A 288,358-nucleotide genomic window follows, 5' to 3' on the forward strand; every position below is an offset into this window, starting at 1 on the left:
AGAGCAGAAAATAGCCAAATCAGCAGTAAAATTAATATTTTTCCTTTTACTCTGTGTTAGGACAGTATTCAAGTCCAAGGGGGTTTTTTGTGTTTCAAACTATAGTTCTCTTTTCTGATGGAGGACTGTAGGAAAACACATGTGAATGAAAGATCTGGGCAAAAACTGAAACACAAGGATGTTCCATCTGAACATTAGGAAACACTTCTTTACAGTGAGGGTGACTGAACACTGTCACAGGTTGCCCAGAGAAGATGTGAAGTCTCCATTCTTGGAGATATTCAAAAGCTGTCTAGACATGGTCCTAGGCAGCCTCCTGTCTTTGCTTGAGCAGAGGGAGTGGACTGGATGACTTCCAGAGGTTCCTTCCAACATTAACCATTCCATGATTTTGTTCTGTGACTGTGTGGTATGAGTTTCATAATAGTAAAGTAAATTAAGGTAAATATGAGCAGTACTATGAGTAGTTTCCAGCACTATCATTGATTAGGTACTGTGAATTAGGCACTAGAGGACAAAGAGAATAAAGTTGTGTAAAAAATGTATTAATGAAGACCAGTTTCATTAAGCTGATGGGATGTCATGGGTTTTTGACTAGCTATGGTTTTTGAAGTAGGTATCATTTTGTCCTAGTGGGAAACCATGTCAGATACCACAAAAAATAAAAGTGTGATCCAGTTTTATTATAATAGCACAGTCTAGAGCTAGAAGCAAAAGGATCTTCTGATGAACAATAATATTATTAAAAGGCATGCAAATATTTACAGCACATGTAATTCAGATGAACTACTTTAGTAGTTTAGGCATTTGCTGATTAAACACAAAACAAACTTCGTACATCAAATACAGCAAAAGATAAGTATGTATAATTTGGCACTAATATTACAGGAGCTGGAAAGGTAGAACAATCGCTTATAACGCAAGACATGATTTAGCTGTTTTTTTCAACAATGAACAGTGAGAATTCAACATTAGAACTTAGAATGTGATGAATTTTAGGTGCAAAAGATAAACTACCATGTTTTAAAGAAAAAAAAGTTGTGAAGAAACAAAACATGCTATGCCCTTCAGTACCCCCCACTGCTAAAAAACATGCTTGAAAACCAAGTAGTTTGAACCAGACTATTTCAAGTCATGATATATTTGCATTCTGTGATTCTTATACACTTTGTCTGGATAACCAGTATCAAAACAGGCCTCTATCTTTACACTGTCTTTGGTACGGGTAGATAACGGGTAGGACTGAGGCGTTCTGTTGACATACAAGTGGTGATACAGAGCCAGAAAAATAAATAGTTAAACATAAAGACATAAAGAAAGCAGATGAGAAGAAATTTATAGTAAAACCAAGAATGTGATGCTTTAAGAAGCATCACTGTCTAGTTCTGAGATGACAAGGTTTCACTTAGCACAGAAGAATATAATGTGAAAAATTTCCCTGGATCAAATTTTCCTTGTATAGAAAGATTGTATTTAGCACTTCTGCTTTGACATCTACTTTGCTTTCTGAAAGGCCCTGCTGTCCTGCTGTTAGCTTGTTTTCTTAAAGCTACTGTGACCTTCTTTCCCCAGCAATGGATCTTAACCAATAACAGACTCCCATTGGATATATTACCATACAGCCACTGTTTTGAATGTCTGCACAGCAATTGCAGGTATGGTCCCTGCTAACTACTTTGAATATTCTTACCTTTAATTAGCAGCTATAATATTACAGGCTTGTTTGTTACAGAGGAGATATGATATCATATGATGCTAAGATATTACAGCATCTTTGTATACCAATGATAATTAATGAGAGAAAAAAAAAAAGATCTTTTTTAGTGATGTCCTTTCAGAGCATATACTCAGGAGCAGTCTACAAAAAAAATTAGTATTTTTTCCAGATTTTGGACCACAAAGGAGCATCTGACAAATAGTTTAGATCTTCTCCAAGTGGAATGAAGACCAAAACAGTCCCAACGGCAGGTGCTATATCATGAACCCAAAAGCGGCACAAATAGGGTACTGCTATCAAAATTAGCCCATTGTTCCATTAATCGAGTGAAAATCTCCCATTCATTCCCACAGAAGAAAATTCATTGCTTGCACTCAGGGCCACAGATGAAGGAAAAAGTATTCTGTACACAGGTTGCTGCAATTCATAGGTAACATAAGAGAGGTGTCCATTAGCAGTCTATTTACCAACCACCATCTAGGCTCAAACACGTGGTCAATTTATACACTCATTATTTCTTAAAGAAAGTGAATAAATACCTTGCTTGTATCAGGTCAGTTGAAATAAGTGAAAGTCTCTGCTATTTATGAGTAATCAATAAGAAGAAATTTGAACAGAGGTCACATTATAGCCGAGTTTATACTCAATGCTATCAGCAGACACTTCATAAACAGTTTGAAATCAAATGATGAAAAAACTGCAGAAAAACTGTCAGGTTAATGAAAGCAGGAGTGGGTTCGGTTGTTTGTTGTTTTTTTTCCCCTTTTTTATTATTGTTTTGTTATCATTACTTGGGATTTTGTGGTGGACTTTCACAGCACAAATGTAAAATAATGCATCTATCAGACTGAGTAGTTCTCATGGTACATTAACAGGATTATACTATCTTTCACAAGACAGTAAACATAAGTACAACAGAAGAGAAAATTCTAATCAGCCTTCCATTATACTACAAGACAACTTTGTTTTGAAATCAGACTGCTGTTAGTCAGGGATTTGAAATAATTTCTGTTAATTATTAAGAAATAAAAATAAAAATATAGAATAGGTGAAGAGGTTAGTTCCAATCCACATTGTGTGTCCACAGGTCCCTGCTCCGTTTGAGACTTAATGGAGCACTTATACATTTCATTTTAGGAAAAGGAGTAATCCCTTTAGAACTGATGGGTCTGTTTCAAAAGTACTTTAATATTATGCTAGATTGAGGCTTATGATATCATTCAAAATGTATGTGAAACAAACACCTGTGGTATGAATTCTTTGTAATTAATCCATCACTTTAATGCTCATTTCTTTCTTAATGATAATGTGTGTTGGAATGGAATTATAGGGAGCTAGGTTTAATTACCTAATTATCTAATGACCTAATTATTGCATATACAATTGCAATGATCAGTAGTCACCAAAAATTCATTACCATTTGCAAAATCACATCTAAGTGTCTACATATCAGAAACACATCCACCATCTCAGAGCTCAACCATTTGTACAATTCAGAAGTTTTCTTACTGTAAATTACCAAAGAATGAGCCCAAGAATCCAATATCAATTTCCATCTGCTCATTATATTCTTTCCATAAGTGACAGGAACATGGTACCAGAAGATACTGATTTGGTTATCAAGTTTGGTCTGCTCCTGGGTAACTTATTTTTCAAGTCCCTTCACAAGGTTTAGGACTTTTATGCTGGAAATATTTTTACCCTTCTTGCTTTCAAGAAAATGCTGTTGCAGAATCTGGTTGCCCTAAGGCATTTTAGGAACTTCTGCCTAATCTCCAGCCTTCATTTACTGATAGACAACTTTTACATATCTGCTCTTGAGCCAACTTTACTAGCAAATTTCCCTTCTTTACATTTACCATGCTGATAGAAGACAAATGAACACCAACCATCTTTAACCCTTCACTTTGCTAGGGCAAGCAAGACAAAATCTTATGACACTTGATTACTAAGATGATGCTCACAGTCCTACTCTGCAGGTCTTCTGTCAGTCTATCTTGTCAACACCACCTAGATTGTACTGTCAGTAGAGAATGTCTTACTAATGGGAAATCATTATACCTTAGATCTCTACAGTATTCCACAGCATTTAATGTTGATCACTGTTTCCTAAAATGGGACATGGAACCAGCCAGTCTCATTAAAGAAGGAGGTGAATGTGCATCTTAAAGCAACCTGGACTTACCACTTATTCATAATTCTGTTATATTACTGCCAAGCTGAGAGTATTGATAATGTTATGGATTCACTCAGTGCTAAAAAACAGAGCTTCCAACGAACCTATCAAAGGAGACCTTTGATATTATCAAGAAAATAGCACTAGGATACATCTTCTTTCCAAATATTTCTTTGGAAATATTTTATAAATTAATTATGAATAAATAGAATATAGAATAAAGAAATGAATCTATAAAGAAATATATAGAATAAAGAAATAAATTAATATTTCTTTTTATTGGAATTTTCTTGTGACAGCCTAGCAATACAGATTTCCCTGGGCATCCCCTTTCTATGTAGGACACTGAAAGATATAAACGGGGAAGGAAGGAAGGAAGGAAGGAAGGAAGGAAGGAAGGAAGGAAGGAAGGAAGGAAGGAAGGAAGGAAGGAAGGAAGGAAGGAAGGAAGGAAGGAAGGAAGGAAGGAAGGAAGGAAGGAAGGAAGGAAGGAAGGAAGGAAGGAAGGAAGGAAGGAAGGAAGGAAGGAAGGAAGGAAGGAAGGAAGGAAGGAAGGAAGGAAGGAAGGAAGGAAGGAAGGAAGGGGAGAGAGAGGGGAAGAGAGAGGGAGAAAGAGAGGGAGAAAGGAAGGGAGAGAGAAAGGGAGAAAGGAAGGGAGAGAGAGAGGGAGGGAGGAAGGGAGGAAGGAAGTGAGAAAGAAAAAAGGGGAGAAAGGAAGAAAGAGAGAGAAAGAGAAAGAGAGAGAGAGACAGAAAGAGAGAAAAAGAGAGAAAGAGAAAAAGAGAGAGAGATAGAGAGGAAGTGAGAGAGAGAGAAAGCGCGAGAAAGCAAGAGAGAGAAAGCAAGAAAGCAAGAAAGAGAGAAAGAGAGAAAAAGAGAATGAAAGAAAGAGAGAAAAAGAGAGAGAGAGAGAGAGAAAGAGAGAAAGAAAGAAAGAAAGCAGATAATATATTTGTAGATTTTTTTTGCTTCTTTTTAAGGCTTTGTTGTTACTGGAAAGGTTTTGTCATTAAAGAAAAAAAGGCCTTTAGATTAAGTTCAGTATCTCATTTTGAATGTTAAGTTAAACATACAGGAAAACAAACATCCAAACCTAAACAATGACCAACCTGTTTTATAAATAATTCAGATATTTGAATCTACAGTTTTGGGGAATAACAGTCCTTGATTCAGTTCAGTAGGCATTTCTAAGTGGTCTTTTTGTTTCTGAACTTGCCTTAGAGCCTTCCTTGGTTACAGTAATATTTGAAAACCATGTTGGAATAACATTTGAAAAAATGGATTGCTGCTTGTCCTTTCCAGTTAAAAATAAAGGGGCGGGGGGGGGTGGGGGGGGGTGGGGAGAAAGAGACACTGAGCTTACTGTGGGCAATATCTACATTGGTCTGGATACCATCAGCTAACAAAACACTGCAAGATGTTTCATGGGACTTATTTAAATCCCATCAGCATACACTGCTCAGATTCAAGCAAACTGTGATCAAGTTAAAAGTAGAAGGGAAATTAAAAACTTTGCATTATGTAGGCATTATAAGACCACATTTCTGAGTGACTATGAAGAAAGAGTCCAGACAGCTTGGGAGCAGCTGCTCATTACAGTGAATTAACAAACTGAAATACTTCAGTGAAAGAATTATCCTTCCCTACAAGCACAGCCATTCTGTGCTTGATTTTATTCCAGTCTACATACGAGTGTTTGGGCAGTCAGCTTCCTAAGGGATTTGAAAATGTGGTTGTACAAAAGACAAGTGAAATTTAGGCATTCAGCCTAATTTAAAAAGATAAATCTATTCTGTAGGCTTCATCTCTTCTATTACTGTTATTTATATCAGTAAGTATAAGTTGGCCTATGGAAGCAGAGCCAAAATAAAGAACTCAAGCTTCTTCAAAGTACTTCATCACAAAGCAAGTGGAAGAGATACTGCTTATTATATACAAAAGACATGAAAAATATCAACAGATTCGTTGGTTGTGAGATGTTGTTTAAAGTGAAACATAGGTAACAAAAGTTTATCAGCATATTTAAAACATTTCTAAATATTTCCTATGCTACGTATTGACATTGCAAAAGGAGTACAACATGCTGTCCATGCTCTTCTAGACCTCAGCTGTTTTCCATTGAGAAATACAGTCTTGAAGAATGTTGTTTGTACTGGTTTCATTGATATTGCAGTGCTTTCTTAACCAGATAAATCTGGAATTCTTTTTCCAGTATTTATTTTACATACCTTCTGCCAGTTAGAACAGGACTGTATTGAGCAGCATAGGCATTTAAAAATAAATATGTTTGCCAAAAAGTTCATAAACACAGTTCTGCTTTGAGTCAGAATAGAATAGAGCACAGTCCAATCTGTGTTTCATCCAGGATGAGTCTCTGTGTATTTAGCTGTTAGATGTCACTACAGTATTACAGAAGTCACAAGAGTTGAAATTCAGCGTACTAGTACAAACAGTAATCTGTAATATGTCAGAATAGGTGGAGGAGAAAAATCCTCAGAGAAATACTTTAAGTTGACATCTCCTATCCTTCAGACAGTGTTAATTAGAAACAATTCCTGCAGCAGAAATATACTTTTAGAAATGGTAAAGACAGAAGGTACTTGTTAATTAAATTAATCCTGTCATTTTTTTTTAAAGACTAACAGCAGCTACAGAAGTAGACATTTCCCCAGAGATATCCTTGGGGAACAAACACTTAAACTCATCATCTTCATCTGGTGTGTACATGCTACTCTTAACATTAACAGGAGCTATAGGCAGTTCAAATGTATGGCCTTGGTCTAACTTGCCACATGGTATTACTTACAAATTCTTGGATTTCCCTGTAGTGTTGTTCACTATATCACCATTAATGGTGTATCAGGAGAAACAATGCCTTTATAATAATATGACATCTGCAGAGTCTGAAACTCTACACTTTCATTAAAGGCAAAACTTCACAGAGAAGTGACACATCCGAGACTCCTACTTGCCTGGACTGTGAATTATCTTTGTGGTTTCCATTATTTCTAAAGTTATTCATCCATTATAAATAATTTTTTATGACCTTAAAGTGAATGTGTTGCTGAATCAGCCTGCCATTCCTATGCTACTTGATCTGTGCTCAGGCTGATGGATGGTGTTCTTAGTGCCTGCTAAATGAACTGCAGCCCTGTTGTTATTCCCCATCCCTCACATTAATAAGATGATTCTTCAAGATGAGTATCAGACAAGCATCTTCTACACATGCATGTATTTCTATAAGCAGCAATATGGTCTGTACTTACCTGATCTTGCTCTGGACAAATGATCGTCACTACTAAATGCTTCTGCTAGTTTTGGAAGAAGCAGATTTGTATCAGGTATAACTGAGCCGTATAATGAGAGTGGGATGGTGTAATTGGCACAGTGACCACTTCTTCAACACCTTGTAGCTAGCCATCCACAACATTCTCAATATCAGCTAGCACTCCCAATGTTAGCAATCATGCCCCCGTAACAAAATACAACCAGTATTAAACCAAATTGCTCTTTTAAGTGAGGGAGAATGAGAAGGGGAAAAACAGTTTCAGTGTAACTAAGCCAGAAAAAAAAAAAAAAATATTAATTTCAGTGCAAATGAAGTCTTAACAGAGTCTCCCTGGGATCTTGCTGATCAGATGACTGCTCTCCTTTTAAATTTCTCACATTGCCAGGGTTCCTCAGTGTCTCTTTTTTCTACTTTTGGGAGAAGTCTGTTAAAAATAGCTCCTACAGTGATGTCTGAATTATGCAGGAAATCTGAATAAGACCTGTTTTAGAGTCTCATTTAAGCACTACAGTCAACAAGTTTAATTTCCCTTCTGTCTTCTATCTTTCACTTTTGTAAGTTATCTGTAACCATGCAGGGAAAGGTGTCAATTATTCCCCATTTTCGGTTGGGTGACATTTTTTTCCATAGGCCAGTAACTGTTTCTTACAATAATTCATCAGATAATTAATGGACATAACTTTTTTCTGCAGTAAATATTTTTACATCAACCTTACTCCCTACATTTCTTAAAACTTGAATTTCCTACAGAGTCCCATAAACAAATAAAAAATCCCAAATGTTGATTAGACTTATAAGGGTTCACTACCTCTCCTTTACCTTCTCAAAAGTGATCTTTGTTGTTGGGCAAAGGCATACAACTCAATTAAAAAGCTGAGGGTTAAGCTGAGATGAAAAAAAGACAAATTCTAAAAATCCTTTTATTTTCCAAGGCCTTTCTGAGTAGATCACTTAGAGGAGATGCAAAGCCCAGCTAAACTGTGAATAGGTTCATTTGAAAAGAAGTGTTCTGATGAGTTTGACAGATATTCTGTGTATTATTCCTTTGGCCTCTCCATGAAAAATTATTACACCAATCCAAGGAAACAAAATTAGAAGAAAACATAGCTTATATGATAAGGCTGTAAAAATGTTACTGCAGCTATCAATCACTGTCAAATAAAGCAGTCACTTGGGCCTGAAGAATAGCAGCCCTTTAATTACAGCTACCCTTCTCTTCTTTTCCCTTCTTCCCATGTGTTTTCTAGAATGGGTAAAATCTTCCATGCGATTATGTGAGACACTAATTGCTGGGCCTTGAAACAATTCCAACAAGGTGAAAGCATACTTCAGAGTCTTATACCACCAACACCAACATCAAAGTAAAGAAATTAATGTAAGTAAGACCTGTAGCTGTGCTTGCACAAAGCTTGACATGCTGGATCATATAAATGTTACTATTCTGTAGAGGATAAAATTAATGGGGCTGGAGTCCACTGTCTCACCTTCATCCTGACAACTCAGACTAAAAGTCTAGGGCAAGTAGATTTCTTTTGCTCATAACAGACCTTTACAAACATGTCCCCCCTCAACACCAGACTAACACATTATTCAGGATGCAGGACTGTTTGCTTCTGCTCTGTTTCATGGTTTTGAGTACTTCAGCAAGAACAATGAATCAAGAGCCTCCTGCTTGCACCAAGTTTTCTCTCTGTCCCAAGTCCGATATCCCATGTGCCTTTGCCTGTAAGACTCCATCAACCCTGATTTATCACACAGAATGGCAGGCCAGAAAACATATTAGTTTTTTACAGCTACTGCTTCAGGCTTTAAGTAGAAGTGCAGTGTAGAGCTTTACTTTTTGCGGCATAAAACTTTTGCACTCTATGCAACTACTGTTCATGCTTGTGCAGTGCTCTGATACTTTTATATTACTTAAATTATTAATTTGGGGGGGTTTTTTGTAGTTCAGTTAACCCTAGCAAACACACTGCATCTCTGAAGCCGAAACACTCCTAATTTTACCTGAAATACATTAATGCCATAGTTCAAGTTGTAGTTCCAAGGAGTTCAACACAGAAAGACAATTTAATATGTTCACATATATGCCTAAAGAATGATTTGGAAAAGTAGGCAGCTGAAGAAATCTTTTGCTGACAGCCAAGCTAGAAGTAGCCTGCTCTTGCTATCTGCACAGCTAAACATCTATCAAAGTATAATGTTTAGCATAAAGAGTACTTTGTAGGATGCAGAAGCTATGTGAGAACAGTGGCTGGGGTTGTAATGCTGAAGCCCCAGTTCACAGCAGGACACCAAGGATAACCAGTGCACAATTTGAGAACCTGCACACATTGCATCGAAGCAGCAGGGAAGAACCTTTTTGTTAGATAAATGCGACATCTTACAGTGCCATAATAATTTGCTAGGTAAGTCTATCCCCACAGTGGGCTTTTACTTACAATAAAGAAAGATTATTCTGGTTAGTTTGATTTTAGCTTTAAAGATACATGACTACTTCCTTACCAAAACAATCAAATAAGCAAACAAATCCCATTCCCTCCTCAACCCCAAAAACCAAACAGCTCAAATCCTCAAAAAGCCTAAGCCCTCATCTTGGAAAGAATGAGAAAAGTGTAAACTTACTTTGTTCCTCACATTATCAGCACTGTTGAGAAATACAAACTATACACAATGTGGTATAACAGCTAATACTCATCATCTTTTCAACAGCACCCAAAATGCATTGTGTGCCTAATATTCTGTTCAGATTTTCTGTAGGAGCCATGGGTGGCCTGAAAACCTCAACACTTTGACCCCTCTTTGCTCCATACGTTAAGCAATAAAACTGGCTTTAAGGCATGTGTTATAAAACTGAGCTCACAACCCTCACCAAATCAGATATGACTTGCAAGACAGCAAGCCACAAAATCATGTGTACAAAACGGGAAATATCTGGGACTTGAGTCCTACCTCATGATGAATACATCAAAGCACTAAGGTGGAAAGATGGAATGCAGTAAGGGGTTATGTGATTTCATATAACATTCACACCCCTAGCAATTATGCTATAAAATGTTATCACTTTTCTGGTACTGGAAGAAATAGCACTAGCAAGGGTTTTTAGCAGACAGTGTTGCGAAGCTAGGAAGTGTTCTGAGCATATTTTCCAGATGAAGAATTTCTCTTTTAGACAAAGCAATTTGCAGTACATAAACATATCACATGTGTGAAAGCCATCCAGATATTCAGTGAGGAAGCCATTCAGCCACCTATGAAAAAGAAATAGAGCAGCCATTTATGTTACTTAGCCAGGTATTTGCTATGAATATTAATGTGAAGCAGGGGCATGTATTCACATATAGAGCTGCAAGAAAGTTTCAATAGATTTTTCTTTGAACAGTGAGCAAGGGAGCATGGGGGCTCAGTACATTTTGGTACTGATCCAAAAAAATGAAATACATAGTTGAAATCTGGATGCATTTTAAAAACATATTTATAATATTTATACAGAAAATCTCCAAGCTCCATCTTAAGCAACAAAATTTTAATTTCTTGTACAAATATGTATATCAGATTATTTTGTTCTAAACCACACGAAGAGAATATGGCAAGTAAATTACTGCAAGTCTGCAGTTACTAGTTATATTAAGATTAAACTTTGCAAGTGAAACATACTCCTTTAGCTCATGAAGCATGTCATCTTCCAGGAGACACGTTCTATGAAGCTCCAGGATTTTCTGCACAGCAGAAAGCTTCTGTGATCTGTTTTCATTTTCAGCTAGGTACCCAGTTGGTTTGAGAGTAGAGTTTAGCCCCAGCAGTTTCAATGCACTTCCTACAAAGTCACCCTCTATACCGAGGCAGAGCACATGTTGTATATCCTCTAGGATTTCTGCATATCCAGCTGAGACTTTTAAGTTTATTTAAAAATTCATATGTTTTTATCTTGCTGGCAAGTTTTCTCTGTATGTGTGTATGGGAAGGTGGGCGAATTGGAATCCGGTATAAAACATAGTATGGCTTTAACATTGATGCTTTTAGCTAGATTACTTTATCTCTTCTATTCATAAACAATGTAATAAAAAAATACTGCTTTGTCAATAGAACATAATTACATTTTTTATAGCAGCTCTTTTTATGTCTCCAGCTTTCATACTGTTGGAAGTGTGGGAAAAGCAAAACAGTGAAAAAACTGCAAAACACACATTTCCTTGACACATGGTGCCCAGAACAAACAGGATGGGGTGAAGATCCAGTGCTTTGTGTTGCCATGACACCAAGGAGGAGTGCGAAACAAGGTAGAGGCCATGTGGTCTCATTCTTCCACTTTTCTCAAGGAATATTTGACACGACTATACAGATTTATGTCCTGTTCTTTTGCTTTTCTCAAAGAATATTTTGCACAACTCTGTGGACATTATCTCCTGCTCTTCTTCTTTTCCCACAGCAACAGCATACACATTGCACCAAGGAATGTGCTGTGTCCTTACTCAAGAAACAATGGCTTAACTGCAGTCCCACTCACACATACATACTTAGATAAATACTACCCCAAGTTTGTATCTAACTCAGAGGGTGAGAATCTGATGCCAAATCAAAGGGACAGATCGATGGGTTTGTGGTCTTCACACACACACACACACACCCTCCCCCAGGAAGGGACACCTTTTGGTAAGATGAGTGTCCTCAGCTACGCCAAGTGATTACCCAGGAATTAAGTGTGTGTGATTGCAATCGTTTTTTGTGCGTTGTGCTATACAGCCAGCCCGCAGTTTGTGCATTTATCGCAGGCAATGTCAAAGAATCTGTAGATGTTGCATAAGAATTAACCGTACTATTCATGAACCTGACTGCTTCTCTTGAATGCAACCAGACCTACGGCACATGGGCTGTTTGTGCATCTGGTGTTAGGCCTATAGTTACTGCAATAATTCGCATACCTATTAAGAGATAAATCCAGTCACCTATAGCCCCTTTAATCTCTCAGGATCAACTAGAACACAAGGGGATTCATCTCTTACCAAATTAATTCATCACCTTAAAAGCAACACATACTAATCTCAGGATCCTGATTTATTATCCACCTCAAAGCACCTTCCATCTGAATGTACTTTTCTTCATACTACTGCCCCCTCACAGCAAAATTTTAGGGCTGAGCATCAGTCACAACCAAGTTTTCTCAGTATTAGGTCAGAATAGCAGGCCCCAAGCTTAACTATAACATGAAGTTCAGAGTGAAAAATGAAAAAATTGTAGACAGAAATCCCAAACTAGTGCTCATTTTGTCAAAACATCCAATGGCTAGGAAAATAGACTTCAGACCTACCTCATACCCTTCACAGTAAATTTCAAGTTTTTAAGAAAGGTTTATAAACCTAAAGTGTTGTTGGTCAATAAATAATATAATTTGCTTCTGTTATTAATACAGCCACTCATGAAGCTGCAGTTTGGTTACTTCTCTAGCCTTTTCCAGTTATTTTACAGTCTTTTTACTAATGCAGGAGATATCATTCACACTTTTTATTACGTTTGCTAGTGTGTCAGCCTTAAGAGAGGAGAAGACAACTGTGACCTGAATACAACACAGGAGTTTTCAAGTCAGACAACGCCTGTGGATTCTCCCATCTATCTGGACACAGTCTCTCTTGAAGCTGGCAACACAGTGACCAACCTTCACTGCAGCAGATGAGAGCCAGGCAGTCCGTTGTGGATTCCCTCAACATTATCAGCTCATCCAGTCTAAGGCACAAGCAGTTTTATAAAAACATTCCCATTTTCAAGCCATCAGCTTCCAAAAACCCACCTGTGTGAGCTTAAGTTATCATTTACTCCTGCTCTATAAGGACTGAAGAATTCCAACACAGACAATGATTCATACCCTGAAATAACAAAATCATCCTTCATCTCAAAGAACTCTCCTCCCTGTTTTCCAGTTAATATCATTTATGATACGTCAGCACTCAGAAACCCAAGTAAGCCGAAATATTCTACAAAAGACAAAAAGAAAAAAAAGAAAGTTTTTTAAATTGAGAATTCAAAGTTTGAACATTCAAGAGATCATACCAGCTGTCTTTTTCAGCTGAGAGGGACACAGAAAGCGATTAGCCTGCGAGAAGTCACACAAAAACCTTGATCTAGAAATACAAACACAAACCACCACTCTGGTGTGTGAGATATAGTGTCTCACACACACATGAACAAATATGCATTTTTCACATAGCAGTTAATGAATAGGCATCATCTATCTTAAGGAAAAGCCCCAAATCTGCTCATTATTTTCAGTGATGCATTTTCGCCAAAAATCTGTCTTGAAAAGGGGTCAGAAAAGAAGGACTTTCTAAGACTCAACCCAGCATTTCAGGTGCTATTCCTGAATTATTTATGAATGAGTGTTAGAAACCCAGAAAGAGCTTAGCCAACTTGTGTTTCCTTACAAAGAAACCTCATCACAGCACCAGCTCTGCAGGATTGAGCAGTTACTTTCAAAGGTCACAGCTGCATGCAAAGTGCACACTGCTCTTGCAAACTGTGTTCCTAGTCTGTGGAGTCAAAAATCTCTTGTGTGATTTATAATCTTCGTCTGTTTCCCTCACCCAATACTGTTAAAATAAGGATGCATTTCCCTTGTTGTATTTTCATTTCTATAGACACTTTCATAAGAGAGATCATAGCTTCAACTAATACACAAAAAAAATAAAAGAAAAAACATCCTGAGCACATAAAAAAAAAAAACCAAAAAACAAAAAACAACCAAAAAACAAAACGACAGAGAGTCTCTATTATTTAATTTTAAATTCAGCAGTAGTTTTACAGGATGAGTGAGATGAAAACCCTCAATAAAAGGTAATGTCCTGTGGGCTGGAATATATCTTCCTTATATAGAGATTTATTTAACCACCTGAGTGAAAGGGAGAAAAGGGGAGAAGAGACAAAGAGGTCAAAACCCCCAGATGTTTTAATTGTTGTATTTTGTAGGTACATTAGGTCATGTTTTGCTTAATCCAGTACCTGCAGCCATTAGCAACAGCCAGTGATGAGTTCCTCAGTGTTTGGTTCTCTTCACAGGAGGGCTTCAGCTGCAGTGACAGTGCCATGTTCTATGGCAGCCCTCAGGGCTGGGGAGGAAGGAGTCTTGTCCTGGAAAACAGCAGACTACCTTTAACGGGTGTCCTTTTGCAATGGTGTATGTTTCCATGGTGCTGGGCAAGTCATGAGGTAGGCCTGCAGAGGGAAGGAGCACCTCTGTGCCTCACTGCCGCCTTGCACTGCTCCTGGGTCTGTGCTGGGCAGTCAGGACCCCATGCAGAGGAAGGAATTGGGGTGACACTCATACCTGGCACAGGCTCTTCAAATGTAGGATCTCTAGACTCTGAAGGTGTTAGGGTTATTTTTATTTTGCTCTTAGCTCTGATAACACATTGACTCAGTGGAGCATGATTTGTTCCTTCAGATGAAGCACAAGATACTAGTTACTCAAGGCTGGAGAAAAATCAGTGCTGAGGAGCTCCTTTTGCTAACACCCAGGCTCAGATCCCTGGAGTTACTCTGAATGCAGGGTCTGATGGACCAGGCAGAGGAGCTCAGCTGAAACCATGACAGCAGCAGTCTTCTCCACAATTTTCTCCACACAGCAGGCTGCGTGAACTCTGCTGGTGGCTGATCAGTGCAACAGACAGATCCCAAGGGTGGTGACCCTGGAAGGAGGTTTGCGAATAGCTGAACAATTTAATTATGAGAGTAAGGTATGAAAGCAATTTATCTTCGTTACTGTTGCTGATGCTTATACATATCAGCTTCTACAGAGGGGAAGTGTCCATTTGCTTATCCTCTTATCCTTCCTTTGCTTCAGAGACCTTCTAATTTAGAAAAGGCCAACCCATTCAGGGTAGTGTTAGAGGACCACAGACATACAGATACATCTGGCACAGCTGCTTTAATATAATTTACTTTCCTTATATGGATATAAAGCAGCCAAAGTGCAGGGATAATAAAGGCTGGTTGGATGAAAAAATATCTTACATATTATATATCTGCATCATAAAGTAATAGCAAAAGTTTCCCACTTTCCAGCTAAGTTGCTGTGTATGCCTTTGGCATCTGTTTTTTCTGGAAGGGATGCAGGATTGCATGATAAAAATTCTAGAGAATGTGAACTTGAAAATCTCTTGTGTATTTGCATAAAGAAGCAATACAGAAAGGTTCAAATGGTGGAGGAAAGAGGGGTAACAACCTCTACCCTGCTTTCATTTAAATGCAAAGAGAAAGGACAATCATTGACAGCAACAGGAAAGGAAACAACCAGGTGAACTTTGTTTATGCTGCCTACGTAAAAACCATGTGAAACTCCAGCCTTCTGGATAAGAAGCCCACAAGCTTTCTATGGTAGAGGGAAATTAAGTATTTCAATGAGGAAGATGGAGAAAGGTGGAGAAGATGTAGAAGCATGGGCTTTTTCTTTAAACCTATTAAATCATATTCCCCTAAATCAACCAGGGCAATACATAGGACCACAGTGGCAGATACATTTCTCTTGATGTTGCTGGTTTCAGAAGAAGTGATTCTACCACTCCCTGGAGCCAAATAAGTGTATCCGGTTCTTCTCTGTCTCCAAGTGAGTAAATTGTATGAGGGAGTATTTATGTATTTGTGTGACACTGTAGTAAGTGAAAGCTAAGCTTCTATGCCCAGATTTATTTTTGTAACCCCCTGGGCCTGATTCAAATTGATTCACATCACACACTTTTCCCTTTGAAAAGCAGCTGTGAGAAACTCAGCATTTTAAATGGAGAAATAGAAATAACTCCAGCAGACATGGACGGCTGACAGGAATTACTCCTCTCTTCTACCTGAGACTTGCCCATTTGAAGCAGTAAATATCAAGCATCTCAGCATACCGAGGAACACTTCTGCAAGTGAGATTAAAAATCAAGTCAGCCTCTAATATAGTGAGTTCCCTGATTATGCCTGAACTTTTGACTAGTAAACTTAGAGCAGTTGAAAACATAAATCCTGCTACAAAGGTGGGGTATGGATGTAAACCTCTAATAATAATCCATTGTATTAATTTACTGTAATGCCACCTACACTTCACAATTCAAAAGAACCAGCCAAGAGACTTTTCACTGCGAAATATCAGTTGTGTACTTATGACCTCAGTGGTAAAATGATGGTTGCTTTTACAATATCTTGACCTGTCCATCCCATTCTTTCTCCTCAGTGCATTGTCTAGTGGATTCCCACAGCAGCCTCTGTTTATGGATCTGATGGATAGACTGCTGGTTCATTTCCATAAAAAAATGTTTTAAAAAATCTCTTTGACTTTGTTTTCCTATATTCTTTCTCTTTGAAAAAAAAAAAAATACTTGGGGTAGAGAAGGAGACGGTAAGGACCACAGTGAGACTGCTAACCCATACCAGAAGCACTTTACTAATAGCAGAAGCTATTCTTTTCTAGCGCTAACAGACTTAGCAATCATCAGTGTATAAAGCACTGAGCAGATACATTGAGTTTCACGAGCATACTGTTAAACGCACAAGAACAGTTCCAGATTTTTGTGTCCTATTTCTTCTCCTTGATATACGTAATTACCAAAAGAAGCATCTGAGAGGTAGCGTGGACTACATGATGGACTACCTGAGGATGAAGATCAGTCTTTCATTGCTGATTTTGTTTATGTCTGGTCTTTTTCTTTTTTTTTTTTTTTAATCCTTTGAAAAGTTATGTTATTTCTTTGACCAGTTACCTTACTCTCTAAACCAGGAATAACTTCTTGTCTCCTGGTGGAGTTCATTGATTTCAGTGGAATAAGCACTAATGATTACTTGGAACAGACACACACATGCTGTAAGAAATTGAACTTCCTTGCAGACAGAGTTGGCCAATAGGGATGTTTTATTATGATTGTCCGATCAATATTACCATGCTATTAAAATGTCTTCCTGGAAGCAGGAGTCAAAGGCCACAAGGGGAACCAAGAGCTGCATTATGATCTGTTTTCTCCCACCACCGTTCCTGAACCTTATTGCCATGGCAAAAGCAATACTTTCTGTTCCTTCTTTCAATGCATTTTGGCTCCTACAAAGGCGTGGGGAACACTAAAACATAGAGGATATAGGAGGCATAGAACTTTCTGTATTAGATACCTATGTGCAACATTTAACTACACTGCTATCACTGCACAGACAGCCATGCTATTTATAACAGCTTAGATTAGTTTATCAAAATATTGACAGCTTGTCTCTCCTCTCCTCCTTCTTTGTTTCAACAATGCTTCATTTTATGTTACTTTTCTCTCAACAGTTAGATACATGTAAGCCTTTCTGAGAAACTGTTCTAATACTTAATTAAAAATGTACCTATCAAACCTCCTGAAGCTACAAGATGATACGTTCTGTGATGGGATTTTGTTGTAAAAAAGTTCTCCTTAGGTTACATTGGTACAGTTAACCTGTAAAAATCAGGTTTTTACCCTTCATTCCTGCTGTTAAAAAAAAAAAAAAAAAAAAAAAAAAGGAAGAAAAGTGTATTCCTCCTGCTGTTAGGAATAAAAGGAAACATCAAAAACCTTTACAAATAATTAATATTGTCCAAGAGACCTTATCCCACTTTTTATGCCACAATGACTTCTGCTATTTTTTCAAACAGCGAGAAAATGCTTCTGTGACCTGAATCAAAGGAATGAAGTTGAGGTGGTAGAGTCATCTCTACCCAGCGTAGGAAGCTCAGGTCACTGTATCTCTTGTTTAATTAACAGTGTCATCGCTTTCTTTGGAGTTCAACATGCAAAGGGCTTAAAAGATTTGGACACGGTTATTGACGTCCTCTCCTTCAACATCAGAGACAGGTTTCTTTCCACGAGTTTCTGAATGGAAAGTCAAAGAGTTGAAGCTAAACCTGGTGGGAACTGTTGAGCTATCTTGACAGAAAAACAAGAGTGTTTTACCCACTGGTCAGAACTGTTGCTTTGGTCAGCAAGAGGAAAGCAGAAAGGTAATCTGTCTACTGTTATGCTCTTGTACTTCACCCTTCCCCTTAAAGAGATGACATTGAAGCACCGGACACTGACCACGGCAATGTACCCCCATATACAGAGTGTTGTTTTTTTCAGAGCTCCAGTCACACACTTTTTTAGGTAGCCAGTGCCTCAAAAGGGGTGTTTCTTTTTGGGGCTGTAGGATGATTTGGCTGGCATTAGTGCATCCCAGATGTTTGTTTTTCCATCATGCCTTGAACGTAAGGGACAGACCCCAGTAAGGTGTCTGTCAGTTCCATTTCAGACATTTTATGGGATTTTTTTTTTTTTTTTTTTTTTTTTTTTTTGGGGGGGGTGGGGGGGTGGGAGGGGGGAGGGGAAAGAGGGAAGAAAGATGGAGAAGAAGGAAGACTGGCTTCTTGGGCACATAACTTCACTCCCATTCAGACCATCTGGAATTGATTTCTCTAGAAGTATTTATTGTTATAAACCAAATCAAAGATACACATGATGTGAGAATGCTCTGCAAAAAGTTCTGAGACATGCAGAAGTTCATTTAGAGCAGAGCAGAAGTTTATTTTTGCAATACTATCACAAAAGAATACCAAAGAGTGGCAATCTCTTAAATGGCAAAAAACCAAAACATCCTTCCATCCAGAAATCATCAAAGTCAATGCAGAAGCCAAGAGCTTCTTTCACTGACCTGAAATTGAATGAGGTTTCTGGAACACAAACTAGAGTGCATCTGATTGTGTAGCTTTCACAATGTTTGTCTTGTTTGTCCATAGGACCCCTGCTGAAGAAGGGTTTTTCTGATAGAGGTAACACTAACAGGAAGCCTTCTACAGAGAAGTAAGTAGACCATGAAGTATTTCTTACGACAGAATTTTTTTTTAATATATTTAGTTGAGTATCTTCTCCGTACAGATGAATCTGGGCAGGGTGTTCTCCACCAGCTGTCAAGGGGAGAGCAACCATTTTCATGCACTGACTATCCACAACGGAAAGTTAAGCTTTCAGAGCACAGGAGAGGAGGACAGAAATTGCCACCTTCTTTCACACATAAGAAAAAAACACTGGTAAAATACCAGGGGTGAACTCTCCGCTATTAGGTGTAGTATGTACTGACAGCAAGATGATCTTTTCTGCTTCAAGCCACATCACCATCACGTGCATCCCTTCCTGCAAACATCACCAGCACAAAAAGAGCCATGGAGCTGTTTGTGTGATTAGCAGCTCAGATTGAAGAGGATGCCAATGTTTTAGAGAAAACTTGACAACACTAAATTCCATGCATTTAGTAGAAACTTATTTTGTGAAAAGCTTTTTTAAAAAAAACAAACAACAGGGACAAGGAAGAATGGGAATAGACATAAGCCAACAGTCTTGGGCATTCATTTTATGAGTTACAGGTTCATAAACATAGTCTAAATATGCTGTGAAAAGTCTAGCAGACATATCAAATGCCATACTTGGATTTTCAAAAAATGTTAACAGATTTTTGCTGTGGCCCATTACCAGGTGGAAATATTATTGTATTTTCCTATGTCCAACAGATTTTTTTTTTATGATAAAGAGTTTGCTCCCTAACCCTGGTGCAAATAATGAAGTTTTTATTCTGTCATCTTGTGTTTGCTCCTCTATGACAAGCCATTTAAGATGTGAAATTTCTTTCAAGGGAAAGGACCAGCTAGAGCAGTTCCAGCCAGATGACAAGTAAAATGGAGGAAGACCAAGAATATCTCAGGTTAGAAAAAGGGGGAACACAACAACATCAAATCACAAAACAAACACATTTTCTATAGTAGGCTACCTGTTATTCATATTTCCCAAAGAAAATCTCTGTAACAGTCCATAGATAAAGGCCTGAGCAGTGATCAGGGCTTCTTTCTACCACTCCCTGGACAAGCAAAACCACCTAACAAACCAGTAGTCGAGTCATTATCTTTCCTCCAGTGTGTTTCTTTCTACACCCAACATGTACTTTGCTGTGGCAAGCAAGTCACAAGCCTGTCTAAGGACCCAGCAGCTTATCAGCACTTCCCAGGCTGAAATGGAGTTTATATTTGCAACATTATTGAGTATTAGACAGCTACTGGGGCTTGTTTTAGCTAGGGGAATGAATGCTGTTACTGTCCTGCTTCTTTGCTGAAAAGGAAATCCTGTATTTCATTTAATATGAAGCATATAGTAGGTTATATATGAGAGTTATGCAGGTTGCTTATATGTGCATTTGTACCTTCTAACACCTGACTGCCAGCTCAGTGTGAATACTCTGCAGAAGGTGTAAACCATCACCCTCTTGTTCTTCCTCTCCAAGGGGAGAAGGAACACAAGGACCAGAAACCCAGCAAGACTTGTGAGATGACAAAAGCATTGCAACTGGTATCAAAGAATTGCAAAGAGCCTGAACATCAGAGCAACAGAAAGCTGCCTCTCATCTTCTGAGAAGAAAAGTGTGAAACCCTTCACAGACCAAGAGAAACAGGGTTCATGGCAGAACTACAGCTAGTGCTGTAACATGCATCATTCTGTTTCAAAGGCAGAATTTATTATTTTTTTAAAGGTCATTTATGTGTACTTGTAATGGAAATTACTAGATCTAGAATTATTTATATCTTGCACTTTGGTGAATTAAGAAAATTCTAATCTGTATTCACAGGTGAGCTTCACCTATAATCTTAAGACTCAAAAACCCCATTTCATGCTTTTTTGTTAAAACAAGTTCCAAGTCTGTGTTAAAACACAGTCAAGTTAGAATTCAACTTGTGTCAGCTGACTGGCAGACGCTGTCCATGTTTGATCTCTCACAGACAAAGGCTTATATGTGTAAACTTAAAAGAGATTTTTCTTCATCTTTGTGAGATCTGGCATCTGGATTCTGCAGGTCCACCCACCTTTATGAAGAAGTTCAACAGGAATTTGATTGAAAGAATAATGAAAGTTGTTAAGACACTTTCTATTCATTTTTTTACAAGCAAGGGATTATGCTGACAGAAAAAAAAAAAAAAAAGTCATTGGAAAACTAAAATAAAATAAAAATGTTTCTCTCTATCATGGGAGCACATCAGAACACCAGATGGGCATAAATGCTCATTCAACCATCTCTCAGGGTTGAGGATGGACCATTAAAGAGCCGTTGATGGCTCATAGAAAATGTGGAAACAATCTTATTTAGAAATAATTCTATTTATGCATTACACATGCTCTGCATTTCTTTCCCCTTGTACTTTATTACGAAGGATGTATAATGAAAACAGTTTTTAAACAGCTCATCTGTGGTTCTGCTTGCTTGCATCCCTGAGTCTTCTGTTTAAGATGGTGTTACTGGTTGTAGTAGAAAAGATTGTTGCAGAAAGACAATTTAATTTCTTATTGGAAAAAGAATAATCAGAATGTCAAAAGAATGGACAGATTCCATAATAAAGAAATGCAGAAAACATTTTTCTTATTTTGGAAAGACATGTAACAGTGACATTCAAAACTCTGCCAGAGCCCCTGCTGACAAAAGCACTTAAGCACATGTTGAACTTCCAAGTGGTTGCTTATGCCCTTCGAACTCAGCAGGGTATGAATATGTATCTGAAGCTCTTCAGCTAGTTAAATCACTGCTTAACAGGGTAAACCACTGAATGAGGGTCTAAGAGAATTATTTTTAAGCTATGCACATCTGATTTCAGACACTAGTACTCCATCTAAGTGTTCAGTGGAAGTATTGTTCTAAAATCTGATTACATATTAGGTTCAGGTTTAGTTTTTTAATAAATTACTTAGGAGACCTTTACAAAATCATTTTCTGAATTACAATATAAGTATTACCCAGAGGGCCCAGCCTTGAAATGTGCTACAGGAGTAAAAAAAAGAAAACAATTCCATCAAAGATTCACTACTCCTATATTTTAGCTGCAGTGAGAATCAGCAAGAATAAGAAAGATATTCTGGAATGTGATGTCCAAGAATTTCCCAAGTTACTTGTGTCTCCTGGAAAGCAAACATCAATAATTCTTACCCTTCAATACTCTTAAAATATTTTTCATCAATTCCTTCTCTCACCTAATCATGGCAATTGAAAGTTTCATCTTCCTATGAGGTAGTCTTTGCAGCTATATTAGTAGGATTTTGTGCAATAGATGATGTCTTTCTTTTATGACGTAGTATACTTCTCTCTTCAAAGTTCCAAACTTAGAACATCAAGTCTGACCCCCGTATCTTATTACTGTGGTCATTATTTCTTCAGAAAATATCCCCTAGTAAAAAAGCTTATTCAATATTTCTTCCATGGAATGGATCCCAGCTTGAACCTTAAACTCAGACCTGCCTGAAATTGTGCAAAAAGTCCTTAGAAATCCATATCTGAATTTTATAAATCTTGTATCTAGTTACAGGATTTCATTATCATCGTCTTTCTAACATAAGCTCACAGAATATTTAGATGAGAAGTGATTCTGAAATTATTGTTTTGCTTTGCTTATTTAGATGCCATTCCTATATAAACATTCAACTAGTTTATTTAGAAACTGCCATCACCACCATCATGATGGTGAAAGACATATCTCAATGTAAATTCCATAACAGTGAGAAACTAATTCTGTTCCATAAAAGCCTATTAGAAAATCAGCCAACTGAACTGTGTTGCTCCTAATAGCTATTTAAAAGACAAATGATAAGTTTTAAATGGGAAATCTAATTTTGGTTTAGATTAAACACTGCATTTCAAAAAGAAAACTTCATCTAAATATAATTGGATGAAATTACTCTGAACCGGTGCCAAAATCTACTAGTTGAATGCAGCTCATTATGGTTTTGCTCTTCGGCTGGAATAACCATTAAAACTCAAATTTCATGTTTGGTGGATTCTGAAGTGGCTTTTTTAGTCACTTACAGATGGGTCATACAATCCTAATCTCTATACACATTATCTACTATTGTCCATGTTGGCTATTCTGTCATGAGAGAACTTATACCACAGAATCACAGAATGGTCGAGGTTAAAAGGGACCTCTGGAGCCCTTTTGCTCCAACCTGTCTGCTCAAGCAGGAACACCTAGTACCAGTTGCCCAGGACCATGTCCAGACAGCTTTTGACTATCTCCAAAGTGGGAGACTCCACAACCTCCCTCATATAATGTATATATGTGTGTCTGGGTGTGTATGTATTTATAGACAAATATGTTGATGCTCCAGAACTTTTAGCCCATAGTTTCTCTCAATAACTAGACTTTGACGGTGTAAAATTTCTCAGGGCTAATTGTAACAAGACATTGCTTAGAGAAAACATATCCGAAAATGTGGTTCATTGTTGGGAGTATCCAACACATTCTTCCACAATCGCTTCCCACTTTTATAACTGAACAAAATTGATTACAATGTTGTTAATGCTCAGAGAGCATGTTAGCTGATCTCAAAGAACATGGAAGATGGGAGAAATAGTTGTGCAGAAAAAAGGTTTTCTCCCTGACAATTAATAGTAAAACACAGTTCTCACCAAAACCTCCCAGAAACTGATCAAAAATCCTGAACTACACCTACTAAAGCCAAGATCAAAACATCCCAGAAGGGATAAGCTTGTTGAATTACATCTCATCCAGTGTTTTTGTGAAGTATAAGTGTTCCAAATATTTCAACCTTTCTGTGAAGTATAACAGTGCTTCAAACCTTTCAAAACAAACTGTAGTAATCCTTCATACTTAAGTTTTTATTATATCCTTCTGTACAGACTCCCCCCCTTCAGAAAGAAAAGGGATTGGTACTAACTTCTTGGCAGGAGTGATGCCAGATCACCATCTCAATTTGGATAGGACATTTACAGAATCATAGAGTCATAGAATGGTTTGGGTTGGAAGGGACCCTTAAAGGTCATGTAGTACAACCCCCCTGCAATGAGCAGGAACATCTTCAATTAGATCAGGTTGCTAGAAGCCCCATTCAACCTGACCTTGAATGTTTCCAGGGATGGGGAACCTACCTCCTCTCTGGGAAACCTGCATCAGTTTTTCAGGACTCTCATTGTAAAATGTTTCTTCCTTATATCTAATCTACATCTACCCTCTTTTCATTTAAAACAATTACACTTTGTCCTATAGCTACAGGCCCTATTAAAAAGCCTGTCCACCTTATTCTTATAAGCCTTCTTTAAATGTTGAAAGCCTTCTCCAGGCTGAAAAAACCCAACCTCATAAGAGATCTGTCCCATCGTACTGATCATTTTTGTGGCCCTCCTGTGCACCTGTTCCAACAGATCCATGTCTTTTCTGTGTTGAGAACTCCAGAGCTGGACACAGCACTCAGGTGGGGTCTCACTAGAGCAAAGTAAAGGGGCAGAATCATCTCCCTCAACCTGCTGATCACACTTCTTTTGGTGCAGCCCAGGACACAGCTGGCTTTCTGGGCTGTGAGCACACATTGCTGGCTCATAGTCAGTTTTCTATCACTACTACCTCCAAGTCCTTTCCTGTGGGGCTTCTCTCAATCCCTTAATACCCCAGCCTGTATTGATACTGGGAGTTACCCTAACTCATGTGCAGGACCTTGCGCTTGGCCTTGTTGAACCTTATGAAGTTCACATGGGCCCACTTCTCGTGTTTGTTCAGGTCCCTCTGGATGACATGCCATCCCTCAGGTGTGTCAGCCACACCACTCAGCTTGGTGTCATCTGCAAACTTGCTGAGAGTGCACTCAATACCACTTTCAATATCATCGATGAAGATATTAAACAGTACTGGTCCCAGTACAGACCACTGAGGGACACCACTCTTCACTAAGCTCCATACAAACATTGAGCTGTTGACAGCTACTCTCTGGACATGACCATCCAGTCATTCCATATCGACCAAATAGTCCATCCATCAAATCCCTGTCTCTCCAATTTAGAGAGAAGGATGTTGTGGGGGATCTTGTCAAAGACATTACAGAAGTCCAGATAGACAACATTCGTAGCTCTTCCCTTGTATGGTGATGTAGTCACTCCATTGTAGAAGGCCACTTCTACAATGACACCTGAGGCTGGTCCTTGGTAAAATCATCTGAAATCTTAGAGTCTGGTCCATACTCAGGAATGATACTCAAGTGGACACTGGCCTCTATATCCCACGTTGATGTTGAGAAGAAACATAAGAATGGATCAGAGATCTGACATTTTGTTAACAAGCGCACGATATCATAAGCTATCCTTCAGGACTAATTCAGCAGGCAGGTACTCAGCATACCTCACGCTCCAAACCACTCAATATTGTCCATGACTTTGATGTTGTGGTCTTGCCACACAAAGCACATAATTTTACATTTACAGTCCTACAGAAATATTAACAACAAGACTCTCATTATTATTTGTCTGGTTTCTCCTATCCCGGAAGCTGGAGAGGACAGAACATAATAAGAATCACAACAAAACCAAATGATTTCACATCTGAACCTTCCTCTGCTCCAGAAATAAAGCTGGTTTCAGTGCATGGTTGACTGTAGTTCTAATTGGAATGATGATGCCAGGCTAAGTTTTTTTCAAGTTTAGGTTGAAAATCTGCCTGACATTTTCAACTGAAAATTTTACCTTAAGTCTAACTCAGTATGCATCTATCTCCTCCTTAACATGTTTATATACTATATTTCCAAGAAAAGAAAATCTAAGAAAAATTATGTTTTACAGGCTAAGAAGGAGACATATGCTTATAACTGAACTTGACACTGAATTATTTCAAACATCTGTTGGCTCTAAAAAACTCTTCTGCTTTTATTAGAAAGATATGCTGCAGATGTCCATCTCAAGGGCCCCTGAACTACTATCACATAATATGTGGAGATAGAAATTACTCATCTTTTTGTGCTGCGGTACATTATGGCACTATAGCAACACTATAGGGTCATCCAGAAGCATCATATAAAGATTTATGCTGGGACACTTTAGAAAACACTTTTGCACTGAAACTGAAGTTCTCTGAAAAGTTCTCTGAAAAGAATAAAATATCACCAAGAGAAATATCAGCATATAGTTTAAGATGTATTTGACTATCTACCTGCTGATATATGTCTTAGCCTACCTTCTTTGACTCCCTGTGTAGTCAATGGAAAAGGATCTGTCTCTTCAGTGGACAATCTCAAGCAGTTACTGAAGATTCTGCTTGGAGTCATATTCTGGAAAAACAGCTTCTTGTTCATTTTATAGATGCCTCACTCATTTTGGCTACTACTTTCCAGGCAGGTTGCAATGCTTCCTTCCCACGGACCTTGAAGGTGGGAGTCATCTAGCCCCAAAGTACCCATATCCAAGCTAGTCAGACTCAATAGAGATCTGGATAATATTTGGAAAGGGATTTTTCTGATCATATGCAGACTTCTACTTCAGCATGAAATAAATTGCACCCAATCCTCAACTGATTCTAACAGTTCTCCACAGTCTGCAAGGAGAATATGTGTCACCAACTCAAATCTATCTGCCCTTTTTGTAGGCAATCAAATTAGGAAAATTAATCCCTCCCTATGTCTTTTATTATAGACTAAGATATTATGACTAATATCTGCCAGTCACAATTCATGTTTTAATTTCATCCTCTCTGGTGAAGAATATAGAATAGGAGGGGAGAAAGAAGGGGAAACTGTGTTATCAGCAGAATATATTATTTAGACACATACCATGCATCACTTTCTGGATTCATGACACAGTAAAGCTGACAGCAGTAGATGTGGAAAAAGAGCAGCTGAAGTGTTTGGAAAATCTGGCTCTATATGTTAGTTTCTGAGTCTTTTCATCTATAAAGGCCCTTTCCCTGGGTTTATATTCCTTCATTAGCAAAAGTTAGCTCATTACTCCACTTAAATTAATAGCAGACTTCAGAAAGAAGTATCAGTGTATGGATATATGTAGTACCTAGGGGATAAGAAAGTATTTCCAGATAAGGAAATAACAAACCCAATAATCCTAGAAAGAAAGAGGGTGCAGAGAACAGTGCTGCATAAAAACTAGTGAGCTGGAAGACATGAGTTATGTCTCTTCATGTCTGGAGGAAATGGTCATTCTCATAGTGCCATCTATACCTTGTGTTAAATGTATTTATCTAGAGTTGCTGGCTTTGTCCTTCCACTAAGAACATAAATTAGTGCTCCCATGAAACCAAAACTATAATGTTGCAATAGATGGAGACTGAGAGGACAGCTACAGAGGCTTTTCTGAAGCAGTATAATTTTATACCATCATATACTTCTTTTACAAATCTGATCCTTTATGATGAGTGCAGATTTCTGCCCTGGTAATTGAAGCACAGCTTCTGTCCTGAACTTCTTCCAGTCAAGTTCTGTCACTGACAGTCCTCTGGGTTGATTGCTTAAAATGTAATTTTTGTTTTAGTTTCTCTCAGAAACAAATATACTCTGGAACAGTGTCTAATCCATTGAGCTACCTGATCTTTCATTCTAACAGTACAAAAAAGGTCATTGTACCATGAAAAAAAAAAGTCCCTAGTAAACTCTAAACAAAAAGAAATGACGAGCTTGTTACTTAACTGTCATTTCTTATGTGTTGGATAAATCCAATTTTGTGACACTTTAATCAAGATTAGATTGTTTTATATTTTGTGAATATTTATATTGTGAATATTTGAGAGCTTGAGACTCAGTTTTTACCTTTATTGAAATATGTCAAAGTCCAACCAGCCACATTAACAAAGGAAACCCAAGCATCAGAGGAGAATTAATAACAAGAAAAGAGAGAGACCATTCCTCAGTTGCTGTTAATCAGCATGGCTATGCTAGCGTCAACAGAACTAATTCCTGGAAATCGACTCTGAGGAATACAAAATTGTAATCTGACCCGCTTAGTATCAGAAGGAAATCTGCTCTTCAGGCTGCAAAACTGGGGAACATAGACAGAGATGTAACAAGTTTGGTTTTATTTCAAAGAGAAAATGGATTCTAGTTAGACGACTCCTTGACTCTAACCGACGTTAACATTTACTAATTAGATACCTATATAGTGATGAAATCTGTCCTTTTGTTTGTTTTGAACCTACTGTGTGTTCATTTTACCTAACACCTCCATTTTTTCACTATAGTGAATGATCATTCCCATTCACCTTCTCTTTAATCCTTTCTCTCATATCCCATCTCAGCTGTTCCTCCTCCAGGCTGAAGAGATTAATCTACTGTTTGCTTGAACAGAAATCATCACCTGGTGTTCTTTACTTCTGTTTTTCATAAATTTTCTAGTTTTTCTGTACCTTGTTGGAGAGAGAAAACTATAACTGGACACAATATTCAATATGTGGTTGTACAATAGGAATGAACAACACTTCTATTTTATTCTTTTTTTCCCCCTACTAACACACTAAGGTCTTGTTTTTTCACAGGACTGTGCATTTTGCCACTCCATTTAAAGTCATCCCATTTGTGTGTCATTAAGGAGTGTCAGTCTTGCACATTTCACCAACCTGGGTCTGAAGTTACCAATCCAATGCTAAAACTTTGGCTGAGATTCTACCTGTGAAGCTGAGACTACGTTGCTGTGAAGAACAGGGAATAACTTCCCAACTTGTCCATTAAAAGGTGAATGAACTCCAACCCAGAAACAAAAATATCAGCTACGGCCACTGTCCAGGCTGGTACAGCTGATTACAGCAAATTTTCAAAAATAGTATTTTGCAGTAGCATCTGAGATATTCAAATAAAGACATGATCTGGTTGCCACTGAGAACACTGAGATTTGGCATTGACCATCAGTTCCTTCTCCTAATACAGTGAATGATATGTTATTTGAAAAATCAGCATATTACAGTAGCCAGAAAACTCAATGTCTAATTGCAAACATGGGACAACTAGAGACAACCAGCTGAACGTTCCAGGAGCAATAACTTAGTGGCCTAAAAGGAACCCAATACAAAAAGAGTTTTAGTTCATCTCTGTTGAAAAACAGGCAGACAGGTAAGGAAATAACCTCAGGCTAGACCATCTGCCTGCTTAAACTGGTATAGGCTGCTGGAAGTCCACATTTGTACCAGGGAGGTATTGTTATTTCATAGTGACTCCCAGATACAGACCGAGAAAGATAAATTTGTTTACATATGTCCTAAAATTCCTTGCAATGTTCTTTGGGAAATACTGCAGTACAGAATTAATTTTTCATCATTAAAAGAGACCTTTATGAAGTACTTTTCTACCTGCAGGCCACAGATCCGAAGGATTTAAGTAGCTTCTGTGTTTAACTCCTACCTGTCAATGTTTGCCCATTTTGTCATACAAGACTCCTCTCCTGAGGGAAAAGTTGTGCCCCAAATTCCTAAACTTTTATGTCCATACCCACACTACTCTTCTACCTTTTCAGCACAGAAGTCTTCCTGAAGGGTAAGAACTCCCCCTTCCTTTCTTTTTTTTTTTTTTTTTTTTTTTTTCCTTTTTGCCTCTGGGGAATAAAAAGTAACTGGATCCACTGTATATTACACAAGTGTTTGTGTTGGCAGACCTAGTGGGATGATGTGGGGAAAAGAATTACAGGGAGATGAGGACAGGGGAGGAAAGCTGTAGAGTCCCTATTTCTAGAGGCCTTGTCTCAGCAAAAAACCTCTAAGCACCTAGTAAAAGCATACAACACCTCTCCAAAATGCTCTTATGTGGAAAGCTACATGCTATTGAATTGTTAAACCATGGAATGAAAGCTGATTTACTGTCTCAGTGCAGCCACACCAACTCAAACAGCTTTCTGTTCTTTTCATATTCATATTGTGCATTGCTGAGTATCTAACTGCTCAGATCTGACTGCTGTCAGCTTGACAGATGCAAACACAAGGTGAACTTTGGACAAACTGTCTCTCCATCAAAATTAGTTTCTACATAAGTACTGTATTTCTACTAGCACTGTATCAATTTCTGCACCTTTGCAGAAGACCTTCAAGACAAGCAACATCTTTCTTCTCTGAAACATTTGCCCTTCCCATCCACAATCTGTAAAGGATACAAGTCTTCTACCATTATACACCTAGAGGTTTCTTTGCCAAGAAATGCAGCCTCAGCAAAGATAATTTGGTAAACATATTTTTTTTTTACAGTGGCAGCTGTGTAAAAACAGTTAGACTAATGGAAAAGAATCCAGTGCACAAATAATAATGTGGTATTTACACCTCTTTAGCAAAAAAACTTCTGTGTTTTATTTCTGTTGAAACAAGAGGACCTTTTTCACTATCTGATAGGAGCAAAGGAACATTGTCTCTGTTTTCAGAGAACTAAAAAGGACGTAAGAACCTCAACACCTTATTTTAACAAGAAAAGTTTACATTTCTAGTCTTAGGACCACCAGTGAATGTAAAGAATGAGATTGATAAAGCAAAGACAATACCACTTTTTAATGTTGAATGTGAAGTGCTACTGAAAGATAAATAGATATTATAAGCTTGATTACAATATTAATACATTTTATGGTTGATTTCCCTACCATCTGCAAAAGGAATTCAAAACAGTGATAAGCCAGAGTTACAAGCAGTCTGCTATTATTTATGAAATCTTATATTAGTTTCTTATTAAAGTACTTTAAGGAACTTGACTTTAATTCAAAAGGTTTAACCAGTAAGACTAAATCCTATTTATTTGGCTGGAAATTGGACTTGTGTATCTTTTAGGCAGTTTTGAAAATCTCAGCCTATGCAGATGGGACCACTAGAAGAGAGGTAATCTTTTAATTTCAATGAGGAAAATGGTCCTTTTAAATAAGTTATCCAAAAAAAACCCAAAATTCATTTCACATTGCTAGACTGCACATAGCTGCACACTAAGGGAGAGATGTTTGACACAATCGGTGAGTGCATTTCTAATCCCACATGTTTCAGGTGGTTAAATTATGTTTCTTTGGAGATATAAATTGATGTTTTGATCCTTTAAAAAAGGGAATAAAATTGTTTAAGAAGTGAATTACTGATTTAATAATATTCATCTTAAGCATCTGAAAGTCCTTATCTGGCTGCTGTAGTAGTATTTTTTTATAAGTCCTTTTCACAAAGGTGGGATCTTTTGTAATTGTTTATCAAATTACCTCTTTGCATTTGTCTCCACAGCTGAATCTAACAATGTTTTCCTCTCCACTTGAACATTACCTAAGAAAAAAATGCTTCTCTTATCTATTTATAAGGTATCTTTCTAGGTCTCATACCTATTCTTCTTTTCTATTATCTGTGTTGTATGGAAAATACCTCATCAAAATTGCATTTCCTTTCCCAACAGAAATTGCATAATTTTTATTTTTTCATCTTCTTATTTAATACATTCACTCGTATCTTTTAAAGATCATCTTTGAGGGAAGCCAAGAACCATAAGTGTTGTAAACAATTTAGGATTATAAAGGAACTATTACGGAGTTTTATTTAGCTGAGAACCAAAAGTACACAGAATTTGCCAAAACCAGTGTAATGCTGGTATGTTTTTATAGTATGTTTTAATGAGTCTGGATCCTGCACTCATCATAAACTCCAGTGTCTGATATTGAGAGCCCAACTCACATATTCAAAGGAAGCAAACTATTTCTGTTCTTGTAGAAACCAAATTCTTGCAGTTTTGTTGCTAATGTCTTTAATTGCTCACTCCTGACAAAAATGTTTTCCCTTATTCCTCTTTTTCACAGTGCAATGTATGTGTTTCCAATCTTCAGATTTCTTCTGAAATGTGAAAATATTTTCTTCTATGGTATGTTATGGCCAAGGTAATGAAAACTAAAAAATCTGAACTGTTCAGAGTTCTACAGGTTGGAAATTACATATTTTCGTCTTTTTCTTGTGTGTGTGTGAGAGAGAGAGACACTCATTTCTGAAGCAACAAACTGAATTTCGTCCCTTCTGGCCCAATCCAGTGTTGGGGGAGGTTTTGATATGATCCTAAGGACGAGATTAAGACACAAATGAGGTCAAATGCCGTACACCCAAACCCATGCTTTTATTATTAAAGAAATGAAGAGGGGTAGCGATAGGACAGAATGGAAGGAAAAGACAGAAATAAAGCGAAGGATGTGGGATAGGGCTGCAAGAATAGTCACCACCATGGATCCAGCAGTGTCCCCTTGGTCCTCAGTCTTCAGTTCTTCGGTGGTGGGCGCACACATAGCGAAATTTTCTGGTGCCTTTTTAAGTTCATTGTATCTGCTGATTAGCATATCTGCCCACCCTTAGGTTTTTTTTTTCTCTGGTCCCACAGGTTTTTGCTTCATTTTGCTTCATCAGGCTTCCAGAGCAGAACCATTTGTCCATTTGCCTCTTATCAGTTCATTAGCAATGCAGCCATGGGGCCTGGCCTACACAGTGGAGCAACAAACGCCTACAGGATGGGGCCAGCTCAGTACAGTCTACCCTTCTGAGGCTTATCTAAGGAGTTTGACAATGCAACGCAAGGAAGCGGGGTGTGTGTGTGTGTGTGTGTGGGTGTGGGTGTGTGTGTGGGGGTGTGTGTGTGTGCATTCTTCAATACACTCCCGCTTCTCTGGGCGACATCCCCCAGACCAATCCACAGGCCGCAGCAGCTTGTCCCTGAGGTTTGCACAGACAGAAGCAAGCTCTGAGACAGACAGATGACTTTTCAGTCTCTCACACCTTCTCATACCTCAGCCACACTGATCACAGTTCTGAGAGGACAGTTCAGAACAAACTCACTGCAAGTGGAAAGCCTACCTAAGTGTCACTAAACTTGTAATTTACAGCAACAGTGAGGATCTTTATCAGTACTGATGACCAGCATATGAAATAATAACAGCTTTCCTCTGAGATTTTGAGATTTGCTGACCAGCCCTGCTTGAAGTGAAACTCAGTGAGACAGAAACTGCAGTTCTATGCTGCTGTTTTGTAATAAACCTTTGAAATGCTTATTGTAGAGGATGCATGAAAACAGTTTAATAATTTTGTGTGTTTGACTGTTTTCGGGTTCAATACAAGGTAACACTGGGATAATTATGTGAAAAATTTTAATTTTTTCCCCAAATCTTCTGATTGCCTTTCCTTGAAAAGATGATGTAGAGACAATTTCTTTGATCTCATAGCAGCTGAAATTAATTTCTGGAAGATTAGGGCATGGAAAACATTATTTTGCAACTCTGGGGATTTGTATAAACAATAACTTAGGACCAGACAAATGGCACAGTCGCATGGATATGGTATGTGTGATGGATACATAAATGCAGATCTTTAGGTTGAAGATCTTTCCCTCAAGCCAATCAGGTAATTAAGGACAATTTTATGTTAAAAAGACCTCTTGGAAACATTGTATTCATTGTCGTTTGTGACAAGCCTATCTACTGAGGATTCATGTTTGACAGACAGGTTCTTTTGTCCTGGGAAGAAGCAGATTATAAATATGGTAATAGTCTTTCCCTGACAGACTGCCTACATTACCAGTCAAAGCCACAGTGAAACCATCAATATTATTTCAAATCTTAAATATTACTGAGGCAAAGTAAACACTCAACTAATTTTCTAAGGACTGCAGTGTATTGCCAAGATTGTCTGTGTAACCTCTATCACAACAGTTTCAGAACCCTGGTGGGTAGGACCCTGAACAGCTTGATCTAACACTGAAATTATGCCAGCTTCAAGAAGGAGGTTGGATAAGATGATCTCCAGAGGTCTCTTAAACTAAACTTTTTCTGTTATTCTGTTTTTACCAAGGAGACATTTCTATAGTATGAACAGTTACACATTTACTCTGGGAATCTAAGGGTAGGAAGAGAGGGGGCTGGAGAAGGTTTATCAGAATGTATTTTTCCTTTATTCATTGTTCTCTGACTAATCTTCTGTCTCAGTCTGTCTTTGTTGTTACTATAGAGCTGATTTCAAAACAACAGAAAAAAGAAAATTACCTAGGCCACTTAAGTCAATACTTCTTAGCAAGACACTAAATGTAACATAATTAGTTTCTCACCTTAATCTACCCAGAAGGAGAGTTGCCTGTTGCCTACTCCTGTGCAAGACATTCAGAAAGCTAAGAGGATAAGAGTCTTCCACTCTATGGCTGCATAGTTATTGGATCAAAAGAGTTAATATTCACTTTTTTTTCTCTTATACTGAACTTCCCTAATCTAGACCTGAGATTATTGAATATAAATTGCAGTAACAGGATGATTTGTTGTGCATATGATACTCATGCAGCATATTGCTTAGATGCCTGTAATATGTACTAAGCAGAAACAGACAACAAATGGAAAATTTCTGGGGAGGGGAGGAGGTGAATATGAGAGAAACAACAGTGGAGTGCAAGCTTATATATCTGTTATGCTTACATATAATCTGCGTTTTAAATTAATGAGCTAGTCTAAGAGGTATCTGAGCCAAGGTGGGAAATGTATATTTGAGGAGCCTAACTCAAGATGTATGCTTGGCAAACTTAATAGTCAGATCTTGCTTCTCCAAAATAAGGATACTAGGATTTCAACAAGCACAATGTTCAGAACCGAGGAGAAACCAACTGGGAGATAGGTCATGGTTTTGCAGACAGGTAAGTCTAAGCAAGGTTTTAGTGACTCACCCACCAGCTTTCTTACATGATGTTCTTTCAGTATCAGTGGGTGTTTGATTAGCTAGTAATAGCCAGCTAGAAAAATTGAAGAAAGTGAGTGACAGTAAATATTAATGGTAGTCACACTTTATGGAAGAAGTTTCCACCATGCAGTTCTACTTTTGTCTTGTTGGCTGCTGTTGCAAGATAATGTGAATTTCTTTCTGCTCAGAAAACCTTTCTCAGCCACGTAAACTAAACTAATGCCATACTGTATCTCTGCTTTTTATCTCACACCTCTTGCTATGATTTGGGATTTTTTACCTTTTTTTTCCCTTTGTCTTTTTCAGGGATAAACATAACTAACATGGTTAGAGACCACCAGATAGTCCAGAAGAGTGGAATTCCATTCAGATAAATGAGAAACATTTTAGTTATAACACCTAAGAATATTTCTTACTGTTATTTTGAGAAATTTCAGATAGCTTTTCCTCCTGAGTTTAAAAATGTCTAAATTTTGGAGACAATTAGTTCTTCCAAACAGTGTGATTTACAACTTTAAGTCTCCAAGTCTTTGTTAGTCAGAAAACTATACTGAAAGTTCTTTTGTAATGGGTGGAGATCTCTGATGTTATGCTATTCTTAATGTTAATTAAACGGCTGTATTAGAAAAACATATGTTATTCCTAGTTCCCTTCAGATGAGATTCTATGAAGGCACTAAAGAGTGCTATTTTATTATTCCCCATCTTTTGATGTTTCTATTACAGGCACTTACAAAATATATTGTATAGCACTTCACTGTGAGGTGACATGCACTCTTAACCTTGCCTGTCTGCAATTTCCCTCATGAAATACATACATCTTTTCTACACTATGTATAACCTTTAGATTTTTGTTAATTTAAAAAAAATCCTCTCTAATAATTTTTCCATACATATATACACAAAATATATAAAAAGCTCTCACAAGGTTTGGGATTACTTTTAAACCTGTGGTTATCACCTGCTAGATAAAGATGATTTTACCACAACATAGAAATACTCACAGTCAGTAGGATGTAAAAAAACCCAACATAGTACTTCAGCACTTATGTATTTTCAGTTTATCAGCATCATTTCTGCATCTTCTAATTTCATGCCTTCAGTATAATTACATTTAAAGTAATGATACGTAGTGTTGTGAACATATCCTAAAACCTTTCAGAGGGAAGAATAGACTGCTGGCATTAATGGCATGACTTCATAATCCATATGTGCAAGATACTCTACCTTTTACACAATAGTAACATAAACCCAAGGTGAACAAAAATTTGGGAAGTATCTGTAAACAACAGATAGCAGCCTTTTGTAAAACAGCAAAAGGAATCTGACAGCTTAATTTCCTGCTCAGAGCACCTGAGGTGCTAGGATTGCAGTCATGGTGAGATAAGAGTATTGATTGCAGGAGAGGAAAAGGTAAAATGTAGAGCCACTATCCAAAGATCTATTATGAAGTTTGATTTGCTTGCTAGAAAAGCAGGCTTTTATTTTCCTTCCTATGTCAATGTGGCACTATCAATATTGTAGGCATCATCAGGAGGGGATGAATTTCTAAACAAACAAAAAAAAATGAAAACCTACAGTACACTGCTGTAGCTCAGGCTGTCAGATCATATCTCTGTGACTGCAGTCATGTGAATGGAGGCATAACACTGTTACCTAAGTCTTGCATAAACCACTATCTTTGTTTGGACAGCAGTATGGATGGGCAATTTTGTTCATGATTAGTTTTTCACTTTCATGGTTTTTCCATTTTCCAATACCTTCTTCCAGAAGTATTACTCTGATTTAACAGGGGTCCCACTTGCAGTGGGAACACACTTCTGAAGACAGAACTGAGACTCTTATTTTCTAGACCCAGGCTGTTGTCTGGGTGTTATACATCAGAGCTTTTATTTGTCCTCTTTACATATTACCATACTCTGCATTATTAGTTTGTCTGGATAAATAAATCTGTCAATGCATCATTGAGGGAAGGCTAATAATATAGTTATCTGTTATCCAAAGAACCTTAAAATTCCTTCTAGGGATGAGGAAGTTAAAAACAGAATAAAGCTTTAATTCTAAATCTTCATTTCATGTTCTGAGAATTATACTCACAGTATAATTGACCACAGCTAGTAATTTAAAGATTCGTCATGGCAGTTGGAAGACTGCTGTCTCAGTAAAACTTGTCTTGAAAATAAAATCTACTAACTTTCAATCCTCTACAACACAAAAATCAAACATATGTATCATGTGAGGATGCATGAGTCAGAACACATGCACATGCATGCTCATAATCAGTCAGTTGTCAGGGACTGACCCTAAGGAAAAGAGTAGAACCAAAAGAACGAACAAGGAATGATATTTCCTCCAGCAGAGTCCTCCTGACTCTGGCAGTTAAGGGATTTCTAAACTGAAAGTTGCATCTGAACTGTTGCACTCACCAATCCGTGACACAACTGCCCTCTGTGAATTTGTCTAAATCTGTTTTGAATTTGTTGAGCTTTTTGTTTCTCCCCAGTATCCTGTAGGAATGGGTTCTACTCTTAAAATCTGAGGCACGTGGAAAGGTATATTGTGCATTCTTTTAATGCCATACAGTAGTGCTACCTCAAGAAAACTGCAGCGTGTCCTGATATTGTTAAAAATAGGGTGAATCCTAAAATGTCCTCACATCAAGTTACTAGGTAATATACCTAGGTCCATACTTCTTTTCTGTGAACCTCTTTTCAGAACATCTCAAGGAGTGAAGAAAAGTCTTAGTCACAGGTTTAACACAAAGCTTCACTAAGAGTACTTTTACTGAAAACTGTACATTTAACTCGTATCAAAGTGTACTCTTTCTGTGCGTTTTAACTCCAGTTATTAGTTATTGTGCCATGAATTTACCTTTATATTTATTTTCATGCCCATGAATTGTACCATGCTAATGATAATGGTGTATTTCATTCAAGGTGGCAAGAAGATTCCTTTATATTTTTGGAAAAAAAAAATCTACTAAATCTCACAGACTCAGTATTTTAGGTCTGTATTTTCATTTAGAACATTTCATTCAGAAAAAAACCCAAAAAGTTTATACAAGGAATCAATATAAAAAAATTATGGTTTTATTATTGACACTTCATAAGAATGGTTTTATCTCTGTTAATGCAACCTTCCATGTATGTTGTAGTAAACATTTGCAAAAATACTTGTTGAAAATTAACTCTGTAACTGCTGACATTATGAAATTTTGTTACTGTTATGTTTTTGATCCAGGATACTTTTTTTATCTTGAAAGGTTATTTCTGTTGTTTCATAAGCCTTGACAATGGAAGTTCACTAATGTGTTGAAAGTTATGAACACCTTGAAGAACTGAAAAGTCTATACACTGGACGTGCACTTATATGCAGCCAGGAAAAGCAAACAACAACTAAACACAACAAAGATCTCACTGATTGACTTAAAGATCGAAAAGCTGTATCACCATCAGTTTATACTAATCACCTTGGAATGAAATCTTATAAACCACAACAAAATTACATAAATGCATTTCCATTAAAAGGTATAATTTTATTACAATGATCACTAACAATCTCCTCCCAACCAAAGCAGGCCTTCCATCATGCCAGCATGCATATAGAAATTTACAATGACATTCCATGGTGTGTAGTGTAGCACTGGTTATAGGGACAGAGCTCACAGTATCCTCAGCCTCATCTCTGGTAATACACTACCCTGCTCCACCAATAAGTTCATCCATCACAGACACCAACTGATAAATGCAAGTAGGTTGGCTTCAAAATGATTGTCCTTAGACTTGTCTGAATTTGAAATGTATCTGTTTCCAACCTATAGAGTCTGCATTCATGAAAATGTGCCTGTTTTTTCCAGATTTATCAGAAAGTCAGAAAAAGACATTTCATTTGTCTCTAAACCTGGCTAGTAAATCTCTGTGGGTACTCACCTGATTGCAACAGTCTTAATTAAAAATAATGGTAGTGAAAGAAAAAAGTCTTTGGTTTCACAGCCATGAAGTATCATAACAATTTTTCTCATGATCACATTGGAAACTCACAAGAGAACCTGCCCCTAAACCCAGATATCACAAATCCACAGAGAATTTTTAACTTTCTTTCATCTCCTAATAGATAGAAATTATACACTTTTAAGAACTCTGAATATTTTTTTACTTCATATCTACAAGTTGCAGAGTACTGCCTATGAAAAAACATTAAAATATGTTTTATATTAATGAGAAGAATCACAGAAAATTCAAGCTTCAAACAAGCAGTCAGAAGCTAAGAAAGATGTGCAGTCTACTACTAAGGGGAAATCTTCACAAAAGTGGGCTCAAATATTTATGGTTTTATAGGAAGAGCTTGAGGTAGTGCAACAGCCTATTCCCATGTGAAAGCCAAAACTAGAGAAAGGTTATTTCTAATTCTTTTTTGGATGCTGCTGAAAGCCTGAAGGAACTTGCCATGCAAGACTTCAGGCATGATGTGGTCGCTGATGACTTCATCTGATACGCATTAAATATCCTTTAGTCTGTCTCATGACTGCAGCGTACATAACTTTAGGACTCTTAGATCAGTATCTGAACCTTAAAGACAGTCTTATGTTGAACCCCTCAAACAGTATTAAATGTTAAATTAATTTGAAACATCTGTTTTCATTTAGTTTCCTGATCCAGAGTCATGAAAATCTAGTTAGATTTCAATAGGTTTTACGAACAACTCGAAGTAAAACACAGTTTTTTAAGGAACATTGTAAGAGTATGATGCGTATGACTCTGAAAATAAAACAATATGTTCCAAGCTCCCTCTCCTCGTAGCAGTTCACTACAATAACTTGAATGAAAGTGACATGCTTTTGTTGGAAAATGTTGACTTGTAGATAGATTGTTTCTACCACCACATAGTTGGAGACATCCTTGGAAGTCAGCTAGCTGACACCTCAAGACAGGATCAGCCAACAGTTCTACTGCAGTTTTTCAGTCCAATAAGTTTGTATCAAGTTTTTATATTTGGACCTTACTAATGTGCTCTTCAAAATGGCATTGCATCTAGCTATTGGTTATTTTTTTGTTTTCATGTCTTAACCTGAATAAAGAAAGACTTGAAAATTCTTAGTCTATGCATGCTTCCAGATTGATTCTTGGTATCAGATACTAGAAGTAATGCACACAAGTCTGTGGGACCAGATGGGTTACACCCAAGGGTGCTGAACGAGTTGGCAGATGTGCTCACCAAGTCTCTTTCCATGATTTACCTGAAATCATGGCAAACTGGGGAGGTCCCATTGGACTGGAGGGTAGCAAATGTGACACCAATCTACTAGAAAGGCAGAAAGGAGAATGCAGGAAACTATAGACCTGTCAGTGTGACCTCGGTGCCAGGGAAAGTCATGGAGCAGGTCATCTCGAGTGCCATTAAAAGTCATATAATGGACAACCAGGGGATCAGGCCTAGTCAGCATGGGTTTATGAAAGGCAGGTCCTGCCTGACAAATCTGATCTCCTTCTATGACAAGATGACCCAACTATTGGATGAGGGAAAAGCTGTGGCTATTATCTACCTGGATTTTTGAAAAAGCATTCAACACAGTTCCGCATAGAATTCTCATAGAAAAACTGGCTGCTCATGGCCTGGATGAGCGAACGGTCTGCTGGGTCAAGCGCTGGCTGGATGGACGGTCCCAGAGAGTGGTGGTCAATGGAGCTAAATCCAGCTGGTGGCCGGTGTTCCTCAGGTTTCAGTGTTGGAACCATTTCTGTTTAACATCTTTATTGATGATAAGGACATAGAGTGTATCATCAGTAAATTTGCAGATGACACCAAGTTAAGTGGGACTGTCGATATGCATGAGGATAAGGAGGCTCTACAGAGAGACTTAGATAGATTGGATTGGTGTGCCAACGTCAACGGGATGAGCTTCAACAAGGCCAAGTGCCAGGTCCTGCACTTGGGCCACAACAACCCCCTGCATGGCTACAGGCTTGGGGAGGTGTGGCTGGAGAGCTGTCTGGAAGAGAAGGATCTGGGGGTTCTCATTGACAAGCAGCTGAACATGAGCCGGCAGTGTGCCCAGGTGACCAAGAAAGCCAACGGCATCCTGGCTTGTATTAGAAATAGTGTGACCAGCAGAAGTAGGGAGCTGATAGTCCCCCTGTACTCTGCACTGATGAGGCCACACCTGGAGTATTGTGTCCAGTTTTGGGCACCTCAATACGGGAGAGATATCGAGGTGCTGGAGTGAGTGCAGAGGAGGGCAACAAAGCTGGTGAAGGGCCTGGAGAACAAATCCTATGAGGAGAGATTGAAGGAGCTGGGACTGTTTATTTTGAGGAAGAGAAGGCTGAGGGGAGACCTCATCACTCTCTACAAGTGCCTGAAAGGACATTGTAGAGAGGTTGGTGCTGGTCTCTTCTCACAGGTGATTAGTGACAGAACAAGGGGGAACGGCTTTAAACTGTGACAAGGGAGGTTTAGACTGGACATTAGGAAAAAATTTTTCACAGAAAGAGTGGTCAGACAGTGGAATAGGCTGCCCAGGGAGGTGTTGGAGTCACCATCCCTGGATGTGTTTAAGGGTCGTTTAGATGAGATGCTGGGGGATATGGTGTAGGGGAGAACTTTGTAGAGTAGGGCTGATGGTTGGACTCGATGATCTCAAGGGTCTTTTCCGACCTGAATGATTCTATGATGCTAAGTATATTTCAGCTTAAACTCCCTGTTCCAGTTGCCCCAGTTCCTCTCTCTGTCCTGTATTAGATGAAGAAATCTAACTAGAAAATTTTTATGAATATAACGATATTGGGTTATTATTACATAACATAGTTGTCATATCATTTGTTTTTGCCTGTGACATCCCTAGTCTAATACTGGCAAAGAATCATTACAAACTACGTTCAGAGGTATTCAATGAGTAATATCACTTACCCACCTGCTTAAAAAGCACTGTAAATGAGAAAATGTGGTTTTGAGGGGAGTGGTTACTGCTATGTCCTGTGGCTGTAGTTTACATATCAGGTCCCATTCTTAAAAATTAGAGATGCAGTTTCCAAAAGCATGTAAGGCTTTTCATCTAAACTCCCCGGTTGCATTCAGGGCAGAAGTAAATGAGATTTAGTAAAGTAAGACTCAACAAGAATATATTTACTTTTTTTTTTTTCTGACTCCATACTGTAAGAATAAGAAACAAAACTATACAGCAATTTTTTATAGAAAGTGGACATTGTGTGTAAAATATATTGGTCTCATTAGACAGGCCCTCTGAATCAGTCCTTTTACTTGACGGTCTAATCCAAATTCACAGCTAAAATTTACTGGGGCAGTAGCATTCCAACCTAGAAAATTCAGAAGCTGTGAAATCGACTGAGATTTATCAAAGCTTAAAGAAATATCTCCTTTCTGCAGTCTTGCAGCCCAGTTCAACAGTTTACCAATAGACTGCCTGCCTTCTTTTATTCCCCTGCTCCTTGCTCCCGAGTGCTCAGAACTAGGTTATCAGTCCTCAGATAAGGCTTGTCTTTTGTCCTTCTAGATCTCTGTTTTCCTGAATAGAAAGAAAACAAGACTCTTTTCACACTCAATTATACTTGACTGTGGAGATTATATAATTTAGTAAGTAAATAAAATTGGGATCTCTAGATGTGAGAGACTGAAATGTCTTATGACTGCCTCAAAGCTTGCTTGTGTCTGTGCAAACCTCCAAGAGAAGCTGCTGCAGCCTGTGAATTGGTCTGGGGGATGTCGCCCAGAGAAGCGGGAGTGTATTGGAGGATGCACCCCCCCACTTCTTTGTGGTTGCACTGTCTGGACTCTTTACACAAGCCTCAAAGGGGCAGACTGTACTGAGCTGGCCCCATCCTGTAGCCATTTGTGACTCTACTGTGTAGGCCAGGCCCCATGCCTGCATTGCCAATGAACTGATAAGAGGCAAAGGTTCCTGCCCTGAAGCCAGATGCAACAAAACCTGTGGGACCAGAGGAAAAAAAACCTAAAGGTAGGCGGATATGTTAATCAGTGGATAGGATGAACCTAAGGCAGCAGAAAATTTTGCTCAGTGTGCATCTACCACTGAAGCTTGATTCGTGTGCACCCACCACTGAAGAACTGAAGACTGAGGACCAATGGGACGTCGCTGGATCCATGGTGGTGACTATTCTTGCAGCCCTATCCCACATCCTTGCTTTATTTCAGCCTTTTCCTTCCATTCTGTCCTATTGCTACCCCTCTTCATTTCTTTAATAATAAAAACCTGTTTTGGGTGTATGGCACTTGACCTTGTTTGTGTCTTAATCTCGCTCTTGGGATCATATCGAAACCTTCCCCAACATTGGATCGGGACACTAGATTAGCGGTGTCATGTGCGAGAAAAATCACTGGATTATGAGGCATAACACTTGAAGTGATTAACCAACAAATGCTTTAGGCTAGCTGAAGAGAATATAAAGGATTAGTATGTATTAATCAATAGATAAAAGACTTCAAAGTTAAATGATGGTCTGTTAAACCATTTGAAATCAGCTATGTTAGAAAATAATGTACACTGCTTTCCCTTCTCTTAATTAAAGGAATCCATTGGACTGTAAAATCTGGATTCTTCTCAATTAGAGATTTGAGTTGTCTTTAGCAACAATCTTTTTCCAGCGTTTTGCTTAGATAAAGAACAAGGCCATGACATAAGGGATTCATATTATTAAATAGTGGACAACTAAAAATAAGGACAATGTGTAATGGGACAAAATAAAAAGTTGAAAAGATTAAAAGATAGATTTACCAGTAATTGAAAATGTACCTATATAAACCTCCTGGGATCAGGAAGCTTTTCCATAAATCATTTCATGTGTCAGATAAAAAATAATAAAAGGCTCATGATCAACTTTTAATTGTTTAATCCTTGCATAAAAATTGTATTATACCTACAAAATATAAATTTGATTACTGGCTGTTGACAGTTACCTTTTTTAAACTGGACACTGAGTTGTCCCTGTAGTTAAATTTGTATAAATAAATACTTTTCACTATTTTGTTACTGCTGAGGCACAATTTTTTTGCTAAAACCATATTGAAATTGAAATCTCATTAAAAAAAAATTAACTGATGGTGAATTTCTCATGGAATGAAATCTCTTTAAGTTTTCATGTAATTTAAGACATGTATTTTCTACCTTTAATATCTACCCTAGACATCTTTAATAGCTACCCTATATATCGCACTAGATCTCCTAGTGTGGTTGATACACCTCAGTCAATTGTGCTGAACACAACTAAATTACTGTCTGATTAACAGAAGAACCATTAAAACTGGTTGTTTGGTTTTTTTCATTTTACGTAAGGAAAAAGGGAGAACATCCGACATAAAGGCCTATCAGCACAGTGGTGATTTTTAAAGGAGCTTAAACTTAAAGTGAGATTATATAGAAATTACTCATGATACAAATCTAGGAACCTCTTCAGAGGTGGTTCATTTATGCAATCACATTATTAGCTGTATCCCAATTTTACATGTTGTTCTCTCCCATCCTAGATTTCTTTTTCCAGTTAGGTCTGTCTATTCAAAATCTTCCTTTTTTTTTTTTTTTTTTTTTTTTTTTTTTTTTTTTTTTTATGAAAGGAAGACACTGCAGGTGCTAACAGTAACTCATATTTGATGATCTTTACTTAATCAATATGATCTACATGTTGCTTATTTTCCTTTGTTCTGCTTGATTGTTTTGCTGCTTGGGGATATTTTAACACTTAGTGATGAGCAAAGGGTTTGTAATGATCTGAGTTTAAATCATGAAGTAGTGAACAGTTCATTCTAGCAAATTTTTAAGTGAAGTACTCTGGAGGATTTTTTTTTTAATGAAAACAAATGTCAGCTGATCTTTTTAATTATTCAAATTTGCTTCACTTCAAACATGTTCCATTAGAAATTATAATTCATTTTTTCCATCAATATGAAGTTACACTGAAAGCCCTAGCTAATACAGGTAATTACAGCCATTCAATAGCTGACTCTAGTGAAATTAGGAGCATTCGTATCAGCTGAAAAGTCCCTTCTCCCTCATTCAGTGCAGTAATGTAACACAGCATGTTAGAAAATGAGTTAGCTTCATTGAAAGACAAATGGCAGCAGCCAAAAGATAAAAACATCCTTTGACTTATCAAGCTTTGAAAACCATACTTGTAACTACAGAACTTTTTTGATTTAAGCTATTAAGTTGAGGGATGGTTGATTGATTTATGTTTAGGACTTCAAATGTTTTGGAATTGTTAATTTTTGCTCCACAAATTATATTGGTTACCATGACCATGTGGAAACAGTGTATCAGAGTGTAATCCAGTCATCTCCTGCCTTAGAGGGTGGAAAGCTTTTGTTGGCATTGCTTCAGAAGGCAAAGGAAAAGAGCTTCAACTCCTTGAACAGGTATCCTGTAGGGCTACTCCATGTATATTAATGTCTTCTGGGGAGTTTCATCTGGGTGCATTTAGGAGGGAAAAGCATACTCAGGAATTCCTGAACAAGATACGATTTCTGCATTTGTTGCAAGTCCCTGGGAGACCAGAAATAAATGTCTGAAAACTTGAATCTGTTATGGATATAAGACACGTTGGGAGTCTTATGAGGTCTGGGCAAAGTGAACAATAATCATAACTGCCTGTAACATAGACCAGACACAAATTCTGGTCAGACTGGCTGGAAAAGAATTCATGATGCCACAGATGGATAAACAAATGTATTTCATCTATTTCAAGGGGAAAAAAAATAATCACTATTCCGTTCCTGATAGCTCTCTGAAAGTCTCATATCTAATTTACTATCACCTACTCTGCTAAATTCAGATTTGAGGACAAGCCCTATGTGTCACCCACTGTCCTCATTACATTTGACAAAGCTTGGATGTTCTTTACTGAGAAAAGCATAGGAATTTTTTTTTTTTCCTGAACACACAGCAGTCACATTCAGAAAAGACAAAACTAATAGGAACATGGCTTACAAGAGCCAATGGAGCACACAGAACAAAAGCTATTAAGTAGAAACAGTACCTAAGGCTCAGTAAGTATTCAAACAGTTTTCTTTCAAACAGTCTTCTTTCTTTCCTTCTCTCTCTCCTTCTTAATCCTCTTTTTTTTTTTTTTTTTTTCCTGTCCTTTCAAGAACCCGGCTGACTGCAACTATGTTTGTTGAGATGAAGCAAAATTTGTGAAATTATGGTTCTCCAAAAATGGGGACACAAAACTGAAGTCTTTTTCTGGAAACTGAAGTCTTTTTCTGGAAAGGCAAGCATCTGAATTATGTCCCTATGTAAGCTCTACCAGCACCTCCTCAAGTGCATCAGCCTTCAGCTCCAGGGCCTGAACGGTGCCTTTATCTGCAAATCCAGAGCATAGGCAGATCTGAACAGGTTGCGTGTCCTTTGGCAGCAATGGTACCAGTGGGCTATGATAGGAGAAGGGGCTTTCCCAGTTCTAGAGTACTTCTAGTCTTTTTCTGAACACAGACCTGGGGGTTTTGTTTGTTTTATTATTTAAAATACCATATTCTTCTCAGCTGTGAATGGAAATGGATTATTCACTATGGGTTATGCAAAATGTATTTCTCACTTATGTCTGTTTCTCTAAGATTAGTGATTAAAACACTTTTGTTCCTCTTTGATGTGCAGCCTCAGTTTCTCTTGTCAGAGCCATTAAATACATGCACTGGTAGTAAGAAATATATATTTAGAAAACTTGATTTTGAAAACATTTTTTTTCCCACAAGTCTCCTGTGACATACTCCAATCACGTAAATGCATTTTGTTACAGTTTGAAGAGTTATTCCTCCCCTTTGGGAATCTTAAACCATAGTCTATGAAGTAAAAGAATGGTTTTCATGAGCCAAAGTATTCAAGATCTTTGTAGTTCTCTTAAAGGGAACTGCCACAGAAATGAGGAGTTGGGACTTATTTCCATTTCCTACATCAACTCACAAAGCCCGTCTGGCTGCAGTACAGTCTTGGAAGACATGCCTCCTCTTAAACTGACAGTCTGCTCACTCCACTGACTATACTGGGAGAGCAGGTGTGAGGCAGCCTAGCCTCCCAGCTTACACTTCTGCCTTAGGTTGTGTAAATTTCTTCCAATCTTCAAAGCCTTGCACACTTGATACTGTTCATCCTCTACTACAGTAGAGTTGTTTTCCTGATGCCCTTTCCCAAACCTTCCTACGAAGATTTTGGGACTGCTCAAGGTGAAAACATTGCTTTTACTTCCCTGAACTCCAAGAATAAATTGATCTATTCACACTTTGCTCTAGACGTACACTTGGATGTATGGTGAGGCAATATCCTAGTTGTATCCTAAATGCACATCCAACATTAGCATCTCCACTCATGTAAGTACATCCACAGTTAAAGTTAGTGTGCATGCTTTGGCCTGGATCTTTAACTGAGTTACCAGCATGATGTTTCACTTCTTCATCAGTTGCAGTGTCATCACTAATTATAGCCTACGATGGTTATGGTGCTCTTTATTATTCTATATTATCTGTATCTCTTACTTATTAGAAAGTCAGCTAATGTCAAGGAAGCATCCCAAGTGAGTCTGGACTGTCCTTTACAAAACCTCTTTAAGTGGAGAGGCTCAAGGGCTGTTGCTAACTGCAGTTAATTACCTCTGTTTACTTCTGCTTCTAAATTTTAATCTACTCCTTTCCCTAGAACAGCTTGCAAAGTTTTGTGTGTACTGTGATTCCTTGTTGATTTAAATTAGTACTTAATGGGTTTTAAGAGGCATGCTGGCCTTGTTAATGTGAGCACAACAGGTGCATGACTAATTCAGGAAATGAAAAAGACATTTATGCTGCTGGACAATTCAGTGGCTGACAATTCAGAACTGAAATTTCTCCAGGACTGAAAAAACACCTATGTGACTTGTTTAGCTACCTGGAGGTATTGTTTATCTGTGTATGAATATATATTACAAATTTTTCTTTGTATGTGTTTTATCCTTGTCTGTATTTATTCCTGCAAGAAAGTTTCTGGTGGATAAGATATTACAGAGCACTTCTAGAGGGAGAGGGAAGAATTTGTGTGTGCATGGGTGCCAGCAATGAATGTATTGGTATCTTGGGGGAAAAACTGTTACTCAGAAGAGTTAAGACAATCAACCCTACCCTTCAGTCCACCTGAAAACTGTGGAACTATACCAAACGTACAACTACAGATATACCTTTTATGAAAACCAAATGTGGAAAATCTGAAAACTATTTTTCCATGAATATCATGAACAGTGGGAAAATTGGAAAAATAATTACTTTCTCCAATTACCTAACCCACTAAAAAAAGTTATTTGATATCTTTTAAAAATAATTACATTTGTCAAAGTGTTGCATAGTGCTTATCAACTTAATTTGCTCACTGGGAACCATATTATTTCTTCTAAAAAAGAGAAAGACAATAATTTTTGTCCAAGTAATTTGTTTTATTTTAACAGTGTATCAATGACATCATCATGGTAAGTTCAGTATAACTAGAATGAGCAAAAACGAAGCTGTGTTTTTAAATTACACATTCCATGAGATCAGACAAGTGAAAATGGTGATTGTAACTTTTATAATGATCACCTGTGTTAAAATAGTTTAAGAAGGAATTTTTAGCTCAATATTTTTAAAACCTATTCCCAAACTATGGTGTGACAAGGTAATGTATAAATTAGAGTAATTAAGACCACTACAGACCAAGAATATTATAGAGATTTTGTAGTCACTCAATTCTCCTTTCTCTTAATGACACACTTCCTTTCATTTTATGGATATTTCAAGGCTTTTGACCACTTTTTACTAGTTAGAATCTAACATTCTCCTGAGGTTCATCATTCATTCATTTATCTTTGAGGCAGGATTGGACAATGGCTATACTTATTTCTGTATTCATGTATTTCATGACTGGTTGATGGATTTAAAATAGTTGACACTGATTCAAGGTCATTTTGACTAAAGCTGTTCAATATCAGAATGCCTCTTGTTTTGTCTCCAGTTCTTTGCTATGGAGAGAATATTAGGCTCTATATTTGTCATAAAGGTCCTGTAGCACAGACTAAATTTCTGTTAAATCCAAATATCAACTTATGGTTTAATTTTATTCCCTGAAATGTATTTCTGAAAGCGTGTCAGAGTTATAATTTTATTGCTGGTATCATTTGCTGCAGATGTCACAATTTTCTAAGTATTGCGTGACATTTAGCAATGCATGATACTGGAGGGCTGTAACACTTACGAAGACCTCATATATGAGTTTAGCAAAAGCCCACAACTATCTGCAAGCACAGATGAGTATAATCATCTGACATATTTAGATAAATAAATTTTGCTCAACTGAGGACAAATGTAACCCACTGTATTACTTAATACTATAGATATATAGACATATAGACAAAAGTCAATCTCACACCTACACACAGAGGTACCTTCCTCCACTCACATTGCTCCATGCCTCATTCCCTTTCTTGTTTTGAGGTTAATTTTGGAAGACTCAGAGCAACCTTTGTAAAGGTTTGGGCACAACACTTACCCTGCCTGATTTTGATTCAAATTCTTAAAACAGGCCCATCTTGAAGGCATGATTCAGCAGCTTCATCTGACACCTGCAATGAAGCAGTGATGGCATCCTTTTACATCACAGTGGCAACACTCCTGGGAAAATAAACCTGAATTCTTTAAGACAGATAGAATTTCCAAATTTACACATTGATTCATTGAATGGTCAACATGGGTAGAAGTCTGCAGTGCCCAGTGGTCTGTATGGCATCCAAAGCCAAACCCCTTTGCATGTCATCTTCCATGTGGACATAGTGATTCAGTTACTAAATCAGAAACAAGTGATATATAAGAAGGTTAGTTCCTGCCTGCCAGTTCTCTGAAACACATTATATTCTAACAGAACCCTGTTTCCAGGAGAGATGATGGATACCAGAATAGCAATGGAAGTTCACAAACATTCATATACTGCAGAAATATTTTTGGACAGGTGCTGTCATGCAAAGCTATGTTACTATGCTGAGCTCCGGGGGTAGCCAATGCTGACCATTTCTAATTAAGTTCCACTTGGTGCTCTCACTGTCTTTTCCCCTAAGAGACACACCTCCCACACTCAGCTTGCTAATAATTCCTCTTCCTCCTCCCTCACCCATGCAGGATTTGACCCACAACTGCGGACTATGAATCCATCAGTTCACCCACCCTCTGTGGACATGTTTAAGAAAGCTGTGATGCTACATGCGTGTCGTGTCTGCACAACACATGTAAATATATGGCTGCCCAACCTTTTAAACACTGATGCCTTTGAATTTTCTCTGCTACATGGCATTCCCTTCTCCACTTCTTTGTCCTTTTGTTTGTTGTAGGAAAGAGAGGTTACGTTTTTATCTTGTGTTATTTATATACAAGTATTTATGCATTTTGCCTACCCAGAGAGAGGGGATAAAATAATAAAGGAACTGAGGAGTCTTCCACAGACCTTTACCTTCTTTCCTGGCATTATCACCTTCCCACTTTTTAAGGGTGAGGGGAATAAAGAGCCAACGGGCCAATTTTCCCTGTTTGCATAGGTTGACACACTCTCTACAGTCACATTACCTTACACAGGTGAAGGGCTGTGAACAAAAGCAATCAAATTGATTGGATTAATTCAAGATAAACAAGTTGATAGTTTAGCATGTAGAAGGTGTTTCTCCTTTTTACTTCTTTATTATCAGGGAATTATGAGCAGCAATCATTTCTGTTTGTCATTTTGTTTACCATTTTCACAGATGCAGCATCTTTGTCATTACATCATTGCCTCATTTCTCTCATTTGGAAATTGGATTACATTGAACTCCAGTCATCGTAGTGGGCTTTAAGTAACAGAATCACAGAATCATCTAGGTTGGAAAAGACCTTGAAGATCATCTAGTCCAGCCGTTAACTAGCACTGACAGTTCCCAACTACACCATATCCCTAAGTGGTATGTCGACCCTACTCTTAAACACCTCCAGGGATGGGGACTCCACCACCTCCCTGGGCAGACCATTCCAACGCCTAACTACCCATTCTGTAAAGAAATACTTCCTAATATCTAGTCTAAACCTTCCCTGGCGCAACTTGAGGCCATTCCCTCTTGTCCTATCACTTATTACTTGGTTAAAGAGACTCATCCCCAGCTCTCTGCAACCTCCTTTCAGGTAGTTGTAGAGGGCAATGAGATCTCCCCTCAGCCTCCTCGTCTCCAGACTAAACAACCCCAGTTCCCTCAGCTGTTCCTCGTACGACATGTGCTCCAGACCCTTCACCATCTTCAGACCATTCACCATCTTCGTTGCCCTTCTCTGGACACGCTCGAGTAATTCAATGTCCTTTTTGGAGTGAGGGGCCCAAAACTGAACACAGTAATCGAGATGCGGCCTCACCAGTGCCGAGTACAGGGGTAAGATCACTTCCCTGTCCCTGCTAGCCATGCTATTTCTGATACAAGCCAGGATGTCATTGGCCTTCTTGGCCACCTGGGCACACTGCTGACTCATGTTCAGCCGGCTGTCAATCAACACCCCCAGGTCCCTCTCTGACTGGCAGCTCTCCAGCCACTCCTCCCCAAGCCTGTAGCGCTGCTGGGGGTTGTTGTGGCCTAAGTGCAGCACCCGGCATTTGGCCTTATTGAAGCTCCTCCAGTTGGCCTTGGCTCATCACTCCAGCCTGTCCAGATCTCTCTGCAGAGCCTCCCTACCCTCAAGCAGATCAACACTCCCACCCAACATGGTGTCGTTTGCAAACGTACTGAAGGTGCACTCGATTCCCTCGTCTAGATCATCAATAAAGATGTTAAACAGGAGTGGCCCCAAAACCGAGCACTGCGGGACACCACTCATGACCGGCCGCCACCTGGATTTAACTCTGTTCATCACAACCCTTTGGACCCAGCCATCCAGCCAGTTTTTTACCCAGCAAAGCATGCGATCATCCAGGCCTCGAGCAGCCAGTTTCACCAGGAGAATGCTGTGGAAAACGGTGTCAAAGGCCTTACTGAAGTCAAGGTAAACAACATTCACAGCCTTTCCCTCATCCAATAAGCAGGTCGCCCTGTCGTAGAAGGAGATCAGGTTTGTCAAGCAGGACCTGCTTTTCATAAACCCATGCTGAATGGGCCTGATCGTCTGGTTGTCCCACATGTGTTGTAAGATGGTACTCTGGATGAGCTGCTCCATCAGCTTCCCGGGCACCAAAGTCAAGCTGACAGGCCTGTAATTTCCTGGATCATCCTTCCAACCCTTCTTATAGATGGGCATCACATTGTCCAATTTCCAATCTGTTGGGACCTCCCCGGTCAGCCAGGACTGCTGGTAAATGATGGAAAGCAGCTTGGCGAGCACCCCAGCCAGCTCCTTCAGCACCCACGGGTGTATCCCATCTGGTCCCATAGACTTGTGTATGTCTATGTGATGCAGTAGGTCACTGACTATCTCCTCCTGGATTGTGGGGGGTTTGTTCTCCCAGTCTCTGTCTTCTGGCTGAGCAGGCTGGATTCCCTCAAGACAACTAGTCTTGTTATTAAAGACTGAGGCAAAGAAGGCATTAAGCACCTCCGCCTTTTCCCCATCGTTTGTTACCATGTTTCTTCCTGCGTCTAGCAGGGGATGGAGGCTCTCTCCAGTCTTTCTTTTGCTGCTCACATACTTATAGAAACATTTCTGGTTGTCCTTGACTGCTGAAGCCAGATTAATTTCCAGCTGGGCTTTAGACCTCCTGATTTCCACCCTGCACAGCCTCACAGCCTCTTTGTAATCACTGTGAGTGGCTAGCCCCTTCTTCTAAAGGCTGTAAACTCTCCTTTTCTCCCTGAGTTCCAGCCAAAGCTCCCTGTTTAGCAAGGGTGGTCTTCTCTGTCACCGGCTTCTCTTACAGCACCTGGGGACCGCCTGCTCCTGAGACATTAACACTTCCTTCTTAAAGAGTGTCCAGCCTTCCTGGAACCCTATACCCTTCACTCTTCATCTTCCCTTGCACTGACTGATGACAGAAATACTCAAATACCACTGTCTTCAAACACTACATTTGCAGCCTGCCAGAACATTGCAAAGATTTAAATCCAAGGGTGACAGTTTCCTCTCAAAACCAAGAACAAAGAAATCATGTGGTTAGAAAATTTGACTCATATGATATTAAAGTTATTTCAGATATATTTCAGAATATTTCAGCTAGAGGCTTCATTGTTACTTTTCACTTTTGAGACCAGTGAGGTAAAAGTAGGAAAATACATATGTTCAGCAAAGAGATGAGGCCAGTGAGACAGATCAGACAAGGAAATATAGCAGGGAAGGAAGCAGAAACAAAGAATCAGTTGCAGCTGGCTACATAGGGACACCAAGGAATGAATTTGCTCCACCACCGGCACAGAGCATCCTCATCTTCCAGCCTCCATTTTAGAATGCTCTTGGTTCAGCGTAGAATTATTTCTTTTCCTTTATTTCTTCCTTCAATTCACAGAAAATTTAGCTCTAATACCTGGAAGCACTGGGCAAGAGAGAAGCCCTTTCTGACATGCCATACGTCGTACATAGCATAGAGAAAATCACTGCCTGAAATACATTTACAGTCTGAATAACTTAGTTTTTAAACAAAACAATTTCTGCGTGAAATGCTGCCCAAGTCACTGAGATGTGTATAGATGTGTCAATGTGAGAAGATACCTATTTTTAAGAAGAATGGAAAGGGTTTAGACATAAGGGGAAGAGTACTGTGAACTTGACAAAGTTCACAAATGACTGTATTAATAAATTTGACAGATTTCCAAATCCTGAATTTTATAAGTCCTATGTGTCTCTGAATTAATTGCATACCAATTTGGTGCCTGAGGCTTTACACTATTGGTTTAATGCTCCACAAAATTCATTGGCCGAGCTGAGAGTTATTAGCGGCTCTCAGTTTAATTGCTACCTTTCATTCTTGTTAAAAAACAGCTGCAGTGACTACAGTAAAAAAACCCAACAACAAACCAAACAAAAAAAACCAACAGCAGCAACATGGGCAAATATTTACAGACATCAAATGCTACAGTGACACCAAGTGGTTAAATGCTAGAGTTCAGTTAGCAAGTACAAGACTGTCTTCATTCCAACACTTCTCATTTCTTTCTTATTTTGTCTTTCCTTCCTCCACCATGGGACACAATGTCAGTGTTAGTGTTCAAATATATTTTCCATAGCAGCCTATAGCTCTTTCTACATAAACCATTAATAAAAATCTAACAGTCCTCAAAAAAAACCCGACACATTTTGTTCCAGTAAAAGAAGAAAATGGTTAAAGGTTTTGTATTCCCCGATAGGGCCCTTTGCTCCTGCTTACACCACATGTTAGACAATGGTGACCAATTCACTAAGTGTATGTGTCTAAGTGAAATGGCTGAAGACTTTTTAAAAAAAAATATAAGTTTGAGAAGTGTCTGTTGCTTCTCCCTCAAACAATTTAAATGTATGCATCTTTTTGGTGACAGAAAGGACTGCAACAGAGGTTTGTAACTTGCCTTAAGATCTTAATTACACTAATTGTAACAAGACCTTTTCTTCACTGAGACTTTTGTTTGGACAGACACCCAAAAATGATCAATCACAATGCATATGCATGCAACATGGCTTCCCACCCATGTAATAATGCTCCTTTACTCTTAGGTCTACTTTAGTTCAGCAATCCAGAAGGATTTTTTTTTTTCTCCATATTTAGAACTTGAACCAATAAAACATCAATACTGGGGGAAAAAAAAAAAAAAAAAAGGTTTTGCTTGATACTCTTATTATATACATAATATTTGATTACATGATACTACTATTTTTGTTGGCATTATTATTGCACCTCCATAACTGTTTACCCTCAGTCTCAGTCTCCTGTGATATATACCTTCCTCAGATACCACTATAGTAGCTATGTCATGTAATAATAAAAAATCATTTTGATTTCCAAGACTTACATTGGGCTGATCCAGGAATGTATTCCCAATTAAGAACAAGACTCTGCCACACATTTTAACTCTATAAATGCACTTAAATTACAGACTTGATATTACTCAGAAGTTAATTCAGAAAAAAAAATTAGGACTCATTAATTTGGAAGTAAGTAGAGTTAAACAAATACTTTAGAAGTCTAGCTGTTACTGTAAAAAAACCCAAAGTCAGTATTATTAATTATAAACACATTGACATATTAATCCACTTAAATATCTAGAGAATAATCGAAGAAATTCCTGTATTACTGCACAGGAACTGCAAATCCACTGGCATGGAACTACTAGCCCAAAGGTTTTAACTTATTAAATTATGTTCTAGGAGATGTTGATCGGACTGGAGGGTGGCAAATGTGACACCCATCGACAGGAGAGGCAGAAAGGAGAATGCAGGAAACTATAGACCTGTCAGTCTGACCTCGGTACCAGGGAAAGTCATGGAGCAGGTCATCTCGAGTGCCATTAAAAGTCATATAATGGACAACCAGGGGATGAGACCCAGTCAGCATGGGTTTATGAAAGGCAGTTCCTGCCTGACAAACCTGATCTCCTTCTATGACAAGATGACCCAACTATTGGATGAGGGAAAAGCTGTGGCTATTATCTACCTGGATTTTTGAAAAAGCATTCAACACAGTTCCCCATAGAATTTTCATAGAAAAACTGGCTGCTCATGGCCTGGATGAGCGAACGGTCTGCTGGGTCAAGCACTGGCTGGATGGACGGTCCCAGAGAATGGTGGTCAATGGAGCTAAATCCAGCTGGTGGCCAGTCACAAGTGGTGTTCCTCAGGGCTCGGGGTTGGGACCATTTCTGTTCAACATCTTTATTGATGATAAGGACATAGAGTGTATCATCAGTAAATTTGCAGATAACACCAAGTTAAGCGGGAGTGTCAATCTGCATGAGGATAGGGAGGCACTACAGAGAGACTTGGATAGGTTGGATCGGTGGGCCAGCGTTAATGGGATGAGCTTCAACAAGGCCAAGTGCCAGGTCCTGCACTTGGGCCACAACAACCCCCTGCATGGCTACAGGCTTGGGGAGGTGTGGCTGGAGAGCTGTCTGGAAGAGAAGGATCTGGGGGTTCTCATTGACAAGCAGCTGAACATGAGCCCGCAGTGTGCCCAGGTGGCCAAGAAAGCCAACGGCATCCTGGCTTGTATCAGAAATATTGTGACCAGCAGAAGTAGGAAGGTGATAGTCCCCCTGCACTCTGCACTGATGAGGCCACACCTGGAGTATTGTGTCAGTTTTGGGCACCTCAATACGAGAGAGATATCGAGGTGCTGGAGCGAGTGCAGAGGAGGGCAACAAAGCTGGTGAAGGGCCTGGAGAACAAATCCTATGAGGAGAGATTGAAGGAGCTGGGACTGTTTATTTTGAGGAAGAGAAGGCTGAGGGGAGACCTCATCACTCTCTACAAGTGCCTGAAAGGACATTGTAGAGAGGTTGGTGCTGGTCTCTTCTCACAGGTGATTAGTGACAGAACAAGGGGGAACGGCTTTAAACTGCAACAGGGGAGGTTCAGACTGGACATAAGGAAAAAATTTTTCACAGAAAGAGTGGTCAGACAGTGGAATAGGCTGCCCAGGGAGGTGTTGGAGTCACCATCCCTGGATGTGTTTAAGGGTCGTTTAGATGAGATGCTGGGGGATATGGTGTAGGGGAGAACTTTGTAGAGAAGGGCTGATGGTTGGACTCGATGATCCCAAGGATCTTTTCCAACCTGAATGATTCTGTGATTCTATGATTCTATGATATGTATGTACATAAATTACCATCAGAAGTCTTGATTCCTTCTATTTATATGGAAAATTACTCAGGATGAAAGTGGAGGATTTTATATTTTTGCCACTAGAAGAGTTTTCTTCTGGGAAATAGTCAGCAATTCCACACAGAATGAAGGGGGAAAAAAAAAAAAAAAAAAAAAAAGTACACATCCTCTCTTTACTTTCCCTATTTACTGGGAAAAATGAGTTGTAGTTTTGTCAAGTTCCTATTGCTCTTGCCATATGAATGAAGAAGGAACTGAATGACAAAAAACCAACATCATGCACAATACTATGTGGCTTACTATTACTCTTCTCCTCCCTTGCCTGGTGAGCCATCCCTTATTTATTCTGCAAGTTAATAAGGTGACAGACAGAAAGGCAAAGTCTGATCAGGCGTTTATGAGATTGACCTAATAGATACTGTAGGTCCAGAAAGAGTGATTTTAGAATTCTGAAAAATGGATATTTTCAATTCTGGCCTGAAGATTAAAGATATTACAGTACAGTCTAGGCAGTGTGCGGGTGTTTTTTGGTTTTTTTTTTTTTTTTTAGTGAATAACCAGAGACAATAATTTAAATACTTGGTTTTCCCAAGGCTCCAGTGCCTGGCTGTAGCAGATTAGGCAGCCCAGTTAAATGAGAGATGATGAGAAAGAAAATGAGTGTCTTGAAAACACTACCCTTTGAAAATATAGATTATGAAGCTAAAAGTGTGTAAGGTAAACAGGAAAAAGTCTCCATTTGTTGGATTTTTTGGCAGAGGAACACTACAGAAAGTTTCTCTGCATCAACTGGATGAATTTAGATGAATGGGAAAGATTTCACAGCTGAGCAGTTCCCTGTGCTTCATGGTAACAGATTCCATGCTGCTGTGAGTACGCAGGGAGTGCAATGTAGTTAGATTTAGCTCAGTTTGGAAAGATTCAGCAATAAGCTCTCCTTATCTTACTTTTCTCTTGAGTAGAAGCAGTCCTAAAGAAAGGAAATGCAAACAAACCATCACTCTTATGTTATATCCTACATGCTGACAAAGTTTCTAATTCCCCAAACCTTTATTAAATGTGGTATGGATCTAGCTCATTGCTCTTCCAACACAACTTTTAACTTGGAAGAAATTCCCTTCCGTGTTGGCAGCCATCACTTGTGTATCATGACTGAATGTGGGTGTATCTGCTTTTTAGTAAATGTAAGAAGGTTAATTTGCATGAGTTTTTAAGCAAATAGGAAAAACTTTTAGAACTTGTTATGGCTGCGAGACCAAATCCTGCACCTGTGCTTGAGTCACACTGTAGTAAACGCAAATAGCAGACATATAGTGATTTTCAAACACTGAACTGTCTTGTCACTATATGAGAAATTAATTTCCTATCCCGTAGAGGCTGGAAGTCAGGTGAGAAGTATCTATAGCAGATATTAAAAGGTTTCCGAACAAAACTTGCAAATATATGTATACATACATGCACATACTTATGTGCACATACATCCTTAAGTACCACATGTATTTCTGACTGTGAAAGGGCTACAAAACATAATAGCTTGAAGCCATGGCAAAACTGAAGCTTACAGATGGAGTAATTTCCTGAACAGTTCCCAAAGACTGGCAAGAACAAACCCACCTAACCTCTCAGAGGTCCGTGGCTATAGGACGCTTCTCAGCCCAGCATCAGAAATGCAGCAGAACTGCAATCAGAAGCTCACAAGCTCCAAGCCTGAGCTGTCCCTCCCCAGGTTACAGGTGCCTTAACTCAGCTGTGTCATAGTGATACAGCACACTGCCCATACTGGATAGTGCCATGGTGATGCTAATAAAAACTAAGGAATTACAGAAGTTTTTCCAGACTGAAAGATGTCCTTAGCCTCATCAACCCACAGAAACGTGGCATGAAAGAAATAATCCATTTTCTGATTTGAAAACTAATAATGTTTCAGTGCAAGCTCCTGGGTAGGTCTGTCTGACTGAATTTTCACCGTAGTCAAAGAAGCTTTGATTAGAGACAGTCTTAAAATTATCAGACATTAACAAAAAAGACATTAGTGTTCACTGCCCCACGTGCCCAGGCAAACAGACATTCTGCACTTAAAGAACATCTAAAAGTTGTTTTGGATACTGCCATGTTGAATTTTAAATTTGTTTGTTTCTTCATATTTTTCTGTGAAAAGATTAAATGTGTTTTAATCAGTTTATAAAGTTGCTATATTTTTAAGATAAAATCTTACATGTTATTACAAAATAAGGGCATTTTTGCTTTAAAATTCTAGTAGAGAAGATAAAGCCATAAAAGACACTGCACATGCTAGTTTTTGCTACAGATGCCTTTACCACATTTAGGAAAAACTGCATTTCACAGTACACTGCGAGGAATACTTTCTATGTTTTCCTCAAAGTATAAGACCTTACCACAGAACATACATGCTGTGAGGTGACCATAAACAGACTACAAAGCCTTTAAATTTTATTAACAAGACATAAAACTTTAACACCTTTACAAATATACAGTGTGTTTTGAGAGAGGGGAGTTGTATTTTGTGAGCCCTCTGTGGAGATGCCCACTTACTCCTGAAATACCTATGCCCGTACTGTTAGCAATTTCACACCCGTGCAACTCGGCAGCACTGTTCCAGACGTAAAACAAAACAAAACAACACCAAAATCCCTACATCAGTCAAAGATCAATAATAGACTGCTGAAAGCAATCATCTTACAATGAGTGGTAGCAGGGTGATAGCACTGAATAGATGAGAAACCATTACAGAAAATATAGAGGAAAGACTGTACCTTTGCACATGTGCACCTCTGTATAATTATGTTGTAGTCTTTTCAGAGATAATTGCCACAGCTATGGAGTTAAGCTGTGAAGAAGCCTGTGGTCTTTTTCTGAAATGGATAAAGAAAATAGATAAATAGAAAATATCTTTCTCTCTCTCTCTCTCTCTATCTATCTATCTATCTATTCATCTATCTAATCTATCCAGTGAAAATATCACTAGAAAATATCAGTAAATATGTTTAGAGATGCAAAGGGTCAAACTCAACCTTTAATGTAAGGAATAATGTTGAAGTCCCTTTGATCCAATAACAGAGATACCATAGGTATGTACATATTTCAATAAACCAAATTTTTGGTTAAAAATAGAAAAATACATATTGCATAGAGAACCTACTATCAATACCTGTTAGGCCTGTTTCAAATCAATAAAAAAAAAACATCATGTGAAAATCATATGAAAATCCAAGGTCTCAGATGTCCTTGTAAGAGGTAGATAGAAGAGTGCAAGGCTCTTGTCTTGTTTCAAGTGATGGGTAATAATGAAGACACAGATATCCTTTGTTCAGTTTTTGATTCAGCAGTGATTTATCTTGCCCAATAGATAAAAAATTAGAATACAAACATGGACCTTAGAAAGTTTTTTCATGCTTCTAATTTTTTTTAAATTTTTATGCTTCTCTTTATCAGGGCATAACCTGTAAGGAAAGGATATCAGGTGGCCTGAAATCTTGTGCAAACTTTTTCTCCCCTGGGACCACAATAGATGCTCTTATCAAATCTTACAACAGTTGTAGGGTGCATGTGCCATGCCTATTTACCTACAAAAGCAATGAAAACCAAGAACCTGCCAGGAAATCAACAGGAAATTATTGTCAACAGAAATTAAGCTGGCTCCACCTAGCTCCTTTCTGTGCAAATACCACCTCTCCAGGCACATACCTAATGCAAATGATCAAGAACAAATTCGAAGATGGTGCTAAAAGAATTAATCTAGTAGGGTAGCAGATTTAAGAAATTATTTCCAGAACACTGATGTCAAAAGCAATTAAACAATCAGAAGATGACGAGATGATGAGCTCCAAAAACATTTCAGTGAAGTAACAGGCTGAAGTTCCCTGTTCTATGGAAGAGCAGGATTAAAAATGAGGTGATGAAAAGCAAAATGATGCAACATATCATCCCAGTAGAATTACAGTTATTGCCAACATATATAGCTGATAACTTTACCTATGTGTGGCAAGGTATCTATGTAACATAATATTTTATTTATATCAAGTAAATTAACTCTTTTCTTACCTGTACAAACATTTTTATTTATCTAATAAATCAAATTTCCACTAAATATGTGATGAAGAATTCATCACATTAGTGGCTGGAAAGATGCTGTCATTCAGAATACAGCTGTCAAAACTGAGTAATCACTCAGCCAAGGCTATAGGGGAACATTTTCTAGTGAACACACCTTTTTCTGCCTGGAGGACACTTCAGGAACATAACTTCTTACCTAGTTCTTGATTCCATGAATTACTTCTCCATGTGAACATTTTCACAGGGCAAAATGTGTGCAGTAAGTTTCTAGGGAAAATGCTACCTGTTTCAAAAGCAGTATTGTCCCTTAGAAATACAGTATTCTTTAAAAATGAATCAAACCACAACAGAAACTATCCCTAAAGCTTCAGTGAAATCTGGAAAAAGGCCTAACAGCAATCATTGAAAGAATCCTTAAAAAAAAAAGATTACTTGTTTTCACTGGGTATGAGACACTGTGATGCTGAGAAAAATCTTAAGAACTGTTTTGAACATTTAGGCCAGAGCTCTCATTAGCATGAAATACATGAAACACACTAATACAGAGTATACAAAGATAATTACCAGCCTTTCATCCAACAGCAACAGCAGAGTGTGGTTTAAATCCAGACTTCTTGGAAAACAGATCTGCTGCTGTAATAAAGTTATTGTTGAGTAGCTAAATTAGATATACTCTGGAGAAGGTGATTAGCAAACCTAGAAAAGAGTTGGCTGTTTTTTTGTTGGTTTGTTTGTTTGTTTGTTTGTTTTTTAATTCTGGATAGATCTGAAGAAGGTGAGAAGAAAGGAATCAAAGATTTCAGTACTGGAAAAAGACCTGAAACAATTAAATTCTGAGGCCTTCCCCTGATTGCTATGAGTTAGTTACATTTGCCTCGGTTGAACTACTATTTTTCAAACACACTGTACAGTAGAATCTTCCAACTAGAGAAAGATTTTTGAAATACCCTGCCTGGTAGAAAATAGCCATGTCCTCTGAGTTTCTTTTAACTCTACACTTGACATCCTTTCAGGTGCTGGAGCTGTGCATGAGACCTGACTCTCCAGAAGGACTTAGGCAGACAGAGAAATGGGGAAACCTTGTTTTGCTCAACTAATCTGTACCCACAAGGGAACCAAATAGCTTTTGGTGTGCACTCTGCTGCCTCTGTTTTCTTTTTCATGATGTCGTATGCTGCTGGGACATCTCTGAAGGTCAGTTTCCTCATGAAAATCCAGTCTGTTGTGCCTGAATGCTTTCTACAAAGTTAGAGCTGTTTTTTGCTCACAGTTTCATCTGTTGAGCAGTGAGCAGTCACCACTAACATCTAAGAATAACGACCAGCCTCTCACAGCAGAAGATGAGCCTCTTTATTTATTTATACTAGAGAGATAGGACTTAAGATATAAGTGAGTTGTAAGTGACAGTTTCATTATAATCATGGTATTGGCAAGTATCAGGGATACACCTGTGTGCACACCTAGCAAGTTTTAGAAATTAGTTCCTTGAGTGCTCCAGAAACTTCACTCCTCGTTATCTTCGTAGATGAGATAAGGAATTCGTTTGAAACAATGGATCAACTCAAAACTAGGTGGCTGAGTGAGCTTCTGGCAACCTTCACAACAGAGAGGTGCAGGAGGTCTCTGGGTGGGAAAATCCAAGTGTCCTAAGGAATTCCCCTAGGAAGCTCCTGCTGTGACTACAAGAATTTTGAGAGTGTTATTTGACATTGTAGGTGGATAATCTGGCCTTTAAAGTGACTACCCTAGATAGTTCTTGCTGCAAAATTGATCTGCTTATACACAGAAAAGATACTTGCAAACAACCATTAGCAGCTGGTGGTCTTTTGGACACAGATAAGTTAACAAGGTACTTTGTACATACTTTAAGACAGTAACAATGGGTCATGCATGTGCTGGAGTGGTCACAGAGGGCCATGGGCCATCTGGATTATTAGGACTGAGCTGAACTGCTGTTCAGGGAGATTCATTAGCTACAGCTGAAAACATCATTTCTAGGACCCTCTCAACAGAGACTCCTTTCACCACCTAGCATTGACTGATCCCTACTTGAGACATTTACTTTCTCATGTAAGCATTACCTTATGCTGAGATCCAAACAAATTAGCTTTGTTTTTTTCTTCTAAACAATCTCTCCATAAGTGTCTGTGCAGCAGTGACCTGCCTATGTAGCCTGACAGTTACCGAGGTATCAGTCTGAACTAAGCCCTGAAAGTCTCCCTGTAGCTGGGAAAGAAAAAAAAAAAAATTTAGTTTTCATCCCTTTTTTAGATCTGAGCTTGGAAGCCTGTCAGGAAAGAAGCAACTCTGTAAAAACAGATTAGTCATTATATAAATAAAACCAAGTACAATTAGCATCAATTACATTTTCATTGCCTGAGAACTGCTGCTCCCCATATTGGGGTACTTCCAAACTAATAAATTACACAGTCTTTTGTATTTAGTAATTCTGAGAGAATTGCACAGCAGCAATACCCACAAGGGTATGTTCTGCAATCAAATTTTGGCATAAAGAATGTAGAAAGAACATGAAGATGAGGAAATATCCATCCAATACATTAATAATTCAGTTTGTGATGATCCACTGCATGAACTCTCTCCATAGGTTACCTACCCTCTTCAAAATCTCTTTTCAAGTTTCTGCTTAACTTTTAGAAGAATTCTGGGAGCTCCTGCAGGTATTCTCAGAAAAGGATCCCGGGCCAAGGACTACATATGTAACGGCTGTCAAACACCACCAATTTCTTAATACTGAAAGGAAGGCCTGCAGTACTTTGCCCTGCCAATACTCATGTTTTTGTTGACTTAATCTTTTCAGCACCTGTACTCAGCAAATTATGGGAATAACTGATATGCTGCTTCATCTTTTATCATGTTCCTGTAGGTGCTTGATTGGATTTACCTAAATATTCCAAAGCATGCTTATGACAGTCATAATGGAATACATGAGTTGAAAGAGTCAACAATAAACAGGATCCTGTCACTTTATAATAAAAGAAAGTTAAGGTTGTGGGGTGAGGCCTTGGCGCTTGGTTTTTATGGCAAACATGGGAGTAAATTTGCAAGTTCTCTACATGATGATACACATTACAAGAGCTATGAGCAGAAGTTGGTATATTGAAATCCAAGTAAGGATAGGTGGTTATAACAAACTCATATTTTCCCCCTTTTTGCTGACTACTCACAAACATCTTTGTTGAAAGCCTCCTCCTGCTATGATTGAAAATGCATTTCAAAGGAGTTTGAGGGGGCTGAAGATCTTCTAAAGAAAGACACAAAAAGATTATTAAATGTCTTTGAAAGAATCTCCAAGGAGATTCTCCAAAGCAATCCTCATTGAAAAAACAAAATAGGAGAACAGTTTTCACGTGCTGCTGAAGCAAAATTCTGTCAATGTAAACAACTGACTAACAGTTCAGCTGTTATATGTGTGAGTGAGACCAAACCTGCAATTACCATTAATTGCCGTTCATTCATTAAAGCAAAACATAACCTTTTGTCAAATGACCTCTTTAGTAACTTCTCATATCTTTGAGACATAACATTTTCACGGTACTGTGGCACCTTCCCCATGATTAAACATTATGTAGTTTCAAAGTGGAATTCAGATTAATGTAGTTCTACAAGAAACTACAACTCTTCTGTTCACTGTGCATACAACAATCGGTAGTTCTATTAGAAAAAGTCATTAAAAAAAATTTATAACAGTTACTGAACAGAATCTGCTTCAATTCCTTTTATTTTCCAAAAATACCTGATTTAATGTTTTTACTGGCATGAGCACATCTTCTGGAATAGTAAACTTGAAGCAAGAGTTGCAGAAAATGAATCCTGCATGCCCAACAGATACTTCAGTGGAAACTTGATGATGTTATGCTTATTCAATTAGGACAAAAGAGAACTCTGTATGATACCTGTTTGCTCAAAAGACTGACTTCTTTCTCCAATCTTGTACATTTTTTAAGGGTTTTTTGTTTTTTTTGGTTTTTTTTTTCCCCTACAGATTATTTCCTTTGCACACTTTTACAACCATAATTATACAGACATGACAGGTCAGACTAAGGGGATTACATACATTGCTGTAAATCAGGTCTGAAATAGTCTAACTTTTAAAAAAAATCCTTAAATGCACCACTGGGCAGAATTCCCCTTCTTTCAGTTTTACAGGGGAAAATTTCTAATGTGAAACCACAGTGGAAGAACAAGGACCAATGTTCGTTTTCTTTGGCTGCTGAAACAGATAAAAACATTTCTTTCTCTAGTTATTCCTTTTGCGTTGTGCTGAAGGTCACCAACCTCTCTCCTGTGCCGGTACAATATTTTCTAAGGCTGCACTGAAGTGATCCCAGTGCAAGAAATGTATTTTGTTTTAACCATCCATTTAACACTCCATTTTACACCTCAGCCCCACTAGGACCTGCACCACCATGTCTTGGCGAGGGGATGATGGAAGAGAAAGTTATGTCTGGCAAAAGCAATTGTTTTCTAAATGGCTCAAGCCATGATTGCTTAAACCTGATTTAGCTGTGTACAGCTATGGGCTTCCCAGTGCCAACGCAAAGAGATCACAAATATATTGCTGCAGGTAGGAGGAAGGGCTGCCCTTTCTGCAGCAGCAAGACTGCAAACCAGACCTCAGCCTGGGTATGGTCTAGACTTCATCTTCCATGTGTCATGTCATGCACTTTAGCAATCACCCCAACACCAAACTCCACATCACACCTTAGACAGGCACATTCCAGGGATGTTCCAAAACACAACACACTACAGTCATTGCTGCAATCTCTCTTTCTACCTTCTTCCTACCTTTTCCTCCTGCAATTCTGATCACCTTTTAGAAGCTTAGGATGGAGCCATGTAAGCCAAGAATCTTCAAAGACTTACATAAAAGAAAAAAATAAAAATCTTTTCCATGGCCTGGGCTCTTCACTGTTATTCTCTTTTGCCAGCATTAACTAAGAATAAGCCCGCATTCAAATGCTTCTTCCAGCACAAGGTGTATAATTACTTGCACCCTGATAGTCGCCTGATGGCCGTTAGCAAACTTAACAAAGGTAGCACTACTACCAGCAACTGGCCTAGAGGAGCTAGCACTGATGTCTCCCTACTTATTTGATCTGACTTTCCCATTACTGTAAGAGGACAAGTAGCCCTAACTATCACCTAATTTTCCATGTCCCCCATAATTCAGAGATGTCAAACCTCCATGCATGGTATATCTATTCCAAATTCCCACGCATGAGAACATCTCTCCATGTGATTGCTGAAGTTCTCCTTACTCTGTACCCAGAATACTGTGCATAGACTTTCAGCAGAAGCATTGGATTCTGGCTCTAAAATGACACAGACCCACTGTCTTCTTTCTGGAGATACACTGAGTTTGGCTTTGAAGTGGCTTTGTTTTCAAAACATCAAGAGAAAATAAAAAGTTTGATACTGAAAATAAATTAAATAAAAATAGCTGAAAGGTTTGCTTGGGCTCTGGATGCAAAAACATTGGAAGAATATTTTGAGTTAAATGCCAATCTCTTTTATACCTCAACTGCAGAGACTGCACATCTAGCACTTTGATCAGCACAGCAGAGCTGATTCTGAAGAGCAGATAGTGACTGAGGATCAACTCTGTTGCTTTTTTTTTTTTTTTTTTTCAAAATGCCGTATTTTGCAATGAAGCTGTCCATTATCCATTCTGCTGGTAGATTTCTCTTTCCCGAATTAAAATGGATGCTCTTCTTTATCTTTTATTTTGAAATATTTTAAAAGAACAAGATTTTTAAAATAACTTCTTTCCTCCTTGCTGAAAAGGTGATTTTCTTAGCTCTTATTAGAAGGCAGTGTGATTTCTAAAATTTCCTCACTTATAAACTGAACAGCATAGTAGATCCCCCTGCCGCTAAACTTCTGGGGCCCCACTAATCTCTGCCATGTACACTTCTGCCAGGTACAAGATTCTCATTCAGCAGTGCTGCGTTAGTTTCTTTTTGCAACAACTCATTTTTATCTTGTTCTCCTGGGATATTTTGTCTACTTCACATATCATTTCAGTAAATTCCCCCAAATTGGTCAACTCCAGCCTTTGTATTAATAGCAAATGAAGAGTATTGCTTTATGAAGTGGGTTTCCAAGATTTAATAGTGGCTGGAGCCAAACCTATTACTGGCTCTTTCAGTAATATTATTCAATAACCATAAATCCGTGCTGAAACAATTTTATTTGTTTGGAACATAGAGATAAAATTATGATTCCCGATCAAGTTCCACCAGACCTTGCTTATTTGCTAGGACATTTAGTCTCTACTCAGAAGAACAGAATACAGTTTGGCACTGATTCACATTTTGTAGGCATTAACTCTACACATTATTTCTCTGTACTGCAGGCTGCAGAGGTCTCTCTTTAAACCTATGCAAATGGAGGATGTCCATTACTGCACATCGGTGTTTAGGAGTCTCTGTGCGGACAAAGATGGAATTCTGTTCATGAGGACTTTTCTGTGTTGTTATTGGGAGGGGTATCTGTCACTGCTTGAGCAAGAGCCTGTTGAAGTATGCCATTTGCATTTCTTTTCATTTGAACTGGAATCTGGTTTGCTCTTAAGAGTTGTAGAGGTCTAAAGATGCAGGTAGTGCTTGGAATTTCAGAGTACCTGGGTATCCCCTAATTTCTGTGGGTGCTAAGTCCAAAGACACTTCAAGAGATGCATTTCATGCTTTAAAAGGACTCTGCCCCAAGGTGCTGTGATAGTCTTGAGCTCTTTATACACATGTATGCCAGAAAATATCCTCATTAACTTCACTGTCACGATTGCATTTTCTCTCCTTTTCTCTCCTGTTCCATCTACCCTGAAATCACAGAATCATAGAAACGTTGGGGTTGGAAGGGACCTTTAAAGATCATCTAGTCCAAGCCCCCTGCCATGGGTGGAGACATCTTTCACTACACCAGGTTCTCAAAGCCCTGTCCAACCTGACCTTGAACACTGCTAACGATGGGGCATCCACAGCTTCTCTGGGCAACCTGTTCCAGTGTCTTACTGGACTAGAGGGGTAGAACCACCTCCCTCAACCTGCTGGCCATGTGGCCATGTTTCTTTTGGTGCAGCCCAGGATACAGCTGGCTTTCTGGGCTGCAAGCACACATTGCTGACCCATGTCTAATTGTTCATTCATCAGCATCCCCCAGTTCTTTTCTGTAGGACTGCTCTCAGTCCATTCATCACCCGTATCATTTGGTTATGTTCAGGAAGATACCCTGATAAAGGAGGCGGCATTTCACAAAGTGGGAAAAAAGTTGTAAGTCTGAGGAAAGAAGGTTGAGACAAATGGCAGCATCTAAACACACATGGGGTAGACATTCACCTTTGAACAAACGCATGATTTGCAGGACTGGGGTGCAAAATGTAACATTTGGGGAAGGAGAATAGGACACGGATATTCAGTTTTTCAGCAGCTGAGAAATAGCAGTATTAGACAATGTAACGATAAGTGAACGACGTGTCTTGTTCAGGATTTTCCTGCGGGGGGGAAGACAGCATGAGTTCTGAAGGCTACATTCACTTTTTGCTGGAAGGATGATCTATGACAGATGATAAGTTGCAATGGTAAGCGAGAAATGCTAGGAGTGCCTAACAGGGATGAACAGCTGATGCAGTGGAGCACTGAAGCATAAGGAAGATGAGAACACCTGGCACCACCTGGTAAGTGGCAACTTAATTTAGGCCTGGGTACCTATCAGGAGAGAAAACAGACCTCAGGGATTTAAGTCTGTTTTATTGAAGGGTAGGAGAAGAATACTTGACCTACAAAATGTCTTGCCACTGAACTGGAGAAAGGGTCTGTGCTCTAGGTACTGTATGTTTTGCTGTTTATCTGCCATTCTGGGGGCTTGTTTCCCTTTCAGACTGGTTGGCTTGACAAACAATGTTTTATTGATACTTGTAAGCAGGGAACAAAAGTCCAGGGAATACTATAAAGTTTATTTTATTTTGTTTTTCACATGTTTCTGGATAGGCATTCAAAACAGTGTCTTAGTTGTAATCCAGCACCTGTCGTCCAACTCCTGGCAGAAAGTAACACAAAATAAACAGTGATTTGTAGAGGTGGAATGGTAGGAAATTTCCTGAAACTGCATGGACAAATTGTACTTCTCAAAGCATATACTTCTTAGAACAAATAAATAACAGGAAATCTATAGTAGGGCCTGCTGAAGGTTTGCAGCAGGCCAGCACAGACAAGTTGAAGTCTGTTACGTAAAGCATGCTCAGAGCCCCTTCCCATGTAGCTTTTGAAAAGTGGTCCCTTAGCATGACAGAAACTCTAATGCAGCTGTGACTTACCATCCTGTTGGGAAGAGATGGAGGAAAATAATTTTCAAGAATTTGCTGCTTGCCTAAAAGTAAACAAACTAAAGCACTCTCAGGAGGGCAGACCAAAATTTGAAGATTCAGTTAGAGCTCAGGGCATAACTTCAGAGAGGGAGAAAGAGATTAGTATGTTTGGGAATACACTCTTTGTTTTGGTTCCAGTGCATAAGAAAATAAATGTTTGTCTTAATTTCTAAATGCATTCCTGAAAGGCTAATAATAATAAAAAATAATAATAAAAGAAGAATATTCCGAAAAAATTTTGTCTCTCTTCATCCGCCTAAAACTTCTTTTTTCCTTCCTCCTCATCCAACTTCTAAAGTGGAAGGCAGAGGAGAGGGGAGACTGGTTCATTCACATCAGCTGACAATGGACAGTCTGATAGTGGAAAGCAAATCAGTTAACCAGATGGAATCTTAGTTATGAGTCAAATGTTCAGTTCTAGAAAAACCACACCTGTGCAAATCTGTTTTTCTGAGTTGCAGTAGAATTATCTGCCCTGGACTAAGACAACCGACTATTAAAGTGGTGTCATTTCTACCAATGGAAAAATAACCTAGCTTCCCTGATTATGCCTTCATGGTGTCATTTGTAGTGTCAAGTGAAATTAAAGGGAGGTAGCATCAAGGTGAGATGGTAGCTCAAATGGTACCCAGCGTTGCCTGGGCTTGAACAGCTCCCTCTTCCTTTGGTTATAAAAGCTTTATGAAACTGCTTTACATAGCTGATAGTACAGTAATTCAACATGGTTCAGAGTGTTCACCCAGCCAGGATGGCAGTACTGCCTCCAAGGTAATAATGGGGACGATTCCAGGGAGCTTTGCACAGGGTGCAATTCTGGTTCTGCTTCAGAACTTGAAATGTTTTGTTTCCAGTGCTGTCCCTGGAAATTCTGCAAACCCATCTGTTTACAGAGTGCAGGTCCACAGACATTTCTCCCTTCCTTGGACCATGGAGCTCTGCCATCTGTAATTGAATACACAAGCCTCAATGTCAGTAACCCTTACACAGCTGCTTTGGTGTTTGTTTCGTTAGACAGACTGATGTTATCGAGCTGCATCGAGGCAACAGGGCTGTGTCTGCCTCATTACTGTAGTTCTGACTAACCCTGTGGAAACCAAGGGTCATTTCTCACATAGAAAACTACCACAGGATGGAAAAAGAACAAAAGACTTGACTGGAAAGCTGAGAAGTCTCCCAAGGGTTTTTGAGTTACAGTTTATGAGGGTGCCTGTGGCAAATGACTTTCCATGAAGTGCAAAAGGAAAGACCCTTTATTATTACAATAGTACATACTTATGCTGTGGTTAAAGCTCTTACTTCACAATTAGCAAATCAGCAATTAGACAGCTATTTACCTTTTCTCCTATCAGCATAAGACCACTCTAACACGCACTGTGCAGACCAATCACCTTCTCGTTCACGCGCTGTTCATGCAGCGGTAACTTCTCATAGTTCAGTACTTTTCCACAGCTCAGTGTTGCAGCTGTCCGTTGTTTTTCCCTGCCACCTTGGCACAACTCAGCAGTTTCTTATCTTTCTCCCAAGGCCTGTTTCTCATCAAAGCCTTGCTGCTTCTCAGGCACTGCACAGGGCTGACAGCCTGATGTCTACTTGCCTCTCTCCCACAGGTGCCTTCAGTTGCTGTCTAATTCTATTTACCTGCTGTCTGGGTGGCTTTCTCATTTGTCAGGGAGAGCTGATGTTTTCACAGTCTGCTCCTTATTATACATTCCTTTGCAAGAATGAAGACTTCTCAATCTTCAGATAATTCCTTCTCTTTATGTGGGCACATTGAAATAGTGATCAAACAAATTTCCATGCATTCTCCTCTGAAACAATCTCTGTAAGGTTTTTGGGTTTTTTTCCCCCTCAGATCTCTTATTAGGAAAAAAGAGTCTGCCCTCCTCCCCTGACTGAAGTTCTCTTGCAGAGCTTATTTGTGTCATTTCTGGTTACTTATCATTATTGAATATACGTTTGAATCTTGTTGGGATAATGACTACAAATATGCATATGGATAAATGCAAATTTGCATGTGAAGCTTATTTTATTATTTGATCTAGTGGTAGGAGAGATAAAATACTCTTTATTTTTATAAAATGCTTTCAGTTTCTTGCCGTTTTGTTTGAAAACCTTTTTTTTTTTCTTTTCTCTACTATTCACTTTCCTTTCTGAATATGGATCTATAGGGAATTGAGGCAGAGGCTGGGTTTACACATATGTTTACATATGGATGAAGTTTAGCTCTTCACTTTTCTCAGAAAGCACAAGTCATTAAATGTTCCTAGGTCAACTCAGGCAAAAGAGAGACAGTTAACTCTGCTGTAGTTGAAATTAATAATATTGTCTTGAATTCAAGTGTAAAATATCTAAACTAAGACAGCACACGTTCTTAACTGTGGAACATCACTGGTGGGAGGGAAGTGTCCACAGCTGCACCTCCTTGGGGAATAAGTTAGACTGCTAGTCTTCCTAACTTGAATTAATCCCAGTCATAGGAAACATTAAAATGATCCATGTATCTTCTCCTGATTCTTTGCTTTCCCCTCCTTCATGCTTTATACACTGACTCTTCTGCTTCTTAGGAACTTGGAGGTTGTTGTTCATGATTTATTTCCCTGGGGCAGGGGTTAAATCTAATTTGACATGATTTCTTTGGTGGTTACCAAAAAAAAGACTGTACTTACAAATGCACCTACCAAGCAAGCAATGGCTAAAGTGAATTTGAATGTAGGAGTATTTAAATTTAGCATGTCTGCCATTGGCCCATGTAAATGACTGATGATTCCCGAGCAAAATTATGAGGTTTCATTTTTGTGTGTACACAGAGGAAGAAATATAGCCAAGCATCTAAGTATATACATCATTAGAGAGTTTCAGAATAGACATTTCAGCAACTTTTTCCTACTTAGACCAGCCATTAAAGCATTCCTTTTGTTTCCTCAATAACAAAATGAGTGGGAAGAACAAGCCTCATTTGCTAGCACTTGTCCCTTGAAATGAAAAGCAGATGGATTAAGATGATGCATGTAGACACACTTCCCCAGTTATCAGAACAAAAAGACCTTTGAAGACTGTGGTTCATAAAGGACATATTATGAAGATTCCCACAGCCATAAATCCTGAAAGAAAGACACTCCTGAGGTATGAGTGAATCTGGGGAATGAGCATGGGTAGGCACACAGTGTAGTTCTAGAAATACAAAAAATTTGTTTGCTCTTCTATATTTTTACTTTTGTGTTCTCAATTCACTAGCCAGTTTGTAAACGGTGAATGTGCAGCCTGCTAATGCTGCATGACGCTGACACCTGGACCTTGCTCAGAAGCCTTCTTCTGCAAGCCTAACTCTGTGCATGCAAGGTCCTTTATTAATGTGGATAATTAGATTTTACTCCAAAAGACAGCCTGTGTGAATGAAGCTGGCTTCTGTTAAACCAGATTTAGTAGAGTCTACCACTTTGTTAGGAACACTCAAAATGAAGTTGTGCACCTGGAATCGCAGAATAAGTCAGGTGGGAAGGGACCTCAGGAGCTCTCTAGACCAACCTCCTGCTCAATATATCAGCCACGATAAGAGGCCAGGTTGCTCAAAGCTGTGTCCAGTTAGGTCTTGAAAACTCCAGGAAGAGTAAGTTCACAGCCTCTCTGGGGCAGATGCACAGTAACTTCAAGTTAGAATCCGGTTGGTTACAGAAAAGGTCTGACCTGTGAATATAAGTCTCACATCAAACCATGGTGGAATGTGAATGCTGATTTATGAATGATGCACTATGAAAAGTCTTTCTGTCAGACTGAGATTTCAGACTGATTTCAAGGTCAGAGTAGTTAGAAATTTTTTGAAATCCTGCATTTAACTGTTTGCAACTGAATGTTTAACAGATACCAATCCAAATTTGCGTGTAAGGTGATTTATATCAAAAAACATCCTTGGAGTTGATACTAAAAACCAACTTGTACTAGTGGTTTTGCTTTCAAAGGTTCAATGACAGGTGAGGTTACATGTATCTAACAAAATTTGACATATTTCTTAGGTAAAGTGACAATCATTTAGGGAGAGATCACAGGGTTTTCCTCCTGTCTAGAGATCTCTAGAGCTGAGTAAAAGGAAAGCTGGCCATGCTTCTTCATATACCCTTCAGACAGTGGGAAGGGGTGCAAGTCAGGGTATGCAGCTGTGAAGAGAACTGTGTCATCCATGTTAAGAACAATTCAGAAACCTCTAGCCTCTGTGCTGTGACATGCTGAAAGAGAGTGCTTGTGGGTTGGAATAGCCCCAAAATTAGTTCTAGTCCAGAGATGAGACCTCATCTCCCTCACTGACCTCTCATAACGCTCAAGTGCTGCAATGTGTCTCACAGGAGTTTTACTTGCTCTACGCTTTTAATGAATTGCCTTTTCCTTGCTCCATGTTTCATCTTGCCTTCTGAATTCAGTTCTGCATTTAAGTACTCTAAAATCTCACAGAGATCTATACATCATTGTTATGGACAGACAAACTGTCATTTAAACATCTACCCTTCCTGCCCCTATTATCTCCTTTCTAGGGAAAGAAATTTCCCTCACTCTTGTCCCTATAATACTGACAGTTTTATGTTCTATCTTTCACCTTTCTAAAAGGCTATGTAGCTAGAATTTCTCAACATGTTGAAAATGTCTAGACAGAAATTGGGGATTGTCATTGTTCCTGGAGCAAATTATGACTTGGCATGTTCATATCTCTGAGGCAACGGGACGGGGTGCAGAGATATCCTATAAAACAAAACACAACACTGACACCTGCAAGTGGTATTCACCCACTAAGCTATATAACTTTGGATAGCCTTGTCCATTTATAAGAATTCAAAGATAAAAAGGATGTGGAAGGAAAGTTGTAGGTGAATGTTCCAAATTTGAGCATTTGAGCTCAAAGGAAGAGTACGTTTTTACTTAAGGGAGATGAATAAATTCATTGTAATGTATTCACACTGTGCATGTGGGTTGGTTTCCATCAATTTCACTGTTTTTCCTGCATAGGAACATCAATCAAAATTAAGCAAGACAAATGGTTCTGCCCACAGCAAGGGGGAGAAGGTGTATACCTCGTTTAGATGATGAGATCAGCTGTGTGCTGAAATCTTTGTTGTGAAATCAACTTGCTATGCGTGGTGACAGGCTGAGAAAGAGCAGGACATTTTGGTGGACGGAGAGTTGTATCCTCTCTGCTCCCACATCAACACACAAAGTTAGACACCAATGGAACAGCCACCTGATGTAGAAGCAATCTGGTGGAAGTTCTCTGACAACTCGACATTCTTGTACAAACTAATATAATGCATATACTTCCTGATGATTGACCTAGATTTATTTCAACTTCCTTGACCAGTGACACAAACATTTAACAGAAAAAGGTTCTTATTTTCTTTCCACTAATGTCTTCACCTATCCCTTTACCTTTAGATTCCTGAGAAATACTTTCTTCACCACTATAAGCAATAACACAGGCAGAGAAATTGATCATGGATTGCAGCTGCTTTCCTCCAGGCCCTGACACATCCATTTAACCCTCACATGGGAGTGGCACTTCCTACTATACAGCTGAGTAGCTTTTAGCTGGGCTGACCGTTCCCTTAGTTTCTGCAGCATATTTTACTTTAAAACCCCCCTTAGACTTTGTTGATGCTGTCATGAGGTGTACGCTGCTCCAGATTTTTTCCAAGTAGCTGGTTTAAGGTTGAATATTTAGTCTTGTGGAGACCTGCTTATGGAGAACTGATGTCGAGTTTTCTTCAGGAGGAAGAAGCATGTCCAGCCAGAGCTTCCCTCTGCTGACCTCTGTCTGGAACCTCTGACTGAGATGAAGTTTGTTGATGAGATTTTTGTAGAAAGGAAGAAAATACCCTGATGTCTCCTTGACCACCTATGTTAACGCTGTGTTTATATAAAACTGGTAAGGACTAGCATATGCAACCAGTATGTCTTGGATTATTTGCCCATTTAAAATCAGAACCATGATACCTTGAACATCAGTTTTTATTTGTAAAGGAAGGTGATTTTTATGCCAGAACGGGACACTGATGTTGGAAGGACTTGCCACATAACTATCACTCCTGGGTCAATGCTCAGAAAAAGGTGATTGTTTATTTAGAAAATGCCACTAAATGTAGCACATTCATACACTCCAGAAGCCTGAAGAAGTCCTACATGGAAAGGTAAAGTTCCACACAGAAATCCTTGTGACTTACCGTAATTCAATGTAGCCAGACTCAAGCAACTTCTTTCTAATTCAATTGATCAGAAGCCTTTTAATGTGCATGACATCTAGTGTGTGGGGGGAAGGTGGGGTCATAAAAATGATGAAAGAATTGGGGGTGGAGTATTTGATTGTCTTTGGTTTTGTTCTTCCTACCAGTGATGATGATTGACAGTGACATGAAAGGGTTAGACAAGCCCCAAACTGTTGTATCCAAATCTGCAAAATGCAAATTTTAGCTGCGAATTGCACTAATAAGATCAATTCATGTAACGTTTTCTGATGGACTAGAAATGTGAAATTTCAGTCATTCATCTTTGAAATGTTTCACTTTGAAATGTTTGAAGGAGGAAAATTGAAAGATTCTAGAGAAGAGGGAAAACACAACTTCAACAGTTAAATAAAAACTCCACTCAGCTTTATTCAGGATACTGCGTTTCAAACAAATGAAGAGTAAGAGTTTGGAAATGGTCTTGTGTTGATTCCTGTCATTTTCTAGTAGAATTTGGAAAGTTGTGAGCACCATCTCACACAGGAATGAGATTAAATTCTCCTTTAATGAAAAATAAGGAGCTAATACCTCTCTTGGGAGGCTACCAGCATTTTCAGCTGATGGGAGACAATAATTCTCCTATGTAGTTGTTGACCACTGTTCAGTATTTCTTTAGGGAAATAATTATTTGGGTGGTTTGCCCATAAGAAGTCCTTCTGCCCGTCAAAAACATGACTACATAATGAGGATGATAAGAGAAAGTATTTCTCTTGGGTTTAGTTTTAGATTCTGCCTGAAATTTTCTGTTGGTGGGTTTTAACCTTCCATCATAAAATTAAGGATGGAAAAGGCATCTGAGTTGTTTAATTCCATCTTGAAAGCACCAGAGTTGTACCATATATATATTCCTAATATCCACCCTGTGCAACTTCCAGTCAGGCAGGAAACAAGTAGCTCCTTGGTCGTGACAAAGCTTTTCAGTCTTTAGCATACATTGGTTTTTTCGGCTCTACGGATCATTAAAGTTAATAACAGAGGAAACAAGAGCCTTAAAGCTAATATTTTAGATATTGCTGTTTTAAAACCTGCTAAATATTTTAAAAAAATGGATTATCTGGACATATTACTTAAATTTGGGGTTGTTTGTTTTTCCTTATAGTCATGGATATTGTTGTTTCAGCTTGTCATTGTTATTGTTTAGCTTGGTATTGTTTTGTTATTGTTATTTAGTAAGGTCCAATAATGTGCATTGGACATGCTTTGTAGTTAGAGGTAAAATCTTTTATTAAACCAATTGATATAGTGGGGGAAACAAAACAAAACCAAGCAGATTAGTTTTCAAATTTGGTCCTCCTATGAGGTCTAATAATGAGATGAAAAATTCAGATTAAATATGTATTATGCTGTGGTTTTGTTTGGGTTTTTTGTTTTGTACAATATTCAGAAACAACATCACCATTCTGAAATGTAAAGAGGTAAATACATCTAAGTGTTTAATGAATGTCCTGATCCAGTTGCTGAAGGTTAACCTTTCCAAATGGGGAGGCTTTCTGGACAGATCAGTCCTGAAGTGCTGAGGCTCAGAGCTGCTTTCCCAGAAGGATGCTTGGAACAGAGCCTAGAACTGAAAGGCTAATAAGCTTCACACCATTTAAAAAGAAAAGAAAAGAAAAAAAGGAAAGGAAAGGAAAGGAAAGGAAAGGAAAGGAAAGGAAAGGAAAGGAAAGGAAAGGAAAGGAAAGGAAAGGAAAGGAAAGGAAAGGAAAGGAAAGGAAAGGAAAGGAAAGGAAAGGAAAGGAAAGGAAAGGAAAGGAAAGGAAAGGAAAGGAAAGGAAAGGAAAGGAAAGGAAAGGAAAGGAAAGGAAAGGAAAGGAGAAAAGAAAGAAAAGAGGTTAAGCAATAATTTCATAAAGATTACCTCACCTTGATAGGGATTTTAAAGTTCAAAGCATTGAGTAGTCACTGCTCAGGACTGGCCTACCAACTGTCTGGTTGATAGGTCAGAAAATATCTTCTTCAGGAGACAATTCTGAAGCAGAAAATGGCCATGTAAAGTTCAAAGGGCCATGAAGAAAATCTTGGCTCTACCTATAGTTGGGCTACAAAACCTCCTGATGGTTTTTCCTCTGTTTCTGGATTCAGTCATGCCCATCTGGTTTCAGAACCCATCCTTGTTTGTGGTGTCTGAGCTTCTGCTGACACAGTCAACTCACCTCTGAGAGCACAGTGTAGGAGTCGTAACCACCAGCATCCCATGAGTTGTTAAAGCTCTGTTTATGGCTAAAGAGAATTAGATGTATTTGTACAGGTGCTTTGATTCTGCACGCTCTTAGAACAATGTTGTTACGCATCAGCTTCTCTAATAAATGTGGAAGTCTCTCACCCTGAAATGTATCTTTACCTAAAGCTTCTTTAAGTGAGAATCCTGAGGCAAAATGCATTTGATTAATATATAGTCCTATTCTTTTTGAATACAAATCACATTTGCTCAACGTCTAGATTCATACAGCCGGTACCTGACTTACTTGATGGACAGTACTCTGCACAAAATTAAATGCCCATGTGAAATGAAATACAGATTTTCTTTATATGTGTGCACCATTAATTTTAGAACACTCTGTTTTTCCTTAGAAGAATGAAATGTTTTGGTTTTTGCAAATCATCCGTTACCACAGAAATGTGGTAACCTCTGAACAGGTTTCAAAGGAATTACAGACCTGGGGGAGAAAGCAAGGAAATACTGCCGGGGAATGCTTTGCTAATGATGACTTTGTCTTCTGGAGTATGCAAATAAAGCTTGTGAGTTTGCAGCCTAAAATGGTTCACTGCTCTAATAATCTTGAGGAGAAAGCAGAGAAAGGGCCGGGGAGTGCAATGAAAAGAGTATGGGGAACAGTTTCTCCCCACAGATAGAGCTGTTGTTCTTCTCTTCCCTGTAGCTCTTTACAGATCAAAACCAAACAGTTAATACAAGGAACTGCTCAGGGGGAGGGAACAACCTTGTCCTGTGTGGAATTTCTTATGATTCTTCCATCTCAAAAAATTGGATGCATAATGTTTTGAATGCCCTCAATGGTAAGATTAGCCAAGATTACTATCTGCATTCATCGTTTTTATTCTCAGGAGACAAGAAAACCACAATATAGTCTTTTTCATCCAATCTCTTTGGTATTCCTTGGAGTAGTACATCCAGGAAGGCACACAGTAGGTATTTAAACGTGACAGCTGCTAGAACCCAGTTATTAAGAGAAACCTGTCTCTCAGGTGCCAGATCTGGAGCACTCATCCTTTGAAGTCAGCCTTCAAAATCTCTCAATTCCTGAGAGAATAGAAACAGCATTCATCTTTTCTCAGAAGGCAAAAGAGGTAGTGCCCTACAAGTCTTGGAATCACAAACTCATCAAGCCCTTCAGAGCTGAGGATGTTAATGAAGCTGGAAACAAATGGGCAGTTCTCTTAGTAGCACTTTGCAACAGGCCCGAGAGCGAGGAAGAGGCTTCGAGTGCTCTCTGTTTTTCATACTTGCTTTCTACACATCCAAGGCTGGGCAATGGCTGCACTACCATTGCCTCACCTCCTCAATTATTTGTAGGTAAATATAAGGCTTCAGTCTCAAGAGCTGTTAGGCAGAATGAATGTAGGTGAAATTAGAGCTACACATCAGTAGTGAATCAGTTGTGTAAAAGGACATAACCTACCACTTTTCTTTATGTTTGAGGCGTGTCATTTCCTCCTCATGGTACTTTGATGAGAAGTATCTGGAATGAAAATGTCTGTTGTGGTTAAGGACAGAGCAAGTGTCTTCCCTTCTCAGACCAGGCCTTTATACCTCCACTCCTGGGTATCTGTGCGGAAAGACAGAGATGCCATTTGAAAAGCTCAAATTACTCTGAAAGAAAAGCAATGCCCTTTGTTTCATTCAATTTTTAAACAATATTTCAGTGAGGTTTTGTAATATGTAGCCAGAGCTCAAGGACTTTGGACCTGTCACAAGGCTTCTGAAAACCTTAATTCTTCTGGATTCTGCTTTTGCTTCCTATTTCTTCTTGAGCTGAAGAATGGTGCATGCTAAAAAGAGAGAGAAGCCATATGCTAAAAAGAGAGAGAAGCCATATGCAACATTCAACAGTTCAGAGGAATGCAATGGTAGTACACTGTGTTTAAAACCATGAGTAGGGCTTGGGTTTGATTTGTTTAGAATGAGAGACAATATTCAACATTCTTCTCTCAATCCCTAGAGGTGTGGTGTTTTTTAATTTAAAATTGCTCTTCACCCCTATGTTAAATACCCTTCTTGTGTGTGGCAGGTCAGAAAGACAGTATATGCTCAAGTATGCCATGGCAGTTCTAGATCCAATTGCTGCTAGGAGGTTTATTTTTTCATTGTTAGCAGAAGTGTTTTCCACTTCTTTTTAGGGTCACATTACACCATCTGGTACACACAGGAAGGAAAAGAAATCCATTCGGAACAGGGAAGGCCAATGGGATTTCACTTACGGGGTTTTGCAGGAGATAATTCTGAAAGCTGACTGAGGTGCTGATGCACTGCTAACTTGGAAGCAAGTTAGAACTTGCTAAAGGCTGTTCAGTGACTGAATCAAATGCTACTAAATTCTGTCATTCTGAATAAATACTCGTGGTGAGTCATTTCTGCCAAGGAGTGGGACTAAACCTGCCACACCACATACAACTTCATGTTAGGCTAACTAAAATGAAACCATTACATAGGTCTGAATTTTAGAGAACAAGTGATGATTGCACTTGACATGAGAAAGTGAAAACACCTAAAAGGTGTGGTGAATAGCTTGTCTTTAAATCTTATCTTTGGCTTCTTAGACAAAGCCTTTCCTCAGCCTTGGAGTGCTAGCAATTTGAACCTACACTGGCTTTTTGATTTATAAACTTCCATCCGTTTCTTTTTCTCTTTGAGATGTTGTACCTGTACAGACTTTTCTACGAAAGCTCTGCAAGAACATTTTATATATTATTCATTTTTTCTATGTAAGGCAGAGATTAAAAATCTTGTCAACTCTTCATAAAATAGGCTGTCCCTTTTTTAAGTAGATGCACAGGGTACTCACGCCTTTTGTTAACTACTCAGTGTTTTGCCTTTTATAATAGCCATTCAGCCTATCATGTTGTGATGAGTATTTTGAATATTTTTTAACGGTTACGCCAGCTCCAGATGATCTATGTTAATAAAAACATATGCAACAAAGATTTTTGTTAGTCACCTTGATGTGGCCCCTCTCCCTTCCCCCATCCAGAGTAATCCCAAATAATACAGAATTATCTCTGCATTTGCACTTGCCCTAAAGCTTCGCGCAAATTGGTGAAGTTTAGGGAAGCCCTTGCACAGCTTACCCTGGAGAAATGGGAAGTGTTAAAACAGCCTGGGGAGCTGCTAGCTGCTCTCCGGTCCAGGCAGTCTGACTGTGCATGGTACCAGGACACGATGAGATTTCCGAGGAGTAGAAGTATTAGCGGTTGTGTTGATTACAGTGGTCTGTTGTATCCAGTGCTGACAACTCAGCCCTGAGGTTTCAAGTAGCAATACTATAAAACACAATATTGATACATAATATCCGTTCAATAAACACAGAGCAACCTCTAATGAGCAATCTCACTGATCTATTATTAACAGCAGGACAAAGGCCTTTGAACATTTCAGTGGTCTTCAGACCAGGATACGTACTACTGAGCCAGGTACAGGTGGTAGAGGTTTGATTGCACAGGCATGGTTCCCAGTCTGAGCGTGAGAAAGGTTTCCATGCCTTTTCAGCTCCGATCTCCATGTAAGCTGCTCTCGTCCTCTTCGCTCCATCTTCTTCTCTGTGTTCAGGAAATATATGCACATCCAAAATGTGCAGACAAGGACAAGACTGAAAATGTTCATCCCGTTATCACCAAATTAAAGAGGACACCTGAAAACCCGTCAAGGCATGCAAGTGAATGAACAGAACTTACAATAGATGATAACTATTGAGACATAACAGACTGGAACTGCTATGTTCATTAGTGGTGACCTAGGGGAATGCTCTTATTTGCTTTTTTCTTAACCAATATCTGCAGTACGACAATAAAAAGGTACCCAGTTAATGAAGTCACCTTAAATTCTTTTGGCAGGCCTTTGTGTTTCTGAAACTGACAGGGCATTCTTAAAGGATAAGTGGACTTCAGAAGTGGGTAAGGCTTCGGAAGTGATCAACAAAGTCCTTTCTTTCTGTTGCACATGTTCTTTTGGACAGGCTGTCTTTAGAAAAATAGCAACTTTGGAAAAATCCAAAAGCTCTGATTAAATTGTCGCATTTCAGTTTGGGAAAAACAAACACAAACTTCATCTGAATGGTGGCACTTCTTATGTATATCCTTTCATTAGAAACAAATTAGGCAAACTTTTCTATTGAGAGTTATCTTGGTATGATTAACCTGACTCAGAGCAGATGAGCTACATGACCTAATCATCTTGTGGTAATTTTGCAATCATCTTGTGGTAATTTTGCCAGTACTGCCTTTGCGTAAGCTTATACATTTATAAAAGTTTACTTTTATGGAAAATTTCCAAAAGTCATTATTGTATAACCTCTCTGCTCCTGGCAGACACACACACAAACCCGAGACACATACACCCACAAACACACACACACTTACTTGCACACCCAGAGGATATGTTTACAAGAAACACTTGTTTGTAATAGAGATTTTGTTGGAAGCAGCAGTTGTTTCTTACTCAAAGAAGAGCATCAGCAGAAGAGATTTCCTCATACACCTAGTAGATAATTATCTTGCTGGGATCAGACTTTGCAGAAATGACTCCGTTCCTCTGCATTCAGCATTACAGAGCCTTGTTCTGCGCTTTCTTCACTGAGGATAGGGAGACATGAGTGCAACGGAGGGAATCAAGAAACACATGAAAATCTCTGCATTTTCCCAAACCCCTATGATGACTTTAGCTCCCAGGAAGCTGTGAAGGTCAGGCCCACACATGTTAAAATAACTCACTTTTAGCTCAGAGAAACAGATTGGACTGCCTTGCACAGGTGACAGAGATGTAGCACTGAACCTTTGGTGCTTGCACACTCATTGAAGAACCAGAGCACAGGGATATTGTGACTCCTGAAATCTCTCAGCTTGGTTCCTTATGGCCTTTGTGGTCTTTTCCTTTCCATGGTAAATATTCAGAAGATTTCCATTATATCTTTCCATGGTAAATATTCAGGAGATTGCTGTAAAAACCTGTCTGTGACAGATCGTAAGGCCAGGCATGGTCTTAACAATGGGTCCATGCACAGAGAGCCCAGAGCTTTGAAGGACTCTGTGCAGAGGCACACTTTTGCCATCACAGGGCCTTTCTTCTGTGAGCAGAGAAAGGTATGTTTTATAAGAACAAGCTGCTCTGTTTTTCTCATCTTCACAAACTTCAAGCCTGAATTTCTTCATTGTCCTCGAATACTGGAATCTCCAGTCCTAAGACACCTCAGATGAACTGAGCTTTAATGACTTAACTGAGTAGATGGCTCTGGAAATACATGAAATACAGGAGCCTTGAGAGCAAGTGGAAGAAGCTAGAGGAGCAGCCACTGCCTTTTCAGACTTCCCCCAAATCAACTTTCCTACCTGTGTTCATCTGGACACATACTGAGTATTACTGATAACAATTGGCTTAATCAGGCATGCAGCGAAAACTTCTCACTAGTCTGGTGTGTGCCCGTCAGCAGTAGCTGTTACGATGGATCCTGAGCTGCTGCAGTACCCATACCAGGCTTTGCCAAATGACCACTCTCCCATCTGGGCCGTTGTTTTCATTTTTCACACTCCTAAAGTTGTTCTGATGCAAAGTTGGTCCTCTGAATTTTGCATGCCTTATTGCAGATGGGCTGATGGGAAAGAGGAAGCAAATGACTGTTTTATGTCAGATCATTACTTCAAGGTACTCAAAATACTCTTAGGAAAAGAAATAAACCTGGGAGCTTAAAACCCACCCTTAATTAGGCAGTCACTTCCTGTGTTTCAGATGTAGTTTCTAAGAGGATTATTTATTCCTAGGGAATATCTGGCTTAGAAGATACCATCAGTGTATTGGCAGAACGTTGTGCAGTGTTCCTTGGTTTATGCTCCTAATAAATGTGTTGCTAGAGATACAGTTGCACACTGATAATGTGCAAAAAATGGATCTGGTCTCTGCATCTGATTTGAAACGTGGTCTATTGTGGTCTATTGATGATAGACCTTGCTTTGGTAGGCCACACTTTTTTCTTAAAAACTGCTTAAGCTTGTCTAATGCAAACCAGAACTCTGATTCTGTTGTATTAAGCTGAAGGTTTAGCCAAATCCTATGGGACTAGCAACACACACAAGTTTAGAAACAGAGCACCCATGGTACTTTTCTAGGCAGGTCTGGAAGGCAAGGACACACAGCCTGCCTTTCAGGAGGGAGTTCAGGACTGGGAGTGGAAGACACCTTCCTCTTGCTAAAAGTCGGGTCCTTAGGACCCAAAGGGCAGAAGTTTGATGTGCCTTCTGCCTGGTGATGCCAGCGGATGCTACACTTTAAACACGGACTTGGTCCTCCTGCATGAAAGTGAGGAGAAAGAAGATGGTTAGTTGTTGTATATTGCCCGACATAAAGTAACAGAAAAAGAAAAGAGCAAAGGTTTCTTGTCTACAGTTCATACTCACCCTCTTAGGCAGATTCACCATGAGCATCAAGAATGCAGCTTATCTTTAGAAACATGATAGGGAAAAAGGATGTAGGTTATGTTTTTACATAATCAGTTAGAATTACAGGGCAAGAGATAAGACGTCACAGTACCCCTTTAGACCTTTTATATTGGCAGCTCTGCCCCGAGAGCAGGAAAAAAATTTGAATAACAGAAGAGAGAAGCATGAGCCATCACTAGTAATTTCTACACGGTGTCGGCTCCTGACCTGTGCCTGCAGACTGTAACATAAATCTTGTCGACAGCAGCTTCCAGATCCCAAACAGTGGCTTTACATGGTCAGTTGCGGCAGCCAACTCTGTTTTCTATGCCTTTGGTGACACTTGACAATTAAACTAAAACAGATGCCAGGCACTTGATTGCAACAAGGATGTAACGAGACACAAATCTAACGATTCCATGTTCAAGAAATGATGAAGCAGGCTCTGTTGTATTTGTTACGTAGGGCAAACTATGGAATTCTAATGCATGTTGAGTGGCAAAATTGTTAATGAATTTGTCACGGTACTTTGTAGATATAAAGAGATCTTAAGCACAGGTGCCTGCTCTTTTGGCTTCCTTTTCTGCTCTCCTTTTAGCAACCTGATAGATCTGTGTAAGAAATAAACAGGGTGAGAGGAACCTTGTGTTGCTCTAAAGCTAAGCAGGCTTTGGACTGTTAAGAGTTGTTCATTTTAAAGAAGGGGAGATTTTGTGACCATTTCTGAATTAAGAAAGTGATTTCTCACAAGGGCTTGGGAGGGAAATATCTCTGACTGCAAGTGTGGCTAAAAGTTCATACATTCTACCTTGCTCTATTTCTTCCTCTTTGGTTTCACACAATTTTCAGGGAATTACCTTGGCGCCAGTGATTTCTGTGTCAGCCTTTTTAATGCAACGTCAATGTGTGTTTAAACAGAATGCTTGTTCAGGAGGTGCAGTTCAAAGTCAATGCATGGGAAAAAGTAGAGGCTTCTATATAATAGAAAGAAGAGCAGTTTCACATACTGGTGCAATGACCATCTCAGTTATGGTGAGATGTATCTTCAGATACAGGTGAGATGATCTTCAGATCAGTCAAAGGCTGGCTCTCTGGTTCTGTGTGGCAGTGTGTTGAGCCAAAGCCTCGGGGAGCTCTTTCGGACTCCCCCCTGTCACTCCCTGTGCAGCCTTCTTGTCTTCCCAGGGCTTCATCTGAGGTTATGCTTCCTCCTCTCTCGACCGTGGGAGAGAGGACATCATCTCCCTGCATGGCAGGGCTTCAGACATATCTGCACCCACGTAGTACTCCCTTCGGAGAGAATCTTGGAGCTGCCACCCTATATACCTATATACCTCTTCTCCTTATATACCATGGTTCTGATGATACTTCCTACCCACTGGCAGAGCTCAAACCATGGTACTCATTAGTTGGTCCACAAAGATGACCAGCGACTCTTACTTTTCCTGCCATCTGATCCACCGACCTTTTGGGGACCCAAATTATGAGTTTACAGAACATGAAGCTTTGCTTGCCCTCTTGCACAGGCTATGCAAAGAATATGCAAGAGAGCTCACAATCTCATAGTCCTGTGGTGATGCTGATGCTGCAGAAGAAGGGTCACAGTTAATGAACAATGAGCAAGATAATGAACGCCTAACAGCATATTAATCATTTCATTAGGCACACACCTTCTACAGGACGTGTAATAATACAACATTAATTTTACAATTCGCCAGGAAAGGACTGCCATCTTCACACCTCTGAATTTCTGACATGATCTGGTAAAAAAATACCCAAGCCAGATGGCTTCTTCTTTTCTCTATTTTTTTTTTTTTTTTGGTCCTTCACTGTTCTCATTACATGTGCAATTTTAATTCAGCTACCAAAGGAGTTAATCATCCAAATAATAATGCTGTTAATGTTAATTAGACTGTTGATTTTTGAAATATTAGATACCATTAATTTCTTTCATGAATTGGACAGTTTTTGCTAAGAGGTTTTGGAAAAAAACCCACAAAGTTGATGTCTGCTATTTCTGGCCATCACTGTAACAGAGGTAAGATTTTTATTTTATTATCGCAAGACATCTGTGCCAAAGAATGACTCTCTTTATACTTTGTACTGCAACAAATCTCAGGTTCTCAGAAAGCCAATGGACTTCATTAAGAACGATGCTGTTGTTTGTCTGATACAAGAGTGTTCTGGCCCAGAACTTGATAAAAGAATTATTGAAACTGTCACTGCACAAGCACAGGGAAAGAGAGCATGCCTTCTTGTCTCATCTGTTGGTTTTTTTATTAGCTGTCATGAGCTAACAGGGAAGGAAGATGCAACAATAACCGAATGCAGCTCGGGCAGTTGGAAGTTACCCATGTTGAAACTATAAATTATGTCGTCCTCTGCATACTATACCTATTAGAATTTTTAATACTCTCCGAAGTCATCATACTGGTAAATTATAATGGAGTAGGGTCATTACCATTGCTTAAATTCAACTACTGTTAAATGCTCAGTGACACCAAAAGAACTTTTATGGGATTATGCCAGACTTGCAGTAACATAAATGACAGCAGAACCTTTCATCCAGTTTTTGGTACCCAAATGACATCTCCCATTTTTAAAGCTAGAAGAAGATTGACTCTCTTAACCGACTTCCAAACTGAAGTGCACTCAGATTTCAAAATGAGCAATACAAGGAGAAGTATAAAGAAACACTCATTTCCAAGAATAAAAAGAAATCCTTCCAAAAGCATTGACATCTACTTCCATCAGGAGGAACACACATCCTTCCTGAAGAGACCATGTACGTATGAAAAAATCTTGCCTTAGTGTTCCAAGACATACCAGATATTTTTAATTGTGACCAGATTTTTCACAAGTAATGGTGCCTTAGGGGCAGGATTAAGTTGCCCCACTTGAGTTATAGCAATGCAGCATGAAATTTGAACTTGCCTCTTTCAAAACTAGGACTTTCTAACCAAAACTGAGTCTCTCAGACTTCTTCAGTTTTACCTCCACTTTGTGAGTGGTGGTTTAATGAGTAGTTTTTATTTGATCACTTTTGAAAATGACTGTCTATAGCCTAGGTTTCAAAATTAACTTGCATTTCTGGTCCTAGCTCTTGCCCTGTGAGACCTTTCTGACATGTAATTTCCCTCTCACTGGGTGATGCATCAGACTTGCCTCTGGATTCATGGACAGGAAAACTTGCCTATGCAATGGATGCTGTCCTTAAATAAACATCGCTGGATCAGGCATATTACATAATCGGTGTGTGAAGGAAGCTTCTTGAAATCAATACATTCGGATTATTTAAATGTCAAAAAAATTTCTGTGCAATCTGTGATCCAGCTTACTAATGTGATCTATCTTGTTACTTCCAGGTCACATCTGAGTGAGTTAAGCATTTGTTCTATATTTCAGGCTCCTCTGTTAAGACATGTATTTAAACGTAGATTGGTATAGTTTTCCTGCTTGACATCACCTTAATTTCCATGTCTCTTGTTAATTGTGTTCTCCTTGTGTGGTTCAGAGTCCTGAAGCTTACACCTGTGTCATCAGTTTATCTTACTTTGTGCAAACATCCAGTTTCTACTGGGATGATGCCGGAAGTTTTTTTGAGCAGCAGCAAGCAGTGGCTATAGCCTCCAATACACCCAGGTAATACAACTCCATTGCAAACCAAAAAACAGTGCAGGCGTTTCTCCCTTCCTGCATTTGCAGGGAAAAGACCAGCGAAAACAGAGCAGAGGAAAACACCCACTGGCCAAGACCCAAACCCTGCTTCAGAGAAACTCCTGGGGTGGGCCCTGCTCAGAAGAGGCCAGAAGGGGAATACTTGCTTTTGAAATACTTTCACTTCTGGCTCATTCCAGGCTTTGTACCTACAGGGAGAAAAAAAAATTAAATTTATCTATATATATCTATTTATATTCATATATATATATATAATTTTGTTTGTACTCAGTGCAGAGGCAGAAGGTGATCCTTCTTGATACCTGATAGAAGCAACTAATCTTCATCAATCCTTGGCTGTCATAAAGCTAAATTTATTGCCAAGGGGAGGCAGGAGAGCTAGCAGTGTTTCCCCCTGCTGATGCTGCTGGAGATGAGAAAGACGAAATGGCTCGGCCATGCTCTGTACATGACACAGACAATGTTTGTGTGGACCTAAGGGGACGTTTCATGGCTGCTGTGACAACTGCAGGATCTTTGGCAGTGTATGCTCTTGGTAAGGACAACCCTTTTCTAGTGCAGGCTCCACGTACAGTCAAGAGATCCATCCATTTCTGGACGCTTCTTTAAGGCAGAGGTTAGCATTGTGGGGATGGTGCTTTGAACTGGCAATGGGACATTCTAGATGACTTATTTTTTTAAAGTAGGGTTTGTGTTGCATTAGCATTCAAAAGAATGTTTTAATGAGTTAACTAACATCATGTATTATATAATTAATGCAGCCTCAGATGACTGTTTTCCCTCACAGAGGTGTGTTATGGAATGTGCAAGCTTTTCATACACCTGAATGTACAGAATCTTTCAGAGCTCTACCTTTACATTTCATTTTCAACTAGCTGTTTTATAGGATCTTACTTCCTGAGGACAGGATTACAATAGTCAAATGACAGTTGGATGTATCTAGGAAATATAGATATAAATCCTCAGAGTGCAGAGCCACAGGTATTTTAAATATTTATAATTCATTTTAAAGGATCAATAAACCAACAGTGTTATTAGGGTGAAAAGAAGTCTTCTCTGTGGGATTCATGTTATATTCCCTTTCATTATAAAGAACTGGGTGACAAACATGCAAGTAAATTTATATTCACAGTAGCTCATTTGGGGATAAATATTATGTTTATTTTGCATTTTTCTCTTTTTACTCTGAAAACAGTAAATCAATAGAATGGCTAGAGACCTAAATGCAGAGAAAGACAGGATTTCTGGCACTGCCCTGCCAATGTTAACTGCTCTCATCCAGATGATGCGACAGGTAGTGTTAGTTTTCCTTTTCATTTTTATCCAGACCAGCGCTGTCAGCGTTTTCACATTTGTACTAATAAGAAGGGTAGAGGGTATGTTTGCCACTTAATGGAGGGTGAAGCAGTGTCTGAATTCAATTTATTTCATTTTTTCTTTGATAACATTTTTTCTGTGATAATTCTGAAAATCAAGGACATCTTTTTATCCAATATCCCATATCTTCGACGTAGGTAGTAGCCAAGTGACTCCTCAGAACCTGTTTGCATTTAACTGACTAAGTGAAGGCATGAGTTCTTTTGGCTTTTTTTAGAGAGAAAAAACCCACTTGTTCCCTGAATCCCTGGAAAATCTGACTTATCCGAGGAAGTTTCATTATGAATGTGCAGATTTTCTGCAGATCATTCTTTCAGTCTCTTGTTAAACCGGACCAATAATGCTCTTATTAACGGTTTAAGACAGCTGTTTGAAATAAGATCACTTGAAATTTTGGCCTCAATCTTCAGTAATGTTTTGAATATGAGAATATTCATTTGGGGGAGGAACAGAATGAATTTGCACAGTTCCATTACAGCTTTTTTTCAAACACGCTGATCCTCTCCTTCGACCTTCTCTTGCCTTAAGCTTTAAAGTAAACCATCTGCTTTGGAAATGCAGCTCAAATGTAACTATTTCTGCTCTTTTGCTTACCTTTTCTACATGAGTTGAAAATATGAATTGTAATTTGTTTTATAGTATTCTCTGTAATTGTGGGACTGAAAAAAGAGGGCAGGAATTTCTCCCAACAATAGAAAGTTTTTAGAATAGTAGTATAAAGACTCTCTGGCAATAACTGATGTTTTCCTTTATATATAACTTTATTAAATCTATGCTTTGGAAGAAATTTTACGTAGCAGGCTTTCAGTTCAACTGCAATTGTTTTTCAGCAGGCTACTTTTTGTGTCAGACTACACAAGGAAAGTAATCACTTAGAAAAATGAGGTTTCCACATACATGTGCAGTAATCTCATGGCTGGTTTCATCTTGAGAGTGTCTGGAGTGGCTCCATCTTTGTTCAGTGAGCTTATGAGAAGTTTAATCTTTCAGGACAAGGAACTCATGTGAACCATTAAATTACAAAACGACCCTTCAGAAATCAGAGCAAGGTCATTTAGGCCTAATCACATGCAAAGTGTTATGGTCCAGGGGGTTTTTTTGTATGACTGCATTATTTATAGATTACATTATCTTGAAGAGTTCCAAAACCCACAGGTTTTTCCTTGGATATATTACAGTAAAGCAAGGAAGAATAGAGAGACACATTCTGAGAAGCTAAAAAACAGATGGACGATGTCATCCTTCTGGGACAATTCTTGGAAGCATCTGTTACTGATTTGTTATTAATTTGAGCTAATTTTAATGATTTTTTGGTGATTTGGATTTAAATAAGGAATTATTTAAAATAACCATACAACCAGTTATGCTGGTACAAAGTCCTTGGTAAAGTCCCAGGTTAAGGCCACGGAAGCTGGTAATAATCATTAACCAGATTTCTATCCAAAGACTAAGACTCATGACAAGGTACTTTTGTTAGAATGTTTCATGAGGACAATTTATTCTCCTGTAGACCGGGATGCTCTAAAAGTTATATTGTGAAAGGGCCTCAAAGCGTGTTAAAATTGCAATTTGAGTCAAAAATCCTTGGGTCAAGGGTATTGGAGGGTCTTTCTTTTAGGTCAGTAGTCCGTGGTGTTTGCAAAAGCAGCCCCCTGACTCATTTCAGGACCCAAGTGCGCATGACTGGAAAGGGGTGGGAATAAGAAAATGAGTTATGGAAATTATCATGTTTATGTATGAGAACATGTTTATTATCTATTACTGTATCCTTTATAATCAGCATGCTACACGAGTTAGGTGTGCGCTGCTGGTGAGACAACTCCCCTACGCACTCGGCCATTAATAAAGGGGTGTCTGCTTATCTACATCCCGTTGGTGTCAATAAGTTCTTTCATCCTGTTTTGGTGACACAACCAGACAATGTACACAGAAAAGTGAGGTTTGAGGAATCTTCAGTAGAGAAAGACTTAAGGTTTGCAGAAGGACAAAGCAGTCTATTCTTTGAAAAATCTTTCCATGTGATCTCCTACTTACCTCTACTTAATTTCAACTATATACAAAATTTGTCTCCTGTGACTCTCTGATGTTGATAACACAAGTGTATCCCTTTTCCAGAAAGTAAGAGGGACAACTCATGAGCATCAGAAACAGCAAGCAGCTGTGTTCTCCTGGAAGAGAGGCTCAAAAAGAGTGCAGTGAAGATGCTGAAAGATTGTCTGGCAGATATGTTTCTGCGCAGGTAAGTGTCAGAGTCCAGTACTCTATGACCAGGTTCTTTTAGATTTTCCATACATAAAGGGTGTAATGTTTAATATCAGGTTTAATTATCTGAAGATATTTGATATTACATGAGATTTCTGATTTAGCAGAGTGATACAAAATATACAGAAAACACAACAGAAATCTAAGTTACACTTAATTAACAAAATATCACAGTCACAATGCACAGTTCAACCACAATACTACCATGATTCTCATTACTTCTCTATAATTTTCTCACCACCTGGAGACTCGGTGTCCCCAGTCACCGGGAAAGAATATGTGGGTAGAAGCCAGCTCAAGCCCATTGCTGTCTTCAAAATTCTTTGCTTGTCTAGTTTTCATCCTCTGGATTGGGCTGAGCCACATATTCACTCCCCCCATGCTGGTCTGGCTGACTGGGAGACATTCGCACTCTTTCAATGAACTCTGGGAGAAACATTTACACCACCAGTTGATCCACTCAACTGTTGAGAGGTGTTTATTTAAAACAAAGGCCACCCTCCAGTGGTCCCCCTTGTGTTGAGATAAAGTCAGCTTTATTTGCAACAGCTTCAGTGGGTCACACCCTGTATTATTCCCTGAGCTTCATGAACACAGCACCCTTGTCCATCTCCGTTGAGTGTCCTTCCATTTTTGAGGTTTATGACAGAGCACTTTGGGCGTAATACCCTGTTACTCATTTCTCTGTATAGCTTGATGGGGATATTGCAGAAATCCTGAGGCCAGATGGCTGAAGAGAGAAGACTGAGGTGGGAACTGTTATGGGGACAAGGAGCCAGTGGGTGCTTCAAAATTTTAAGAAAGCTACAGCAGAGAGTTGTCTATTGGTGCTGTCAACCAGCCTGGGGAAGTCAGTGAAATTTGAGCCAAAATCCAAGAGGAATGGACAAAAATGGATACAGAATGACAAAGCTTGTATGGGAAGAAAAGAAACATGCAGCCTTGCTCTTGGTGCAGTTGGTCTAGGAGTTAATGGGTAGCACAGGCTGTGGAAAGATTCATAGTGTCATCAAGAATGTAGACTAAAGCTGGAGGGAGCTCTGTTAGTAACCTGTTTTGACAGCAGCCATGAAATTTGGCATTGGGTATCCCCACCCTCCTATTCAGCTGCACTCTCTAATGTTAAAGGGTTTTTTTTATTTGGAATATACCTCAAGAACTGCCATCACAAAGATGCTTGCATTGTTGTTTCTCATTTCTGTCAACCTTCACCAAGTCTTTCTTCATATGCATAGGTGATTTGTGCCTGTCTAAGAGCCCACGTGCTCTGGAACACATTTGAAGCTCTGCTTGATATAACACAAAAGAGCTGGATTAATTACTTTTGCTGATTTCCACTAAAAGTTCCTCTAAAGGAAAGGGATTGCTTGTTTTTTTCAAAATATTTCAAGGGTGAGAGCCATTTTTCTAATTAGTTTTCAAGCTTCCCCCAGTTTGCTACAGATTATGAGACCCTGGCACTGGATCTCAGTGAGCTCTCAGCTGAAATGATGCATCAGTCAGTGTTGCACAGTTTGTCTAAAGCCTTTCATTATACCTATCTCTCAGTCATTCCTTAAATCTGTACAACTGTCATGGTTTAACACCAGCCAGCAACTAAGCACCATGCAGCTGCTTGCTCAATCCTCCCTGCCCCACTCTGGTGGGATGGTGAGAAGAACCAAAAATAACTAAAACTGGTGGGTTGAGGTAAGAACAGATTAATAATGGAAATAAATAAATAATAATGATAATAATATTACTAATAACACTACTAATAATAGCTACGAAAAGGGAGATAACAAAAATAAGTTAAAGAAAACCTGAGAAATACAAGTGATGCACGATGCTCACCACCTGCTGTCTGATGCCCAGCCAGTCCCCGAGCAGCGATCTGCCCCTCCCCCTAGTTTATATACTGGGCATGGTGTCATATGCTATGGAATATTCCTTTGGCCAGTTTGGGTCAGCTGACCTGACTGTGTCCCCTCCCAACTTCTTTTGCCCCTCCAGCCTTCTTGTTGGCAGGGCATGAGAAACCGAAAAATCCTTGACTTAGTATAAATACTACTTAATAACAACTAAAACCGTCTGTGTGTTAGCCATATTATTCTCACACTAAACCCAAACCACAACACTATACCAGCTGCTAGGAAGAAAATTAACTCTATCCCAGTCAAAATCAGGAAACCATTGCACAGTTTTTTACTTTTATGTTTTCTTTTTCATAGCTTTTCTTATCTTCAGGAGCTCTTCCTTACAAAAGGTAGAGTTCTCTTCTATCTCTTGTGGGTCTTGTAGAAGACTCTTTCATTTGTGATGCCAAGAAACTGGAAAGCATTTCATTATTGAAAGGTCTATACTCTGTTGATTTTGTTCTGGTAAAGTTTTGACTAAAGTTCTTGGTCCCTCTAGCATATTGCACTTACAGAACTATGTGTCCCTAAATGGCGAGTCCAAAGCAGAGTCAATAAGAATAGCCATCTACAACAGAAGACAAATCCCACAAATCCAGAATGGAATGTAAGCAAATACGAATAGTTTTACTGTGTCAGACCAAATATTCATTTTAACCCATTATTCTGTCTCCAAGAAACAAACAACAGATACACAGAGAAAAACTGAAAAGCAGAGCAAGCACAGAATGCTGTTGTCTGTGGCAGGTGCATTCGCTCAGTGAAGATAGGGCTTCTTGGTTGCTAAAGACTAGCAGCTATTGATTGCCTTTGTTCTTGGGGCTTCACGGTAGTTGGGGCCTTTGGCCAATGGGAGCCGCTATTGACCACAGGTCAGATTCGGCCTGGGTATAAACTGAGTCCCCTGGGGGAGCCATTTTGAGCTCGTCCCCTGGAGCTGCACGCTGTGGTCAGGACTCTCCCCTTGGGTTCGGGACGCCGCCCAGGGAAACTCCTCGAGGTGCCTTGGGTTGGGACGCTGCCCTGAGCAGGTCCTCGAGGTTGAGAGCCCTCACTTTCTAGGTGAGTGATAGAGCGTTTTGGGTTGTCATTAAACCCTAGGTAGTGAAGCTTTGTTTATGCTTGGGGTTGTCGTTAAACCCCTGGGGTGTGAAGCTTTGTGAAGTATTTCGGGTTATTGTTAAACCCCAGAAAGTTATTCTGTTCTCCTCTTGAGGACATTCAGATCTGTAATCTACGGAGAGCTGACTGGTGGTTTTATGAAAAAAATAAATCTATTTATTTTTTTAAACTGGTGGTGGGTTGCTCATTTGGAAGCCTCCGTAACAACAGCCCAAAAGATCGCTTAACAAAAATATTTCTATCAACATGAGTTCCTAAAAACTTTCCTACCTTTGAAATCAATGAGATCTATGCATGTTAATTTTAGTCAGTCCAGATTTCAAAGCATTTCTTCCAGGTCCTGTATTTAAGTAAACTGGACTTTGGAAAACAAACTAGCTTGTTGATCACTCTGAGTTGAGAATGGCAAGGAACATGGTCTTAATTCTACAATCAAGAGAAATCTTCTTTTTATCATTGTTGTTCTTACAGAAAAGCCTCTGCATTGGTTCTTGATGTGAAAGGGATTACTGATGCAAAGTAGGTGTTACACCCCATTCTTCAGGGGCATTGTTTTCAGAGTCTGCTCATTAACTAAATAGAAGCAGATTTTTTTTATAGCTGTCATTGATTCTATCCTCTCTTCCTTGAGAATAATTGGAAAGCTCTGAATGCAAAGAGAGGAATTTTCATAATCACTGTTGTCGGATCTTGATTCCATTTCAGAAGATGGACATATTAGAGAAACAAACTCAAAAAATAAGCATTTTGATTGCTCTGAAATTCATTAAACCTCACTTAGGTGTGTTTTTTGTGAAACAGTCTCCAGCTCCTGTCCTAAAACATGCTTGATCAGGCTCACTTGTCTTGAGATAACACCATGACCTCATCAGTTCTTTCTCGACATGGGAATGCTCTCAAGGAAAGGAACGTTGAGCTGTTTCAAAGCAATAAGCTAATAGGAACCCACCATGACTCTCTCTGGGTTTGTTAATTTCTGTGAACATTTGTCTTCATTCTTGTGGGGAGGCCTGGAAATTTAGACAGAAACTTGTGGTAGTCGCTTGCATTGTCATGGCACATACTCTGTGTGTCAGAAAGCAGAACTTCCTCTCTTAATCGACTACTCCCAGGGAAGGCATATTATGAAGAAAGATTTTGCTCATTGTCTTGCACTAAATAGTGAAACAGAATAAAAACTGTGGATTTGAGATCAAAATTCAGAAGAAAGTCTTCCGGAGTCAAAAAATAAGTTAGCCAGTCACAGTTGCTGTGTTTCAGATGACAAAGTTTTTCTGCAGCACGGGTTAATTTCTGGTGTAATAACTGCTGAAGGGAACAGAGACAGATCAGGTGTAATCGGCTCCCATTTGTTACACAGGCAGTTTTAAGAGGGACAAACCCTGACTGTGCAGCTCTGCAGGAACTAGGTACTGACAAGCAAGGCTCTAATTGAATCTCTGCTTCAGGCAACTTAATAATAAACAGTAATGAACTTCTCATTGTGTGCAGATACAGTGATCTCAATCTCAGAATTCCCCTGAAAAAGTTATCCATATATTAACGAGTTCTAGATGAGTCTCATTTCCCCTCAATGCTCGTTTTCAATGCAGTAAACTGACAGCTACAATACAGTGGACTAGACTAGACTAGACTAGACTAGACTAGACTAGTTCAGCTGGAAGGGACCTACAACGATCATGTGGCCCAACTGCCTGACCACTTCAAGGCTGACCAAAAGTTAAAGCATATTATTAAAGGCATTGTCCAAATGCTTCCTGAACACTGACAGACTGGGGGCATCGACCACCTCTCTGGGAAGCCTGTTCCAGTGTTTGACCTCTGTCTCAGTAAAAGAATGTTTCATAATGTCAAGTCTGAGCCTTCCCTGATACAGCTCTGAGTCATTCCTGTGAGACTAAGTATTTATTCCTGTGAGAATAAATAGCATATCTTGTCCATAATTTAACGTCTGGATTTTCAAGGCTGTTGTCGAGGAGAGCTAAGGAAAAAGGACAGGTAAAAATTAATATTCTAAGGGTGAACACACTAAAATGGTTCTTGGTTGTGATCTCCTTTTCTTCCAGCTATGAGAAGCAGTAGATGGCCTTTCTCTGTAAGTGTTTAACTTGAATCTTGTGGTGGTTTAACTTGAATGTGTAGTAATACACAGATGTCATCACAAAGTTCTTCAGAAAGTTTAGGAACTGTAAAGCCTAGCTGAGCAACAAAACAGAGCATGCAGAAGGTGTGCTGTCCTGGATAAGGGGAGTTAAATCCTGGGTAGCAAGGTCTCTTGTTTAGATCTTTCTTCCATGCAAAGCTTTCTACAGGTAAAATGATATTGGTGGTAGAGCAGTGGGTTCCACTTCACCCTGAAAACTGCTGTCTTCATGGCTGACTTATCTGGTATTTGAAGGCTGTGGTGTTGATAACGCCAAATGTAATATCACTGAGGTAGACCAGCAAAACATTTGCCTACAGATGGGGCCAGACTAGCAGCCCCGCTGTTGGACACCCTGACTGTGCCAGCCATGTAGGAAGGGGGAGTTTTGCCATTGATCTGTGTTCAAGAACACCAAAACTTAAGCACTTAATAGTAAGGGCTGAAGTAGTGAACAAATGCTGCATTTCCTTGCTTAGGATAGCTTGCAGAAGTATTATGCCAGATTTTTCTTTTTGCTTTGACACTTAATTTCTTTCCAATACAGGTATTTGTATTTTCAGTGCAGTCCTTTTAAAGAGGCTGACTCTGGAAGAGGAAGAAGGAACTGTACTCCTCTGCAGCAGACATGTGTGACTCTGGATGAGAACTTACACTAGGATCAAGAGCTTGTGAAAGAATCTGTAGAAAGACAATACTTCTCCAATTTCACAATGTGATTTCAGTTCAGAGCTGGAATGAATGAAACCATGTTACACACAGGTAATGTCCCTTTTTTCCTGTTTTACTCCAGACAGTATCAGAAAACCCAGAAAAGCTGTGTCATTAACATACTCCTCACACCTTTCTATTTGATGCTGAAGGTACTTGGCATGTGCTTAAATGCAGTGTTCGTTCTCTTTTTACAATATCATTTGGGCTACAACAGTGAAACCTCTTGACACTTTGATTGCATGCAAACGTCAGGCAGTGAAATGTGACTGCCATTACAGGCAATTTAGAGAATTTCCCAACCACTTTTCTGTGTTCAGAAAGATTATAACTAATAGTACTACCTATCACAAGTTTTTACCTTCATTTTACAGAAGCTCCTGTTTGGGAACTTTCAAAGAGCAGTACTTACAAAAATGATACTCATGGAGCCTCTGTATGGCTGCATATACAGGAAAAGAATACTCTAAACTTCCAAATGATGGACATTCAGCAAAGGCAAAGGGGGCTGGCTCGGATTTTCAATGTCTTGATTCCAAAACACTGTGCCTGATCAACAGGAATGACATTACGATTATGCAAGTTTGGAATGAAAGCTGCTGACATGAAAGGGAGGCATCCAATTCATCTCTGAGGATTTTTCAAGTCTCACATAATTTCATGTGTGTGAGACTTTGAAGGTTTTGGAGGTTTTTGTTAGAAATCACAGTGTACCCTTAGCTGCATGCCATCTTTGTGGAGGAGGATCTAAGTTTTCCGGCCTGAGTTTGTGGGATACTCACTAGTGCGTAGAAGGCAAAAATATAAGAAAAGAAGATGAAAATGATTGTGGCAGACAAAGTGTCTCTGTAACTGTATATCTGTGGGGATTTTTTACCCTTTTGGTGGAGTGAAAAATAGGGCTGAAGAATTACAAGCCAAACTGCTCAATTCCTATGTTTAGGAAAGCAATTCTGTGTGGCGTGGGGATTTATTTCCATTTCGCTGTTGACATGTTTATAAGAATGTATTGTAATATGAAAAAGTCAGTAACAATCAACACAGATTTGAGAGGATTTAAAAAAAAAAAAATCGATTAGTTTTCCTTGGTAGCCTATATAGGTTAGATATACCACTGTCTCCTCATTCCTGTGGCTGTTGCCCACCATTGATCAGCCTCGAAGGCTTATACTGAAAACTTCTCTTTACAGAAGATATTCAATCCTCTACTCTGTGCACAGTGCAGTCCCTCAGTCACTGAAACATTACTATTTTATAATTGCAGGAACAATATACTGTACACAGTGATAACACTTGCTTCTAGTCAGAATTGAGTATCTTATCCTGAACACATTGACTGTTCTTGCAGCATTTCCCCCCCCCCAATGTTGCATTCCTTATACCTGAAATGGGGGGTATGAGTTGACCTAGAAACAAAGTTAAACAAAGGCATTTTATTGGGCCCCCATGGACCTGGGCAGAAATACGAGGAGTGTTTCTGCGAGTGAGAGGGCAAGCTCCTGAGTAGATGCTTCATCATCACAGGTTATTCCAGCTGTGCCTGTCAAAGGATTTTTTCATACAGTTGTCTCAGCAGCTGAACAAAAGCAAAGTGAACAAGAAAGGAGTAAAATCCTACTTTTCAGATGGTTTAACTCCTCAGTGTAGGACAAGACATTGAAATTAACTGTGGACAAGCTTTTTCTTCAATGAAGGGTGTCAGAACTGATCTTTAAGACTTCAAACTGGGGGCATTGTCTATGGAAGAGAGAGGAGCATTTGCAGGCAAGGCAGCTGGGCAAAGCAGTGAAGACTCAAACTCATGAGACTTAAAGAATGGAAAACTGGATCTTTCAAGGCTGCTTTAAGAAATAATCTTCAGAAAATAATTTCTCTTGATAGTTCACACTTCCAGCATTTCACTAGAGTGCCTTTTCAATTCACACCTTGCCAGAAATGTAGTTGCTCTACATGTAAGAGCAAAGAGACATTCTCCTGATTTTTGGATTCTAGAAATCACACCTTTCTTATCTAATGAAGATCTACTTGACCTGTAAATAAAATGGCAGAGAAAAATTATGTTAACTCAGTTCCCATTGTGCATTCAGAGCCAGTTGGAGAAAAATAAACCAAATGGTCCAGTTACCAAAACATGAGCTTGCTTTTTTGTAAAAGACATTAGCTTTGATCCTTGAAACTTTCTACAGCAAAAGTTAAGTTATTCTGGTTTTAACTGAACTTTTCATTCTTTAACTTTCCTTTGCAGTGTTTCAAATTTATCTGCAGGGAGCAGTCAGAATTCAATTCTTTGTTTTTAGCACAGTTAAAAAAAACCCTTCCCCCCAATCCTCTTAAACTCTCTTTGCTTAACAAATCATTTAATACAATAGAGAACATTTGAGAAGTCTTTACATCCTATTAAAAGACCGTAAAAAGTAAATTGTTAACAGGTTCCCTGAACTGGGATTCAGGAGAAACCTCATTACTTCAGGGCACAAGCCTCAGTGTGCCACTCTATGAGGGACATCTCTCTGTCTCTTTGCTACTTAAGTAAGGAAATTAGTTGCTCAAAAGTCTGTTCAGAGGAGTCTATCTTGGAAGAAGCTACTTTCTGGCAACACTTTTACCATAGGATTTTGCTGCAAGTAGTGGTACGTGACATGCATGTTATGTGGCTGGGGATAAACCTGCCTCTTCCCCTCCTTTTGGGGAGCTCTGCATCATATACTTAGTTGTGCTCATTTGGGCATGAGAAGAATATGCCTAAAGTGAGCTAGAAGTGAGAAGGATGTGAAGAACTTTCTATCTTAATCTGATCATCTGTGTTCAGGCTCTCCAGCATATAATTTCTTTTCCCACCGGGAGGTGCCTGTGCCACCACGCTGTTGCTCCTCTTTCCCCCAGAAAGGCTCTCCCTGGGGCAGTCATGATGGAACTAGTCATTCTCCTGCAGTAGGATGTGACAGAATGCCTCTTGATCTCCTGGAATTTTATATTTATCTAGCGAAAAGCAGCTCTGGTGATCTGAAGCAGATCTTATTATCTTCCTCTTTTCTGGGTGCTGTTTGTCCTCAGGAGTTGGCCAAAATACCCTGGGTTTGACTTTAGTTAGAGCTGAGCTGAGTGCAGCATGGGAAAATAAATTAATTTTAAACTCTAAATATTCTGCTTGAGAATTCTTCCTTGGGCTGTATTCTTTTCCACTTTGGTAATTTGTAGACATAGAAATTTTGGTTCATATAAAAGAAAGCATTGTCTAATCTAGAGTCATTGTATCTCCATCAGAGAGCATTATCATAATGCTTCAGGAAAGATGTCAAAACCTTACAATGGAAAACAGCTGCTTAACTTAGGGTTGAGTTTTGCTCTGGATCTTACCAGATCTTCCTGTGGGGCACTGTGACCTTTTCTCTGGTTCTGATAATATCTTTAAGGTATCTCAATTCTCCCATCTGGTGGCAGATGACACGTTGACATTGCCCTCTTAACAGTTGGGTTCTGAGTGGTGGCATCTGACTTCTTATGCTGGATTCCCATTAAGTGAGCTGTTTTTCAGTCCCTTTTGATCATAGCAGCAGATGGTTAGTCCAGTAGCCCTCCAAAGGAAATCCCACTGACCTTGAGCCATCTGCAATATTGAGAAAGTAAATGTGTCATGGCAATAAATTAATAACACTTTGCACCATGGAGAAATAGATGAGTGTGCACAAAAATGATGTTGCTAGTAACCAGCTGTAACCAGAAGTATTTTGATAGTTAAGCTGTTGATTGGTGTGGGAGTATGTTGACTGTTTTTTCCCTGTGAATAAATCACATCTTCTGTTGCTGTTAATTAAAATTTTTAAACACATATGAGTCAGGGACATAAAACAAGTTTAAAGAAACACAGTGTAATAAAAGACTCTCGAGAAAGTGCATTAGCTGGTTATAGCAAAAATATGTTTCTGAAGCCTAAATGAATATAATTTCTAGATGATCAAACTCTGTAACTGGCTATGTAAACTGCTCAAATTGCTCCTCATCTCTCTGGAGGCTGGATCTTTCAAATCAGTTTCTGGTGTAACTTTTTCCACAATTTGTGTAATCCAACATATTTTATATGGAGGTGAAATCAATATTAGTTTCGATTTTTACATTTGCTTTCATTTGTTTAAAAAAAATATTTCTGCCTAATTTTTAAGAAAAACAAAACCAAGTCAATGTACTTCAGAATATATTCTGACAGTTACGACAACTGCTCCTACAAGCCTTAAGTCATCGCATAATTTGTTAAACTAATTTTTGTCTTTGCAAGGCAAACATAACATTTCTTTTTGATTATAGAGAGATTTGGGGAGATATCATCTTAAAATAATAATTTTATTTTCCAGTACTATAGCATGAACTGTGATTGTTTTAATTTCTCTAGTTTTAGTGATTTCTTAGAGGACTTGTCCAGTGTATTTTAAGACTATCTACTCAAGATATAAATAAGCATAGCTTTTCCTGACACAGAATCTTATAATGTTATTGATATTCAACCAAGCCAAGGAAAGAATTTAATGCCTCTCACTGATATTTATTCACAATAATACACTGATATGCACTGTAAAGAGGGAAAGCATATTTGAGTCATCTCGTAAGTTAAATGACAGTAAGTTAAATGACTTCCCAGTCAGACTGGGATGCTTAGGCAAATGTGTCTGTCACTTAACCAATGGTTCTTTAAACTGTGAGGGGACTTTCTAGCATGTGTCCTGTAATTTGGCCATAACTCGGGTCTATTGGCAACAGAACAACAATATTAAGAAGGCATTGATCCTGCAAGGAATTAAATACATGCGTTATGTCATGTAGTGTATGGTAATGCCATTGAATTAATTTAACCTTTCAGTGCATGAATCTAGAAATGCTTGCTTTCAGGACTTTATTACCTGGGAGTTCGCTTCTGAGGTCTGGGAGGCAGGAGCTTTCCTGTTCGACAATCTGACCTGTGGAAGGAAGCCTTCACCAGCATCTGTAAGACAAATACTGGTACCCTTGCATTGATAATGCTACACAAAAGGCTGGTTGATGTAAGTTCAAGAAACGAAGGTAAATGTCATCCTGTTCTTTAACAAAGGATTCTCAGTTTGGAAGATTTCTCCAAATGCACAACTTAGTCATAAGCTAGCGCCTTGCATTTCCACAGGGGTCCATCCTTGACACGCGAGATTCTCAGCTGCTGCGTTTCCTGAAGATAGAGAGGAATAATGCCTGGAACCAAGATTACAGAACTAGTTTCTCTAAATTCACTGCCTAATTTCCTTGCTGTCTGAGATACAGCTCCGCTGGTCATTAACAAGTTAAGTGTCCCCTGAACTACTCTTCTCTAAGCAAAAGATTCATTGACAATGAAAGCTGAAGAATATTCCTGGGACTGGAGGCTTAAAAGTCCTGTCAGTTCAAGGTTGTATCAGATAGGCTTCACTGGCAGAGAGAACAGGGCTGAGGGAGTCCTAGTGCATTGCTGTTACTAACACAAACCGGTTACAGGGGAGCCAGTTTTGTCCTATCACCCTCATGTACAGCCCATATGAGGAAGAATGGTAGGAAACAACCCATAAAAATAAAAAGGTTAAAACAAGCTAAATAGAATGCAATGGCAAGTATTATTAACCACCCCAGAAAATCAATGGTGTAATTCAAATGTTTGAGATTGATTTTATATGACATCTCTTCAGTAAGTGGTTCTTTGGTGGGAGTGTATTGATTCCCCTGGAAGAAAGGCAGGCCTGTATCTCTGGTGATTTTCCCCTTGCTCTTCCAGCACAACATCAGATTATCACAGGTGCCATTTAGACATTTAAGCATGTGTACTGAAATAAATCTGACATTTTCGTTATTCTGTGGAAAATCTAAAGCCCATAAACAAGCAGAATATTGTTTCCATGAGGACTTACAGAGTTCTCAACTGTCTGAAGAAGAGAAATAGAAATGTCATGAAAAGCAGTTATAAATAAAGAAAGCAATTTGCATAGTCATAGATTACAGGTATCTGGTTTATAGAGTGCTTCCTCAGCTTACTTACCCGCTGTACAGTCCCACCAACAGGGCTGCATTTCTGTTTGACATTAACGTTAGCTCATCTTACACAGAGCCTAGTTTAACTTTGAAGGAATTGCACATGGTTGTACACACAGACTAATGCTTTTTAATTCTCTTCTTCTTCTTCCAGTGTCCTCTCTTTGCCCACCCACTTGTATCCCTCATCCTTCTGAGCTATAGCCTGTTTAATGTGTAATACATTAAAGCATTTCTAACCTACTCTGCATACTTCTAATTATTGGGGGGGAAAATCTTAACTGGAAATGAAATGCATACTTTAATAGTGCCTACAGTTTTGTCCTTGGTACATCCTCAAGAAGAATGCCATTGGATGCAGAAGTGTTTCTTAACTGCTGTAACATATTTTTCTGCTGATGGTTCTAATATCTTTCTAGATGCTGCTTTCCTAACCTTTACCACACAGAAAAAAAATATGTGCTTCACCATAGCACGTGCTGTATACAACTCCTGCTACCTGAAAAACATATCCTAGATATTTTATTGCCTTTCTGATATGCTTCCCATTTTGACAAAGAACAGGCGCAAAACTTTGACATCAGAGTGACCGAGGTTATACATCAGCCAACCACTGAAGCTGATGACGTTTCCCTGGCTTCATTAAAGTCAATGTCCTACAGTTATCTCTTTTCTGAGCACAAACTCTTCCTGTCAAACAAGAGAGGAAGGAAAATACTCCCTCTTGCCTTTCAAGTTTGAGAGCTACTCCAGAACCACTTTGCACTTTCAAGTGTAACTGTCTAGTGCAGAGGACAGCAGCCAGCTCCTAGGAAACAGGACAAGCTTAAATTCAAGCACCTGGGATCATGGGTTTGCTTCGAATGAAAAGCTAAAGGCTGGAAAACTAACTCCTTTGGCTTTGTACAATGTCTTCCCCAGTAGCAAACCCCAAGGCCTAACTAGGCTCCACACCTAGTTACGGTGGTGGCCAATAGAGTATATCCCTGGGCAATGGGATGGTCTCAGATCTCTGAGAGACAGGGTGGAAACAAACATCTGCTTCTTGAGGTGGTAGAATTTCTGAGGGTCCTGAAGGAATACGTGAGAAAGACACCTTTGAGGATAATATAGAAAGTCTTCTGAGCACTATGCGTTTGGATGGCAGTATATGGATTATAAATGATGCAATGGTTAAGATGTGACCTTGGGATACTGAAGGCGTGAGGATTTTGTACTCTACCACAACTACTGCGTGTGACCTTGAACAAATCAGCTGTTGCCTTAGACGCCACTCATCCAGAGATGAACCATCTCTATCTCATTAGCACTCTTAGGATAAATGTATTAATTACATGGGATGCTCAGATACATGAGAGAATTATTTATCACATGTAAATATCACTCCTTGGTATGACTGAGTTACTCATTTCAGAGATCAGCTTTATGCAAATGATGATCACGACAGAAAAAAATGTTGCATTTTATCACCTTTTCACACTGCTATAATAGACAACAATGTACAAGTTGAAAGAACCTCTTGGACTTTAGATTCTCTGCAACATGCCACAATTTCATACCTGCAAAAGCCTATCACATATTGTTGAGAAAAGCCTGGGGCAAGTTTCACGATATGAACTCAGTTTTGTGTCTTCATCAAAGAATAATGCAGCAGCAAAGCGAACCTGAAATGTCACAAGGAGATGTTGCAGGCAATTAAATGGGAGGTTTTCTTGTTTGTGTCCTGGTAGAGGAGACAGGAAACTAAATGTAGACAAGATTTTTCAAGGTTTCTAACTTGATACATGCCTTGCGGTAAAGTTTTGATGATGAAAAAGCAAACACAGCATGTCGTGAAGTGAAGCAGCACAGGATGTGGATGCTTAAAAAGATGCTTAAATAGGAATAACAAGAATACTTTTAGGCCTAACTTTTATACTGTGCTTTATGCTCTCTCTGGGATCTTCTGCATGACTCAGGCTTCAACTTCTCTTCAGTCATGAATGATGTAAATCATCTCTGAGGGATTTTTTGTGGAATTATGTGACAATTTAGTCATTGGACTCTTGATTCCAAATTAACCAGGGATCAGCACAATTCTGGCAAATTTTGGATGTCATGTACTAAGGTTGGGGCTGTTTGGGAGAGTTGTACCCAAACCCCACAACTTTCAGAGACAATGGCATTTGAAACCACACTCAGGAAATCATTCTGTGCATTTGCACACATGCTTTTACAGTGCAAACTTAACTATGCCAAATCAAGTCTTGAAATCTAGCTACCTCTGCATGTCATATGGTGCGCACGGTCTCTGCTGTCTGAGGGGGAAACGTTCCCTTTCAGGAACTTTATTGGCCACAGAGGTGAGTTTGCAATCTACCCAATTTGTATTTTGTCTGTGACAATTTTCAGTTGTCCAGTCCAAGGCAGTAAGAGCAATACTGATACAAAAGATCTGAGTTTGTTGGCTGGGGGCTGTTTGGTTTAGGGAAAACTCTGTGTTTGCATCTTGGAGAAAATCAAAGCGATATCTGAAAATAATCAGGACAAGAACAAAACCGAGATAATACCTGTGATCTGGCCAAGAGCGAATGAATGGCACTGTGAGCAAGCCTTTCAAAGTCATCTCTGGAAGTATTAAGTAAGTTCGGAGCACTACACTTAGTCTTACCTAGTCAATTTTACTACCAGAGGTACTTTTCTGTCAAGCAGAACCACTACGTGAAAACTACTTTCCTATCCCCCCATGCATTGGTACTGAAGAGAAAAATATGCTTTCTTCACAGAAAGGAATTGATTGATTTTTTTGTAACTCATGATGCCCCTAATATGTTTGACTGTTTTGGAGTTTCAGATACTTAAATGCAGTGATTAATTACTATAGTGGTTATGAAGGAACTCAAATTATTCAAAGTATCCCCAGAGAAAAGACTAACTGGAATGACATTACTAATTGACTATGTAAATTTATGTAATGAAAATTAGATGGAAAAAAACCTGAAGAATTAGTAGAGTGGTGGTACTGTGAAAGGTTTGGTTTTCAGCTTTCTTTCTGATTGAAAAATCTATGTGCAGGTTTCAGAGAGATCGAGGTCAACTGGGTAAAATGTTTTTCACACAAAAATGGTTAATTATTTTATTTACAATTTGTAAGGACAGGGAAAACGATCTTGTCCAATGATGGTGTCGTATGCAAAGGTCTTTGGAGCATCCCAGTGCACACAAGCATTTCCAGGAGTAATGGGTGTGTAAGCAACTGAAAAGCCTCATACATGTGAAGATCTGCGTCACACAAAATAATTGCTATTTCTGTTGTCCTTGGATGATATCATTTAGTAACCTAAAATTTTGGGTGCTTTTATGGATGTCCCAAACTTTGGTGGAGCATAAAGATATTCTGAGTAAAAGCCATAAAATGGCTTGTTGTTAAAAACAAGGACCTTCTTGTTCCTGATTAATGCATGTAGTGTTTTGATTTTGTCTTTTTTTTTAAAAACACCTGACCACATTCAGTTGCATAAAACATAGGGAAGATAACTTCTTCTTTTTTTTTTCCCCTTCTATTTAATCAAATGGTCACTAATAATATAGTAACTGCAAAATTCCAGAGTAATGCTGGAGAGTATGTTTAATTCTTGTGAAATGCATGTTTTTTCAAGACCCATATATGGAAATCACAGGATCTCCTTGGACTTTTCTGAAAAAATATATAATTATGCTTTCCAAAATGTCATAGGTAACACTAGGATATCATCGTCAATAGTTTGATGGTAGCTAAAATATTTTAAATATTTATGAATTTGAGTTAAAATTAGAAGCTATTTTTTGTCAAAGACTGCAAATAAGAGATGAGAAAAAATATTTTTTTCAATATTTTGAAAGCAAAACATACTTTATTTCAAAAGAATATTCATAAAAAGAAACTTTGACTGCATCAAAATTAAAATATACTGCTACCTCTACTCTCTTAATGTTCTAAACAGTTTATGTTTCTTTTAAAAGGCTATAAAGTTGCATTTAATTTCCTTCACAATGTTTTAAATTTTAAACCAGAGATTTATCAGTAGCTACTACCTGCTTCTGAGTGGTGTTTCCTGATCTATAATTGCAGCATTGATTGGAAAAATAGGTTGTAGAAATTGATGCTGCCTGATTAAATGTTAAGTTTACATATTTCAAGATGTTAAGCCTTAAATTAAATTTTTCAAACAGAGAAACACACTGTAATGAACGTAGTGATTATCCCCCTCAGTCTATTATGAGTTCTAATTAGAAAAATAAATGAGCAAGGCTTGCAGTAAAATACTTCTATATTGCAAGCTTGGAAGTCATGCTTGTGTACAAACATATGTACTTGAATTTCTGTGTTTGTTTTTCAGAGTTTTTGAAGTCTCAAAGTTAAATAATTAATAAATTCTGGACCTTGTTACTAGATAGAAATTGACTTTTTAAAATGTTCCTAACTTAATTCTAATCCTGCTATTTAGCATAGTGTATGAGTTGTTAACAGGGCGAAGTCAGTGGAAGTCACACCACATTGACAAATTGAATGAATTCTTGATGGTTTTGTCCCTGTCCAAAGGTGACTGAAGTCAGTCATTGTAAGAGTCGGTCAGAAGATCAGCATTGTCTCAACATTGTCATCAGGGACATGGACAGTGAGGTACCCGACAACGGCCTGTTTGGAGCGCAGTTGCCGACCCCTGGAACGGAATGTGGTGCAAAGGCTCCTGAATGCAGAACTGTGTGGCACAGCCAGTGCTGTGCTGTTCTCCTGAGTACTGAACCGTGTGGTGCAGACAGTGCAGTGCTGTTCTTTGGTGCCTGAGCCGTGTAGTACAAAGAGTGTTGTGCTATTGTTCGGTACCTGGGCCTAGCCAGAGCGGTTAGTGATAATTGTATAGCCATTGTCAAAAAAGATGGATCGCGACAGTTGCAATAACACCGATGAAGAAATCATGAACCTCAGATGAACTTTGCTTCATTATAATACCAAAACACACCTCCTGGTTGAAGGTTACCCGCTTCCGAGACTGACCACACCTAGGACACTCCCCACTGTGCACGCGCGATGGCCTTGCTCGAGAAGGGTGGAGATATGATAATCAAATTCTGAGAAGGGCGGAGACCCCCGAGGCAGAGGTGGAGCAAGGTGTGTTACTAAGCATAAAAGATGACTTCTGGACAACGAAAATTGGAAGCTTCCCCACCAAGGACCACGATGATCGATGACGCAGCACCAGCTGGACCCAGGACCGTTAGGACGTCGTGAGATCAGCGGTGGTAGCTATAACCTCTCTTCCTTCTCTCTCTAAACTTAACTTTACTTTTCTCCTTTCTTTCACCCATCTCTAACTATCACGTGCCTCTTCACAGGCAACCCAGTAAAGTTTCACTGTTTGATTACTGCTATCCCCTTTGGTGTTGGTCATCTTAATTTTGCACTTTCGAGATCGTAGCAAGCGAACCATCACGAGTCCACCGAGTGGACTGTGACAGTCATGCAGGTTGTTACAGAAGAATCACTAAATGTCAAAATGAGTGCAGCATTGCCAGGGTCTCTGATATTTGTAGGTCTTAAGGAATTTTGTAGATCGGGGTTTATAATGTTCTGGCTCCTGGAGCTGTACGCAAAATAAAGCTATGCATGACACAGACATGACTAGAAAGATGTGCTGAAGGGGGTGATTCCTTTTGTTCATGGGTTTTCAGACTGCCATAAAGGAAAACAAATTCTTATTGGTATCATAGTGGTTTCTGGAGTCCTCGAACAGAGAGAGAAACTGGCATAAGCTTGCAGAAGGCAACCTTTGTACACATGTGCACACAGGTATGTGTGGGGCAGATGTAGGCAGATGAAGGGACTGAGAAGAAATGTTGAATATGACTTGCTCAAGGTCACAGCGAAAGTCAGTAGCAGAGCTCTCCCAACCCCTAAATGAGACTTCACTACTTTGCTGGAAGGTTATAAAGCCACTTTGACCCTGCAAATGAGCTTATGTCGAGAGAGAGGAAAAAGGAAAGTTTCTGTCAATGGAAAGGTTCCCTATGATGGACACTGTGATTTTCAGTTAAAGTAACAGTCACACAGGAAACATTTTTCACTAACCCATCTGCAGCAGTAAGATCTTAGCAGAAGCTATTAATCTCTACAACTGATGAGTAAGTGTCATTGTGTGATACATTGTGAGTTTTTGAGCCTTGAACATTTTGTTGTAATGTGAGATAAAACCTGGGGAGGGCACAGATGGCATCCATGCTGTGCATTGTGTGTCTCCTGTACCCGTTCAGTCCAGTCTTAATTCTTTCTCCTTATACACATAGTTCATTTCACCTGATGTTTTAATCTCCTTTTATCTCTTTGATTAATGAAGAGCGTGTGTGCTCTGTGTTAAGGGAAAAAAGCCAAGAGCTTGATTCCAAGTCTATTTCAAATTTATAAAGAGTTGGTCTTCTAGAATATCAATGAAGCAAAAGGAATGGCGAAAGAAAAAGGGGAAAATGGTAAAGATGGATAAGGAGAAGAATTAATGTTTGGAGACCTCACTCTTTTGTCTTAGAAAAACTACATTTTCACAAGTGCAATGAATAATCCCCAACAGGGACTTTGAAACTGCACTTAATTTGTGTTGTCAGAGGTGTTACAGATACCAGAAATGATGCTTTAACAAGTTTGACCTCATTTCCTCTCTGTTTTAAATCCCATTTTCAGTGACAGACACATAGCAGTGGCCATCATTAATGCTGGTAGCACCCCAATTGTTCTTTTCTGCTCTCCAAGTGTGAATCTAAGCCCGCACTAAAAACAGAGTCTAGAGCAAACTGTTTGGTACCCAGCCACTTCCTTGGCTGTCTCAGCATGGGAACCAGGACAAAAGGGACTTTGCTGCTGGTAGCTCAGAGGAACTCCCTGGGTTTGGCTGCTTTACAAGGAGGAGGGGTTGCTTTCAGCTGGTCCAGAGCAGCAGGGAATTGCTCTGTTGGCTTTGCAGAGATTGAGCCTGAGTGACAGTTGAATTAATGGAGATACACCAGCCAACGTATGGCTACAGGTAGTGAGACTGTTTGGCAAAGAAACACATGTCTTCTCAGTCTTCCCCGAACCAGCAAGCTTCCAGCTGGAACTGGAATTTCTATTTCTATAAAAATATAAAATGACGGACAAAGCACAGCTGGCCTACCCCAAAGCAGCCAGTCTTATGAACTGTTTTTATTCATTGTCCCAGTTATGCTTGTCCTTGCTCAAAAAATTCTTCAAATCCTTCTTTTTCCTAGATCTATCAGAACAAAACCCCAAAAACTGCTTTCCAAGATTTCCAGCATCAGGTTTTTTTCTCTAGAATTACAGAGCAATTTTAAGAAGTCTTTAGTGGTGATACATCCTTTCAGAAATGTCATTCAAGTGCAATTCCTGTTTTAAAATGAAAATAGTTACACACACTCTCTCTCTTACACACACACGCACTCACACACTGCTTACTGGCCAGCAGCATGTGGCTTTGTTTATCCACAAATGGTAATATCTTGGAAAATGATATGACTAGATGAAATAATATCAGGATTGAATTTAAAGCAAATTGTCTCTTCATTATGTTTCCCCAGGGCACTCAGCAGACAAAGAATAATCACCTAAATTGAAAGAGAGTGATTTTCACTAATTGGAGTGAAATTCTACCTATGAAGAAAAATCACAGGTAAAAAACCTGACCATTAAATTAATGGATATAGATCAAGCAGACTTGAAAGTATCATTTCAGGTAAATGTTGAATTGCTCCAGTACAAGCTTTTGAAGTATCAGGTTTAATATTTTATGTCTATACATTCTGAACACAACATTCAGACAACTTCTGTATCACCAGCTTCAGTGGAGTCATGATCTGAAAGACCTTGAATAGCCTTGCCAATATAGGATTAGTTCTGGGTGGTTAAGGCAAATACAAAGTAAATGAGTGATAACACAAAAATAGATCAAGACTCAATAAAACCCAAAAATAACCAAACAGAGAAGGAGAATTTGAGAAACAAAGCAAGGTCACTGTTGTGGAAGTGATCTGATAAGTCAAATTTAAGTGGGAAGGAATATATATTCAGTTTTGGTGTTTTGTCCATGCTTTGATGGAGTCTAGTTCAGTTGCAAGAATTTTATTAGACAGAGCTTTCCTGTGGGTGTTATGTTGGGACCTATTCATCTGGTGGTAGCAACCTGCTGGTGAATACCCTGCGTGGCTTCCTTTCCCATCCTACTCTGGGCCAAGTGAACAGGGAAAGTGAACCTGCAGTTATACAAGGTTGACTTAAGTAATGTAGATTCATATCTAAAGTGTTGGAAAGTTCTAGTCGGGGGAAAAAGAAGGATTTAAAAAGTCATATAGGATTTTCATTACTGTGGATCATTAGTTTTACAATGAACTTCCCTCTGGAAAAATAGAGTAATTTACTGGAAGACAAGAAAGTCCAGTGAGTTTCAACTCTTGATAACTGGCTGAGTTATCACAGAAATCTGTGGTCACAACAAAACTTAGAGACCCAGTCGAGATCAAGGTATCACCTACTTAGAAGCGGTACAAAGATGGTTCAGTTGAATCTTTGGGGACATAAAATTAAGCTGCTTTACTTGACTGAGTCACTTTCTTAGATTTATGTTTAATTAAAAGAATCTGAGCCTAACCCAGACAGCAGCTTAATAAAATATCAGATACATATTTTAAAACATAGAATCATCGAATCATAGAATGGTTTGGGTTGTATAAGACCCTAAAGAATATCTATTTCTATTGCCCCTGCTGTGGGTAGGGACACCTTTCACTAGACCAGGTTGCTGGAAAAGCTCCAGGCAACCTGGCCTTGAACAATTACAGGGAAGGGGCATCCACAACCTCTCTGGGCAACATGTTCTAGTGCTCAACATCGTCACTGTGAAGAATTTCTTCCTGATATCTAACATACAGCTATGCTCATTCAGTTTAAAAGTGTTATCCCTTGTCCTATCCTTACTGTCCCTGATGAAGAGAGTCTTTTCCTGAAGTACTTCAAGGCACGGGGGTGGTTAATTGAAGGCTCAGGAGCTCCGGTCATGTTTTCATCAATCCCTCAAGTGGAAGGGAAAACCACTGAGAGAGGGTGGAGAACATATCTGATTAGCACGTGGCTCAGAGACTGGTGCCACCATCGGAATTTTAGGTTCTTTGATCATGGCAAGGTTTATAAGGCACCTAGTCTGCTGGCAACAAATGAGACAGGTGGGATGAAGCTGTGGGATGCAGAGGGGGAAAAGGATTCTGGGGCAGGAGTTAACAGGGCTTATTGACAGGGCTTTAAATTAGATATGAGGGGGGGCGGGGAGATAACTGAACCTGTTACGTATAGGCTCAAGGGAGGCATGCCAAGGCTTGAAGGATGGTGGACTGGTGAGGGCTCTCCCTCTGCCACTTCATTTGAGAGAAGGGAAAGATATTCAGGAACCGTGTAAGCACCTGAGAAGGGTCTGGTAGGGAATGGGGACCACACTAACAAAAAGGTGTTGGATTCATTAGCTCATTTCAAGTGCATCTATACCAATGCATGCAGTATGAGCAACAAACAGGGGGAGCTTGAAGCCATGATGCAGCATGAGAAATATGACATAGTAGCTATAACAGAAACGTGGTGGGATGCCTCACACGAGTGGAGTGCTGCAATCGATGACTACAAGCTCTTCAGGAGGGATAGACAAGGAAGGAGAGGTGGTGGAGTGGCCCTGTATGTTAGAGAATGCTATGACAGCTCAGAAATCAAGTAGAGTGATAAAGGGGTTGAGAGTGTTTGGATTAGGTTAAGGGCCAATAAAGCAGATCTTGCTGTGGGAGTCTGCTATAGACCCCCCAACCAAAGCAGTGAGGGGGATGAAGCTTTCCATAAACAGATGGGAGAAATCTTGCGGTCACTTGTCGTTGTTCTTGTGGGGGACTTTAACCTCCTGGGTATCTGCTGGGATGACAACACAGCGGAGGGGGAACAATCCAGGAGGTTCCTGGAATGTGTGGAGGATAACTTCCTCACACAGCTGGTGAGTGAGCTGACCAGGGAAGGTGCCCTCCTGGACCTGCTTCTTGTGAACAGGGAAGAGCTTGTGGGGGAGGTAAAATTTGGAGGTCGTCTAGGGTGCAGTGATCATGAGATGATTGAGTTTTTGATCCTTGGAGAAACAAAGAGAGGGGTTAGTAAAACTGCCACCTTAGACTTCCGGAGGGCTAACTTTGACCTGTTCAAAAGACTGATTAACAAAATCCCTTGGGAGGCTGCCTTGAAAGATATGGCAGTCCAGGAAGGCTGGACATACTTCAAGAGCGAAGTCTTAAAGGCACAGGAGCAGGCTGTTCCCGTGTGCTGAAAAACAAGCAGGCGGGGAAGGAGACCAGCCTGGATAAACAGGGACCTTTGGCTGGATCTCAAGAACAAAAGGAAAATCTATTGCCTTTGGAAGAGGGGCCAGGTGTCTCATGAAGACAATAAAGATGTAGTGAAGTTATGCAGGGAGAACATTAGGAGAGCCAAAGCACAGCTAGAGCTCAACTTGGCTACAGCTGTTAAGGACAATAAAAAATGTTTCTCTAAATTCGTTAACAGCAAAAGGAGGATTAGGGAAAATCTCCCTCCTTTATTGGATACAGAGGGAAACATGGTAACTAAGGATGAGGAAAAGGATGAGGTGCTCAACGCCTACTTTGCCTCAGTCTTTAGCAGTGGAACTGGCTGTTCCCTGGACACCCAGCCTCATGAGCTGGGAGATGGGGAGGGGAAGCAGAATGAGGTCAGGACAATTAAAGAGGAAGTGCTCAGAGATGGGCTACACTACTTGGATGCAACAAGCCTCTGGGACCGGATGGGTTACACCCAAGGGTGCTGAGGGAGTTGGCAGATGTGCTCACCAAGTCACTTTCCATGATTTACCTGAAGTCATGGCTAACTGGGGAGGTCCCATTGGACTGCAGGGTGGCATATGTGACACCCATCTACAAGAAAGGCAGGAAGGAGGATCCAGGAAACTATAGACCTGTCAGTCTGACCTCGGTGCCAGGGAAGGTCATGGAGCAGGTCATCTCGAGTGCCATTAGAAGTCATATAATGGACAACCAGGGGATCAGGCCTAGTCAGCATGGGTTTATGAAAGGCAGGTCCTGCCTGACAAACCTGATCTCCTTCTATGACAAAATGACCCAACTATTGGACAAGGGAAAAGCTGTGGATATTATCTACCTGGATTTTTGAAAAGCATTCAACACAGTTCTGCATAGAATTCTCATAGAAAAACTGGCTGCCCATGGCCTGGATGAGTGAACGGTCTGCTGGGTCAAGCACTGGCTGGATGGACGGTCCCAGAGAGTGGTGGTCAATGGAGCTAAATCCAGCTGGTGGCCAGTCACAGGGCTCGGTGTTGGGACCATTTCTGTTCAACATCTTTATTGATGATCTTGATAAGGACATAGAGTGTATCATCAGTAAGTTCTCAGATGACACCAAGTTAAGCGGGAGTGTCGATCTGCATGAAGATAGGGAAGGACTACAGAGGGACTTGGATAGGTTGGATTGGTGGGCCAGTGTTAACAGGATGAGCTTCAACAAGGCCAAGTGCCAGGTCCTACACTTGGGCCACAACAACCCCCTGCATGGCCACAGCCTTGGGGAGGTGTGGCTGGAGAGCTGTGTGGAAGAGAAAGATCTGGGAGTTCTAATTGACAAGCAGCTGAACATGAGCCCGCAGTGTGCCCAGGTGGCCAAGAAAGCCAACGGCATCCTGGCTTGTATTAGAAATAGTGTGACCAGCAGAAGTAGGAAGGTGATAGTCCCCCTGCACTCTGCATGGATGAGGCCACACCTGGAGTATTGTGTCCAGTTTTGGGCACCTCAATACGAGAGAGATATCGAGGTGCTGGAGCGAGTGCAGAGAAGGGCAACAAAGCTGGTGAAGGGCCTGGAGAATAAATCCTATGAGGAGAGATTGAAGGAGCTGGGACTGTTTATTTTGAGGAAGAGAAGGCTGAGGGGAGACCTTATCACTCTCTACAAGTGCCTGAAAGGACATTGTAGAGAGGTTGGTGCTGGTCTCTTCTCACACGTGATTAGTGACAGAACAAGGGGGAACAGCTTTAAACTGCAACAGGGGAGGTTTAGACTGAACATTAGGAAAACATTTTTCACAGAAAGAGTGGTCAGACAGTGGAATAGGCTGCCCAGGGAGGTGTTGGAGTCACCATCCCTGGATGTGTTTAAGGGTTGTTTAGATGAGATGCTGGGGGATATGATGTAGGGGATAACTTTGTAGAGTAGGGCTGATGGTTGGAGTCAATGATCCCAAGGGTCTTTTCCAACCTGAATGCTTCTGTGATTCTGTGACACTGTAAGGCCGCTATAAGGTCTCCCCGAAGCTTTCTCTTCTCCAGGCTGAATACTCCCAACTGTCTCAGCCTGTCCTCATATGGGAGGTGCTCCAGCGTCCTGATGATATTCATGACCCTTCTCTGGACTCGCTCCAGCAGGTCCATGTCCTTCTTATGTTGGGGACCTGTTGGAAGTGTGGGAAAAGCAAAACAGTGAAAAACTGCAAAAAACAAATTTCCTTAATACATGGTGCCCAGAACAGACACAGGACAGGATGGAGATCCTGTGATTTGTATTGCCATGGCACCAAGGAGGATTGCAAAGTGAGGTGGAGGCCACACTGTCCCGTTCTTCCACTTCTCTCAAGGAACATTTGACACGACTATGCAGATTTATCTCCTGCTCTTCCTCTTCTCTCAAGGACTGTTTTGCAGTACTCTGAAGACCTTATGTCTTATTCTTCCTCTTTTCCCACAAAACCAGCACACAACTTGCACCAAGGAATGTGCTGTGTTGTTACTCAAGAAACAATGACTTGACCACAGTCCCACCCACTTGCACATGCATACTTAGATAAATACCACCCAGAGTTTGTATCTAACTCAGAGAGATAATAATCTGATATGAAATCAGGGGAGAAATCAATGGGGTTTTGCTCCTTGTCCCCCCCTACCCCTGAAGGGATACCTTTTGGTAAGATTTGGGCCCTTGGCTATGCTGAGTGATTACCCAGGAATTAAATGTATGTGATTGCAATAATTTTTTGTGTGTAGTGCTATATAGCCAACCCGCAGTTGGTGCATTTATCTTAGGCAGTCTCAAAGAATCTGCAGATGTTACATAAGAATAAACTGTACTGTTCGTGAACCTGACTGCAACCAGACCTACAGCATATGGGCTGTTCGTGCATCTGGTGTCAGGCCTATAGTTCCAGCCCCAATTGGCATACTTATTAAGAGATAAGTCCAGCCACCCCTAGGCCCTCTAATCTCTGAGGACTGGCTAGAACACAAGGGGATTTGTCTCTTACTAAATTAATTCATTAACTTAAACAGGGCCCCAGATCTGGATACATCACTGCAGGGAGGGTCTCACAAGAGCAGAGTAGAAGGGGAGAATCCCCTCCCTCGACCTGCTGGCCACACTTCTCTTCATGCAGCCCACGATACAGTTAGCCTTCTGGGCTGCGAGCACACATTGCTGGCTCACAGTCAGTTTTCCATCCACTAAGACCCCACAGTCCTTCTCTGCTCTCAATCCACTCATTTCCCAGCCTGCATTTATGTATGGGATTGCCTTCACCCATGTGCAGCACCCTGCACTTGGCTTTGTTGAACTTCATGAGGTTTGCACAGGCCACCTCTCCAGCTTGTCCAGGTCCCTCTGGATGGCACACTCCTTCCCTCCAGTGTGTTGACCACACCACACAGCTTGGTGTCATTGGCAAACTTGCTGCGGGTGCACTCAATCCCACTGTCCATGTCACCAACAAAGGTTTTAAACAGCGCTGGTCCCAACATTGACCCCTGAAGAATGCCACTTGTCACTGCTCTCCACTTGGATATTGAGCCGTTGACCACAACTCCTTCAGTGTGACCATCCAGCCAATTCCTTATTCGCCAAGTGGTCCACACATCAAATCCATGTGTCTCCAATTTAGAGACGAGGATGTTGTGTGGAACAGTGTGAAATGCTTTGCACAAGTCCAGGCAGATGATAACAATTTCTCTTCCCTTATCCACCAATAGTGTAACCCTGTCATAGAAGGCCACCAAATTTGTCAGGCACAGTTTACCCTTAGTGGAACCATGCTTATTGTCACCAATCACCTCCTTATTTTCCCTGTGCTTTAGCACAGTTTCCAGGAAAATCTACTCCATGATCTTGCCAGGCACAGAGATGAGACTGACTAGCTTTAGATCCACTGATCTTCCTTCATTCCACCAGTACCTGTTGAATGAGGGAGGCTTTCTAAACATTTTTCATAGTGTATTTTTTTTTGGTTTTGTTTTACATTGGGAAAGGCATCTGTACTTACAGAAACAGGAGTCTTATAATAGAAAACATAGACTTTTTTAGGGGGTTGGGTTTTTTCCCTAATCCGTGGAAATTTTTTTTCAGTAACGTAACCATATCTTGAATGTTGTTATAATATGATAGTGTATGCTAAATAGTGAAATGTGTGAAATGCTGAACTTGACTGAATATTACCGAATATTACTGAATATTCTGGAATATTACAGAATGTAATATAGCTTTTGTTTCTATTTCACTGTTATGTTCAGTCAGGGTGCTCTTTCAGTTCAACAATATGAAACAACAGCAGCTTGTGTTAGGAAGCCCATTACCAACTTGCCTAATGCTTCCGTGCTGCAATCACTCATCTGTCATCTCAGCAGCCAAATGTTAATGTGACATCTGTTATACCTAATTCCAAGCACTGTCCAGAATCTCTCTGCACACAAACAATTTATCATGCTTGCAATATCAATTTCCCAGAAAATATGCCATTTCCATAAACTTAATGAAGTTATTTATGAGAAGGAAAAACATTAAAGGGGTAAGGGTAACACCCTTACAGGCTTCCAGTCAACATTTAGAACATCTGAGTCTATTTTCCCAAGTGTTTTTCTAAATAATTCCCCCAAATATTCAGTGAGATTCCTGACTGCAGCTCTAAGAATGAGCTTCGATGAGTTTCTAAATCAACATTAAACAGATGGTCACTAGGGAAGCAGTCATTCCACTTTGCTTTAATTTTCCTCATTACATCTCATAATTAAAATGATAGGTGCTGCTAGAATATTTCATCACCAGCCTTTCAAGATGAGGTTCTGCCTAAACTGTATTATTGTCACCTAAATTCATGCACCATCTTTATTTGCATAAATATGCAAAGGCTATTGGTCCAGGTAAGCAGCATGCCAAAACTGGTAGAGCCTACAAGCATACCTACACTTACCTTTTCCTACTTGTATATTTTTCCAAATTTCAGATTTTATCTTCTTTTTTTTACTGCTGTCTTACTCCATTGAAAATGAGTGAGGGGATGGCATCAAATATGTCTTTTGGTAAAGCATGACATTATTTTCCAGAAACATGTTTTGACTCGATTACACAACATTGAAAACATTCAGCACAGTGAGTTACAGAAACCAGCACAGGACAGACCTTTTGCCATAGTTTTTGTGGTTTTCCCCATGAGTCCATGAAAACTTCACAGCTGGTAAAGACCTGGATTCCACAGTCCGTGAAGAAGTCCGTGTGCTGGAGGAGCAGAAACACACCGTATTGGAGATGCCCTAACTGCAGTGCAGATGGTGGTGGATAGAACTGAAAGTGGGTATTTTAATTTGGGGGCAGGATGAGAGTCAGTGATTGTCAGTTAGAGGAAATAAGTCCAGGAAAAGTCTTCAGTGACAGCAGCTTCAAAGCCGGGAGCAAGTCTAATTAGAACGGGACAGTATGAGACATAAAAAATTAGTGCACCTAAGGCAGAAAATCTCCTTCTGAACATAAAAAATAATTTTCCCACTTCCAAAGTGTCTGCCTCTGATAATCATCACCACTGCTTTACAATTCTATGTCTAAGAACAAATGGTGATAGCTGCTGAATCTTGAGAAATCATTCTTCTGGGTTGGTCACCTGCATTTTGTTGATGAAATAAACACAAGTGATTTTCTTTCAATGCTGCTTATCATTAAAAAAATAACTAAAAAACCCTCTGCCTGTACCTGTCAATATCAAAACTGACACAAATTTTAAAAGAAAGCATTGTAAGTTTGTAATTAATTTTATTGTTTGCATTAAATATGTAAAATGTTATGATGCTATGCTAAATATATGCATATATTGTTTCAATTTAATGTTAAAAAATTCTTATAGAATAATTAAAAACTATTGAAGGAAGTCTTGTGATTTTTTTTTCCCATTTTAGGTCTGTCATTCCAAGTGACATATGTCTGCAGAGAGTCTTTTTAGTTTCAACTCATCTACATCTTTAATAGGAACTACTCCATCAAAACCAAATTGCAGATTCTGTTAAATATATCTGTCCCCTCAGAAGAGTGGACAGAAAAAAGATACTCAATTGGCAAACTATTTCAATGCTTCTTTATTTACATATCTTGTAGTGGTTTTTTAAGCCAGATAGATGATAATAAGTAATATATTGCTTACCACACTGTGAAATTTTTTTCACTAGTAATACAGGAGGTGTGAAATTGTTGTTTCTTTTTGGCCATAAGTACATAATCAATTAAATACTTCTTCATTGACTTTAGTGAGACAAAGGCTTCCACCATGATTATTTGTCTATTTATATCACTTTTCCTCCAAGCAATAATCAGTAATCAGAAGTTCATTAAAGGTTGTTTACTTTAATGAGTTTTTAAAGACAAATAAGAGGTCTCATTCATCTATTTTGTGTTTAAACAGTGAGTAGTGGACTAGTTTATTAAATAATCTCTGAGTTTAACCAGCTTCTAAATGATAACCTCTCGTTTGTGTTTCTAATGCATTTTCAGCTTCTTGTACCTACAACAACCTTCAGTCCAATATGAGCTAACCAAAAATCTCTTGAAATAACTAGAAAGGCATTTATCTAGGCCTTTTTCTTACTGGGGAAATAGCAGTGTTGGGACTGGAGATTTTTCTGCAGTATGCTGCTAGAACCATGTTCAGCACATGCACTTTATCACGGAGAAATGGTTTAAGGTGACTCTAGTCATGGTTATATACATTTTAATGGATATTGTAAGTGACTTGCAGAATGGTGTTCATATCATTCATGAAGTGGTTGTAATTAGGCAAGGAACAGCACACCAGACATGGTTCTTATCGGTCAGGGGAGCAGTAATGGGAAATAATGAATCATCAAGCATCAAGAGGTGAGGTCCACAGCTCTGTAAATACTGTAAGACAGGCAGTTCTGAAGGGTCAATGTTTAGATGGGAATTAATGTTAACAATATTGCCCTGGATGTATTGTTTGCATTCTTCGTGATTTATGAACTAACTTACTTTTACTGTGATTATTTAGATTTTCATCAAAAAAAGGTGAGGGGGAGCAAGTAGGTCTAATCCATCATGAGTAAAACTATATTCTTGGCTTCATGAGAAAGAGACAGTCATCTAGCCTTAATGGTTAGTGGCATTTCTTTAATATAGACTCTTTCAGCTGCAGGCTGTGCATTCATTCAAGGACTTGTCATTTTGAACACACTTCTAATGTTAATTCTTATTTGCATAGTGAGGATAATTCTGAGTTTTAGCTCAGATAGGCATGTGAAGTGCAGAATACAAATGCTTCCACAAATTGATTTTCTTTATTAGACTGCATTTCAACAGCTCAAAGATAACTGCTAGTGCAAGGGATGCTAACTCAGCAAAAGTCTATCACCGATAAATAGAAAATGGAGGTTGGGAGAGGGAGGAATTTCATGACTACTCTAAGTGATTTATGGGTAACAGCTCCTTCTCAAAAGTGATTTAGTTAAGCTCCTAAATCACTGATTTTCAGGAAGCTGCAGGCTTCTTAAGGAATGGTGTCTTCTTGCATTTTAAATGCTGGTGATGTCTCCTTGTTCACTCTTGTGGTCTATGATATAGAGCAGGAAAACACCTGAGGTTTCTTCCTAAACCCTAAGGTCTCTTTATTTTGTAGAAGTATAAAAATAATTGTGATTTTGACCCAGGAGACAACTAGCCATCATTAAGAAGGTGAGTGCACCATTGAGGTGGAAAAAGACCAGGCACTTACAGCAGACTGTGAACTGGTCTGCTGTGCCAGCGGCATCACTCCAGCACATTTTAGCAGGAAGGAAAGAAACCATTTATCTGGAGGCCTCAGGTGAGCAAGTATGTCCAATATAGGCAAAGTATTTAAAGGAAGTTGTGGAACAACTTCAGAGAGTCCATGATCGTGCTTGGAGTAAAGATTGTTTAGCTGACAAAACAGTAGCCTGGGGGAGACATGAAAACATTCCAATATTTAAAAGGCAGCTAAAAAGAGAAACAAACTAGATTGTTCTTGGTGACCCACATGAACAATAGGAAGTGATAAGTTTAAAGTAGCAAGGAAGATTTCAGGTGATTAGATTGAACAGCGGGGTGAGTTGAAAATGGAGTAGACTGTGGACAGAGCACGACCTGCAAGTGCTTCGGGTTCAAAAGGAAAGATCAGGCAAACACCTGTGCTTTTGCCTTCATTACGGTGCTGAACAGCCTCTCAGTGCTGTGTTTTCTTCCTGCCCACAGATAACACAGACATTATTGTTTTGTGAAATGTAAAGAATTGTTAAATTGTCTAGGAAATAGCTGAATACCAGCTGAATCTGCTGATACTATTTTTGTGCCTTTGTAGTCTGCCCTTACATCTTTCCTGTTGACACTCTTTGCACCAGGGATGGAACGAGGAGGGACTTGACCCCAGAAGCAGAGCTGCTGACTGTCAGCTTCACTCCTCATCCCCACGTTCGTCTGGAGGGGTCTGCATGTGCTCGGATGAGGACAGGGAGGTGGAAGAACTGTAGCGTAATTCAGTGTGGAAGGAGACAAGTGGAAATGGCCATCAAAGGGCTCTGACTGACCAAGCCCAGCAGAGCTTTAGACAGGCACATGTTGATATCTTGCTCATTTGGGAACAGGCAGTCAGAAGGGATGGTGTTGACAGGGTCAAGTACAGAATAGGGTGGTAACTTAAAGACTTCATTATGTGCTAAAGCTCTGATTTCTCATTCAGATCAGCTCTGTTGTAATGAGGATAGGAGAAGGTAGAATGCAACTGCTGCTGTGAAATGGCCTAACTTTATAAAGACAGAATGAATGGCAGAATTGTTACATCCACACTTCAGTTTTATAGCTGAAACATTGACAGTCTTGGAAGACACAGCAATTTGTCATTCTGTTGTCTATACCAGACTTCACTGCAACTTTTTCCCCCTCCCTGAACAATTTACAAGAACCAAACTTTACAAAGGGAGAGGACACAGTGTAAATATTCCTTAATATTCTCAGGTTTTGGAATGGAACAGAAGATTAGTAAACATCTATTATTATTATTATTATTATTATTATTATTATTATTATCTTCTTTCTCTTTCACCCCATGCTGTTGCTGAGAGTAACCTCTTGCAGCTGAAAACATAATCTCAAGTCCTTTTTCTTTGAAAACCAATAAAACCAATGTCTTGTTTGCAAAGAGTCACATAGAGGCACTGCTTTGTTAAGTTACTGCCTGTGTCTGTTTGTGAAGCAGGAAAACTTTAGTTTGGGACATAGCAGTTCTGGTTTATCTAGAATGACGTTCCAGGTAGTGCACTATGTTGGTCCATGTTTTCCATGCAGTGTGGTGGGAGATGCTGTCTGGAGAGGACAGGAGGATTAAGCACAAATTTCAGTGTGTGTATGTATGAGACAGCTGTACTCCCACTCTTAAACAGTACCAGGAAGAAAGTATCTCTTAGTTGTAGTTAGAGGATTAGACCTGTATTAGGATGAGCATGTACCTGAGATTATTTTGAAGGTGCTTTTATACTGAATGCCTATTCAGGAAGGGAAACAAAGCTGAATCTGTCAGAAATCTCCCTATGGATTTAAGTAGAGGGAAATCCAACCTCTGGCTGCCCTTTGGACAACAAAGAGAGGTACGGTGAGGAAATCACAAACAAGAGTAGTGGGTTCTGCGGAAGCTGGAGGAAGCTGTGTTTGGAGGGAGGGAGTGATTTCCTGGGTAGGTAGAAGTTGAGTAGGAACCAGTAGATGAAGACATGTTTCAAGGCAAGAGTGGAAATTTTGCATTTGGTTGAGGCAATTAATGAGGACACGTTTTCAGCCTGAGTAGTTTTAGCAGTTCAGCTACCACAGATAGCATGTGGGAGAAGAGAGACTGTGGCATTGCAAAGGCTTTCGTTCAGCACATACCACCACACGCTGGGATGGTGACATTTGACTGGTTGTTGTTGTTGCTATTTCCCCACAAGAACATTTAACCATATGCTGCTGTAGTCCTTTCCTAAGTGCATTTTATAAACAATTTGCAGACAAGGGGCATTTAACATCAAATTTACATATGTACTGGTCCTTCAACCAGGTTGTTGTGAAGCTGTATTGTGTTTTATAAGCTGTCTGTGTAAGATTAATACTGCAGTTCATGTGAGCTCCCAGGTGGCAGGAGAACAAAACCTCTAATACACTCAGATTTTTCAGGTTTCTGCCTATCTCCTTCCTGAAAATAGGTCCTAGAGTTTTACGGGAAAATTAATCTTCCAGCTGATAAACTGCTATTTTTAAATACTTGTTATAGAGTCATGTAGAGATATGTCTCATGAGATAATTCAGGAGCAATGAGCCTGTGTAGCTGTGAATGATGACTGCTGGAAACTGAAGTTGATAGAAAGCTGTACTAAGTGTGCACCAAATTAAATGTTGTACCAGTGACTAAAAGAATTGCTCAGCTGTATACACACCACAACCAAGCAGTTGATGAATTAACTCTGCAACCTACAGCTTGGCAGATAACAGTGTTAGCTGTACAGCTCATACACATAGGAAGCATACTATTTCTAAGCATTGCCTCCTCCAGGAAACAAGGTGTATATCTAAGATGGCACTAGAGAGAGCATCCAGTTCTCCAGAACAGGTCAATAGAGGAATGGCCATTAGGCTTCTTCACAAAAAATCTGTTTTGAATTATGGGGGAAATATTTTAATTCCATGATAGATCTGGCATAAACTGCTCTGACTCAGGGATCAGAATGTGGCAGCTGTTTTCGTTCCTAGAACTTGATTTTTCACCAGAATGCTCAGAAATCCCTAAGAGCGAAAGAGCCTTGCTTCAGCTGGTGACTGAACTTTGTCATAAGCCATCATTAATATGACCACGTCAGAACGCTTCAAGAACACCTTCTGAAGGTCTTGTTCCCTCATGTGCCACTGAAAATCAATGAGATCTTGCATTACTTTCCACAGGAACAGAAGGTGGCTTCAAACATATTGCAACTGCAGCACAAAGATGAATGTGAGAAACAGAGCAGGAAAATACAAAGCAAGATTTATGAAGGAAGGAAACTAGAGTGAAGGAAAAAGGAAGAACACCGTACAAGGGAAGATACTGATAAAGTAGTCTACAATCAGTATCATGTCAGAGGTGAGTTTGTCTAAGAACTTATGTTCTCAGTAAATTCTCAATGTTTCTTTTAAATTCACTCACAACATAAAAAACACCTTGTTCTTACTGAGCTGAGCCAATGTCTTGGTTATGTTCATGGCCAAACCTACTTCAGTATATCTTTTTTCTTGGTGAGCATCAGCATGTTGCTGAATTACCATCTGAAAAATATACTGTCCATGAACAAACCAGCTCTAATGTTTACATCACTTGGAAAGGTTAACTGTAGAAGGCGTAGCAGGGACAAGAGAATTCAAGGAAGGTAATTCCTCACCTGAGCTCTGTTTTATCACTGTGCAAGAGCTGTTGCCAATTGAACCATACTAAGGCGGATGCAGATGGAGTCAATCTCCTCTTTGATCCATAGATCTCAAGGTTATTCATGAAATTGGTGTTGCTACATGTGTTTGGCTGAGAACGGAAAGACTCTCCTCAGGTTAAACTGTCCCCCACAGTTTTGAAATGCACTTTACTCCCAAGAAGAATGTAGTTCTTTACAGAACAGCACAGCTGGTAAAGATTTGGAAGAAGGCATCCTTACATCAAAAGGTCTCAAGAAATTTTATTTTGTGCTTGGACCTACCCTGAAGCTGGCTCCACATAAAATCATTCAGATAAGCCTTACTTGGGTTTGTTTTTAGAACTTAAGAATTGTAAGATAAGGACGGGGATGGTATAGAGCTGTTTTCATCTGGGAGGTGCTTCTGTTGAGTTTCACATTTAGTTTCTACATGGCTTATGGAAGCACCAGGGTATCTTTCTGTAAATGCTAGAAGGAAAGAAAGAGGTAGACAGGACTTCACCTCCTAGCACCTTTTCAGTGTGACGTGGCTTTTAGAGGAGATGGAAGAAAAAAGTAAAGCCTAAACTCTCTTCAGGCAGTACTAGAAAGGGGTTAATGGTTATATTTTACTAGAGCACCAAATACCCATTTCCACATATCTGTGAGCTCTTTGAGACAGATATAACACTTACAAGGACAGGAACTGCTGATCTGTGGTCTGATATATCTCATCAAATAGAAACTCAATTAAAAAAAAGATAGCTTTCTGCTGGTACTTTCTTTTCTGACAGCAGCACAGGCTTGTGAGTCACAAAACACCAGTACAAAAAAAACCACAAGCAGCTCTGATAAAGTGCAGCCTGTACACTTTGGGACATGTTCAGCCTGTTAAGCTTCAAGGTTTCTGATGAGCTCTTGTTAACTTAGGACTGGGAAAATATCACTAAATGAGGGTATTTTTTGAAGCCCTGGGTAGGAGCAAGGACATCCAATAGGTCAGTCATCTCTACTGGTAAACTGAGCTGGAACTATAGCTACTTGGTGCTAATCTTCCCCTTTACAAGTAATTGTGGAAGAGAAAGGCAGGTGAGGAGCAAAAGAAATTCTTGATGGTTCTGAAGCCTGAATGAGAGCATATGAAGAAAATAATTTTTGTCTCCTGGAAGATAAAAAGAAACTGAAGAACAACATATGCAGAAAATACAGATACAGCACTAAACTCGGGTCTTATTTATGTCAGTAAAGTGACTGGCAGAGTTAGAGTAGCCAAAGATGAAACAGATGATTGGAAATAGATCAAGAAGTGTAGTGATAATGAGAAAATACATTAATATAAAGTTATTAAAACATGCAAAGCTTAGGCAACTTAATCTTTTGTGTCTGGATCACTATAAAGAGGCACTGTTAAATTTTAACTGCTAATGGGCCAAGTGTGCTAAAAAGGACCTTGAGAGTCAAATTTACTGCTTTTGGAGCCAAGTAAAAATTCATAAATGTAGAAGATAAAGAAATTAAGGAAACTTCACTATTGCTATGACTAAGCCACCAGCATTGCTCTGAGATTGATTCTGATGCCTCAACTCTCCAGCATCTATAAGGAAAAAAAGTTGGAAGCAATACAACCCTCACATTCAGACTGAGATTACATTGACCTCTATAGATCTTAAACCAGTATCTTGATCTCTCTGCTCTTTCTCAGAACTGCAAATAGCTCTGTTTATCCTAATGACATTACAGTAAACACCAGAAATCTTTTTTAAAAACAGGAGGCAAAAAAGAAAAGGGATTCAGAGACAATTTCGAGTGTGAAGAAAAACAAAGGCTTTGACTACAGCTTTGTGCAGCAAACTCCAGTAGGCATTCAATATGCTGCAGTGCCCTTCCTGCCCACCCATCCAGGGGTGGATGTGTCTATAACAGAAATGGAAAAAAAAGTATCAGCACCTGCAGCTCAGCCATCTCAGTTCATAACCTGGTGCCCTTGTTCAAACCGACCTCTGTCAACATTTAACTTGAGCATTTCAATGCGTGGCATGGCAGTGGTACGGACATAAATTCCTCTCCAGTGCCTCTGCTGTGGAGGAGATAACCAATGTTTACCATGGGGAAGGATGTGAGGGTAGGACACTTTGTATACTGGAGGTGGGTCCCTCAAATCTCATCTGCAAGCAGTCGTGGGGTCTAAAAGATCTGTGTGGGAGAACCTTTCTGGTAGACTAGCTGATAGCTGTATGCCTGGCTACCATGACTCCATATTTAACGGTGTAATTTCTTTCATCCTCCCAGAGAAGTGATCTTGTACTTATTGAAGGGTGAAGCAGTAGCACAAAATGTAGCAGAGATAGGATAGCTGTTTTCTGTAAGAGCAAAATGTTGACAACTTGCCTGGTAACAAAACTGCCTTGAAAGATGCCTGTTGTTATCTGCCTGGCGCACAAATTGGGAAGGATGTTTTGTCAAGAAATGCAACAATCTTGCCATTATCTCAGCTGAAGAAAATTACTGTTTAAAGTCAAGTTATTAAGTCCCAGGTTCTTCATCTGCAGGAATTGAGAATTTAGCTTTCTAGCTGCTCTCTGTTATGGCTGGTGGAGGCAGTGCTTCCTAATGCCCTTTCTGCATCATTACACCATAAATAGCTAATTCTGTAAGGTATTTAGGAATGTGAATGTCTTTAAGAAGACAAACGGAGTAGTGCACTCCCCAGGACTACTTCTCATTTAATTGTGGAATATTGTGGTTAATAAGAACGCTGTGAAACTAGGTCTAATACTCTAATGAATTCACTGTTTTCCTGTAAATACAGAGATTTCAGGGGGGGGCGATTGCCTCTCAGGGAACAAGGGGCCTGTGAATAAAGTGACCATTCCATTATGGCAACACTTGGTAAAGGAGAACGGAACATTATATGCACCAAGAGGGTGAAAAACAACTGACCTGATTTGTCAGAAACAGACTTAGTGAGCAAGAGGAAGTGACAGGCACAGGATTGGAGACTTTATCATGTTGAATTATGGGTATACAAAATGACTCTTAGAAATAACCTGAACACAAACAGAAAAAGGTCCCTGTGTAGAGTAGAGTTTTTCTACAAGGTGACTATATGCCATGGATATTGGATTTAAAGCCGACTGTAACTGAAAAAATAAAATGAGTGTCCATCTTCAGTATTCAGAATATTACAGTGAGATTAAATTCAGAAATTGCAGGAAGCTATAGAGAACACCTGTTGTCAAATAGGACTGTCAGGCAGGACTAACACGTGTCTGAAGAACAGAGAAAATTATTAGATTGAGGCCAGAATTCATACAAAGTCAAAATAACCTCTTTGACTGCAGAATAGTTGTTCTAGTTTTAATTTTCTTCCAACAACAGAATCTGTTGGAAACACACTGGTGAGCTGTCTGTCAGTACGGGAAAAGATAGCTTCACTGAGAAGCTTGGAAAAAATAATTTCGGTTGGAAAAAATAATTTGAAGAATTTGTTTTTTCCTGTCAACGTACTAAACACAGACTTGAAATAGAATTGTGCTAAAGGTGTTCCCCATAGCAGGACCAGAGCATCATTGGTTCCTGAACAAAATTCAGATGACAAAGCAGTGGTCAAAATCATCACTCAGATGAACAAAACCACGTTAAGCAGAGGTCTTTGGTCTTAATGTTGTTATGAGGAAAGGTCTGTGAACTAGTTGTTTATAGCTACTGGGTAAAATAAAGCTTGGTTTTGTCAGCTGTAAAAACACAGAACATGAACAATGGAGCAATAAGATGTGCAAATATTTATCAGCAGTGCCTCAATGACCTCTAATGATTTTTGCGTGCAAGAGCTTTGAAATAATGAGATTTCCTTGGCTGATTTCACATATTATTGGCAAAATATGGAATTAAATATTAATTTATACATAAATCCATGCCAATAAATGCTTCATTGATGGTGTTGAGTTATCAACTTTAGTTAGCAGGAATCTATCTCAAAGACTTCACCTGTGTACACTCAGTTGTGCAAGCTTGAAATTTGTAAATCACTTGTGCAAGCAAAAATTTGTACAATAAGGGTCAAAGTGGAGCAGACTACTTCTGAAGAGTCATTGTATTTAATGGTCATGAGTAATTTAAGTATTCCTCAGCAGAAAGAATACAGGAACCTCCACTAAATAGAACGATGTTTGAATTGCTTCAACAATTGAAGGTAGAGGTGCCCAGTTACACATGGTGGCAAGCAGGCACTGGGATATACACATTGCAAGTATTTCTCTATCCCAGCATCAAATTACATTTTGAAGTAACCATAAGTTGTAAAAAGCCCACAAACTTCAACTCTGATCTGCAGAGACACCTGCAAACAATATTTTGTATTTTAGAAAATGTTTGTTTACTGCCTATCTGTAGAGAGGAAAGGAACAGAAATATTACCAGGGCCAGACTCTCAGCACATCCCAATCCCTCAGAGGAGTCAATCTGATTTAGACTAGTTGAAATTCTTCTTGGTTGCAAGTCAGCACATTAAAAGTCACACCATAGAAGACTCTTCTGTCATAGTCCGTGAGGTTTGCAATACACATAATGTGAGGAAAAAAAGTTGTCTCATGTTGACAACATCAAACCAGTGATAAGTAAACATTCATTTGACTTATAATGGAGAAATAATAGGCAATTACATTTCCATTTATTACAAATAATAAGTAATTCCAGTATATTATAAAGAAATAAATAAGAAATAGTTCACACAGCCTTCCCATTTCTATGCACTATTTTTTACTAGAATGATTAAATGAAAAATACATTACATATATTGCAAAATAATGTATTTATGTATATGTGCATAGAGTAGGTAGAGTTTTATTGGTAACTGTTTAAGGAATGTAATAATTTTACATGGATTCTAAGAATTAAATGCACATGAAGATACAAAACTAGTGTGATAAAATTATTCATTTATTAGAATTCTACATATTTTATAGCCTATAGTAATGTTATAAACAATTATTTGTAGTTAACTATTATGTAGTCCTTTTTTAATATACACAGTTATTTTAAGCAATATATTTTAGTGCTATACATTTTGTAAAATTGTCAGTTCTCTTCATAAAATGTGTAGGACTCTGTGTCCTCTCCCAGTTCCATGACTGCAAGACATCTGAGCTCTGGATATCTTTTGTTACACACTCCCTGGTCAGGGAACCAGTTGAGCTGAGGAGTCTTAAAAGAGCTTGAAGAACTTTCTCCTCCATCTCAGAGGACCAACCATGATTCCAGCTGTTGGCAAAGGCATTGTCCCAAACCCTAGCCTCCTCTTTCAGAAGAGTGAGTAAGTGAAGAGCTTCAGTGGCAGAGGTTATTTACCAGTGTTTCACAGAGACATCATGTGCTCTGTTGTTTCATTTCAGTATAATGTTGGACATGATTCCTGTGGAACTTGTGGAAGTTCCCCTGTTTCTCTTCCAGAACCAATTTCTTCCCAGGGCGAGATTGAGGAGATCAGGTTCAGCACCAGAGACATCTCTGCGCTTTCCCATGGTGGGGATGCAGCAGTTTAGGAAGGGAGCACCTTTCCCTGCAGCCCGTTGGGAGGAGGGTGAGCAAGGCAGGCAGAGAAAGTAAAATGCCTGCAGAGCCTGTGCACTAGCTCACAGCATACTTTGATCTTGTGTCTGACAGGCCACTGTGCCGGTCTGAGGGAGACGCAAAGGGTTTGCCTGTTCGGCCCTTCTGAAACAGGAGTGCTTCAGGGCTTGAGCGCATCACACATTTCTGCTTATCACTAACGGCTTGATTTAGCTGATAATTGTGTTGTTCACCCAGGGAAAGGAGCTCTGAAATCTGAATTTAATCAAAATGCCTCGGTCCATTGCAGGGGTAATAGCTGGGGGAATAACGGGAGAAGTTGTAATGTTGAACTGACTTGGCAGGAAATTGTATTTAACCTTGGTTATTTATCATCTCAGAATCTGTGGTTTTCTGAGTGTGCTGAAACTGTTTTCCCCCTCTGCCTTGAGAAATGAGCGAAATGTTCGAGCATACAGAACACACCCAAGTGTGAAGAGCTAATGTGAGACTTTGCTGGCTCCATTGGGTGGAAACATAAAGACATTTTTTGATAAAAAATATATTTGGAGTTTTGATTTTTTAATTTTTGGATTCTTTTCCTTTAAGGTAATCTTTGATTATTCCTACAGTGACATAATATAATTTTTTCATATATCTTTTTACACTCAGGTTTGAAATATAATAAATAACATTGATTTAATAGGTCACCACTATATGCAATTATTTTTCCAGTTTCTGCTCTTCAGCAAGCAGACAGCAGGGTTTTATGTTCAGTTTCCAGAGTTGATCAACCATTTGCAATGCAATTTTACATTGGAATGCCTCTGAAATAGAACATACTAACTTTTAAAAAAACTCAAACCAACAACTTTTCCCTTTCAAACTGACAATAAAGATACATTTTAGAATCACAGAAATATAAAGTCAAGTGTGTGGGAAGGGTCTTTAGAAGACGTCCAGTTCGATCTGCTCCTTAGACCAGTCATACCAAGCAGAGCAAGTTGCCCAGTGCTGTCCCCAGTTGAGTTTTGAATGTCCCCAAGGATAGAGCTCCCATGGCCTCTCTCTAAGCTTCTGTTCCTGTGTTTGACTTCCCCATTATAATTTTTTTTTAAATCTAAATTTGGAATTTCCCATGCTCCCACCTGTTCCTGTTGCCTCTCTTCCTTCCACCATGTGTCTCTGAGAAGGGTCCTGCTCCATTTTCTCTTCACCCTGCTCCATTTTCTCTGCACCCTGCTGACAGGTAGTTGCAGACAGCAATAAGATCTCTGCAGAAGCCATCTCTGCTTGAGCTCAGTCAACATCAGCCTTGTAGCCACTCCTCACAGGGTAAGTGCTTCAGCCCCACCATCTCAATGGCCTCCCTTGAACCCCCTCAGGTTTCTTGACATCTTTCCTGTACAGGGTATCCCAAACCCGGATACAGTAGCTAGATCCAGCCTCCCAAATAGAGGGGAATAATCACATCCACCTGCCTGATGGCTGTGACTTCCCCGGGTAGGACTGCACAGGACCGCCGCCAGCCCTTTCCTCCCTGTCCAGGTCCCTCTGGACAATATCTTGCCCTCCAGTGTACAGACTGATGCTCACAGTACGTGCTTGTGTTCGGACGGTCAGAAGAGGAAATATTATGAATGCTGGATGATAGAAAATAGTAGAACTGTTGTGGTTTTATCTAGTACCAAAATAATTGTTTTTAATCTTGTTCTTAGAAAAAAATGCCTGCCTACATGATTTTTGTTTTGCTTTTTATTGGTGAATCCCAGATGAATTAATCATAGTATAGGATATCTTACACGAATAAGAAAATGGTTCACTTGAAGCCAAATAGACTGATGTCCAGATAATGTAACCTGTAAAATTAATACAAGCCAAAAAATAAATATAGTGAAGTGTGCCTCTTTGAGGATATTCCTATAAAATAAAATACTACATATTTCATGAGTCCTCTGACTCATATTTTTAAATAAGATTATAATATTCTTTGTAATTCCACTTGAAATTATCCAGAGAAAATAAAATCAATAAATCAACATAACTAAATATCTATCTATTATCCTATTCTACAAACATTGATTAATTTATCACCATTTCCTAGCTGAGTTGTATTTAAAGAGTGTCTTGTCAATTAAAAATGAGTGTCCTTTAAATTAAAATTTGTTCAGAGAAATGAAGGAGAAACTGCCAGGATTTATTTTGCAAGTATTGATGACACATTTTTCCTGGAACTGATCCCACGATTTCTGAAAGAAAGGGCAAAACATGCCTTGATTTTTAGGACAATTGAGACACTTTCAAAATCCTTTCTAAGCTTCTTTGAAAACAGAAAATAAGGATTTCATTTATGAATTTACATATTATACTGCCTTGTTTATGTTTTAAGGGAAAACCTGAAAAATGTTGACAATTTTGTTGGGGTTTTTTTACTGGTCTAGCCCAACAGGAAGGCAGCAGAATATAGGAAACACCTATACAGCTTTGCTAAGACAAATACCTGTGATCCAGTGTCTAATGTCAACATTCTGAAAGGATGATTACAAGCCTGGACTGGCTAAAGAGAAAAGTCTTAAAATTCCTAATGAATCAACAAAATATTCTGCAGCATGGGGTGAAGGAGCAAAATCTGTCCACTTTATTAAAAGAAGGATTAACAGGTAAACTATGTTGTAAATAAGCCTTTGAAAGCAGAATCTTCAGGTCATTAATGAACTCTGATCTTAAAGAGAACCCCAGTAAGAACCTGTCTCTAAGAATAAAGCCAAATGCATTCAAAATGAAAGCAAGGGTTTTCAGAAGTCTAGACAAACCACTACAGAGAAAACATACTAAGGAGTAAGTAACTTTTCAGTGTCATATTTCAAATATGTGGATAAAAGAAAATAAATACATCTGGGTGGTTTAAGTTCCAAGAACTTCTCAAATAAAGCAGACCAGAACTTCTTTTACTAAAAGTCTTCTTCCAGCAGTCTTTCATTCTGACCATCACCATTTTAGTTTAGACTCAGCCCTGTGATGTCTATGGTCACTGTCACAGCCATGAGAAGCTGAAGCACTTTAAATTTTTCAAGCACAGTCTGCTGGCCTTGAGGAAGCAGGAGAGATGATCAATATCTCTCTTGGGCCACCTAGAGAGCTGCATTCTGGTGAGGACAATAGGAATTATCAAATTGCTGCCTTGCATTCAGCTTTTTAGCTTCCATATCTGCATTAAAAGGTTTCAGTTAGTGTTTGGGGTTTATCTTCAGCTCTGTGAAGTGGTAATGAGTGTAAAAACAGGTTGCTCCTGCTGCTCATGATGGATGGAAGATAGGAAGAGTTGTGACATGAAGAAAGGAAAGATTAAAGTGGTACTGCTCATATTTGAAGTCGGTTTAAGTGGAATTCCATGTTTTGCAGACTAAGGAGCCATTTCTGTTCTTGATGTGGTTTTGTTGTATTTTCTTCAGGGCAAGACCCACCCAATTGCTGTGACCCAGCAAATGCTGGAGAGTAATTGCCTGTGATGTTTTAAGTTCTGCCATACCACATTTAAACATAGTCAGGAACTGAAACTCTGGGTTTTGTGCGATCGCTGGCTTGTTTGTTTGTTTGTTTATTTGAAAATAGAAGCAGGTAAACTACAAAAACATAAAAGATTCTTTCAATAATTGATTGCTTGACATATAGTGTGTGTGTGTGGGGGGTGTATATTATTAAAAGATATAGCTGTAGATAAATCAGAGACCTGTGAACTCCACAATGTAAAATGCATTAATGAAGATGTAAATAATGTTATCTTGCCTTGAACCAAATATAGATCTGCTAAAATAATGTAACCACAAGAACATGCAAGTGTTTTGTAACCAGACACAACGTATCAGCACTTTACATGAATAGGAGAAATATAAGTATCAAAGGGGCGAACAATGACATTGCAGTTGCACTTGGAAAGCATCCACGTAGCAAAGAGTTTCCAAAGAACAAGATGAACACAAGGACAGCAAATAAGCAAGGCATGCTGGTGAACAGGGAGGAAAGATTACTCACAAAACCTAAAAGAAGTGAAACAACTCTAGCAGCTGATGTGATTCTCTCTGGCAGTAAGGGGGCAAGTGGTATAGAAAGACCAAATATAAGGAGGGAGGGATGGGGTAGAAAGAAGTTTCCTGCTTTTGTGTTCACTTTTCTTGTTAAGGGTCTCCCAAGCCTGACCACCTTAGCCCCAGCAACTTTGACCTCAGCAAGGTGATGGTTTCATCAAATCCCCGCAGTCATCAATGCTGGCTGTATGGCATCCGCTCCCTGGGATTTCATGCCCGCAGCTGATTTAGGATAAGTATTGGAAATTTAACAGTTTGGCATATGGAACAATAAGTAGTGAAATCATGCAAACACAAACCTTTAGCATAAATGTATTTGCAGTGAATGAATTCAATGAAGTTTTATTTTAAAATTGTAAACTAAGATGACTTGTGTCTAAACACTCTCATCACAGTGATCTGTAACTCCCTGATGTACATATACATAGATAAATACATAAATACATATATATGTCTGTATAAGTATATTCAGTTACATCATTCCCTGTGCACACAGGCACACACAGAGCTGCAGAACAGCATTGCCCTTAAAGACCTACAGCAAATCCATACCCTTTTCTTGTCAGCTGTTAAACACAAGGTAATCTCTCAAATGTAAAGGCTTACTCTGTATGTTCTTAGGGCTCCCAGGTGGACAGAATGTCCTCTTCAGGCACAGAAGAGACACTCCCATGCTGACTGGGAGCAGCAGAAGAGAAATTACTGCCCTCCAGAAGTAACAGAAGAGTAACTGAAGCTGACAGCTTTTTATTGCTCTGTTCCAGGATCTAAGTAGTATTGAGCCGTGCTTTACTAAATAAACTATGCATATTTGTTTATTGTTGTCTATAAACAGGTAACGATGGTTGCAACGGTGTAAGCTCCAGCTCCTTCACCGGCACACAGAGGTTACTCAGCTTCCAGAAAGATTTGAGTGCAATAGAGAAACCTCGCATCTTCCTGGGGGAGTCAGCATAGGTACACATCACATGACGTGAATCAGTCCGTAACTACATAAAGATCTAAACAGGAAAAAAGGTTAGTTTTAATTTTTAATTATAACTTATAATTAAGTATAACTTATAATTAATTATAACTTGTAATTATAATTTAACTATAAACTGAGACAATAAAGTAGATGTAAACCGACAATTTCAGGATTTTCATTTGTCTGCATGGAAGAGGTTAGAGCACACTCATTTGCTCTCTTTGTTGTCCAGATTTCTAAGTTCAGGATAGCATTCCCAGGCCGACAACAGTCTCTGCAGAAGGACCCCTGTCAACACTGGTTCATGCTGATCCAGCCACAGATCAGTGTGACTGTTAGTCAAGTCTCCCCAGGTTTGTGTCTCCTGTGACCAGCACAGATCTTACAACCCTCAATCATTCCCTGGGTAAGCTTTTCTTCATTTGGAAGAAAATCAGACTTGCTGGCTTGAAACAAAATGGAAAATCATGCATAGAAAGACAAGCTCGTTGTTATGAAAGCTGTGATTTTCCTGGCACACCTAAGATCCCCTGGGGTCTCCAGGGTAGTGTAACATGAACTCTTACCCACTTCCTCCTTTGAGTTAACTTGGCTTGACGTCCACATGGCAAAGCAATATCCAACCTCTGTGTCCATACTAGGGATGTGAGTGGCTCTGGAAAATATGGTCAACCCTGCACAAGTGTGGCACGGTCCATGAGTGTTTTTCCTCAATGTATGGTGAAGAAACCTGGATGTGTATAGTAGCTGCAGGGAGATATTGGAAGACAGCAGCAGGCAGAGGTAATAAGTATTTTTTTACCTGTAAGAGGTAAAAAGGACTGAGTTTTGACACACACTCCTTGCTCCATTTTTTTTCTTCTGTTGCTCCTGGACAAACAGTCATGAGTCAAATATAGTTGCTTGGAAACTGATTATCTGTAAATCACCTAATGATTTGGAGAAGTAAGCTGTGATGTATTAAAATGCATGGGATCTGCAAAAAGGTTTTTAAAAACTTGTCGTTGTTAACATTCAGTGATGATGTCAAAATTATCTGAAAATTATTTCCTGAATCAGCTCTTGTCTTCCAGCAAAGAATTCTGAAAGGGTAAAAATATGAGAAGTGACTTCTTACTTCACCGCTCTGTGCTAGTAATGAACTACATAATGTATTTGCAACCTTCATTGTGGTACAGGACCTTGCAAATTTTTGTACTAGTTATGGAGCTTATCAAAACCAGAGAATGAGAAGATGACAAGAAATAATATGCAATCATGTGCTGGCTTGTGCTAGAAATATAAACTACTATAACTTTCAGGAGACCACACTTTAGCTCCTCAGTCATCATCTTATTTTATATCTAACGATCAATTTCATATGTTCTGCTTTTTCAAAAAGGTTTTATAACAGTGTCATTCATCGCAAATCACCCTTTTATGTTATTAATCAGCAAATGAAAGCAATTGTCTTTAGTAAACCCAAACAGCCTTGGAGAATGGAAACAAATAACAAAACACCACTAGACATAATTGTCCTCAGACAGTCCTTCTTTCCCATGTATTTTTTTCAGGAGATTTTTTTCAAGCTTTTTCATGTCTTTTCTACAGAATGGATGGAAAAAGGAACAGCTAGCAATAAGAGGTTAGTGGGAGTGTAATTCATTCAGCCAGGGAAAAAAAGAAAAATCTTTTTTAGTGTGTACAAGGTGAAAGAACAACTTTTCACTGTCATCATCCACATTTAACAAAAAAATGAACATGACCAAAAGCGCCACGGTGCTCTGATAACAGAGAGCGAGAAGATCTCTGTGGAAGGGAAGTGCATGCTGATGAGCTCTTTGAAGCAGCTTTCCTATCTTGTCATCATCTTGTGTTTCTCTTCAGTGAGTCTAAGTCAGCTGCTCTTTATCTGGGAACAGAAAAGGAGAGAGAACCGAGTGGTGTCTTTAATGGGGATGTATTTACACACCATTGGGATGTAGCTGGAGAAAAAAATGATGGAACCGTCTATTGCTGTTGTTCTGTGACATCAGGTCAATATTCTGGATGCCCCAAAAGAGAGAATAAATGTGAGCATTTAATTATGGTCTCTGTCTATTTCAATAGGACAAATTTATAATCCCTGAAAGAATCAGAGAAACTATAAAAGGAGACACAGTTTTTGTCTGTCTTTAAAAGTACTTGTGACATGAGAATGATCGCCTGCCATAAGCATTAATATTGGGAGTCTGGCTGTGTTATTGTCCAGGTGTGGATTTGGAATGGGGTCCGGGAAGCAGGCAGAGGAAAGGTCATAACTACCATTAATATCAGTCAATGCCTTAAATGTTCCCCATTACCCTGCAGCAGGCACCTACCAGACATATTTTCTGTTATCTTTAAGGGTCTGAACATGCCTCAAGCTTAAATATCACAAGGCAATGAAACCACCCACTGCATGTCTACTTCATGAAGGACTGATACCAATTTTTGTTAAAGAACTGCTTAGTGCAAACCTCTATACTACAGACTGGGACTTTTTCTAAAACATGCTGGAGAGAACTGAATCCACATGTGATTTTTTCCTTCTTCTATATTTTCTCCCTAATTCCTGGACCTCCTACCTGAAGTGTGTGAAAAACTTTTTTCCTTTATTATACTAAACAGAAAAATGTCTAATAAAAATATATGGTGAGTGGAGCTCTTTAGAATTCATTGCAAATTTTTGCTTCCTTTAGAGATTAATTATATTGCAGAGAGCCAGAAAATTAGGATATCTCTTCTGCAAATTGAATCTTCATAATGTATATCTGAACAGCTTTATTTTTAAATGAGAGATAGTTATAATCATCCCTAGAACACTTTCAACTACACTATTAGCCCCATTTTTCTATTTTCTTTTCTTAATTGGAAAAAGCTCCACTCCTAAAATTGCTGTCATGACTTTGTGTGATTCCAGATCACTGTGCCAGCAAATTCAATAGACTGACTCCTCAATTCACAGGGATCCTCATGCCTCACCAGCATCCTTGGTAGCTTAGCCATCATCCCAAGGTTGAGGTGTGTTTATTCCATCTGACGCAGTTGACAGAACTTTCGTCCAAAAGACATTAGGAAATGTGTGTTCCTGAACAGTTTCAGGGAGCTGTGGATGAAATAGCCTGCACAAGCAGCGAACAGTTTGTTGACATCTGGTTCCACAATTCTTTGTTTGCCTTGAAGAGGTGGAATAATCTGTATTCTTCAACTGGGAGGGATCTTTCTGCATTTCTAACAGCCATGCTGGGCAGGCTGTCAGCCTAATCATAGTACACCAAGTCCCAGGAGATGCTGGTTCTGTGTTGTACTGTGAATTGCTGTACGGAGTTGGAGTTTTTAAAAAAATAAATTCTTATTGACAAGTACCAGTGACTAATGAGCTGCTAGTCTTCTGCAAATCAGTCTCCACACAGAAATTCTTATAAAACACTCCAGAAAGTCTTATAGAATATATTTTTCAAATGCTCTTAGCATTACCAACATCTCTTAAAGACATATCATAATTAAAGTAGTCTATTTTTCACCACAGTAACACTATTGGGATGTCATTATATGAAGCATTATATGAAGAACAGAAGATTTACATATTTACTGGACAATTTACATATTTAAAAATATTTCAACATTTCAAAGTATTGGAGGCTGTGCAATTCCTTCTATAAGGGTTATAAAAATAGGTTTTGTTCTTACAGAAAAACAGTGATGAAAATATTTTACTGAGTACTAGTCAGATATTGTGTCCTTCTGAGCAAATCAGTACACCAGCTTTATTACTGTGCAAGCTCATGAATCTTGTACTTTATTAGCATTGTATCTTGGTTGTTCTCCATTAAAATAAGCTGTATGACTTAAAATATACTGGGAACACATTTGTTGAATTATTTTTTTTTTTTTTTTCTGTTTTTTTTAATTGGTTGGCTGGATTTAGGTTTGACTTTTAGTTTTTTTCCTTTTTCTGATTTGGCTATACCTTAAAACCAATGCTATATTTGTGATGAAGGAGCTTAAAATATCCTCATGTTTAAGTCAGCATCTTTTTTGGGATTTAATTAGTGCTTCTGGTTCTTAAGATTTGATCAAATGTGCTCTGCTGTGTTTAATAATATTGTAATATAGGACATTTTTTTCCTAGCATCAGTATGTGCTTTTCCATTCTCAGCTTTGACTGAGGATTCAGATATTTTTTTCTAGTCAGAAAAATCAATAGTGTGTGATTTGTGTAGTAATTAAACACAACCTGTTTTAAATACAGTTCTTTACTAGCCCTGAAATCAGGAGTTCAATCACTGCCTTCCTTTGGAGTCCTGGTTCCTGTCCAGACAATCTCCAGAGCACTAGATTAATATCAGTGCAGCTCCTTGAGAGAGGAGACTGCTCACACACTGTTGAAATTGCTTTGAAAACATGAGTTATCACTCCATATGGTGATGCCTTAAGCAGATGGGCTTGCTATATTTTTGGGAATGTTGGAAAACCTACTTGAGTTTACCAGGTAAATAACCTGCATATTCAACAGGCATATCACCACACATTACACAAAATACAACCACCATGCTGGCTATTAAAATGCCCTTCTGCCAGGTGTGTACCTTCATCATTCATTTTCTTGTGGCACTTTCAATTTGTCACAGTAAGACTACTCTGACCAATAAGCAACTAGTTTTCAGTTGTTTACCCTCCTCCATCAGCTATGATCTTTTTCACTTATGCTGGTGTTTCCTCTCAATGTTCCCATCCTTTTTATTCTTGAAGGATTATGAGATTTCATCTCATTTTGCAAAGAAAATGGCAGTATGAGTCCAGACTTCTTAACTCGTAAGTCTTTACATACACGGCAAAGCTTTTCGAGGGCTTCTTGGAGTTGTTTTCTTTGCTGTCTAGCAAGTATAAAAGAGGAACCTGAACAACCTGCCCTGCCAGATCAGAAGAGAAAAATATGCTGAGCTTGCAGGTCTAATACCTTAATGGACTCTTCCAATCTGTTGATCACAACATGGCATCTTATTCTCAGTATTTCAAATTAATACAGGCATTGACTGGCATACACAAGCTTTTAGCCAAAGCTGGAGATCCTCAAAACTTTTAGAAGGTTTTGGTTTGTATGTACCTGAGGTGCAGTTTTCTCACTGCTGCAGATGTCGTGCCTGACACAGCTGCAGAATCAGGACCCTGGTGTAAGTTCGGTGCTGGTGAAACTCCTCGAGCGAGTCAGTCACCTCTGTGCTGGCAGTATAATATTTTCCTTTCCTAGTCAATCCTGATTTCAGGGCCTGTGACTCTGAAATGCTTCATTACTGTAGTGTTTGCTGCAGCAGATCTCATTACATTCTCCTATATCTGATACACTTAAAATGCAACCTTTTCCTCAGAACACTGATCTTTCATCCTTCTTGTATGTTGTAGATTGCTTTGTGTACTTATTTTGTATTTAACCAACAAAAATTTAAATCCAGCAGTGTTTTTTCACCATGAAGTCCATGTTGGCTCTGTTACCTTTTGAGACAGATGAATGCAACACAAGTGTGTTAACTAAAAGTAACATGTAAACCCTAAAAATAAATTTAAAACAAGAAAGCAATTCAGATTCTCTGTTTCCATGAATATATTTTCTGTTTTAAGTCCAGTCTCGATGACGCTTCTTTTAACTGTGAAGTTTTGCACATGGATAGTGTTGTTCTTCAATCAAAGTGATAGCTTTCATTCACCTCAGTAACATTCTAAGATTATTTTATAATTTCTTTCTTAATCAATCTCTACTGAATGCTAGATGAGCAGGAAAACAGAAGGTTAAGATTTTTTTTTTTTTATGGCTTTGTTAGTAGATAATGACTAGAAGGGACTTAGCTGGTCTTGCGTAATGTCAGCCAGAAGATATGAACCAGTAATTCCCAAGTCAACCTCCTAGTCAAAATGCAGTGTTTCTGATAATTCATAATTTTGACTAGTGAAACAAACCAAACCAAACCAAAACTAATCAGACAGGTAGGTATTTGTATATACTTAGCTTTCAGCGGTGTGATGTTATAATTTATTTTGTATGTATTTATTTTTTCTTGTTTTATGCCTCTAGCAATTTATTAAACCTTTTGTTGTGATCATCACCTTACACTGCTTTCATTGCTGTACTCATAATGGTGAGTGCAAAATTCTAGCATTATAACTGATGTCTACTTCCAAAAGAAGTGAAATTTGGAGTGAGCAAAGATCATGCTTTGCTCTTCAATTGATCATCTTTTTATACCTAACTTGGAAAATGTTGTCTTTCCCCCCTTTTAATATACATCAGCAACGTAATTATCCCTGGTATTTTATGAGAAATGTTTGTGATTAAGAGGGAGAAAGAGGAAACAGCAGAGAAGGTTCTAGTATCTGACTGTAAAAAGTATAAAAGCCCAAAACAAAGAACAATGAAGAGTATTTATGGAGTTGTGACACTTTCAGACACTCTACTTTTGATTTTCTTATGTGTTCCTAACACCAGTGTGCTGGTGAATTCATGTAAGCCATGCTGGAATCAGGTAAGTCATCTTCTTAGGGTAGGCAAGGAGAGACAAGAAGTTTTTTCCCCTAAAATGACATAAAAAATTATTTGTGCCATTTCTTTTTGGTGGAAGGAATCTTGTCTCCTTTTCCCTTTGCTTGCATATTTAATACCATATCATTATCTTGCTCACAGATAGAAGAATCTCATTATTAAGCAAAATGGAAGCAGGTGTGGGATGAATGGCCCCTTAAATTAATTGTATTCATTTATTGTAAACCAGACAGATATCCACAGTGGTCCCTAGTTAACTTTCCAGTGTTGTCTTTAAAACACTCAAAATAATTTTGCCATTAAAAGTTTTTGGGTGGGTTTTTTTTGGTTTTTGCTTGTTTGGGTTTTTTTGTTTTAATTAATTTTATTTTCAGCACTGTCTAGAGCCCTCACATCATAGTGAGTGAGCATATCTGGAGATGCTACCCAACTGTTAGCTTTCTCAGTGCCTAGCTTCCTGGTCAGACACCCTAAATTTTTCTGACCTTTTCCTAAAATTCAATTTCTTGACAGATATTTTCTTTAGGGACTTTTTTCTCTAGAAAGGTGCCTTTAAAACTATTTACTGTCAAAAGTTAATTTCTGTTATTGTGAGATAAGATTTTGTTTGAAGAATGTTTCTTGTTGCCACCTTTCAAAGAAAATGTAATGTCAAATGGAGCAACAATTTAACCTTTGTTTTTAAACCCCTAAGTATATTTGACATTGTCCCTGTAACTATTTCATCGAACAGGAATCTAGTACAGTCATGTTTTCTCCCCCCATTATACATTTCCAGCCAAACTAGAACACAGAAAGGGTGCTGCTGTATATGCTAGAAGTATGAACTAACAAAAGAACCTATATTTTGTTTTTCAGATGTGATTAAGACTCTTTGAAGATGGGATGCCTAGCCTGCTGTTGTGGACAAAGGCAAAGAAAGCTAGCATGATCCTGGGCCCAGCAGGGAGATGAGTTGTCCAACGTAAGCCTGATGTTCTCCTACATGCACATGATGTTAGTCACTCCAGAACATGGCAAAGGGAGCTCACATCTGTCTGGAAAATACTAATTACTAAAGGTGTCCACCTGCTGTCTGACCCTAAGTGACCTGCTGCTTGTTGGAGAGCTCTGTGTAAGTGAGCTCAGTCAACCCAGGTTGTTTTAATCATTTCAGACTGCACAGTGCAGGATCTAGCAAGGTCCATAACTGAGAAAGGGCTGGAGTGATATTTTTTTGTAGGAACAAAGACAGAGAGAAGGAGGAGCAAGGCTGGGGAGGAGGGAGAAATGAAGGAAAAGACACTCAGACCAATCTTCCCTCTTTGCAGCAGTGAAGTGCTGGAGCTCACACTGGATCCGAAAAGTTAAAGGAAATTTGGAGATTTGGAAATAGTGTTTATATCTGAATACTATTAAGGATTAAACCTTTCCATTGAGAAAAATTCATCAGAACTACTCTCTTCAAGTGTGTCCAACTGTATCTTAGGGCCTTATGATAGAGATAAGGAATATTTGAACTTTTGGTAGTCTCCAGTGATGTTGGCCATGTTGTTGTTTAGACTTCATTGAATACCTGTTCAGTTGGAATGTTTTACATCTGTTCCAATACTTTTGGTAATTCAATGTATGCAGGTGGCAGCTAGAAAGCATAACAGTTTTCGAAGTATGTTTTCAGTGGGATGTGGTGCCTACTTCAGACTATCGCTGTTCATTGTATTTGGTATTTGTTTTCTTCACATCTGGATTTAAGAACTACCTTAATGAGAAATTTGGAATTGACGTGCTTGGAATTTGAAACACCATTCTACTCCATCATATTCAGTAGTTATAACCAACATGATTGGAAATGTAAAGGGGATATTTCTGTCAAACCAAATTCTAAACTGAGTCAGAGTCTTGTAAGACATTATACTAGTCTGTATATATTTTAGTCCTTCCCCTGCACCTTTCCCTTCCCCTCTCCTCCCACTCTCCAGGTATTTTTGAGCCTTTTCCAACCAACTTAGTTAAGGGAGTTCTTGTTAATACATAGGAAAAAATAATAGGAAAAACTTCATCTGGAGCTTGAATCAGTGAGATTTTTGTAGAAATGGGCCTTATTTTTATTAACTGCTCTTGGAATTGTTAGTTTTACAAACATCTGTATAGATACAGGACTTTTAGATCTGCTTAAGCAAACACTGTCATTTTATTTCCACTATATATGTAAAGGGATAAGTAGGTTACTATTTATGAGATTCATTAAAAACTTCCGTTTCAAAGGCTCTTTTTTATTAGATATCTTAATTCAATTCTCTTTAATGGATTGGGAAGTGCAAATAAATTCTCTTGAGCACTAATAATGAAAGGCAAAATTAAACATGGTGCACAGACAACTCCAATATTAAAGAACTAACAGAATCAGTTTGGAAAACTGAATTGAGTAGTGTTAGCATTTCATCTGCTATTCAGTTGCTGTCAGAGCCATGTGAAGTCAAAGTTGTTCTGTTGAAATTTCCAATGTTTTCAGATTACATTGGTTTTTTTCTGATATTTCCTCCCTTGATGAATTGTTTCCCCTAAGATGTTCATGAGATATGCATCTCTCTCTTTCCTGAAATGTGTCAATAACTTAATTTTTCATCCAAACATTCTAGATATAGATACATATTCCTCTCTGAAGGTCTCTTTAGGTCTTTGTTTTGCTTAAATTGATTTTTTTCTTCCAGGATTTTTAGTTTCCTTGTTTTAAATGTAAGATTTTATTCTATTTCTTTTGGTAGAAATAGTTAAAGGTAAGAAAATGGCTCTATTTAAGCAGTTATCAGCAAGTTTTAAACATTTATAATAAATGTTGGTAGAAACTGCTGCATTCTGAATTGGGAATGGAAGAGGAAAATATTGACATATCCCTCCCTTGACATGCTTTCACTGAAACATATTCTATCTGTTAGTTAAGATTAACAGGCTGGGGGAAAATAAGCAATCTACATGTTTGTTCTCTTCTTTGACCTCTCTGTTTAACTGATATGACAAGTTGAATCAATAATCAATTAAGTTAATTAAATTATACATAGAAAGACACCCATCATTGTCTAAGAAAGAAAGTAAGATTAATTACTTCCTGAGCTCATATTACAACTTTCTTTCAAGGAAAGAGGGTAGAGTCAGGGACCATTTGCACAAGTTGGACAGGGAGGACCTAATGGGATGCATTGAGGGAGTCAAGAGAATTGACTGACATCCTTACAGAGTATATCTACAATCTTTGAAAACCCATGGGGATCAGGGGAAGTCCATGATGACTGCGAAAGGATAAATATTATGCCCATCTATGAAAAGGCAAAAAAAGGATTAATTGAGAAACCACAAATCAGTCAGGCACATTTCAGTCCCCGGTAAGATTATGAAACAAGTTGTTATGGAAGTTCTTTCCAGGCACATGAGGTACAAAAAGACATCTGGAAGAAACCAATAGGGAGTTATGAAGATCAGAATGTGTCTTGATGAACCAGAATGTTTTCTATATTTACAGAAATTGCTCATGGACAAGAGAAGAGCTGTGAACTTCATCTACCTTGATTTTAGCAAGGTATTTGACCTGATCTTTCACAATGGATGGACCACTGACTCTGTGGAAAATGGACTAAATCCTGACTGAAGAGCTGGTGGTTAATGTCTCAGAGTCAAACTGGCAACTAATCAATGGAGCAGTTCTTTGGAAGCCATTACTGGTACCTGACAGTATTCAATAATACTCAATATCCTGTCAGGATAATAGGATTAAATGCCCCCTCACCAAGTTTTTGGATGGCACTATACCAGGAGGAGAGGGAGTTATGCTGGAGGTAGAAGCAACAATTTAGAGACCTCAACAGCCTGGAAGATTGACCAACAAGAGATGACTGAGGTTTAACAAAGATAAGTGTAAAATCCTGCACCTGGTATTGAAACATTAGTAAAAGCTAAAGCCTGACTGCCTTTGGATCAGCTGTAATGGAAAAACTCTGGAGGTCCTTTGCAGACCCCTTGCATGGGAGTGAGCTGATCATGACCCAGCAACAAGGACCAGCAGCACCCTGCTCTGAACTGGTATAAAGATAGCTAGCAGATCAAAGGATGTGATTATACCACTCCATTCTCCACTTGCCCAGCCACACTGGGAATATTGTGCTCATTTTCTTATTCTCTCATTTCAAAAGATACATCAAAAAATTGGAGAGGGCCCACTAGAAGTTCACAAAAATGACTAGAGGATTGGAGAACTTGACATATATGTGGAGACAGGTTGAAGGAACTGGGTCTGTGCAGCCTAGAGAATAGAAGGTCTTGGGGGTAGAGGAATCTAAACCCAGTCTACCCCTATTTCAATGCCTGCCATAGAGGAGAGGGAGGTACTTCACAAAAATGCACACTGTAGCAGTGAACACAAGTTGCTTTGGGAGAAATTTTATCTGTATGTATGAAGAAAGTTCTTCAACATGAGAACAACTGGGTTCTCATTCATGTAGGGAGTATACATGCCAAGTAATGAAAGTAGTACTGTAAGGGTATTTCTGGAGTAGTATTGTAAGGGTATATCTGACCTTGTTTGAAAATAACGTATCTGAAATATCCTGACAGTTGACCAAATCTGGTAAGAACAAAATAGAATGAGTTGATGAGCTTGTGGATTTTCCTTTAATATCTGTTATTTATTTATCATTCATTGTTCAGTTTCACAGACTTAATCTCAATAAAAGACAGCTATTTAGACATTTTTTCTTTCATTTGGAAATCTTATCAGGGCAGGTGTTGTTGGCAAAGCTTAAGTTGCTTTTATAAAGGCTCAGTGGAAAAAGGGAAAGTGTTTCTACTCTTGTTGATTGCAAGTTCACTTTATAAGCTCCAGAAGATTTTTATTTTCATGAACTTTTTGAAATGTTTGGGTTGAGTGTTAAACAAGCCTGGTAGGAACCAGATAAAAATTTATATTTAGATTTTTATCTAGTTTCCATCAGGTTGATTCAACAGCTGTTGTAGGATATTTTTTATGTTTGCTTGAACATAGCATTCCATGCAGAACTTGCTAGCTTTGAACCTGAAGGAGATAAGTATTATTTTCCAGTCAAAAATAGGATACACTGCCAAGTGAAATGCCAGACTGAGTTGTCTTTGAGAGATGCATTAGTACAGTGTGGATTCATAGAGATTTAGATTCCTTTGGGACCTTAGCATGATCAAATCACTGAATCTCATAGTGAGACTTCCTTGTTACAGCTCAGTCACCAGATGGAACAAAAAGCTATTTTCCTAAATTTTTATGAAATGCAAATATTCAATCACACAGCCATTACTTTTAAGTTTTTTGAAGACTATGTGGGTCACCAGGCAGGACAATGTAAAGTATTTATGTGTGCACTAAGAGCTAGAAAACACAAAATGCCCTTCACTTTTTCAATAGCATTACTATAACATTTTTAAACTCAAGGAATTAGAGTCTTCTGGTATATTGAGCACCCTAAAGTTTGCACCCTTCAGACAATCCAATCTCAAAATCACCAGAAACAAAAGGGAGTTGCAAGCAGCTTGTACTACTGTTGATATGAGATCTTTGGTTGATACCCAGATATCTGGGTACAGATAGCGTAACAGCAAAGTGTAACTTTCCAATTCAGTCTGACAGAGTGTATTACAAGGTCATAGCTATCACATCCTAGGACCATGGTAGTTACTAATTTAGCTACAGAAGAAAATCTTACCAATAAAAAAAAAATCAAAACATGATTCTTAAAGGGACTTAAAGGTCCCCAGTGTTATTGCAATTTGAAAAGACTTCAGAGTGTAATATTCTCAGGCCTTTTAAACATCTGTGGTTTAAGCATTAAAGATGTCATTGCTGCTGGGTACTGATATTCATTGAAATTAATGAGCCTGTAGATAGAGAATATACTGTACAATATGTTTAGGATTGCAGAAGTGAGTTTAAATAAAATGACAAACCATTAGCAACTGCAGCAAATGGACTATTGTATGTTGTCCATTTTCTTGCTTTTTGTAGTCATTCTTAGAGTTGATGGTCATAAGTCGAATTTCAGAAAGAGACACAACAGAGAAATTTGTTTGGCATTCTTTATGATAAGTGCAACTGGGTGGGGTTTTTTCATCAAATATATACAATTGTGACAGCATATATTTGGAAACAGGGTATTCCAAAGTATTTATGATAGGAAATGGAATGTGAAATTATTTTCAGATGCTGTCCTGGTTTTGTCCAGGATAGAGATAACTTTCCTTGGGCTGAGAGGGAGCAATAGCTAGAGAGCCAGGCCTGGATCAATCGCTGGAGTATTCCATATCATGTGAAGTTGTGTTCAGTATATAAGGGGATGCGTGCTCTCTCATTTTCCGTTTCAGTTTCCATTTCCCGGTTGGTGGTGGGATTTCTGGTGCAGTCAGGATCGCTGCCAGAGGCAAGCTACATGCCGATCAGTGAGCCACTGCTGTATTTTACCCATTTGGACTTACTATTGTTACTGTTTTGTTACTATTACTTTTTATTTTATTTTATTCAACCTATTAATTTCTTTTTTTTTTTTGTCCTTCCCTGATTTCACCAGGGAGGAGGGAGGGGAAGTAAATGACTGGCCACACGGTGATTGGCTACCAGTTGAGTTCAAACCACAACAGATGCAAAACATGGAGAGAAGTATTCTTGATTTCAAAATTTTTTCTAATTATTTTTCAGGAAGTCTTTTGTTTCTGAAATGCATTAGTCTTTTCAAACCAATTCATTACAACAGAAAATGAAAAAGATATAATAACATAAAAATTAGGCAGAATTCTTCGTTTGAACTAAAAAACTTGTGGTTTAGCTTTGTCTCATAATTATATTTTGTTGTTCCATTTTACCTTTTAGACTCACTGCCTATTTGACCAAATACAGATCAGGATTGCTTGCTACATATTTCCCAATATACAACTTTTAGCCTGTAGAATTGGAGTACCATTTCATCAGGTGAGAAGGATTTGGAAAAGAAAGCATAGTTGTTATAGCACCTTCATGACAAAATAAGTTTGTAAATACCTTGTCCACTAGCATTAAAATTAAAATATTTGCACCTAAGGAAGAAGTGAAGACCTTACCTTCAATGCATCTGAATATTACAGCACAAATGCTTTTCTCTTCTTCAAACTTTGTTATTTGTAAAGAGATGGGATTGAGTACATCCAGTTATTGTTAGGCAAAAAAACCCGTACAATTTCATTCCTTTTCAACAAACTATTATTATGGATCTGACCTAAAATCTTTACATACTCTCATTAGCTTCAAGATTCTTAGTTAATTGTGTCATTGAGCCAAGGTCCATATGAACACGTAGCTGTTTTTAACCTATGCACTATCCAATGCTGAATTCATTCTTGAGATCTGCAATTAATTTATATCAAAGTTTTATTACTGTCGCTGCTCCCTTGTGCCAGGTTTGAGTTATAACTGAAATTCTTTTGGAGTATTTGTCAAAAATGTGCAAAGTACAACTATAAATCATATGGGACTGCTGAGCCTTAGAAGAATAAAAATCTCAAGAACTATTAAATACAAAATCAAATCTCCAAACCTATGTCAGCAGTAAAGAGTTCTGAAATGGAATGTAAATATCTGTTGTGGTGAAATCTTTTTGTTCATGAAGAGCTTTACTTTCCAATGGGAGGTTTTCTTATTTCTGTAATCAAGCCATTATTATTATTACCTATATAACTTTAAAGAATCAATACTATAGTTATTCCCTTCTTTTCTTAATTAGGTAAATGCCGGTGAAAAGAAACAAGAAAGGAGGGGATATAATTTCTTGCTCTTAATGGTGTTGTAAATTAAACATTTGTAAATTATTCAGAGAAACTCATGTCCTGTTCTAAGGCACCAAGACATAGAGGAAGAACATATTCCTTCCATCAAGGTGACGAGGAGACAAGTAATTGTCTAGGTAAATAATTGTTTACCAAGAAAGGCCACCACCCAGCTGATCAAGTAGAATAGCTGTGTGTATATTAATGAGAGAATAAAATGTCTCACCTTGTTCTTCTCAGTGGATTTGTTCCTGCTCCATCTCTGGCTATAATTATGCTGAGGGTAAAAACTTCTCTTGGTTGTGTTTTTTGCTAAAGCTTTTCTTGTCTTTCATCATTCTCAGTATGAGCATAGTCAGAGGATGATTGAGTATTGACTTCCTGGTCTATTGAATGGGTAAGTACACTAATCACAATAGAGCACTTTCCTTAAAATTGTGTCACACAGAGCTAATACCAACTTCAGCCAGGTTGCACGATCAGCTGGCACAGACGGTAGATCTGTACCTACAGCACAGGTAAGACTCTCAATTGACTTGAAAAACAAACAAAAATACTTGTTTCAAATTATTATAGTCCCAAAGATTTAGCTCTCAAATTATTTAGTCTTTAGAAAACAATGTTGTAGTAAGTGATGAGATCATTTAAGACTACAAAATCACGTTTGATCTTAAGAATGTGTTGGTGATGGGTTATGGACGTGTCTCTAGCAGACTTCTGCCCAGGCTTTTAGTTTATTTTATGCTACCTTAAGCATGACTGGGGTTATCTGTGTAGTAGTTTGGGATGCAAAAGATCAGATGCACGGCATGTTGCCTCTTCTCTGCATGGCTGTGTGCCAGCACAGAGATTCTGGAAGCAACTAAACATCTTCCCTCTTATAGTCTTTAATTTTTCTTTCTCTGCCTGTGCAGCAGGGACTGACACTTGCAGCCAGTAGTCACAAATGCGCAAGTCAGCTGTGTTATTTCTTAACTGGACAATATATTTTTTTTACCTTGATGATAAGGATACTTTTCCTACTTTCCCTATATTTAGACAATCATATTCAAGGATCCACTAATAAAAATTAACCATCTCACACATATCCTCTCTCTCTCTATGCTATGACTGGTCTAAAGTCCTCCTTTTTCCTAGCAAGAGAAATTTTTTAAGGCTAAATTGTGCTCATGTTGCCCTGGTGGTCATCATCTTTCTAAATAGGCAAACTGATCCTTGGTGTCAAAGTGTGTCTAGAAGTCAGACGTTGCTGTTTGCAGGTGGTCTAGAAGTGTATTCTTTTGCATTTGGTAACTGGAACCAATGGGAAATCATGTTGCTGGATGGTGGTATTTTATGAAAATTGGTCACCCTTCATTATTCTTCCAATAAAGTAAGAACTTTGCACAACTTTCTCAGATAAGAATGTTTGTACTTCTGATTTCACTTCTTCCACCATCTTGAAGAAATATGCATCTCTGCATGTCCAACAGGAACCTTTCCACTCTGGGCATGGCCTTTCCTTTCTGCAGTGAGATTTGCCTCTCACACTCAGCTTCTGTTCAGACTCTGCAGAGCAAAATCAAGCTGGAATTTAGAAATAAGCAGTATGGCCTCAGAGAGTCCCATGGAGCCCTAACAGACACATCTCTTTGTGAAGCAAGAAAACATATGTGGCTTCTTGTACATTCTGGTCCCCATACAAGCAGGAGTAACTCTGCTCAAGTGGTGGCATAAACAGATTTGCATTTACAAATGTATTGCCTCTCTTTTAGTAGGGCATCCTTTCCCATCTTGCTATATACTGTGATTATGAATGGAAATACTCCCTTGTTTTAGATGGAACAGCATCCATGGTTTTAATACTTTCATGTGCACTGGTTGAAGCTGGAAGGAAGATCATGGGCCTAGGAGGAGCAATTTCATTTATTATGCCATAGGAACAGATGTTCAGCCTTTTTATACACACACAAAACCACATTCATATAGACTGGTAGTTTCCCAAGTATGTAATGAATTTAAACCTTTTTTGCATGCACACAAGAAGAATGCATAATATCTTGTTCGTGATATAATGTAGAACAATAGGGATAATAAAAGAGTATTGCTGTGAGCACCCCTGCCGATTTTGTCTTCCTTCCACACTTAATTTTCAGAGCCTTTTTGAAGCTTTCTGTGTCCAGACCCTTAGCTTGTGAGCACTGGCATACCTACAGATGTCTGGCCTATTTTTTAAGAGGTACAGGGTCTTATCACATCAGGTACTCTTGAAATTTATTCCACATCCAAGAATATCCAGAATTCTGAAAAAAACATTTTTAGTTCCCCCATCCTAACCCAGACTATAGTTTCCTGAGGCTTTCACTTAATTGTTTGCTTGTTTGTTTCCTGAAGACAACTACAGACCAAATGTTTATAAAAGAGCTATTTCCATTATTTACGATTGCCAAATAATTAAAAAAAAAAAACCAAAACAAAACAAAAAGGAATTGGAGAAACATGTTTCTCTCTTACAGCTGAGAAAGACAAATATATCACTGTTTTTCTTGGGGAAAAAAAACTAACCCTTTTAAAAAACCACTTTTGCATATCTTTCTATGTAAGTCCATTATCCCATGTATTTGAAAAGCGGCCTACAAACAAAACCAGAGCTGTAGAGCATGGTTATATTCAGCAACCTCAAGGTTTGGTATTCGTTTCTGGCCCTAAGGCAGCTGGAGGCAAAGGCTTTTCACAGCAGCAGGCAACAGTTCGTCTACACCCAGCATTACACCTGGTGTGATTTCTGCAGAGATTCCCATGATTTCAAAGGATTGAGACAGCCTTTCTAAAGCACACTTTGTTGTTTTCCCCTTGGAACTGTGAGGCTGAATTATTGTTTTGGAAAGCTTGTGCTGATGAAGTAGCTGCAGACTCCTGACCTAACATGCATCCAGGAGCAGGAAGAAATACTGTAAGGAGTCTGGGCAGCACAGCACAACCAACCTACAGAACAACACAGCAGTGGTGCAGAGTTTTCACCTTAAGTATTTGCAATAATTAAAATAATGTACTGATGGCTACACATATAACCTGCTCTTATCTAAATTTCTGGACACACATTTCCTGCAAAACACAGGCATGGCTCATGGTGCGAGTTAATCTCTCAATTCTAGACTCAGGTATGTGTTTCTTATTTCCCAGTGTGTTATCAATATGGTTTAGAAGATTCAGTGTGATTCCTCAGTGGCTTGTCCTCTTTGGGCATGACGGCACAGGTGACATGTAGCCTTTGATGCCAACAGTGATCAGTGTTTTAAATTTCTGGTATTGCACCTACAGTGAGTAATGAAGATAATTGTCACACATATTCCCATACAGTACCCATGCTTACAGGAACTGAATCTTGTTGGGAACAGATTGGCTCAGGTGGAAATTCTTTTATTTTCACTGCCTAAAAAGTGAATATATAATGTTAGGCTTTTTTTTTTTTTTTTTTTTTTTATCTCTACTCTTTTAGCTAGTAAGTTTTATGTAAAGAAGTATGGAGTGTTTAATGTGTATCCGCAATCCACTGAATTTATTACACTTCAGGGTTTCAACTACTTCCAATAGTCTGTAGATTAAATAATTCTTGAATTAATTAAACTTTTCAGACAAAGTCCTTGTCAGTGTGTTATGTTAGAACTCCTAACAACTGCAAACCTGTTCTCCAATCTTGTAGTACTTCCTGTCATTTCTTCATCAGGAATGATGACAAAAAGACAGCATCATCAGACTCTATGTGTCTTCTGCTTATCTGATTATTTATTTACTCATTCATATTATCATTTGATAAATCTGAGAACACAGGTTTTTGATGACAACTTGGCACTTACTGAAGAACATCTCTGAGGGATCAGGGGCAAACTGTAACTGGGAGCCTTATGCTGAGGCTTACTGAGGTGAGAGTATTACTGGTGAGTCCATAGGACTTGACTGTCACCAGCACTGTTAAACTAACTGGGCTGACTGGTGCAGATAAGGCTCATTTCATACACACCATCACAGTGCTTGTGCAGCAGCTGGAGGTGAACGGAGATCTCTGGGAGTCCTGCAGAGCCCAGGAGTGGTTTTTGGCAGAGCCTTCAGAAATTCATAAGCCAAGTCTGCTGGAAGTCAGAGAAATTTCCATTTTGGCTCAAATCCTAGCAGTTTATTGCCCTTCCTTACACAGAACAGTTGGGTTCCATGCATTTGGTGTTAAGACATTGAATGTCATATGATGTGTGAGCATCATATACCCTGGAGTTGTTCTTAACCCTGTGCAGGGCTGTAGTGCTGTGGGAAAGCATGGAAACATTTTCCTACGTGACTCTGTCAGTTCAGACTACGAGTGGCTTGAGATATCAACACGTGTGACACCATAACTAGCAACTTTTTTCACAGGAGCATATAGGTTTCAGTAGGAATACAGCACAACCTCTGTAGATGCCATTCCAGCTCTGCAGAGCACCAGAAGTATCACCATAACCAATAAATGAATGATACCCAGGAACTTTTAACATAGGTTTTCTTGCAAACACATAGTTTCGCTCACAGAAGAAACCTCTGGAAAAAGGCTGTAGAAATAATTTTTACTGCAATGTTTTTTATTAAACATTTTAACCACTTGTATATATATATTTTTTTACGGTATTTCTATTAGCATTTATTAAAAGTTTTCATAAAAGAAAAAAGCAAAATGATAATTTTGAATTTTAAAAATATAAGCAGGGATATAAAATGTTGGGAAAAAAAAGCAGGGAATGTCGATTTGCATGAAGATAAGGAGGCACTACAGAGACACTTGGATAGATTGGATTGGTGGGCCAACATTAATGGGATGAGCTTCAACAAGGCCAAGTGCCAGGTCCTGCACTTGGGCCACAACAACCCACTGCATGGCCACAGCCTTGGGGAGGTGTGGCTGGAGAGCTGTGTGGAAGAGAAGGATCTGGGGGTTCTAATTGACAAGCAGCTGAACATGAGCCGGCAGTGTGCCCAGGTGGCCAAGAAAGCCAACAGCATCCTGGCTTGTATTAGAAATAGTGTGACCAGCAGAAGTAGGGAGCTGATAGTCCCCCTGTACTCTGCACGGATGAGGCCACACCTGGAGTATTGTGTCAGTTTTGGGCACCTCAATACGAGAGAGATATCGAGGTGCTGGAGCGAGTGCAGAGGAGGGCAACAAAGCTGGTGAAGGGCCTGGAGAACAAATCCTATGAGGAGAGATTGAGGGAGGTGGGACTGTTTATTTTGAGGAAGAGAAGGCTGAGGGGAGACCTCATCACTCTCTACAACTACCTGAAAGGACATTGTGGAGAGGTTGGTGCTGGTCTCTTCTCACAGGTGATTAGTGACAGAACAAGGGGGAAGGACTTTAAACTGCAACACGGGAGGTTTAGACTGAACATTAGGAAAACATTTTTTGTAGAAAGAGTGGTCAGACAGTGGAATAGGCTGCCCAGGGAGGTGTTGGAGTCACCATCCCTGGATGTGTTTAAAGGTTGTTTAGATGAGATGCTGGGGGATATGGTGTAGCGGAGAACATTGTAGAGTAGGGCTGATGGTTGGACTCGATGATCCCCAGGGGCTTTTCCAACCTGAATGATTCTATGATTCTATGAAAATCTATTTCATATTCTGAACTGTAAAAGCAGAGTTACCTTCCTTTATTTATTTATTTATTTTAGATTAGAAGAAGAGTGGTGAATGATCTTCCTTAGCTTTCCTGACATCTACAATAATATAATACAACCTGAGTGATTTCATATCCAGACTCAGGAATAAATCCCACTTCCCCCATCCTCCTCATAGATCCCTTTTCAATACAGCACTTGAAAATCTGCTGTCGCACATGTAAGCTCTCTGTAAAGGAAGAAAACATTTATTTTTATGTATTTTGTATAAATATCCAGATTAACACTAATAAAACAGTTACAATTCAGGGAATTTTGTATGCCTTTGTAGCTTCCATAGGCCCTGATTTTGTCAGAGACAGTCTGAGACACTGTGTTCCTATTTTTTCACCAGATTTAGAGGGAATCTGTCTTTTAACACCGGCACAGACTCTGTCTGGTATTACATGATCAACTTTATTTTTTAAAAAGTAAGGGGTGTCTGATTTGTTCCTGTCACCATGTGTTGCTAGTGGTTGGGGAAATTAAAACTTTTGTGCTATAGTCTGTCTTTTAAAAAAATATATGACATTTTATCCCTAAGACATAACTGACCTGCTCAGAGGTTTTTGTCACTGTTCAGCAAAAATGCACAAATTAACTTAGTTTTAGTCTGAATGAGAACAGCTCCAAGTAAGTAAGAAGGTTTTCCAGCCTCACAGGCTTTTCAGAGGGTGACAGTTACCTCAAAACTTATGTATTTATAGGGGAAAAGCTGTTCTTGAGTAGGGACTTTGATATTTCATTGGCTAGTTAAAAAGCAAGCATTGTTTAAACACAAGATATTCAACTCTTTTTAAAGAGATAAACATATCTAAGACTAACCAGTCTAAGGCTGGTTTTGCTTTTATTACAGCAAAATGGAAGCATAAGGAGGTCAGAAACAAAACCTTATTTTCTGTTAGAGTATATACAATCTGTCAATTTCTGTATAAAAGCCAGTATTATTCTTATTATTGGTACTTTACAGAGTTGAATTACTGTATACAAAAAAAGAGGCAGCATACGTGTTGTTGCCAGGGAAGTGTTCTTGTGAGTCTGTACATCTATACTGAATCTGCACAGATGAACAGGAGAGCCGTAACTTGTAGGAGATTTCAGATAAAACGCTTCCTGGGAACAGCTTGCCTTGTTCTGTGCAACGAACTGATGGTCAGTGGGGGTGAACTGAACTCCAACTTGAAGCCCATTGCAGCTTTTGCAAAAGGTGGGAAATAGAATTTTTAGGGATTGTGGATGTGCAGTCCAACCCAATGAGTATGGCAAGGTAAGAAAGAAGAGGAATAGGAGCTATAATCAGAAGTTTCAGCCTATATCCACATCTCGGGCCAAGTCGGGTTTCAAGCTCAGCATGGAAATGTGTGACAGGAGCAGCAAGTGGTGCACAGAAGCAGGGAGAGGAGGGAGAGAGTAAAAGGATGGGATGCACAGAGTTCTGCACTGCTAGCAACTAGTCCTCTGTTGGTATGTTCTCCACCTCATCCCTATTATCAACAAAAAAATAAGAGGCATATTTCTGTTTAGTTTCTTAGTGATACACCCCCTGCAAAGACATAGTCAGAATGCAAACCTTTTTTCTGATCGAATTATAGAGCTGGCCCAAGGCCTGATTATGTGCAGAACTTTTATAGGATTGGTCAGGATACAGGAGCTGCACAGGTGTTGGCCCAACAGAGCTGCACAGGATGGAGCAGGACACCAGCCCTGCCATTGAATTTTCAACATGAATAGTCAGGGTACTAACCCTGCCAAGCTTCCAGAGAAAATATAAATGGTAACACTGGAGTTTCCATGCTGGTGGCTTTTTGAGGCGCTCAGAAATAGCCAGCAAGAGATGTGAGCATGCCATGGACAAAAAGAAATAGGTTCCAGGGAGAGCTGCAGTCCGTGCTGGCTTTTTGGATCCACAAAACCCAGTGAAGCTCAATTATTAAGTCTGCTCAGTCGTACCCTGACTGGATTGTATCAGTCCAATATTAAGGTGACCTCTGTGCCTTTCATATTCTCTGGACTCAAAAAAGCAAGAATAATGAAATTCTGGAACACACCACCCAGGATATACTTCTGGCACCTGAGTTTTAGCCCAGTAGTTTGGTCAGTGTGAGCCATTTGGGTGAGGGGAGGGACAGAGGTTTGTCTGACCTACCGATAGCCACACTGTGGTCCAAAAAAACCAGGGTGACGGGTCCTGTGCTCCACAGCTTGATGACAGAGAGTAAATGCTCCAGATGCCACGAGCACTGGCCGAAAGGCTGTTGAAAACTGATCGCTCAGCAGCCCTGTAGGGCAGTCAGCTTTCATCTGCAAAATGTTGGGGACAGCACTGTCACAGCCCAGTGCCTCAAAGCCAGTGGAACCAGCTTTGCAAGGACACACGATATTCTACTGTGCTGCACAGCCAGCATGATTCTTTCCTAGCTAAATACTGCTCTCAACATTCTCCTGAGAGGGAAAAAAAAAAGTTGGTAGGTAGAGAGATTCATGCTTAATTGCTTTGCAATTGTGTTTTCCAAGGAGATATATTAATCTATATTATAAAATTTCTTGTTCCTGCTGCTGTATTTAAGAGTCTGTCACAGTTTCCATTGCGAAACCATAATTTTAGGGATTTATAACTTTTTCTAAACCATGACAATTTGCTTCAGACTGCGATTTGGCATAGCAAGGTCCCCAGCTAAGAACAAATTTATTGAGAAAAACTTAAAAATATCCAATTTCCCTGATTTTGATTTATTTTTCCAAAATGGAAAAAATAATACACTTGTATATGTGTGTGTACATATCTATATATTTGCTGGTGCATTTTTGCAATTCATGAATTCAAATAATGGTAGTATATTAATCCATAATGGAGTCCAAATGACCTTTCTAACTGAGATTTATTAATTCTGTTATTTCTGAGAATAATAGAAATTTACAAATACAAATATCTTATGATTTTCATACAGCTATTGTCAGCTTTTGTTCCTTCTAAAGCTCCAGAAAGAATCACAGAATCATCTAGGTTGGAAAAGACCTTGTAGATCATCCAGTCCAACCATTAACCTAGCACTGACAGATCCCAACTACACCAGATCCCTCAGCGCTATGTCAACCTGACTCTTAAACACCTCCAGGGATGGGGACTCCACCACCTCCCTGGGCAGCCCATTCCAACACCTAACAACCCCTTCTGGAAAGAAATACTTCCTAATATCTAGTCTAAACCTTCCATGGCGCAACTTGAGGCCATTCCCTCTTGTCCTATCACTTCTTGCTTCATTAAAGAAACTCATCCCCAGCTCTCTGCACCCTCCTTTCAGGTAGCTGTAGAGGACGATGAGGTCTCCCCTCAGCCTCCTCTTCTCCAGACTAAACAACCCTAGTTCCCTCAGCCACTCCTCATAAGACATGAGATGACATGACTCCTCACGACAAAATGGATGTTCTCTCACAAGCTTGTCATACTAAAGGTACTGCAGATCTGTACTTCTCTGGACATGTAATCACATAATATTTCTTCTAAAATTTGTTTGTATGGGTTTTAGTCAATAGCATGTTGAAGATGAGGTGCATTTTCTCTGTGTCTCTTACAGAGATGTAGTTTCTTTTTGTCACTATTCTCTTAGCTAGAATTCACTAGTTCCCCTGAACAAGTGGCAGAGGTTGCAAGACCAACACCCTTAAATTAAACCTTGCTGATAAAGGCTAAAATTGTCATTTGCTCTGAGATGCTGTTACATTTTCTTTACTTTATTTTACTACTTAAAAAGGACTCTTTGGAGCTCACTAACAGACTTTTTATCCATTGTGCTTATGTAATCTGCACTTTTAAATTTATTTATTCAAGATTTGCTTTCAAATTAAAACTCAGCACATTACTCTTTCTTCCATATTCACTACAACATGAGCTAACATTCATCAGGTCTCCTGAATTGCCAAGAAGATGACTAATCATCCATTTCTTTCTTCTTTCCAGCAGTGATGCAAGATGGTACGCAACAGGAAATAAACTCTTAAAATTTTGGGGACAATTAATGTGAAATGGGAGCTTAAGAGCTGGCAAACAGATTGCAATGAAAAATGTTTTCAGAGGGAACCTGGTGTCTGATGGGAAAAAAAGACATGATAAATGATGAACCTTGGATTACCCTTGCAGGAAGATCCTCCAACCTCTGAGCCACCTCTGGGAAGTGTCTGGTTTTTTTCATTCATCCCTCAGGGTGTTTGCAGAGACCTTCAGGTGTCAGTTCCCAAACTGTGTGTCAGACCTGGAGGACCAACTTCATTCTGAGGACAGAGCCTTAGGGATCCTGACTTAGTGGTGAGAGCATCCCTGTATCTGGATGGCTTTCTGCAGCAGTGGGGAAGCAGTTCAGGGCCTGGCACAGAAGAAGAAACAGTACTTCAGGGTTTAGGGAACCGCAACAGTCAGACTAACCAGGCTAGCACATGGTTTTCCACCAGAGACCAAACTAAACCACCGCATTAAGCACACACCTTTTCACCCCAAGCTTGGGTCTAGGAGCAACTTCACCATCATGTTTTGCTGTTCCTTTTCAGTCAGTTTCTGTGAGACATCTGTGTGACAGTAATGGACCCTAGTTCAGCCCACAGGCCATCGGAGGCCATGGGAGATGCTGTTGACATTGAAGCAGGTGATGACTTCCTGCTTGGGCACGTGTGGCCTAACAGAGCTTGCAGTCACTGGTGCTCACCCACTTATTGTTAAAGCAAAATTTTTGTGCAAGTAGAAAAAACAGAAGGATTTCTTGTTAACTGCTGTATTTGCTGTCCTGTTGCAGTTGTTGAAAACTATGAGTTAGTTGGCAACAGAAAATCTGGATATAATGATTTTTTTTAATAATACGTAGATGGAAGAGTAATGATGAAAGAGTATAAAATACTTCTCGAAAACACACCTTCTAAACAAACATTTCTCAGTTGCTTTCAGTTTCTTTTGTTAACGAGGCTTTTGTCTGGAATTAAGTGCTCTCTTGAGTTGGCCCTAGAAAAGCTGCTATTTGGACAGGTCAACATGTGAGATTAAAGAAATATGTTCTTGCCTTGCACTACAGTTCCTGGGGAAAAACATTGCAAGTAAATCAAGAGGAGTGAGACAAACATTCAGGAAAATATACCCTAGAGCATTAAGCTTCTAGCATCGTGGGGGTTTTTCTTAACAATCTTTTGTTGCACATCTGAAATGATCACCCTAAATTCTGCAGAACATTTTTGTTTTTCTCTTATTGGCACCATGCATGCTTATGACTTGACAGTGTGTTTGACATGGGTGAGTTCATACACCTCAGGTCACGGGCATTATAAGAGAGATCAATGTATTTTACAGTTGAGGAGCTTGACTGGTCCTTGGATCAGCTGCGTGATCCATGGATGTCAGTGGCATTGGCTCATGATGCTGGTGGCATCTCCTCTGCCTTCGTGTCTCAGAGCATGGGACAAGCTGCAGCATGGGGAGTGAGGATCTGAGACCCTGGTGCACCAGCTGCTCCTCACAGATGCCTTGTACTTGCTCTGACTCCACACAGGTCGGCAGGTAGCTTGGCCTGGGAGGAGAAAAGGATGAGCTCATTCAGGTTTGCCAGGAGCTGTCATCTGGCACAGCCAGAGCAGAGCTGGCATGAGACACACGTGTGTCCTACCATGCCTGGTGGTTCAATGTTTCTGCTCCACCTCCAGCCCTAACACATCATTACAAACCAGAGCCCTTCCTTTTCCCAGCTCTCTTTTCTCCCTAAGCGGGCTGTTTGGTTGGGACTCAGTCAACCCTCCTAGGGACACACAGGACATCTCACTCCAAACCACTAATCACTGCTGATATTATTTCCCTTTTTTAGGGAACAAAGTGAAAAGGATAAGTGAGAGGTGTTCTCCTTAATGAAGAAAATCCTCTGATTTCTTCTTTTTGTTTTCTTTCATTCAACTACTTTTTTTCTTTCTTTCTCCTATGTTCTTCTTTGACCAATTAATAGAAGAAAAGATAAATAACATTTGGAGTGGCTTCCTTTTGCAATTCCTCCTTTTTTTTTTCTGTCTGAGAAAGAAAATGTGGAAGAACATTCATTTTACAAACAAATCCTCCTTACTTCTTCATTTGAAGTTAATCGCAAAAAATCAAAGAGGGTACAAAATACAATTTATACAGAATTTAAAAATAATTTTGAGTGAACATATTTGCATTAAATTATGTAATGTATATATATGCAAAATATAATTTTATTTATGCAGGTGTAAGGCACACTGCATATGTCCATCATGATATCAAATGTAATTTTTTTTTTCATTGTGCCTATTTATTTTATAATATATGTGTGTATGTGTGTCTATACATATATAAGGATAGATATGTACAGTGCTCAGTAACACATAAATATCTACAGAGATACACAGATGCATTTATATTTGGTTTTATGGTATCTTAATTTTTTTCATAAATTATACATTTCGTTACTACTTATGGAACAGAGCTCTTGTTTCAATTTTCTTATTGCTTTAAGTGTCTCTTCTAGTTTCTGTCTCCTACATGTTGCTCTAGTGCAACATGAAACTAGTCTTCAGAGGATACTTTCCTTAAAACACATGAATGTACAGCAAAAGGAATAAAGCTATTTCATAAATTAATCATAGAAAGATGGTTAATAGTCAGACACTATTAGACAATATGTTTGATTAGGGACACTTTTTCAATGAGATCATCAGGTTTTTTTCATTAAATATTTAAATTCTTCTAAAAGAAGTAAAAGATCAAGATCAGATTTAAAACTGCTTGATTCAAAAGGCAAATGCTCTTTGACCTTTTTGTGCACTCAGTTTGTATCAGTGTAGTTTCACTGTTTCAATTTTATTATATTTGTCTCAGGATGAAGATGCTGAAATCTTGGATAATCCAACTGGTGGATTATCTCTCACTTTCTTTCCCTTCTCCACTGTTTTTTAATAAGTTTTAAATTAAAAGACATATATTAAGGGATAATCCAAAAGCATGTTAAGGAATTTAATATTATATATCTTAAGCATGTTAAGGAAATTAATATTATATATCTTGTACTGTGAAATGAGAACTGTAGGAATTGTTTCACTTCATAAACTGTGATGACTTGCAGCAGCAACTTTGAATTTAGCCACCAACTGGTAATTGCATTTGGACTGCATATTTAAGACTGCCAAAATATTACCTACTATGAACTTTCTAAGGTTATTAGAAATAGATGTATCATCACTCAAAAATTATGATCATTAATGTGTTTTATAGATTGTAATCAACTGTTTTAAAGTGTTTCCAAGCTATCTTTTATTTTTTCTTTTGAATCACAGTGTCACCCATTCATGTATTAATGAATATTGACACCTAATTAGAACTCTCCTTGCTGTTTCTTTAAATGATGACATAGCACCTTTAGAAGCTTTGTTTTAAGACAGGGCAGAGAGGTGTGATCACCTAAATTCCAAGTCAGTGCAGTTAAGGATGGCAGCATTAGACTGGGGTGTCAGGAGGATACAACTGCTCTGCTCAGTGTCTCTTTCCATCAGTTTCTGTGGATCTGTAGACAACTGATGGTAAAGACAATATCAGAAATATGCATAAATAACACACTACCACTTTCACAACCTGTTTTAACATGCTGGGTTTACTGGGATATTTGGGTCCTTTTCTTTGATTGCCATTATTTTCTACATGCCTTCATGCCCACTATAAACATTTCTGTAGCATGATTTTGCCCATTCTTCCTTTTGCTTCACATATTCCCAGTGTTGTTACTGTCATTTTCTCCACACCAGAGTTCCGTTGTCTGTTGTGTCCTTTAATTTTCACTCTCACTTGTTGCAGAAGGTCTTAACAACACTTTCCCAGGTCTTTTTTAGGGAAAAGGGAAAATTTGGGGTGTTACCATCATCCTCTTTGTTGAAGGGTTTGCATGGACAACAATAGGAGTTCTGAATTATACTTTTTGTTTATTATGCAAAGAAGGCCAACTACATAATTGTTTGTGAAACAGTGTGGTAGTGATTTCCTATATGCTGCGGTTTTCTCCTTCTTAAGAAAGCTGACCTTTATGGCATTTTGATAGCGTCATGACTCTGTCTGCATTGTAACAGATTTTTTTTCAAAACATTGACAGATATTGGTTTGCATTCTATAGAAAAATATTGGTTTACCTGAAATCACTAACAGCAAGGGAGAGGGTGCAGATCTTCAGGGCTGCCTGATGGCAGCCACCCAGACTGGTAGCCCAAGTGTGCTCCAAGAAATTATAGTTTCCTGGAGAAGCGGGGAACAAGGATCTCACTGCTGCGTCATCTCACTTGGCCTGCATGAGAAGAGGTTCAAAGGATGATTAGCTACTGGCAATTGCTGGAAACTCACAGGAAGTTTTTGGGATACTTCTTTAAATTTTCTATCTCACAAAAAGCCTTTCCATACCTGCACAAATGCCAAATAATGTCACGTAATTATACACACTGAAAGCGTTTAAAGTATGGTGTCAAAAAGCATGGTTTACAAAAACCACCTAGTAAGACATGGTGGGACTGACCTCCTTGATTTTTAGACCTGCTCTTTTTATGTGGAAAGACTTGGGTATAAATACGGAATCCAGCTCTAAATATTCTGTATTATACAAGTAAGATAAAGTTATTAGCCTTTGTTTTCAACTTGTTCTTATTTTGAAACAGATTTTTAAACTAAAAATAGAACTGAAACCAGGATTAAAATCTTTTTAAATACCTACAGGGAAATGTGAAGCATATTTTTTCATTCTTTCTTATTTTTACATGTGCATGTGAAAAACTCTTGTTCTTCTCAGCTGGCTTTTCCTTTCAACATTTTAATTTTAAATATTGTCCCAAATGGAAGACTACCAGCCAATCATCAAAATCAATACTGAGACGATCAGTTTCTCATGGTAGTGTTTGAGATGCTTATGTACCAAAACAGTCTTCCTTAGTGTACCAGTTTACAACTGATTATTGCTACAATACTATTACACAAAAGCCTGTGATTTCAGAGGCTCTCAGTTGATACCTGGGATGGTGTTGAAGCCCATGTCCATTGCTGCACTGCTACTGAACTGTTACTCAAGCCAGTCTGATTAAAACTGTCATGTGATTATGTTTATACATTCAGAATATATTGAAATATTTACAATAAAATTGAAGAGTGTCCTGGTTAAGAAGAATGCCATGTAATCTTTAGATCCTTTTGTATATCAAAACCTGGAGAAATTTTTTCTAAGCTCTATGGCAGGAATTAATTCTCAGTCAATTCAGAGCAATATGTTCTGAATGAAAGCACTGTCATATATTGTGTACATGGGCCACAAAGCACTTTTCAGATCCAAAAAGAAAGTTTGGGGGTTTTATATTTTTCTTTTTTTAACCAAATGAGAATATAACCAGTCTTGCTAGCTATTCTGCTTTTTTAATTTCTTTTACTGAGCTGTATTACACAGACAGCATTGTTTCCATATGCTGTTAAATTTCAGGTAAGAATGACAGGTAGTGGTGGATAAAGTGTAAGTTCCCTGGCAGAATGCTTAACATCTGTTAAAATAAAATCAACAACATTCCAATATGCATATATACATTTATCAACTATGAGATTTGGAAATTGGCTTTGCTCAAGCTGGTGAGGCCACATTTGGAAGACTGACTGCAGTTCTTCACACCCAACTCTGGAATGGCTCATACAACAAAGACGAGAATAAAACATATGGCAATGAGAGAGATACAGGGACCAGAAGATAATAGAAGTTTGCAAAAACCAGAGAAAGTACGATGACTTGATGTGTCCTGAGAAAGTAGGAAATGCAGCAGAATCTCAATGAGACAAGTGTATGCAGAAGCCTGAGTAGCTATAAAGCTCGAATAAGCAAGTGCTAAATAAAGAAGCAGTTAGGCAGCATTTCCTAAGTGAAATGACAGTGAGTATGTAATCAGAGATTAATCTGTTAAGATTAACAGTAGAAATGCCATTTAGAAAGTTCGACAGTTAGTAGAAGGACTAGACAATAGTAAAGAAATAGACCAAAAGAAGGTAAACTCAAAGGTTTTGTTGTATTTTCCCCTCATCCATTAAAATTCCCTTCCTTCTATGGACAATCCATACTCAAAAATATATTTTAAAACATTTGGTTGCTAACTGAGATGTACATTGAGAAAAGAATAAGTTATTTAACTGTTGAGAACTGATGTGTTTTGATTTCAAACAGAAATTCTCCCTGAACTCTGAAAAACTGCTGCACCAGTATTTCCTTTAGGTTATTATTCATATTCTTTTGACTTCTCTCTATATTTTTTCTTGAGTAAATCTGTTGCTTCTTGGCTTCCTTACAGTTTAGATGCCTGTGCAAAGCTGCGCGCAGAGTAAGTGGTGAGCTACTAGCTCCCTGGTATCTTTTTAATGGTTGTATAAATGCATTGTGTGATCTCTGAAAACCTTCACTAGCTTAAACTCTTGTGCTTTAAGAAGACTAAACAGCAGAAAATAAAGTGTTATTTCCAGGCATGGATCAAGCATGGCAAGTCATGGTCTTGTGGCAATTAATACCCACGGGAAGTTATTGATGTTCATGTTTTTTCCAGGGATTCAGGTCACACTGTGGAAGTGCTGTGGCCCCAGCATTAGGCATTTTGATCTCCTCTTCCCAGTGTTTCTGAGACCGCTGCCATCGGTGCTCTGTTTGTTTCTCAGAATTCTGGTAACTCTTTCTCAGTAAGTCTGGAGCAGGGCTCATGTGCCAACAGTTCATCACCCCAAAAGATCCAGCATGTTTCTGAGATTTTGTGAGTGGTCAGCCCTGAACAGGTCACTGCTCCTGAGCTGACAGCACAGGCAGGAGCAGCAGGGCTGGGGCCGGAGGAAGCAGCTGCATTTGTTGCAGACCACGCTGCCCGCTGTGGATGACACCTCAGGTGAGATGCTGTGTACTTACACATATTTTTGCTCTGTCTAGCAGTCTCTCTGCCCATCTCACCAGGTCTTCCTCTCTTCCTTCTACTGCATCTAGGTCTTGGCGTGAGTGAATCCCCACCGGCACTGTAGCCACTGCCACTGCAGCATCCAGCACAGGAGAGCGTAAGACAGGTGAGACAATGCTGCAAAGGCAACTGGAGAGCCACCAAGTGAACTAAATGCCCCAGAATTCATCTTTAGAAGCCTTTAATAGTCCTATCTTCTGTTATGGCAACAACATCCAGCTGTTTCACAGTGGTCGCAGATTGATGTCGTTAAGTACATTAGGTGAGAAACATAAAGGCCTTTTCCTCCAGCACTGCTTCTCAGCAATGAGAATGTACAATGCTGAGCAATGTACTTCCTTAAGTATACATTACCACATACACTTACTCACACTATGTGTAAGTAATGTACTCATGTAAGTAACGTACACCCCTGAGTGTACATTATTGTGCGCCACAGCATGTCGCCTGGATGGACAAAGTCTGCTGTGGAGTCAGGACCATGAACAAACATCTGGCTGGATGGATGGTAGACAGTTCAGATCCATACACACTATAGACAGTTGATAATGGGACCCACACCATTGCCTAGGAGTCAGCCTTGGGATACTTACTGCTTTGTGCCTGCAGCAGCAGTTCCAATGGAAATGGCTGCCAAAAAGGCAATTCACTTCTGAAAACACCCTCTTTAAGATGAGAGTAATTTGTCTGAAAGGCAGAATCAATAAAGACTTTTTCCATAATCTTCTGAATAAAAGCAGGTATCTAACAGGGGTCTTCTTGTGGGTGGTTTCTGCTTTTTATCCAAATTCTGATGCCAATTATCCCTCTTTTTTCCTTACACTGGTGTCTGCACAGCCATGTTTTGATCTCCTTATTTGTAAAAAGAATGACTTCAAGTCTGGTAACTTAAACATGTCATGTGAATGCCCAGGGAGATACAGTTTAAATTGTCCCCTGGGTTTGCAGGAACAGAGAAGTATTTATCATGTCTGCTTGTAGCCTGATAAAAAAATTAAACTTCACTATCATTTGGGGTATAATTTTAGTTTAGGATAGTTATCACAAACAGCTCTCTGGTCTTAAAGCATTCTCCCCCTCCAAAAAAAAATAAAATCTACATGGGGCCAAAATACAGCCTGAGGTGAGACACTCATTTCTGCATTACGAGCTTGCATGAGGTGAGGCTCAGCCCTATTTTAGAAGATATAGACAGTCAAAACTAGTGAGGTGCAGAGACTGCTGCAGTCTCAAAAACGGAGCAGAAACCCAGCCGCTCCTTGGTACTGCCATTGCCAAAGACAGGAGTTTTCCTTCTCCTTGCAAAAGAGAGAGACTGTGGTTGACTGTTCTGTGCATGGACTTTCACAATTTGGTGGTTGCTGCTCCAGTCTCTCTTGCCACAAAACCTTTGAATGACCACATATAGTCCTCTTCCTCCCTCTCTGCTCACAACCAATTTTCTCTCTCAGGCAAAATGCTATTGAATTATCAACAAGGATTAAAGAAGAAATTCTTCCCTATGAGGGTGGTGAGACACTGGCACAGGTTGCTCAGAGAGGTTGTGGATGTCCCCTCCCTGAAAGTGTTCAAGGCCAGGTTGAACAGGGTTTTGGCTCACCTGGTCTAGTGGAAAGTGCCCCTGCCCGTGGCAGGGGGGTTGGGACTGGGTGATCTTTAAGGTCCCTTCCAACCCAAACCATTCTATGATTCTGTGACACTGTGGATTGTTATACTTCTTCCACCACAGAGCACCACAAGCCCTTTTCTCCATTATAACAGTGTTTCTCCTGAGCAATTCCAGCAGAGTTACACCAGACTAGATGCGAGGTAATGGAGTAGAGAGTCAGACCAGAAATTGTCATTACAGGACACAGACAGATGCATTACCAGACAAGTGTATCTCATAGCTTCTGGGAGAAGGAATGGCATGAAAGTATTACACAAGCAGTGATGAGATAAGAAAGATTCGCCCGAAACTTGTATATGTTCTTCAACAATATGGACTAGGATCTCAGTTCAGATAGGCCAGGAAGGAGCTTTCCATGAGCTGTGACATAAGCGATGGTGGTCATCCTGGCTCAATCATAGGTTCCTCTTTTGTCTTGAGAATATGTCAGTTATCGGAGTTAAGTTAGAAAAACCCTTGGAGCTTTCCCCCTATTCCTCACTGTACTTTATATTGTGCTCAGTAAGACAGCTGAAAATGAGATGCAAATGGAGGCATTATGTAAACTGCATGATAATTATTTTTCCTTAGCATGGCAGACCTAATCATTATCTCCTTTGCTCCAGTCCTGTTAGGTTTTGGTTATTGTTTGTGTGGCTTGGAGGTCCAGCAAGCAAGCTGCTTTGAGGGAGAAATGAATAAAAAATGCTTTATTAGACATATCAACATTACCAGCATTGGAGAATAAGAAAAATGCCAGACTCGGTAGGCTGATTTTAAAACTGATAATGAAACCTGGTAATTTTGAAAAAATCCGAAATTTTGAAATATTTAATCAGCTATAATTTGACGGACTTTTCTCCTCTATGCTAAAATTATCTGTATGCAGCATAACATAGAAAGACGTGCACAACTTAGATCCCATGTTAGGTTTCTGGGGCTGAATCTAAGCAGTACAGCATGGAGATATTCTGTGGGGATTCGGAAGGATTTCCTGTGAGGAAATCGGCATGTGAGCAATCCTGCATATGAGCAAGACTGGCAAAGCCCCAGCTTCGACGAGGATGTGATGAGGAGACGACCCTGAAAGAATGAGGAAGAACCCAGGAAGATAAACAATTCAGGGTGTGGGTCTGGGCACAGAAAGAAGTTTGTACAATGTCGATGTGGCAGTTCTCATCCAATCAGAAGAGAGCTTAAGGAGCATGTGCAAAGCTAACTGTCCAATCAGAAAGAATTATACCATGTGATTGTATCATGTGATTTTCACCTGCATTATAAAAGGCTTGCTCCACCATAATAAAATTGGCATTGCATAATCACAGCGTGATCGTCCGCATGTCCATTTCTCCCGCAATATTCCATGCCTCATTTGATTCAGAAACTATATTTTTTAATGTGGAGAACACAGGTCTAGGAACTGGGTCAGCCATTCCTGAGTGTGCCACCTATACAGTTCATAAAACAAGGTGGCAATCTTTTTCTCCGTCACTTTTATTAAGATAAATTTTGGTACTTTTTAGCTAAATGCCTCAAATATGAGTAAAACATTTTTCTTAGCAGTGCCTCTGGCTTTTCTACAGGAAACTTATGAAAATCAAGAAAAATTAGCTCAAAATATGGTACGTCCCAAAACAAGCTGACCTCTGCCCCTGGTCCTGCTGCTGCTTCCCAGGAATGATTGGGAATGGGTGTGCGAACAGAAGTCGGGTCCAAGCGACTATGCAGCTGCCTGCAGTTCAGAGATGTGAATCCAGCTCTCACCAGCACAGACCTCAAGTGCCGTCTGTCTGCTTGGGGCAGGTGTACTTGAATGGTGGTCAAAATGTGGAATTGCAGTAGCGAGGCAGATCTGTTTCGTGACAGAAGAAGAGATGTATCTGGCAGATCACATTTTAATGGGTAATTTGGGCGTTGAAGTGACAAGACGGCAGAGGAGTGTCAAGGCAAAGGCTCCCAGGGGTCCTGTGGTTGCTTTTAAGAAAGTTTACTGTGGACTACAAGTCTAAAAATCACATGTTTAAAGCCAAGCCAGGTGCCCTAGAGACTCTCCAGTCTGCTCTGGTTTTGCTCAGTGTAGTTCTGAATTGCTTTCATGATGCAGGTAGAGAAAACATAGAGGGAAATGAGGAGCCTAAACCACTTTTGGATGTGAACTTAGTTGTAAGTGTCAAGAAACTGAGTAGCTTAAAGGTTACAAAATGAGAAAAATATACACATACAACGTGCTGTGAGAAACCATTAAAAGCATCAGGATACAGGCAACATTTTCCGGGGGAAAGGGCAATTCTGTGAAGATCAAACATTTATTCCCCTTCTCCATGTCCATCATTATGTATTCTGTAATGCAGGCTGAAATAAAAGTATATGGTGAGGAGTATGCCGCATACTGGAGCCCTCTGTTGACCAAAGTTTGTATTTCATTAAGCAGCAACGGGAAAGGCCGTTAAGCAGGCTGGATGAACACTGGCTGGCCCGCTAAAGTTCTTGTTGATACAGACCTTCATTTGACTTTCAGACTAACTTTTGGTGTTGTTGTTTGTTTGGGGAATGGGGCTTTTTTAAAAATTAAAATGACCTATGAATATGTACCAGCGTTCAAACCCCTTTCCCCTTAATCTGTAATTCTGTAATCCTCTGAGAAAAGAATCAAGTTTAAGTGCAGCTTGAGGCAGCACATACTGATGTTAAAGCAGAAATTTTTTGCTTTGGGTGAGGCTGGCTGTGCTTCAAAAGCATTTTGCCCTGCTTGCCAGACACTGGGTCTGGCACGGTTCCTTTCTCACCAGCTTTCTGCCACTCTGGGGCTGAGCTGGCTGCAGGTTCCCTCCCCGTCTTTACTGGTTTCATAAAAAAAGAAGACTGCACTGAGTTTTTTTACCTGAGGAATTGCATGTTGCAGATTGGGACTCTGCAAGGAGGTGGGTGATGCAGCAAGCACATCTCTGCTTCTCCCAGTTAACTCTCTTGATTACTCATCCTCTCTACTATCCCATGGTCTGGGATGCCTCCGGCATGCTGGGTCTCTTAAGGGGTGGAGAGAATAAAGACCCCACTATCTCTAAAACCAACAGAACTGGAAGAGGTCACTGGAAAAGTGCTAAGGAAAAGGTAACAGATGTGGACCTCGCTGTTGAAATCTCGGGTGCGGTGACCTCTGTGCTGACTCTTCTCACTGACAGCCTGACGTAGCCAGCGAGGTGACTCCAGAGGGACCTCTCTGCCTGAGGGCTTCAGAGCCCAGCTGGGAGATAAACAAGGATCAGGAGCATGTTTTTTACACCACAGAACATGCTGTTTCTCAAGTATATCAGTTCTGCTTTACACCTTTTGTACAATTATTGTGGATGAAAAGAGTTATCTTTTACATGATCCAGCTAGGAGAGCTGATCTCTCTGAGACAAGAGGCTGGAACTAGGAGAAATTTGGTCTTATGCAGCAGCCTCAGGTGTCTTTTTTGCCATTTTTTGTGTCCGAGACCTGAGGTTGGTGAAACACATATTTAGCCAGTTCTGAGGCCATCTGGTCCAAGAGAATAGGAAAAGGCAGCTGATAATTACAGATATTTTGTCCCACATGATCTATCCTACTCCTCTTCTTTGCAGGAAAAGAGAATAAATTAGTACTAATGTTTTTCTTGAGCCAGACACATTAAAACAGGCTTTGACATTTTTTACCTGTTTATTACATTATATTTTCTGATACAGTGTGGTTAAAATAAGAATAATATTATGGAAAGTAATCACTCCTCCCTAGCAGCCCTGGATTTTGACTTGCGACATTAAAACAACAATCAGCCCTTTCTTGCATCCTAAAATGAGTGATAATTACATATTATTTTTCACAATAATCTGCTGTTTAGAAAGCCTGCAGTGTGAGCTGACTCTACGTATAGATGAGACAGAGTCAGAGGATAATTCATCTGCAGTTACTATTTAAAATTATCATAAATCAGTTAAGAGCACAGCCAAACCACCTAAATATTCTTTCTGTTTTCTTAATAGTGTTTAATTTAATTAGCAATCATACCCAGGATTATTTGGTTTTCTGGGGTTTTGTGAGCCTCCAATTTTTAAGCCAATTTTAAGCCAATTGTTAAGAGGCTCTCATTTAGTAAGTGTATTTGCATGCAAAATATTGTTACCACAGCAACTCAGAAACTAAGTCCAAGTTTTTCCAGTGTTGGACTGTGGGTTGGTGTTGGGTTTTTTTGTTTGGTTGGTTGGGTTTTTTTTTAAATGCACATTTTTTAGTAATGTTTTCTCTCTACTTTATCTCCAAAAAACCAATAAACTTTCCATAAAATCTTCACTGAAATTGGAACATCGCAACAAAATAAGTACTGAGATGGGTTTTTTTCTGAGATAGAAGGTGGCTTAAAGAAAATCAAGGATTTTGTTAGATCATTTCTTTCTCCTTTATGCATTTATTTTTTATTTCATAGCAACTTTTTACTTCCATTTCAGACAGCCAAGACTGAATGTTGTGTGGACATTATCTACTGTTGTGAAAGACAGTGAGAGTTTTACTGGTCGCATAAATAAAACATGAAGAAGCGGCAGAATAACCTTCAGCAGGTCTGTGTCGGGCCCTAAAAGATGCTATTTGGCCTTGATCACCCTGACAAGCCTCAGCTGGGACCTCTGTATATGTCTCCTGACCCCACCTCTCATCTATCAGCTCAAAAGCTGTGTTTAAGCCCAGCTCTTGGTTGATCTGTTGCAGCTATGTTTGTTTTTAGCCCTGCTCCTTTTTTATTCTGTGGGCTCTGGGTACACAGTATAGCATTAATTCCAGTTCTGTCCCTGGCTGTGTTGTCTGCTGCTCCTGTGTGCATCTGGTTCCGCTCTGTGCATCCAGGCATAGAGGCAGAAATTGTTTTGTTTGTTTGTTTTGGGAGTAGAAAGGCTTGGTTCTGTGCACCTTCATGTTGATGCGTTTAACCTTAGTCTTGGTACATTTGTTGGTTTTCACAGAAGTGTTATGGGATAGAGAAAGTGAACCGCGTGGAAGATTGAATGAACTAAATATTTGGATGCAAAGTGTAACTCTTTAAAAACAGAAAAGGTGGGATCCAAAGTTTGTTTATAAGGTGAGAGCATAAGGGGGAAAATCTTAAAGGTTGACTTAAAAGAGAAGCTCAAATGCTGTTGGAGGTTTACAGTATGATAGGTGTCCCATAATAGATCCCTTCCCTCACTACTGTCTATGAATCTATGGGTGGCATGCAGCTAAGGTTCAGGATGGGGAAAATACCAGGACCTGCTGATCTAAAAGTGCCCTACAAACCTTAGGCTACTTATACCTTAAGAGCACACAAGATTTCAAGGGCTGAATGAAGGTTTTTCTAGTAAAGAGAGTGTCTGAGATGATAGCATTCAGTGTTGTATTAGTTGAACTACTCCAGTGAAACTTAGGGAAGAAAAATTAAATGCAGCCTACATTTGTTACAGTCTGTAAAACTGAGCTCCTTAAGCTTCTTTGGAGTCTTCTGAAAGAAGCCATCAACCTCATGTTATCATGTCTTTTACTAATTTGGCTTTATGCTATCAAGTATCTGAAAAGCACAATCATTGTAGCTGTTTCTGTGAGCATCTGCTCCTAAAATTCAGTGTTTCTCATCTACTGTAAATTAGCTAAGCAGACACATTCTGTTACTTGGTTTTGGTTCAGAACAATAATTGTTATAAGAAAAAGGAGAGCTGTTCCTAAACTCTCTTCCAAACAATGGAGGTGTCAAAAGCAATGAAGCTTGCTCAGGGTGCAAATCTTGATCCCGCCCATTTAAGCAAAATTTGATAGCTCTTTGGTGTTCATGACAATGTCTCCATTTCATGACAATAAACTTCTCAGAAGAAGGCTGAGATTGGCTCTTGGGGCATGGGGGAAAAGAAGGGTTTACAGGGTAGAAATTCTGTCTGCATCATGAAACTCTTCAACTTTTGAATTTTGGTTGAGTTCTGGATTAAAGACCCTTACCCTCTCCTGTTTTGATATTCACCAATAATGAGGAAAAAAAATCATGAGATTGCTTTTTTTTTTTTTTTGAGGTGTTGCAGATTAAAAATTAATGATGAACCAAGATGAAAGATGTATTTTATCCAGAAAATGTTAAGATGAGGCATTTTGGAAACCACTGAAAATCCTTTTCCAAGTCTGTACTTCAAAAAGACAAGAAAGCCAACATATGGTTTGCTTTGGTAGATTGTTTTTTTCCAGCAAATGGTCCTAATGAGGTGTTTTCTGAGGTAGGAAACTAGGAACTAGTCCTAGCTAGGAAAGTAGTTCCTAGTCCTAGGAACTGGTACCACTGGGGCACCACACTGGCCTCTAGCTGAGAAGTAAAAAGTGGAACCTCTGAAGAACTCTAGCTGCCATAATAATCTCTGAGGTCCTGTAGCAGAAAATTCAAATTGGTTTACATTGGTACAAAGCCTGGCTTTAATTTCTGTAAAAGCCTGGGGAGGCAGAATGACCTTTTTAAAATATCTCCTTGTGACTGAACTCTTCAAAGGACAATAGCCAGGAAAATGTAGAACAGGCTCTTCAAAAAGTTCCAGTTTAGAAACGGTTACTTCTTTCTCACACAAGTGACTGTGCAGAGCCATAGAGAATTGAGCTCTTATTGAAGCCAACATGAAAGAACTGCGAAGAGGTTTGCAGTGTTTCACTGGACTAAGAAACACTTTTTTTTTTTTTTTTTTTTTTTTTGTTACACGTGTATAATGAAGCAGGTTGTTCCGTGGGAAGTGTAATTAATGAAGTGAGGTTTTCCATGTATCTGTGTCCTGTGATTGAGGGAATTTGAGAAGACGTGAGCTGTGAGTTTTCCTGTGAGGGAGCACTAATGGAGCGTTTCTCCTCTGCCTGACCTTCTTATTTCACAACATTTTAGGGAGCTGAATCTGTGTGAGAGATATATCATTTAGCCACGCTTGAGAAGTTTTAAAATCATTGGCAAGAATAGGTACAAACAGAAATACTGGCTGCCTGTAAGAGAGCCCATGGTGCTACTGAACAGCCCAGGCTCCTCGCTCTTGTGCAGGCTGGACACTGCACAAGCTGACATTAATATGTCAGTGTTAAACTTCTCTGAGGAAAGACGGAATAGCAACAAGAGGTTCACTGACAGTCCTTTGTATGACAAACTGTACAAATATATAAATCAATTGTCCTTGTTCTAAGAGCCTAGTCTTGTCTGATGCACACAGCTCTGGGAGGCTAAGCAGGATTTCACCCCTCCATGATCCCTCTGCCATGCTCCTCCTCACATCTCTGCTGCAGCTTTCTCTGGGTCTTCATGTCCAAGCATCAGGCAGCAAACCCCACACAGGAGCTGCAGATGAAACTAGGTAATGCTTGGTGGTTCAGGCAAAACACAAACGCTGCAGTGCAACTGACAGCAGCTTTCAGGGGCAGTACTCTCTGTCTTCAGAAGGGATGCAAATACATATTGTGTGTCGATTCTTCCACCTTTCACGTGCATGGGACACAGAAGTTTCTTTGTACAAGGAGTTGCAGATATTGCAACCTCTGTCTGGTTAGGGTTTTTTGGCGTGAGCAGGTGCTATGTTTTGCAGGAAGTCATAAAAATTTTTAGGGTGCCCCATTCATCTGTTTTGATATTGTTGTACAAGAGCATTGTGATGTTCTGTACTGGCAGCAGTAGAAAAAGTGAATGGTGGAGTGACACAGTTGCTTTATCTCCAATTGTGAAACCTTCTCATGTGTTCTTTCTTCAGATGAAATAAGTATCTTACTTAAATGCAGTCAGTTGGGCAGAAACAAATGGTTATCAATATAATACAGCTGGCTTTTTTCCCCCTCCTTTTAGCTAGTTTCTATAATGAAAATGTCCTTTTGCATAGCAGTGACTGTGAAAAAATGTTGCTGATGAGCACTTGAACGGGGAATGATTTGCCAGAGTGATCCAAATGGAAAGTCGAGTGCCAGCTCTGAGGTTATGGATTAGGGTTCGTGGCCTTAAAGGCCTGTTCCTGTGACATTGGAAACCCTGAATGACAGGCAAGATAGATACTGTAACAGAGTTATACACCAGAGGGTCTTTTAAGAGACTGATCTGAAGACTGTTGAGTAAATGGATTGTTCTATTTTATGGCTAAACTGTCACTATGGAGATTTGATGTAAAGGAAAAGCAATTCTAGCCTTTTGCTGCTTGTGCATCTCTGTCCTCTTTCTGTGTTAGCAGGTCCTTGACAGTACAGTTGATGCCACAAGTTTGTCCACTGGCATGTATTCAACTTGTCTGTCAGGTGGGGGTTTTTTGTTTGTTTGGGGTTTTTCTTTTTTTTTTTTTTTTTCTTTATTTCACCCCCTGGTGTTGCATAAAGGATTTTCAACAAGAGCCAGGATAGACCTAGATTTCTGTACAAAGGCTCTGAGATTTCTATTGTTCACCATTGTATTAAATGTGTGCTCGTGACTGATAAAGCTCACGCAGTCCTCAGTCAGACCTAATTCCTCCCAGCTTTTTCTCCTCTCTAGAAGAGTTTTCTATATTGAGAGAAGCCATCGCCTATCCAGACAACTATCTACATTATTTTGACAAAAGTATGACTCTCCTCCTGGTGCAGAAGTTTCTCTTCTACTCCTTCCCTCATTATCTATTGACTTTAAAACAGTTTTCATGTTTCCAGTCTGGCAAGCTTTTTGAGGCTATTTGGAGGAGATAGCTACTTGCTGACTTTGCATTTTTTTCCATTCTAATTTCTAGAACCTTTTCCAAGAGATCTCCTTTTCTGGGGATCTTCAACATTCATTTCAGTTTCCAGACTGAAGGAGGAGGATCAAGCAGGAGGTACATTTGCCTCTCACCCTAAGTGCTTTTGTGTTCTGGTCAGCTCCAGAGAAGTTCCCTCTATGAAATTCACAAAGTAAAGCTCTCTCTTTTATCAGTCTCTTTAAAAATGTGGACTTGAGGTTATTTTTTTTCACCTCACATTCATGTAACTACAAATATAAGCAGTTTCTGTTAGTTGCTGTTGGATCCAATATCCCAACAGACATGAGGCTGCTTGCAGCTCCATGTCTCCAGGTCCAACCAGCAGTGAGGCTGGAGGTGTACTCACAAAAATTTAATTTAATTTATATTTTCCATGTTCAAAATAATTTCTTTACTGGTTTAAAACATGGTGAATATGATGATAATATATATTTGCTTTACTCATCTGTGAGGTTAAAAGAATACGGAGGAAGAATAGAAAGCCAATGGAACTTGACAAAGAGACCAGGAGGAATAATGAGGCAGAGTGAGGCATGAGGCAGAAGGCATATATATAGTAATTAATCATAAGAGTTTATATGCTTTCTGAAGCTGTTGACGTGTTTGGTCCACAGAGGAATTTAACAGCATCTTCATTAACTAATGGGATCTTTCTCCAACCAGGCTGACCCCATTTTTAAGTCTGTAACAACATTTCATTCCTGCCTCAGGTGTTTTTGAGAATCGTTCACACCAGAGTAAAATTCAGGAGACCAGCAGTGCCTGCAGATTTAACATCATCCATTGCTCTGTGTGGTTTAAGAGCAGTTGTTTCGTTTATGCATATGTGAATACTAAGCCAGTTTTATTAGCTACCTGATTAGGTTCCCATTAAGAACAAAGCCTATGTTTTTATATTCAAAATGAAATGTGTTTTCCTAGCAATTCAGATTAGACAGACTGCATTTCTTCCACTGGTGTTTGAAAGTATCCAGTTCAGATCACTATTTCTTTTTACCTCCTCAGACAAACCCTAATCATTGTGACAGTTCAGATTGAGCCCTGTGAGCCATGAAAATGCCAAGGGACAGATTGCCTTTTTCTCTTTCCAAGAGCAGTCTGCTCTCACCCAGCAAAAAACAATTTAGTGTGTTAAGGAGCTAAGGGAAACATGCAGTTTTTGAAAGACTGGCATTAAAAATTATGCTTGTGATTTCATGCCGAATAATTTATCTGGTATACAGAGGCAGGGCTCATTAAAATATGAATTTCTAACATGGTATATATGGATCTTTGGTTTTATTTAAAAAAAAAAAAAAAAGTCAGGTAAAACCCAACCTCCAGTGTGTAGCGTTTCCCCACAGAGAGCAATGGTTGTGCACATGAGAAGGCAATGCAACTACTCAATTCTCAAGCTGTGCACTTGCTAGAAATGGGCAAATATTGAAAAGACATTGTAGTGATCCAAATTCATGCCTGTGGTTCAAATAATCAGAAGAGAAAAATCCTAACTGAAATTGCATTATTTCCTTGCTCTCTTAGCATCTACTTACCAAAAGGAAAATCTCTTGATGGTGTGAAATCTGTGGATAAACATACTTTGCACATGAACACCTATGAACCAGATCCTGAGAGGGATGGCTGAAGTTAGTTAAAACTCTCTTTGATTTCACTTGGAGTGGGATTAATTTAGTAAGAAGAAGCAAATCTCTGAGTGTTCTGAAGTCCCTCCAAAACCCCAGTGATCAGGGGAACATAATTGTAAATGCCGAAAAACAAACATTTTAAGATTTGGCCAATATAATTGATTTATCCTGCATGAAATAATTCTTGTATTCATGAAGATCTAATCTCATGATTATCTCACTTTGGTTTCCTTTCATTAAGATGAAGATAGTAGTTGTATCCAAAGAAAGACATTGATTTAGGAGAAAACTGTCTTAGTCATTCATGACATTCACCAAAAAAAATATTACAGGTTACTCTGCTTCAGAAAATGACACTGGAGAAACTGAATATCCCCATCTAAATCTTGTTTCCATGTTACAGTTTCTGTATCAGAAACAGCTGTGGATTGTCAGCCCCACAATATGGATTTGCAGAAAATTGGTGTGGGAGCAGTGCCAGTGAAAGCTGCAGTCAGTTTGGGATAGTTTCTTCATTAATTCATGATGAAGATAGGAACCCTAGAGCAAGTATGCAAAAGAAATTCTGTAAAGAGGAACCAGATAAATGACAATGTTTTATTTTCACATGAAACACAGTTCTTAGCATAAATAATTCTCTGATGTGTTCACTGAAACTGTAGTAGCAGTGAGGATCCCGTTCGCAGGCCAGACTCATGCTTGGAGCTATCTAAACACGGTGCAGAGGTCACTGTACCATAGTGTCACCCTAAATACTTTGCCTGTTTAATCTCCTTTCCCTATGAGGCATTTCAGTAACCCAGTTCTACTGGCAAAAAGTGCTCGCAGAAGGCAAATTTTGAAGTCATGCATTCAAGTTGTCATGGAAACCGCCCTTTAAATTTTTATGCACAATTATTCTTGATAGAGGCATATGCTAATCCAATCAGAGCTGAGGAAAAATGTTGTGTGGACTATCTGGCCTGCCACAGGCCATTAGTCTTGAAGCTTGAACACATGCAATGAACCCATGGGGATAAAACAATAAAACAACTGTTCAGGAAAGAGTTATGTGTACGGTGAATTGACTATCAGCTCTGGATGGGTGCAGAAGCTCTTGTGATGTGCTCCAGGGTGACCTTGTTCTGCTGCTGAAGTCACAGCGCCATGATGTCAGAGACGACACCCCCTTTCTGCAAAGAGCATCGTAGCCATTGCGAGTCTCTGTGCTCCCCGAGGCTGTTGGCAACTTCGTCCCCACAGCACCCATGAAGAGACTGGCATCAAGTCACCCAGGAATCAGGGTCACCCCGGGCAGTGGGATCCCTGCCTTCCCAGCCACGCAGCGATGGTGCATTTTCTTTTTCAGTGGGGGAAACGTGATGTTGTACAAGTTTGATTATTCCTCAAGGAGCTTTCAGTAACTTTGCCTAAGATTAGGGCCATTAAAACCACGATAACAGTGAATTGGTTTCCGCTCATCATTTTGAGAGGTTCCTGCCTTGCTGTTTGGTCAATGCTTGGCTCAGATCATCAGTGGAGCAGAAGGGGTAGAAGAACAAGCAGCTGAGGAGGGGTTCAGGAGAAAGCAACTCACACGTTCAGGACCACTGTACATCATAGATGTGCTTTAGAAGGGTCCTACTTCCAGTTTCTCCTTCATGTTCTCTTCTTTATTTACTAATGATTCTTCAGGTTTAGATTGCAGATAGAAACGGATTTTTTTTTTTTTTTTTTTTTACTTTTTTCACCCCATTATGGATGCTAATTTTGTTCTGTGGGCACAGAACACTGACATAGTATTAAGAACATCAGAAGTGTTGTATCATTACTTTTCTCCCAGTCCAACAGAGCTTAATGTATAGTGCTGCATGCTGCTTTCCCTGCCCAGCCCAAGTGGCCACTCGCTCATTACTGTGATTTCAAGGCCAGTCACAGAAATCCCTGCTGAGTGTTGCTGCACAGACACAGGGTAGCTCCTGAACAAGGATGCTCAGGTACCAGGAATGGTGCTGGCACACGTGCTGTCCATGCTTAGTTCAAGGGCATGCAAGACTCATAAAAGTTGTGTTCAGGGATATAAAATTCAGGTGCTGATTAACCCCATTCTTCCCAGGGAAGATGGTGTCCCTGAATGAACTTTTGTCTTCATTCTGTTTGATTCTGCATGCATTAGAGAGTCTGATGTAAATCTGTTACATCTGGGTTTTGGGTTGGGATTGTTTGTTGCCTCTTTAACCTGTCTAGAGGATAAGGAAGGGAAGAAAAGAAGACTTAAATTTTATGCTTTAAGCTAAGAAATAATTAAACCAAAGTTGATGTCCAAACCAGACCTCTCTAAGATTGGGGATGAGGGTGGTTGGAGGGGGAAGGAGGGGAAGGTGTTAAGAAAGCATTTGGGTTTATGTTAAGAAAGAATAAATGATCAGGTTCAAATTTAATTTAAACCAGAGATTTATGGGTTGCAAGGCCACAACATTTACGTTTATATGTGAATACATATAAACACTATAACAGATGGCTAAATGACAAAAGAGAGTCAAAGCGAGAAAGAATTTCGCAAGTGCAGAGTGCAGAAACCTTCAGAGAAGGGAAAAATTCCTGACCAGGACAAAGGAACGAGCACAGCCAGACTTGGGAGGGGATCAGACACAAGGAAATTAATTAATTGCCTGAAAAAAACAAATCAGGTGGCAAGACAGGGGTGGTAAAATCAGTGAACTAAAAGGTAAAAAAAATCAGTGCAAACCAAGAAGAAATGAGTCATAGCTGTGGAGGAGGGTAACACCAAGGAGGACCTTCAGCCGCTTCCAGCAGGTGAGCAGTGTCCTGTTCAGCAGTGTCGGCTGCTGCTGCTCCAGACCATGCCAGGGATCTGCCTACGATGGATGGCACATGTGTACGTGCAATGCGCTCATCAGCTCATTTGTGGTGCGCAAACCCATTCTGACGACACATGTTGCATGCTTGATGCTGTCTTTATAGTCTACACCACTCAAATTCAGAAAACAAGCAAAAAAAAAAAATCTCTCTGATAAAGATTTTGTCTTCCTTTTCTTTCCTGTAATTGCATTTTCAGTCATCCATAATCTGGCCTTAAAGGACATTCTTTTATAAATTTATCCAAATTCCACATAAAGCACTGGGAAATTAATGCCTACAACATTGTATTATATCCCAAGCAACACTAATTTTGGGAGGAAAGACATATCCCTCGGTTAGTAGTTAGGTCAGTCGCATTATGGTTGTTGTGATTGTTCTTAATTTTTGTCCTGTTATGCCCTTGTAGTTCCCAAAGCTCCAGTCAGACATAGAGATCCACTGTGTGCATAACCATGAACTGAAACATTAATTTGTTTCTCTAACTTTTCTACATTTACAGGTGAGGGGGTTTTGTGCTGAATTCTGGCCAAATTAGCGAGAAAAACTTGAAAGGATTCCTGAAGCCTTATAGGAAGCAGGTCATTTTTGGCCAGGCAGGCAGGAGAGGCAGCCGTGTGCTCATGCTTGAGTCTGTCCTGGACAACCCCCATCCTTTCCAGAGCTGGATGGCTGGGAGGGAAAGTGAAGGATCACACTAACTGAAAAGAGTATTCCCCAAGCTTGGCTTCCTGTACCCATGGAAAGGAGGCTCCATTCTCTATGGCTCTGAAGTGGACACCCGTTCTCAGAAAGTCATCGCTGCTTGAATCTGCAGCAAGTGGAGTAGAGAGGGACATGTAATAACCCCTGTCTAGCTCTCCCAAATATCACTCCCGTATGGCTCACAGGCAGTTGTTCTTCAGTTTCTTCTCTTCCTATGCCACAAGTACACAGGTCAAACTTTACCTTTGCAGACCATGAATGTACACAGTAAGTGCTCAATGATATACTCAAAATTTGATCATTTTCTAAAAAAACAGTCACTTGGAGATTCTTAAATATTTAACAAATGCTCAAATGTTGAGACACATAAAATCATCAGCCATTTTTGAAAATGTAAGTGGGAATACAGGTTGGAGATTTTGTCCTATTCAAAATATCATGACTGAAGTAAACAGACATTTAGTTAACTAGTAGGAAGATACATGGAGGGAGCAACTCGGCAGCTTTCATCTCTCCATGCACTGGAGACATAAGGGTCAGCTACACTCCACTCTGGACATCATTTTTTCCCAGTGAAGCAGATCACTAGTGTGTAATCAGTCCTCATTACTGTGCATAATAGTATGAGCAAACAAAGCCCTGCAGAGGAATAGGCATGTCCTGCAAGTCTTTAAATCACTGTATCATGTGAAAGAAATGAATGCAGAATAGTATTGACACAGAGAACTTCTCGAATATACTGGCTTTAAAGTGATGCAGTGTGACATCAGGCCCTGTGCTAGTGAGATCCACTCTACCCTATCTAATTCATCTAACTTCATTGTAATATTCATATTAGTGTGTCTGACTAAAATCTCTCAGCCATCAAAACTCAATAAAACACCTATAGCTCCTGTGTGAACAACGGCCTGGTGTTGAGCTTGATGGGCATCACTGTGAGGTCTTTTTTGATAGTACCCTTCTGTGCCCTCCTCACAAAACATGAATTTGTGGCCATTGGGACTTAGTGTCTTTGTTAATGTTTGCACAAATTTCTCTATGGCCAAAAAAGGTTCAAACTTAGAATACAATAGCCATGCACTGTAATAAATGGTAGATTTATAACACTGAGATATTTTTTGAGGTCAGCATTTGTTTATTCAGTTCTATTTATTTGCTTATTATTTGGATTTGGAATATAATGGGATTCATGTCAAAGCATAAATCCGTTCATTAGCATGATTTGTGTGACAGAAAGATATTTCCTGAAGCAAAGTGGAGTTCAACACAATGTACATTTCTACACAGTGTACAACATCTATACACATAATTTTCTGTTTAGATGGCAAGTAACTTATACCATTCCGTTAGGTTAATTTTCCTTGGACTCTGTATAGCATAACCCATCTTTTCATATTTTCCTTTGCTGGCTGAGAATTGTGACTTGGTAATTCAGGAAGCGTACTCTCAAAAAAACTCTGAAATTAAGACCAATTTTGTTGAACAGAGCAGTTAAAGCCTGAGACAAAAAATTGCCACCAGTCTTTTTTAAATATCAGTTGCTTTAAATTGACATAAACTTGCCTTCACAGACTTGTTCTATGTTGAATAAGAGATTTCTCCTCCATTGTGTTCTGGGTGAAAATGCCTACTTTCTCAGACCTTTCCCTATCCTAAAAGTTTTCCTTCTCTTCATAGCTACATAGTCAAAACTTATCCTTCTGAAAGCTGCTGTAATACAGGGATTTAAACAGAAACATTTTGTCTGAGGAGCAAATAAGAGAATATTCTGCTTTTCATCTCCATCTTCTGAAACAACAACAGGCTTTCCCAGTGTTTCTGAGATTACTTGTTATAACATCTCTTTTCAGGCTTCAGTCCCAGACCCACAGGACTGCTAGGGTCCTGTCATGGTGTGACAGGGTAATCAGGTAATCACTCTTTTAGTGAGAGGATCCGAGCGTGTGGGAAGGACTGCATTCCCCATTCAGCTCCTCAGCAGCTGTTTACAGTAGTAACTTTAATTGCAGGAAAACTCTAGCCTTATTGATTCTGACAGTGCTGAGTTCTTTTGTGCCTGAGACATGGCAGAGTCCCCAGGTTTCAGCAGGTGAGTTACGGCTCCTACAGCTCAGGTGGGAAGTCTGTGCCTCCCCCAGCAAGTGATGGAGGGGAGCGCATGGAGCAAACAGGTCTGAGGGAGCTGCACCTCCACATGACAGATCCTCCAGGGCATCATCCTTTAGACTAGCTACAGTCCAGTCCTGCAGGCTGAGTCTACTAGCAGGTGAAGCATTTTTGACATGCTTCTGGAGGTTAGTGTCATCTGGAGGAAAGCCAGTTCACATGCTCCGAGACTGCTTTGTGATGTGAATGGAGGCAATACAGAGATTTCCTACAGAAATGCTTTTCCAACCCAAAACCACCATGCTGTTACAGTCACACCCCAAGTCTCCTTGCTGGTCTTGCCAATGGCTGGCTTTGAAGTGACAAACGCACGTGTATGCAAGTGTATAGCTACAGAATCAGCTGAGGATTTCATTCCTATGCCAGTGGCTTGTAAAAATAACAAAGTAAATCTGGAACACTGGAATTAAAAGAAAGAAAAAAGCTCTTTGTAGGAAGTAAGAGGAGCAAATCTTTAGGAAGACAAGTCTGTAACAGGTCAGGTACACATGGAATCCGTTCATCACAAGTTTACCGGGCTGCCAGTTGTCTTTCAAGTTTTATTTATTCCTTTCAAAAGAAGTTAAGTACTGACATTTTTATCATCTGCCAAATGTATCTTGTTCTGCTCTTAAAATTCTGCTTCCTTTTTTTCTGTTCTTCTACATTTCTGATTTTGCAACATATAAGTGTGTTCCTCATTGGCAGCTGTTTTACACCACTGTAGTAACCACGCACACCTCAGGTCTCTGCGCATCTACCTCCATTGCTCCATGCAGTAATATCCTTACAATTAGATGTATCTTTCCTCATTCAGTTTTCCCCATGAAATGCAGGAATTGCAACATGTTCGGGGAATGTAAAAGCATTTTTTTCAAATTTATTTGATAGTGGTACATAAGTTCATGAATAGCACCCCTTCAAAGTGGATTAAATTATCAACAAGACCACTTGATTAACTGTACTGTTACCGTTATTGTCTATTTTTGCACACATCAAATAATGCTAGGGTAGTTAGACTGAAAAGAGGGAAGTTAAATACATAAAGAAAAACATCCCTGTATTATCAACACTGTTTTCAGCACAAATCCAAAACATAGCTCCATACTAGCTACTATGAAGAAAATTAACTCTATCCCAGCTAAAACCAGCGCACACACTAAACTAAATTCCATCCCAGCATCACAATCTGGAGATGAAGATGGGCTCACTAATGTGGAGTAAACAGATAAAATTCAGATTCCTATGCCTCACCACCTATACTGATTTTAAAATCTTGTGCAGGAAAACTCTTAAGAATGGATTTTTCTTGAAGCATTTTTACTAGTTGTAATGTGAAAATATAAGAATGTGTAAACTTGTTTTTGTTAGTCTAGATCTGCTGAAAGCCAGAATTTTAAACTGTATGAAATACAGATACTTTGTTCAGTGGGTTTCTCTTAACAGTACGTGCCTTGTCCTATTCAAGTACAGTGGACTTTATTAAGAATATTAGGAATGGTATATATTAGTTTTATTAGGAATATATTCTTAATGTAGAAATATATATCAGAAATATTCCGATTATTACCTAAATATGAGGAGTTTAGGGACCAGCCACTTGGAAGGATGAGTTTTGTCTCAGGGCTTGTATGCTGACTGGTTTCCTTGCAAAATCTCATGTGCTTCGGAGCTACAAATTAACAGAGGAGGGAACACTCTCTCTTCATGCTCATGGCACAAGACACAGAACATGTATTTAAGTATTGCCCTGGATTTTGCATCTAACTTCCAGAAATCATCTCACATAACTCATGTATTCTTTGCAGCAGAAACTGGAAAACAAAACAAAACAAAACAACCCACAACAAAAAAGCCAAACCAACCCACAAAAAAACTACAAAAAACCCAGTAATAAAACTGTGTTCAAAATCTGAGGTGATTTCTGCTTGAAAGTAAATTACCTCAAGAAAAGTGTTATTCCAAAAGACTTTTTAAATCTAATTTCACTTATGCAGATAAAGTGGATTTCTTTTGCTAGGGGATTCACAGCTGTCCAGACTTGGAAACTGAATGGTAAGAAATGCAATAGGCCACCACTGTTGAATAGAGGAGTGACCATGTAACATTTGTCTGAAACATCAGATGAGAGGTTGTATCTTCTCTTTCCTGGTCTGATGGCACAGGGCCACTGGGACACTTGCTGCATCATCTACTCTTCAGTCAGATCTTTAAAACAGGACTAAAACTAGACCTAAGGGCTCAGTAATAGATCTCATCCCAATTTTTAAGCATGGAAAGTGGCTTGATGATTTATGGAGAGATGACAGAAGAAGGCTAACTTTTAGATATAAGAAATGCCTCTCCCTTAAAATAATTTGGCTCACAGTACATAGATAAAAAAGGAGAAAAGCTGTCTGCCTTTGTATTTCTGGTATTCTCTTACCATGGCTTTAAGAAATCAGTTTGCTAATGTCTTCACTGGATAATAATCACATTCAGATGTTAATGTAAAAGTTGCCTTTTACTGTGAGCTCAAAACTCCTATTGGCTTTCATGAAACATCACCCAGGACACCAGTTTGTGACTGCCAAAATTACATGGTTGAAGGAAAATGATATGAAATATCCAAGTCATTTTCTAACCATCTGTAATGTGGCTTCAGTAACTGGTGTCTTCCAAACACAATGGTAGTGTAATGAGAGGATGCTCTGCTTATCTGGACCTTGGACATGTTTGGACATTTTACTAGATAAATTAAGATTCATAAATATTTAGATTTTCTTCTTTTTTCTTACTCAAACACTTAGCCTACAGCTCTTTGATAATCTAAAAATGATTGCATTCCCAGTTATTTAAGTAAATATTTAACATTTAAAGCAAGATCATGATGAGGGTGTTTTATGTTTAAGGTAAGGAGCAAAACTAAAATCCAGTTCCTGGTATTTTAGATTAGTTCATTTTGTGAGTGAGAAGCGTGAAAAGCTAATTACAGGTGAGCATTACACTTTTATTCAGCATAGAGTATGTTATCTGCTGTTCTCATTTACCTGCAGAAGGAGCCTTAACATAAATTTGACACATGGTAATAACCTGTAGGCATTCAGTCATGGAACACTGAATGCCTGTTCATAGTAGTCCATCTTGAAACCATCGCTTGGTTTCAGTCAGAATTCAATGCTGCTTTTTTCAGTCAGGTGTCTCTTTTGAGTTCAGTGTGATTGCACATGTGAATGAAAATAATTGGGCTTAGCCTCCTGTCAGGTTTTGTCTCATAGCGTTGACAGAGATGCGAAGGTTGTCCCGCTCATAGCTCTGTGCCATTCATCACATGTTTGTGGTTCTGTTCACAACCAACTTCATTTGAGCCAATTTTCTGACCTTTAGATTTCAGTAATGAAAGGCTTCTTACCGTGAATACAATTCTGTAGCCACTTTGTCTTTGTCTTTTCCTCCAACCCATGGAGGTCAGAGAATTCAGAATCTCTAAACACAAGGTGGTTTTAAAGGACTGTGTTGCTCCAAGGTGAAAATGTTTTCTTTGCATTAAGAGGTATACAGGACCAAAGAGTACTGTGTTGGTCCACTTCATGTTTCAGGTGGTTCAGAAGGGGTAGCGATACCTCACAGCACTCTTGCTGGAGTCCTGCCCCTGAAGATTGCTCTAACTGCTGCTCCTCTGTTGTCAAAGGACATTCCTTCCGCAGGTCTGACAGCCTCCTATATGGCTGTATTTTTAAGGAGGGTATCACCATTTTGCCTCCTCACACATCTTAAGCAGTGAACTTCCTCCTCATGAGGAGGATAATGCAATCACGACAGATTACTCAAAAATATTCCTGTTCTTTCCCATTCTTTCCAAAGAGACCCCTGGAAGAAGTCTTCTTCCAAAGCTGACTTTCATGTCTTTCCCCACAACTGTAGTCAGGACTTGAGAAGATTTACTTGGAAACACTAGAGTCAATGTTTCCACCTATAAGTATTTGGTATATTTTGACCAAGCATTTGTCATCCCCTCTGTGTGATGTCATTTAGAATAGCTAGGTTAAAATGATTGCATTTGCTGTGAGTAATTCTCAATAGAGCTATCTTATTTTTTCATTTTTCCATCATGTTAAGTTCTTTTGTCACGTGGTGCTATGTCACCTCAACTGAAGAACATATTTTTTCACACATTATGTTCTTGACAGATTCAAAATCTCAAAGATGGGGATTACTTGTTAAATACTACTAATGCTTACTGTAGAAATAAGGTCAGCTTCTGAATGTTTGAGGTAGGTAACATTCTTTGAAAACTTTTTGACTCTGTGCTTCTCTTTTTTTTTTTTTTCTATTTTCTCTTTCCATATAAACATGGAACATATTTCACAGGTCTGAATTTCTTGTGAGGATAGGAAGCTGGAAGTGCCACTATTTTTTCCACCTCCCATCTCTCTCTTGCACATCATTAGCTACTATAATTGTCTTCAGCCCTCTGTGACAGGCTTTTTTTAAAAAATTGTATGAAAAAATGCTTCTGAATTGTTTGGAGAACCCTGTATAACATCTTTATTTGCTTCCTTAACTTTTTGCTTGCACCTGCTTACATACGTATTTATGTATCTATGTATGTATATCTATATCTATTTATATATATAGCCCAAGTCCTCAAGAAATAGGGCTGTTTATGAACATCCCATGGCAAAAGTTTATGGAAAACTTAAAAAAAACCTTTAAAAACTTAAAAATTGAAAAATTGTGAGGAAACAAAACCAAATCAGTTCTGCAATTTGCATGTAGCCATTAGATTTCAGCTGGACAGACTACGTACATGGAAAAGTGCTGAAAAGTGCAGGAAAGTCTGAGCCATTTCTTGAGAGACAAGAAACATGATGAAGAGCAGAGCCTTTTCCCCAGTGTTTCATTAAAACCATACAGCTAAGCTTTTTCTCCAAGAGTGAAGAGGTATTTGGAACTTTTTTCTTCAGCTTATTTTCAGAAAGCTTGCAGGTAATGTGTAACATCTATGCTTCTGTTATATATGAATGTTAATGGCCAAGAAGTTGAGGATGTTTATATGAAACAAGGGGGAATAGAAGGCTTAGTTGAACAAGCATTTAGCAAAAGTGACACTGATCACAAAAACTTTGTCTCCTTAGTCTCAGAGGAAGACAATCTTGACAGTGTATGCTTTTTCCCCCACCAACATGCATATTTCAAGGTGTTAACTTCTATTTTCTGAAATTGCTGGGTATGTTGACTCATGTTTGTTTCTTTGGAAAAGGGTCTACTCTAAAATACAGTGAAAACTGGCAGCATTCGTTCAAATACATATGGGCAAGATCTGCAGCTTTCAGACAGGTACCAGATATAGTGACAAAAAAAAAAAAAAAAAAAAAAAGAGTGAGAGGTTACAGCAGTGTGAAATGGAAGTGTAAAGCCACAGAAGCAGGCACCAAAGAAGAAAGCAAATGAGAGTGCCTGGAAGAGATTTCCAAGGGTGGAAGAACGCATGAGATTTACAATTTCATAGAATCACAGAATCATACAATATCTCAAGTTTGAAGGGACCTATGAGAATCACTGAGTCCAACTCCCTGCTCCTCACAGGACCTAAAACCAAATCATATGACTAAAAGTGTCACCTAGATGCTCCTCAAATTCTGATAGTCTCAGTGTTGTGACCACTTCCCTGGGGAGCCTGATCCAGTGACTGACCAACTTCTCCATGAAAAACCTTTTCCTAATGTCCATTCCAAACTTCCCCTGATGCAACGTCACTCCCTTTCCCTGTGTCCTCTTGCTGATCACCAGAGACATATCAGCAGTTTCCCGTCTACTGCCTCCCTTGAGGAAGTTGTAGACTGTGATGAGGTCACCCCTCAGCCTTCTCTTCTCCAAGCTGAACAAGCTAAGTGACCTTAGCTACTCCTTGTAAGTGTTCCTCTCGAGGCCTTTCACCATCTTGGTTACCCGCCTCTGGATACACTCGAATAGTTTAACGTCCTCCTTATATTAAGGTGCCCAAAACTGCCCATAGTACTCAAGGTGGGACTGCCACAGTGCAGCATAGAGTGGGACAGTCATGTCCCTTGATCAGCTAACTGTGCTGTGTTTGATGCACCCCAGGACATGGTTGACCCTTTTGGCTGCCAGGGCACACTGTTGACTCATATTCAACTTGGCATCAACCGAAACCCCTAGATCTCTTTCCATGGGGCTGCTCTTTAGCTTCTCATCCCACAATTTGTATGTATAATCAGGATTGCCCTGCCCCAGGTGCAGTCAGGCACTTGCTCTTGTTAAATGTCATACAGCTGCTGATTGCCCAGCTCTCTAGTCTACCCAGATCTCTCTGTAAGGCCTTTCTACTGCCAAGAGAGTCCACAGCTTCTCCTAGTTTATCATCAGAGAACTTACTTAATGCACATTCCATTCCTGCATCCAGAAAATTTATAAAAACGCTGTAAAACTTTGGTCCTAAAATTGAGCCCTGGGGAAGCCTATAGGTGAGTGGCCACCAGCCTGTTATAACCCCATTTACTGTAAGTCTTTGAACCTGACCTGTCAGTCAATTGTTCACCAAAAAAAATATGGACTTCTCTAGCTGTGTGCTGGACAGTTTATCCAGAAGGATACTGTGAGAGACAGTATCAAAAGCTTTGCTAAAATTCAAAAGCACCAAATCTACTGGTTTCCCTTGGTCAACTAGATGGGTGAACTTGACATAAAAGGAAATGAAGTTGGTTAAGCAGGACTTTTCCCTCATGAACCTGTTCTGGCTATGATCAATGAATACATTTTCTCTCAAGTGTTTTTCAATAACACCTATACTAACTTTCTCCACCATTTTACCAGGCACTGAAGTGAGACTGACAGGTCTGGAATTCCCAGGGTCTTCCTTCATATCCTTCTTGAAAATTTGGACATTTGCCAGCTTCCAGTCATCTGGCTTCTCTCTCCGGGAAAATGCTCATATTTGTGTACTCTGGAGTTCTGAAAAATACATAAACCAGGAGACTTTGTTACATTCTCAATAGAAAGAAATCTTTTTCCAAAAAAATGGAAAATCTGGGAATTTTCACACCATTTCCTACATTGTATCATTTCCAAGCAATTCATTCAATTATGCATTAATGAAACAATAGCCTAATTGATGTTAACATCCAGCTGCCAGTGTGGTGGTTCTAAACTGGACTCGGCAGGAGTTAGACCTTTCTGTGGCACAGACGCTGTTGGCCTTGCAGAGGCAGACTGAGCCACAGCAGCAGGCGCTGCCCTGAGCCGTCGTCCCGCAGCAGTGGGAGACCATAGAGAGACACAGGGCTGCCTGGCAAATGGACGGCTGAGCTGCCAGCTCTTGGGTTAAATCAGACAGATTGACATTCTCTGCCATTTTTGTAATAGCCCTTGTGAAAAAATGCATGTTTTTCACCAGAATTTTTCAGCCTGAAAAGAAGAAATTACACTAGGAAAGGAATATTCCCCACACAACTGATTCACATAACCAGCAGCCACTCGTGGTCTATATACACGCAGTGCCTGAAGTGTTGCTTAAGCCCATCTGAGCTAGCTTTATATCAACAATTTCGGGTACCATCCAGCTGATACAGCAGGACGTCTGAGGCAGGATGACCTGCTGAGTTTGTATACTCCGTGTTGGTCATGCTTTGCAGCCCCAGCCGAGCTTTGTAGCTCTGGGGCAGGTAGCAGTCAATGCCCCACATTACCTACATGACATCGCATTTGAGTAGTGACTGTAAAGGATACACTTATGTGGTGCTTCAGAATTTTGTTCTATAATCTCCAAAGTGCATAAAGATGCTGAAAAACAAGGAAAGGAGCAAGGAAACAAGTTTCTCTTTTTCTCTACTTTGGGCCCTCAAACACAACAGACACCGACCTTTGGGCATTTGTTTAACTCTCTTTCATGCTAAAAGTCTCAAACAATTTTGTGTGAGGAGTGAAGTAAATGCTTGTGACAAGTCTGACTGAGACTGCACATTTCAGTGTGACGAGCTGAAGCCACAGTAATTTCTGATCTCTTATAGAAAAAAAGCAGTAGAATGTAAGAGTAGCAATTATTGAAAGATTGCTTTCCAGGTCCTGCATCTACACAGCCCAAATGTATGTTGCAGCAGATCTCATAGAAATTCCTTTATAGGATTCCATAAAAATATTGATTATATCCTGGATATATGTAACTTTACCCTAGAAATAAGCAGGTGGCTTTCACACTGGGTTCAAATAAAGCTATTTCTCTCCTTTTGCCAGTAGCTGCCTCCATGTACCTTTTCTCTCCCCTGTGCAAGGTAACATTTATCGTACAGCAAATAACCTCTGTGATATAGCAAAAGTATTTCGTATGAAACTGTGTGTCCTGTAAATGAAGATAATGTTTTCTGTTTCAAATACTCCTTCGTCAGGTTATTTGGGAGCATGCCTCTTTGTAAGTCACTGAGATTCTGATGCAGACTGAAGATCAACGTCCTGAGTCCACACCAGGTTGATTACCCCGGGAGCTATGAGACATTCACTTATAAAAGTTGAACGTCTGTACCTGTGGGTGAGGGAGCCAAGGCGAGGGAGAATCTGAACCAGTTTCCTCATCCTGTGTATCTATATTCAATTCATACCTCTAGGACTAGGAATGTAGTCTTTGCCTTAGAAACTGTTACAATTATACTGTAAAAAATGTCCCTAGTTCTGGTAGATGTTGCTCAGATCCAGAGAAAACAAATTAGTTTTTGAGGGTTTTCTTTTTTTTTCTTTTTTTTTTTTTTTTTTCTATTTTCTTACAACATTTGCGGGAATTTAATTCAGAGATCTGTGTATCAGGTTGCTCTTTATTTCTGGCTTTTGATCTTGTGTGTCTGTTTTACAGTTTTTATTGATGTACAGTCTAAATGGCAATCTGAGCTTCTAAAACCTCAGGGACAAAGTGGTACCACATGGTGATGTGTAGATTATTATAGTTAACCAACATACAAAGCAAATATTGAGGAAATTGGCATCTTCCCCATCATGTATGTGTGCAAAGAAGAATTATATAATATTATTGTATATAAGGGAACCACTACAGTAAGTTTTCAGATATTTATAGGTTTCAGTTATGAATTATCACACACTACTAGCATAGGTTTCTCAGCTAAACATATTCTAAAGTATTTTTTCAGCCTATTGACAATAAAATATATTTTTAAAAGACATGGTTATTTTGCTTCTATAAATGTACCAAATTACTTTTCACATAGTGCCATAACTGCACATTGCATCTTTGAATTCACAGTGTGTCTATATAATCAAATAGCAACTGGGACTACATGAATTTGAATGTCCTTTTCACAAAAAATTATGGTGGTTTGTGTATGAGATGCACATGAAATTTGAATTTTGTTTCTTAGAAAAAAATCTTAGCATACCATGCTGCCCACTTTAGTGTTGCCCAGCCTGTTTTTCCCCCTTAGGCACAACCAGGTAGATCACACTTACCCTACACCTGCTAGTACCTGGGCTAGGAAAAAACTGCTACAGTGGCCCTTATCAAGGAGTGAGACTGTGTGAGACACCAACAGATACTCAAAGCAGTCACTACTTCTACCCAGTGTGAAGCAAGAAAAAAATGAGATATTTAGAAGTCAGCCTTGATCTCTTCTTGGACATTGTATAAGCAATAGCAAAGGGACATCTTCTGAGCTTTATTTCATACTTCTTAACACATCATTGCAATTATGAAATAAGCTGGTTATTAGTATTTAATGACTTCTACAGTGAGAAAATTGCCTTAATGTAATCTCTATCATAAAAAGTAAAGAATTTCTTTCATTCTGGAAATTAGGTGCAATAATTTAATTTTTATTTTCCATCAGTAATATCAAGACACTGATTGTTATACTATCTCTCTGTTAGGGCTTGTGGTGGGTTGACCCTGGCTGGACGTCTGGTGCCCAACAAGCTGCTCTATGACTCTCCTCCTCAGCTGGACAGGGGGGAGAAAATATAATGAAAGATTTATGGGTCAAGATAAGGACAGGGATAGATCACTCGCCAATTACTATCATGGGCAAAACAGATTGGACTCAGGGAAATTAATTTAATTTATTACCAATCAAATCAGAGTAGGATAATGAGAAATAAAACACCTTCCCCCCACTCCTCCCTTCTTCGCAGGCTCAACTTCATTCATGATTTCTCTATGTCCTCCCTGTCAGTGGCACAGGGGATGGGAAATGGGGGTTGCAGTCAGTTCATCACCCATTGTCTCTGTCACTCCTTCCTCCTCATGCTCTGGCCCTGCTCACACAGGAGACAGTACTTCATGAACTTCTCCAACGCAGTTCCTTCCCATGGGCTGCAGCTCTTCACAAACTGCCCCAGCGTGGGTCCCTTCCCCGGGGTGCAGTCCCTCAGGAACAAGCTGCTCCAGCCTGGGTCCCCCACAGGGTCAAAAGTCCTGCCAGCAAACCTGCTCCAGTATGGGCTCCTCTCTCCATGGGGCCACAGGTCCTGCCAGGAGCCTGCTCCAGCACGGGCTTCCCAAGGGGTCACAGCCTCCTTCAGGCATCAACCTGCTCCAGCGTGGGCTCCTCACCAGGCTGCAGGTGGAGATCTGCTCCATCATGGACTTCCATGGGAGCAGGGCACAGCTGCCTCACCATGGGCTGCACCACGGGCTGCGGGGGAATCTCTGTTCCAGCGCCTGGAGCACCTCCTCATCCTCCTTCTTCACTGACCTTGGTGTCTGCAGAGTTGCTTCTCTCACATATTCTCACTCCTCTCTCTGGCTGCAGTTTCTCTCCCACAGTCTTTTTTTCCCCTTCTTAAATATGTTATCACATCAACACTACCACTGATGGGCTCAGCCTTGGCTGGCAGTGGGTCCATCTTGGAGCCAGCTGGCCTTGGCTCTGTCGGACATGGGGGAGCTTCTGGCAGCTTCTCACAGAAGCCACCCCTGTAGCTCCCAGCTACCAAAACCTTACCACGCAAACCGAATACAGGGCTGCGTGTATTTTGTACTTAAAATGGAATCTTTGCAAGGGGTTCATGTCTGCATACTTTGTTGGTTCTTAATAAGAATCCATATCAGGTAAAAACAAAGGTTTTTCTATAGCTGTAGGTGCAGAAAACAAGGGAGATGAAGGATTTTCAATAGATAATATCACCAGCAAAGATACAAGACATAGCTGGTAATATATAGAATGCATATATATGCCTGTAAATATCCACTTGATGTTTGGGTTCATTTTTATAGTTTTTAGAAGAAAGAAAAAAATGGTGAAATAAGAGAGAAACACTCCTATGTGTTGGGAGAAGATGGTGGTTCTTTTTTTCGTGTGATTAAAAACTTCTACCACCTTGCTGGTTAACAACTAACTCTGTTGTTTCTGTGCATCTATAATTAAGAATGAACAAATTCTTCATTCATAGTTTAGACTATTACTAAATTGTTTTCCTTCAGTGATTAGCATATACCAGGGACAACATAATGACATAATGGCAACATACAGCATTACTAAGCAGGTTCCTGGTTGCATCCTGCTCATCTCCTTCCAAAATCTTTGATTTTCAGTAATTTTGGCAGGAGTCCTAAAATTTTTGCAGACTGCAGCCAAAGTCCAGTTCAGTGATGTAGAAAGTGTGGAAGTCCTGGATCACTGAGAAAAGCAGAAGGCTGAATCTTCCTACACAAGACAAGAGTGGCTTCAGCAGGGCAGCAGCTGCTGCTATGTTGCCTGACATGGTTTAAAAAGCCATAAAACAGAAGGAGGGCTGAACCTGAAAGAACAAGGAAAGTCGAGAGAATATAGTTTGGGAGACTTGCTTTCATGTTAACCTGCTGTCTGCCACTTGTTTGAAAAGGGAATAATCACAATAACTTATCGTACAGATCTACTGCAGATGGATCCATAAATTAATATAAAAAGCGAGTATGCTGTGACAATGCTTTAATGAAGCCATCAAAGATGGGCAGATCCGGTTCTTTCCTGGAGGAGCCAGGACTTCAGTACAGCTCTGAGGGGAAAATTCACTCCTGTCACTAATCAGTCTGTTTAAAGTCTGTGGATTTATGACCATTACATACACCAGATACCTCTTGTAAACTAAGCTGGATATAGTCTAAGCAATCTTCTTTTTTAAAAAGTTGGGATGCCATTCAGTGGGAATGTGAAGTTCATGTTCAGCTTCAAGTTTTATGTAAGATATTTGTCATATTTTAAATTAAATTACAATTACCTGCTTGTGTTTTATGAAAGTATTTGTATTTTGCTCTAGGTTTTTTCCAACAAATGAGTAGAAAAGTCTATGTGCCACGTGTTACCCCTGGAAGACAAAATGTGAGTTTCACCATTCAGTTTAGCACAAAATCGAGCTTCAGAAGTATCTGTACTTTGCAATAATTTTTTCAGGAGTCAAAGTGCTTCCCATTGTGCTTCCCATGGAGGTCAGAGCGGGGCAGCACAACTCCGTCTCCCCTCAGCTGCATCCTCAGCTCTCGCTCCTTCCTGCTCCCAACAGGGTTTTCCCACCTACCTTGAGCCCACAGCCTGGCCACCAGGCATCGGCCCCAAGAGAAGGGGGTTTGGTCCCTCCTCGTCCTTCCCCTGCCCACACCCCTGAGTGCAGGAGCCGGCACCCAGCAGGGTCCAGCCAAACGGCCGGTGACTGTCCCCATCCCAGCTACACCAGTCTGGGGAAAAAGGGTTTGGTAAGATCCTTGCAGAGCCCTGGGCATGCTGTGTGCTTTAGTTTATACCCTCATTACCCCTCTTGTATAAACAACCTGTACTCATTCTACTTTTTCTGCAGTGGCCCTGATTTTCTTGATTTTAGACTCTTGTTTGTTAATTTCAGCCTTGCTCACTGATCCAATAAGCCAGAATCCCCTTTTACTCACACTCAGATGGTGAGTGATACTGTCAGAGGGTGGCAGCTGTGCTGCAGCACCTTGGTGCACCTACCCTCTACCAAAATCCCAGCATCTGGCTTTGGAAATGCATTTTTAAACAACCATGTTGCTTGTGAATTATTGGTTTGCACTTTTGAAATCCTTTATTTTGGGTAGCTAAGTTAGGCCATTTTGTTTGTTTGGAAACTGCGTGTGAGCATTGTTTCCATCTAAAAAAACCCTAAGTTCACAGTTGTTTCAATTTCAGAACAGTTAAATTCTTGGAAATATTGTATGTTAGTTATTATTGACACTGTATATTTGATCCCTTAAAGACAGATTGTTTGCATTCAGAGTGAAAATTTTGCCTCTCTTGAAACTATAGGATAATAAATAAAACATTACATGTGGTCAATAATGAAAAAACTGCCACATTTATGCCCAGATATTTCCCTTGTAGAAACATTTTTTTATGAAGAACAGCTACTCCCACACACTTATGGACACTTAACAGAGAACATTTCCTATATGAACAAAATTAAAGACACATGGTAAAACTGGAGTCTAGGATTTGAATGAGAAAACATTGTTTTTTCAGTACTCAGCCATCTTTGCTATTCTAAGGACATATGAAATCTGCTGTTTATATTATAATTACAGGCATGGTACAGAAAACATGAGAGCAGTATATTTATTAGATGGCTTTCAATAAATGATATAACTACTGGTTCTCTTCAATCCTGAAAATTACAGATTATCTAATTTTCTGGTACACTGATTAGGTCTACAAAGGGGTGCACCATGCTTGAGTCAAGAACTTAAACTTGCTCAATATCATAATGAATGATAGGCCTTGCAAACGTAATTTTTATTCAATTTCTCCAAGGGTTTCCACATCTCAATTCATAACGAATGTGTAGGCCAGTCTTTTCAGTTCACATACTTTTTAGTTTCTATTGCCAGCAGATGCTTCAGATCTCCCCAGGATTAAGAAAACATTGCCTCTTTTGCAGTCTTTAAAAAACTATTAAAATTGTTTCTACCAAGATTGAAGACTATATTTCCATTTTTGTCACAAAAGGAAACAAAACAACTCAGGGTGTATATGGAACACTTTACTTGCTGTTTCATTTTTAACAGAAGTAGAGCTGTGGAAATGAGTGGAGTGGTTTTGAGCATCATTTTTCAAAGCAGCTGGGGCAGCAGAAGGGAAAGAAGGCAGGATATCCACTTAAGACCTTAAAAATCTCATATTGTTATTTCCTGTGCCTTAGGACAATTTTCACCAAATCATTTGGGTGCCTTAGAACATCATGTTTTAGGATATTTTAAACAGGTTCAAGAATTGAAGGCATATTCAGTTTGGAAAGGATCAAAAAGAGTTGTGCCCAATAAGTGTTTGAAATTAATCATGCTCTTCAGGAACATATTTGGTGCAGCATCTGAACATGACCACCAGACAATTAATAGGAGGGATCTGAGAAAATGAGCAGTTCTTCAGATCAGCAGCAGACTGTGCAATTCAACCTTCCCCCTTTGGCTTGTCAGACATAAAATTCATGAACAGAAGAGTGGATTTCAATCGCCTTTCTGTTGCTGCTGGACTGTCCCTGCAGCCCTCAAGAAAAGGGTAATTTTAATGACTGAAACCCTTAAAACACCTGAGAGAGGAAGTCTGTGTTGTGCATCTTTGGAATTATTAGCCCGTGATGGTTTTTTCTTCACCTGAGCCCTGCAGTCCCCACGCAGAGAGTTGTTTTTCCTGCAGCCTCCCCTGAGCACAGGGAGCTGCCTTCTACTGCCTGCCTGTAGGCATCTCCATCTGGTAACCTTGGCTGGCTGGGCACATCCACTCAGCAGATGCAGTTGTAATGTACACAACAGTACGGAAAGTTGAGTTGTGCTGAAGAGAGTATTTGATTTGTGCAGCTGAAGGCAATATTTGTGTAACAAAATGTTTTACTGTGGAGAAAGAATTAAAACAGATAAAATTTCTCACTTCCAATATTGCCCTTGAATGATGAGGGGTGAGAGCAAGATAAACTACTGACACAAAATTTAGCAGAATTGCACAGCAAAATGCAAAAAAATGCCATGGTGAACTATATCCTTGAAGTTGCTTATAAAAATTGAAGTGGCTTATCCACTGCAGCACTAAGACACTTATCCCAGGTATTTTTCAGGCTAATGAAATCCATCACTCTGTTTTAGACACTCAAATTATTTATCTATCTCCTGCATGGAAAAACAGTTACAATGTCACCCCCGATGCTCACATCCTTCTTAGCCTCCTGAGTACCAGGACTTGGAATAAAAACGTCCCCTCACAGGTTTTCTTGCTCGCTTGGCCCAGCGGCTGCTCTGTAAGATTTGCATCTCTTGCATTCAGGTAGCGCTATAAGCCACTTATGTATTTAACTATTCCCCAAATTGCCAAAGGAACACTGAGCTTGTGAATGCGATAATAATCTGGGCCTGTAATGGTAGACATTAGGAGACTTGATGTGTAAAAATATAGGTAGCATGACTTGATTCCTGGTGAACAAGGCAAAGCAGTGATGCCCCACAAACTTTCTGTGCCTAGCAAGCTCAGCTTGCTCTGCCTTCTTTTCTTAAGAAAAAGAACTCCATGAATTCTGCTATAAAAAGGATATTTTAGAGTTCCCAGTTGCTTAATCTTATGCATAAACTGCTTTTATCTTTTTTTTTCTTCTTCTTTGTGTTTCACCCAACATCACTGGAATACACTCATATCATAAAGACTACACAAGATTACAGCTGCTCCTTTCAGCATGTTCCAGCTCCAAGTGAAAGATTAGCTGATTTTGTACACGGTTTAGTTGCATCAGTACTTTTGAATGGCTTTGAATGGGTTTGTTGCTGGAATAATAATGGCTTAAGGTTTTACCAGCCAAAGCCTGGCTGAGACCTGCACTCTCGGGCTGTCTGTGCATGTTGGTTTGGTGGTAGTCAGAGGTTCTTAATCTCTGAAAACAGCCATGATCACAAATTGCAGATTTTTCAAAGAGAGGGAAATCTAAATTGGCACACACAGCAGGAGGACAATACTTTGACTTTTGTGATCCAGCTGTCGGAGAAATATTCATTTCCCTCTTCAGTGTCAGAACAGCAGTTTAAAGAAATATGTGGTCTGCTTTCGTGAAGTTACTGGATATACCTCAACCCATCCAGACATGATTATATATGCCAACTTATTAGTTCTTCTGAGTTACGGTAGCTGTTCTTGTCTTTCTAGCTTGGGACAAATATGAGGTCGTTTGGTTTAGGTTGCTCTCCTTTTAATCACTTCTCTGTCAGTCACATGTGTTATCCCTTAAAAAATTCCCAGAGGTCAATTCAGTCTACTTTCCATCTTGTCACACCTCAGCAGTTCCTGACCCTTTTTTCTCCTCAATTTCCACACTTATGAAGCTACATCACATGTTACAGAAGCAAGTTATCAACTTCTGTTCAGCATTGTAAAGTCTGTACTGCAACTTGATATCATTTTGGCAAGTACACGTGATAGAAAACTTAGTCATTGGAGCACACATGATTTTTTGGCACTGATTGATGGTCTTATTAGCAGGATTTTCAGAAAGTCCATAAATATGTGGGAAAATATCCTTTTGTCCTGGGTAAATGACATTGCTCTTTTGGTAAAATTGTGGTAAGTGTTCATTGGCCTATAGTGGGTGGCAGGTGGTAGAAAGAGAGAAGGCAATGCAGTTCTTTCATGCTTATGTAGCTTTTGGTTTTATTTCCCTCAGCAGTGCCTGATTTATATTTCAAAAAGGGTTTAGGCTTTTCAGACTTGTTGGGATGCCTCTTTCCTAGGAGAAACTTTTTAATAATTTTCTAATGAATGATAACAGACTTCTGCTCTAACTGCCCTATTATCGTAATTTTGTTTCTTGCTTAACTAACCCTTCCAGAGTTTTTTGTAAAGAAAAAAACTTGTATCGGTTGATTACTCACTGTTGCATAACTCTTGTTTTATCAGTATATGTTTGTTGTTTGGGTTTCTTTAACCACATCGCTTCATTGATGAATTTTCTAGCTTTACTTTGGGTGGCATCTCCTCTTTTTCTCACTGACTGGAGCAGGCTACCTTTTTTCAGTCCTCAAGTTAAAGGCAAGATTTTACAGCAACAGAATTCATGCTGACTTATTTCTACCAGGCCATGATAACACTAAGTGGATGCATTGCTGCAAGAACTTGCAGGACAATGATCCGTTTTCCATATGCACTAATGTTTCAGCAAGAGTAGCGATCAGGGTCACCTGTTTTTTTGCATTGACTTCTTCTCTCACAGCACTTCTAATCTCATTAAATGTGATAAAATATGAAAATAATTTGCCATGTGGACTTACCATGAATATCACTCTTTCTGGAATTAAAAAACCCCCAAACATTTCCTTTCTCCATTTTAGAAGATTTTACCCTTCAGTTTTCATTAACTGTGCCCTTTCTAAGAAAATAGAGCACATATTTTTTGCAAATTTCCCTTTCATCTGTATTAAGGCCTTTCTTAATAATTTTCAGACCTGAAGGAAATCTTGGATGTCCAAAAGCTTATTACACACCATAGCAGTCATGGTGTTACTTCAGCAGAGAAAAGTAGCTGAAAAGTGATAGGACAAAGTTTGTTACTTAAAAGCTTCTGGAAAAGTATTCTGATTCATATGAGAGAATGATATGTATGGTTTTTACACTAAAAAAACTTGACAGTCTGAACAGAGTTACACTGCCGTAAAAGGTACCTCTTAATTGCGTATATTCTTCAGTGAGAATAGCTGTACACTGTGAGCACCCTATAGTGCTGTAATGTCTCTTTGCTATCAGCAAATTGTTTTAATTATATCCAGTTTTAATTATATTGCTATGTGCTTTACAACTATATGGCTTTTATGTTTTTGTTAAGTCATAATATATATGTGAATCAGCCTCTTCATTAGGCAGACAGATCCTCGTTTTGTTTATCTGGAAGAAGCAATAGAATGTGTAGAGTGGCATAGAAACTTAACCACCTTGCTTCTTCCTTTTCATTCCCAGCCAAAAGAATGAAGCATAGTTCAATGCTCAAATAAGTAATAATAAACAAGCAAATAAAAAGGTTGAGTACACATTTATTTAGCTATACTGGGGGAGGAGAGAAAGAGAGTGACAGATGACATTATTGCGGCAAGCTCCTATCTAAATGCTCCCTAATATAAGGAAGATTTATCTCCACAGGATTTGGGTTTGTCACTAGAGCAAGTCATTTATGAGTTTCTATGGATCCAGGATTGTTAAAATTATTCTGAGGTTGGTTCAATATGAATTGGTAGGAAAATAAGTTTAGAAATCTTTTCTTTTCTTGGTGATTCATAACTACTCTCACTGAGGAAAAAGAAAAAGACAGAAAAGATGCTGTTGTGTGGCCCCAGAAGTGTCCAGGGCACTGCACAGAGAAGTTGATCTGACCTGTAAGGTGTTCAATGCTACAAGTGTCTCACCTTCTGTAGATATTGATACCTGAACTATCAAGCAGAACATCTCTTTTGGTTCATGTGCTTTTAAGCTCATATATTCATGGTGCTACATGCATCTAAATATTCTAGGTTTATTTTTCTTTTGCACATGAGAAGGTTTAGTAGTATACAAGTATGAGACTTTTAGGTGACTCTTTAGTTTTCCTTTTAAGGAAAAAATTAGACCACTGTTAAGAAGCTGACAACCAGCATGCACTTCTGGATGTATTTATTTTTTGTTTGTTTGTTTGCTCAGCCATGTGCTTGTGACAGACACACATATAACTCAACTAAGAATGCAGTCTAGGCATAAGTGTACCCTAACCTACTCTAAAAACAGTTTAAATGTGCACCAGTTATAGTAAAACCAATTAGTCTGAGCATGTGCTACAAATTCCAGATTTTCTGAGCACACCGAGTAGAACAGGCATATTTCTAACTCAGTTCTTGTCTACAGCAAAGCTCCTCGCTGCAAAGGCAAAGATGGAATGGATAACTGGTATTCCTAAGCATCCTTTAAGTCTGTACACCTGCCTTGGCTAAGTGCCTCTTGAGGCCAGGGAAGAAGTACGAGTCCTGTCATCATGTCACTAACTAAGTTCCCCTTGAGATTAAAGAATATAGTCAGAATTGTGAAATGTTTTGATGCATGATAATGGCGGACACTTATGTATAAGACAGAAATTACAAAAATGAATGATCTCTTCCTAAAGTTAGCTTTATTTCTACTCATAGCATAGGTGTTTCACATCTGCTGTATGTTTGTTTGCCATACATATTTCTACTGGTAAATATCTTCATGTCACTTCAGTTACTGGAGAAGGTCCCTCCAGTCCTTCTAGTTCTTCTACTCCTGGAGAAGATAGATGCCTTCTGTAAAGTACGAGACTCTTCATTTTAACAACAAAAAGAAGAATCTGGGTACAATTAATTTCATGATGGTTTTACTTTACAAACATTTATGACTAAGTCTGCAAGGAGAATTAGAAATGTGAATCCTGTGTCTCCAGACGTAGAAACTGAAGGTTCAGATGTTTTTCTTGCCCACTCTGACATTTGAGAATTTCCATCGGTAAGTGTTGATATTCTCAATTTCGGATCTAAATGGCCATCCTGTGAAATTTTGCCTTCCGCCACCAAGCACCAGGAACTAGTCTGTCCACAGGAAGAATGAGTGTTTTTAATGCATCTCAGAGGACAAAGAGTTTCATTCCAATGAAATGGACTGGTCTTTTGTTAGTGAAAACCTCCCAAGTGACTTTGAGAACCTCACTTCAAACAGCACAAGTGTGTGCACCACCTGCCAAAGGAGCTGCAGTTGTTGAATGACCCATTTAATTGCTTCCCACTTATCCAATGATGTAAAACAAGTCTGTGTGAATTCATATCTTGGCTCTGGTGGAGCAGAGAATTTAATCATACTATAAATACTTTGCCAGGTGCATCTGTGGCAAATGATGCAATTGCTAATTCCTTAGCCTTCAGGCAGCCTAGAAGGGACTCATTTGGGTTTCTAGTGAAATGTCAGCATTCCCAGTTTTTCAGGGAAAGAGAAGCTGTTCTGCTAGTCAGGAAGTTCCTTCAAAATAACCTGAGTGCACAAGCAAAACTGAAGTCAGAGTCCTTAAAAATAATTTCATCCAGTATGTCATTTGAAAAACATCCAATGTCAGAGTTTGACCTTGACTCTTCCCATCTCCCTGTTGCTATTCAGCTTCATGCCCAGCACAGAAACCAGGCGCAGTGGCAGCCAGTGCCTCGTGTGCTGATTAGTGACTTTTCCCCCGCTGACACGGACGGAGGCGTAGCAGAGCCATCTCTGCCGGTGTCTGTCTGAAGGGTGGCTGGCACACTGGTGCATGCAGAACACACCACCTTCAGACCTCACATGGTCCATGTGAGATGAACGCAGTCTCTACTGCCTTGCACGGTCACTTGCACCAGTGCAGGAGGGTCAGGATAGCATTTACTGCTTCACGCTGACAGCTGTGAGTGCAAGACCAGAGAAGACACGGACCACACCTCTCCGGAACATTGGCCGGGGTGGTGCAGAGAGGCAGGCAGAGCTGTACTGGCTGAGCAGCGCCCAGCTGCAGTAAAAACAGACACTGAGCGCTGAGATGTGCTCCCTCGGGAACTGCCATTATTCCCAGCCCCTCTGCTGTTATGAGGCCAGACCTTTCAGTGGTTTTAGGCATGTTAGATCCTGTTTCATTACAGGGGAGTAGACTGTAAATGATCTCTTGAGATCCTCAGAGGCAGAGTAAGATTGTTCTCTTTATTGCCTTCTGTAGCCTGACTGTGCTCTGGCTCAGTCTGCAAACTGTACTATTTTAGGTGGATGTCTGATATATTTTTAGACTGGCAAAGGAAGACATTCCAAAATGTCATGGTTTGAAATTGGCCGGCAGCCAAACACCACACAGCCGCTCGCTCACCCTCCCCCTGCCTGGGGAATGGGAGGGTTTTGGAGGCTTAGAGGGAGACTCGTAGGTTGAGATAAAAACAGTTTACTAATGGTAATAAAATTAATCAAGAACACTAATAGAAAGTACAAATGGGTAATGTACAATCCAATCGCTCACCTCCTGCCGACTGATACCCAAACCATTTTCAGCTAGAGATCCCAAAAAAAACAAGATTCTGCAATCACAATCCCAGAAGTGAGAGAGAACTCCCCTCCTTTGTAGCCACCCCTCCTTCATATACTGACCAGGATGTTACATGATATGGAATATTTCATTGGCTAATGTGGGTCTGGTGCTCTGGCTGTGCTCCCTCCCAGCTTCTTGTACACCTGTGCATGGTGTGGGGACAGGACAGAACGCGGGGAGTTGGAGAAACCTTGATCTCTTAGCAACAAATGAAAGCATCACTGTATTATCCATTATCTTATATCAATTCTCATACTGAATCCAAAACATAGCACTATTCTAGCTACTAAGAAGAAAACTATCCCAGCTGAAATTGGGCAAAAAAAATTAACAATTATGATTTTTTTTTTCCCCAGTCCTTTCTGCAGGGACACAGGCTGAGATGTTTCTAAGCTTCAGTCTGCTGCATCAAACACAGCAGAGCATCTTTACAAGTCAGCCATTTAAATTAGCCCCAGGGGAGCTCCCTGTGCCCTGCTTGAGAGCAGAGTCACAAAGTGTTGTTCTACACAAAATATAGCAAGAGTTTTTTCCATTAGGGAACACTAAAACATTGCTTTAGAAGATTCAGAGGATATCTTTGCTGCAGTGAAAGCAAAGCTCAAAGAGTGGTTTATTCTTGTTTCAAGAGATATTTCCTCCTCTCTCGCCCCTCCTTTCTTTGATGCATTTACAGTTTGAGAAGCCAAAGTCCTCAATTTTTAACCCATCTTGCCACAGGTTGTGTGTAAGCGCATCCACACTGTTTCACTACTTTGTATCCATGTAGGGGCTGACCTAGGGCTAAGAGAATGACTCTAAGCAGCCAGCTCATATATATTTTTCCTTCTTTGCTGGTGTCTTCATGCAGAGCCAACATACACCGGCTGGGTTTTATCTCTGAAACGTTATCCATGACTCCACCCAACAAGAGAGAAGCATCTCAGCCTCTCCTTCTGCTGTGGCACAGTCTGGTTCAGATCCTTTTCCCTGGACCTCTGCTCGGAGCAGAGCCTTGAGTTGGTGCTGTAACGGGACCCTGGGGTTGCCATCTCCAGCATGAGCTGCAGACATCCTTCTCCTGGGCTCTCATCTCCTGATTGCTCCTGTGAGACCCACACCTGAGAGGTTGCTGGTCAGTGCCTCAGGGTCTGTTACAAGCTCTTGTGACCCTTTACACTTGTGTTTTGTTATTTCTTTAGGCCTTTCCTCTACTGTATTCCACACCTGGTTTCCATCCTCCTCTGCACATTTCATAAATGGAAAAGGGCACTATTTTTTTTTTTTTTTTAAATATAAGACATAACTCCCTCCTTTCATAATACAAGTGCATGCCAGCTCTGCTTGTGCTTCATCAAAGCCAGAGAGCAACTCATTTAATTTTGTCTGCATTGACTGCACTGCCTAGTACTAGATTTATAATTCTCAGTTCTGGTATCTGAGCATGTTATCGAGCATCTTAAACAAAGAGATTGAAAATATTACCTGAAAGTACATGACTTTGTAAAACAATATAAGATTATATTCTCGGCCTCATTCACTTCTTTGCCAGCTGTCTGCCATGACAGGATTGGAGGCAGAAGTAGAAGTAAAAGGTTTAGTTACATTACTGGAAAGATCTATATTCCTTAAGCAAATAGTAAGAATAAGGTTGTCTGGGAAAACAGATGTTTTTGGCAAGTGATCAAAGCTTGCTCATTACAGCACATATTTTCATCACAGCTTCACTGGAGTAAAAGCTTCCTCTCTCATGTTTCTAGCTCAGCTGACATAAAGACCTGTTCTCGCTTTTTACACTTATCTGCAGTATTAGCACTGGGCAACACACCAGTATCGTTATTGTGTCTCAATTCTAAGGGTACGTGAAGCCCAGCAATGCCAATATCACAATGGTATATAGGATGGCACCATCGTTTCCTCCTTTTTTCAGTCTGGCCTTGTCTTGCTCCATCCAGTCCTGCTACACCTCTATACCTTCTCCTCTTTCCCAGAGCTGGGTCAGACAAATCTCCCTTTGTGGCTTCTCGGTTTCAAGAGTAAGGAGAAGGGAAGAGGAGGTGGTGGTGGGTTGCACTGGTGGCCACCGTCAAGACTATCTTCGCTTGACTGTTGTTACCCAAAGTAGTTAGATTAAAACCAGTGCCGACAGGATGACACCTCCACTGGGCTGTGCCGACATCCCTTATGAGTGGAAGGCATATCTCATTATTTTGAGAGCTTTTGTCCTATGAAGGATAGGAAATAGTTGTTTACAGGGAACTGACTTTCTCCATGTTGCCGATAGCTCAGCAGTGGCAGAACTGAGAACAGAATTCAGCTTTCCACTGTCTGTCTCCAAGCACATTTCCACTGCAATGATCATGCCTTATAGATATTGCACACTTTTAGGGATGTAGATATTGCATTTTTTAGGGAAATTGGAAGCAGGTAAAACCTTCTGTTTTCATCATAGGGATATACTGTACCTATCCGGGAGAGATTTGCATATTGATAAAAACTGACATACAATTAGGGTTCTGTTTGGTTTGGTTTGGCTTCAGTTTTTGGTCTTAAAACAAATCTGGGAAATGTCTGGGCCATGTTAGCAATATTATGTAATCTTCTAGATTATATCCACTTTGATAGGGAATTTACAAAGAAACATCTAAAGATTTTGTAGAAATAAAAAATCTCCGGAGATGACTAACTCTCCAAGTCTGAAGCTTCTCCTAGTTTAGGATAGAAAACTTGGCAATATAACACTGCATGTGAGAAGCTGGTGTCTAAGAGAGAAAATCTGTGCCCATAAAAGAAAGAAATTTATGGAAATGAGCAATGCTGTATGACTACTGAATAGCCAATGTTGGTGGTCAGGATCTATGTCCTGGAAGATGTAGATGCAAATCCCTGTTTTCATTTTAGACAAAATCGTGTTCAGAACTTTGATCACACCTTGAGAAATTCCTACTGACTGAGAAAAACTGATACTTGTCTCTCACTGACCAAGAATGTTTTCCTAGACTTTTGGTGAAGCAGATATAGTCTTTCAGCAAATTAGTTTAAATAAAAAGTTTTCCAGTGGGAAAGAAAAGTTCTCTGTGGTAGCTCAAAATTAATCTTCAAGGGTTTGCTTATAGAAATATTCTGAAAGAAGAACACTTGCTTTGTCTTGCATCACGGCACAGGGGTACAAACTGGAGGTACCATACTTCTGTTTGACATCTCTTCTCCTGCAAAGAGATTCTGTGTGAAGCCATCAGTTACTTCACTAAAGTCTCTTTCAGGTAGACGAATACACAAGATCATTGAAAAATTGAGTCCCTAGCTAAGAACCCTGATCCTGTAGCAAAACATAGGCCTGTGACACATTAAAAGTCCATTAATCAGGGTAGAATTTGAACTCATAAAAGCATTGTCCATATGGCTTTGAACCCAAATATAAGTGTACTAAAATTGTGTAACCAGCAACAGTCTGTATGTATTTTGCAACACTGTCATGACACAGCCATGAAAATGTATAAGCTAAAAAATAAAGGTTAAACAAGTAAGTGAGTAAGTGTGAACTAAGAAATGTATGGCAGATTTTGAGAAGCATCCAAGTGATAGAAGTTGCACGGTAAAAAACAACGTAAGCGCAATGGACCAGAAATAAGCAGAACATCCCGTTAAACACAAAAAGAGGGTGTCAAAATCCAAAACGAGATAAATGTTATTGGTATCAGATGAGATCCCTTTGAGGAGAGAAAGGGCCCAGGAGTAAAAGACAGCAAGTAAAAGCAAGGCAAGATGGGGCAGAAAGTTGTCCCTTCTCTCACCAAGGAGCTCTCGAGCCTGAACACCTCAACTGCAGTGGCCAAGGCCACCGAGGACCTTGGCCAGCAGCACTCGCTGGTTTGTGCCCCCTCAGCCAGCTGAGGATACAAGTTGGAAGACTGGCAGTTGGGTTTCTGTAGTAAAAAATGATAAGAGGGTGTGGGCACAGACCATCAGCAATAAGTGTGTTGCTAATAAATGCATGCAGTCTTGGTTTAGAGCTTCAAAGGTGGCCTGATGTGTCCCCTTTCTAAACACTCCCAGTCCCCTGACGGATGGATATGTGGTTATATATACTTCTATACATACAAATATGGAGACAGAGAGCTTTGCGTTTGCATCAATCTATTGTAAAATCCCATCTTCTTCCAAGAAAGCTTACCTTACAAGCAGATAGACAAAAAGGTTGATTAATTTACAGTTCCTCTGTAAATAATGAGATTCACACTCTATGCTTTCTATTTTTGTATTTTATTAACAAATTTACACCTCTACTCTCCCATGAGATTTTAAATGGAAATTGAACATGGCATTTTTTAATGCTTTTACTGGAAGTTTGAATGATTGGACTTCATCCAAGGCATAAATTAAATTGTGGTGTGGCAGCCAAATCTAGTACATGGTCTTGGAGAAAAAAAAGATAAACAAGGATATTTTTCTTTTTTTTTTTTTTTTCTTCTAATCAAATACCTTTCCTCAAACTCCTGATTGCAAGGCAGAAACTGCATTTCCTCTTTGATATAAAAATAAGTGGTTGCATTTTTTAATGTTAAAGGTGTTAATGTTAAAGAGTAGTTGCACACCTCCTAGAAAACTACTGCCTAATATTTGGCTTGAACAGACTGCAAAATACTACATGAAATTTGCATGCACTGCCCGATTTTAAGAGAATCTTTTTTTTCCAAAAAAGCATTTTAATTTATTCTCCTACAGCATTTAAATCAGCAGCTTTTATCCTCTGTGAGACTTAGGTATTTCTTGTGACCTTATTATAAAACTAATACTTGTAATAAAACAATTTTTCAAATAATGATAATTTAAAGTAGTGACAAAACCCATAGGTTAAACCAAGATATGCATAAGGAAGCTGAACTTGTGCTGGTGATTGTGTACACAATTTCTGGTAAATATGGATTCACTGGTAGCCACTGTTAATTAGAAAAAGATGCTATTGGAAGATGAGAGGAAATTAATTGTCAACAACTCAGAATTTCATTCTTCATCCCACTGAAACTTTTTCTCCTGTTACTGATGGGAAAATTATACGGGGGGAAGGGACCTTCATTGACGCTGCATCATTTTACCCACTTAGCTGAGCCATCAAACTTCAGTGAACTGTGAGCTGCTAAAATTAGCTGCTAGAAAGCCATGGCAGCATTTCATCTTCACTGTGGAAATAACGGAGGTGTTTCTGCAGGGTGACTCAGCTCTCTGTGGGCTGGCACCATCTTCAGTGAGTGCCTCTCTCTGCCCCTTGTCTGTAGAAGGAGCCTGTGGCTGCTGGCAAGAGCCCTGGTGTCCCCCAGGGCTCGGTTTTGGGGCCTCTCCTGTTTAACATCTTTATTGATGATCTAGACGAGGGGATCGAGTGCACCCTCAGTAAGTTTGCAGACGACACCAAGTTGGGTAGGAGTGTTGATCTGCTCGAGGGTAGGGAGGCTCTGCAGAGAGACCTGGACAGGCTGGAGCGATGGGCTAAGGCCAACTGTAGGAGTTTCAATAAGGCCAAATGCAGGGTGCTGCACTTGGGCCACAACAACCCCCAGCAGCGCTACAGGCTTGGGGAGGAGTGGCTGGAGAGCTGCCAGTCAGAGAGAGACCTGGGGGTGTTGATTGACAGCCGGCTGAACATGAGCCAGCAGTGTGCCCAGGTGGCCAAGAAGGCCAACGGCATCCTGGCTTGTGTCAGAAATAACGTGGCCAGCAGGGACAGGGAAGTGATCTTGACCCTGTACTTGACACTGGTGAGGCCACACCTCGATGACTGTGTTCAGTTTTGACCCCTCACTACAAAAAGGACATTGAATGACTTGAGTGTGTCCAAAGAAGAGCAACGAAGCTGGTGCAGGGTCTGGAGCACAGGTCGTACGAGGAGCGGCTGAGGGAACTGGGGTTGTTTAGTCTGGAGAAGAGGAGGCTGAGGGGAGACCTCATCGCCCTCTACAACTACCTGAAAGGAGGTTGCAGAGAGATGGGGATGAGTCTCTTTAACCAAGTAATAAGCAATAGGACAAGAGGTAATGGCCTCAAGTTGCACCAGGGAAGGTTTAGACTAGGTATTAGGAAGTATTTCTTCACAGAATGGGTTGTTAGGCGTTGGAATGGGCTGCCCAGGGAGGTGGTGGAGTCCCCATCCCTGGAGGCATTCAAGAGGCGGGTTGACACAGCACTTAGGGATATGGTGTAGTTGGGATCTGACAGTGTTAGGTTAACGGTTGGAAGAGATGATCTTCAAGGTCTTTTCCAACCTAGATGTTTCTGTGAATTTCTGTGAAATTCTGTTAATTAAAGTGCTGCAATGAAATGCCTGAAGGTATGGAGGATTAATTTGGAACTAAGTGTCCAGAGAAATGTCAAACAGAAACACTGTCAGCTGGTCAGAAGTCAAACCAAGATCTCCTGATGGTCAGAAACAAAAGGGACTTCTGTGATGCTCCTCCGCAGCACTGGCTTTGCAGCAAGGATTGCACATCAAGGTCATCACCTGGAGATTATGGGGTTAGATGTTGGTATTTGGGACATAGAGCCTGCCTTATTTTTCTTGGGATGAAGCCATAGAGTCTGGAAAGCAGGCAATTTATCTGATTTATGGTTTCTCTAACTCTTTGCCATGCAGCTATTTTCTCAGAATATAAATTGAAATCAGAATTCTCTCTTTTGTTTTCTTCTGTCTGGCTGCAAAGACTTTGTTCTGTTTTCTGCTTTTTTTGTTCTGCTTGTTTCTTTTGAGAAAGTAGTATCTGAAATACTGTGCCAGCTGCTGAAATATCTTAATCTGTTGTACTGCAAAGGTCCCTCTCATGCACAGCAGTGTAAGTGAACAGTAAAAATCCGTGGTGTAAAATCAGTACAAAGGGTCAGAGAGTCAAACTCAGAAAAGCAAAAGCACTTTATACTAAATGATAACATGGCTGTGTTTTTACCTCCTTAAAGAAAGTTAGGTTGTTTTCTGAGTCCGTGCCAGCTCCTGGGGTGGATTTATATACAAACTCAATACCAGGGAGAGAAACAATATTTTCTCCTGGTGGGTGTTTCCTGATATAAATATGGCAGCTAGGGGAGATCATAAGATGGCAAAGCCTCCTTCTGCTTCTCCATGAATTGTAGCATTCTTGGATTTACAACTTCCAGCACTAGACTTCTAGCCTGGAAGTTTACTTCTGTGATTTTAATCTTCCTCTTGTCTTTTCTTAATATCCCTGACTTTTACCTGCAAGAGTTATTCCTCCATATGGTAAACAAACTAAAAATTTATTTAATATCTACCTCTTACCTCTTTCTTACAAATATTGCTAAATTTGCTAAGTGATTCCTACTTCAATTTTTTAAAATGTTAACAAGAGGACAAATTAACAAGTTTTTTAAAAATTTTATTTTTAAAAATTTCTCCTGGAGCTGAAGTTACTTTTTCTTTTAAAGGTATTCACTGAGTCAGTCAGTGACAGATTGTTATTTGTTTTACACATTTACTCTCATGTGCATTTCTTGCCCTTTATGTACTACTGCATATTTTAAGGATCTGATCAATGTAATAATATCTGATGTGAGACCAGTGCTGTATCACTTCTTAATGCGCTCAAAACACAGTAGAAGCAGAGTAGAAACAATGGGGTTTGACACAAAATGATATCATTAGTTAGACTAACCTCTGTGTTTTGGTAGAGCTCTTCTGCATTAAAACACAAAGAAAAGTTAAACACATTTATCTCAAAGAAAAACATTAAATATTTATCAACCTTACGTGTCTTGATCTTTTATAACACAACAACCTAAAAAGGTTTCCAATACATCCTCTGCACTCAAGATTTTCCAAGACTCAGAAAGCACGTTAATTAGGTGTATGTAAACCTTCAGTATATGAAAAGGTAAGACAAAACAAAAAGATCAGACCAGTAATGTGTTTTCAGAATAAAAAACACTTTTGCAATTCTATATCTTGTAGATCATGATGAAGATGATCAAAACTTTCATGGCAAAATGTCATTATGTTCATTCTTGACTCGAAATAAAATACCTTCTATTTCAGGTTAAATAGTATATACTATCTGTCTTGAAAAAAATTACTGTCTTTCATTTAACTTCTCATCTTCACCTTTTCTTCTGCCATGAACTTCTGCTTGGTTTCCTATTTATTTGAATCAACTTGCAAGAAGTTTAATTTCATAGTTTGAATTCAGGGTGAATGTTAGCATCAACTCTAACTCTACAAGGACATAGTAACCTTTGGCCTCTAGTTGTCCTGTTAAAAATAGTGAGCTAATCATGAATCTTAAAACAAAGATAAAAAAAACCCTAAACTGGAGCCAAATTTGCTTAATGTCATTGGTATTAGAATTTTTCATGATCCAAAGATCTTGCATGAACATTATTTGGAACATGCAAACTGGGTTCTTTTTTCTAGAAAAAACAGTTAAAAAAATCTCATTAGTGTCTGTATGAAATACAATGTTACTGTTGAATTTTTGATCACATTTCCTTGGTATTTCTTGCAAACTTTTAGATATTGCTCCATTCAGCTAGAAAACATCAACAAGAACAAGAAAAATAAATTAAAAAAAAAAAGAATGTGTCACATTAGGGAAGTAAGTTCATCTGCTATAGGAAGTTATAGTACAATACATGATCCTTTGCTCTCCGTTTTTCTCTGTAGTCAATGACAACAGGACAAATTGGGAAGTAGACTGCTACTATGATGATGTAGGATTTGTGGATTGCTTTTTGTTAAAAAGATTTACATTTTACAACATAACACAGTGTGTTTTGTCTGTATTAATTTTTAAACTGTAATCAGAATTTGGGTGCATCTACCAAGATTTTGTGTTGTTGAATGGCTGCTTGGTGAATTATATTGATGACTGCTTCAGCACAGTTTCCAATCAGCCCATTTTACTGCAGAGATTTAATCTTCCATACCCGATGATTTTAATCTGTGCTGCATTGCCAGCCTGTTTAGCTTGGAAAAATCAGCAGCTTTTGAAGGCTTATGCAAAACAGTGAGAAGCAGAAGAACTGATGGAAATATTAGAGGGCATGACATGTAAAATAAATATTTATTGTTGACAGACAGTCCTAAAGGCACTTCACTCAGTACAGATCAAACATTCATGATCTTCAGCTGTCATTCAAACTGAAGGTGCACATACTTATTCAAAGAGATGGGAAGACGTAAAGTGCAGTGGTACCTTGATGCATTGTTATTTTCAAAGCTGTCCTGGAAGAAGTCTGAAGATGGACATATGTGTAACATAGTGGTGGTTTAGCCCCTGCCGGGGTCTGAGACCACGCGGCCGCTGCCCCTCCCCCACAAAGGGAGTGAAATACAAAGCCCCAAGACTGAAATAAGGAAAGGTTTAATACAACAGAGCAACAGCAACACAACAAACAACAACAATAACAATAACAGTAATAGTGATAGCAATGAACAGAGCAAAATAGCTACCAAATACAGCAGTGAGAAGCACGATGTACAAAACCACGAGTGCACCGCGCTCCGCGCCAGGAAAATGTGACCTGCCAGGATGTGACGTCGGCATGGTATCTGAATAACCCGGCTAGAGCTCCCCCCACTGCTGGGGAAACTTAACCCTATCCTGGTTAAACCAGGACATTTATCTGAAATCAGTCAAGGCCAGCTATCCACAGATGACACAAAAGTAGTATCCTAGAGCCTGGTAGGTTTTACTTTTTTAACTCTTTTCATTTTGATGTTGTATTTCACTGCAAAGTTTAGATTTCTGTTACTTCTATGACTTTTTAACTGGGATATTGTTTGGTCTTAGTAAGTGACTGCATTAGATTGAGAGATGAGTACATCTTGTGGATGGACTAAACAACAGAAGACCCCAAAAATAGACTCTTCTGGGTTTATTAACAAAGACTCTCTACAATCATCAATGAGAGCTGGATTCACATACAAGGTACTTGAGAAGAGAGAGCTAATTTAACTGCTCTTCATCATGCCCTGGAGAAGCTTGTCTCTTGGTGCAGACCGCAGATGGAGCCTAGCGAGTGTGGCCTCCCTGGGCTGAAGTAAGGCGTTATCAATGCTCAATTTGTTATCTCCCTGTCCTGAAAAATTGTGGTGGTATAACTGCAATGCTATTCCTCCACAAGTTCGCTGATCAGAGGAGATCTGTCTGCTGCATTGAAGTCATTGGAGCCCCAAACACCACTTACTGACTTGAAATGTGTGTCCCACTGTTGTTGGGAAAGGTGTGAGTATGTATGTGAATCACCTCTGCCCTGTTATGTAAAGGAAGGGTATAGTGTAGGTGTTTCTTTAGGTGGAAAAGGCATTCTGATTCCACAGGTAGAGATCAGTGTTAAAAAGTAAACCAGCCCAGGCTGTATTGCCAGTCATCTGTTTGTGCTGATACAACACAAAGATAATCGCTCTACGCTGCATGTTGGGTGTTGATCCTTAGTAAATGTCCCTTTTGCAATGTCCTTTCCCACTGAGGTCTTTCCCCACAGAACATCTTTGTTTTGGATTTGGAAGACATTTGTGTACTGTATCCATTTTGTCAGAGGCAGCTGCTGTGTTCATACATCTGTCTGTTTCCTTGTTGTTATGTGGTACATTTCCCACTGTTGTTTTTTCACTTCTGTTTAGAAGGCAGCATATTCCTCAGGTGAGGTTCATATATCTGGACTCTTAATGTACTTTCTAAACTGACAAGTATTTTATAACACTGCCTACTCATATGAAACCACCGTTCTCATCTTCACTGGACTGCAAGGATGTTTTAGTCCAAAGTTAATAGCTTATCTGTGATAGGCAGTGACTTGAACCTTTTGATAAATTAGGATTTTTTTTCTCAGAAAGTGTAGATGCCCTCCTTGGTCTCACTGCATAGCTAGAAAGACGACATACTTAACGTGACAACTTGACCAATATTTTTGGCTTACTAAGACATTCACACCTGGATTGCAGAGCAAGTGGGTGACATCCCATGGCTCAGGTCTTGGCCTTTGTAAGTAGCTGAGGATTTGTTAATGTTATTGCAGTGCACTAGAAGCAATTAGTTCTCAGTGCATACGACATATGACCTTCACCTTGCACCCATCACTTCCTTTAGAAATTTTTACTACAAGTGTATCTTGGTATCTTGGTAAAAGAGAACATATGATTTTCCAGGAAGGAGATACAAACAAACAAAAAAGTGATGAAGCAGAGAACATTACTCTCTAAATAAGTTTGGAGTACTATTGAGCAACAGAACAATAAAAGTACTTCAGGGAATTTTAGGTACAGGTAAAGGGAATGCTTGTTGATAGATGATACTGTAGTCTGCAATTCTGGAGCTAAAGCACAGTGAATAACCGTACAGCACAAAAATGCTGCAAGTCTATGAATGTTTTTCCTGAAAGGATTAGAAGTCTTTTTTATGTTTTCTTTTAGTCTTATGGTTAAAACAGTGGTTTGAAAATGTTAACAATATCCCAGAAACAATTCAGATGGAGGAAAACAAAGGCTGGAAATAAAGTGTCTGAGATGATATTTTTCAGCAAATAAAGAAATCCCAGACTTACTGCTGTGCACTCTGAAACCTCAACCATGGGTTAAGTGAAAGGAGTGCTGGGCGCCTGGTACTCAGAGCTTGCATAGCGTTTTAAATATTAAATTCTCTGTCATATGAAATTATAAAAACTATTTGTTTCTAGGAAAACATTGTGTGAAGGTATTCGGTAGGGTCTGGTTTGCTCTGCAAACTCTCAGCTTAGACAAAGAGAAGCGGTTGGGGAGGGAGAAGGAAGATCCAAAAGGGGAGGTGCAGGTTTTTCTGTGAAGGCTAATGCTGCAGTTGCACTGGTGGCAGATGGCCCTTGCTGATCTCCCTTGCCGGCAATCTGACAGAAGAGGTCCATGCAACAGCTCAAGTGATGTATTCCTGTTTCTTCCTTTTCCTTTGTGCCAGGAACAGTTAGCATGGATTGTGGACAACAGATCAGCTCTGAAATTGTTGTTCAACTTCTTTCCATCCAGGCAGAATGGCAAGTACAGATTCAGTCAGGTCAGGTTATCTGTTAGCTAGGGAATGATGCTTACACTGCGTTATGTACTTGAGAGCTGGCCGTGAACTTTCTTTGCTCATATTAATGCTACTTGTTGCCTTGTACACATGTGTATTTAATCACACAAATTACTTGTTTTCTGGAGCTGTTCCACCTTCATTTCCAGCCATCCAAGCCATATTTTCAGTTGATATTGCAAGTTAGCCTTACTAGATACCTTATATGATATTTTAAGATTAGCTATTTAGGTCGTAGTTGGTCGGGCTTTTGCTTATGCATATCCTGTGTAAAAATGGAGGAGTGTGCATGGAGGGTGTGTAAAGCACATGTCTGCACTGCTTGTGGGTTTGACACACTCACTTCTGGTGGGTATCAGGTCTCGGGATGGGCGAAGGTCTTCAGGTGGTGGGTTGTCACTTTCCTAGTTTGAGGGTGACGATTTGTGTAACTCTTTTCCTGCCTGCAGTCTGGCTTTGGACTCTTTATGGAGTTACATTTATCTGAAATCTCAGCTAGCAGAATGCTCATTTAGTGTGTTAGGGTTTTATTTCTGTTTTTACAAAGTGGCAGCACAATCAAGTCTCTTCATCATGGTTTTGTCGTGAGTTGAGCCTGTGAGATTCCTGGAATTCTTTCTATTCAGGGCTTGCTTATTAAGGGTACTAAATGGAACTTTCCCTTAGAAAGGTTTTTTTTAATACTGTTTATGTCTGGTTTTGTTTCATTGTGCTAGTTTTTTTAAAGTTTCACAGAGCTATACTGTGAATGAATTGTATCTCATATTTATTCTATCCATAACAGTAAGACAGTGTCATGACTCAAGATCTGTACTTTGTGCTTCACAGTCACACAAAGATTTCTTCATTATTGTTATATTCTTTCTGGTGGTGATGTCTTTGACCATCATCTGCTTCCTCCCTTCCTGCTTGCATGTTTTCCCCCAGATACTGCATTTCTCACTCCTGTTCGAGGAGCCGTGATTAAAACAGGAAGAATGAATAAAGGAACATTAAATGTATTAGAACCACCTATTCTTGATGCTCACAGCTGCTCGGGTCCTGGAGCTGCTCTTAGAGACTTCAGCCCCTGGCAAACCTGCTGGCAACTGGCACAGTGGAAACATCTCCTACCCCTCCTCGCAAGCAGAGGCAGCAGGTTTCACTGCTTCTGAACTCACTGCCACTGGCTGATTATTAACTGCACAGCAGCAGAGTCTAGATATTTTTAGTTGCCTCAGTACTGCAACTAAGCAGCAAGGTGCAGAAGAAGCACAGGACAAAGCCGTTTATTTGAGAAGGAATTGCGACAGGGCACAGAAGTCTAGATCCTGGGTCCTGGCATAAGGGCAGCTGGCAACAGACAGGCTGCCCCAGCTTCGGTGTGCGGCTAAAGATGCTGCAAGGGGTCAAAGCCCACTGCACTTCACTGTCCAGCACAGGCTGTAAAGGATACGTTACCTGGCATTATAGATTTTGCCACTAGAAAAAACATAGCTAACAACAGCCACCTGCTACTACAACTGTCAGTGCAGTACCGAGTTTTCTTTGGATATAAGCAATAAATTGCTATACAATTTTATTGAAAAGAGTGAAAGCTTGATTGTCAATAATGACTTTGCAAATACCTTACAGGAAGAATCAGCAGAATCTCAAGTAAAGATAAATGTTGAGAGTAACCCTGTTTCACTGCTTTAAATGACTGCTAACAAATGTGATGAAAAACAGACTGTTTGATATTTCATGGTATTAGAAACTTAGTGTATTCTGGAAAGGTTCTTTGGTGTTTTTGTTTGGGGTTTGTTTGTTTCTTTTTTACTCCCTAATTTAAGACACTAGCATAATACTTGTCTTTTATTTGCGCTGCTAACACTGAGATGAAGGGAACTAATTTTATGACCAAAAAATATTCACCTGACTGCAGAATTGAATTTGTACTTGCCAGAAAATATGTTAAATGTTGAATTTAAAGCTTGTTTTCATTAGTGTCTTCCTCTCTGGGTACATGAGTGTTTGCTCTAGATTAGACCTCACTTTCAGCTCAGATAAGATTTGTATGTAGCATGCAGTTTGCCATAAAATACTGTTCCCTTCTGAAGTTTAGTTGGTTCTTTCTATCCACTATGAGAAACAGCTTTTCTAGACTGCTATCTAAAGGTGCCCTGAAAAGATATGATCTCAAAAGCAAAATCTTTCAAGGCCACTCATAATTCTGGATGGATCCATTGTTGAGTATCCAACTTGCAAACCCTGAAGGAGGCTCAATCAAATAGCACACATTTTGTCTTCTTAGAAATCTGGCTTTTTAGACACCTGAAATCAGGCATCTGACTTGCTATTCATTTTAAAATCCTGGCCTTAGAACATAGTGCTGTGAATATTTATTACTACATTTGGTCTTGTGAGAAGATTGGTGGTGTTGTTGCAGTTCATACAACTAGAACCAGCAAGAGTTACAGCTCAGAAACACAAAACATACATAATACTACATAATGGATGTCTGAGTTAACCACTTGTGATTCTGTATATCTTCAAGACTAAATAAGTGCTGGAATTCCAAAACTAATTGGGTGTTTCTAGGGAAGGGGACCATTTGCAATCACAAGACTTTTGCCATACCTCCAGAAAGAAAAGTTTACTTTCTTTACAAAGTGAAGAAAATGCCTCCAAACACCTTATGTAAAGTGCAGTGGGATCTACTGATACACAACAGTCAGGCACTATATCTCTGTTGCTGGTATTTATTGTCTTTATTTTTCCTAATGGCAAAAATGTTTGTGAACTTTAACATTTTAAGAATTTTAATCTTATCTCATTCTTCTGAGGGAGACAAATATCATTGATTGCATGCAACAAGCCAAGAAAAAAGTTGGTGAGATCAAGGAAAGACATTCACAATGCCTAAATTTAAGTACCTGTGCTCAGCAGATAAGGTAGTCTGAAAGCTTCTCCCTTCTCTGCCTCTTCCCTTTTGTGCTGGTCACATAGCACTGATGTTCACAGGGAGTTAAGCCTCACTTCTGCTTTAACAGTTGTAACCCTAAACACCAGGGCTGCATTCTTTATTTTTCTAAGTGGGGGAGGGATTTGAAACACCAGCCACATTTTCCTTGTGGAAGAGTCAGTCCACAACTTTTCCAATAACACAGTTTCTCTCACCTTCCTCTGAAGCATCTGGAACTGGCTATTGAGAGGGACGTGATACTGGACTTGATGAAATACTGGTCTGATCTGATGTGGCAGTTCCTGCATTATGTTTTCTGTCTTGTTAATGAATCTCTATCATGCAGGTGGAAAAGGCATTGTTTAAAATATTGTCTGTAGCATCCAAGGTTGGCCTTAAGCTGGTGAAGAAAGCAAGTATGGCATTTTTTAATCAGAGACCTCAGACTGTAGCAATTAGACCCAATTACGCTTGACATGCTGCCCTCCAACTGCACTGAGATACCGTCACCAGTCACTCCTGCAGACCCTTGCATGTTGCTGATGTTTTTGTCAGGCATGTCTGAGTCAGATTATCTGGCTGATCACTGAATGTTGCTTATCTCCTTTTGACTTCTTCAGAAAGTCTCCTGGGGATAGTAACAGGTTTTCTAATTAGACTCCTTGTTACATCAACACCAGACATAGTGATGCAGCAAATCTCCCATTTGCTGCTCTGCATCAACAGGAGGTCAGTAGTGGTTTAGTGTTACACAAAGTTTATTGAATGAATATTTATGAAGTGTAGGTTTGTAGTGAAAGTGCCTGTATCTGCACTCTACTCTTTAGTGGTTTCTCTGCTTGCTTTTAAATCCCTGTGCATTAAATTCCCTATATGAAGTAATTAGGAGAGAGAAAGAGACATTGGAAACACCTCCCTGGTTGACATTGGACTTTATTTGTGTTAATTATTAGTTGCTGTCCTGGTTTAGCCAGGATAGGGTTAAGTTTCCCCAGCAGCAGGGGGGGAGCTCTAGCCGGGTTATTCAGATACCATGGGGATGTCACATCCTGGCGCTGAAGCGGGACAGTCATTTACCTACCCTGTGTACTGTGGGATTTGCTCTGTTCTCACTGCTGTATTGGTAGATATTTTGCTCTGTTCATTGTTATCACTGTTATTGTTATTGTTGTTGTTTGTTTTGTTGCTGTTGCTCTGTTGTATTAAACCTTTCCTTATCTCAGCCCCGGGACTTTGTATTTCACTCCCTTTGTGGGGGAGGGGCAGCGGCCACGTGGTCTCAGATCCCGGCAGGGACTAAACCACCACAGTTGCTTTAAATCAGTCTGCAAAGAAGACTTTTAAAAGAGAAGGAAATGCAATGAGATACATAAAGAAACTCATTTACAGCTTTGTAATAAAAATCAGCAGACATTATTAAATCCGTGATTCAGCTGGCTTGTCATAATTCCTTTGAAATGGAAAAGAAATACAAAGACTAATCTTTCATTTAAAATTGTTAATTTTCAAATTAGTGATAAATATTAGTTTTAAATAGTTAATTAAGATAAAATGTGTGACTCTGCTCCATCAAAAGCAGCATCCATTTTGTTAGCAAAGTCTGATTTCAGAAAATTCTCTCTATAAAGTGAGGCAAGGTGAACTTTATCGTTAAAACTTTTCTGGAGAAAAAACCTCTGATTTTAAAAAAGCACAAGATTTCATACTTAGTACATCAAGAAAAAAAAAATCCAGCACCTAAAATGTTTTTTTAAAAATCTTCTTCAGAAGTTAAATTCTTTTTTAACTGAAAGCAACATTATTTAGAAAAATATTCAGTTTATTTATATATATATATATAGGATTTGAGAGTTTTAAAATGACCAGAAGTAAAAAAGGGTATACCTGGAGTAGTAGGTATTGTAGAGCAAAAGGAGTAGATCTGCACAGCATAACATTTAGGGCTGACATTCACATTACACAAATTTGGGGTGGTTTACTTTGGATTAACCCTAGACTGGTCTTGTGGATTGAAAGGGTGTAGCAAGAGAGGCATATTAGAAGAGTCTCTGGAATGTAGGATTTGGTTAAATATTTTCCAAAAGAAAACTCATCATCATGCTCTGAAAGTGCTCCATGAAATGAATGAGTGTGTCATGCATGATTATGATGGGAAAGTTCACTCTAAAAGCATAATCTTGATCCCAGCTGAAGTGGTAATGCAGCTGTATTGTCAATAGGTAGGTAGGCATTTTCCAGAAGTGGTGTCGGTCTTTCATGAAGCCACAACTAATACTGATGCTTTTCACTAAAATTTGAATTAAGGCTTACAAAATGTAAGCCATTATGTATTCCAATTAATTTTGAGAATTGTTGAGGACTTATGCTAATGAGCAAGTAGCTTTTTTGTCTGGGGTGGGGCATGCCTTTTTATTTGGTCTTTACACAGGTCCTGGCTTTCTGCCATCTGACATATAGGAGATTATACTTTCAAGAGGACTAAAAAGGCTGGCCAGATTTGCCAAAATGCATTGGTGTTTATCTCTTGTTGAATTTTTGTTGTGTCCCCTGTTGAGGAAAAGGGTGTTGGAAAGCACTGAACTAGTCCTTCATCTGGACAAAGATGTTGTAGGAAGAGGGATGGAACACAGTTGTTTTAACCAAGGTTTCTGGGTGACTGAGAGAGCCAAGCCTGCTTGGATCTAGTGTCAAAACATTTGGCCAGTTGGCTGAGCTCCCATGTTGTGGCAAATTCCTCTAATCACAGCATAGGCTGTATAGTTAACAGGCATTATTAGTCCTTGCCTTAGAGACTCCTAGAAGAGGACTAGATACAGGCTGACTAGCTGCTCTGTTCCCCTAATGAGGTTGACTGCATTAATTGGATGCTTTGACTAATTATAGTTTAATTTGGAGTAAAAGAAATCCAAAACCAGAGGTGCCTGTTAGATAAACCAGCTGGATGTTCTTCCTCCAAGCAAACAGCTTATCAGCTGGGCATGTTATCTTTAAGCCACTGAGTTTTACTTGAGTTAGATGAAAGAGTTGTGGTCACTGGGAGACTTAGCTGTGAACTACTGGCAGAACATATCGTATTGCCAAAAACCAGAAAGTGCACAGGAATTTTTATTTTCCTTTTTTTTTTCTGTTTACTTGTGCAGAATCTCTGAGAAACAGTGTAAATAAAGAATTGGCACAGATGCCTTCTTGGCTTCTTCTCCATGGAATCTTTGTGTTTCCAGCTATCAGTGGATGAGAAATAATGCTGGAGAGCTGGGTACTCTCCCAGAGTTCTCTGAATCCCAGGGAAGGTGTTGCAGGTCAGGTGTAAAGGAATTCAGTCACCAGGTTTCCCTTATCACCAACACAATGACAGCAACAGCACTTTTGTTCAGTAAAATAATGCTTTCAATAGAGTTTGGAGCACAGTAAGGGTTTGTTCATGTCTGTGCAAGAACAGGAAGATTTTGGCCCTCTGTTTACAACATGACAAGGCAACTAGAGGAAATCCGAGTCTCTCGCAATGGCACCAGGCTTTGTAAATATGGGTGTCCATGTAGGACTGGGAGATACAGCAGAGGACCTACAGAAGACCCATGTCCTCCTACACACACCTGTTGACTGGGTAGGATATCCCATCCACTTGAGATGGAAGGACGGTTTTGCACAGCTGTGTTGTACTCCCTTTGCAGCGTCACAGGCAGTGCACTGCAGACTCAGCACCTGCTTATGTTCACATATTTTTGGTGTGACTGGTCTAATAAGTATTAATTATTTCTATGTACTCTTCTTTTAATAGTAACAATGAAGTTTTTCCATTTTACACATGGCAGAGGAGGTTAATGATCTGGAATCTCACAAGCACTCTATCATAATTATATCAGTCATTAAATCGTTAATGGTATTTTTAAAAACGGAAGAGACAAAAGCTTGTCTCACTGTTCTCTCATGCTCCCATCTGCTCTGTACCTTTTCATATTTGCTGAACTCAGTAGAAGCTAAAGATGTTAAACTTCATGTAGAAATGAGGTTGGCAGATCAATGACATGTTTCATCTAATATCTTGCATCTGAAACTAAATACATTTGTAGGGACAATTACCGTGGTGTCTACAGAGTGGCCTCGCTGGCAGGTAAGGACATGTTGGGCTCCATTCTTCTCAGTCAGTGGTGGGTTTTATACCTCTGGACATGACACTTCAGTCTTTTGTGTCTTTATTTCTTCTGCCATTTATTTTCCTTAATTACTGCAATTGAATGAATTTTACTGAAAAATCAAATTCCTGTAAAACAGGATCAAATGTAGGTAAAACACTGGAAGAGGTGAGAGCCATTCAGATCTCTATCATGAAAACCACATTTTCTGGAAGAAAAATCCAATGTTTTTTTTTTTTTTAAAGAGTAGTGATCAAATTTGCTTTTCTAAATTAACAGATTATACAAAAAGAGGATATGAATTTTAAGCATTAGTTGTTTTATTGTCGTACTTACTTGACATTCTGACCCAAAATATTAAAAAAAAAAACATTTTTGTAGCTACAAAAAGCATATTTACTGTCTGGACTATTAGTAGCCATTGTTGATAAAATTCAAGTGATCAAAAGTTTCTGAAAATGTTTGGGATAAAACCTCAAAGTACACTAATGTGAAGAAAAAAAAAAAAAAGAAAATTAAAGAGGAAACCAGATTTTTTTTAAAAAAAAATACCAAATCTCCCAAAAATGTGATAGTGTTATTCTTATATATAAAATACTATGTGTTAACTTTTCATGTGTCTCTTCTTTTCCAATTCAGTTATCAGCACTACGTTAAGATTGCTACATCAAAGTACAGTATTGTGTGGTGTTGCAAGGGTTAGTGAGCTGTCAGTTTAATGGACCTAAGAGCTAGTTTTTCAACATCATGAGTAAGCCACAGTTAAATACATTATTCTGTTCAAATATGTGTCACAGCTTGCTTTGACATGTGACCAGCCTCAAAAGTAGACAACAGTTATGAAGGAAAAGCTAAAGAACATAATGTATTCATAAGCAACAGGAGTGAAATATTTTAAATGATACTATTAAAGGATTCTTGCTAGCAAGAGTAGTCCCAATGAAAAAGAGTTTTAAATGGCTTCTCAGTATTCCCACTAGTTGTAGATATGATTAGGAAAAAAGCCATAAATAAATAAATCTCTTTTGAAAAGAAAAAATAATTTTTGCCAGAAGATACTAATTTTTGTTTTCATTTAAACATTTTAATTTATTATCTTGATTTTTTTAAAATGTTCTATCACAAACTAGCTGTTGCTGTTTTTCTTGGAAAAAAGACAAAAACTGAGAACAGTCTGTCAGAAAAACTTTGTAATTTACCTACTTTTCCTTTGTGAATCCCTTCTTAAACCATTACACACTTTGGGGTTTTATGTTTATTTGAAATGTAAAAAACCCACAAAGCTTAGAGAAAATTAGTAAAACAAACTTTATCCAACTTTATTCATTAGTTTTTACAAAGAGTTGCATGACCTCGCTTCTGTGCACCCCAATGTTTAGATAACAAACTCATTCCTTCACTGCTGGTATTACCACGCTGAATGGAGTACTTACTAGTTGAATTTATTATTTGTTGTCAGGTATTGTTAGTATTCTAACTTTTTCAGTCTAGCAATTATGTAGCAGGGACATAATGATGGCATAGTGAGACTGGATAAATATACTAATAGCTGAAAAGAATAACTCTCTGACAAATTTTATGGTGAAATTTTTTAACATAAACTACTAGGAAATGCATTTTAAGAAGGAGGAAAGTCAAATGATCTGCTCTGATGAAAAGCCAATCTTGGAGGTCAGAGATGTAGTCTCAGCTCATGATTTCTATGTCTTATTTTTCCTGTAAAACTGTTAAAGGTTATTTTCCATTTTGTTTCAGTAATCAATTACACCAAGCATGTGCCCCTGCATTTGCAATGGTATTTATGCTACATATAAATCTGCAAAGATACAATGGTAAATCACATCTTTATAACAGTAATGTAATCTTGCTACTTAAATTTTGCTGAACTGAAACATCCTTACCTAGAGTTGTTTCTTGTATAGCGTAATCAAAAAAGTGGGGCCTTTGTAAAGCAATTTAATGTACATGATCAATAATCTACACCTTTCTGTACATAAAGAACTGTGAATTCTTTGAATGGGATATGCCCTGTGCTTGTGAAATGTTCGATTACACATATTTTACCAAAAATGATACTGCAAGAATGAGTAGTGTGTTGCTATTCTTTCTCACGTTCATATTTTTGATATTTTTATTTGTACTTTTTTCAGCTTCACTGCTGCTGCTGTTGCAGATGTGCAACAGTGTCCCTAAATTCTGTGTTTGGGTCCCAGGATTTGGTCTAAACACATGACATATTTTGAAGTAGAACAAACCACAAATATTGGAGGAAAATGTCAGCTTTTTTGCTGAAATATTTTAATTGTACAATAGACTACCATTATTGCCAAGAAGTTGTGTGCTTCATTGTTGCATCATCTCTCCCATATAAGCAAATGCTAAAGTGGGGGATTTCTGTGCAGGATAACGAGAGATGGATCCACACCGGTGCCAACCTGCCCCCCTGCTGTCTCCAAAATATGTCCAGTGCTTGTTGCTTCAGGAAAAGAGGTAAGCAGCCTGCTCTATTGATGCTTCTATTCAGGGCTATATGCTCCCTCACTTCCTCTCCCTGTGACGGTGTTGGTCTAGTTTCCGACGTTTGTGTCTGTTCCTTATACTCATGTGTTAATGTTGCTGGATTTCTGGCCGCAATGGTTTCTTCTGGCAGTGAGTTCTAGAGTCCAGTCACATGAGATACAAAACCAGTTTTTATTTTGCGAGCCTTGAAGTTTGCACTGTAGTATTTCACTGAGGGTCACATCAAGAAGACCTCTGTTCAACTTCAGGATTCAATTTGTTGATATATTTTATCACACCTTCATTCAGTCTTTGTGACAAAAACTTGACCTCTCTTTTTTCAAAAACCTCTCTGTGACTCCCATTTAAGATTATAATTTTCCTCTGCACAGCTACTTGTGCAATAGCTTTATTGCAGAACTCCTCACTCATAATTTGTGCTTTTTTTCAAAATATTAATGATGATTTTAAGTGTTCAGATTGGAAAGACTTGCCATGAAAGACCTTTAAAATGCAGGGAAATGTAATATTTCTCTTGGTTTTGGTGTCATATTACAGACATAATTAAATATATTACTGTGAGCTCATCACTGCTGACTAATACATGGTATAGCTTCAGCATGCTTTGCATGGTGTAATATCAGGGTGTTGTAGCACCTGTAACTATTTCTGCTTCTGCTGCCATATTTCTTCTACCTCTAAGAAGTCTTTTTGTCTAACAAAACCAACTTCTATTTTCCTTTCCTTCCTCAGCTTCAGTATTTCAACTTAGTCCTCTGAGATAATTTCCTCTATATTTATCTCCTCTTCCCCTTCTGCTTCCATAAGCATAGTGCTGATAAAATTTATAATGGAAAAAACAGAATATGTTTTTCCAAGTATTAAAGGAATCCTCAGGCTTTTGAAGTATTTTCCTGAAGAGTAATCTAGCTGGTTTAAGAGCACAACTGAAACTATGCTATAACTAGATTAGAAAGTAAAAAAGTAAGCTCTTATAGAAATATCAAAGTGATGTTTCTTGTCCAAGATTTCTTATTTCTTTCAGAACTACAAGCAGGCTATAGTTTGCAAGAGGGAAGAAATGGCTGAAATTTCTGACAGCTCCACTTTTTATTAATAACTGACTGCTTTAGACCCATTAGATAAAAATCTGCTGCTTTTCTGAGAGAGATTCTTCTCTTAGACCATGGTGAAATTCCAAGGATTCCATCATTACCAGCAGTCCTGGCTGACTGGGGAGGTCCGAAAGATTGGAAACTGGTCAATGTGACGCCCATCTATAACAAGGGTCGGAAGGATGATTCAGGAAATTACAGGTCTGTCAGCTTCACATCAGTGCCCGGGAAGCTGATGGAGCAGCTCATCCAGAGTACCATCACACAGCACATGTGGGACAACCAGATGATCAGGCCCAGTCAGCATGGGTTTATGAAAGGCAGGTCCTGCTTGACAAACCTGATCTCCTTCTACAACAGGGCGACCTGCTTATTGGATGAGGGAAAGGCTGTGGATGGTGTTTACCTTGACTTCAGTAAGGCCTTTGACACCGTTTCCCACAGCATTCTCCTGGTGAAACTGGCTGCTCGAAGTTTGGATGATCGCACGCTTTGCTGGGTAAAAAAATGGTTGGATGGCCGGGCCCAAAGAGTTGTGGGGAACGGAGTTAAATCCAGTTGGTGGCCGGTCACGAGTGGTGTCCCCCAGGGCTTGGATTTGGGGCCACTCCTGTTTAACATCTTTATTGATGATCTAGACGAGGGGATCGAGTGCACCCTCAGTAAGTTTGCAGATGACACCAAGTTGAGTGGGAGTGTTGATCTGCTCGAGGGTAGGGAGGCTCTGCAGAGAGACCTGGACAGGCTGGAGCGATGGGCTAAGGCCATCTGTAGGAGTTTCAATAAGGCCAAATGCCAGGTGCTGCACTTGGGCCACAACAACCCCCAGCAGCGCTACAGGCTTGGGGAGGAGTGGCTGGAGAGCTGCCAGTCAGAGAGGGACCTGGGGGTGTTGATTGACAGCCGGCTGAACATGAGCCAGCAGTGTGCCCAGGTGGCCAAGAAGGCCAGTGCCATCCTGGTTTGTATCAGAAATAGCGTGGCCAGCAGGGACAGGGAAGTGATCTTGACCCCGTACTCGGCACTGGTGAGGCCGCACCTCGATTACTGTGTTCAGTTTTGGGCCCCTCACTACAAAAAGGACATTGAATGACTCGAGTGTGTCCAAAGAAGGACAACGAAGCTGGTGCAGGGTCTGGAGCACATGTCGTACGAGGAGCGGCTGAGGGAACTGGGGTTGTTTAGTCTGGAGAAGAGGAGGCTGAGGGGAGACCTCATCGCCCTCTACAACTACCTGAAAGGAGGTTGCAGAGAGATGGGGATGAGCCTCTTTAACCAAGTAATGATTGGTAATGGCCTCAAGTTGCACCAGGGAAGGTTTAGACTAGATATTAGGAAGCATTTCTTTACAGAACGGGTTGTTAGGCGTTGGAATGGGCTGTCCAGGGAGGTGGTGGAGTCCCCATCCCTGGAGGTGTTCAAGAGTAGTGTCGACATAGCGCTGAGGGATATGGTGTAGTTGGGAACTGTCAGTGCTAGGTTAACTGTTGGACTAGATGATCTTCAAGGTCTTTTCCAACCTAGATGATTCTGTGATTCTGTGGTTTCAGCTATTTGAGGAAATGGATATGCAATTTGCAATTAATAATCTGTTTCACAGTCATGATTATTTTCATTTTATGTTTATAAAAAATCTGGGACCTTTCAATGATATTTTAAACTTATTTTTTCTTTTAGTGCATAGCTGTCTCTGAATTTTATTGGTAAAACTCTAATGTCAAATATTTAGCAACAGGCAATTTGCATTGCATAAGTTAGTTACTTTCCCTGTATTATTCACACTCATTAATGGGATAATTTCTAAAATTAATTAAATGTACTTGTTTAGTTGCAAAAAACTTTTAGATGTGCTTATAATTCCATCTTCACTATTTTGTTTAATTATATTGCCCAATACAGAAGAGAAGCCATGTCACCCATTTCTGTCATCTGTTGTTCAGACAAAACTGTTTCTGCTTTCTGTTAGGCGGCTGATTGCATTACCCAGCTTCAGGTATCTAAACCTTGTCTCCTTAAGCTTCACTAACAGTCAGTAACAGTAAAGAGCCTTCTGCTAAAGGAAATTCTAAAAAGAGAACATTCAAGAGTTTTTCTCCATCAGCCAAGAAGAAAACCTAGTAAAGACAGTATCCATATTAAGCATGTGTGTTACGTCTCTGAGGTTAAGAATGTGACTGCCATCTCACGTTCTCACAAAAATATGTACAGAAAGGAAGGTCATCTTGTGATGCATCTGATCCAAAACACAAACTAGGTGAAGAGACAGTCCCCTGATTTAAATGTGTGTTAAAATGAACACGAACCTTGTGCTTTCCTGGGGAATGCTAAATTGTAGTTAGGATCTGAACCCGTGTGGTTTCACAGGGTAGTGCAGCTCCTATATTACCTTACAGAGAAAGGAAAAGAAAACGTCCCTTTGGGAAGTGAGCATTAAACTGAGTAAGACAAAACTCCTGTAGATAGATGGCAGTTGGCAAATGCAGCTTAGTCTAGTTGCAGTGGGCTGAAAAAACCAGTTCTAATGCACTGTGCAATTAACCTAAATTACTTCTATTGCTAAAATTGTGTCATTTCTCATAGCTTTTGGCTGTGGAAAGGCATTTTTATGCTCAGTCTCATTAAAAGAAGAGTAATTGACTTTCTGTGTATGTTTTGATGACATGGACCTGTCATCCAAATATTAAATTTTCTTCTTAGATTTGATCATTTGGCACGTTTTTAGTATCAAAGTCTGCTGGATATTTAATTAGAAGGCCTCTAAGAGGGCTACTTACATTTATTTCTGTGGTTCATATTTGGGATTCTCCCTGTTTTATGACAGACTTACAATACAACCTCTATGCTCTCTGGAATTAATGTAACTTATAAGTAATTTACCTAATTAATGTACCTGATTAGCCTCCGTGTCTCCTTCTATGACTTTGTTTTCAACCAAGCTGGTGAAATCTAGTAACACTGAGAACATGCTCAACAATATTAAAAGAGTTCGGAAGTTGTATCAGCGCCCCAAGGTGTGTGTGACAGATAACATATCTTCTCTGCAGTGTCTGAGGGATGGTAATATGTCACATATGCTTCATAAAGTTTAACTGCTTGCAGAGAATGTATTAACCTTAAGCATCAGTACAAAAAGGATTTCTAGGCTTGAATTGTTCGTATCTCTTACAAAAGCTTGCGCGATATGATCCTGGGTTTATTGGCCCTTAGACCCGAGCTGGTGTGGTCAGTCCTGTGTGGCTATATTCCCCCAGTCCTCTCAAAGTTTGCAGGCTTGGTCTAAAGAGGAGCTAAGTCATGCAAGTCAGTGTCAGACCCTTCACAGCCTACACCACCAGGAGATAGAAAGTCAGAGAAAACAGTGAAGAGAAAATTCAGGAAAATATCTCAGTCAGTACAAAACGGAGGAAAAAAACACTTCAGTACCTGGTTTATTTTTTTTCCTCATTCTTTACATAGTGAGATTCATGACAGCTACATTTAAAAAAAAAAAAAAAAAAAAAAAAAAAAAAGAAGGTTATTTTAAGGAGACTACTCCTCTCCTGACATTTGAAAAGTTATCTTTAAGAGAGCTTATTGGACTAGACATTCTTTCTTTGATACAAAGTCTGGTGGATTTTTTTGTTTATCAGGCATGGCTATTTTAAACTACTTTCATGGCAAACTTTTTTTCCCCTTCACTCATTTGCTGCAGGGCAACATCCAGACTTTGTGAAAACAGCAAAAGAGGATATTTGGAGAAAATTCTGAGTGCAGTTTCAGCCTTTTCATAGCAATCCTTTCCATTTTCCTCTTACTTCCATCTCTCTGCTGGCTCATACTGCTGAAAATATATTTTGGAGTTCATTATCCAATAGAAGGAGAGTTTCTGTGCGGAGCTGGTGCACTGGATACTTGCAAAGCTAACAGCACTTGTTTCAAAGGGATATCCAAATATGTTTTCATTGTGTTGAGGTATCTCTGAATTCACAGTATTTCCTCTGCTTAAAGCACTATCAGCTGATAAATCCCTGGTCTCCTACCCAGCCCTCTTCCCTGCCACCTTCCCAGACTCCCCCGACACATTAACTTCCATGATGGATGAGTTCAGCTGCAGAATATCAATCCTTTAGGAGAAAGGCTCAATGAAAGCAAGACATTTCAAACCACTCTGGTTTATGTTCAGCCTTACTTCCAAAGGACTTTGCAGTTTATGTCTATTAAGTGTCAGAAGGATAATGCTTTCCCAGGAGAGCAGGGGAGGAAGGAAAGCTTTGCATGACGCACTGACAAATCAGTTGTTTTCACACAGCTGCAATGGGAATTGGCATCACAGCATATATACAAGCAGTTTTCAGTAAATAGCTGCCTCATTTTACAGTTGGGAATCAGTGTGACACATGGAATTGTGAACAATGCAGGAAAATAATAAAAAGAACGATCACTTACCCAGATAGACAGAAAACAACAAATTGGTTTAGTTTCCAAGTGGTTGAAGTATTTGTGTTGGGAGGAAACAGGGAGTTTTTACATCCCTGAGCCAATTTAGAATATGTGTTTTGATTGTGTTTAGGAAGGAAAGGAAAAGGAAGGATTGAGAAAGCCTCACTCATGACTGAACAGTTTTACCAGTGTGGGCATTTTTTCCGATACAACAGAACTGGGGCAAGCTCCTCACCTTGGATCAGGCTGAGGGAAACACCTGAAAATGAACTTGCCATCATTTTAAAGGAATCTATTACTTGCACTGCCACCAGATATAACAGGATACATAGTCACATGCTGACCAAAGGTTCTCCTTTTTGTTGCCAGCACACTGTTAAACACTCTCTGCAACATGTCTGTGAGGACGAGAAGGACAGAGGGGAAGTCACCTCTGCAGCACACAGTGCTCCTGTCCTGGCCCCTCAGCAGCCCAGTGTGATGGGGAGCCTGGGGGAAGCATCAGCACAGAGTGTAGGCACTTACACTGGTATCGAACAGATAAACACTGCCTTTGAGGATTTTGCAGGTGCCTAAAAGTTAGACAAGCTGTATAACAATAAAGAAGGTGTAGTCTTGCATTTCACTTAATCTTGCTGTGATTTTTCTGGTTGGTTTGTTCAGTCTGTTGGGTTAGCAAAAACAAAAGATGTTTGCTCATGTATCCTTGTTATTATTATTGTACAGCTGGTGTTTTATGAGTGTAATGAGTGGAAGTCCACTCCCTGCTAAATTTAATCTAAGAGGTGAAGCAGGAATTTGGGGAAGAGAGGCTCTGTGATGTATAGGATTATAACTGCCTTTTTAACTAATTTTAATGTGAAAATGTTCAAAAACATTGGTTCTACAGGATGGAAGTACTGGGTCAATTAATTGTGTTTAGTATCTTATATAAATATTGTTCACTTATTTAGACAGGGAAATTAAAACTGACCTCATATCCTAGTTGTTAAAGTATTGAAGTTGGGTAGGAAAGAGTGTGTTCCAGATCCTTAACTCAGGGGGGTTTTAATTTTTTTATTTCTTATTTAATAATAATGAGTTGCAGCATAAGCCACATTTTATAGAGAGAGTCCCATGATGAGATAATAGAGCAGGGTGGTGAAGTCCCATCAAGATTGCAGATGACACCAAGCAAGGGAGGGCCAGTTGATGTGCATGCGGGCAGGGCTACCGTCTAGAGGACTGGGCAGGAGGAGGAAGGGCCAACAGGACCCCCGTGCAACTCAGGCAGGAGTAATAGGCAGCCCTCCCCTGGGTGGGCAGAGCCCTGGAAATGACATTGGGTGGGAATCAGAGAAAGTTCCTCTGTCCAGCTCCCATCAGCCCTTGTGAATAAATATCTGCACGTGAACAACCACTTCGAAGATCTGATTCTCACAACAGACTTCCATAGCGTTGACCTCAGATGTTCCATAACGGCAGCTTGGACAACTGGCAGTCCAGAAAATGAGCAAGCCAGCCAAACTGAGAATCTGTAGTATAATACAAACTGAATTTTCTCAAGAGGTTCAGATGACATCCAGTGAATAGCAACAAGATTCTCAGCAAGAGAAAGTGACAACAACAAAACAAGGAAGAGTGGTTGTTGGAAGATTCTTTTGCAAGGAAGGAGCTTCTGACTCCTGTGAATGATAAGCATACGTCCTGATCACAAGAAGCTATGTCCAGCATGGGAAGTTAGCAGGTGAATTCAAAGGTGGTTAGATTCTACAAAGAAGGGTAGCAAACAGTCTTAAGGTTTTGCCACCGCTGCAGTGGGAGGAGTGTAGGATGTGTTCTAGCAAATTGTATGGTGAAAGAACTCAGTGATCTGGTGGGCTGTAGAGAAACATGTTTGCAACATGAAATCGCTCATTTGACTCTGGGTTCAGTCTGTGATAGAGGGGGAGGTGGTGATCTCTTGTTTTGTATTTATTTTATGAGTCATGATGTAAAGCACATACACTTTGTTTTCAAGATCTTGCAAGGGAGTAATATGAATGCAGTATTTCAAGTCAAGTAATGACCAGCTATCGTGAGTGTTTCCTTAGTAGTATTATCAGCAATTATTACTGATGTTAGCTCCAAAATGTGTCACTAACCCAGGAAAGAGCTTTCAGTGCTCCCAGCATGTCACTGCAAAGACTCTGTTTCAACCAGTCAATACCTTTTGAGAAAAGAGAAAGAACAGGGCAGGAATTCAGAAAGATTTCTAATAAATTCTTGCTGGACACTCAAAAATATTTTAAAAGAGGTTGACTGTTTTCTGTAGAAAAATATAGTAGTATTAAATCTACTAAGGAAAATATAGATTTAAAGTAAATATTTCCAAACCATAATCAGGCAAATATAATTTTTTATTCAAAGCTACAGCTTTAAAATCTCACTTTGTTTTTAATGTTTTTGTGTCATAATAAGAAGTTTTGTATCTTTAAGTTCTTCTCAAAGTGGGACAAAACTCAATTTGGATTTGTGAGAACGGCCTTGAAAGTAAATGTATGGCTCTCAATCTCTTTGAAAATATACCTCTTCCTTTCCCTGCTTCACAGTGCTTAATGTCAGTGGGAAAACTGAAAAAAAGCAACATTTAGCTATTCTGTGAAGAAGCTTTTCTTAAAGGATGAAGAAGGATATGCTTTCTGCTCATATGGGAATTTTAAATATATACAAAGAAATGACCAAATTAATCCTGAGAGGTACTTATATCTTTTATGAAGGGAATCAGTTTCTGTAACGTGTCGACAGCAGATTATTGGTTGTTAATATATTTAAAAGGACATTTGAGAGACAATCAGCTGCACTGACTGCAAAAGAAAAATGTATTACCTGTATCAGAAGATGGGGAGGACTGCAGGCAGTTCAAATATTAACCACTTTGAATGGGCTCAGTAGATTCAGTCTTTTTAAACTGTTACTAATGGAAATTTAGATTCCAGCTGTGTGAAATTAATTGTTTTGCTTTCTTTCTGCAATATCCAAGTTTTGTGCTAATTGGGTAACGCTTTATTTTTAAAACTGAATCTTCACTAAGAATATTCCACAAATAAAGAGAGAAAATGAGCTAGCAGATAGGCAGAAGGGTGGTATTTTAGCTGTAGCTGAAGAAAAATAAACAAGGTACAAGAAAAAGATCTTTGGAAATCCAGTGTTTGCTCCCCTTGAGACTAAATCAGTTCTCAGATTATGTTGAAAACATACTGTCTTTGTTACCAAAGCATCTACAGTTTCACCTTCTTTACAGAGTCAGGCCACTGCACCAGCAAAACAGCCTTGCCATGGGCAGGGTCAGTTCGTGCTGGGCAACGGGTGAGTCGGTCATGCCCAATCACCCAACACTTAATTAGGGACTGCAACAAAACCACAGCACCACAGGCTGGCATCCACACAAAACACCCCCATTCAGTGGAAAATGTTGTTACAGAATGCTGCCCTCCCATGGTTAGGCTTTGTTCAGGATTAAGTTGAAATCTCTCCAGCGATGGTACTGCAGCAGCCCAGACTGGCACCTGCTAAGGGGTGTCTGCACCATCCCTGTGGCCCAACCCTTTCAAGAGCTCATGCTCTCAGATGCTTTTGCCAGTCTCCATATTGCACTGGAGAACCTCCTCTTGCTCACAGAGGGCTTGCTGCAAAGTGTAGCCCCTGCGTCAGGGCTGCACAGGAGCAGGCGTGCAGGGTGGACACAAGCCACAGTGAATGTCCCATTCTCCTTGTGTGCCCTCAGGGGAGAGCCAGCACCCACCACTGATACTGGTTCTGGACAAAGCTGACCTCCAGCTGACCAAAGCAAGGTACCAGTGCAAGCAGGGCAGAAACTATATGCTTTTCAGTCATGGTGCAGCTCTGGGGACTGCTGTGCCCATGGCCCTTCCTTGGTGTGAAAGCAGACTGAGGGTGGAAGCCAGTCAACCAGATTTCACGAGCCAGAAACACAAATACTCAGGTATATATATTTTTCAGTCTCACAGGTTGTTTTCCATGAGGATCTCTTAATTTTATAAACCTCCCTCTTTGGACAGTTATGCTCATAATTCTTTCTTTAGTCTTTCAAAATCTCTCAGAACAGCCATAGTTTTTATGTCTCTCTTTCCATTTGTCCCCCTACCCCCATCCCCACTTGTTTTTCTTTTTTTTTTTTTTTTTTTTGGTCATTTCAGCCAAGATTAATAATGTTGGTGGGCCTGGAGTATTCTTGAAATAAATGGCTTCTCCTGTTGCCCCAGTCTAAACACCACTTTGGATTTTAATCACTTGCAGAGGGTCTCTCAGCCTCCTCTGCCATAAACATCCCTCTTAGATGTATGAGATTTGTGATGTGAATGAAGCAGGAAGTCACTTCACTGTTATTTCCTACTCATCGATAAAACAAAATAGAAATTAAAAAAGCACCCAAGAAAGACTTTTTCTGTTGCTTAGAGTTGTCTCTGTATAAAATCAGGCTCAATGTAAATGTAAGAAATTATATTTTTAAAAAAAGGAAAAAGGAAATTTATAACAGAATATATTTAGACCTTTCTGGAGAAGAGCCTAGTTAAAATTTTTCAGAAAAGTTAATACAGAAAACTCCTGTGAAATCTCATATGTAAAGCACAGACTCTGTTCATGATCAAGCGTAAAAACCTGCAAAGTTATATGAACTTTGTTTAAAAGGTGAATACTGACCTGTATCATAAAAGGAAAAGCTACTCCAGTGGTTAGATTAATTTCTGTGCCATCATAATTATGCCCCTGTGTTATGATAATTATTGGTTTCTTTAGAAAATGGTGTACCAATAATGCTGTGATGCACAACTGACTTAAAGATTTGGATAAAGAGGCTCCCTCAAGAAAAAGGTTGGTGAAGTGACCTGGGCTGTCAGTTTGGCCTAAATTTTCACAGGAATCTCAGTAAATTATTTGAGACAGTCAGGCATCAATGTTTTTCCCTAGATATTAGGTACTTAATTCCTCTGGGTGCTGAACTAAAGAGATAACTTGTTACTAGAGGCCAGCACATGGTAGTTCTCTTAGAGTGAGGAATAAAATGAAATTTAACCTTTATGCTCTTGTTCTAAAAATTTTTAACGTTGACTTCGTCATATAACTGTAGGGACTGTTTTACTAGGAGAATAAAGAGGCAGGATCATTCTAGTTCATAGTACAGTTTGCAAATATTCCCTTCTTCCTTTCCTTTCCTTTCTTTCCTTTCCTTTCCTTTCCTTTCCTTTCCTTTCCTTTCCTTTCCTTTCCTTTCCTTTCCTTTCCTTTCCTTTCCTTTCCTTTCCTTTCCTTTCCTTTCCTTTCCTTTCCTTCCTTTCCTTTCCTTTCCTTTCCTTTCCTTTCCTTTCCTTTCCTTTCCTTTCCTTTCCTTTCCTTTCCTTCCTTTCCTTTCCTTTCCTTTCCTTTCCTTTCCTCTTTCCTTTCCTTTCCTCTTTTCTTTCCTTTTCTTTTCTTTTCTTTTCTTTTCTTTTCTTTTCTTTTCTTTTCTTTTCTTTTCTTTTCTTTTCTTTTCTTTTCTTTTCTTTTCTTTTCTTTTCTTTTCTTTTCTTTTCTTTTCTTTTCTTTTCTTTTCTTTTCTTTTCTTTTCTTTTCTTTTCTTTTCTTTTCTTTTCTTTTCTTTCCTTTTCTTTTCTTTCCTTTTCTTTTCTTTCCTTTTCTTTTCTTTCCTTTTCTTTTCTTTCCTTTCCTTTCCTTTCCTTTCCTTTCCTTTCCTTTCCTTTCCTTTCCTTTCCTTTCCTTTCCTTTCCTTTCCTTTCCTTTCCTTTCCTTTCCTTTCCTTTCCTTTTCTTTTCTTTTCTTTTCTTTTCTTTTCTTTTCTTTTCTTTTCTTTTCTTTTCTTTTCTTTTCTTTTCTTTTCTTTTCTTTTCTTTTCTTTTCTTTTCTTTTCTTTTCTTTTCTTTTCTTTTCTTTTCTTTTCTTTTCTTTTCTTTTCTTTTCTTTTCTTTTCTTTTGGAATAAAATCAAAGACCTTAAAATCCTTTTGGAAAAATAGAAAATTAAAGCACTGAATTGAAACACAGATAGGGACACACAGCTTTAATACACAAAAAATGTTCAAAAAAATATGTGCATGAAATCTGATTATGTACAAGATAAGAAACTACAGGTTTATGGGTTTGCTTTTATCTAGTCTGAACTCATTAGTTTACCACAGATTAACTGAAATTAGAACCCAGTTTCCCCTCTTCCAGAGGTCAAGTCTTTGCCCAACAGGCAGTAGACTAGGAATATCTTCTCTCTTTTTTTTTCTTTCCAGTGTGACAGAAATCTTCAGTGTAACACCATGTTGTCCCAAATATTCTGATAATCTCTAAATAGTGGTTATTCTTTGTCAGCACTTTGTCTGGCTGGAGGTTAACATCATAGGGTGTTTCAATATCTTCTGTGTCTAAGATCATCTTGCTCTCTGTCACTGTACCTTTTGAATGGAGGTCATGCTGGTCATGCCAATTAATGACATTTCAGCCTAAAAGTCTACTGATCATATGTTCCTGCTGCTATCAACTTTTTTATCTGCCTTGGATACAGAACATTGAAATAGAGCTAAAGTATCAGGACTCTAATTTTATAAGTGGGCTTTATGCCAGAAATACAGTAACAGCAAATCATTCTTATTGGTAAGAAATGAAGAAAACATGTTCTTTCTCAATAATTTTGACAAAATGGTGAAAATTTCTCTTGCAAATACAAAATATGTTGTGAGAAGCAGAAGTAATGGAACATGAGGCACAGAAAAAAGAAAAGAGAGCTTTGTGAATGAAAGTACATGTGGATCAAATTCAGAGATACTGGCTAACTATGGAACATTCATTGTTCAGTGCAACAAGAAAGAAAAAAGAAAGAAAAAAACCCAACATTTTTGGCCTAGGACACGGGCCCTACTGAAAGAGATTTAAATGATGTTGTGAAACACAGTAGGTCTAAAGAGTCTTTTTACTGCCTCATATTGAGCTAATCTCTAAACATCAGGGAGAACATAGAGAGAAAGCTGCCTGGAAAACCAACAGGTAAACGTGAAAACACTTCTAAATGTTCCTGAGAGACACACATCAAACAAAATTCCTCCCTCCCTTCCTTCTCGCTCTGAGCCCATGTAAAGCTACGTGTTGTCCCTACTTTCCTTTGTCTGTTGTTATGACATGTAAAAGTCACCTGTTGATATCTCAGAGTTTTGTCTCAGAGTTTTGTCTCAGACAATAACAAGCACAAGCCTCTTCTGCTACCTAGAGCCTCTCCTGATTCTCATGCGATGTCAACAGCTGGGGGTATCAGAGCAATGGTATGTTCTGCCTCACCCAAAAAGAAAATAAAACCAAAGTCACCGTTTCCTTTCAGTGATTAATCATATATTTGCATTAGAAGAGACAGAGGATATAACTTCACTTGTCCTTTATATTTTTTCAATATAAAGCCGTTATTATTTTTAGAAATCAATGACCACTTTCCATTTCCTTGTGATCTGCTGAAGAAATGCTGACTACCATTACCTTGCAAAGACTATACTTTGCACTATACAGTGGTAATGACAAAAGGAAGGCAGCCTATGTACCTCCAGGAGGTAAGCTGGCAGACAGCTCGCTTGCTTTTCAGTACATCACTACAAAAGGGGAAGTCATGCAAAAGGTCAGATATTTTCAAGAGGAAAAGAAAACAGCCCCATTTATTCTGCTTTCTTGCAAATTATTTTTCTCATTACAAGTCCTCTGTAGCTGAACACTTCAGGGTGTACATTTTACAAACTATTTTACGGGAAGCTCTTAACATGAAGTCCGGCTTGCCTACTTCTGAATGTGGTCGAGTGCATGATTTTGATCCTCCTGCTGTTTAAGCACAAGTGTTTCAGAAAGGGGTGGATCAAAGGCAATTCAGATCCATGTGCTTTAGCCCTAATTTCTGTATTCGTCTCCATGACGGTGAGCAGTGTCTTGAACTGAACTATGGGGACAGGGTTCCCAATAGTTCAGGGATTTTTTATTTCTAAGAAGAAGTGAAGATAAAATCATTCTATCTGAGGAAAAAAAAAAAAAGTGTCTGCTTTTTTGGGACAAGAAGCAGAAGAAGTAAGTGAAACAGGAACTTGGACATTAAAAAAATATTTTTCACTGCGAGGACAGTCAAACATTGATGCAGCTTGTGCGGGAGGTTGGGGAGTGGCGGTTGTTGAAGTTTCCTCAAGAACTGGACACAGCCCTGAGTGACCTGTTTTGATCTCATAGCTGACCTTGTTACCTTGTTTTGAGCAGGAAGTTGGACTCCAACCCAAATACTTCTCTTTCTTCTTCTTTTTTTTTTTTTTTTTTTTTGAAGAGACCTGTAGAGAAACAATATCATTTATATCTTTCTTTTGCAAAATAAAGTGATAGTAGGGTAAATATTTAATACTCAAAAGGTCAGGGATATTCCTCTAAAGGGTATTACAGTCCTCCTTAGTGGGTAGGAGACCAAGGTTCAGCATTTCCCAGTGTTCGAGAGTACTCAGACTCACACATTGCCTCACCACCCGGCCACAAAACTTATTTGGGAGCAGGGCTGTTTTCTGCAGTGCCTGTGAACTGCTGTTATTTTGCATAGACCTTTGTGCCAGAGAGGGAAAACAGTCTGTTTCTCTTGCAACAAAAAGGCATTTCTCTGTGATTCATTGCCTGCAATGCAGAGGTTTATGAGGTTTGTTTTTCAGAAATCCTTACAGGGATCTTCTTCGACTGGGAGCTCAGTTCCTGATGAATTCCTTAATGAGACAGACTTTGCCTGTTAGCCAAAGCCAGATAGACCTGGGCTTATACATTCCTACGAAACTTAACTACTGTTGGCCATATTTCAAGCATGTTTTAACTGATTTTGAAGAGAGGTAGCACTTTGATTTATTTACTATGTCAGAACAATATGCTATTTCAACTGACCAAATTGTCTGCCTCATTCATCAAGGCATAAGTGATTTTCAGGTTTAAACATTAAAGATACATATGTCAACTGTGCATGAAAATTACAGGAGAGGAACATTTTGTGTTGTCACAGTGCCAGCACATTTCTCAAAGCAGAGAGGAGTGTTTTCTAGATAGTTTCAGATGTGGAGTTGTTTAATGCTCTCATGACAGGAGCAAAAGAGACTGTGGGTACATTCAGACCCCTGTCGCAGCGAGCCCTGTGTGCGTGCACATCAACAGAGAGACAGTCAGCACTTTATTAAGCAGGAATGGCATCTTACTTTCCCATAAGCACTGTCTCGTATCTTGTCCGCTACTTCGGTCACCTACCACAATCACAGGTGTGATGCAGATGAAGGCTGTCCCTATTCTGGTACAGATGTGACCAAAATGAAGACAGACACCACCAGCAAAACATGTCTGGGATACACAAGAGGTGATGGAGCTGACTTGTCAGGTGTGAACAATGTGAGAGGCACACTTCAGTGGTGTGTGGTCTCTTGGTGTCACCTCTTCTTAAAAACAGGGGTATTCTGAGATGAAAAATGTATGTTAGAAAAATGGTAATTTCATCTCAGAATTGTAGAATGGATCCTAAAAGTGAAACTGTGTCGGGGTCACCTTTAGCTGGGGTCCTTACTTCGTGTGAGAACAAGAACGACACAACACCGATATGATGATCAGATCGTCCACCTTTCATTTCCCAATCCTGGTTACATTTATATTCTACTAAGTTCCATACATGCACTCATCTATCTTCTAATAGCCTACAGGTTATCTGCACGTGCTGTTCATGCACTTCTACAAGCATTTGCATTGGTTAATTGCAATTAGTACGTAAAGCCCAAAACTTGGCAAAAACTCCCTTATCTCATACCCTGTTTTGCTCAGACTTGTGTGCTTTTGCTGACCACAGGTGTTTCTCACTTATCTGCTATCTTGTGTGTTTTTGCCAGCCTTATTTTGCTGGCCTTGTCTTCATCTTTGCATTCTTCTGCCTGCACTAACTTTCCCTCAGCACGGCCCAGACTCCTACAAAACTGTAGCTGAGATTCCCATCAGGTTTTTCCAGATGCAGAGATTTCAGTAGGAAAAAAAGAAAGAATGACTTACTCAAACAGTGCAAGTTCAGAGTAATTCTCTACTATTACAGTTGAGATGTCAGGCTCTAAATGTAGTTTTTTCAGTGTCTTCTAATTCATCTGCTTAATTGAAAGTCTGCTCTCTACTCTAGAGCCAATGAGTGAATTTAAGTTCCTCCAGAGGGTAATTCGTGGCATCTCAACTAGACAGTGCTGAGTACATTGTCGGTCTGAACTCTTAACTATTTGTCTGCTCAATATCACCTTAGCTACACTTCTGATTAAAATGGAGTATATGCTCAACTGTAGCAAACTAGCTTGCTCTGAATCAACTTAATGGAAGGAGAAATTTCTCTTTTCCTTTGGTAAAATAATATGATGTTCCAGTACGTTAAAATTTTGCGTCTTTAACTTTATTTTCAGCTGACACATTACTAAATATAGGAAGCTGGTTTTGGAAAGGAAGGGGTTATGCACTATTGTTATATAAAAACTATGCTGGTTTTTTCAGTCTGCCACTGTGATGTGTATTCAGTATACATTTTCCACACCAGAAAGAGTCCTCATGGTGCATTAACCCCCTGGTGGCTTGGGGTTTCTGCTATATACAAAGTCAGTTTTATTTTCCTTCTTCTGAAATTTAATTTCTTTTGAATTTCTGAACTCTTTAAAGATATAGTTTTGCTATTCCCATCTCTGTGACCCGAAAGTAGTTTATAGTAATGCATGCTTTTTGCCTACTTCCATTACTTTTTGCTGTTTTAACATGTTTCAGGCAAAATGTAGAGGGTTCTAAGTGGAATATTTTGGGGTTTAGAGTTCTTGGTATAAACACTCATGCTCTTTACTACCTTCCTCTAGTTTTGTGATGACTTAATGTTTTGCATTCTTCAAAAAGACATTGAGAATGAAGAAACAAAATCTGACATTTGAAAAAATTTAAACTATTCCCCAGTAGCTCTGCCTTAAGTAGCACGTACCTCAGCCATGTTGTGGAGGAATACCCAAGTAGCCAGCCCTGCTTCATTCAGCTCTGGGAGCTATAGTTTGTCTCAGTGAAGGCTTGTTTCCATCTGACTTCATGTCATATTTAGCAATCCATTTCTGCAACTGTCTTCTCTTTTCAGCTGTAGTTTTTTCTTTCCTTTAAACAGTGGACACACTCTTGTTTCCATTTCTAATATCGCTAGTTGTCTTTATCTGAGCAAAGGTTAATCAGACATCCCAATTTCTCCCCAGTTCCTTCATTTTAAAACAACATAAAGCCGAATAACATAGACACACAGCTTTCAAGGTACCTGGTCAATTTCTTGGTTGTCTCATGTATCTCTCTGTGGTGGGTTGACCCTGTCTGGACGTCAGGTGTCCATCAAAACTGCTCTATCACTCTCCCACTTAAGCTGGTCAGGGAAGAGAAAATATAATGAAAGGCTCATGGGTCAAGATTAGGACAGGGGAAGATCACTCACCAATTACTATCACAAGCAAAAGAAACCCAATTTGGGGGAAAAAAATTAATTTCTTACCAATCAAATCAGAGTAGGATAATGACAAATTAAAACTAAATATTAAAACACATTCCCCCCACCTTTCCCTTCTTCCAGGCTCAACTTCACTGCCTTCCAGTGGCTCAGGAGTCAGGGAATAGGGATTATGATCAGTTCATCACCCATTGTCTCTGTCAGTCCTTCCTCCTCACACTCTGGCCCTGCTCACACAGTAGACAGTCCTTCACAAACTGCTCCAGCGTAGGTCCCTCCCACAGAGTTCAGTCCTTCAGGCACAGACTGCTCCAGTGTGGGTCCCCCATGGGGTCACAAGTCCTGCCAGCAAACCTGCTCCAGCGTGGGCTCCTCTCTCCACGGGGCCACAGGTCCTACCAGGAACCTGCTCCAGCACGGGCTTCCCACAGGGCCACAGCCTCCTTTGGGCATCAACTTGCTCTGGCATGGGCTCGTCCCCGGTCTGCAGGTGGAGATCTGCTCCATCATGGACCTCCATGGGAGCAGGGCACAGCTGCCTCACCATGATCTGCACCACAGGCTGCAGGGGAATCTCTGCTCCAAAGCCTGGAGCATCTCTTCATCCTCCTTCTTCACTGACCTTGGTGTCTGCAGAGTTGTTTCTCACACATATTCTCATCCTCTCTCTGGCTAGAGTTCAAAAGGATTTTTTTACCCCTTCTTAAATCTTTTATCTCAGAGGTGCTACTGTGGGAGTCGACATCAGCCTGTCAGCTCTGCACAGCCTCTGAGAAGCAGCTAGGCTTTGATGAGAAACAGGCCTTGGGAGAAAGATAAGAAACTGCCGAGTTATGCCAAGGTGGCAGGGAAAAACAACAGACAGCTGCAACACTGAGCTGTGGGAAAGTTACAGCCGCGTGAACAGCGCGTGAACAAGAAGGTGATTGGTCTGCACAGCGCGTGTTAGAGTGGTCTTATGCTGATAGGAGAAAAGATTGATAGCTGTCTAATTGCTGATTTGTTAATTATGAAGTGAGAGCTTTAACAAGAACATAAGTATGTACTATTGGAAAAATAAATGGCCTCTGCCCTGCAGAAAAAAAGAACACTCTGACTCATTATTTTGGATGCTACATGCTACCACCGTCTCTGGTTGACTCAGCTTTGGACAGTGGTGGGCCTGTCTTGGAGCCAGCTGACATTGGCTCTGTCAGACATGGGGAAGGCTTCTGGCAGCTTCTTACAGAAGGGGGGGTAGGCCCCCCACTATCAAAACCTTGTCATGAGAACCCAATACTTAAAAACATATTTTCCTTTTTTTTCCCCATAATAAGATGTGAGATGATTATTAAATTGTTTTCTCATCTCCATCAGAACATGGAGACGGGAAACAATTTTTTAAATTTGCTATGCCAAAAGATTTTATTAATTAAAAGGGTGCATCAGATCATCTTGAAACTGTTACAGAATTTGTGGCAACAATAAAAAATTTCAAAGAAGAAACACTAAGAATTTTTAAAATATTCTATGACAACGTTTCCATTCACCTTACTTAAGATAGGAAAATCAACTGAACAAATGAAACAACCTCAAGGCCTATTTTTTTTTTGTTTTCTTTAGAAACAACATATGAACAAAATGGTTCAAATGTCTTTTTGATTTTGTGTAAGAAATCAGAGACCCTTTGGGGTTATTTAGTTTCATTTGACTGCTGATTAGCTTATGTTTGTTTCTTGAGGTACAGGAGATGCTGTGTGTTGGACTGTTATTTCAATTACAGTCAACAAGACCTTCTCCTTGATGACCAAATTCTAATTTTCTTAGCTTTCCTTTTATGAAGTTAAAGATGGACCAAGAAGCTGCATTTACTTTGGATGGGTTGAATATCAGCTGGTTTGTGGGCATATATAAAAAGTATGTTATAAAACATGATACTTTACAGTGACTTGATTTCCTGTGGGCCCACCAGTTAAAAAAGCTATGCTAAACCACAAGTTAGTGTTGAATCTAATTTGATTGACCATTTTTATCTCATGTATAATATAATATTTTAATCTCAGTTTTGTTGTTTCTGTGAACTGACCCAAAGATTGCATCAACTAAGGGGAAAGATGCTATATTCATATTCATCTTTAAAAAATTTCTACTCATCCTGGGATTCAACCTTGGTTTGTTTTAAATGGCAATTGAGCACTGAGAGTGCCTGAAGGACAATTAAAGTGCCTTCATAAACTGAGAAGAATTTCCTGCAAGATCTCCATCTGCTTCTCTTTTCTCTCAGCCCTTAGGATATCACAAGTGGTCTAATGCAATTAACAATTTTTCCATAATATTTAGCTATTTCTTTTGGGACATAAGCTAACCCTTCATGCATGATGAATACCTGAATCTCTCCCTCATTTGTGGAGCTACAAATTCTGCCAGTCAGTGGAATAGACACTACACACTTCCTCTGTCCAGCACACGAAAATTCTTCTATTGTTTTTCCCCACCACTTTTTATTAGTCATTGGACACTCTTGTCTATGTTTAAGATGCTACGAGAGAAGGGCATAGAAGCCCAGAAGTCCTTCTCAGCAATTAATAACCTGGGAGACACATGTATACGCTGGGAGTGCAGAGACTGAGATACAGCAGCAGCATCCTTCGACTACATCAACATCTATCCACGTGTCTGCAGTTAAAGGACAAAAATGTTCATTAGGATTAGTGTCAAACAAGTCAAAAGAATTCCTACAGATTAAGCCTACTCGTGGTAAAATGCAGTCTTCTCTTCAAGTCAAAGAGGTAAGAATACAAGTAATATATAAAATCCACGAACAATTTAGGCATTTCTTTCTTTTTCTTTGTAAGGTACTGTCACATACTGAAACGACTTTTCTCTCTCATCTGTCTGTTGATCCAATGTTAGACATATTTCTCTGAGCAAACTTTATGTCAACAGAGCAAATGGTAGGAAGAGAAACTCTCTCTTGGCTGCCCATGTTCACAAATACAAGAGAGAGATGGGGACAGGCTGCTCTTTGCGAAAGGATCCTCTTTGTTGTCTCAGAAAGTCACTTGGCACAGTCGTGTGGCACCAGCTCTGTGAGGCTGAGACCATTTCTCATTCTGCCTTTATCACAGTGTGACTGTATCAGTGTGCTTGGGAAAATGCAAACACTCTTGTGATTCTAGACTGAGTACAGTACTCACCATGCCAGTTGATCTCCTTTCTCCAGCCCCAAGTCTCTCGATATCTCCTGCTCTGGTCCCTGGGAATGCCAGTCATCACTGAGTCATGGATCACCTATCAGGGTTCTCTTTTACAGGGGACAGTGCCCAGAAGGCTTCCTTTTTCTCCAACCTCCCTCTTCAGCAGTAATTATGTAGCAAATGCTTGAAGAGTCTAAGGAGGAAAATCGATGTTTCACGTCTGAACAGTATGGGTGATTTACAAACTTTCATTACATTTAATAGAAAGACCCAAACATTTGCATTTTAATCATGCTTCTTTACTCACTCCAAATCTCATCAATTAGCTTCCGCATATAAATTCTGCAGAATTATTGTCTTAATAGCCTCAAAAAATGTCAATAGAAAAAACAAGGAGGGATTCCTCTCTCCTAACAATTCTCTTCACATCACCCTTGTGAGAAAATGAAAGTAATGCCTCAAACATTCATTGACATAGAAAACCTCAAGGACAAGCTGTGGCCTTTGGATTAGTCTAAGGAATGTCACCCAAGGAAGCAGGAGTGTATTGAAGGATGCACCCCCCACTCCCTTGCAGTTGCATTGTCAAACTCCTTAGATGAGCCTCAAAAGGGGGGAAACTGGACTGAATGAAACCAGGTGTTTCCCTTCAAGCACATGTACACTAGCCCAATACTTTGCAGCTCTGTTGTGCAAGTCAGACACCATGCTCTTCTTGCTAATGACTTAGCACCTTCACCATTGAAGTGGTAACAAGAACTGATAACAGGTGGTCACCTCTGGGACGACCCAAGAAACATGAAGTCAGCAAAAATCTCTAGGAACAGGAAAAAACAAAGGTGGACAGGGTGAGTACGACCACAGACTCGATTCAACCCCTGCTCCACCTTTTTCCTCATCTCTCATGGAAATGAGTTTGTGGAATACCTGCCCCTCTTTGTCTAGTATGCTAATCAGCTGATAAAATGAACTTAAAAGGCAACAGAAAACTTTGCTGTGTGCACACCCACCACCCAAGATTACTGGACCTGAGACAATGCTGGATCCAGGGGTGGTGATCCGGATTTCTTTGACTCTATTTCTCTCCTTTCTTTTTCTTTCCTTTCCTTTCTTTTATTTCTTACAGATTTATAAAAGACCACATTGTTTATTATCCTTTTCCAAGTTTAAATTGTTTTCTACCACAAGTAAAACATTTTAATGGGTTGTTTGGTGTTGTTTCACCTTAAATTAACTCAAGGGAATCACAGAACCTTTACGAGTCTCTGGGCTTCCAGTCCAGGTCGTGACAAACCTTAGCTTTCAAGCTGTTGACCAGCAGAAAAAAGAAGAAAGAGAAAAAAACAAACAAACAAACAAACAAACAAACCAAACAAACCAAAAAACCCAACAAAAACCAACTTCTCTAGAATTATGTGCTTTCTTACAGGAACAATCTTACTTGTTCTGAGGTGAGAGATTATACTCTGTCCCCATGAGTAGCAGTATAATCTTCAGCCAGTAATTGTGTTTAATGATGAGGTCTGGGTAAAGCTCCCACAGAACATTATCCACCAATTTATATGTTGAGTAATGTTACTAAAATTCATTCCTTAATAAATCTCTTCCGGGATTTATGTCGTCCTATAAATACACAAATATAGCCATCTGCAAAACTCTAATGGCAAACGTATTTATATCTTTCTTTAGTCTAATTAGGACCATTTGATATCATGCCTCTAGAATAAAGTCTTCTGTCTCCCCACTATCTATCATAGATTTTTAGTCTTAAAAAGAGGTGTGATTGTAGTGTTTATATTTGCAACATGCTGTCCCGATCCAATATCGGGGTGGGTTCTTAAACGATCCCAAGAGCGAGATTAAGACACAAATGAGGTCAGATGCTGTATAACTTTGTGAACTTTATTTTCTATACCAACTGATAACAGTGATAGGACAGAGAGAAAAAAGAAAGGTAAAGTCAGAATCCCTAAGCAAGAAAACGGTAGAGATGCAGCTAATTACCGCCACCACCAGGGATCCAGCGATGTTCCATTGGCTTGGGCTTGGTGCAGGTGATGGTGCTCCAAGCTCCAAGCTCTGCTGAGGTCCCAGCTCCAAGAAACAAGCATCACAAGCGTCGAGAAAGGTGCCGCAAGAGAGGAGTACGCAGTCCTTTTATTGTCCCAGTCCCCATGATTTCTCAGAAGAGTCCGCCCATTTCCACGGAGTTCATTGTAATATGTGCTGCCCCATGGTCCTCCTTGCGCGCATGCCCAGGTGTTCATGGTGGTCATGCTGGTGGGGGGGGTCGACCTGCAGTGCCTTCAGCCTTTGCACGTCTTCCTCGCCCCGATTTCCTTTTCACCCAGCTCGCGCGCAGGTACAACTTGGCAGGCACTGCCAAGGCTGTTGTTCTTGCTTTGAGCAGATGTTGTGGTTTCGTCTGGGACTCTGAGTCTCCTCCAAAGCGTACTCCTTCAGAGCCACAGGATGCTGAGGCCAAGAAGTGGTAGTCATGAAGCAGCAATGTTGAGACAAACAAAGTCTAACACAGTTCCTTACACATGCTCAACAGAATCAACATAAATAGTTGTTTTACACTTTAGGCTTTCAAGTAACTTCTCTGAAAATGAACCGTGAACGTGAGGGCAGCAAGGACTCTGGATCTCTGAGAAGAATGAAAGGAAAATTGGAGTACTAAAGGGAACAGGCTTTCATAAAGGAATAGTCTGGATCAAGAATTAGTTTACTAGTTAAAAAAGGCTTTTCAGGGCACTTTGTCATGAAGTTCATTGAGACAATTTCAGAAAGTGGGGTTTTTGGTGACTGAGGTATCTAAGACAAATACTCAAGGAAGCACATTTAAACATTTAATTTAACCATTAAATTTTGAGTTCGTAGTGAGAATGTAATTGGGAAAATTCACTTAAAATTAGAATCAAGCTCAGATTAATATCTAGGTCTAAAAGAAGAACTCATCAATCGTCAAAACATAACAGAAACATCAAGCGTAAAATGCTTTAGCATGTCAGAGGAGAAGACAGAAGTTTTGAGGTTTTCACTGGGTCTTAGTTCTATTTTTAGAGGAGGGTCACATTGATAACCTCTTCACTGCCACATAACAAGTAACAAAGTTACTGGATGAAGTGTTGTGTTTCTGCTGAATATTTTATGTCCAGGGACCATTCCTAAACAATTCACGCTCAGCAGTGAGGAGCAGCAGGGGAACCACGGGGCATGGCTGTGCCCTTGCCGCTGTGCCGACCCCACGTTGATCAACACAACAAATGTGTGTCTGACACAAGGGGACACCTGGGTGACACAGACACCTGACCTGAAGTGGCAAAGAGGGCAGAGGAAGAACTGGCCCTTGTGGTGCTTTTTGCTGGGGCCAATCACTACCAACACTGCTAATTAACAGGCTGCTAATTGGTTCAGCAGTGGGGGACTGGGTGGCTGGGCAGCAGCCCATGCCACAGTGTTTCTGATGGCCTCGTCTCTGCTCTTCACTTGGGGGGGTCGTGCTCCTCACACACGCAGACATCTCCGGTGCCAGTCCCTGCAGCAGCAGGCAACCAGACATGCCAGGGGCCGTTCAGCTACTCCACAGTCACAGAAGCAGTTCCTCAAACCTGTCTGATGTGCAGAAGGGAGTGAAACAGCTTTATTATCACATCCTCAGCCATGCACTCCCCCTTTCTGCTGAATAACATCACTGTCCTGGTACTTACCTTAATATTTGAAGGACAAGCACCTTCAAATTGTTACCATTAAAACAAACAAACAAACAAAACTGGCCACAACTTTTTACCCTCCTTTGCCTTTTCCCTTGTCAATGTATGAACTTTTTTCACAGCTTAGCAGTACAAGAAGCCATCAGTGTAACAGTGATATCTGAGGTAAGTAATAGGCTGGATTACATGATATTGTCTCCAACATTAAAACTGGACTGCGTGTAACACAGGACACTTCTTTCTGATGAGTAATATTAGTGGAGGCACTGAAGGAAAACATTTATTTCCAGTGTCCTTTCAAATCTGATCTTTCTTCTTCCCAGGCAGACCTGCGTGTTGTCTGGGTGTAACCATCAGAAGTTAAACACCTAGCACATGCTCAATGCTTTCTTTATTGTCATAAGAGACAAGAGTCACATTCCTAGAGGGATTCATCTGATTTTAAGGTGTCTCATGCAATACTGATATGTTTCTCTGAAAATGTAGACATTCTAAACCTCAGGGTGAAAGAATACCATTGCAGATAAAGTAGGAATATACACTGGAGTCATTAAAACTGACATATAAGATATGTATGAAAACTTGATCTCTTATTCTCTAGTGTAGTGATATCCTTGTTCTTTAAGGTACCCTAGAGAAAAAAAAAAAAAAAAAGAAAAAAAAAAAAAAAAAAAGAGGAGGAAGAGTGAAACTATTCTATAAAAGAATATTCATTCTTGAGAAACAGTAAAAGGAAGGAAATCTTCTCTACTGGGAAGGAGCTTCTCATGCCATGGGCGCTGTGCCTATTGTTATCAGACACTGAACATCGATTACCACCTGTGGGGACCTGTAGATCCTGTGCAGGCCACAGGAGACAAGACCACAGACAATCAATATGATTGGAAGTCAAGCTCAGAGCTTTATTAGCAAGCAAGCCCTTATATACTGTTGTGTATTCTAAAAATAGCAGCAAGCCCTTATATACTCTGCTGCCTTCTAAGAATAGCAGCAAGCCTTTATATATTGTTGTGCATTCTAAAAGTAGCTCCCCTCGGCACTTTCCACAAACACTGCTACCTGCACGTAGCCAGTAGATAAGTTCCTGCTTTTGCAATTCCAAAAGGTCCCTTCTTTATCAGTTTCTTCCTTAATGCGCACATTCTTTTCTTCTGGCCTTCTTGTAACTATTTCTTGTTTTCAGACGTCGTTAATTTTCTGCCCAAGTGCTGGTTGTACTTTTCCGTTGTCAGTGTGGGCAGAAAGTTCAGTAAGCCAGCATGCACACCCACAACTACCAATAGCCACAGAGTGACAGCTTTCATTTCTGATCCATTCCCTTTGTTTTGAAGATGAAAGGGAAGGTATGCCAAAGAAAAATGAAAAGTAGGTCCTATGTGGCTATTGACAGAAAACTAATCAAGCGTGAGCCCAGTCAATGAATTTCATTGGTAACAGGTAGGACAGGGACTCTGCACAGACTGAGGGTGCTAAGAAGAAGGAAATACAACTCAGACAGGGTTAGCCACTGTGATACATGCAGGGATCTACTTGTTCTGTGATATGATTTCCCATCCCTGTTTATACATGTATAATTGGTAATGGCAGGAGATTCCCAGGAAAGGAGGAGGCCCTGCTGAGAGGAGCATCTAAGTGTCACCGCTTGTGTCTCTGTGACAGAAACCGTCTTGTCTGACACACTGTGTGCTAAACCAAGGCACCCTTGTCACTTGAAGTAAATAAATACTTAAAAACAGAGCTCCTGTGGTTTCAGCTAAGGAAACAAAGACGCCTGCTGAGATTCTAACAGTCACACATCATCTGTGGAGTAGGTTTGTCATACCCACTATTGAGAAAGAAACATGTCAAAGACTGTATATCAACATCACTTCAGTCCAGCTTTTCCTGCTACTTTTCTCCTTGGGATTTATTGGCTGAGCAAGAGGACAAGCTCTAAGAAACTTATATCACAAGTGGTGAATTTTAAAAGTCTTTTGCAAGTCCCTGCTTGATGGAGGAAGATTCTGGATTTAAGGTTATATCCATGTGGGTTTTGGTCATCACTATGAAGAAATTAGGAGAAAAAATAAACGAACAAAGGAATAAAAATTAGGGAAGAGCTCACATGTGAATATTGATGAAGACACACACTTAACATGTCTAGTCTGGTGTAAGTAAAATATTTGCCCAGATGTAAACACAATTTCCATCTCACACTTTTCATCTCCTGTTGCTTTGGCTGGAGTATGAGTTTCACATTCTTACAGGATAAATATAGAAACTGATTCCCTAATTTTGCCCAGCACCTCTGTATATTTGTCTATAGTTAAAAGAATGAAGACTCACAGATGATCTTCTCAGGGTCTGAGCTGTTTTAATGTGGCACTGCAACATCCCACCACAGCAATAAAACCTGTGTGTACCCCATAAACCCACAGAGCATTTTCTGTCTGAGGCTGACCACCATCCAAGGGAAATGTCCCGTCCAGTTTCCTTTACTCTGTTTCCTTGTCATGGGAAGTGCACAGTGTCCAATTCCTTCTGAGCTTTGTTTTCAGGGGACTCCAGTCTGTGGTGTGCATGGTGAGGTGTACTGGGGATCGCATTTCTTCTTGAGTGGAGTGTTGGCGTTCCTGCTATCCATGCCACTTCAGCCTGGCTAAAATCTGATAGTAGCACTTCCATTCCTCCTAAGACTATTTCATAGAACCTTAGAGAGACGATAGTTTGTGCATGACACCGGCCCATATTAATCACTCCCCAGGGGGAGAGTTCTACCCCAGAAATCAGAGTTAGACACCCACATAGCTGAGACTCTCCTCTTGAAGTGTGCCTATTTGTAAAACTGTGCAGAACAGCTATAGCGATTCAGATTCACAACCTAACCTAGTGTTTAAGTAAAGACAAGTCATTCCATATGCTTTCTCATATGCTTTCTTGTATAAAACATTAGTTGGAACATGTTTTAGACTTTCTGAATAGACAGCTAAAGTAAAATTATCTCTGTAATAATGCTGTTGAAAAAAATATTCCAAATTTATTAATTCCCTATATTTTCACTTCATGTTCAGTGAAATTAAGTTGGAAACCTGGCTCTTTTGCACCTTTAGGGTACTGCAAACAACAAATTCACTTTTAAAAAAATAATGGTCTAGTCAGATTGAGAAAATATAAGACTAGGCTCTGAGCTAGTATAAATCATGGTCGATACATGGAAATTGAACTATGCTGATTTACATCAGCTAATGGGTCTGACCTAGGATTTATATAACAGAATTGCATAAATCTCTTTACTGTGGACTCATATTAATTTTCTAGATATTCTCCAAGTACTGTATCAACTCAAATAGAAATTAAGTGTCTGACAGCCTCACAGATGCTTTCTAAGATATTTCTACAGTTTTAAAACCATCTCACCTCTTTTGCAAAATGTACCTATAAATACCCTTTCAACCTGTAATTGAGCCTGCTGTGTTCAAGAAAGAGCAATCACCAAACAACTTACTGCACACAAAAATAAAAACAACAGTGAACAGTCCCATAGCAACAGACTTGTCTACACTGAGCAAAATTACCTGGATTACAAAATAGTAAAAAATTTCAGAGTTATCAACCTCCCATTGTGTTCTGTTGCTTAATAACATTGTGCACGTATAGTCACAAATGAATTTGTGTTCAGGTCAGTAGCCTGATTTACTCTTCAGTATGATCTAAGAATAATACATTGAGAAAATCAAGGATATAAAAATGGAAGGAAAAATTCTCGCTCCAACCAAAGCAACTTCAGTTTTATCATTTAGAGCACTTGCTGACACAAAACCAGGCCTTTTAAGGAGATGGTAGGTTCATCACAGTTAAAATCAGGCTGTACTCTGAGCATCTGATGGGCAGAAACAAATTTTTATGAGCTACCAGTTCCTCGCTATTGGTGTAATAGTTATATGTTCCCTTTGCCCATATTTCTAACTGTCTTATTTCTCACCTTTCTTTTCCAATATGAAAGAAAAATCAATTGATCGAACAGTCTTCTACCCCACACTCCTTTCTCTATGACACACAGTTTCAGTTTGGCTCTGCAGTTGTCCTACTTTTCCTGTAATTTGACGTTGAAGCTTTAATCTCTTGTGTGGGACATGATGCAATATGTGAGAGGTCCACTCTTTCCTGAATTGGTCCCCTTATGCTGCTCATTCCTACAAGAAAATAGGAATTTTCAAACACCCAGGAAGGATGAGGTGGAGAGGGAGCAATACCACGTTTTTCTTTCAGCATCAGTGTTTTCACCTCTACAGCCACTGTCATCTGGCAACTGAGGGGCAGCTACAGAGTTTTGCATAGTTCTGCTCTAACTCTTTGCCTGAGGAAATGGTTTCATGACCACCTTAAACTCTGAGTTACACTAGAACGATTTCCCCATGGTGTGCACCGACTCCCCAGACCTTGACGTGGATTTGAAGAGTACTTGGCTCTGAAGGTCTTTATAATGTTGTTCAAGGCAGTAATGGAAACTATCACTTTCACAACACTCTTTTGAGGTTTTTTTTTTTCCTTTTTTTAAAGCAAGAAAGGTAAATTATTTTTTTTCCCCAGTTTAATGTAGATCTCATAAACCAGAAAAAATGATCTTTCAGAAAAAACACATTGTTGGAAAGTCCAGTGAGTGGTCAGAATTGTAAAGATCACTTTTTATTGCAAGGCATTTTCTCACTGTTTTTCAGTAGGGATATTGAAATATCTCCAGGCATCTCACAAAGTTTGTCTCATTCATGTTGTTGTTATCAGCAATGACTGGATATTAGGATTCTCTACCATAAATACAAAGAACATAAAGAACAGATCCTTGGTAGTCTGACTCTACTGACCACAGGATTCAGTCACATTTCCTCTTCCAGGATCATTTCCTTTGCTCTGGTGTATCATATCCTGGCTGACACTCCTGATTTTCATATTTATACATGCTCCTGATTCGAGGGGAAGACTCCAAACCCTTTCACTAACAGTCTGAGGCACCTGCTAGAGTACACAGACACAGAAAATAACAGGAGTGAGGGTGTAGACACTTATTTTTCTAAGGGAAAAAGAACACAGCAGCATCCACCGTGCATTGCCATCCCTTCAGCCAGGCCTTGCTAAGCTGCTTCTGATCTTTTGTTAGTCCGCAAGTATCCATTATACCACTGTTCTTTTGCACATGATGAACCGCTGGGTTTCTTCAGCCCTTCAGTCTGGGCTCCAATATCAGTCACTGTGTAGACTTACAAAGTTTTACTGAGTTCTGAGTCAATTATAATTCAGCTTCCAAAGGAATGTGATGTTTTCTCAAAAATTACCTGTGTTCAGCAGCCCTTTATTTTCAGACTAACCAGCAGCAGAATTGGTTGTTCTTGTCTTTCCCTCCACCTATGTTATAGATACTGATTTTTCTTCAAATGCATTGAAGAAAATGCAATGATCCCATTCTACGTTTGAAGAAATAGAGTCAGAAAAGGTAGGCGGGGTTTATTCTGTAGTTAAAAGATGTTAACCCTTTAAAAGTTAATTTAGTACAACTTAGCTGTGTAATAAAGTGAATTTATTGAGCAGAAAATGGATTTCTCATCCAGTAAATAATTTTATGTGTTTCAATATTTTTTCTCTTCTGCACTGAGTTGCGCTATTCCACATTGCATACAGAATTAAATATGAGTTGTGCCTAGAAGACACTAGTTCTATCACCTTAATAAGTGGTTATAATATTTTTTTCAAATATACAGGAGGGAAAGGTTCAAAGCTCTTCTCTCACCTACATGTGCTGTATAGTAAACATATTTCCTTATTACCCCCATGAGAAATACATCCATTCAAACAATGCTCCTTCTGTTGTTTCAACTGAATAATTATTGCTTCACTTTACCAAATCCAGATTCCTTACCTTCCCACCACATTCAAACTTCTTATCGACACTCCCAACACTCTGATTTATGTGCCTTTTACTTGTTTTAATACTAAATGTTATACTGTTTCCTTGGTTTCTGCTGGTGCCTTCTCTCCCTCCACTACACATTACACACGACTCTGTCTTTTCTGTAGGTTCCCCAAGGACCACTGAGACTCTCTATTTTTGCACTTACTTGAAGACTCTTGTGCTGCTAACATTGACCTGGATTATGTTATATGTCAGTTTCTATTATTATTATATCTGAGCACACCTCAGCTGTCTGCTTAGTTTTTACAGTTCTCTTCTTTTCACGGTTACCCCTGTGACACCAAAGTGATGTAGCAAAAATTTCACCTATCAGCTGTTTAGAAGAGTAAAGTTTCAGGAAGGACAAACTCTTCAAGGCTACATTAGAGAAGGAAGAGTGTTGAACTGGGCTCCAATTTCCCAAGCCCTGTCTTCATGTATCAAATGTTGTAGGGTTATTCCCTAATCTTTGCCAACTACCTCGCCTTGTAACTATAGTATCAGGACAGACAATTCTTCGTGTCAGTATTAAATGCATAAAAAAAAAAAACAACAAAAAAACCAAACAAAACAAACAAGAAAACCCCACAGCAAGACTTTAAGCTACATATTAAGACTTCTTAAAATATGGAAAAAAAGTACCTCTTACAATTGTTAAGAAAGCAGTGTAGATGATCCATACTTTTTAACAGAATCTATTTCATTTCATTTCATTTTTTGCATTATTTTGTTAAGAATAATTTATTTCATCTGTCTTTCTGTATCTTCTTGATCTCATCTGCTTTGATTTTAGTAAGTTACAGACCAAGCTCTATAAGAAAGTGAGATGGCTTCAGACTTCTGCGTGGTTGGCTGTTGTGTTCAGAGCCTCCCACATATTTTCACCTATGTCAGTCCATTTCATGGCAATGTGTGCAGTCCAGGTTCCATGCATGGAAGTTCCCAGTGTTGACAAGGCTGGAGCAGCCCGTGGGCTGTTCATAGAATCACAGAACCATTTAGGCTGGAAAGGTCGTTAAGATCATTGAGTCCAACTGTAAACCTAACACTGCCAAGTCCACCATTAAACCGTGTCTCTAAGCACAATGTCTACACTTCTTTTAAATACCTCCAGGGACGGTGACTCAACCACTTCCCTGGGCAGCCTGTTCCAATGCTTGATAACCCTTTCAATGAAGAAATTCTTCCTAATATCCAAATATCCAATTTAAACCTCCCCTGTTGCAACTTGAGGCCCTTTCACCCTATCACTTGTTACTTGGGAGAAGAGACCAACACCCACCTCTCTACAACCTCCTTTCAGGTAGCTGTAGAGAGCGATGAGGTCTCCCCTGAACCTCCTTTTCTCCAGGCTAAACAACACCAGTTCCCACAGCCACTCCTCATAAGACTTGTTCCCTCAAGTTATCATCGAATTTCTCTCCACTCTCTCTTCTTCTCACCATCTTTTTTCCCAGCTCAGCTGCATAGGTTGGAGTTACTCTTTCTCCTGGCTGTGTTCATAATTCTTCCTGTTTGTCCCTCTGTTATGGTTATGCTTTGCTTTTTTCCCATGCTCTGTCCACCGCCAGGTTTCACACCTAGTCTCTGACTTTTTGTCTCTCTGGCATTATACCTGGGTATCTTTTTTCTACCTTTTTTAAAAATATAAAACCTTAAAAACACATGCTTTTTTCATATCTGTATCTATTCTTTCAAGTGTTGGATTTTTTCTGTTCAAACTAAATAGAAGTGTAATTTTTGTTATGTTTTATTCTTTTAATGTGCAAATGAATGTATACAAATATTTTTCCCAGCCCTCCCTTTACAGCAGATTGGTGCCACATTTTCCAAAGAGCTCTGCTGCCCTCTAGGAAGGTAAGACGGACCGTCTAGTAAATTAATTTCTCACATCCACATATGCAATGCCAGACTTTTTTCAGGTTTTGTTTCATTTTTGGATGTGAAAAGATAACAACAGAATCAAACAAACAAACAGAAAAAGGGGATTTTAAGTTGGATTTTCTGTTTAAAAGCAACATTATGAATGTTAAATCAATGTGAAAACCTGAAGTGCCAGAATAGCAAAGCCAGATTTCACTGGAGCTCATTTCTCAACAGAAAGCATATTTTCAGATATTAAGAACTCTTTGAATAAGTAAAACCACACATTCAGAAATCTCTTACAAAGTGCAATGAAAAAACCCTCAAGGTTCTGAGAGGGAAAAATTACAAGTAGAATGGCTTCTATTAGGTCCCAAGGCCCCTATATGTTGCTTATTCTAATGTGGGCTACACTTCCGAAAAATAAGTAGATACCTTGCACACCTAGAAAGCCCAAGTGTCAGATTTTCAAAAGCTAAATACACAGCTTGTCACATGCTGACCTTTTATTGAAAGCCTGTCTGCAAACTGGGAAACATGAGGACAGAACTACCTAATGTTAATAAAAGATTCTTTTGTCTTTCTTTGCCAAATGCTATCCACCAAAACCTCAGAAACTTTAGAAGCATCTCTTTTTGAAAGAGTACTTCTTTTTGGAAAATTCTAGATATCTTAGTTAATATTCTTATTTTTCCAATGCCATCATTACTGTCACTTCTGGAAATGAGATCGGTCTGCCCAGTTTTAGGTCCAATAGCCTGGCCTTATTCAGAAGATACTGGAACATTATACAGCCTCTCACAGAGTCACAGGCTTGGGGTGTGATGCCTGAGGTGCACTGCAGAAACCACACAGAATCACGATGAATTCATGGAGCTACACTCTCTGAAAGTACAGGCATTTCCCAAAATGTCCTAGAAATAGTGAAATCATTTTTTTCAAGCATGACATGGTGTGCAATGAGATGTAGTACATTCAATTTTAGTCTTTCTTTTTTTTTTTTATTTTTTCAGATGTCTGAGACTGTCAGTTTAAGCTGAAAAGTGTTTTCTTAATGTTTTAATTCCTCTGAGGAACAAAGTGCAAAGGGATGTGACATTTTCTAAGACGTCCTTAACTTGAATATCTCTAAAGAAAATATGAATATGGAAGAAATATGGGCTAAAGTCTCTTCAGGAAACTGTAAACTGTTAATCTGAGACAACACAGGAGTCAATGAAGCTTAAAAATTACTTTGCACATGAAAATGGAAATCAATAGAATCAGAACAAAATATACATTTATAATATTACATATATACACTCAGACCAACAGTTATAAAGCTGTAAGTGTCCAGCCAAATGGCTTGCTTTCCAAAAGCACTCTTTTGAGTTGGAGGAAATAATGGATTCCCAGCAGCAGATACAGTTATGAAGTCTAAAATTACAATAGCTGGTTTTGTGAACATCTCATGCCTACTGTCTTCTCAGCTATTCAAGTATTTGCAGTCAAAAACATCCAAGTAATTGCAATTGGCATTGAGTTTATCCCTCAGGCCATTTGAAAGTGCTATTCTCAAGTGTTTGGGAAGGGTATTTTGCTAAATAATGGATCAGAAGCATCAGATATGCTTTATAATTTTATATCTCACACAGACCTTATCCAATTAATCCAAATTTATTTAAAAAATAAAAATGTTTCATGTGACTAGATACACAAGCTTTTGAGGAAAGAGTGCCTTCTGCAAATGAGTTACTGTTTTATTGTGGATTTGGTGGTTTATTCCATCATGTGCTTCCAGTAAAAACTCAAGAGTGAAACCTGTAGCTTGACACTGAATTTTTTGTGAGGTTGCATATGCCTGAGCTAACAATAAATTAAGATATAAGATTAATAACAATAAACCAGTTTTCGAGATGGTTTTTATTCTGGAAAGCTATCAATTCTCTGGTGTAGATAAAAACTGGTTTAATCTAGATCTGGTTTGAGTCAAAGTACTTGGTCTGAGTCAAAATAGGTAGAACTGAAAATGTCAGTCCCCACAAATTTCTAATCTTTGCTTTTGCTATGCCACACAAAACTTGGCAAGTCACAAATGTTCACAAGTCACAAGTACATTGCAATAAATTTGCAGTCTAACAGAATTAGCAGCAAGTGCTCCAAAAAGTAATCTCTGCAGTGTTGCATATTTAACCATGGGACATATGAAAATACTCCTCTCTGTAGCACACAAGCATAGCTAAACAGAAAAAACAACCCAGCTTTACATTATGAAGCATAATCAACATTTTAAGTGTAAAAACAAGGTGATGAAGACTTAAAATTTCTACTGAAATTTTTGATATTGCTCTGCAATTCTTTTCTCATGTGCTTCCAGAGGAATTCTATATACAAACTGCTGATCACCTGCAAAGCTGACTCCCAGTAAAATGGAAATTGTGACTGTCTGTGAAAATGCATCCTAAGAAAAAGCTGATTGAGTTGGTCACCTAACAATGTGACAGAGATCAGATATGAATCTCTTCACGTACCTATGAATCACATAACTTTGAAGAACAGTGTTATATGGTAAAATCCAACACATAGACACAAAAAAAAATGAGAACTTGAGAACAGGTGCTCACCTACCATTTCTTTTCAAATGCAAAATCCTGGATTTTTGTAACCCGCTGTCATCTGTACCAATTTGTGTCTTTGTAAACAAAAGATTTATTTAGTTGTTTGGGGATTTTTGAAAGAACATTCTTTTTTCCCTGAATGACTGAAATATATATCAAAGTATAAGTGCTTTTAGCATTTCCTTCTACTTGGAGAAAGGCTTTTTGATGTCATTTTATGATGAATATATATTGTGTTTAGTGAGAAATTCAGTGAATTCAGGAGAACTCAGAAGATCTTGGCAGTAAGGACTCCTCAAATCTGTGATGAAATCTTATGTCTCCCCAAATTTTGTCTACAATTATCTGTCAAATCCACTATCTGTCTTTCTTGTGAAACTCCAAATATCATCCAAACAATGCATTTATAAGACTTTGAAAGTGTAGAAAAGATATCTGGCTGCAAATCTTTGTTATGGAAGCACATGAGTGACGAAGTCCCTCAAAAAACTTCTGGGATTTTTTTCCATTTTTTTGAAAACAAATAGAATTACACATAAAAAAACCCTATGATATTAGGAAAAAGCAAATAATCAAACATCCCAGATCTAATTAATTTTCACAGTTACATTCAAGTATTTGCTGGTTTAGTTTTATTGGTTTAGTATTACTGTATAAAATATGTGTGCTCAGAAAACTGGAAGATCTATATAGATGTTTGAGCTTGAAAGCAACATATTTGAGAGTTCTGAGTGTCCTAAAACTTAGAAAATTTTTACAAACTGCCTAACCACTAGCAGAAGGTAAACGTTAACCTTAAAAGAATATTTGATATTATTCTAGAAATAAGTACTTAACCAGTAAATGTGTTTTTTATCAAGAGATGGAAAGATCCCTTTTTTTAACATTGTAAGTCATTCAGGGGAAAGATGAGACATGTGACTACCAATATTACTAGTTTAAGTCACAACTGGACTGAAAAAATATTTTCTCAAATTTATTGTTTTCCATTCCCCATCCTGCTGTCCAGACAATTTGAGGGGGGAAAACAAAACAAAACAAAACAAAACAAAAAAACACACCACAACAACAACAACGAAACCACCCCCCCCCCAAAAAAAAAAAAAAAAAACCAACCAAACAAAAAAAACAAAAAACACCAAAAAACCCCACAAAAAACCACAGCACTGAGAACATTCAAATAGCACTGCGGACCTGCTGTTTTGTTGTTTGGTATTTTTAACTCTTTTTGAAATAACATTCAATGATTTCTAAATTAAAACAATATTTTAATAAAATATTAGTGTTTTAAATATAAAATATTAATAAGATTGTACTTTTTAAAATTTCAATTGAAACTCTGAATTTTAAATTGGTGGAAGACTTTAAGTTCTACTTGCACTGACACTGCAGATTTTTCAGGTAATAAAGTTCCCTCAACCCTCTTCCCTCTCAGAAATCAAAGAGCTCTTCACAGGGGTGAAGTACCCTCATTGTACTCTGTGGAGTTCAAGTGACCAGGAAGTCCCTCTCACATGCTAAAAATGTCTCTTCAGAGTTATCATAAGACAGCAAGTCTTCTCTACATGATAGTTCTCTTAAGAGATATTACTAGAATCCATAATTATCTTAATTTAAACACTAAAAAAATCTGAGTCTTTATTCCTGTCTTCCAGTAATATCTTAGGAAAATGTTGCCATTTGACAAGACCTCACTCGGGAAAAGGAATTTCACCCTTAGTGCATACTTTTCTGAACGTTCATTGTAGGTTATTGTTGAAAACACTATATTGCACTGGATGGAGCTGAGATATGACCCAGTACAGAAATCTTTAAGCTTTTGGATATCTCATTTATTGTTGGAGAAGATTTTGGAGGTGCTAAATTATAAATTTATATTTTTTAAACTACCTTGTTTATCTCTTTGTTTCTTTCAGTAAAGTAAATTTTTGCCAATCAATATAAACACCTACCAGTGAGATACTTTCAATTAATGTTGTTTATTTCCATACATATTAGTCATGAAGAGAGAAAGAATTATTACTTCATTAATAGACTGCATCTGGAATACCTGAGACCATAACTCATTCATCTGCTCTCCAACAGAGGAAAATAGTAATCTTCTAATTAATGCACAGTCTCCTACACATTTTAGTGTTCAAATTCAAACAGGTACAAATCTGGCCTGTGTTGATCGGGTGGAAAACCAACAGAAGATCTGAAGAGTGGATCCTAAAAGTACAGATGGCCTTGGTATATCTTTCCTTATTACAGAGTGGTTGAAGAGAGAATGTGAATGGGCAAAGTTAATCATTCTCTCCATCCCTTTAAGTTATTTCAGTCAACCAGTTCAATAGAGAGTTAGGGGAGGGACTGTGTGAACACACCTTGTTAACAACAAAAAAAAGGAGATTCTGGAGAGGTGTGCACCATGGGAAAATCCACCTGGGCTCTGTCTGGTGGTGCATGAGCGTAGGGTGCCTGGCATCTGGAGGGACGTGAGAGTGACTCGCTATCTGTGTTCCTCTTCGCTGTTTTACTAAAGCAGTTGTCTTATCAAGCCATTTGTTGTCTGGCCTTCCTTACTGAGGTCCAGAAAGAGCCCTGCCCTGGCTCTCTCCACCTCCCCTGACACCCCATGCAGAATGGATTTGTGCACCTCAGACTAAATTAGTCCCCAGTCTCCCTTTTCCAAACTGCCCAGCCATTTGAGCTCCTACTGAATCTGTCCCGCTTATCAAACTGTGATGAGAGCAAATCCCTTTCACAAACATCAGTCTCTTCTTTCTTCAGGATTTCTGCAGTATCTTCTTGAGGATTTCTGTATAAGAAGGACTAAATTACAAACAGGGTTGTACTAAGAGTGTCATTTATGATTTAAAGCTGTGGCTGTAGAAATAGAGCAATTGGAAATGAAATGCAAAGAAAACACTGACATGAGAAGTCTGACTGTTTACCTTGGCAAAAGGTGTGACTTTGCAACAGATGTAAAGAATAGGAATAAAAAGAACAAGTGTCCTCATTACACAGTGAAGTGTAAATTTTCAGGAAGTTTTAAAAGGTCACTGAAGACTAAAAGAAAGAAAAATGCAATAATACTGGTGCTAAATGTATCTAAATATTAAGCAATGGTCCTTTTCAATTCCAATGACAGCATTGTAACTTTTATTTCTGAAGAATAGGAGTCAGACTTTTTTGAAATAATTTTGTTTCATAATGGAAAAAGCAGCTGGTCAAAATTGGCAATAAAGAAAGTTGTTACTCAAAATCTCAGTGTCTTGAACCTAATGGAAAGGTTTACCAAAACTTCAGCACCTTTTGGATTAGAGTTTTGAGAGGGAAATGAAGCTGCTTTAACCTGATGGACCTATTTCCAGTCAAATGCATGTAGAAAACTATGGCTGTAACCTGCAGGTATGGAAATCATACATTTGGAGCATTATTCTGAAACACCTAAGAGACACTTCGGGAGGAACAACTCAAATGTAAAGCTGTTTCAGTTATTTCCGACACAGAGATGAAAATTTTAGAATAACATGCTTTCTCAGATTTAAGCCTCTTTACCTAAAGACTTATTTCAACCTCTGCTGGAGCCTTTGAAGGGATTGTGCATATTCCTGATTCCTGGCAGTTATGTATGTATTTCAGTGGGATGCTCAGGAATATTACAGGGCTTTTTTCTCATTTTCTTTATTAGACATAATACCCTTTACCATGAAGTATACTTAGCATTTACATGCTCTTACCAATGAGTTTGATTAAGGATGTTATTTCTGCTGTTACTTCTTGATCTGGTTTGAAAGGAGACATGCTGAAAACTGCCTTCCTGAGTGTTATCCTGGCTGCTCAAGAGTTTCATACATGGTCTGTCTGAGGTCAGAAGGCAAAGGCAGATTCTCTTTTCCAGGGGCGTGCACCCAGGCTGTGCCGCTGTGCCACAGCTGAGCAGAGCACTGGCCTCCTGCTGCTGGCGCGGGGAGCAGGGCTCTCCTCCGGAGGGATGCCCCGGGGTCCGCTCTCAGCAGCGGCACCAGACAGGGCTCCGGTGCGTGTTCCTGCCCCTTCTCAAAGCTTGGGTATGACACACAGAAACGGAGCGTGCAGGGTTCTAGTCATCTTTAGTTACACACCTGAAATTAGATAGTAGGAGCGAATATGAAATGAAAACTTCTTCTCACTTTAATGGTAGAAAGTAATAAAATATGAGTACTCTTTACATAAAAGATAAAAATATCAGACTTTTCATTCCAAGAAGCTTGAAGACAAAATAGAAATCTGTATTGGTTTTATTTTTATTATTAATTGTCCATTTTGCACAATACAGAACAAAAAGAAGTAATGAAATAACACTACTTGCTTTTAAAGAATACAATTTAATATTTGCTATTAATTTAGAACTGCGGCTTTCTTAACCCTTCTGAATTTCTTCTCAAGTGCAGTTCTGAGAATAGTAGAGATTTAGGGAGGATTACCTTTGGTCTAAATGTCTCTGAAAATCTCCAACAGCATCACAGAACCATTTTTCTAAACCCCCCATAAGCATCCGTAAGGCACAATCGGGTAAGCACTCACAAATCTGTTGCAGTCAACACAGGTCTCCCAAGAGGGCAGCAAACTCCTCCACTGTGGAAAACTTCTCATGGAAGAGCACTCCTTTGCTTAAGATACAGGCTTTTAGACTTCTGTCCAGAAATGCTTCAAGTACCATAGCTTTCAATTTCCTAATTTCGTCCTTCAAGGAGGCAAACCTTACCCTTCACATGCTCCTAGAGTCTTAGATACATTATGAGTAACAACTTCATTTAGGATTTTCCTAATCCTAATGGAATCCTAATCCTAATAGAATATGGTAGGGGATCAGCAGGTTGATATTGGCTTTCAATAAGGATTGTTTTCCTCTTTCTTTAATTTTACTGCTACATTTATATATATAAAGGATGGTGAAATTCAGTTCAACTCAGTTCAGTAGAGTTCCATCATCTATTTCCAGAGTTTATCTCCCGTTTTCAGTGTTATAAAAATAATTGGTTTTTTGTTTGTTTAATTTATACGAACACACAGTTTGGGCCTTTTGCATAGACTTGCATTTATTCCTCAAATTATCTTCTGTCAGTATTTTTTAAGTACTTATTTTTTAACCATTTTGCTAGAATTTTTAAAGCAGATGATCAATGCATTTACCCACATATGTCAAAAGACGAAACTCTCACCTCTTGCTAATGAACTTCTCTCCCCAGGAGTAAGTTATCTGCAACCAGGAGACTTCTCATCTGTAAATGACACATTGACTTTGATGAGGGCACGATGTAAATCACAAAGAGCGGAAGATGGAGGGTGAAAAAGTCAGTTTGTGTAGATCTGAGAGAAATGGTTTTCCCACTTTTGTGCCAAGAGGAATAAGGGAGATATAACCAAAGGAGCTAGAAGAGAGCTCTGTGCACTCACATTTTCTTGTGCTGAATGTGAAACAGAGACACTGTCATCAAAACAAAATCTTTGGAGGATGAAGGGATGTAGACAGTGTCTTGGAGACAGATCCAGTTCAGGAATTTTGAGAACAGAACAATGTTCTTCACAGCTGCCATTTCTGACAAAGCTTTGTCCTAGGCCCCTTAACCCTGTTAAAATTTCCAGAGCAGTGGACTGTGTTTTGTAGATAATTGAACCAAATAATGGAGGGATGCTGCTCTTAAAACTCTTTATTTAGTGCTCAAAAATCTCCAAAAAGAAATGAAGAATCTGTTTGAGAGAAGGTCCAAGGAGAAACAATGACATTTGGGAATTAAGCTTTTTTTCTACCAAAGAAATTAGTTGCAAAAGAAGTGTGCTGAAAGCTTTGCCCAGATGTAGGATGGTTCATCTATTTTTACCAGAGCTGAAACTAAGATCTAGAGCACCCACAGAAACAGTTATCCTAGGAAACGGCCCTTGTCAATGAGAAATGTATCCGTTATGGACTGAACAAAGTTTAGGGACCAGAAAAACAAATTGCTAAATTCAGTGTTCTATGTTCATTTTTCTGCTCAACAAACAACCCTCCATGTGACTGTGGGTGAATCAACAGGGCTATTCACTAAAGCAATTAAGGCTTTCACAGTGGTATCTGCACCTTAACTACAAATTAAATATGGACCCAAATCTCTGGCAATATCTCAGTTTTAATTGTGTAGGTTATTAAATTGATTTAATCTGAAGTCTAAAATATAGAACAGGTTAAAAAATGCAGGACACCTATAAAATATAAAATTACTCCAGCTTTCACTTAACACCTTGGTTTTCCAGAACTAAAAATTCCCAATTGCATTTATCATTGCTGATTTACCTTGCGTTGGACTTTTCACATCCATTTCTGATAATTTTAAAAATTTTTGATTCTCATTATCATCACTGGTCCACTCACCCCCTAATGTAGGAGGTACATTTTATTCAAATCTTCTGTAATTACCACTTTTATGACTTTTATTTGTGTGGGGTTTTTTAAGTCTTTTCTTTGGCATGATTTCATTGTACCCTGGCTAAGTGATGATTATTCTTTGGTGCTGAAATCACCTCTGTAAATCCAACTGAAGTTTAAGGTAACCTGAATGTACTTGAATAGACCTTTGTTCTGTAGTTATAAGAAAACATATTGCTGGGTCAGAGGTATATTTAGTTGCCAAGCCTTGGGTCTAGCTACACTGAAACATAATTGTAGTTCAGGCTGGAATCATTATTGTTTCAGAGGAAGGAACTAACTGAACTGAGTGGTTTCTATGCACTTGTATGCTATTGTTTTGGGGGAATGTGATGGGAATTTTGCACACTTTCAATAAGAGAAAAGAGAGAAAAAACCTTATGAAGCAAGACCCATTCCAATAACCATGTGGCAGATTCTACAGTGAGATAGATCTCAGGAACAGGCAGGGTGCTTCTGCCACTGCAGTTGTCCTCTGCATTAGATGACATGAATTAATCTGCTCTGTTTTAGAAAGACCTCAGGCCCTCAGGCTCCAGACTAACTTCAGGCTTTGACTTTCAAACTCCCCCTTGAACTTTAACACCTGTGAAAGTGCTGAGTACAAAAGCGTTCAAGGCCGCCTCACCTGCTGATGCCCTCAGCATTTTCTTAATAGTTTGTCACTTTCTGGCTTCTTGATCAGCATCCACATTAGAGAGAAGGCCAAGTTAACCATCTTAGGGATTTAAATCTCAGCCCATGCACCAGCTGCCCAGACACCCGTCATTGCTGTGCTCAGTGTAGCTGTGCTCAGTGTAGCATCTACGTCATCTTTTCATCTCTCAGTCTGCACTTTGACTTCACTGTCGGTCGCTGGTTGATGGGAAAACTGGGGCTACCAGAATGAGGTATGACTCTGGAAAAGTGGAGTAACATATTCTCCAAAATGTGCTCCGAGGTGAACAATCCTTTATCACTTCAGTATAGCATTAGTCTTTGCACTAAACATGTTTGAAATCTCAATGTCATCTGTGACTACAGAATCGTCATAGAAACCTTTCTTCCAGAGATGAATGAGACAATTTTGTTCTGGGAACAAAGCAAACATTGTTGACTCTACAAAATGGCATATTAGTAGTAAGAAGTGATTTTTGGTGTGATACTTGAATACAGGCTAAAATCGGCTTTGAAATGTATTGCAGGTAAAGGTACAGCTTTGGATTCACCAGGCAACGATACTTTCAAATGAAATAAGTGATTGAGAATGCTGGTTTAACTTGCTGTCTTATTTTTCTCAAGGAAAAAAGAGAGACAGGAGGTACTTCCTCACATTATTGTTCTCTTTAGGAGAAATACCTTTGACATCACCAGATTGTTTATCTGAGGAAAGAAAATTCATTTATGAAGAAAAAAAATAAGGCTTTATTTCAGCTTGCACACACCTTGTTCTGCTGAAAACCTTCAATAACAGTGTCATCTTCAACAATCAGAACAATTTGTCATAGCAGAGCTGGAAATCCTTTCCTCCCCTCCCACTGCCACCTTAACAGAAATGCTATGAGCGCAGTGGAACCTCACCACAGTCAAATCTGCAAACATTCGTGAGCGAGCCAGAAATTTCACCTGCTCCTCAAGTCACTGCAAGAATTTTGGTGTGTGTTCTGTGCAGAAGTCATCATTTTTTGGTTTTGTCTTCTCCAAAAATAGAAATTCTCAGTGACAAAATTCAGCACTGCAGCTGGAGAACATAGGTTTACGTATCGCAGTAATGTGTCCAGTGCAGCAATGCAATCCATCAGTAACCCATAAAACCCGTAAGTGTCCAGATTAGGGAATCTAATGCAGCTGTGCCCTGTGACATGGGCCTGGAAGGATGTTACTGTAGATGTAAACTCCTAGCACACGTAGCTGATAGCCTTCAGCTGGATAAATGACATCTCCCTGGAGTTCTCATGGCAGGATGCTCATGCCAGCAGCAGACGGCAGAGAGCTGTGGCCTGAGGCTGATGGCGACATCCTCACCTGCTCTTCACACAGACAATATGTCAAACTGCTGGAGTGCTGCTCTCCCTGTCTGATCTGCGCAGCCCTGCGCGCTCGCTGTGTCAGAGCCGCTCCTCCAACTGACTGCTAACCCCTGTGTGTCCCTGACGAGAGCGTTTGCGATGCAACGCAAACCATGAGCTGTCTTTCTGGGTAACCTTGTGCACTCTCTGCCCTGCCATAACCTGACCATGTTTTTGCGGAGCCTTTGCTTGTGGGATACTTCTGGTGCCTGCCTCTGGGTGTAACCCCTGCACTGCTACGTACATGTTGATGAAGGCTTGTGCTGGGGCTGCTTCAAGCGGTCTGGAGCACCTGGTGCTGTGGGTCAGGGGTGCTGGGATCTCCTTGGGGAGCGCTCTGCCTCCAATTGCCTTCTGCAGCAGGACTCGCACCCAGCACAGGTGGCCACGTTCCAGCAGTGCAGCTGCCAGGACAGGAACACTCAGAAAAAGTCAAAACTACCACAGAAAATGGGTTTTCAACCACCTCTTCTTGCAAACAGAGGTAGTAACCTTTGAATGCTACCGAAGTCTAGCAAGTGGCATGCAAAATACCAGTTTGGGGAAATTTTATATTCTGCCTGTGAATACAGCAGAACCCTGATATCAGTCTATTTTAAGTTAAAATAAATATTCACAGAGTCCTTAGCTTTTGTGTGCACCTCTTGAATTGTGATGAAAGTTATACAGTAACACCTACTTCATTATTACATTTATTAGAGCTTTATAATAATAATAACAGGTGCTGAAATAGTGCATTTCACTGACAAGTCTCCATTTACAGAAGAACTTGATCTATGTAGCTGGGACTTTGACAACAGCATCTGTATGCTTCAGCCTTGTGAAACTGGCTTAGATGTAGTTGCCAAGTCCATGTATTGTGGAGGAGCTGAATCCTCACAGCCCAGACAACAGCCAACAATTAAAACCAGAGCGTTCATCCCTTTGAAAATTTCAAATCAGGCTAACGGCACAGCACTTGAATTTCTGAACTTGATGAGGTGGTGTGCATTCCTGTTCACAACAACTGAGGTCTTGGAGCACATCTTGAGCTAATGAAAACTGCTTTGATTGCAGCTATTGTAAAAGCAAAGTACATAAAATTGTCACTCTTACTTTCTTCAGCAAATTTATTGATTTTATTTAGTGTAACTTCTCTAAATGAACACCAAATGGACCCACTGAAAATTAGCTTTCTGCTACCTAATATTCCTTGTCTTTACATATCTGAGATTTTGGGGCTTTACTTGTTATCTTTTGAAGTTAATTATGACCTAAGCTGTCATGGAATGCAAACAAAACACCCACAGAGGGAATAAAAGTGTGTAAATGTTTTATGAATACAGTTTGGTTACATGTAGTGCATCGCTTAGAAATCTACCCTAATTACAGACTATAAAATAATCTGCATATTTTCCACCTATTTTTACAAGCTAAGACCTTGTTACCATTGATTCAATTGACCAAAATACTTGATTATGTTTTCTAATCATTTATCATACAGCTTTTGGAAGTACTCTACACTGTCCTGAAACCTGGTCATGCATTCAGTAGAGTGAAAGCAAAATTTAGAGCACATCCAGGAATCCAGCCCATAGGAGCAGTGAAAATAAACTTGTGATTATGTCTCCAGAATTGGAGGTGGAGTAGCATGGCACATTTTCAGAGTCCTGGAGTGATTAATGATGTTAAATAGTCTGAACTCACAACCCCACTGAAGTCCATAGAACTAATATATACCTCTTTATGACTATAATGCAGCCATCAAAAAAAAAAAATGGTTCATTCATTATATATCATATTAACAATTATCATTGATACAAATATCACTCAACAGGGTGATGTAACTACTTTCTCTTGAGACCAAATAAAATATCAAGTAATGTCTAATTTTTCTCCTAAATGTGGCATGATGGCAGACTTTATGGACTAAAGAATACCTCTCATCTGAACTTTGAGAACTCTAATATTAATCTCATTTTTGCCTGCATACGCAATATGATTTTAATGAAGCTAGGCAACAATAAGGGACCTGTCTCCAGTTAATTTAAAATCTGAACATTTCTCTAGGTTAAAACCAAAGCTACCTAGATTAAAATTTTCTGCACTGAATTTCAATGCTAATGACTTTAAATTCTGTTAAGGCTGATTAGTCTGCTTTTTTATTGGCTTCCCATCTTCCCTTAGCACTTTCATTACAGATTATTCATTTTTTATATACCAGAATCCTACCCTCTGAGCTTAAAAGTTTCTCTCACATGTCACTCAGAGAAAAACAGTCTTCCTGGCAGGGAACCAGGGATAGAGATGAATGAAGTAGGACATAGATAGGGATGTAGTTAGCAGTTTTCCAAGCTAGTACTAGATTCAGAGGATCCAGAATTTGATGAGTATCTCTAAATCTAGTTATGTGCTTAATTATGCATTTGTTTTGAGAAAGTCACTGAAACATAAACATCATTGTATCAGAAATATAAACATAACAGAATGCAGACTGGTTTAATGGGTTTTAAATGGATAAAAGCCAAAGCTTATAAACTCAAATAAATTTGATTGCTTAAAGATATACTTGTGGATGTCTCAAAACCCGATTTAATATTTAGTTTTAATCATTTTCTCTTTGCCAATATTGGCTTCTTTTATCTTTCCACAAAAAAAGTAGTTTAACTTCTGTAGAATTTAGAAAAGCTGTCCATGTCTTAATTTAAAATCTAAAACTGCAGATTTTTTCCTTCCTAATTATAAACATATCGAAAATAAGCTCTCAAAGTAATACTGAATCAGGCAACTGCTCCTTCTAGATATTTTTAGTTGTGGGAAGCCAGCTGAGAAACAAAGTTTATATGAAACACTACTATCCTTTATTGTGGCAGATAATGTAAATGGGAAAGATAGAGAAAGTTTTTGTTCTGTGACCTGCCTCATTAAAAAAACACATTCATATGAAGAGTACCTTATTAAGTTTTAATGAGACTGAAAACCACAAGTGGTATATTTTTAATTGTTCACTCCAAGGTAGTTTGAATCTCTTTTTCTAGTGCAGGAGAAATTTAAATCTCATTTTGTCCCTGTAAAACTAAAAAATCACCTGCTTGTCCTTACTTATTCTTCGTACTACTTCAGTTGAATTCTGCAGTTCACAAGTATGTAGGCTGTTCAGATAGATATACATGAGAGAGAGAGAGAGAGAGAGAGAGAAAGAGAGAGAATGTGTTGTAGATATCTCGGTAACTTCAGCTTGTTTGTCTGGGTTTTCTTTCTTTGGTATTTTTTTTTTTTTTTTTTTTTGGTCTTGATTGGCTCATTCCTGATGATATTCATTCTCATTAGGGCTTCTTAGCTGCTGACATGTTGTATCAGATAAATCTAATCCATAGTACCATTTTGATGTTTATTTTTCTCAAAACAATAATTTTGAAATTTGTCCTGAGAGAATGCTTAATCACTCATTTTAAAAGACATAATTTCTTAACTATTGTGGAAAAGAACAGCTTTTTCTGCATTAGATAGTAATTGCTTAAACATTACCAGGTGACTAATTTACAAATTTTATATACACACACAGCAGAGAAACTTATCATATGATAATCACCTCTAACATCTGTGACTTTGCCAAGTTTAAATATTAAATATTTTACTCTAACGTCATTGAAATTGGCAGTAAGAGTGCTTGAAGGGCATCTTTACAAACATTTTGACTTCTTAATAATTGAACAAAGTATTTTCACAATTATCTTGAACTAGAGAAAGCACATGATCTACCTGTGTTTTCCTAAAAGTTTCAAGACTGTGTTGAGTGTCTCAAGTATGTGTGTAAGGGTCTTTCAGTTCTCTGGCATATATAACAAGAGGAAGCTCAAAATGGGCTTTCAAGAATTAAGATGCAGCTTGCAGGTGTCTAGCACAATATCTTGCTAAGCGTTCCTGCAGTGTGTTGCTAACATGTGCTGGGTTTGTGTGGTGGGGTTTTTGGTAGCAAGGGAGGGGGCTATAGCAGTGATCCCTGTGAGAAGCTTCTCGAAGCTCCCCTGGCTCCAAGTTGGACCCGCCTCTGGCCAAGGCCAAGCCAATTAACAATGGTAGCTGAGCCTCTGTGATAATGTATGTAAGAAAGGAAGCCTGGGAGGGGAAGATGGAGCTGTGAGGAGCAGTTGTGAAGGAGACAGCTAGGCAAACACTGAGGTCAGTGGAAGAAAGGAGGAGGACGAAGGGGCGGTGTGCCAGAGCAGACACCCCACTGCAGTCCATGGTGAGAGGGTAGGACTGCCCCACTGCAGCCCATGGAGGACCCCACAATGGAGCAGGTGGCTGTGCCCAAAGGATGCCAGGACTCTGAGGGGAGAAGAAGCCCCTGCTGTTGTAGTTCGGTTCTGGGAGGACTTCAACACGCAGGAGGGCCCCATGCTTGACCATCTCAGGAAGTGGTGTGGCCTGTGGGAAGAACTCATGTCAGAGAAAGTTCGTGGAGGACTGTCTCCTGTGAGGGGGACCCCATGCTGGGGCAGGGTAAGAATGTGAGGAGTCCTACCCCTGAGGAGTAAAGAGCGCCAGGACTGACCATAAGCGCCCACCCCCCGCCATTCTCTGCCTCCTGCATAGCTGGAGAGGGGGAAGGTAGAGAAATCAGGAGCAAAGCTGAGCCCCAGAAGAAGGGAAGGGTGGGTGAAAGTGTTTTTAAGATGTGGTAATGCTTCTCACTGTCCTACTCTGTCTGATAAGTGGTGATGTTGTTAGTGTCTGAACTAAATTGATGTTCTTTTTCTACCCCTAACGAGTCTGTCTTTTGCCCATGACAGGAATGGGCGAGTCATCCCTCTCTATCCTTATCTTGATTCCTGAAACTTTTCATTTTCTCCTTCCTGTTCCTGAAGCGGAAGGGGTGAGCAAGCAGCTGTGTGTTGTTCAGTTCCCCTCTGAGCTCAAACCACAACATGGAGATAAAACCCTTCCCCATATTGAGCTTGCACATGATAGTAAGAGTTTGAACTTCAGCTTTTGATAAAACAGATTAATTGGACACATGTCCTTTTTGGTCTAAATGATCAGTAAACACAGTACTTGTTATTTGTAGAACACCTAACATCTGCTACACAAATTGTTTATTAGACACTTTACGTAAAACACAAAACACAGTAGGGGCTGCTTAAGTCTTCCAAACTCTGCACACAGTGAAAAAGTGTAGTAAGGAAAGGAGCTCAGAAGGAGCAAAGTCCTCACTGGAGTGCCTCTGCAAACACACCCACACAGCAAACTCAGTGTAACTTGTCCTTGATGCTTTGGCACCCACTAGCTAATAAGAATTGCCTTGACCTGAACATTTTAGTGTGTAACGCAAGTGAGAACAAACATTGCAATTTCTCCAAGGGTATTGTAAATGAAAGCATCCAAATATTAACAAGCTGCAGCAAGTTTTATAAAACACAAACATTATTTGTATTACGATTATTTGTTACAGTGTTTGGCACCACTGCTGAGCTTATCTTTCACAGTTTGTCTGAGATTCAGTAGGATGTTCATTCAGGTCTCCAGTCTGCTACTGATGTAGAAGACTTCAGAAAAAAGCCTTCATGGCTTTTCTGGGTTCCATTCACTGAGGCATTCTCTCTTGAAAGTGTTGGGGGTTTTTTAACTCTTTTGTTTTGAGATGTTAAAAAATGCATATGAATTAATGCCTCTGTTAGAAGCAAAATGGATGTGATCCCGCAGAACTCTTGAGACCCCAATTCAGCAGGCTCTCATGGACTTGAACCAAGCTGATACATCTCCTGTGCCTGGGGATAACGTTTCATTTACATCTCAGAGGTATTTATGAGGGAAAACAATCAAGACTGAGCAACTCTCAGAGATTATGCTAATTGAAGTGAAAAAATAGCCTAGCACAGAAGATGAGTATACTAGCAGGTAGAAACTTCTGCTACAGCTTTCATGCATGTCATTAAATCAAATCCTGAATAGTCTGGCCTGATAAAACAAAAGCCTTCAGCTGAAATATGGCTAAATCTCTCTTTTAAATATTTTATAAGATCCAAGCACATATCCTAAATATAAGAACCTTGTAATAAACTTCATTAGCTAGCAGGTTTGGGTTTTTTACATTTTATTGAGATCCCACAAGTCTGTCTACAGTAAAATAAAATGGATTTTGTGACACGTTTTATCATCCAGTCATCCAGAGTCAAAACAGCTGTAAATCATATAGATGTGCAGCTATCCACCTCAAAAATCTTTATCAGCCTTCCTGTTAGCCAGACAATAATAAATGCCATTGTTTTGCAGACTGTTAGGAGTTTTTCCTTCACTAACTGCTCTGAGGATGGGCTGCTGCTTTTCTTACTAGAGCTGTTAAAGAGTAGTTTTACCACCCTGCTTGATAACTGATTTAGCTCAAAGATAAACTTGAAATATTTTTTATTTTAGACAGCAAGCTTCATGTTGCTTTTTTCTTATTTCACTGCAATAAACCAGTGATTCTTCAATAAATTATCTTTTGTATAAGTGCTTAAATGCTTCTCTTTTAAAAATGAGAGCATTTCTGCTCATAAGTGCACATAATATTAGATAAATAAAATATAGATAGTTTCCAGCTCTAAATAATCTGTTCCCAGCTACGTAGGAGGGCTATTAAGCACAAAACAGAATTTTCTCAATGTAACTAAGCATCCGTTGGAGAGATTTAAGAGTCTAGTCAGCACAGGAGGAACCTACACTTAGATCAAGCTGCCTCAGGTCTGTTGGTGACCAAAAGTTTTCCTCTCGGAGCGTGACTGTGAGAGGTGGCAGCTTGGTCCTTCTTGTCCAAAACTGTAGAGTCCTGTGAGCTCTACATTGAAACTTGCCTTTAACGTGGAAATGAAATTTCCTATGTATCAAGACTTCTGTTTCTTCTCATGTCCAGGTGACTTTCTGAACCAGGACAGAGGGAACAGAAACACGTCTGTCTGGTCCCTGTGGATCCAGGGTGAGGCTGAGATGTTTCTGCAAAGCAGGCTAATTCTCTGCAGCAGGATGAGACTGCAGATAGCCGTTTGCTTCCTGAAGCTATTCCCTGCCAAGCCCGGCAAACCCCCCACCCCTTCCCCATGTGGGTCTGCAGGTCAGGCTGCTCACAGCATAAGCATTACCCAGGTACCTGTCCCTGGGACTGAGTCTCACAGGGCGTCTGAAGCCTAAGCTGGAAGGCACCTGTGTGCTCTGGCCAACACCTTGTTTGCCCAGAGGCAGGATTTGTACCTGCATTAAGCAAAACCATGGACAAGCATCCTGTACTTCGTTATGTTTCTGGATACTTCATCAAGTTTTTTGTATGTCAAGCCTAGTCACCACTGACCACAGACATCGGTTGAACATATCTTAAATATAACGTACTCAATCTTCTGAACAGTTTGTTCGTTTGTTTGGTTGGTTCCTGGGAGAAGGCTGTTCTGCAAGATTTTACCACTGAGGAACCCTTTTCTAATCATCAAGCTAAATTTACCACTAGTTTATATTGCTTATTCTTTAGCTTATAATGCTTTCTTTTCTCTCTAGAATGTACTTCATGCATGTGCTTATAGACAGGAATCATATCTCTTTTTTTGGCTTCATTTATTTTCATTGAATACACAATCATACATAGTGAAAAGGAGAAAAAAAATTTCTTTACATCTGGTTAATTTGCTTGGAAAGTTCTGACCACACTTGAGACATTGTATTTTCTGTTCACATACTTTTCCCTTTTACCTCCAGGTTTATGATGTGTTCCAAAATATCACAACTTTCCCCTTTTTAAGTCACAAATTCATAATTTAAGATCTTAGTTTTACTTGGTGTTAACAGCTGAAGTTAAATAAAAAAGGTAGATTTGAGCACTGATGTTCAGTGAAGGAAAACCAGTTTTCAAAGTGATTTAACCATACAATAAGAAGACAATGTGATATATTTGCAATAAATTGATCTGATTATAACTCTATGCTTTAATACAGCTAACAGACAGAAAAGTAAGATCTATATTTCTGTTACAGTAAAGAAAAATTGAGAGGGGTCTATCAGGGGAAAAAATAACACATGTAAGTTCACACAAACTATGAAAATTCTAAAAAATGTTTATAGATCCAGGATATAAATATGCATAAAACTACTGAACTTGATAAACTGCAATGTGGGAAAATTGTGAAGTTTTAATTAGAACTCCTGTGATTGAAGATCCTGGATATAGTTTTATTATTCAAGAGTGTTTGATTTTTTTAGTGTGTGTTGTTTTCATGTGTATTACTAAAATGACTGGCTTTCCCTTTTTGCCGTTTATAAAAGCATTTGTTTGAAATATTGCACCAAAAGGTGACACACATGCAGTTGACTCTCAAAAGACTTGTAATGTTTATGGAATGGTTTTGCAGTTCATAAATTGCTTTATCCCTGCACTTGTTTATAGCTAAGAAGATGAAATGATCAGATGGCACAGAACTGCACATCCAACAGTTTGAGCCATTTTGTCACAGCAGTAAAAGAATTTAGTGAGGCTAAAACTCCCAATTCTGACAGAGTAGATTATCATGTGCCTGCTGTCTCCTGCTCATTACCAATTGATCACTGCAGCAGCACTGTCCTTCCTGCTGCTTACACTGCAATAGCACCTGGAGGCATCACTGGAAATGGATGCTCCATAGTGAATTTGGAAATCACTGGACCAATTCACCGAAGAGAAATCCACTGAAGACTACTAAATACAAAGGCAACATCTTCAGCTCTGAAAGTTCATGACTGTCATTTCCGCGCTCTCACATTCTCCCCTCTGCATCTGCTGTGACATATGTGCAGAGCCTGATGTGTGCTCTTAGATGAAGAGTGCTTGGGGAAAAAGTCCTTCAAGGCTAGATTTCCAGCTACAGAAGGAGACAATGCTCCCACTCCACAGCAGTGTTTGCTCTGTTTGCTGGTGGAGGGAGCCAGTTCCCATCCAGGAAGGAGAAGATTCAACTCTTCTTCACACCCATCCAAAAGAAATGTTATGTCATTGGATACATGTTGAGAAAGGAGTCTTAAGATTTTGAGCTGATAGCATTTCACACTAGAAATACCTCCTTGAAACAAGGATTGAGACCCTACCTGGGTGGGGTCACATTCAGATGGGCGACTTCTCAGTCTATTCTTTTTGTATAAGGGGCCCTGTACTGGGGGATGGAGACATCGCTATGCAGACGAGTGCATTCAACTATTAATATTTTATAACTCACAGATTAAAAGATGAGCATGGTGGGTTTTATCTCCATACACAGTAACTGAGATTAGTCTTCCAGCATGTGGGGTGAACTTTCTACTCAGAGTCCCCTGGAAGAATGGGCAGCACCCTGCTCTTGTAAATCAGGCTTACACCTGAATTTTCAAAGTATCTTGGAAGCAACATTTTTTTCCATCTCAATTATATCCTTTTTTTTCCTAAACAAAATTATTTTCTGTGAAAACAGCCAGGTTTTGCTTCCTGCCCCTTCACCCTCTTCCTCTAAGTATAACAGCTCAACTGATGCCTCATTAACTCACCCAGGCCTTGGGAACAAAGCTATCTCCTAAATGAAATTGATGAAAACCTAAATAGGGCACACTAAATTATCTGAGAGGTTTATACAGATCTCCTTGTTAAAGATTTCTGTGCTTCAGGGCCATGTAGTGCAAAATGATACACATTTGTAGAAAAAAATTGACTTCAATCACGTGACCTGTGACTAATGTGTGCTCTCTGCTCCAAGTGCAGAGTGCTGCCTTGGTTCCTGGTTATAGAGAATCGCACTCAGAGTCAGGCTGAAACTATGGCCTTTAGATTTTGAACAAGGGCTTCCCAACGAAAGTTTGCTTTCCTGAAATTATAGATCTTGCAAACTAATTTACACAGGAATCTTCCCTGTTCCAGAATGCGTCTGCTACAAAGGGTGTCACCGGGGAATCTCACCCATGTCTTTAACTCCAGGTGCTCTGTAGATATTTTTTTTAGCATGTTGATTTCCAGTTTCCATTTGGCCACACTTTGTGGATTAAACATTGTTTTTAAATGCCAAGTTTAACACCTGCTCAATTTTCCCATTCATCCTTTAAGCATTTTATGCTTTTTACTGTGGGGCTGTTGGGTTCTTTTTAGCCACCAGACTGCATCTAGGTGGTTGCTTTCAGAATTTTTTGGTTAATTTCTTACTATTTGCTTCATTTTTAGGTAGTTTGCTTTTGCAAAAGGGAACACCTGCAGGTGGGATTTATTTGACCTGCTCTCCTGCTATGATCATAAGTCTGCCATACTCTGGTTGTTACTACAGAGTGACTCTCCTCTAATGTCTTGAACTAGGTCCCATAAACCACTCCAGACCAAACCTGGAATAGCATTTTCAAGAATAAGACAAAACTGCCCTTCTGAACAGTGTTTAGTGGATGCAAGAATTCTCTCCACATCTCAATCCAAGGTGTTGATGTGTTCTTTCCACAGATAACTGAAACTTCCCACTGCTACTACCTATCATTTAGACTTAATATCTGTCATGACTTTGATTGCAGGATCAGTATGATCTTAGTACTTATGGGGACATCCACCCATGACGATTACATCGTGGGCTGCTTCTGTGATATTCTTACACTTAATGTAACTCTTTCACAAGCAGCATCACTGAGCATCTTCACCCTATTACTCATGTAAAGTTCTTTGCCAGGTATCTCACTGATCCTGTTTCCATGAAGTATCCCAGGTGCTTGTTATGGCAGGGTTATCATCTGATGCCAAATATTGTAGTTCCTCTGCTTTTATTTTTCATCTCAGGAAGTCTGCCAGCTTTGCTCCCAACATGAAGTCACCTTGCAGTTTTCCCTGATGTCATCAGTTTCAGTGATCACAGATTCCCACTGTCACCCTCTGCTTCTCCTTGCCTTTAAAATGACCCTCTCTGCTCCAAGAACTTCTTCAGACCTTGAGTCTGACATCCACTAAAGGGTGGGACACATCTAAGATACTAGGCTTTTCCTTCCTAACAGATAACTCTGTCCTAATGGCTTACATCCTGCCTTGTAGCACAAGATAATATCCCCCTAAGCCTCTTCTGTGAACCCCTGTCTCTCTCTGGTGCTCCACCTCAGCCACTCTCATGTCAGAAGAACAAACTGGGTACATGTGTATTAGGCCTAATGCCTGGTCAGGTTACACTTTGAACTTTATACAATAGTCCAGGTGACCGCCACTCTTCTGGGGGGCCTCAAACAGCATTTTGAGCTTAAGTAATATGGGGATTTTAACTTTCTCCTTTGGATGAGTGGTTAAGATTATTCTCCTATTCCTCTGCTTTATTTTTATTAAGACAAACAGCAACAGATGAGAACTACCCAAAGATGTGGTGGAGATAGCTCATGTTCCCATAACCATCCCTGATGTAAAATCCCTCATTTGTGAGCTACCATCTTTTGTCTTGGTGGTCCTGGGCACTCTCTATACCGTACTCAGGGTAGCAGGTTCACCTTGCCCGGCCTAATCCCTCTACTGTATGTGGCAGCTGCTCAACTCTCAGAGCAGCCTCTGCAGCCCCAGCAAGCTCCCAGCCACCCACCCTGACCAACCAATCACCACTGAAAAACAGGTCACACCAGACAAATTCTGTACAGTTTTCTGTTTTCCAGGAGCCAGACCTTGCTCTTCTTATTCTGATCTCCCCAGGCAAAACCTCCACACAGTATGTCTTGCTCTCTGCCCTCCTAATCTGAGACAAGTAGAGTTTTGGTAACAGTTTCTCAGTAACTGGCACGGGATTTTTGTTTGTTCTTGTTGTTATTTACTTTTAAAAGGGATGTGTCCCCAGATATACTGCCTTTATTTACAGCAGTTCCATGTCATTTGGAGTTTCGTTCAGCTCAGCAATTAACTCTTCAGGGACTGACTGAATTGCCTTGCTGAGTAAAGGCTTCAGGAAGAGGCACCACTGAGAGAAAAGAGGCTATTGCAAGGTAAAGGTCATCTCATAAAACTGAAGGATAGCTAAAGAGTACTCTGATAGCTACAGTTTTAAAATAGATGTGTAACTTTACTACTGTCTCTGCAAAGGTCTCCTTTGCCAACATCTGCCAATATTCAGTGGCAGACAAAATTTCTCAACATAATAAATTCAAATGTTAAAATCCAAGAACTGGCAGGTAAAAACAGGTGTAGGTTCACACATCACTGAGTCATTGCCTATGTATTCATGAAATTATCTGTCAATAGTTACCTAAACAGAATTCTTGGTGAGGGCAATAGAAACAGCATACTAATATCAGGAAGGTAGAAGGTTATATTGCTGGTGTTCTTGCAAATAACTCATATTCACTATGAAAAAGCCTAACTGTTAAGCCAGTAAATATGAAAAATCAACCCCTGTACGTCCAAATGAAAACATATTTTCTTTCCCATTGTGTAAGTACAGGAAAGTGGATTTCAATTTAAAATCGCAAAGGTTAAAGCTTTAAAACAATATAAAAGAAAAGAAAGTTGAGTACTTTATGACCTAGTGGTCTCACACAAATTGGGAGCAATATAAAATGAAAAACAGGGATTACCTATTAATGTGAGAATAAATAATAAAAATGGAGATGTTAAAATCCTTAATATTAATAATATTCTAAGGTACATGACAGAATTACCATGTATCCTTGTGCCATAAAATCTTTTGTTAACTTTAAATACGTCGTGCTGGCATACAGTTCAATTTCTTCAATAAGATAACAGTTTAACATAAGACTGAGGAAAAATGAAGTCTTTGAGCTAGTCAATAGAATTTAAATGGATAAGATTTTAAATTGATGGTTTTGGTCTAACTAATTCCAAAGTACAAATTATTTCTGTATTACGTGACTTTTTAGGCCATAACAACATTCTTCAATATTTATTATAGTTCAAATATCAGCATAAACTGGTTTTCACTGCTTTATTACTCACTATAAGTATTAATGCCCTGATATCTATTTAGAAGGAAGGAAAGAAAAGGAATAGAAGTAACATTTCAGCCATCAATCAATCACAAGAAAATAATGTTAATATAAAGCAAAACTCAGAAAAGTATGACTCTGTACACTCCTCCTAAAAACGTGTCAAGGAAAATATCATCTGAAGTCCCACAGGCCAGCAGAAAAACACTGACTTTTCCTCTATGTGTCTCAAGCCTCGGCTGGTCACAACAATCATCTTCTGTTCTTGGACTAGCAGAGCAGGAGCAGGAGCACAGAAAGCTCAGTGAAGCCACTTTGACCATGCCAAGGGATGGCAGACTGAGGGTTAGTTATTCTTTGCAATCTTGTTGAAAAAGGGGAAAACGTTCTGATTCATTCGAAAAAAAACAATGCGTTGCTTCTGATAAGGAGAACACCTGCAGAGTTTTTACATTGCTCACATATTTGAGTATTCCCAGACTACTTTCTTATTTTCTTCTGCAGTTTCATTGGGGAATATAGATAACACAGACTCAAGAAATGAAAAGCAAACCCTTATAAAGTCAGTCTTTGTCATGATTAAATCTCTCCTGCTAGACTCTGCAGGAAACTGGTGTTGCATCACATTTATAATTTCTCATAATATTGCAGTAGATTGCAGCCAAAACAGCTCTGTGACACAGGGAAAAAAGGGAATCAAGAGATGGAGAGAAACTCTTTTTTCTTGCTATTTTCCATTTTTTTTTTTTTTAGCCTTTGCTCTGCTCTCTATGATTGTACAAATGGTACATGCAGCACCAGACAATTCTGTGCCTGATAGCTACTAATAACAAGCGACTTTTCAGTGTTGAATGAATTACCTATGAGCCTGGAATCAAAGTGAAGCACAGAGGAGCTAGAGACACTGAATGATAGCAAAGGCCTTGAATGTGTGGCCACATGATGTACCAGAAACCTTAAGGTGGTAGGCAGATCACTGGCCTTCAATAGAGGAACTGAGCTTTGCCAGATGGGTAATTATTTTTAGGAATAACAGAGAGAAGCCAGAGCAAGTATCCATTAGAGGTAAAACACACTGTGTGTGGTAAATTCTGATGAACTTACACACCAATAAGAGAAGAACAAGAGGTGTGTCAGCAAGCAAGAAAGGGACTCAAGAGGGAGGAGGAAGATACCCCCCTCATCCACTTCAAACTGTTCCAGTGAAGGACTCAGGATGCTGGTGACAGTTTGCAAATTCCGTCTCTTCCCCTGCCCATCTCCAGGCTGAAGTCACCACCCTGAGAATGCAGAGGGGCATGGGAAGGCAAACTACAGCACCAGGGAGAGGGAGAGAGACAAAGGTAGTAAATTATTTGTATACACAGTTTGAACTGAGTATAATTCAAACTAAAATTATTAACATCATTGTAACTGGATTAATACTGGTTCTATGCATGGACTAGCAGAACTAACCATAGGGCATGTTTCTTTGGCCCACATGAATGGTGCGATTTATCGTGTAACAATCTGGTGGAGAGTTCAAACATCCCAGTTTGTAATTTGAATGCAACAAAGTAGTAACAGATTGGACATAACTGCTTTGGAGAAGTCAGCTCAGTCTAGACTCTGCCTTGAGAAGATGTGAAGTAACTTGTTCCCAAAGTGCAGGTCAGTACAGTTGCATGCTGACCACTACAGATGCTAAGGTGAGCCATACCCATTAGAATTCATAGTTTAAATCACTAAGCATAGTGGCTTAACCTCAGTGAACCACATAAATCAAGACCATTTAAGAGAAGAGAGTTACATAGATGAAGACCTAAATTACAAGCACAGAGAAATTTGTCACCAAATAATCCCTGTAGGGTTATGTGCCTAGGGAACTGAAGAGATTTTGTTTTGGCTAATTTCCTTCTGACTTCATTTCAGAGTGAGATATTTAATTTTCTTCTATTTCTCCAGATTTTTAATACTCTCTACTAAGTCATACACATCAAATATATACCAATATATCCCATGAAAATAAATAAAAATCCTTAAGTGGCCACAGACTGCAGTCTAAAGCAGGTGTAGATTTAATATGGAACCTTGGAGCTCTTCATCTTCTTCTCCCGTGGGAATCAGTCACTGCAACATGCAACCTCTCTCCTCTGCTTAGAATGAGACTTTTTTAAAACCCTCTCAGTTTCAGGTGAGGTTTTGCATTTTATATCTGTTTGCATTTTCTTAGCTGTGGCTAAACCACTGTTAACATAAAATTAATTACCTGCTGATCAAGAATCACCCAGTGTAGCACTTTTTGGTAGAAAGTATATTTTTTCTAAGGTGAAAAATTGCACCTCCATTGTGGGAGAGAAGTGGAACGAAACGAAAACTATTTAATTTTCTTAATTATTTTGAAATTATTTTGTGTCGTCTCAGTGGATACCCATTCTCTACTCTTTCACACTGTTTCATGAAGTTTATCTGGTCTTCTCTTTCTAGAAAATAAATTCAGTTGGAGTCTCAGGGAGAACACTACTTTCTCATTACACATGCATTTTCTCTCCATACAGTTTCATGGCCAGAGGGGCCAGAATGATGCCGCAGCCTTTTAGCATACAGCTCCCACACCTCCAGCGCAGCTCAAATGTTGGACTGGTTCAAGGACAAGCACTTCAGCCATTCTTTCTGCCTAGACAACTGCTCAGCATAGCAGACTCTTCACTGTACACTGGAAAGATACTCTGCTTCTGCACATTTCTCAGTCTTTAAAAATCCTCTCCTCGACCTTCAGGAACATAAAGGAGCAACTCCACAATTTATAACCTATTACACTCTGTTAGTCAGAATTGCCAAGTGTAATTATGGAGCTACAGGAACAGTTTTGCAAGGATTATTCCACCGCAAATTTATTTCATTCAAACTGGAATGAAAACAAAGATGAGTTTCACTACTGATATCAAGTTATGCAGGACAGCAAAAAGTTTAATATTAGTTATTAAATTAATACTAGGCATTAGTTTAAAAAGTTGCAGGAAAGTCCTCTGATGGAGGCTAGATAGCAGATAAATGTTTTCAGAAAATGAAAAATACTGCATATATATTGTGAAAACAATTCTAGCTATGCACATAATTTCTTGATGAAGTGTTAACAGTCAGCAGAGGTGTCAGGAGTCGGTGCAACAGTTCTCTGCCTGGTAGTTGTCTGCCTGGCAGCAGTCAAAAATAGTTGACTAGACCATTAGGCATTCTTAGAAAGGAACAGAGAACACAACAGGAAACATTATTAGACAGCTCCATAAATCTGTGATGCTGTTTTGGGTATCGTATATAGTTCTTGTCTCAGCATCTCAGGAATGTTATAGTAGAGCTATAAAGGGTGCACAAAGGATTGCAAGAATTTGTAGAGGTATGAAAACATGATGGAAAAAAACAAACCAAAACAAATCAAAAGCAGCTAAATTTATTAGGTTGCTTCAACCTGAAGAACGAAATGGTAGAAGTCCATAACATTTCTAAAAATAATAGAGAAACTGTATAAATTATGCCTTGTCTTGTAAACAGAAATAAAGGAACATCAAATCATTATTAGGCAGCAGAAAAAAGAAACAAATTGCACATATTGTGTAATTCAGCTCCGAAATGGATTGCCACAGCACATTGCTGATGACAAGAGATGTCATAGGTTCAAAAAACAAATACCCAAGTTTCTGAGGGAACTGTTCAGTATGACTGTTCACAGTAGTTATTTCACATAATCTCCAGGTCAGGAAGTCAATAGACTGCAAGATTGTTGTGCATATCTTGTGCAAACTGCCTTTAGAAAAGCCAGTGTCAATATTCCCCAGTTTTGGGGTCAGGTAGGTGGAGAATCCCCAATTTGAGTGCCGAAAGGGCGAATTCTTCCATCATCTGAGGCAATAAGCAATCCAAAAGGAAGTATAAATCTCAGAGATAAATGTTATGTATACATCTGTTCTAAAACACTGAAGTTTCACTGTCTTTGCTTATATTCATTTAGCTCTTAGGAAACAGTTGGAGCTTAGCTATGAAGGGGTCATACACAGAGCCATTATTTCAAAGTGATTTGTAAGTACTTAACACCATGGGAGCCCTGTGTGGTTTCACTCAGGATGCATATGGAGAGATTAATCTGAGGTGAAAGTACAACATGTCTCAGCATAGATTTGTTAATAAAGAGATATTCAATTAGTTTTCTGAAGGGTGTGAACGTGCCTTAGCTAGAGCAATACCATTTAAGGGAAAAAAGGCGAAGTGTCAGGACAGTGTAATTGATTCTCTGAATTATATTATCTTCTGTAATGAGAAATTGCCATTCCTTAATTTTTTAATTTTTCATATATTATCAAGGTAACACAAAATCATGTCTACCAGCACCAGTGGTGGTGATCTTGGGGAAACCATATATTTCTGAGAGAGAAGTGCTGGGTCAGTAATTCCAGAATTACCTGGATTTTGACATCACCCTAATTTAACAGTTACTGGTTTAGTAGAGTCAGTTGGAAACCTGTTTTCATTCTCTGAGAAGGATACCAAGCTAATGAGACTTTTTACTATGCAGGGAAAAAAGGGGAAAAAAAGCATCCCAAAATTCCTTCCTCTTCCTCTATGAATGATATCAACTTCTTTTATGTCAAATAATTTTTGCTCCTCAGAACGTGTGTAATTTAAAAACAAAGATTTTTCATCTGTCAGAGGTGCATTGAAAACTGTTTGAAATAACCCTTCCAATTTAAGAATTTGTTCCACCAAACTGATAATAAAACTTTTTAGTTAAAAATTCTCCAGAACAACTCTGAACGAGTAACTTTTTAGGAGGTTGTTATTTCTCATAAATTTATAAAGCTGCAAAGTCTGTGGAATTATTTTCCAATATTACAATATTACAATACTCTTTGTACAAAAGGCAACTATGTTTGGATCAAAGTATTTTAATTGATAGGAGCATCTATACAATCAGTTGATGCCTTGTATTCTGATAAGCTGTAGCTGTGTAGCTCTGTAGCTGTCATTTGAAAGAACTAAGTGTTACACAGATATTGTTAGGAAAGCAATGAGCCCTGATTTGGACTAGGTGACAAGGTTGTTTGTTTTGTTTTGTCTTGAAAACAAATACTGGTTGAGACATTCTGACAGAGAAAGTTTGTTAAAACTAGTCATTACCTATGGATAGGACAGTGAAATGCAGGAGAATGAATGAGAGCATTTATCTGTCCAGTGAAATTCCCTAATCATCTTAATTGAAAAACAGATGAAGTTCATTACTGATTAGAGTTCACCCTTATGCACGGATTCATTTGCCCTGGACATCAGCCAGGTCCTAAAGCAAACAGCAAAATACTCTACTTAAAAGATATTGCAAGGATTGATATATGGTAATTAATCAGAGGGGGCTGATTTGTTATTTTAAGAGTGTGCATGAAGGCTGTGAGATAAGGGTAAAACTGTAGTCCTTGCAGTAAATTAGTCCCTTTGATTCTCATCTGGTTTGAAGTCATTTGGACACAACAAAAGCCCCCAGCCTGAAAGTTAAGACTGTCACAGAGATTGGCTGGAGTGAACTCACAGGGACGCGTGGAAAAGCATCCCTCCCACCAGCACACATCATGCTCAGTAGCCTGTAAGAAAAGGTTGTAATTCCATCTGTTATAATTTTGACAGTTTAAAAGGATTTGAGAAAATCAGAGAATTGAGAGGCAGTACATTTGTATAGCTACTGCAGGAATATTTGAAAGAAGTGTTTTCAACGCTCTACTGAAGATCAACAAAGGTTCTCTGCCTACCGCTGAGGCCCCGTAATCTGTTCTCTGTAATTAAAAGTGGTTTATTGTCCAACCCGGAGAGCAAACCTCACAGCAGCAAACTTGGTAATTCAATTGCTTCCAAGGTGTTTCCTCAGTCTCCTGACAATTTCAGAGTAAATGTGTTCTCTCTAAATAGCTTCTTCCAAAGAGCTGGAAGAACAGATGCAGCTAATTCTGTTAGAAGGATTATATTTTCTCAGTATTTTTTAAAATAACTGTGGTGTGAGCTTCTGCTTGTGAGTAAAGTCTCCACACTGGAGTGATTTGGACACTATATGTTTAAGACAAACACAACAGTGTAGTTATCACCAAATTAACTAAATTTGGA

This window comes from Strix uralensis, chromosome Z (assembly GCF_047716275.1).
Source record: "Strix uralensis isolate ZFMK-TIS-50842 chromosome Z, bStrUra1, whole genome shotgun sequence".
In the NCBI taxonomy this organism is placed as follows: Eukaryota; Metazoa; Chordata; class Aves; order Strigiformes; family Strigidae; genus Strix; species Strix uralensis.